The 288,358-nt window shown below is 45.3% G+C and overlaps 3 protein-coding genes, 1 long non-coding RNA gene and 1 pseudogene across 20 annotated transcripts in view; 3 read left to right on the top strand and 2 right to left on the bottom strand.

The window, feature by feature from the left end:
• The first annotated feature begins 38,336 nt into the window (after positions 1-38,336).
• Positions 38,337-73,542, top strand: KPNA7 (karyopherin subunit alpha 7). Of its 3 annotated transcripts, none has more exons than XM_021935676.2 (10): positions 38,337-38,637; positions 43,036-43,167; positions 50,031-50,113; positions 50,878-51,146; positions 53,477-53,559; positions 58,210-58,473; positions 61,851-62,084; positions 64,849-65,031; positions 68,278-68,424; positions 73,154-73,542. In XM_021935676.2, exons 1-10 carry the CDS (start codon positions 38,509-38,511, stop codon positions 73,238-73,240), a joined length of 1,611 nt encoding a protein of 536 aa, XP_021791368.1. In that variant the 5' UTR covers positions 38,337-38,508; the 3' UTR covers positions 73,241-73,542. The 3 variants fall into 3 exon arrangements, with proteins under 3 accessions (XP_021791368.1, XP_021791369.1, XP_021791370.1); XM_021935677.2 differs by having other exon boundaries at positions 50,878-51,134; XM_021935678.2 differs by lacking the exon at positions 58,210-58,473.
• Positions 73,543-102,948: 29,406 nt separating this feature from the next.
• On the top strand, positions 102,949-226,682 carry SMURF1 (SMAD specific E3 ubiquitin protein ligase 1). 3 transcript variants are annotated; one of them, XM_003895730.4, is made up of 19 exons: positions 102,949-103,335; positions 191,178-191,216; positions 192,358-192,466; positions 195,798-195,931; positions 196,079-196,144; positions 198,463-198,538; positions 200,946-201,187; positions 201,956-202,040; positions 202,383-202,460; positions 203,660-203,806; positions 205,488-205,686; positions 207,553-207,656; positions 211,138-211,252; positions 213,188-213,366; positions 215,266-215,403; positions 216,688-216,808; positions 218,122-218,323; positions 220,676-220,760; positions 223,433-226,682. In XM_003895730.4, exons 1-19 carry the CDS (start codon positions 103,281-103,283, stop codon positions 223,530-223,532), a joined length of 2,274 nt encoding a protein of 757 aa, XP_003895779.1. In that variant the 5' UTR covers positions 102,949-103,280; the 3' UTR covers positions 223,533-226,682. The 3 variants fall into 3 exon arrangements, with proteins under 3 accessions (XP_003895779.1, XP_003895778.1, XP_009200873.1); XM_003895729.3 differs by lacking the exon at positions 202,383-202,460; XM_009202609.3 differs by lacking the exon at positions 202,383-202,460 and having other exon boundaries at positions 220,685-220,760.
• LOC103882740 lies at positions 220,842-223,509 on the bottom strand. Of its 2 annotated transcripts, XR_004183322.1 has the most exons (3): positions 223,415-223,509; positions 222,639-223,227; positions 220,842-220,908 (listed from the first exon to the last, which is right to left on the bottom strand). It is a non-coding gene; the product is annotated as an uncharacterized LOC103882740 (long non-coding RNA). The 2 variants fall into 2 exon arrangements; XR_002520901.2 differs by lacking the exon at positions 223,415-223,509 and having other exon boundaries at positions 222,639-223,298.
• A 13,576-nt stretch (positions 226,683-240,258) lies between the features above and the next one.
• Positions 240,259-288,358, bottom strand: part of TRRAP (transformation/transcription domain associated protein) — a 135,699-nt gene continuing 87,599 nt past the window's right edge. For 8 of the 12 annotated variants that reach the window (XM_031665603.1, XM_031665596.1, XM_031665597.1 and 5 more), the window contains 26 exons: positions 287,582-287,728; positions 286,458-286,657; positions 285,248-285,369; positions 284,720-284,933; positions 283,192-283,371; positions 281,692-281,838; positions 277,425-277,544; positions 276,916-277,203; positions 276,611-276,748; positions 275,362-275,474; positions 274,795-274,930; positions 271,417-271,608; positions 269,889-270,117; positions 269,033-269,298; positions 268,309-268,409; positions 264,419-264,620; positions 262,796-262,960; positions 261,196-261,286; positions 259,693-259,892; positions 258,590-258,851; positions 249,090-249,315; positions 248,159-248,376; positions 244,923-245,107; positions 242,233-242,436; positions 241,953-242,147; positions 240,259-241,421 (listed from right to left, as the gene is read on the bottom strand). In XM_031665603.1, coding sequence (XP_031521463.1) covers positions 241,137-241,421; positions 241,953-242,147; positions 242,233-242,436; positions 244,923-245,107; positions 248,159-248,376; positions 249,090-249,315; positions 258,590-258,851; positions 259,693-259,892; positions 261,196-261,286; positions 262,796-262,960; positions 264,419-264,620; positions 268,309-268,409; positions 269,033-269,298; positions 269,889-270,117; positions 271,417-271,608; positions 274,795-274,930; positions 275,362-275,474; positions 276,611-276,748; positions 276,916-277,203; positions 277,425-277,544; positions 281,692-281,838; positions 283,192-283,371; positions 284,720-284,933; positions 285,248-285,369; positions 286,458-286,657; positions 287,582-287,728 — 4,826 coding nt within the window. In that variant the 3' untranslated portion in view covers positions 240,259-241,136. The remainder of the gene's footprint in view (positions 241,422-241,952; positions 242,148-242,232; positions 242,437-244,922; positions 245,108-248,158; positions 248,377-249,089; positions 249,316-258,589; positions 258,852-259,692; positions 259,893-261,195; positions 261,287-262,795; positions 262,961-264,418; positions 264,621-268,308; positions 268,410-269,032; positions 269,299-269,888; positions 270,118-271,416; positions 271,609-274,794; positions 274,931-275,361; positions 275,475-276,610; positions 276,749-276,915; positions 277,204-277,424; positions 277,545-281,691; positions 281,839-283,191; positions 283,372-284,719; positions 284,934-285,247; positions 285,370-286,457; positions 286,658-287,581; positions 287,729-288,358) is intronic. The other 4 variants (XM_031665602.1, XM_031665600.1, XM_031665604.1 and 1 more) reach the window with 3 other exon arrangements.
• LOC103882739 lies at positions 250,860-255,010 on the top strand (annotated as a pseudogene).

The following is a 288,358-nucleotide window of genomic DNA, read 5'->3' on the forward strand; positions in this document are numbered from 1 at the left end:
GTAGGGAAGAAAACAAGAAACAGGAAGGTGTAATTAGGAAACATTTAGAAACTAGGCATTCAACAATGCCCCAGCCAGTCAGGGCTTCCCCAGATTCCAACTGGCTTAGATCGTGGCCTTGGCTACACTTGGAGGCCAAAATCCAGGATCCTGTGGGATCTGTGGCCCCGTGCCCATCCCTGCAGTGTACACCCTTGCAGAAAGGATCAGGAATTTATCAGCCACTCTTTCTACCAGCCCAGAGTTGCCATAAAGCTACCCAGCCCTAAGCAACATAAAGAGAAATGAGGACAAAAATCACAGAGGGCTGGACAGCATGACTCATGCCTGTAATTCCAGCATTTTGGGAAGCTGAGGCTGGAGCCCAGGAGTTCAAGACCTGCCTGGGCAAGATGGTGAAACCCTGTCTTTACAAAAAATTAAAAAATTATCTGGGCATAGTGGCACATGCCTATAGTCTCAGCTACTCAGGAAGTTGAAGCAGGAGGATTGCTTGAGCCCAGAAGTTCTAGACTGCAGTGAGCTAAGATTGCACCACTGCACTCCAGCCTGGGCAACAGAGACCCCATCTCTTAAATACAAATCATGGCCTGGTGCGGTGGCTCATGCCTGTAAACCCAGCACTTTGGTAGGCCGAGGTGGGTGGATCACCTGAGGTCAGGAGTTCAGGAGCAGCCTGCCCAACGTGTTGAAACCCCATCTCTACTAATAATATAAAAATTAGCTGGGCATGGTGGCACATGCTTGTAATCCCAGCTACTTGGAAGGCTGAGGCAGGAGAATTGCTTCAACTCAGGAGGTGGAGGTTGCAGTGAGCTATCGCACCATTGCACTCCAGCTTGGGCGACAAGAGTGAAACTCCATCTCAAAAAAAAAAAAAAAAAGAAAAAAAATCACATAGAGGAATCACTATAATATGCAGCAAAGATCATACAGGTAATAGTTAAGAGCATTAACTTGAGCTCTGAGCAAGTTACTTACCTACTTACCTTGGCATCCCATGGGTTTGTGAAGCTTAAATGAGATAGGGTGTGAGGTAGGGCTGGTGCCTAGCAAGTGCCCAGCACACTCACTGAGCCCTGGCACCCAGTAGCAGCAGCTGCTGCTCAACATTTAGCAAAGAACTTCAACTGGTAGCTCAGGGTCAGGGTTAGGATGGGGTATCACAAAGTCTTAATGCATCTGGAGCCACAATGGCAAAGGAAGGCTTGTCTCCCGCCACCCCTGCCCCAGCAAAGCGAGCCCACCCTGACGCACCCATGAGCATGTCGTGGTAGGCGTTGTCAGAGATGGAGAAGAGGTGAGGTGGCATCTCTGTGCGCTTCTTGCCCTTGTACATGTTGGCCACACGGGCCCCATAGATGGGCAGCCACCTGTAGGGGTTGACTGTCACGCAGAACAAGCCCGAGTAGGTCTGGTGGGAGGGAGGGAAGATGGTCAGCTGGTTCTTCCTCCTGGTACCCTTTTCCCCCAGTGAAGTTCCCTTCAGGCCCCAGTTTATCAAAGAGCAAGCTGTGAAGAAGGTAAGCTTTCTGTCGGGTGTGGTGGCTCACGCCTGTAATCCCAACACTTTGGGAGGCTGAGGCCGGTGGATCACCTGGGATCAGGAGTTTGAGACCAGCCTGATCAACATGGTAAAACCCTGTCTCTACCAAAAATACAAAACAATTAGCTGGGAGTGGTGGTGCGCACCTGTAATCCCAGCTACTCGGGAGGCTGAGGCAGGAGAATCGCTTGAACCTGGGAGGCAGAGGTTGCAGTGAGCCAAGATTGTGCCACTGCACTCCAGCCTGGCGTCAGAGTGAGACTCCGTCTCAGAAACAACAAAAACAACAAAACTCAGCCTTCTGGAGGCAAAATCTTATGAGTATCTGAGTCTGTTTTCATTAAGCTAAATAAGGCTTATCTTTAATATATATTTGTTTTTGTTTTCTTTTGGTTTAATTACAGACACTCCTCAACTTAAGATGGGGTCACATCTAGATAAACCTATCATATGTTGAAAATATTGTATTAGAAGTCGATTTATGATATTTTCAACATATGATGGGTTTGATCATAAATCGAGGAGTGCATTGAATGTGTATTGCTTTTGCCCCATCATAAAGTCGAAAATCATTAACTTGAACCATTGTAAGTTGGGGTCCATCTGTATTTGAATAGGTAACACTGTCACTGTGGCAACATATATACTGCAAAGTATATACCACTTGCTCCCTGTCCACCCCTACCCTCACCACAGGTAAATGCTGGGCTAGTTTCTTTTGCTCCCTTCCATATATATATATTTTTATTTATATATGTTTTGTAGACGGAGTCTCATTCTGTCACCCAGGCTGAAGTACAATGGTGCCATCTGGGTTCACTGCAACCTCTGCCCCCCGGATTCAAGTGATTCTCCTGCCTCAGCCTCTTGAGCAGCTGGGAGTACAGGTGCACGCCACCACATCAGGCTAATTTTTGTATTTTTAGTAGAGATGGGATTTCGCCATATTGGCCAGGCTGGTCACAAACTCCTGACCTCAAGGGATGCACCCACCTTGGCCTGCCAAAGCGCTGGGATTACAGGCGTGAGCCACTATGCCCAGCCTATAGTACTGTTTTATATTTTGCTTTTGCCACTTAATATATCTGGCTTTCCATGAGAGTCCATCGAGAGATGTCTAGGGTGATTCAAAAGCTGTGGAATCTTCACTGTGTGGATGCAGCTCCCTACTTGTGGCAGCTAGGTTTGACCACCTATCTTTTTCTTTTTTTTTTTTTCTTTTTTTTTTTTTTTTTAGAGACAGAGGCTTGCTCTGTCTCTCAGGCTGGAGTGCAGTGGTACGATCATAGCTCACTGCAGCCTTGACCTCCTGGGCTCAAGCGATCCTTCCATCTCAACATCCCAAGTAGCTGGGACTACAGGCATGTGCCCACTAAGCCTGGATAATTAAAAAGTTTTTTTTGTAGAGATGGGAGTCTTACTGTGTTGCTCAGGCTTGTCATGAACTCCTGTCCTCAAACAATCCACCCACGCTGGCCTCCCAAAGTGCTGTGATTACAGGCATGAGCCCCTGCACCCAGCCTTGACCTCCTCTTAAAAAGAGACCCCAACTTTCTTTTCACTCCAAGATTGCAATTTTGTAGGAAATCACCCTGTTTTAAAAAAAAGAACAGGAAGGCCAAGTGCAGTGGCTCATGCCTGTAATCCCAGCACTTCGGGAGGCTGAAGCAGGCAGATCACGAGGTCAGGAGTTAGAGACCAGCGTGAGCAACATGGTGAAACCCTGTGTCTACTAAAAATACAAAAATTAGCTAGGCATGGTAGCGCATGTTTGTAATCCTAGCTACTAACAGGGCTGAGGCAGGAGAATTGCCTGAACCTGGGAAGTGGAGGTTGCAATGAGCTGAGACTATGCCATTGCACTCCAGCCTGGGCGACAGAGTGAGACTCCATCTCAAACAAACAAGCAAACAAACAAACAACAAAACCCCAGAAAAACCAATTACATCATTAAATAAATGAAGAGCAGGAAGAATAAGTCAAGATAGGAAATGGCCAAATCTATGAACCTTAAATTTCCCTTCTCCTTGCTGGACAGTCACATTGACCTCTAAACCCTCCACCAAATACTTGGTTTCAGTTCAACTTTAAACCCTTCCATTTTGAACCAAATAAGAATAACTGCTCCCCGTCCACCCCTCTCCCTGCCACCAGCTTCTCCTTAGCATGACTGGGATATGCTGAATTTTCAAAAGGAAACTTACTTTTTTTTTTTTTTTTTTTTTTTTTTTTGAGACGGAGTCTCGCGCTGTCGCCCAGGCTGGAGTGCAGTGGCCGGATCTCAGCTCACTGCAAGCTCCGCCTCCCGGCTTCACGCCATTCTCCTGCCTCAGCCTCCCGAGTAGCTGGGACTACAGGCGCTGCCACCTCGCCCGGCTATTTTTTGTATTTCTTAGTAGAGACGGGGTTTCACCGGGTTAGCCAGGATGGTCTCGATCTCCTGACCTCGTGATCCGCCCATCTCGGCCTCCCAAAGTGCTGGGATTACAGGCTTGAGCCACCGCGCCCGGCTCAAAAGGAAACTTATTAAGTAGAAACTGATCCACAGGAAAAAAGACTAAAGAGATGATGAAGGAAACCCAGTGGAACAGCTGAGAGTATGACACACGGTGTCTCATCCCGGGACGCCAGCCATGGAATCACTCTTCCCCTCCAGCCTGTCTCAGCTGTGGGGTGGGGGCAGACAGCAGCCTGGAAGCCAGTTACCTCCCTGCTGTGGTCAGGAGGAATTGAGAGAGAAGCAGCTGGGATCAGCCCTTGCCAGCTAGAGTTGTTGCACTAGTGGCTCTATTGAGGCACTTTAATGTAGGAGGGGACTCCTGCCCTGGTCTCTCAGGCTATACTCCACAGAGCCTGCAGTCCCTTGGCCCAAAGTCATGATGTGGTCACCCAGGAGGAACAAGGGCTTGCATGCAGAATAGCCCCAGGTAAGCCCTGGCCCTGAGCTTGACCTTTGAGCCTGCATCTTGACATTCTCAGCCGAGGCTCCAGGCTCCAGGCTCAGCCGGGAGTGGGTGTGACTCTCTCTCTCTCTCTCTTTCTTTTTTTTTTTTTTTTTTTTTTTTTTTGAGATGGAGTCTCGCTCGGTTTCCCAGGCCGGAGTGCAGTGGTGCGATCTTGGCTCACTGCAAGCTCCGCCTCCTGGGTTCCCACCATTCTCCTGCCTCAGCCTCCTGAGTAGCTGGGACTATGGGCATCTGCCACCACCCCCAGCTAATTTTTTTGTGTGTTTTTAGTAGAGACGGGGTTTCACCGTGTTAACCAGGATGGTCTCAATCTCCTGACCTCTTGATCCACCTGCCTCGGTCTCCCAAAGTGCTGGGATTACAGGTGTGAGCCACCGTGCCTGGCCGGGTATGGCTCTTTCTAGACCTGGGGTCCAAGGATGCCCTGCTAACCTCCAGACTTAGCAAATATCTTCAAGAGCTTTTCAGAGAACTTCCAGCACCACCTGGGTCTATGGTGCTGCTGGGGCCTGAATCTAGAACCACAGTAGTATTAAAGCAGGATGAATCTGGGGTCACAGAAGCCCTCTTGGCTATAACCATACGCCCAGGGAGGGGGAACCCCTGGCAGGCCCTTACCTGGGAATCAGGCTGCACCTTACCTATTCCTACCAGATAAGCCTCTTTCCTTTTTAGTAAAGACATCTAGAGAGGCAAACACCAATACATCCTTAGACAACCCATTTTGGGAGTTAAGCTGCAACACCTTCAGAAAATCATCTTTCTGTCTTAAGATTTCCAAGATGCTCAAAGGACTGATTGTAACTCCCTCTGGTCATCATGTCAGACAAAGTGAAACTGAACTTCTTCAAGGATGCAGTCTGTTGTCCTTCCTAAGTGCCTCAGGCTACAATTACATCACATTTCCTCAATGTTTGTTGGATGGATGGGTGGATGAGTGTTTTGATGAATGATTGAATGGATGGATGGATATTTGGATATTTGGTTGGGTGGATGAGTGGATGGATGGATGAATGGATGGATGTTTGGTTGATGGATGGAGGGATGGATGTTTGGATAGGTGGATGAATGTTTGGATTGATGGATAGATGTTTGGATGGAGGGATGGATGGATGAATGTTTGGATGTTTGGGTTGATGGATAGATGTTTGGATGGATGGTAGATATTTGGATGGATGGATGGGTGTTTAGATGGATGAATGTTTGGATGGATGTATGGATGGATGAATGGATAGATGGATGAATGGATAGATGGATGGATGGACTTCTAATAATGGCACATGAAGTCACTAGGGGAAAAATGATGTTTTGATTTGAGAGTTTGAGGAAGAGGAGTGGAGCCTGAGGAGGAAGATTTTTGGGTGACAGGCTCAGCAAAATGTGTTTCAGCTGCTCATGGATATGGTGCCATTACTGAGATGCCGAAGGCTTTGGGTGGAAATTCTTTTTTTTTGAGACGGAGTCTTGCTCTGTCGCCCAGGCTGGAGTGCAGTGGCCGGATCTCAGCTCACTGCAAGCTCCGCCTCCCGGGTTCACGCCATTCTCCTGCCTCAGCCTCCTGAGTAGCTGGGACTACAGCTGCCCGCCACCTCGCCCGGCTAGTTTTTTTTTTTTTTTTTGTATTTTTTAGTAGAGATGGGGTTTCACTGTGTTAGCCAGGATGGTCTCTATCTCCTGACCTCGTGATCCGCCCGTCTCAGCCTCCCAAAGTGCTGGGATTACAGGCTTGAGCCACCGCGCCCGGCCTGGGTAGAAATTCTAACATGTCAGAAATGTGGTCTCTGTGCCTTTGTCTAAGTCGTAATGTGTATTGAGAGCTGGGCAGGGTGGAGTAGCCACCCCCCTCCTCATCAAAAGAAGAGCAGAAGATCTGCAGTCACTCCTTCCTCCCTGCGCTCACCCCATCCCCAGCACTCACGTAGATCCTCATGTTGGTGTAGCGTTGGCGCAGATTGTCTAGGACACTGGCCTCATTCAGGAAGGTCATGTCTGCCATGTCGCTGGCCTGGTAGAATTTGGGTGGGTTCATCTGCTGGATATCATCCTTCTTCATAGTGAGTGTCTGGGGAGGGTCAAGACACAGCAGCACAGGCATCAGGAAATAGTGCCGTACCAGGCATGGGGCATCTGGCCCAGGTCACCACACACCCTCTGGAGTCCCAGAAGGAGATGGAGTGGAGCAGGCAGTGGACCCAAGTCCTGGTCCAGCCACATCCCCCTGCGTGTCCTGGGATGGGGAGGCACTTCTGAGGCCAATGCAGCTTCAACTGCCTCCTCTCTGAAGTTGAGATGACAGTAGTCTCCTTGGCAGGTTGCTGGGAGAATTATATGAACTGAAGTGGAATCATGTAAAAATACCTTATAAACTATGACGTTCCCTCCCTATGTTACAGAGAACCTCTGGGCTGTGCTTCTTTTCCAGCCAAATCCATCCTGATAGATGATCAGAGCTTACTCTTTGATCCCATGAACACTTTGCAAAAATGTGACTCTTGGCTCTCTGCCTTGAGAGTTAGCGGTGATTTCGAAATAGCAATGAGCTTTTCCATTTCACTTTTTTTTTTTTTTTAAAGACTAAGTGCAGTAATGAGAAGGGTGGGTGGAAGAGTGGAACAAGGATTTTGATCTGTAACTGACCATGAACAATTAATTGAGATAACTCACTACCTTCAGACCAGCCAAACTTCTCCATTTTTAAATTTTTAATTTAATTTTATTTTTTGAGACATAATCTTGCTCTGTTGCCCAGGCTGGAGTGCAGTGGTACAATCATAGCTCACTGCAGCTTCGATCTCTTGGGCTCAAGTCATCCTCCTGCCTCAGCCTCCCGATTAGCTGGGACTACAGGTGCACACCACCACGCCTGGCTAATTTTTAATTTTTTTTTCTAGAGACAAGGTCTTGCTATGTTGCCTATGCTGGTCTTAAACTCTTGGCCTCCAATGATCCTCCCATCTTGGCCCCCAAAAGTGTTACAGGTGTGAGCCACCACATTGTAGCCACTGTTCCATTTGAAAAAAAGACATTCCCTTGCTCCCTCCAAGCCACCTTCAAGGATAAAACCGAAAGCAAGCAAGAAAAGAAGAAAACAAACAAAACAGCAATGAGTGTTCATCAGTACGTGTGTTTGCGCCTGTGCCATGTGGGCAGATCTCTTCACCATGCTGCACCCCAATTTCTTCATCTATAAATGAAAACTAGGCCGGGTGCAGTGGCTCATGCCTGTAATCCCAGCGCTTTGGGAGGCCTAGGTGGGTGGACCACTTGAGGTCTGGATTTCGAGACCAGCCTGGCCAACATGGCGAAACCCTGTCTCTACTAAAAATACAAAAATTAGCTGGGCGTGGTCGCGCACTCCTGTAATCCCAGCTACTTGGGAGGCTGGGGCAGGAGAATTGTTTGAACCCAGGGGGCGGGGGTTGCAGTGAGCCGAGATCATGCCGCTGCACTCCAGCCTGGGTGACAGAGCAAGAAAAAAACAAAACAAAAAAACAAAAACTAGCGCCAGCTCTTAAGAAGCTCCAGCATCTGGGATCAAAGCTGAAGACACACGAGCTGGAAAACAAGTATCTTTTGGCTGCCTGCAGCCTTAGATGTGAGGCCTGAATCCATACTGGGATTTCTGGGACTTTTAATAATTTATTAGTACAATAGGCAGATAATTTGAAATCTTGACAGTTCTGGAAAATCCACCCCCACTCCCCGTAATGGTTACCACACCCGTAGTAAATCAAGCTGTTTTTTGTTTGTTTTTGTTTTTCTGAGACAGAGTCTCACTCTGTCACTCATGCTGGAGTGCAGTGGCATGATCTCAGCTCACTGCAACTTCCGCCTCCTGGGTTCAAGCAATTCTGCCTCAGCCTCCCGAGTAGCTGGGATTACAGGCGCAGGCCACCATGCCCGACTAATTTTTGTATTTTTGGTAGAGATGGGGTTTCACCATGTTGGCCAGGCTGGTCTGAAACTCCTGACCTCAGGTGATCCTCCCTGCCCAGCCTCCCAAAGTGGTGGGATTACAGGCATGAGCCACCGTGCCTGGCCTCAAGCTGGGTTTGGGGTTTCCAGATCTCTGGTCCTCGTCCATGTGCAGACACTTCACTTTCAGTAGAGGAATGGAGAACTTGGCCTTTATTTTAGGAGCCAGGGAAGTCAGCGTCGTAGGCTCCATCTTTTCTGTCCCAAACCCGGCTGGCCAGCCCTGTCTGCTGCAGATACTCAAGGAAATTGTGTTGTCCTTAAATGTGCATCCAAACTTGGATGCACTCTGGGTCTCCACTATCATCACCCATCATTTCTCACAACACTGCAGCACTCTCCTCTCCAAAAACTATGATTCTTCTGGGAATCAAGCTTGACTTTCATTCAAACCCATTATAGCCGCATCTTTTCACCACTGCTCCTCTCAAAGGCAGGAACAGATAAAAATATAGCTGTTGCCAGTTCTGATCACTGAGGTCTCTGGCTTCCTTTTTTTTTTTTGAGACAAAGTTTCTCTCTGTCACCCAGGCTGGAGTGCAGCAGTGCAATCCTAGCTCACTGCAGCCTCAACTTCCTGGGCTCAGGCGATCCTCCTGGCTCAGCCTCCCAAGTAACTGGGAGTACAGGGATGCACCACCACACCTGGCTAATTTTTTGTAGAAAGGGGGCCTCGTTATGTTGCCCAGGCTGGTCTCAAACACCTAGCCTCAAGCAATCTGCCTGTATCGGCCTGCCAAAGTGCTGGGATTACAGGCTTGAGCCACGGTGCCTGGCCTCTGACTTCTTTTAATCGAGAAATTAACCAGGAATGGACCTCGCAGATGCTAACATATTTATTGCTGAAGACTCATTGCTCTGTGTGGTTTTTTTTTTTTTTTGTCTTCTTTGCTTGCTTGCTTTCAGTTTTATCCTTGAAGGTGGTTTGGAGGGAGCAGGGGAATGTCTTTTTTCTTAAATGAAAAAGTGGCCGGGTGCGATGGCTCATGCCTCCCTCTTGGCAGCCCACCATGGAGAGATGGAATGGTGTCATAGAGGGGGCATGGGCATATGAGCCAGATACAGTGGGTTTGAATCCAAGTTCATCATTTGCTATTTTTTCAACATGCACAGGTCACCTAAAGTGCCCTTGATCCTCATTTTTCCTTCTCTGCAAAATAGGGTCAATAAATCCTACCACATAAGATTGCCAAAAGGATTAAACAAAGTGTCAAGTGCCTCACCAGGGGTCTGCCAAGAATATAAGAGACCCCTGCCCTTACCCATTTAAGATAAACCAAATTTTAAAAATTCTAATAAAATTTTTTTTTTTTTTAAATAAAGATAGGGTCTCACCAAGTTGCCCAAGCTGGTCTCAAACTCCTGAGCTCAAGTAATCCTCCTGCCTCAGTCTCCCAAAGTGCTGGGATTACAGGCGTGAGTCACCATGCCCAGCCTAATAACCCAAATTTTCTATCCACTCTCTCAAGTCATATCTCACAGTCAGACGTAGTGTGGGCCAGCAGAGAGAAGGGTGGGTTGGTAAACCACCTGTCTGAGGGGAAGCATCCCTGATTTACAGCATGTGCCCATTTCCGTGGTGTAAATACTTCCATCATGGCTGATAGCAAGCTACCCAAGGTTTAACAACTGGCTGTAAAGTCCCTCATTGTTTAGTGTTGGGGTCCTTGCAAACCATCACAAGCCAGGTTGGATCCCTGCAATCCAAGAGAAGCCAGGTTGGGTCCTTGCTAGCCATAATAAGCTAGGTGGGTCCCTGCAAGCCATCACAAGCCAGGTTGGGTCTTTGCAACCCATTAAAAGCCATCACAAGCCATCGCATCCAGCACACCACCGCCATGCTCGAAGGGACCTAGGAACCACCATCTGTTCTTCATGCAGCTGAAGAGCTCAGCCAGTGAGCCAGGGTGTTCTGTACCCTCTCTCATGCCCCTCATGCCACCAGGGGCCATGGCACACAGTGACATGATCATGAGTGACATGCTCACTCTCATGCTTAGAAAATAGCTTCCACTTGAGAGCCGTTTGAGACATCAAAGGTAAGTAACTCTCATGATCATCCCTTATGCACAGTACTGCTTTAGAGTCTATGAAGTGCTTTCATGTGTCCTGTCTCGGAATCTCTATTGTGATATAGCTCAGAGAGGGAATGCATCTTGCCCAGGACAGCACAGCTTGAGTGTAGGCGAGTCTGGATTTGACCCCAGCACACGGGACTTGGAGGCACCTGCCCTTTCTGCCACCCTGCCTTCTGGGCAGGAGAATGCCTAGAAAAGGCCTGGGTGCCTGCCACTTGGTTTCATCCTGGAGATCGAGACCCACTCACCTGGTTGGTGATTGTCTTCACGGTGACTTGGTCACCCTGTTCAGACTGGATCTCCCCAGCGACGAAGCCTTCCTTCTCATCTTTGACCCAGCAGGACCTCTTAATGTCATAGGGCTTGTTCATGGCTTCAATCCTCTCCTTTTCGGGAGGTGCCAGGAAAGGCATAGGATCCACATCGTCCCCACACTCCCCTTTGTACCCACCAGGCATGGCAGCTTGGTTGAAGATGGAGCAGGAAGGAACTGAGGGCGGGAACCAGTACTTCCCTGGGTGCTGTGGGGGGAAGCAGAGACAAGCTGCTGAAGCTGGTGGACAGGCTGGAGCCAATGTCCCGAAAAAGATAGAGGCTTTCTTCTCTCATGTCACCTTGTCTGTCTTGGTGCCATTAGGTTTTCATAACCAAGAATAAGAAAGAAGCTAATTGTTCAGCCACTGTAGAAAGCAGTATGGAGATTTCTCAAAGAACTTAAAACAGAACTATTATTCAACCCAGCCATCCTATTCCTGGCTATATACCCAAAGGGAAAACTAAGTCGTCCTACCAAAAAGACACATGCACCTGTATGTTCACTGCAGCATTATTCACAATGGCAAAGAATGGAATCAACCTAGGTGGCCATCTGTGGTGGATTAGATAAAGAAAATGTGGTACAGGCCAGGTACAGAGGCTCACACCTATAATCCCAGCACTTTGGGAAGCCAAGGGGGAAGGACAGCTTGAGCCCAGGAGTTTGAGACCAGCCTGGGCAACATAGCAAGACCCCATGTCTACAAAAACATTTAAAAATTAGCCAGGCATGGTGGTGTGTGCCTGTAGTCCTAGCTACTCTCAGGGCTAAGGCAGGAGGATCGCTTGAGTTGGGGAGGTCAAGGCTGCAGGAAGCCATGATTGTACCACTGCACTCCAGCTTAGGTGAGAAAGCGAGAACCTGTCTGTAAAAAAAAAAACCTCAAAAAACAGAAGGAAAATGTGGTACATATACACCATGGAATATTATGCAGCTGTAAAAAAGAATGAAATCACGTCCTTTGCAGCAACATGGATGCAGCTGGAGGCCATTATTCTAAGTGAATTAACATAGAATCAGAAAACCAAATACCATGTTTTCATTTATAAGTGGGAGCTTATAAGTGGGTACAGACAGACGTACAGATAGAAACAATAGACAATGGGGACTACTAGATGGGGGAGAGCGGGAGGGAGGCAAGGGTTGAAGAATGACCTATTTGATACTATGCTTACCACCTGTGTGATGGGATCATTTGGATCCCAAATCCCAGTGTCACTCAATATACCCATGTAAAAAACCTGCACATATACCCCCAGAATCTAAAATAAAAGTTGAAGTTATATTTAAAAATGAAACAAGCTAATAAATCCTCACAGTTAAGTGCCCCCCACTCCCAACAACACGAATGCTTCTGCCTCTGTCATCTCATATGTTCCTCACACTAAGGCTGTGAGGTAGGGATCAGGAAGCCCATTTTATGAAGGAGAATACTGGGGCATGGAGAGGTTAAAGGTAGGGTTTCTAACCAGGATCTGAGAAATAAATGGGACAGGAAATCAATTGCCACTTGGTTTTCTCTTTCTATCTGATATGAACAGAGGCCATAGACCACAGTAGCACCATCACTGCCTCTGTTTTCTCCTAGCAAAAATCAAAGCTCTTCACTTCTCGTTAGGGTGGCTGCAGATGTCTCAAAATACTGTTTATCTTCATGTCAACTTTAAAATTATGGTCTCTTTAAACCCTCATTTTGATATCATTCTTTAAATTTATTAATAAGGACATTTATTATTGCCTTACTGCCATGTCACAAATTAGTTTTTTAATATATTTTTTCTTTTCTTTTTTTTTTTTCAGAGGCAGGGTCTTATTCCATCACCCAGGCTGGAGTTCTTTGGTACAGTCATAGCTCACTGCAGCCTCCAACTTCTGGGCTCAAGCAATCTTCCCACCTCAGCCTCCCAAAATGCTGGGATTACAGGCATAAGCTACTATGCTCGACTAATTTTCAAATGTTTTGTAGAGATAAGGTCTCACCATGTTGCCCAGGCTGATCTCAAACTCTTGGCCTCAAACGATTCTCCCACCTTGGCCTCCCAAAGTGCTGGGATTACTGGTTTTTGAGCCACCGCACCCAGCCAGTATTGCAATACCATTGGTTTCCTTTGTAGCTCTGTGTATTTTATTTTACTTTTTTTTTCTGAGACGGAGTTTTCTTCTGTTGCTCAGGCTGGAATGCAGTGGTGCAATCTTGGTTCACTACAACCTCTGCCTCCTGGGTTCAAGCAATTCTCCTGCCTCAGCCTCCTGAGTAGCTGGGAGGTGCCCGCCACCACGCCCAGCTAATTTTTTTTTTTTTTTTTTTTGTATTTTTAGTAGAGACAGGGTTTCACCATGTTGGCCAGGCTGGTTTTGAACTCCTGACCTCAAGTGATCCGCCTGCCTCAGCGTCCCAAAGTGCTAGGATTACAGGCATGAGCCACCATGCCCAGCCTATTTTATTCATTTAAAAACACTAATCTGAGCAGGGTCCACAGGCTTCACCAGATGTCAAGCAGGTCCCAGGTACAAAGTGATTGCTTGGGTCAATCATTGTCTCTCCTAAAATGAGGACAGTCTGGGTCTCTTAATTCCCAAACCCCAAACGGTTTCACTGAATCCCCAGGAAGGAGGGGATCTGGAGGCTCAAGGGAGCAAAAACAGAAATCAGGGGCCTCCCCAGTTCGTCTTGGGGATGAAGAACCTTCTCGAAGGTTCAGGGAGGGTGTGACTCTGAGCCCCTTTGCCAGCAGTGCATTTCTCAAGGCCAAGGGTACAGCCTCAGCCTTTAGATGAGGGACTCCTAATTGTGCGCTGGGCAACCGCTGTACTGCGCCTGCAGCCTTTCCTGGCAACACCCCCGGTTTTTCCAAAAGAAGCTGAGTCACAACAGGCAAGCCACTGAGGCACAGCCAGGCGCTTTCTCCTCCTCTCGCCTCCCTGTGGGGCCTGGCGTAGAGAGTTCTGGCTGGAACTTTTTTTCTGCGTCGTCCACCCCCGCTATCCTAGCACCGAAAGCTCCGCTGTTGCACAGAAAACAAGAAAGGAGAGGAGGTGGGCAGGGGTCTTGTGCCCTCGCAGGCCAGGAACCCCTTTGGTTGTCTGGTGATACCTGTGGTCCTGTTGGACAAAATATTTCAAATTCAAGCAATAAAATATGTAGGATTACCAGGGAAACACATGACATTAAAATATAATTAATAAAATATTAAAAATGCATGATCTAGTAATAGATGTACCTCTTTATAAATGCATCAAATAACATAATCTAGCAGCAGGTCTCACAAGCACTGTAGTTTTGGAGCAGCAGTAAGAATTAATTATATTTTGAGATGTCTGCAACTACTGTAATTTGATATGAAAATACCAGTGATTGACTGGGTGGAGGTGGCTCACGCCTGTAATTCCAGCACTTTTAGGAGGCTGAGGCAGGAAGATTGCTCGAGGCCAGGAGTTCAAGACAAGCCTGAGCAACATACCAACACCCTGTCTCTATAAAAATTAGAAAGTTAGGCAGGGTGCCACGGCTCATGCCTGTAATCTCAGCATTTTGGGAGGCCGAGACAGGTGGATCACTTGAGGCCAGGAGTTCGAAACCAGCCTGGTCAACACGGCAAAAGCCCATCTCTAACAAAAATACAAAAAAATTAGACGAGTATGGTGGTGTGTGCCTATAGTCCCAGCTACTCGGGAGACTGAGGTATGAGAATCACTTCAACCTTGGAAGCAGAGGTTGTGGTGAGCTGAGATTGTGCCACTGCACTCTAGCCTGGGGGTCAGAGTGAGACTCTGTCTCAAAATAAAATAAAATAAAAAGAATTAGAAAGTTAGCTGGGGGTGGTGGTGTACGCCTGTGGTTCCAACTACTTGGGAAACTGAGGCAGGATTGTTTAAACTGCGAAGGTCAAGGCTGCAATGAGCTATGATTGCACTTCTGCACTCTAGCCTGGGCAACAGAGCGAGATGCTGTCTCAAGAAAAGAAAATTTAAAAATACCAGTGACTGGCTGGGCGCGGTGGTTCACGCCTGTAATCCCAGCAGTTTGGGAGGCTGAGACGGGTGGATCACGAGGTCAGGAGATCGAGACCATCCTGGCTAACATGGTGAAACCCTGTCTCTATTAAAAAAAAAAAAAATGAGCCGGGCGTGGTGGCAGGTGCCTGTAGTCCCAGCTACTCGGGAGGCTAAGGCAGGAGAATGGCGTGAACCCGGGAGGCGGAGCTTGCAGCGAGCCAAGATTGTGCCACTGCCCTCCAGCCTGGGCAACAGAGTGAGACTTCGTCTCAAAATAAATAAATAAATAAGTATTAAAAATAAAATAAAAAAATACCAGTGACTTCCACTATAGAGAAAGTTGCAAGTACTGTTAATGAGACTGGGATGAATAAGACCATGTTACAAAAGGGAGAAGATGAAACCTTTTGGCTAAAGGCAGTGAAAAATCACAATGGAATTGTTTTCCCACTGAAGACTCCCAAGCGCCAGGTTAAGAACTCCTGTCTAAGCCTTCCTATGTCCTGTCAGCAGGGAGCACTGAGCTGGGAGTTCTGGCTTCTGCCATAGCATCTAGGAGTCTGTATCCAGCATCCGGGAGACCTGGTTCCTGGGCAGCTAAGCTGCCTTGTCCAGCCTTGCCCCTGCCCCTTCTGGAAGCTACAATAGCTCTACGTAAACTTCCTTTTGTCATTTGCTGCCTCTGGTGGCTCAATTGCATCATCTTTTTGTTGCCAGTTTCCCTGGTTCTGCCTAACATAGATGGAAACCACCAGGGAGATGAGACCAAAATCCACACGAAAAGGAAATGTGATCGGGTGCGGGTACTCACGCCTGTGATCCCAGCACTTTGGGAGGCTGAGGTGGGGAGGGATTACCTGAGATCTGGAGTTTGAGATCAACCTGGCCTCAAGCTCGGGATGATGAAACCCCGTCTCTACTAAAAATACGAAAATTAGCTGGGTGTAGTGGTAGGTGCCTGTAATCCCAGCTACTTGGGAGGCTGAGGTACGAGAATCACTTGAACTTGGGAGGTGGAGGTTGCAGTGAGCCGAGATTGTGCCACTGCGCTCCAGCCTGGGTGATAGAGCAAGACCCTGTCTAAAAATAAAAAAGAAAAGAAAAAGAGAAAAGAAAGCATGTGCCAGCAGTCAGGTGAAGACGCATTCTACTTGTCACTAAAATGAAACATATGCCCACATCTGAGAACTGAGTTTCTTTTCAATTGCTCTAATGCGGGTAGGGGAGGTAAGACAGTTGCCTTTGTTTATACCAATTAGGCTGCTTGACTTTATTTATTTATTTAGAACAGGGTCTCATTCTGTCACCCAGGCTGGAGTGCAGTCATGCAATCATAGCTCCCTGAAGTCTTGAACTCCTGGCCTCAAGCAATCCTTCCACCTCGTCCTCCCAAAGTGCTGAATTTGCACGTATAAGCCACTGTGCTAGGCACTTGTATTTTTTTTTTTTTTTTTTTGAGAAGGAGTTTCGCTATTGTCACCCAGGCTGGAGTACAGTGGCGTGATCTCAGCTCACTGCAAACTCTGCCCCTCCCGGGTTCAAGCAATTCTCCTGCTTCAGCCTCCTGAGTAGCTGGGATTACAGGCGCCCACCACCATGCCCAGCTAATTTTTGTATTTTTAGTAGAGACAGGGTTTCACCATGTTGGCCAGGCTGGTCTTGATCTCCTGACCTCAAGTGATCCACCCACCTCAGCCTCTCAAAGTGCTGGGTTTGCAGGTATAAGCCACTGTGCCAGGCCTTTGTACTGTTTTTTTAATGATGGTTCTGCTGTAAACAGCAAGCTAAGGTGTCACTGCTGTTGCGTGGGCCTGGTGGTTTAGGACACAGGCCCCTCCAGCCGGGAGCTGCCCTGAAGGACGTGCAGGTCTCTGACACCAGGTTCTATCCCTTTCAGTGGCTACCAGCCTCCTGCTTGCTAATGACTCCCCACTTCCAGGCCCCTCCCGAATCCAAAACCCTCCTGTCCCTCCAGGCAACGGCTCTTCTCAGGTATCTTTGATAACTAAGACCGACTTAAATAAATCATGAACCACAAAACGTACAGACAATGTAGCTCGTGGAATGCAAAAGCTAAGAGTCTTCAGAGGGAAAGATGATGCTTTGCAGACCAAGGGAAGGGCAGAGTGGGGATCGAACCCAGGAATCTGGCACCACGCACCAAAGAAGGCAGGTGGTGCAGGGGAAGGAGGCTGATCTGGGTTTGAATCCTGGCTTCCCCAGTCTCACTTGTGGATATGTGGGAGTCCCAGCAGCTCTCCAGACTAGTCCCTTCATCTGTACATCCAGCAGGCGTGCAACACAGATCACTTGGGGGAGTTTTTTTCTTTTCTTTTCTTTCTTTCTTTCTTTTTTTTTTTTTTGAGATAGGGTCTCACTCTGTGGCCTAGGCTGGAGTACAGTGGTACAATCATAGCTCACTGCAGCCTCCAACTCCTGGGCACAAGCGATCCTCCCACCTCAGTCTCCCAAGGAGCTGAAACTACAGGTGCACACCACCGTGCCCTGCTAATTTTTAATGTTTTTGTAGGGACAGGGTCTTGTTATGTTGCCCAGGCTGGTCTTGAACTCCTGGCCTCAAGAGATCCTCCTACCTCAGCCTCCCAAAATGCTAAGATTACAGGCGTGAGCCACCGCACTGGGCAATTTGGAGGATTAAATGAGATACTGTCTCTGCAGCCCCTGGGGCAGGCAGGTGCTGGTAAAATGCTCATCCCCTCCTTCCCCCTGGCTCATCTCTTATCATCACCTCTACTCTCCTCCCACCGGTTGTCCTCCACTGCAAGCCCTCCCCGTTCCCATCTTCCCCAGCATCCCGTAGGTTCCTACCTGAGACCACACTGGAAGAGTCCGGGTGCCTGGCCGAGCCTGGCCATTCCCTTTTATACCTGCCTAACAGGTCTGGGTCAGCAAAACCTTAAAAAAGAAGAGACGCCCTCAGGGGTCCAGGAGCTTAGCTGGCCTCTCCTTCCAGGCCCTGACTGGGCACTCCTGGGTCCCTCAGGGGGGATCCGTGAATGCCCTGCATCTAAGACATTCACCTTCCTCCCATTACCCTTGTGGGGAAACTGATGACCTCAGCCCAGCGGTGAAGGCTGTGGGCAGAAATAGAACAGCTGGGTAATGAGTTTTCCTCTTAAAGTTACAACTGCCTTCACGGAGGGGCTGACGGTCAAGGAAGACCTGGGTTGACTCATACAGAGCCTTTGGCGTGGATGAACTGGGATAACCAATCGGTTGATGACACTGTCTCTTCCACATGTTCAGGCTGGAAGGCCCATGTTAGCTTGGACTTTACTCTTCTGATCACAGCCATAGGCCCCCTGCAGCCCCCATGGCCATGCAGTGTCATGGGCGCAGTGTCAGCCTCAAGCCCCTAAAGCCCTCGCTCTAACTCCTCTATGGCTTCCCATGTGACATGTAGCCTTGAGCAAGTCCCTGCTGTCTCTGGCCTTGACTTTCCCATCTGTAAAGTGGGTGGCTGGGTGGGTGAACCCTAGGAGTCCTTTGTGTTGTCCTTGAGTTCAGAGATGGCCTCTGTATCTAGAGGGAGAAACTGCCTTGGGGACGTGCTTCCTGGCATCCATCATCCCCCTATCTCTATACTCTACATCCCCAATTCACTTTTTAAGAATTGACGTGAAATTTACATTTTTGTTCACTTGATACCAAGACCATGTGTTGTATAAGCCTTTTATTTTTATTTTTATTTTATTTTTTTGAGTCAGTCTCACTCTGTCACCCAGGCTGGAGTGCAGTGGCGTGATCTTGGCTCACTGCAACCTCTGCCTCCCAGGTTCAAGCAATTCTCCTGCCTCAGCCTCCCAAGTACCTGGGATTACAGGTGTATGCCACCACACCTGGCTAATTTTTTGTATTTTTAGTAGAGACAGGGTTTTACCACGTTGGCCAGGTTGGTCTCAAACTCCTGAGCTTGGGTGATCCTCCCGCCTCGGCCTCCCAAAGGGCTGGGAGTACAGGCGTGAGCCATCTCGGCTGGCCTGTTTAAGCCGTTAAGCTCAACTGTATGTAATCCTATGACGAAAATAGGGACTAAACTCCTTCATTAATGATGCGTATTTAAATGTCATTGACTTTTTTTGAAAGATATTAAATCTTACCTAAGTGTAAATAAATTGAGGTGAAATTTATATAACATAAAATTAACCACTTTAAGCCAACAATCCAGTGGCATTTAGTGCACTCACAATGTTGTGCAACTGTCGTCTCTATCTAGTTTCAGAACGTCTTCATCAGCCCAAAAGGAAGCCTACTACCCAATAAGCAATTTCTCCCCTAGCTCCTGGTTACCACCGATCGGCCTTCTGCCTCTGTGGCTTTACCTATTCTAGAGATTTCATATGAATGGAATCATACAATGTGTAACCTTTTGCATCGTTTTCAAAGTTCATCCATGCTATATCTTGTACCAACACTTCATTCCTTCTTAAGGCTCAATACTAATCTGGTCGCGTATGGTGGCTCATGCCTGTAATCTGAGGCAGAGGCGGGTGGATCCCTTGAGGTCAGGAGTTCAAAATCAGCCTGGCTAACACGGTGAAACCCCTTGTCTACTAAAAATACAAAAATTAGCCAGGCATGGAGGTGGGCGCCTGTAATCCCAGCTATTCGGGAGGCTGAGGCAGGAGAATCACTTGAACCTGGGAGGCGGAGGCTGCAGTGAGCCGAGATCGCACCACTGCATTCCAACCTGGGGGACAGGGCCAGACTTTGTCTCAAAAAAAATAAAAATAAATAAATAAATAAATAAATAAATAGAATGATAATCCATTGTATGGATATACCACAATTTTTTTGGCCCTTCATTCGTTGACGGACATTTGGTTTGTTTCCACCTTTTGGCTCTTGTGAATAATGCTGCTATGAACGTATGTGCACGTATAGTTTGTGAGGGCCTGTTTTTAATTCTTTCACATATTTATCTAAGAGTGGACTTTCTAGGTCATATGATCATTCTACATTTAGCTGTTTGAGGAACTGCCGCAAGGAGTCTAATTTCTCTACATTCTCACTGACACATATTATTTCCATTTGTAAAAATTGTAGTCATCCATGTAATCAACCAAAATGCCCATCAGTGGTAGACTGGATACAGAAAATATGGTGCGTATACAGCATGGAAAAGACAGGCCGGGCGCGGTGGCTCACGCCTGTAATCCCAGCACTTTGGGAGGCCGAGGCAGGCGGATCACACAGTCAGAAGATCGAGACCATCCTGGCTAACATGGTGAAACCCCGTCTCTACTAAAAAATAAAAAAACAATTAGCCAGGCGCCTGTAGTCCCAGCTATTGGGAGGCTGAGGCAGGAGAATGGCATGAACCCTGGAGGCGGAGCTTGTAGTGAGCCGAGATTGGGCCACTGCACTCCAGCCTGGGCGATGGAGCAGCTTGGGCGATGGATTTGAGACTCCGTCTCAAAAAAAAAAAAAAAAGTGAGCAAGATCATGTCCTTTGCGGTAACGTGGGTGGAGCTGGAGGCCATTATCCTAAGCAAACTAATGCAGGAACAGAAAAACAAATACTGCATGTTTTCATTTATAGGTGGGAGCTAAACATTGAGTTCACATGGACACAAAGAAGGGAGCAATAGATACCGAGGCCTATCTGAGGGTGGAGGGCGGGAGGAGGGTGAGGTCCAAAAAATAGAACCTATGGTGCCAAGCACGGTGGCTTATGCTTGTAATCCCAGCACTTTGGGAGGCCGAGGCGGGTGGATCACTTGAGGTCAGGAGTTCGAGTCCAGCCTGACCAACAGGGTGAGACTCCGTCTCTACTAAAATGATTACAAAATTAGCCAGGCATGGTGGTGCATGCCTGTAATCCCAGCTTACTTGGGAGGCTGAGGCAGGAGAATCGCTTGAACCTGGGAGGCAGAGGTTGCAGTGAGCTGAGATGGTGCCATTGTACTCCAGCCTGGGCAACAGAGGGAGACTCCATCTCAAAAAAAAAAGTACCTATGGGGTACTATCCTTAGTGCCTGGGTGACAAAATACTCTGTACACCAAACCCATGTGACACACAATTTACCTATGTAACAGACTTGCACATAAACCCCTGAACCTAAAATAAAAGTTACAAATAAAAGAAAGAAATGGGATATGGTACTTGTAAATGTTTAGTACATAGTTGCTTAATAAACACGTTGGTTGGACTAAAAAAAAGTTGTAGTCATACTAGTGAATGTGAAGTGGCATCTCACTGTGACTTTGATTTGCATTTTCCTAATGACTGATGACGCTGAGGACTTTGCCATGTGCTTGTTGGTACTTGTTTATCTTCCTTGGAGAAATGTCTATTTAAGTCTTTTACTATTTATTTATTTATTTTTTTTTGAGACATGATCTCACTTGGTCACCCAGGCTGGAATGTAGTGGCACGATCATGGCTCACTGCAGCCCCTCAACCTTCCAGGCTCAAGCGATCCTCCCATCTCAGACTCCCAAGTAGCTGAGACAACTGTCAGGCACCACAGCGCCTCCTTAATTTTTGTATTTTTTGTAGAGATGGGGACTTTTCATGTTGCCCAGGCTGGTCTCTAACTCCTGGGCTCAGGCAATCCTCCTGCCTCTGCTTCCCAAAGTGCTGGGACTACAGGCATGAGCTTGGCACTGCACTTGGTTACTTTTTGTATCTTTAGTAGAGACAGGGTTTCACCATGTTGGTCAGGCTGATCTCGAACTCCTGACCTCAGATGATCTGCCCGCCTCGGCTTCCCAAAGTGCTGGGATTACAGGCGTGAGCCACTGTGTCCGGCCATGATAATGTTCTTTGATGCACAAGAGTTAATGTTGCTGAATCCAATCTATCTATTTTTTCTCTTGTCACTTGTGCTTCTGGTGTCATCTTTAAGAAACCTTGGCCACGTTCGAGGTCTTGAAAATTTGCCCCTGTGTTTTCTTCTAAGTGTTGATTGGTTTTAGCTTTTATGTTTGGATTGTTGATCCTCTGATTCATTCTCAAGAGAAAAAGGAACCTATCTGAGCACAAAACTGATTTCCTTTTTAAAATCTCTCTAGTTTTGAAAAGCAACTATTTTAAACCCAGAGAACCTTTTAAGTTCATATAGATGTTTTCAAATGCTTCCTATTATCATCTGACCCTGACAGCAATCCATTTACAAACATATTATTGTGTTCTCACAACCGGAATCCAGCAATGAAGAATCATATTAATAAGCAACCATGGGTTGGATGAGGTGGCTCACGCCTGTAATCCCAGCACTTTGGGAGGCTGAGGCAGGTGGATCACCTGAGGTCAGGAGTCGAGACCAGCCTGGCCAACATGGTGAAACCCCATCTCTACTAAAAACACAAAAATTAGCCGATCATAGTGGTGTGCGCCTCTAATCCCAGCTACTCGGGAAACTGAGGCTAGAGAATTGCTTGAGCCCGGAAGGCGGAGGTTGCAGTGAGCTGAGATCGCACCACTGCACTCCAGCCTGAGCAACAGAGCAAGATTTTGTCTCAAAAAAAAAAAAAAAAAAAAGAGAAAGTAGCAACCATGACATCAACCAACACTGGCTCTGTCAGAATACTTCACAATAGAGGATGAACCTCACTTCTCCCATGCTGGGCCTCAGATTCCCCAAAATTGAAATAAGATTTTGGCTTGGAGGGCCTCCATACATGGATGCTGTCAGTCTCTGGGTATGGGAAGCTCAGAGCTTTGCCTTCTGAGATGCCATTCCCCCAAATCTGACCACCTGACACGTTTGTTTTTATTTTTTTATTATTTTAAAATTAAACTAAATTCAATGTTTGAGACAGGGTCTTGCTCTATTGCCCAGGCTGGAGGGCAGTGGTGCAATCATGGCTCACTTCAGCCTTGAACTCCCAGGCTTAAGCAATCCTCCCACCTCAGCCTCCCAAGTAGCTGGGACTACAGGCATGCATGCCACCACACCCAACTAACTTTTTAATTTTTTTTTTTTTTGTAGAGACTGGCGGGGAGTCACTATGTTGCCCACACTGATCTTGAACTCCTGGCCTCAAGCGATCGTCCTGTCTCAGCCTCCCAAAGTGGTGGGATTACAGCTGTGAGCCTCCATGCCTGGCCAGGTCTGTTTTTAATATCTTTAGCAGCAGAGCTTTTAACGGGCAGATTCTTGTGCAGAGTTCTGGTTTGTAAAGAGAAAAGTGGAGCTTCTCCGGGCAGAGCAGGGGAGATTAAAATGGAGGTGAAATTTACATTGTTCTCCACCTGATATGAGGATTATGTGTTGTATAAGTCTTTCAGCTCAGTTGTGTGTAATCCTATGATGATCCACTTCCCATCCCCTCCCGGGCCTTTTGACGGCAGTGTCCAGAGATCTGGGAGAGGCTGCTGGTGGGAGCTGTCACCTGGCAGCTGGGGCCTGGAGCCCATCTGTGGACCACCCTCCCAAGCCTGGGTCCTGAGGTTCTTCTAGCTTATTCCCATGTGATCACCATGCTCTGGCTGATGGGGGTAAAGGCTGGTGAGAATAAACGGGCCTCTGCCCCACCGGGATTCTGGGAAGGTCTATTCTCTGGCCAGAGGTTTTCTTTCTGCCCTAGTCCGGGTCCCAGCAGGAAACAGCAGACTCCAGTGGGGCCACTGCAGAGCGTTTATTTATTTTTCTATTTATTAGAGACAGGGTCTTGCTCTGTCACCCAGGCTGGAATGTAGTGGTGCGATCAAAGCTCACTGCAGCCTCAATCGCCTGGGCTCAAGTGATCTTCCTGCCTCACACAGCCCCACAAGTAGCTGAGACTACAGGCGTGCACCACCATGCCAGGCTGATTATTATTTTTTTACTTTTGAGACAGAGTCTTATCTCGCTCTGTCACCCAGGCTGGAGTGCAGTGGCGTGATCTCAGCTCATTGCAACCTCTGCCTCCTGGGTTCAAGCAATTCTCCTGCCTCAGCCTCCCGAGTAACTGAGATTACAAGCACCTGCCACCACACCCAGCTAACTTTTGTATTTTTAGTAGAGATGGCGTTTCACTGTGTTGGCCAGGCTGGTGTTGAACTCCTGACCTCGTGATCCGCCTGCCTCGGCCTCCCAAAGTGCTGGGATTACAAACATGAACCACTGTGCCCGGCCTAGGCTGATTACTTTTATTTTTATTTTTTTAGAGATGGAGGTCGATCTTGCTATGTTGCCCAGACTGGTCTCGAAGTCCTGGGCTCAAGTAATCCGCCCGCCTCAGCCTCCCAAAGTGCTGGGATTACAGGCATGAGCCGTGGTGCCCAGCCTCACTGCATAGGGTTTAATGAAGAGCCAATTTACTGAGGTGGGGCAGGGTTCAAGAAAGACAGTAGGTACAGTAAAGCACCCTCTGCTCAGGCCACAGGCGAAGCCCCTGCACCCTGGATATGGCTGCGGGAGAAGCGTTGGCCCCCAGGGGCACGGAGCAACTCCAGGGGGACAGTGCAACTGCTGACCAACCAGACCCAGCAGAGCCGGGGGTGCGTTTACCTCTCCCCTCCTGTGCACCCATCTCCTCCTAGCATCTCCTTCGGCCAAACCCAACTAGAGCCAGAAAGCAGGAACCCGGGCAAGTACTCGGGGTGTCAGCCTCCTGGACCCAGGATGGGGTAGAAAAGGATGGCAGGTGGATCTGGAGCAATGGAAGCCATCAGCTCCTGGTCCCGTGCGGCAAGAGCTGCCCCTTGGTCTCTTGTGGTTTGAGGTTCTCATGGGGGTGGGGAGGTTTAATGGTTAATATTCCAGAAAGTTCCATCTCAGATAATGTTGCTTCTCCAACCGGGGCAATATAGCAAGACCTGGTCTCTACAAAAATAAAAAAAAATAATAAGCTGGGCGTGGTGGCAGGCACCTGCAATTACAGCTACTCAGGAGGCTGAGGCAGGAGGTTTGCTTGAGCCCGGGAGCTCGAGGCTGCAGTAAGCCATCTTCACACCACTGCACTCCAGCCTGGGTGACAGAGTGAGACTCTGTCTCTAAAATAAAAATAAAATAAAATAGGCCAGGCGCTATGGCTCATGCCTGTAATCCCATCACTTTGGAAGGCCGAGGCGGGTGGATGACCTGAAGTCAGGAGCTCAAGACCAGCCTGGCCAACATGGTGAAACCTCGCCTCTACTAAAAATACAAAAATTAGCCAGGTGTGGTGGCGGGTGCCTGTAATACCAGCTACTCGGGAGGCTGAGGCAAGAGAATAGCTTGAACCCAGGAGGTGGAGGTTTGCAGTGAACTGAGATCCCGGCACTGCACTCCAGCCTGGGTGGCGGAGCCAGACTCTGTCTCAAAACAAAATAAACAAATGAAAGAAAGAAAAAGAGAGAGAGAGAAGGAAGGAAGGAAGGAAGGAAGGAAGGAGGGAAGGAAGGAAGGAGAAAAAGAAAGAAAGAAAGAAAAATAAAGAAGAAAAGAAAAGAAAGAAAGAAAGAAAAGAAAAAGAAAGAAAGAGAAAGACAAAGCTTGCTTTGGGGAAGGCCTCAGGTTAACTGTCAGGTGGCTGCCACTGCTCAAGAATGAGTGGGCACACACAGTGCTCTGCCTTTAAAAATTCAGCAAGAAGTGCATTGGATGGAATCATTAGCTCATGGTATCTGGAGAAAGTTTAATGGGTTTTTCTATAGAACTCAAGTGGGCTTACATCCTCTGGCTGCAAAAAATTCCCCAGAGTCATGGGTTGACATTGGGACAACAACAAAAACAGACGTCCCCTGAGTCCATTATCTAATTTTGATCCTTCCAACAGCCTGGGCAGGTGGGTGGAGCAGATGAGTAATGGTCTCCTTTCAGCAGGTGAGCAAATGGGCTCAGAAGGATGAAGCAATTTGCCCAAAGACACACAATGAGTCAGCATCTGAGATATGGCTCCATTTCTCTTCTTTTTCTTTTCTTTTCTTTTTTTTTTTTGAGATGGAGTTTCACTCTCGTCACCCAGGCTGGAGTGCAGCGGTGCGATCTCAGATCACGGCGACCTCTGCCTCCCGGGTTCAAGCGATTCTCCTGCCTCAGCCTCCCGAGTAGCTGGGACAACAGGCACATGCCGCCACGCCCGGCTAATTTTTTGTATTTTTAGTAGAGATGGGGTTTCACAGTGTTAGCCAGGCTGGTGTCAAACCCCTGATCTCATAATCCTCCCACCTCGGCCTCCCAAAGTGCTTGGATTACAGGCATGAGCTGCTGCGCCTGGCCCCAAATCTCGTTGTTAGAGGAATTAAATGAGTTCCTATATGTGAAGTGCCTAGCACCTATTACACGACGAAGACATATTTATTGAATGAATGAAAGCCAGGTCTCTGGGATGGGAACGACGACTCCCAAGCACCACGCTCCATTTGGGGGGTGGTGGAGATGGAGACGTTCTTGGCATTCCCATCCAGAAACCCCCGGACTTGACACATGCAGAGGGCTTGGTCCCTGCCCTCAAACAGCCAGATTTAGGAAATAGGCCCCTAAGTTCCAATCTCTCCCCTCCCTTTTCCTCTTTCATTCTTTCCTCAGTTCCTTGTGGAGTTCTGTGACGGCAGGTGAGCATCACCAAATGCCTCACGAGCTGCATGGCTGTGGGGAAGTAGTCACTGTGCCTCCACATTTCCTTCCTTCCTCCTTCCCTCCCTCCCTCCCTCCTCCCTCCCTCCTTCCTTCCTTCCCTCCCTCCCTCCTTCCTTCCCTCCCTTCTTCCTTCCTTCCTTCCTTCCCTCCCTCCCTCCTTCCTTCCCTCCCTTCTTCCTTCCTTCCTTCCCTCCCTCCCTCCCTCCTTCCTTCCCTCCCTCCCTCCCTCCTTCCTTCCTTCCCTCCCTCCCTCCTTCCCTCCCTCCTTCCTTCCATTCCATTCCATTCCATTCCATTCCATTCTTCCTTCATTCCTTCCTCCATTCCATTCCATTCCATTTCTTCCTCCATTCCTTCCATTCCATTCCATTCCATTTCCTTCATTCCTTCATTATTCATTCATTCATTCCTCCATCCATCCTTCTTCATTCATTCATTCTTCATTTTCATTTCCATTCCATTCATCCATTCCATCCATCCTTCCATTCATTCTTCATTTCATTCATTCCATTCCATCATCCATCATTCATTCCATCCTCATCATCATTCATTCATTATATCATTCATTCATTGTTTTCATTCATTCATCACATCATCATCATTTATCATCATCATTCATTATATTCATTCATTCATTCATTCATTCCATCATCATTTCATTCCATTCATCCTTCCTTCCTTCCTTCCTTCCTTCCTTCCTTCCTTCTTTCCTTCCCCTCCTTCCTTCCCTCCTCCCTCCCTCCCTCCTTCCTTCCTTCCTTCCTTCTTTCCTTCCTTCCTTTCTTTCCTCCTTCCTTTCTTCCTTCCTTCCATTTCCTTCCCTCTTTCTCTTTCTTTCTTTTTTTTGGGGTGATCTTTGTCTATGTGAACTAAGGTGCAATTAGTGGGATCTTGGCTCCTTTCAGCTCCATTACTCTTGGATTCATTGCCATTCTCCCTACCTCAGCCTCCCATTGGCTGAGTTGGGCTCTCCTGCCTCTTCTTTTTGTATTTTAGTAGAGCCAGTTCCACTGTGTTAGCCAGGCTGGTCTTGATCTCCTGACCTTCTGATCCGCCCGTGTTGGCCTGCCAAAGTGCTGGGATTACAGACGTGAGCCACCACACCCTTCCTTCCTTCCTTCCTTCCTTCCTTCCTTCCTTCCTTCCTTCCTTCCTTCCTTCCTTCCTTCCTTCCTTCTTTCTTTCCTCTTTCCCTCCCTCTCCCCTCTTTCTTTTCTTCCTCTCTCTCTTTTTGAGACAGGGTCTTACTCTGTCACTAGGCTCGGGTGGCGGTGATCAAAAGCTCACTGCAGCTCCCAACTTGTAATCTTGGCTCTGGCAATCCTGCCACCTCAGCCTCCCAAGTAGCTGGGACTACGGGCATGTGCCACCATACCCAGCTATTTTTTTTTTTTTTTGTAGTGACATGGTCTCAAACCCCTGGGCTCAAGTGATCCTCCTGCCTTGGCCTCCCAAAGTGCTAGGATCACAGGTGTGAGCCAGCCCATATAATGGAATATTTTAAAAACTGAGGATGTAAATGTATATGTATGTATTTTTAAGGTTCTACAACAGCTTAACCCCTTTTTTTGCAAAATGGGTGCCACTCTGATCATCAAGATAAGATCAGATCAGATCACGGTGAGCTTATCTGGCTGGTGGGATTTCAGGTGATTTTTTAAAAACCTTCTTTACATTTATAAGTGTTGCCCGAAGTTTTTTTTTTTTTTTTTAATGAATGAGGGCTATTTGAAATCTGAAATTATTTTTACTATTATTTTTGAGACAGGGTCTCCCCTCTGTCTCCCAGGCTGGAGTGCAGTGGCATGATCACAGCTCACTGTACCCTCTACCTCCCGAGCTCAAGCGATCCTCCTGTCTCAGCCTCCTGAGTAGCTGGGACCACAGGTGTGCACCACTATGCCTGTCTAATTAAAAAAAAATTTTTTTATTTTTGTAGAGACGGGGTCTCACTATGTTGCCTAGGCTTGAAATCATTCTTAATGAAAAGGAGGAAATAAATGCCCGTCAGTGTCAAGAGGCTCCCTTTGGGCCCTCGCCTTGGGGTAGTGAGGGGTGAGGGGAGTCCTTTCTGGCCAGCTTTGGAAGCCACATTCCCAGCTGTTGTTTGTTGAGGCCTTGGGGGAGGAAGGAGATCCGTGCCCTCCCAGGAGGGCGATGGGATGAAGCCTTGGCAGGTTCACCATGTGCTCCTTGAAGACCAAACTTGGACACGGAGCCTGGGCCCAGAAATAGCCCCTTTTGCTCCAGAGACCCTTGGAATTTTGCAGGTTCATCTCAGGGAGGGGAGAGCCTGAGCAGGCTACTGCTAAAACCTTTCTTGCAGACCCCGAAATGGAAGATGGGACCTGGGACAGGCTCCTCTGAGCACGACAGTCCTGAAGTTGGGCAGAGATGGAACCGCGACCTGGACAAAGAGTTCCCTAGAGTCAGCCCAGGCCAGACGCTGTGGCTTATGCTTATAATCCCACCATTTTAGGGGGGTGAAGCAGGCAGATCACTTGAGGCCAGGAGTTTGAGACCAGCCTGGCCAAATGGCAAAACCCCATCTCTACAAAAAAAAAAAAAAAAAAAAAATTGCAGTTAGCTGGATGTGGTGGTGCATGCCTGTAGTACCAGCTACTCAGGAGGCTGAGGAGGGAGGATGGTTTGAGCCTGGGAGGCAGAGGTTGCAGTGGGCTGAGATCATGCCACTGCACACCAGCCTGGGTGACAGAGTGAGACTCAGACTCTTTAAAAAAAAAAAAAAAAAAAAAAGCCCAGCTAGAAGGGCTTCTATTTCCAAGCCAACAGGAGATTTCCCAATAAATGTGAATTCATTTTCGTTTGTTTGTTTGTTTGAAAAGGAGTCTCGCTCTCTCCCAGGGTGGAGTGCAGAGGTGAGATCTTGGCTCAGTGCAACATCTGCCTCCTGGGTTCAAGCAATTCTCCTGTCTCAGCCTCCAGAGTAACTGGGATTACAGGCCTCTGCCACCATGCCTGGTTACTTTTTGCATTTTTTAATAGAGACAGGGTTTCTCCATGTTGGCCAGGCTGGTCTCAAACTCCTGACCTCGGGTGATCTGCCTGCCTGAGCCTCCCAAAGTGCTAGGATTACAGGCATAAGCCACTGCGCCCAGCACCTAATAAATGTGAATTATGTGAGATCCCAGAAATATGAAATATGGCAGTCCAGGCTGCTGAAGACAGGTTTCTCCAGGGGTTCAGCTGTATTTCTTTCTTTTTTAATACTGTATTTGGATTTATATCTCAACTTGATTTTATTTGGTGCTAAAGTAACATTTTTATTTTATTATCTTGAAAATATTTCAAAAATCTTTCTGATTTTTCATCCTCCTTCTTCCCTCTCCTTCCCCCTTCTTCATCCATCATTTCTCTTTGTCAAGAAGTATTTGGGCCGGACTCAGTGGCTCAGGCCTGTATTCCCAGCACTTTGGGAGGCCAAGGTAGGAGGATCACTTGAGCCCAGGAGTTCGAGACCAGCCTGGGCAAGATAGCAAAACCCTATCTCTACAAAAAATACAAAAACTAAGTGGGTGTGGTGGCAAGTGCCCGTGGTCCCAGCTACTCAGGAGGCTGAGGTGGGAGGATCACTTGAGCTCAGGATGTGGAGGCTGCAGTGAGCTGTGACTGCACAACTGCACTTCAGCCTGGGCAACAGAGCAAGACCCTGTCTCAAAACAAGATTTAAAAAAAGAGTAAAACCCATTCTCCCGGGATGTGGTAAGTGCTGGCACTCACTGAGGCCGTGTGACACCTGACCATGCTTCTGCCCATGTCCCTCTCCTCCTTGCCTGCCCCTGTAGGGCAGGATGCGGCCCCAGGGCTGCGGAGCAGGAGCCCTGGATTGTTCATCTTATTCAAGGCTGAGAAGCCTCAGGAGAACAGCAGGATTGTAAATGACCCGTCTTTTTATTACGATGCTCTGTGAAGTCAGTTTGGGCAAGAAAATCAATTCTGCCTCATGCACCTTCTCCGTCTCATTTATTCTCCACAGATGACAAGACAGAGTGGAATGACCTGGAGTGACGGAAACCAGGCCCCGTCACTGTCATTGCAACCCGGGAAGGCTGGTTTACACGTGCTCCAATTTTCATTTTCTTCTCTTTCTTTTTTTTTTCTTTAAACAGAGTCTCACTCTGTCGCCCAGGCTGGAGTGCAGTGGAACGATCTCTGCTTGTTGCAACCTCTGCCTCCTGGGTTCAAGTGAATCTCCTGCCTCAGCCTCCTGAGTAGCTGGGACTACAGGCGTGCACCACCATGCCCAGCTGATTTTGTGTTTTTAGTAGAGATGGAGTTTCACTATGTTGGCCAGTCTGGTCTCGAACTCCTGACCTCAGATGATCCACCTGCCTTGACCTCCTAAAGTGCTGGGATTACAGGTGTGAGCCACTGTGCCCAGCCCAATTTTCATTCTCTTAGAGTGCGAACCAGGGTGCTTTATAAGAAGGGGACCACTTCCCTCTCCTCCCCATCATCTGTCCCTGGGCAAAAATCTCCACATGGAACCCCCAGATTCCCATGAGCTTCCTCCTTTGTAGGCTGGGTATGGTCTGAACCCCGGCAGATCATAAGCCCCGTGGGAGGGAAGGGGGTGCTCTTTCCCCCCATTTTATCCTCAGTGCCACCACATTTGTCTAAGACAAGGTTGAATTAATGAAAAGGTGAACACGCCCAGCGTTGTGGCTCATGCTTGCAATCCCAGAGCTTTGGGAGGCTGAGGCAGGAGGATTGCTTGAGCTCAGGAGTTTAAGACCAGCCTGGGCAACATAGTGAGACCCCATCTCTACAAAAAATTTAAAAATTAGCTGGGTATGGTGACTCATGCCTGTAATCTCAGCACTTTGGGAGGCTGAGGCAGGAGGATTGCTTGACCCCAGAAATTCGAGACCAGTCTGAGGAACATAGCAAGACCCCATCTCTACAAAAAATTTAAAAATTAGCCAGACAAGGTAGCACGCACTAGTAGTTCTGGTGATGTGTGAGGCTGAGGCGGAGGATTGCTAGAGCCCGAGAGTTCAAGACCAGTCCAGGCAACATAGTCTCTATCTCCACACAAAATTTTATGGCGGAGCCTTTGGTTTTCGTTTGCTGCCTTTTCTCCCCCTGGGCCTCCTTTTTCTTCCCTTAACACACCGATTTTCCTCCTCACCCCCGACCCTGTGCCAAACAAAGTCTACCAGGAACCTCAGCGGCACTCCGAGGGGTCGGCATCCGGACCTTCTTCCTTTGAAACAGGGTCCTTCTTTGTTACCCAGGCTGGATTGTAGTGGCATGATCTCTGCTCACTGCAGCCTCCACCTCCTGGGTTCAAGCGGTTCTCCCTCCTCAGCCTCCCAAGTAGCCGGAACTACAGGTGCACACCACCACACCTGGCTAATTTTTGAGATAGTCTTGCTCTGTCACCCAGACTGGAGTGCACTGGTGTGATCTCGGCTCACTGCAACCTCTGCCTCCCAGGTTCGAGTGATTCTCCTGCCTCAACCTCCCAAGTAGATTGGACTACAGGCACGTGCCACTATGCCTGGCTAATTTTTTTTTTTATTTGTATATTTTTAGTAGAGACGGGGTTTGCCACATTGGCCAGGATGGTCTCAAACTCCTGATCTCAGAGGATCTGCCCACCTTGGCCTCACAACATGCTGGGATTACAGGTGTGAGCCACAGCGCTGGCCATGGTGGTGATTTCATGCTTTCCTAATTAGACCTTGTTACAGATTATTGGCTGCAAAGCTTGGAAGCAGGAGTCAAATCTGATGTCCTGGTTCTGATACTTCACAGTTATGGGAACTTTGGGAAGTGATGTCTGAGACGGCTCCTTCACCTGCAAAGTGGGGATCTTTTTACCGTAGTATTAGATGTTGCTTCTTTTAATCCTAAATATCTAAAATTCTGGGCACATAATAAATGTTTTGGGCCAGGTACAGTGGCTTACGCTCATAATTCCAGTGCTTTGAGAGGTGGAGGCAGGAGGATCACTTGAGATCAGGAGTTCAAGACCAGCATGGGCAACATAGCAGGACCGCATCTCTAAAAAATGAAAACATTAGCTGAGTATGGTGGTACACATCTGTAGTCCCAGCTACTTGGGAGGCTGAAGTGAGAAGATTGCTTGAGCCCAGTAGTTTGAGGCTGCAGTGAGCTATGATTGTATCACTGCACCCCAGCCTGGGTGACAGAGTGAGACCCCATCTTTACAAAAAATTTAAAAAATTAATGAACTGTGGTAGCTTGTTCCTGTGGTCCCAGCTACTCAGGAAGCTGAGGTGGGAGGATCATTTGAGCCCAGGAAGTCAAAGCTGCAGTGAGTTATGATTGCATTGCTGCACTCCAGCCTGGGCAAATAGAGATCCCTGCTTAAAAAAAAAAAAAAAGGCTAGGGCGCGGGTGGCTCGCCACCCTGTATCCAGCACTTTGGGGAGGCCGAGGGTGATCACTTGCGGTCAAGAGTTTGAGACCATCATGAACATGGTGAAATTCCTGCCTCTCCTAAAATACAAAATTAACTGGGCGCAGTGGTGCATGCCTGTAATCCCAGCTACTCAGAGGCTGAGACAGAGAACATTTGAACCTGAGGAGCAGTGAGCCAGGTTGCACTATTGCACTCCAGTACCATAACAGTGACCTCGCTTTCAAAAAACAAACAAACAAACCTTTTGGCCATTGCTCCCTAAATAGTCCCATAATTCTCATCTATTCCACGCTTATAAATGCCCTGTGTCTCTATTCTTGGAGACCAGAGGTAGAATCTCATTTAAACCCAAATTTTGGTTCAACTGATGATCCTCTTGACACTGGTTATTCTAGGGACTAGGAATCTAGTTTTCAAGATGTTTAAAGGATACTGTAATCAATAGCGATGATTTTGTCTTTTTTTCTTTTTGAGATAAGGTCTCACTCTGTCACCCATGCTGGAGTGCAGTGGCACAATCATGGCTCACTGCAGCCTTGATTTCTGGGGCTCAGTGATCCTCCCACTGAGTATCTGGGACTACGATGCCCACCACCATGCCAGAATTTTTGTAGAGATAGGGTCTCACCATGTTGCTGAGGCTGGTCTCAAACTTCTGGCTCAAGCTTCAGCCTTGGCCTCCCAAAGCGTTGAGATTATAGGCATGAGCCACTGTGCCTGGCCAATTTAGTCTTAAAAAGCAACTCAACTCTTCCTTACATGGCAGAATTTGAGATTACTTAAAAGTAGGCTGTGCATGGTGGCTCATGCCTGTAATCCCAGCACTTTGAAAAGCTGAGGCCGGTGGGTCACCTGAGGTCAGTAGTTTTGAGACCAGCCCAGCCAATATGATGAAACCCCATCTCTATAAAAAAATATATATATATGTATATATATGTATGCATGTATATATGTATATGCATGTATATATATGTGTATGTGTGTGTGTGTATATATATATAAATAGCTGGGCGTGGTGGCAGGTGCCTGTAATCCTAGCTACTTGGGAGGCTGAGGCAGAAGAATTGCTTGAAACGAGAGGCGGAGGTTTCAGTGAACTGAGATTGCACCACTGTACTCCAGCCTGGGCTATAAGAATGAAACTCCATCTCAAAAAAAAAAAAAAAGTTGACACATCTGGATCAGACATCAGTGTTTCCTAGCCTGAGCTCCCAGTGCTGAGGCTGTCTTGCAATGCAGTTCTCTTCCCTCCCCGGGTGCGCTGAGTTCTGACGTGTTACTAGGGGTAAAGCTACCTCGAGCTTGAAGTTGTATTGAAGAAATCTAAATCCTGAGATAGTCTTAAGCCAACTTCTCTGAGGGCTCCCTGGACAACAACCGAGGGACTCCGGATTCACTGAGGTCCCTTTGTCCACACTGGTTGGGGACGAGGTCAACGTGACTCACAATGATTGAGAGCTTTGTGAATGTTTAAACCAGGTGTCACCCTCCACCTCTCTGGCTTTGAGATCAGAGAGTGGGAGAGATTGGTCAATTCGAGGAACTAATTTGCATTTCCCGTGATCAGATTTGTGGACAAGGTATATAGGCTATTCTTTCCCAGGCTCTGGAGGAAACTAACACTTATAAAGCAGGCAGAGCCACCAGGATCTGAAACCCAGAGGGATAGTGTAGACTGTTGGTTTCTTCTGCTCTGAGGCTCAGCTGACATGCTCTCCTGTAGCTCCTGTCTTGCTGTGGGTGGCTGGAGCTTCATTTTAGGGACTTGTCCCTGGCGTGGTGACTACTGTTATTGGCAGTGCCTCTAACTCTGTTGTTCTATCTCTAATTCCCTTCTTTATCCTGGTTCTTTGCTAATTCTTTATTCTCTCAGGCCCTAATGTGAGTATCCTCAAGACTCAATCCTTGTTCTGATCTTACACAGAGCTTGTCTCTCTTCTTACAACATCAGTCTTGGCTCTAAATTACTTTTTTCAGACAGTGTCTCACTCTGTCACCTAGGCTGGAGTGCAGTGACTTGATCTCGGCTCACTGCAACCTTCTCCTCTTAAGTTCAAGCAATTCTCCTGCCTCAACCTCCCAAGTAGCTGGGATTACAGGTGCCTGCCACCAAGCCCAGCTAATTTTTATATTTTTAGTAGAGACAGGGTTTCACCATGTTGGCCAGGTTGGTCTCGAACTCCTGACCTCAGGTGATCCACCTGTCTCGGCCTCCCAAAGTGCTGGGATTACAGGCATGAACCACCATGCCCGACTGGCTATAAATTCCCTGATACAAATCTTCAAGTTGTCTACACTGCCCCTTTCAAATTGATATATCTGAATTAGTCTTTTCTACCAAAACTATTCTTGGCTACTATTCACCGAAGACGAGAGTCAGTTGACTTTATCCAGTTTTCTATTTTCTATAATGTAGTCTGGAACATCTCATATGGTCACAAACAGATGAATATTACATACCTGTAAGAAATATTCCCTGCTGCCTTGTGAACATTCAAACTTGGGGCCAGGTGCAGTGGTTCATGCCTGTAATCCCAATGCTTTGGGATGCTGAGCGGGGAGGATTGCTTGAGCCCAGGAGTTTGAAACCAGCCTGGGCAACATAGTGAGATCCCATCTCTACAAAAAATACAAATTAGCCAGCCATGGTGGCTTGTGCCTTTAGTCTCAGCTGCTTGGGAGCCTGAGGCAGGAGGATCACTTGAGCTCAAGTGGTTGAGGCTGCAGTAAGCCATGATTGCACTATTTATTGTACTCCAGCCTGGGCAACAGAGCAAGACTCTATCTCAAAAGCAAAACAAAAACACAAAAGGAAACTCCCTCCAATTAAAAAAAAAAAAAAAGTTCAAACTTGGCCTGATTTGAAAAACCACCTCTAACTGAGGACCAACGCCCTGTCTCGTATCACGCACCACCCGCCCCTGACAAATATTTGAGTACCTACTTTGTCATGTGTTGTGAAAGAGGTGAGAAATCCCCGCCTAAGACACACACAGTACAGTTATCACAGGGAGTGGAGGGAGACGAAGATGGACAAACAAGAAAATATCAGGCAGTGGTTAAAGCTGAGAAGAAAATAAGACTGGGAAGACAGTTAGGAAGGGCTTTCAGAAATGTTTAAGCAGAGACTGAATGAAGAGGAGCCAAGTGTGCGGAGATCCTGGGCGGAGCAGCTCCTTCAAAGGCCCAAGTACAATGAACCCGGAATACTTGATAACGAAGCCCAGGGGTCTAGAACGCAATGATCAAGGGAAGAGTTGTTGGAGGTGAAGTGGGCTGGGGCCAGTGTAGAAAGTGAATTTTCTTCTAAACTTAATGGGTAGCCAGGAGAGAGTGTTTTAAGCAGGAGAGTTAGATCAGATTCTTCTTGGTTTTGTTTTTGTATTTTTTAAACAATTTGCTTTAGAGACAGGGTCTGGCTGGGCTGTCCAGGCTGGAGTGCAGTGGTGTAATAATGGCTCATTGCAGCCTCCAACTCCAGGGCCCAAGCGATGTGTTCACCTTGGCCTTCCAGTGCTGGAATTACAGTCGTGAGCTACCGCACCTGGCCAGAGAACATCTTCCTTTTTTTATTTTCATTTTATTTTTTGAGACAGGGTCTCACTGTCGCCCAGGATGGAGTTCAGTGGTGCAATCATGGCTCACTGCAGCCTTGACTTCCTGGGCTCCAGAAATCCTCCCACTTCAGCCTGAAGTAACTGGGACTACAGGTACGCACCACCACGCCCAGCTTATTTTTATGTTTTTTGTAGAGACAGGGTCTTGCTTTGTTGCCCAGGCTGGTCTTGAATACCTGGCCTTAAGCAGTTCTCCACCTAAACCTCTCAAGTTGCTGGGATTACAGGCATGAGCCACTGTGCCTGGCTAATCAGATATTTTTCTTTTCTTTTTTTTTTTTTGAGATGGAGTCTTGTTCTGTTGCCCAGGCAGGAGTGCAGTGGTGCGATCTTGGCTCACTGCAACCTCTGCCTCCTGGGTTCAAGCAATTCTCCTGTCTCAGCCTCCCGAGTAGCTGGGACTACAGGCGCCCGTGATCACGCCTGGCTAATTGTGTACTTTTAGTAGAGATGGGGTTTCGTCATGTTGGTCGGGCTGGTCTCGAACTCCCCTGACTTCAGGTGATCCACAATCACATGTACTCTGTGCAAAGAATAGATTGGAATAAGGCAATGGGAGGAGCAGGGAGACCAGCTGGAAGGCAACGTAGCGGTAGTGTGGGTAAGAGGTGATGGTGGTCTGGACTGGGGTCGAGGCAGTCTACCACAGGATTCTCAGCAACTTGTACTTGAGACTGTCCTGACCCCATGTGCTGGTGCATGGGGCGTGGGGGTTCCTGTTGCAGCCTTGGTGGGTCTCCTCACCCCCTGTACATATGCCTGATCCATAACTCCTCAGACACACTGTGTAAAAGGCTTCTTTTTTCTTCTTCTTCTTCTTTTTGAGACGGAATCTTACTCTGTTGCCCAGGCTGGAGTGCAGTGGTGTGATCTCAGCTCACTACAACTTCTGCCTCCTGGATTCAAGTGATCCTCCTGCCTGAGTCTCCCAAATAGCTAGAATCACAGGTGTCCGCCACCATACCTGGCTAATTTTCGTATTTCTAGTAGAGACGGGGTTTTCCCATGTTGCCCAGGCTGATCTCAAACTCCTGGCCTCAAGTGATCCGCCTGCCTCAGCCTCCCAAAGTGCTGGGATTATAGGCGTGAGCCAGTGCGCCTGGCATGAAAGGCTTCTATATATGACAACCAGCCCATCTGCCTCATTGAGGACCCAGTTGAAACCAAAGCATCTTTAAAAGGTTTCCTTTACTGCTATGCCCAGTGTTGGTCTTCTTGGTGCTCCCACAGTGCTCACAGCCTACTGAGCTGGCATGGAGATGCTTATAGAAGCTGACTTCGGGTTCATGCCTGTCATCCCAGCACTTTGGGAGGCTCAGGTGGGAGGATCACTTGAGCTCAGGAGTACAAGACCAGCCTAAGCAACATGGTGAAATGCCGACTCTACAAAAACAAACAAAAAAACAAAAATAAACCAGGTGTGGTGGCTCATGCCTGTAGTCCCAGCTACTCAAGAGGCTGAGGTGGGTGGATCATGTGAGTCCAGGAGGTCAAGGTTGCAGTGAGCTGTGATTGTGCCACTGCACTCCAGCCTGGGTGACAGAGTGACTCCCTGATGCCAACAAGCAGCCTTGCAGAAACAGGACATGGAACTGGAGAAGTCCAGACTGTTCTTGCTGCCAGCTTGAGCCCAAGGGTTGGGGATGGGGAGTCTGTGCTGTGTATATGGGTTCTGACTCTCTCTGTTTCCCTGGTCTCAAAAAAATAAAAAATGCTGGCTGGGCACGGTGGCTCATGTCCGTAATCCCAGCACTTTGGGAGGCTGCGGCAGGCAGATCACAAGTTCAGGAGTTCAAGACCAGTCTGGCCAGCATGGTGAAACCCCATCTCTACTAAAAATACAACAATTAGCCGGGCATGGTGGCAGGTGCCTGTAATCCCAGCTACCTGGGAGGCTGAGGCAGGAGAACTGCTTGAACCCGGGAGGTGGAGATTGCAGTGAGCTGATACCCTGCCACTGCACTCGAGCCTGGGTGACAGAGCAAGACTCCATCTCAAAAAAAAGGCTAGCTTCCTGGGTATACTCTCTGTTCCACTGTGAGCCCTTTAAGGGTTAGAGCCTGATGATACTGACATAATAACCCACATAATGGGCGCTGAAAATTTCTTTGTTCCTGTCCAACCTGCAGGTAACTTACTACTTCCAGTCAATATGCCGACCTTAGATGCTCCAGAAGACAGGCGGAGAAAATTTAAGTACTGCGGCAAAGATGCATCTGTGAGTATAAAACACCTACCTGCTTCTATCGGGGGCCAGTGCAATCTGCATAGAAAATGGGGTGAAGAGACCAGGCACGGTGGCTCATGCCTGTAATCCCAACACTTTGAGAGGCTGAGGCAGGTAGATCACGAGGTCAGGAGATTAAGACCATCCTGGCCAGTATGGTGTAACCCTGTCTCTACTAAAAATACAAAAACTACCTGGGCGTGGTGGCATGCACTTATAATCCCAGCTACTTGGGAGGCTGAGGCAGGAGAATTGCTTGAACCCAGGAGGTGGAGGTTGCAGTGAGCTGAGATCACGCCACTGCACTCCAGCCTGGGCTACAAGAGAGAAACTCCATCTCAAAAAAAAAAAAAAAAAAAAGGGAGGATGGGGAGTGGTGGTGGTGGAGAGATGGGTTGATAAGGCAAATATAGCAAAAGATTCTTTAGATAGATGCCTAGGTGTTTCCCTGAATCAACCTTTCAACTTTTCTGTATGTTTGCTATTTTCATCGTAAAATATTAAAGGTGGGGAAGACAAAAAACATGTGGACTTAGGAGCCAGACAACTGTGGAATCAAATCAAAGTTTCCATGGAATCTTGCAATTATTTAATTTCAGAACCCCAGTTTCTTCATCCATAAAACAGGGCTGCTTAGCTGGGCTGTGGTGGCTCATGCCTGTGTTCCCAGCACTTTGGGAGGCCAAGGTGGGAGGATCGCTTGAGGACAGGAGTTCTAGATGAGCCTGGGTAACATACCAAGACCTCCAACTCTACAAAAACAAAACCAGCCAAGTGTGGTGGCAGGTACCTGTAGTCTCAGCTACTCTGGTGGCTGAGGCAGGAGGATTGCTTGAGCCCAGGAGTTCAAGGCTGCAGTGTGCTGTGATTGCGCCACTGCACTCCAGTCTAGGTGACAGAGCCAGACCCTGTCTCTAAAACAAAACCAAACCAGAAAACCAGGCTGGGCTGGGCGTGGTGGCTCACGCCTGTAAGCCCAGCACTTTGGGAGGCTGAAGTGGGCAAATCACTTGAGGTCAGGAGTTCGAGACCAGCCTGGCCAATGTGGTGAAACCCCGTCTGTACTAAAAATACAAATGGGCGTGGTGGCGGAGGCCTGTAATCCCAGCTGCTTGGGGGGCTGAGGCGGGAGAACTGCTTGAACCTGGGAGGCGGAGGTTGCAGTGAGTCGAGATTGTGCCACTGCACTCCACCCTGGGCAACAGTGTGAGACTTCGTCTGAAAAAAACAAAAAACCAGGCCGCTATTTATTTCCAAGGGGCTGGATGGCTTTCCCAGGGGCCAGTATACAGGTGTTTACAGCTGCTCATGTCAATGAGGCTTACCAAGGAGCTAAAACGTCAGCATATAGGTATGGCCAACAAGCATGCCTTGTAGACATAGGACTTGGAACTGAGAGGTCCAGGCTGTTCTTGCTGCCAGGTTGAGCCCAAGGGCTGGGGACAGTGGGAGGCGGGGGTCTGTGCTGCGTATATGGATTCTAACTCTCACTCAGCTTCTTCGGTAGCATAGTTTTCTGTTGCTAGCTTTGTCCTCCATCTCTATCTTTTTATTTTTGCGATGAAGACTTGCTTCATAGTCCAGGCTGGAGTGCAATGGCGCAATCTCGACTCACTGCAACCTCTGCCTCGCAGGTTCAAGCGATTCTCATGCCTCAGCCTCCCAAGTAGCTGGGATTACAGGTGTGCGCCATTAAACCTGGCTAAATTTTTGCATTTTTAGGGGAGACAGGGTTTTGCCATGTTGGCCAGTCTGGTCTCAAATTCCTGGCCTCAACTGATTTGCCTGCCTTGGCCTCCCAAAGTGCTGGGATTAGAGGCATGAGCCTCAGCACCCAGCCCCCATCTCTGTGTCTTGACTGGCATCATATCAGTTTAGCTCCACCTTGGGAATCCAAAAGCCTGATGAGGAGAATGAGGGAAGCACAGGGTCAGAGCAGCCTGGTTAGGCCACCATCAGGAACAAAATCACTTTTTATTTTTTATTTTTATTTTTTTGAGACGGAGTCTTGCTCTGTCACCAGGCTGGAGTGCAATGGTGTGATCTCAGCTCACTGCAACCTCCAGCTCCTGGATTCAAGCAATTCTCCTGCCTCAGCTTCCCAGGTAGCTGGGACTACAGGTGCCTGCCACCACGCATGGCTAATTTTTTGTGTGTGTTTTGGTAGAGATGGGGTTTCACCATGTTGGCCAGGATGGTCTCAATCTCCTGACCTCGTGATCCCCCTGCCTCAGCCTCCCAAAGTGCTGGGATTACAGGCGTGAGCCACTGCCTCGCCCAGGAACCAAATCACTCTTACAGTAACCTATTCCAACAAAGAAGCTGTCTGGCTTCCAGAACCACTGCAGATTAAAGGAAATCAGTGAGAACAAAGGAATTGAGTCTTGACAGCAACAGGTAGGGCCTGCCAAAGAGAAAAGAGAAAGGTACAAAAGTGTTTACAGGGAAGACCTGCCTAGCGAGGGGGCAACAATGTGATGGGCTCAGTGATTCCCAAAGATGTTCCTGCCTTGCCATATAATGCCACCATGACCCTTTTACGTTTTTTCCTTTTATTATTTGATACATGATCTTGCTCTGTCATCCAGGCTGGAGTGCAGTGGCACGATCATAGTTGACCGCAGCCTCTGCCTCCCAGGCTCAAGTGATCCTCCCACCTCAGCCTCCCAAGTAGCACCATGCCTGGCTAATTTTTTATTTTTCTTTGTAGGGACAAGGTCTCACTATGTTGGCCAGGCTGTTCTTGAACTCCTGAGCTCGAGCAGTCCTCCTGCCTTGGCCTCCCAAAGTGCTGAGATTGCAGGCATGAGCCACTGTGCCCAGTTGATGGTCCTTTTTCAAGCAAGAATTAAGTAGCTTAAGGAACCAAAAATATCTGATACATGGTGACTTCTTTATAATTGTTCTTGAAATGTCTTCAGCCTAAGCTCAGCTATCTAGAAAGGTTAAGTCATTTCCTCAGGATTCTTAATACTATAAAGTTTGAGTCATTAACTGGCAGAGAGAGTGAGAGAGAGAGAGCACGAGCATGAGCATGTGTTTTTTTAGAGGCAGGGTCTCACTCTATTGCCCAGTCTGAAGTGCAGTGCTACAATCATAGCTCACTGCAGCCTAGACCTCCCTGGCTCAAGGGATCCTCCCACCTCAGCCTCCCAAGTAGCTAGGACTACAGGTGCATGCTACCATGCCCAGCTAATTTTTTTTGGTAGAAAAAGGGTCTTGCTATGCTGTCCAGGCTGGTCTGGAACTCCTGGCCTCAGTGATCCTCCTGTCTTGACCTCCCAAAGTGCTGGGATTACAGGCATGAGTTACCATGCCCAGCCTCATTTTAGTTTTAATCTCCCTCAGTATGCAGTTTTGGGGATGAAGGCTTTAATGGCTTATAGACAGGTTTCATTAATAGTGGAAATGGGCCATGTACAGTTGCTCAGCCTACAATCTCAGCACTTTGGGAGACTGAGGCAGGTGGATCACTTGAGCTGAGGAATTCTAGAGCAGCCTGGCCAATATGGAGAAACCCCATCTCTACTAAAAATACAAAAATTAGCCAGGTGTGGTGACAAATGCCTGTAATCCCAGCTACTTGGGAGGCTGAGGCACAAGAATGGCTTGAACCCCAGAGGCAGAGGTTGTAGTGGGCTGAGATCGTGCCACTGCACTCCATCCTGGGTGAAAGAGTGAGACTCCATCTCAAAAAGAAAAAAAATATATAAAATATATATAATATATAAAATATATATAATATGTAATATAGATTTATATTACATATAAATATTTGATATATTTATATATAATATCTATTGATATCTATTATAATTATAATCAGATATATATTTGATATATATTATATGTTATATAATATATAAAAAAATATATATATAATTATATTGTATAATATATAAAATATATATATAGTGAAAATGATCAGGGTGTCTAGGACATGGGCAGTCCCCCAGTTGTCCCCAGCACCACCTATCGTAGCCACCACTGAAAAGGCCTGGGCACATTCAGGAAGCAGCCATACACTTCAGGAAATCATCAGCGTCATTGAAGATGTGTTCAGACTTAGGGCAATGGGATGCTTTGCTGAAGTGTTTTTACAGCTGAGAATCCCGGCCTGTCAAGGTTGTGCATGGTCTTGCTTTATTTTGGAAGGAAGATCAAATTATTTTCCAGACGTGGTGTAAGAGAAAAGAGGAGGTAAACAGAGCTGAGATGATTTACTAACTGTGTGATCTGAACTCTTCCAGCCTATTGTATCTGTGAAAATGAAATTGGATGATTTGAAACATGTTTGACAGACTAAATGTGGCATCCTCACTCCTGGTTCTACATGTGGTGACATCCCCACTCCCGGTTCTAAATGCTCCAATTTCTTTTCCTCACTAGCTGAGGCGACAGCAGAGGATGGCGGTCAGCCTGGAGCTCCGAAAGGCCAAGAAAGATGAACAAACCTTAAAGAGAAGGAATATCACGAGCTTCTGCCTTGACACACCTGAAAAACCAGCCAAAGGGGTGGCGGTCAGTACGTAGTGTTTAGAGTAGTCTTGGGCAAAATATGTTCTTAGCAAGTGTCTCTGGCTGGATAATGTTTAATAAATTCAGAACTTGCAAACTCTTTTTGGCCTTTTAAAGAAAGGAGTGAAGAGATTATGGTTTGAGCTAAACTGCCTTTGTCAAAAGGCTAATGGCCGTTACTCCTATGGCTCTGAGTCTGTGGAATCGAAGTTCTAGTGTGGGATGGAGAAGGTGCTATTTCTTTTATTTTACTTTTTAATTTTTTTAAATTTTTATTTTTTGAGACAGGGTCTCACTCTGTCACCCAGGATAGAGTGCAATGTCACAATCAGAGCTCATTGCAGCCCTAACCTTCCTGGGTTCAAGTGAGCCTCCTGCCTCAGCGTCCAGAGTATATGGGACTACAGGCACTCACCACCATGCCTCGTGAATTTTTGTATTTTTTATAGAGACAGGATTTTGCCATGTTGCCCAGGATGGTCTTGAACCCCTGGACTCAAGTGACCTGCCTGCCTCAGACTCCCAAAGTGCTGGGATTACAGGTGTGAGCCACTGCACCTGGCCAAAAGTGATATTTCTAATTGAAAATTTACTTGCTACCCCTTAGCCTGAAAACCGAGGAAATGAGGGTGAGTGAAGGTTATTTCTCAGCCCCAACCTCATTAAATGCAGATCTTGGGTTGACTTCAAGGTTAGTCTGGTTTCTGTGGATACCAAATACCTTGACCAGGAAGTTTTCCTTCTTAGCACCTCAATAATGGCGTCTCTATATTCTTTTGGGGTACACCACTGTCTGTCCTACCTTAACCACCCACATGCACCCTTTTTACCCTGCTCGGCTTAGGGCTTGTAGAGGGCAGAGACTGGTTCCATTTTTGTCAAGTGGGTGGGTCCTATGACACATTCCCATTCATCAATGAAATGTGTAGTCATTCTCTGAATTGCCACAGGAGTCTGAATTATATCTCTAATTAGCTTTGTTTGTTTGGAGCAGTCCCTAGAATCCCCCCATCCAAGGAAGGTATGAAACAAAAGGCAAAAAAGGCCAGGCACAGTGGTTCACGCCTATAATCCTAGCACTTTGGGAGGACAAGGCGAGTGGATTACCTGAGGTCAGGAGTTTAAGATCAGCCTGGTCAACATGGTGAAACCCCATCTCTACTAAGAATACAAAAAATTAGCTGGGCGTGGTGGCGTGCACCTGTAATCCCAGCTGCTCAGGAGGCTGAGGTAGGAGAGTCACTTGAACCTGGGAGACGGAGTTTGCAGTGAGCCAAGATCGTGCCACTGCACTCCAACCTGGGTGACAAAGTGAGACTCCATCTCAAAAAACAACAACAAAAAAAAATTTTTTTTTTTTTTTAAGACAGAATCTCACTCTGTTGCCCAGGCTGGAGTGCAGTGGTACGATCTTGGCTCGCTGCAACCTCCACCTCCTGGGTTCATGCCATTCTCTTGCCTCAGCCTCCCGAGTAGCTGGGACTACAGGTGCCCGCCACCACACCTGAATAATTTTTTGTATTTTTAGTAGAGATGGTGTTTCACCGTGTTAGCCAGAATGGTCTTGATCCCCTGACCTCATGAACCGTCTGCCTCAGCCTCCCTAAGTGCTGGGATTACAGGTGTGAGCGACCGCACCCGGTGTATTAGCATATTTTAAAGAAATGAAGGTATAATTCACATCAAAATTCACTCTTTACCTAACCAGTGGTTTCTAGTATAGTCACAAAGTTGTGCAACCATTGCCACTAGCTAATTCCAGAACCTATTCATCAACTCAAACAGAAACTCCACACTCATTCAGGAGTCACTCCCCATTCCTCATCCCCCACCGTCTCTGCAAACACTAGTCTACTTTCTGTGTCTCTGGAACGACCTCTTCTAGACATTCCCTATAAATGCAATCATACAACATGTGAGCTTTTGTGTTGAGCTTTTATGTTTTCAAAGTTCATCCATGTTCTAGCATGTATCAATACTTCATTCCTTTTGGGCAGAATGATATTCTGTTTTATGGAGAGATCACATTTTGTTTATCCATTTATTTGTGAGATGGAGTCTCACTCTGTCACCCAGGCTGGAATGCAATGGCACAATCTCAGCTCAATGCAACTTGATTGCTTCCCGGGATCAAGCCGTTCTCCTGCCTCAGCCTCCTGAGTAGCTAGGATTACAGGCATGTGTCACGCGCTAATTTTATATTTTAGTAGATACGGGGTTTCACCATGTTGGCCAGGCTGGTCTCGAACTCCTGACCTCAAGCAATCCGCCTGCCTTGGCCTCCCAAAGTGCTGGGATTACAGGCGTGAGCCACCGCGCCCGGCCTGTTTATCCATTTATTAGTTAGGGGACTTTTGAGTTGTTTCTACTTTTTGGTTATTATGATGAGTGCTGTTATTAACATCCTGTGTACAAGTTTTTGTGTGGATGGGTGTTTTCAGTTCCACTGAAAATAACTGGGTTGTGTACTAAGCCTGTTTCACTCTTTGTGGTAGGCTGTATCATGGCACCCCAAGCGTCTGCATCTTCTAATACCCAAACCTGTGAATGTTACCCTATGACAAAAGGGATGTAGCAGATGTGATTAAGTTAAGGATTTTTGAGATAGAGAGGTGATCCTGAATTATCTGGGTGGGCCTGGCATTCAACGATTCTTATAAGAAGAGCAATGTGATGACAAAAGCAGATGCCGGGCATGGTGGCTCATGCTTGTAATCCCAGCACATTGGGAGGCTGAGGCAGGAGGATCACTTGAGCTCAGGAGTTCGAGACCAGCCTGGCCAACGTGGTGAAACTGCATCTCTATGAAAAATATAAAAATTAGCCAGGCCTGGTGGCTCACGCCTATAATCCCAGCATATTGGGAGGCTGAGGTGGGTGGATCACTTGAAGTCAGGAGTTGGAGACCATCCTGGCCAACATGGTGAAACGCCGTCTCTACTAAAAATATAAAAATTAGCTGGGTGTGGTGGCATGCGCCTGTATTCCCAGCTACTTGGGAGGCTGAAGCAGGAGAATAGCTTGAGCAGTGACTTGAGATTGTGCCACTGCATTCCAGCCTAAGTAACAGAGTGAGACTGTCCCTGCCACCAAAAAAAAAAATTCAAGTCCTTTGTCCATTTTTAAGTCAAATTATTTTTTATTGATTATATATTCTAGATATTAAATCTTATAATTTCTAGATATTTATATATTCTAGATATTAAACCTTAGCAGATATGACTTGCAAATATATTCTGTTCTGTGGGTTGTCTTTTCATTTTCTTGATAGTATCCTTTGAAGCATAAAGGTTTTTAATTTTGAAGAAGTCTAGTTTATTTTCTTGGTTGTGTTTTAGGCATCATATCTAAGAATTCATTGCCTAATCCAAGATCACAAAGATTTACATCTATAATTTCTTTCTAAGAGTTTATAATTTTAGCTCTTACTTTTAGGCCTTTGAGCCATTTGGAGTTAATTTTTGTAAATGGTGAGAATAGGAGTCCAACTTTGTGCTTTTGCACGTGATATATAGTTGTACCAGTACAATTATTTGGTGAGACTATTTTCTACCCATTGAATTGTCTTGGTACCTTTGTCAAAAAATCAATTGACCATGAATGTGAGGATTCATTTGTGGACTCTCAGTTCTCTTCCATTGATCTATATGTTTATCTTTATGTCATGAAAGGTTTGATTACTGTAGTTTTGTGGTAAGTTTCAAAATTGGCAAGGATGAGTCTTTCAGATTTGTTCTTTTTTCAATATAATTTTGGCTCTTCTGGATCCCTTGTTTTCCATATGAATCTTAAAATCAGTTTGTCAATTTCTACAATAAAGGCAGCTCTGATTTTGATGGAGATTGCACTGAACCTATAGAAAGGAGTCATTGAACTTACAAGGTTGGAGTATTGCCATCTTAACAATGTTAAGTCTTCCAGTCCATGAACATGGGATACCTTTTCATTTCTGTTCTCCTTATTTTTTTATTTTTTATTTTTACAGTTTGCAGCATATAACTCTTGGATTTCTTTTGATAAATTTATTACTAAGCATTTTATTCTTTTTATGTTGTAAATTAAATTGCTTTATTTTGATTTTTGATCACTACTAGTGTTTAAAGATACAATTAATTTTTGTATATCAATTCTGCAACCTAGCTGAATTTATTAGCTCTAGGCTTTTTGTGTAAATTCCTTAGGATTTTCTACATATAAGATGATGTCACTTGCAAATAGTTTTATTTCTTTCCAATCTGTATGCACTTTATTTGTTGCCTAATTAATGCATCTAGAACTTCCAATGCCGTGTTGGATAAAAGTGAAAAGAGCAGCATCCTTGTCTTATTCCTGATCTTGGGGAAAACCTTTTAGACTTTCACCATTAAGTGTGAGGCTACCTCTGAGTTCTTTGTAGATGCCTTTATCAGAAGTTGCCTTTTATTCCAGTTTGTTGAGTGTTTTTTTTTAAATTATGGAAGTATGTTGAATTTTGTTAAATGTTTCTTCTGCATTGAGATTATCATGTGGTTCCCCCCTTTGTTAATATGGGGTACTATGTTGATTTTTTTCACATGTTAAATTCACTTCTGAATTCCTGAGTTCAAATCCTAATTCATCATGATGACCAATATGTTGACCATATGTTTCAAAAGTTTATGCATTCGGTTTCCTCCTATTTTGTTGAATTTCTGCATCAGTAGTTATGAGGGATATTAGTGTATACTTGTCTTGTAATATCCTTGGTTTGGTGTCAGAGTAATACTAGCCTCGAAGAATGAGCGAGAAATTTTTGTAAAGATGGTAAAGTTTTTTTTTTTTTTTTTTTTTTCTTTGAGATGGAATTTCACTCTTGTCACCCAGGCTGGAGTGCAAAGGTGCGACCTTGGCTCACTGCGCCTCAGCTTTTTGGCGTTGATGCTTTCTGATAAGAAATCAGCTATTAATCTTATTGATGCTTTGTACATGAATTGCTTCTCTTTTGCTGGTTTCAATGTTTTTGATTCTATAGTTTTGGCTTTCAACAGTTAGATTATAAATGTTTGGATCTTGGAATTTATTCTATTTGGAGTTCATTGAGCTTTTTGGATGTGTAGATTAATTATTCTATTGGATTTGGGAATTTCTTTGGCCATTATTTCTTTAAATATACTTTCTGCCTCTTTCCCTCTTCTCCTTCCTATTCTGCATTTGTTGGTATCCTTGATGATGTCCCACAGATCTCTAAAGATCTGTCAATTTTCATCTTCAGTCTCTTGTGTGTGTTATCTTCCTCAGACTGGATAATTGCAATTAGCGTATCTTCAGCTTCACTGCTGCTTTATTATGTCTGCTTAAATCTGCTGTTAAGCCCCTTTAGTGAATTTTTTGTTTCAGTTATTCTCCAATTCCAGAATTTGTATCTGGCTCCTTCCAGTAACTGTTATCTGTTCACTGATAGTCTCTATTTAGTGAGACACCATTCTTGCACTTTAGTTCTTTAGTCATGGTTTAGTTCTTTGACTATATTTAAAATATTTGTCTAGTTCAACATCTGGTCTCCTCAGGGACTATTTCTATTGATTGCTTTTTTCACATATATATGTATATGTGTCTGTCACACTTTCTTTGCTTGTCTCATAATCTTTGTTGAAAACTAGTCATTTAAAATAGTGTAACAACTCTAGAAACCAGGTTTTCCATTGCCCCAGGGTTTGTTTTTGTTGCTGGGTGTGATTAGTAATTTCTGAATTAATTATCTAAAATCTGTATTTTTTGTGATGTGTGGCTGCTGAAGTGTCTGCTCAGTTTGCTTAGTGGTCAACTAACAATTAGAGATTCACTTTAACACTCGGAACCACAAGGAAAAGAACACTCAAATTTTGCCAAGAAGCTCTATGTTGGGGGCATGCTTTCACCAGTCAGCCAAGTAGTTGACAATTCTGCCATAAGCCTCTACGTCCTGTTTGCACAGAGCCTCAAGGTCAGCGAGAGGTAAGAGCTGAGGGTCTTAGGGGTGTGTGTGTGTGTGTGTGTGCGCGCGCGTGTGTGTGTGTTTAAAGCATATGCATAGCCCTACACATAATATTCCTTTCAAGTTTTTTTTGTTAGCCTGTTTATCCCAACTCTTATTCAACCTCTCAGGTAGCTGTGAAGTTAAACAACTTCCTCTGTTTTCAACATATATTCTTAGGGAAAAGCCTTTTCATACTGAGTAAGCTCTGAGTCAAAGCAGTCTTGTAAGTAGGATCTTTCAGGGTATGACCAGATAGATCAAATAATAATTTTCTGGGAATGAGGCTCCAAAGGAGCACCTACCTATTTTGCCTCTTCTGGTGGCTGTGAGGCTGTTGTTTTTCACAATGATTGTGGACTGTTGGTTTTCAAGGCTACCATGGAGCTGAGGGTGGGTGGGAATAGGGCAAGTCAAAATGCCACAAAGCTCTCATGATTCTTACAGCGATTCAGTTGTCTTTCTTGGATAAACACTTCCTGGCTTGAATAAAACAATTGGCCGCCAGCCTTTGGTCAATTTCTACCGTGCTGAAAAAGTTGATTCTATTTTTGTCAGTTTTCTCATTGCCCCTGTGGAGGAGATAATTTTTTGGACGTCCTTAGTCTGCCATTTTGTTTTGTGTTCACTAGCATGTTCTTACTGCATGGGATAATAATGTTCTGGGGATCCAAGTAATGATAGGAATTACTTCTCCCCTAAGAGTGGGAAGGGTCACACAGATCTGTGAGATCTATGGACTATATTCTTCCCTCCCCAAATATAGAACAGCATGCAAGATGGGACATCCTGTTCAAGCCAGGCTGTTTTAATCAGATGGATGATGGCTACAGTAAGTGATGTTTACAGTTCATTTTGACAGAGAATCTGACCTGAAATGTGTCTCTCCTTGCAGGTCAGCCTCAATCTGGGTGAAATAATCAAAGGTGTGAATAGCTCAGATCCAGTCCTATGTTTCCAGGCCACCCAGACAGCCAGGTATCTCCAAACAGACTTCTGCTGTTGCAGGTTCATAGTTAGCAATGAGCTCCAGTGGTGGCTACAGCTCCAGTGGCCTATTTGGTTCCTTGGCATTGGCAACATGCCCGTAAAACACAAGAAAAGGCTAGCCCGTCTAAAAGACAAAATTGCTATTCTACACTGTCCTCGAGGGCAATTTAAAAGGTACGATGTGTTGTCAGAGATGAACTGCTTAATTTACATTGGCCTCTACAGAAATTTCATCTTGTAGATAACACCTTAAAGGGGAAAATGTTGGTTTACCACTGAAAAATGCTATCGGCTGAATGCTGGGATGTTAAGTAGCTCCGGCCCAGCTATGTGGCTCATCTGATAGTTAGGAATGCCAAGAACACATATAAAATGAGGTTTTCTTTTTTTCTCTTTTGAGATGGAGTCTCACTGTCACCCAGGCTGGAGTGCAGTGGTATGATCTTGGCTCGCTGCAACCTCCGCCTACTGGGTTCAAGTGATTCTCCTGCCTCAGCCTCCAGAGAAGCTGAGATTACAGGCATGCACCACCACACCCAGCTAATTTTTGTATTTTTAGTAGAGATGGGATTTCACCATGTTGGCCGGGCTGGTCTCCATCTCCTGACCTCCTGACCTCAAGTGATCTGCCCACCTTGGCCTCCCAAAGTACTGGGATTACAGGTGTGAGCCATTGCACCTGGCCTAAAAGGAGGTCCTCAATACCTCCCTCACATGACCTCTCCCTCCCCACCCTCTCTTTGATTGAACAGGAAAATGCTATCCCAGGAAAAGAACCCCCCTCTGAAATTGGTCATTGAAGCGGGCCTCATTCCCAGGATGGTGGAGTTCCTGAAGTCATCACTTTACCCCTGCTTGCAGTTTGAGGCTGCCTGGGCCCTGACCAACATTGCTTCGGGGACTTCGGAGCAGACTCGAGCCGTGGTAGAAGGGGGAGCCATCCAGCCCTTGATCGAGCTCCTGTCTTCCTCCAACGTGGCTGTGTGTGAACAGGCAGTGTGGGCTCTTGGTAATATAGCCGGTGAGACTCTCCCCTTAGTGGGCTAAGAAGACGGGGGGCCAGGTGTGTAGGATAACGTAAGGGTTCTTTGGGTGGTGGGGTATACTCGATGTCCCAGAACCCCTTGCCATGTAAATACCCAGAAGTGCTGGCAAGGGTACAATGAGCTGTTTCAAAACTCAAAGCCAGGCCAGGCACGGTGGTTCATGTCTGTAATCCCAGCATGTTGGGAGGCCAAGGCGGATGGATAACTTGAGGACAGGAGTTCAAGACCAGCCTGGCCAACATGGTGGAACCCCATCTCTACTAAATATACAAAAATTAGCCAGGCGTGGTGGCGCGTGCCCTGTAGTCCCAGCTACTCGGGAGGCTGAGGCAGGAGAATCACTTGAACCTGGGAGGAGGAGGTTGCAGTGAGCAGAGATCATGCCACTGCACTCCAGTGTGGGCAACAGAGGGAGATACTGTTTCAAAACACCAAGAACCCTCAAATCCAAGTTTAGAGGGCAAATAGTGAAGCTGGAACAGGATGATACAGTGTATACTGAAGCCACAGGCTAACTAGAGACATTTGCCAACACCAGGGTCCTACAGCCTCAGGGCTTAGTGGCTTCAAGAACAAGTCTTTGGCTTATGCAGTGTGGGAGTTTATGACAGACCCTTACATAACTCGGGACCCCAGAAGGACTCTGCCTTCTGTGGAGGCTGCTAAGGGAACATGCCAAAAACAAACAAACAAAACAAAACCAAACAAAACAAACTCCTTGGTTTGGGCTAACAAGCCTTCCCTGAAAGTGGAATCCTAAGACTATCTTTCTGAATGTGGTACTCGATGCTGTTTCCTGCATGGTGTAGTGAATTAGTGCTGTAGGGTTGGAAGCCCCCAGATTCTTTTTTTTTTTTTTTTTTTTTTTTTCCGGAGACGGAGTCTCGCTCTGTCACCCAGGCTGGGGTGCAGTGGCCGGATCTCAGCTCACTGCAAGCTCCGCCTCCTGGGTTTACGCCATTCTCCTGCCTCAGCCTCCCGAGTAGCTGGGACTACAGGTGCCAGCCACCTTGCCTGGCTAGTTTTTTGTATTTTTTTAGTAGAGACGGGAGTTCATTGTGTTGGCCAGGATGGTCTCGATCTCCTCACCTCGTGATCCGCCCGTCTCGGCCTCCCAAAGTGCTGGGATTACAGGCTTGAGCCACTGCGCCCGACCCCAGATTCTTGACTGACATTAATCCAGTGACTTTCTAGGGAAAACTCAATTAGGTCCCTCAGGATTTTGACAAATTAAGATCAGCCAACTATTAGCATTTTCAAGTTCACAGAAGCAACAACCCCCTGTGACTGAGTCATCAGAAACAGTATGATTAGACCTCCAAGGACTCCACATATTGGAATTAGCAAACAGAATATAAAATAACCGCTAAAAGAAAACAAAAAAATGTTTGCAGAGGCTTTGGCATAGTGGCTCATGCCCTTAATCTCAGCATTTTAGGAGGTAGAGGTGGGAGGATGACTTGAGCCCAGGAGTTTAAGACCAGCCTGGGCAATGTAGTGAGACCTCATCTGTACAAAAAATAAAAATATTCGCCAGGCATAGTGGTGCGTGCCTGTACTCCCAGCTACTCAGGAGGCTGAAGTAGGAGGATTGCTTGAGTCCTGGAGGTCGAGGCTGCAGTCAGCTATGATCACACCACTGTACTCCAACCTGGGCAACAGAGTGAGATCCTATTTCCCCCTCCCCTGCACCACCCCCCCACCAAAAAAATAACAACAAAAGTTGCATAAGGAAAAAGTACCTATTAGAGAAGTTGTCTCTCATTTTGCTTGGTGCAGTAAAGTGGGCAAGACTGGATGGTACAATGTGACTCCTTGCCTTGATGGATGACAAATACAAATAGAGACTTCTAGGGTCTAAAATTGTTATCCTAGCTAAGGTAGCCAATGGCTGGTCACCAGCACCAACAGATCCCCAGACTTTGTTCTGAGTTGCATTGGAAGTTACTGCCCTGTGCCAAGGTCTTCTGGGAAGACAACTTGGCCTGCACCAGCCTTCGTCTTCCTGAGAACCATGCTGTGAGATGCCACCAGCCCACCTCGGCTGAGTTGGCTGGCTCTACTATGCCCACAGCCTCTGCTTCTAGCAGTTGCTGCTGTGTGATGCCTGCCTGTTACATCAGGACTGTCCACCCACCAGCCACGCCAGAGATCCAGAATTTAGTATGTGGCTATACTACCTACTTGCTAAACCCGGGAATGAGGTTTTATCTCTTGCCCTTTGCACGCTCTTAAAAAAATTAGTCGCCCACTTCAGGATTGTCTTTGTTCTCTCTCTGAATGTCACATTCTGATCTACTTGTAGGTGACGGCCCAGAGTTCAGAGATAGCGTCATCTCAAACAATGCCATCCCACATCTGCTAGCCTTGATTTCACCCACCCTACCGGTGAGTGTCTTTTTCTTTCTCTTTTTTTTTTTTTGAATTAAAATTTTAATTTTAATAGAGATGGGGCCTCACTGTTCTGCCCAGGCTGGTCTTGAACTCCTGGCCTCAAGCAATCCTCCTACCTCGGCCTCTCAAAGTTCTGGGATTATGCACGTGAGCCACAGTACCAAGCCAAGGGAATGTCTTTAAATGAGAGAGAACCTCGTTAGGTAACAAATTCTAATGTTGGGAAATTGGGAAGTACTTCCAAGTCAATGCTAGATCATGTGGCTGCTGCCTGGCTTTTTAGGACCTTACAAACAAGGTTCAGGGCTGGGCATGGTGGCTTGTGTCTGATTCCAGTGCTTTCTAGGCCAAGACAGAAGGATCACTTGACACCAAGAGTTCAAAACCAACCTGGCAACATAGTGAGACCTTGCTTCTAAAAATAAAAAAAATAGCTGAGCATGGTGGCGCATACCTGTAGTCTCAGCTACACAGGAGGCTGAGGTGGGAGGATTGTTTGAGCCCAGGAGATGGAGGCTGCAGAGAGCTAAGATCACACCACTGCACTCCAGTCTGGGTGACAGATTGAGACTCTGTCTCTTAAAAAAAAAACAAAAAAACCAATAATAGGCTTAGGACTGAGTATCATTTTAGGTAAAGATTGACTCAGCTCTGTCTTTTGGGGCCCGTAGCACTGATCTTTCTCTTTGAGGCATTGGAAGAGGCCTACAAGCTTACCATCTTGCAAAATAGATGACTGAAATCTCCATTCTAGGGTCACAGTTTAGCATATGTGCCTAGTGTTCCATTATTGGAACGCTAAGCTTGTAAGATTTATATCCTACTGCTCATGGTCATCGCCAAGGTCTGCATTTTCACACAAAAAAAATGTGCAACCTCCGGCTTAAATGGGTTGTCTCCCCGGTTCTGTTCATGGGGAACAGGATCTTCTTTTGAGGCTTAGAGTCAAGGTTGGTTGATTGTGGTTATTGATTGAAGAGGACTTCTGGTTTAGGAACTGGGTTCTAGGTTTGCCTCAAACAAAAATGAAGAGAAGCCAGAGGACTATGTTCAAAACCTTCAGCTGGGCACAGTGGCTCACGCCTGTAATCCCAGCACTTTGGGAGGCTGAGGTGGGTGGATCACCTGAGGTCAGGAGTTCGAGACCAGGCTGACCAATATGGCGAAATCCTATGTCTACTAAAAATACAAAAACTAGCCAGCCATGATGGCACGTGCCTGTAGTCCCAGCTGCTCGGGAGGCTGAGGTAGGAGAGTTGCTTGAACCCGGGAGGTGATGGTTACAGTGAGCCAAGATGGCGCCACCATGCTCCAGCCTGGGCAACGGAGCAAGACTCCGTCTCAGAAACCTTCAAGATGGGAGAAAAATCTGACATAGTTGAACCAAAAAAAGACTAGCCATGACTTGAGAGAGTTTAAGTAGAGAACATTTAAGATGGCAAGCAGGAAAAGGGCTTAGACACCTTCCTGCAGGCAACGAGGAGGCTTTGGAGGATTTGGAGGATTTTGAGGCAAGGGAGTCAAGTGGTCTGATGTTTCAGAAAGGTCCTTCTGGCTGCCGGCTCTAGAATTATATAGCAGAGGGAGGCCGGGTGCGGTAGCTCACGCCTGTAATCCCAGCACTTTGGGAGGCTGAGGTGGGTGGGTCAAGAGATCAAGACCATCCTGGCCAACATGGTGAAACCCCGTCTCTACTAAAAATACAAAAATTAGCCTGACGTAGTGGCACACATCTATAGTCCCAGCTACTCGGGAGGCTGAGGCAGGAGAATCACTTGAACCTGGGAGGCGGAGGTTGCAGTGAGCTGAGATTGTGCCACTGCACTCCAGCCTGGTGACAGAGCAAGACTCTGTCTCAAAAAAAAATTACATAGCAGAGTGGACCTGAAGCAGGTGGGTCTGGGACGTAGCCATCCTAGACATGAAAGGGAGACACCTAGAAGCCAGAATGCCCCTAGGTTTCAGGTTAGATTGTTCAGATGATTGTCTTCCTAGAGAAAGGGGAAAAGTGCAGGGGAAAAAAAATTGGAGCTTTTGTTGCAGGCGTGAAGTTGAGGCGAGTTAGAGACACCATTGCAGTAGAGTGGGATTGATGTGTCCTGCTAGATGACATATGTGTATATGTCACCCAGCCAGGCAAGGTCAGTTGGGGCCAGGGGTCACAGACCTGACCTGGCTGGCTGCTTGTTTTGTAAATAAAGTTTTATCAAGCTGGGAGTGGTGTGGCGCACGTCTGTAGTCCCAGCTACTTGGGAAGCCAAGGTGAGAGGATTGCTTGGGTTTGAGGCTGCAGTGAGCTGTGATTGTACCACTGCACTCCAGCCTGGGTGACAGTGTGAGACCCTGTCTCTTTAAAAAAAAAAAAAAAAAAAAAAAAAAAAAGTTTTACTGACACGCATTTTCATTTCGTACTGTCTGGGCTACAAGGACCATGGTTGTTGCCACAGAAGCCACAGGCTACAAATGTTTGCGATCTGGCCCTTTACAGAAAAAGCTTGCCAACCCCTGACCTAGAATGTGAGGAGAGCCTGGGACCCAGTCCTGTGGGCTCTAAGATTCTAAAGTCAGGCAGAGCCTGCCAAAAAGACTGAGTAGAAACAGCTCATCATTTGGCCATAGAAAACCGGGCTTGGTGTCACAGTTGCCAAGAAGAGCTCTTTCTTTTCTTTTTAGTTTTTTTTAGTGTGTTTTTTTTTTTTTTTTGAGACCGAGTCTCGCTCTGTCACCCGGCTGGAGTGCAGTGGCAGAATCTCGGCTCACTGCAACCACTGCCTCCCGGGTTCAAGCGATTCTCCTGCTTCAGCCTCCCGAGTAGCTGGGATTACAGGTACGTGCCACCATGCCTGGTTAATTTTTGTATTTTTAGTAGAGACGGGGTTTCACCATCTTGGCCAGGCTGGTCTTGAACTCCTGACCTCATGATCCACCGGCCTCGGCCTCCGAAAGTGCTGGGATTACAGGTGTAAGCCACTGCGCCTGGCCAAGAGCTCCCTCGAAAGGGAAGGGCTGACTACTAACCACAGCTGAGAGGGACAGGAACTTTAGGACCAAGAAGCAGCTGCTTGAACCCGGGAGGCGGAGGTTGCAGTGAGCTGAGATTGCGCCACTGCACTCCAGTCTGGTGACAGAGCGAGACTCCATCTCAAAAAAAAAAAAAAAAAAAAATTATATAGCAGAGATGGTGAAGCAGGTGGGTCTGGGACATAGCCATCCTAAACATCCTAAAGAGCCTTTAGGTCCTAAAGTGCCTTTAGGACCAAGAAGCATCCTTAACCCCAAAGAAGGGTTAGAAACATGACTAGAATGGCCTGAAGAACAACTGGAGGCCAGGCGCTCATGTCTGGAACCCCAGCACTTTGGGAGGCCGAGGTGGGAGGATCCCTTGAGCCCAGGAATTTGAGACCAGCCTGGGCAACATAGCAAGACTTTTCTCTACAAAAAGCATGCCTGCAGCCACAGCTACTCAGGAGGCAGAAGTAGGAGGATCACTTAGACCTGGGAGGTTGAGGCTATAGCGAGCTATGATCATGGCACTGCGCTGCAGCCTGGGCAACACAGTGAGACCCTGTCTCAACAAATAACCCCAACAGTTGAGAATTTGGGAGGTAGACAGTGAATATAGATGCCTCTTTGAGGGTGGACTCTGAAAGACAGAAGTAGGGTGATAGCTGAAAGGGCCAGAAAGGGAGGGGCTGACAGTCCCAGAATGTTTCCTTACTGGTGGGAGTGATTTGGGGGCAGGGATGATTCTGGGCAGAATCTTTAAAGGCAAAAAGTAAGGGCCAGGTGTGGTGACTCAGGCCTGTCATCTCAGCACTTTGGGAGGCCGAGGTAGGCAGATCACTTGAGCCCAGGAGTTGAAGTCCAGACTGGGCAACATAGCAAGACCCCTGTCTCTACTGAAACTAAAACTAATAATTATAAAAGGCCGAAAGAGATGGGATCCAGAGGCAGAGTAGGAAGACCAATCCTCAAATAGAAGATTAGAAGTCTGGGGATGACATGCTGGTAGTGTTTTAGACCAGTGGGAAGACCAAGTAACTCCTGCTTGATCTTGTTGTCAATGAAAAATAGAATTAGGTCATCAAGTAGAGTGGGAAAGAACATTTTGAAAGACACGAGGAAACTTCCATCTAACGTTGAAATGTGAAATACAAAGCTCGTTCTGTATCCCTAATACTCATCACTGCCTAGAACACATTTCTATTTGTAGTTCAAAAGCTCTGGTTCAGCCCGGTACAGTGGCTCAACCCTGTAATCCCAGCACGTTGGGAGGCCGAGGCCAGCAGATCTCGTGAGATCAGGAGTTTGAGACCAGCCTGGGCAACATGGTGAAACCCCATCTCTACTAAAAATACAAACATTAGCTGGGCATGCGTGGTGGCGGGTGCCTGTAATCCCAGCTACTCAGGAGGCTGAGGCAGGAGAATCACTTGAACCCGGGAGGCGGAGGTTGCAGTGAGCCAAGATTGCATCACTGCACTCCAGCCTGGGTGACAGAGCAAGGCTGTCTGAAAATAGTTAAATTGTAAAAAGCTCTGGTTCATGCTGATCCACAATATTGATTGGAAATTGCAAGAACACACTGCTGTCTACATTTTCTCTCCTTTGCACCCAATGCTGGAGGCAGTCTCCTTGTTACAGATCACATTTCTGCGGAACATCACGTGGACCTTGTCGAATCTGTGCCGAAACAAGAACCCATATCCTTGTGACTCTGCAGTGAAGCAGTTACTGCCGGCCCTCCTTCACCTCCTGCAGCACCAGGACAGTGAGATTCTCTCGGATGCCTGCTGGGCACTGTCCTACCTCACTGATGGCTGCAATAAACGCATCGGCCAAGTGGTTGACACAGGGGTCTTGCCCAGGCTGGTAGTGCTCATGACCAGTTCAGAACTCAATGTCTTGGTAAATGTAATCCTGGGCCCTGAGGATTCGAGTCCTTGAGTCATAGTCACTTTAGCAGGTTTTGGAGCAAGGCTTGTCATCTGCATTTCCCTGGTCTTTGCTATTCTTTTTTTTTTTTTTTTTTTTTGAGACAGTCTTGCTATGTCAACCAGGCTGGAATGCAGTGGCACAATCTCAGCTCATTGCAACTTCTGCCTCCAGGGTTCAAGTGATTCTCCTGTCTCAGCCTCCGGGGTAGCAGGGATTATAGGCGGCCGCCACCACACCTGGCTCATTTTGTATTTTTAGTAGAGACAGGGTTTCACCATGTAGGCCAGGCTAGTCTCGAACTCCTGACCTCAGGGGATCCTCCTGCCTCAGCCTCCCAAACTGCTGGGATTAGAGGCACAAGCCACCATGCCTGCCCATCTTTGCTACTCTCTAGCCAAAAGCTTGAATCTATTTTGATGTCAAATCCTAGTGGGTGTTAAGTAACTGACTTTTTCTTAACTGGATAACTAGAAAAAGAAAAGTACCAAGTGAAATTACTTATAATCCCACCACCCAGTGAACTATTCACACACCGTCTCCTTCTAGCGGTCTACATGTGTAGACTTTAGCAAATTGGCTTATACTAAATGGGTGTATAAGCTCATCATAACATTTGAATTTTTTACACAAGTATAAAAGAAAATTCCACTGGGTATACTGGCTCACGCCTGTCCAACATTTAGGGAGGCTGAGGCAGGCAGTTTGCTCGAGGCCAAGAGTTTGAGACCAGCCTGGGAAACATAGTGAGACCCCATCTCCTTTAAAAAAAAAAAAAGGCCAGGCATGGTGGCTCACAGCTGTAAAAATACAAAAATACAAAAATTTCTTTTTAAAAACACAAAAAAATTAGCTGAGTGTGGTGCTGCACAGCTGTAATTCCAGCTACTTGGGAGGCTGAGGCAGGAGAATTCCTTGAACCCAGGAGGTGGAGGTTGCAGTGAGCTGAGATCGTGCCACTGCACTCCAGCCTGGGTGACCGTGAGATTCCATCTCAAAAAAAAAAAAAAAAAAAATTTGGCTGAGACCTGTAGTCTCAGTTACTGGGGAGGCAGAGTTGGGAGAATTTATTGAACCCAGAAGTTTGAGGATGCAATGAGCTATGATGGCGCACTGTACTCTAGCCAGAGTGACACAGTGAGATGCTGGGGATTAAGAAACAAACAAAAAAAACCATTATCCTCTCCCCAGTTTGTTCTCTTAGACTAGCTCAGATATAGGCAGAAAGCTACTGAAACCATTACTAATTGCTTTTCTAGGTTATTATTTTTTGTGAGACAGAGTCTGTCTCCCAGGCTGGAGTGCAGTGGCGCAATCTTGGCTCACTGCAACCTCCACTTCCCGAGTTCAAGCGATTCTCCTGCCTCGGCCTCCTGAGTAGCTGGGATCACAGGCACCCACTACCACCATGCCCAGCTAATTTTTGTATTTTTAGTAGAGACAGGGTTTCACCAGGTTGGCCAGGCTGGTCCTGAACTTTTGACCTCAGGTGATCTGCCCACCTCAGCCTCCCAAAGTGCTGGGGTTACAGGCATGAGCCACTGTACCCTGCCGCCTTGCTATGTTATTAAACATGCCACCTACATCAGATACTGCTTTGAAACGTGGGTGCATTTTATTATATTGAAGATGTCTTTACACTGCCTGCTCTTTATTTTCTTAATCTTTTGCCTAATGTTGCATATTCTGCAGCTTTAGTGATCATCTATTTGGAGATTAGCATAGGATTTCTCAGATGTTGAGTTGGTTGGGGATAGTGCTAGGGGCATGGAGAGTATGAGATAAGAAAATTTTTTTTTTTTTTTTGAGACGAAGTCTCACTCTGTCGCCCCTGTTGCCCAGGCCGGAGTGCGGTGATGCGATCTTGGCTTCCTACAACCTCCGTCTCCCGGGTTCAAGCAATTTTCCTGCCTCAGCCTCCCAAGTAGCTGGGACTGCAGGTGTGCACCACCACACCCAGCTAATTTTTATATTTTTAGTAGAGACGGGGTTTTACCATGTTGGCCAGGCTGGTCTCGAACTCCTGGACTCAAGTAATCCACCCGCCTCGGCCTCCCAAAGTGGAGAAGCAAATTCTCTAAGAAGTTGCTTACCCCCAGGTTTCTGGGGCCCATTTGGAGCTGCCCTGGTAAGGCCATGACTGGCCTGAAGTACCACTTCTACCTCACTTCAGTATCAGGTAAGTAGCCTAATAGGCTAGGAAAATTCTAGAACTGTTGCTGGGCGCTTTATTGGGGCTGCCACTACAGCGCAGAGAAATCTGAATAAAGTCATAGTCAGCTATTATAGGAGAGTTGTTTTAAGTTCAATGAGAGACCTGTCCTGGGGATCTTCTGAGTTATTATGAAGGGTTTTCTGATCACACCATAATGGCATTGAGATCTCATGATCTCCAATTAAATATGCAACAAGCTTGACACTGGTGATAAATACTAATTCAGTCGTTGTTACATGATAAAGAGTATAGTCACTGGGCACAGTAGCTCACGCCTGTAATGCCAGCCCTTTGGGAGGCCGAGGTGGGTAGATCACTTGAGGTCAGGAGTTTGAGACAAGTCTGGGCAACATGGTGAAAACTCGTCTCTACTAAAAATACAAACATTAGCCGGGCGTGGTGGTGCACACCTGTAATCCCAGCTACTCGGGAGGCTGAGGCAGGAGAATTGCTTGAACCCAGGAGGCAGAGGTTGCAGTGACAGTGAGCCAAAATCGTACCACTGCACTCCAGCCTGGGCAACAGCAAGACCTTGACTCAAAAAAAAAAAAAAAGGCAAAACTAGAGTCAACTTAACATTTGATGATGACACTGAAAGCATATGAAAAGTACAACAGTGTTTCTTGGGGATTTCTATCCCACTTGAGTCAAACAAGTGGGAAGCCAGAAAGTTCCTTTATATCACATTTAAACATCCAAGGGCCAGGCACAGTGGCTCATGATTGTAATTCCAGCACTTTGGGAATTCAAGGCAGGATCACTTGAGACCAGCCTGGACAACATAGCAAGACCCCTGTCTCCACAAAAAAAACTTAAAAATTAGCCGGGCATGGTGGCACATACATATAGTCCCAGATACTTGGGAGGCTGAGGGAGGAGGATCACTTGAGCCCAAGAGTTGAAGGCTGCAGTGAGCTGCATTCCAGCCTGGATAACAGTAAGACCCTCTCCCTTAAAGTAAAAAGGCCATAGATGAATTGAATAAATAATGATCACAGATACAATTCCTGTTCGGTCTTCTAGACAACCATCAGCTATAGCATGACAGTGTTTGGGAGGGAACAGAACTTGGTGTGAGTGTTGCCTTTCCTGGGATAGACTTGAAATACTTAGACTTCTAGCCTTACTCTTCCAGACTCCTTCTCTCCGCACCGTGGGGAACATTGTCACGGGCACAGATGAGCAGACGCAGGTGGCCATCGACGCGGGCGTGCTGAACGTGCTCCCCCAGCTCCTGCAACACAACAAGCCCTCCATCCAGAAGGAGGCAGCCTGGGCCCTGAGCAACGTAGCGGCGGGGCCCCGTCACCACATCCAGCAGCTGCTTGCCTACGATGTCTTGCCTCCCTTGGTGGCCGTGCTAAAAAACGTAAGTGGCGCACACAGCAACCATGGCAAAGGACTACTTTTCAATAGCACTGGGTTGAACTCCTTCAGGAATCCAGACACAGGCGCAGAAGCAGACTGAGATCACAGCAGAGCTATGAAACCTCAGTCCTAGCTCTGCCTGAAGAAAAGGAAGGGGACGTTCCATTCTGAAGAACCCATTAAAAGATTTGGAAGATGGAACAAGCATTGTTGAATGACAAGGTGACCCCATGGCTCAAGCATCCAGAAAGCTCAAGAGCTAGTAAATATTGGCTTATGTCTAAGTGGTGTTCAAAGAATATGCCATCTATTCTCTCCCTACCAAAAGAGGGTGGAGCTTTTATTTTTAGCAGGACAAACATATCATGCTATGGTGATATCATACACGGAAGGAAAAAGCCAAGTTAAATTGACGAAAGTGGTAATGTCAAAATTCAAATCTAAATGTAGAAATACACTAAAGCAGGCTGAGTGCAGTGGCTCACGGCTGTAATTCCAACATTTTGGGAGGCCCAGTCAGGTGGATAGATTGAGCTCAGGAGTATGAGACCAGCCTGGGCAATGTGGTGAAACTCTTTCTCTATGAAAAGTATATGTATACAAAAATTAGTCAGGCATGGTGGCGTATGCCTGTGGTCCCAGCTACTTCAGAGGCTAAGGTAGGAGGATCAATTGAGCCCGGGAGGTCAAGGCTACCGTGAGCTAGGATCGTACAACTGCACTGTAGCCTGTGTGACACAGTGAGACCCTGTCTCAAAAAAAACCCAAAAAAAACAAACAAAACAAAACAAAAAAACACTGGGGACAGGCACAGTAGCTTATGCCTGTAGTCCCAGCACTTTGGGAGGCCAAGGCAAGTGGATCACCTGAGATCAGGAGTTCGATACCAGCCTAGCCAACATGGTGAAACCCCATCCTTACTCAAAATACAAAAAATTAGCCAGGTTGTGATAGTGGGTGCCTGTAATCCCAGCTACTTGGGAGGCTCAGACAGGAGAATCACTTGAACCTGGGGGGTGGAGGTTGCAGTGAGCCAATATCGTGCCACTGCACTCCAGCCTGGGCAGCAAGAGTAAAACTCTGTCTCAAAAACAAATAAAAAAAAACTTCATTATTTCTCCTGATTTGCATTCCCCTTCTGCAGGAGCACGACTATCCTTGGCATTTTTCTTTTTGCTACCTTTAAAGGAATGAGCTATGTTTAAACCATTTATAGTCAGGAGTGGTTACCTTGGGCTGGGGGTGGGGAGGCAGATGGAGTCTCATGGCGTTGAGGAGAAGCTACTGGCAGTGTTCTTGTTCTCAGGCTGGGTGGTGAGTTCCCAGGGTGCACCACGTATGACAAGCTAGGCAAGAAAGGCTAGGTGTGTTACCTAAATTATAGCATCTTCCGATCTATTCAGTACTTCTGGTCCTGCACACCCCTGTGAATCTGTACATATTCTAGTGAGAAATATCTAGTTATGAATCAAAGAGCACTTATATTTCAAGTGGTATCTTTTGAACTAGAACTTGCTTGGAGCCATAAGTTATTTGTTTTGTTTTTGTTTTGGTTTTACACTGAGGTCAGTTTTCCCCAGCCATAAATTGGGAATAAATCCTGCCCAGGAATAGAAGAGTAGAAGATAAATTCCTCCTGTATCTCTGGCCGAGAGCGCACTTTATAAATGCAAAGATTTACTGAGCAATTTTTTTTTTTTTTTTTTTTTGGGAGACAGAGTCTCGCTCTGTCACCCAGACTGGAGTGCAGCGGGACAATTTCGGCTCACTGCAACCTCCACTTCCTGGGTTTGAGTGATTCTCCTTCCTCAGCCTGCTGAGTAACTGGGATTACAGGTGCACGCCTCCATGCCTGGCTAATTTTTAAAAATTTTAGTAGAGACAGGGTTTCACCATGTTGCCCATGCTGGTCTCTAACTCCTGAGCTCAGACAATCCACCTGCCTCAGCCTCCCAAAATGCTGGGATTGTAGGTGTGAGTCACCGCGCCCGACGTGAGTGATATTTTTTCTGTCACCTCTGGGCTGGCTTGGTCCCTTAGGTTGTATCTGTGTGCCCAGCCTTATAGCTTCTTGGCCAAAGCTTTATTAGATCAGAAAGACTAAAAATGCAGACATAGGCTACTGTCATCTAAACCCAAAGTATAACTCCTAGTCTATGTAGATTACCTGAATTGGTTAATGTCAGTTTCAATTTTTCCCTGTAGCCTGATATGGGCAAATGAGCCTATTTGATCTTAGGGCTTCCCTCTAAGACCCCACCTGAGTCTGCCTGCCTGCTTCTTGGCTTTCCAAAGATGCCGTCTTCTGATCAAGAACTAGAGGCAGGGGCTGGGCATGGCGGCTCATGGCTGTAGTCGCAACACTGTGAGAGGCCGAGATGGGAGGATCACTTGAGGTCAGGAATTTGAGACCAGCCTGGCCAACATGGTGAAACCCCATCTCTGCTAAAAATACAAAAACTAGCCGGGTATGGTGGTGAGTGCCTGTAATCCCAGCTACTCGGGAGGCTGAGGCAGGAGAATCGCTTGAACCCGGGAGGTGGAGGTTGCAGTGAGCTGAGACTGTACCACTGCACTCCAGCCTGGGTGACAGAGTGAGGGTGGGGAAAAAGAAAAAGAACTAGAGGCAGGTAGCCAAGGCATTCTATGTAAATCATACATGCAGTTCTGGCTGTCACCAGCCTCCCGAGAATGTGAACCAAGTTGGTGTCCTATATTTAGGTTCTTCAGGATCTGTAGAGAATGTAAACGTCCTTGTTCTGCAGGGAGAATTTAAAGTCCAGAAAGAGGCTGTCTGGATGGTGGCGAACTTTGCAACAGGGGCCACCATGGATCAGCTGATCCAGCTCGTCCACTCTGGGGTCCTGGAGCCACTGGTGAATCTGCTCACAGCCCCAGATGTTAAAATTGTTCTCATCATCCTCGATGTCATCTCTTGCATCCTCCAGGTGAGCCGTTCTGAACAGGTTGGTTTGTAAATAGCTGTCTCCAACTGGATATAGGCATTTAATGTGGCTCTTAAAACTCAAGTTGTACTTTGGGAGGCTGAGGCGGGTGGATCACCTGAAGTCAGGAGTTTGAGGCCAGCCTGGCCAACATAGTGAAACCCTGTCTCTACTAAAATTACAAAAATTAGCCAGAATGGTAGTGCAGGCCTGTATCCTAGCTACTCTGGAGGCTGAGGTGGGAGAATCACTTGAACCCGGGAGGCAGAGGTTGCAGTGAGCCGAGATAGTGCCACTGCACTCCAGCCCAGGTGACAGAGCCAGACTCCGTCTCAAAACAAAACCCAAGTTGGATTATTTCTCTTCCCTCAATCCCTCCACCCTCCTCTGTCCGTGTGTCCTGTGGATAAACGCAAAAGGAGCCATCTCGAAGGACCATGGTCTTCGTTTTCTCCAACAAATGTCTGTGTGCCAGATATTTTTTCAGGTGCTCAGACTATGACAGTCCTTGCTGTAATGGACATTAGGTATGAGTGGGGAGACGGAGGACAGACACATCAGGTAGGGAGTTACGGATAAAGTAAATCAGATAAAGGGGCAGTCACTAATAGTTCAGGGTGGAGAGTGGCTATAGCTGTCTTTTTATAGAGACAGAGACAGAGGGGCAGACAGAGACACAGAGAGACAGACACATACAGAGACACAGAGACAGACAGATACACACAGAGACAGACACACACAGAGACAGAGACAGACGGAGACAGAGACGGAGACGGACAGACGGAGACGGACAGACGGAGAGACGGAGACACGGAGACGGACAGGCAGAGACAGACAGGCAGAGACAGACAGAGACGGACAGGATCTCTGCTCTGTCATCTAGGTTGGAGTGCTGTGATTCTAGCTCACTGCAGCCTTGATCTCCCGGGCTCAAGCAATCCTCCCACCTCAGCCACCTGAATCGGTGGCACTATAACCAGATGCCACCACGCCTGGCCAATGTTTGTATTTTTAGTAGAGACGGGGTCTCTCTGTGTTACCCAGACTGTTCTCTAACTCCTGGGCTCAAGTCATCCTCCCACCTCAGCCTCCCAAAGTGCTAGGATTACAGGTGTGAGCCACCATGCCTGGCCAAGAGGATTGGCTTCTGAGGAGGCTCACACGATGGCTGGGAAGTCACTTGGACACGTGGACCTTCTCCATTGGGCTGCCTGAGTGTCCTCACATCACGCAGCTGGCTTCCTATGGAGTAAGGGGTCTAAAAGCAAGGTGAAGGCCTCAATGTCCTTCATGACCTGACCTTGGAGGTCACATTCTGTCACTTCCACAACATCCTATTGGTTATACAGGTCACTCCCATTCAATGTGAGTGGGGAACTACGCAGGGTTTGGGCACCAGGGGTCAGGGATCATTAGGGCAATCTCAGAGGCTAGCTAGATTCATTTGGTTAGGGTCCTTTTAAAAAATTAATATTTTTTGCCTGGGCATAGTGGCTCACACCTGTAATCCCAGCACTTTGGGAGGCCGAGGTGTGCAGACCACCTGAGGTCAGGATTTCAAGACAAGCCTGGCCAGCATTGTGAAACCCCATGTCTACAAAAAAATTAGCCAGGCACAGTGGCTCACGCCTGTAATCCCAGCTACTCAGGAAGCTGAGGCATGAGAATCACTTGAACCCAGGAGGTGGAGGTTGCAGTGAGCCGAGATCAAGCCACTGCACTCCAGCTTGGGCGACAAAGCAAGAGTCTGTCTCTATAAATAAATTATAAATATAAATATAACAGGATCTCACTCTGTCACCCAGGCTAGAATGCAGTGGCGTGATCTCAGCTCACTACAGCCTCAACTTCTTAGGTTCAGGTGATCCTCCCACCTCAGCCTTCCAAGTAGCTGGGATTATAGGCTTGTGCTACCACACCCATCTAATTTTTGTATTTTTAGCAGAGGTGGGGTCTTGCTATGTTGCCCAGGCTGGTCTCAAACTCCTGGGCTCAAGTGATCCTCTCACCTCGGCCTCCCAAAGTGCTGGGATTACAGGAATGGGCCACCGTGTCCAGCTTAGTTAAGGTTCTTTTATAGGTGACAAAACCATCTGAAAAGCTTCAAAGTAACACTAGGGAGCTCCTTTTAGAAGCCCACTTTAAGCATCTTTTTAATGTAATTTTCTTGAAAAGAACGATCTGAGTCAAGACTAGATTTGAAACTCAACCCAGTGACATCCTAAAACTTGGATCAAACGACACAAGACAAAGAATAGATATTTATGAGTGCATTGTTCATGCTAATCCTTAGCACTTTAGGAGGCAGATAGGCAGGTGGGATCACCTGTTAGGTTTATGGTCCAGCCTGACACATGCATGAACCCTTATTTTCTACAAAAAATACAAAAAGCTAGACTGGCATAGTATGTGCCTGTAGTCCCAGGTCTTAGAGGCCGGGAGGCAGAGAATTTCTTGAACCCGGGAGGTAGAGAGTAAGAAAGTGAGCTGGGCGATTACTGCACTCCAGCCTGGGCTGCAGGAGCAAGACTCTGCCCCAAAAAAAAAAAAAGATATTTGGGCCACCCCAGTGCCCCAACCCACCGGGAGACCAAGGCAGGAGGATCGCTTGAGGCCAGGAGTTGGAGTAATTTCAATTCCTAAAAGTAATGCAGCAGATCTCTTGTCTCTACACAAAATGTTAACAAAATTGTGATACCTTCTGAGTCTCCTTGTATCTTCTTTTATTTACTAATTTTTTTTTGAGGGACTGGAGTCTTATACAAGTCATACAGGCTGGGAGGTAATGGTGCAATCTCAGCTCACTGCAACCCTGCCTCCTGGGTTCAAATTCTTGTGCCTCGAAGCCTGAGTAGCTGGGATTGGCAGGCACCTGCCACCACACCCAGCTAATTTTTGTATTTTTAGTAGAGATGAGGTTTCACCGTGTTGGCCAGGCTGGTCTCAAGCTCCTGACCTCAAGTGATCCGCCTGCCTTGGCCTCCCAAAGTGCTGGGATTACAGGCATGAGCCACTGCGCCCGGCCCTGTATTTATGATATATGTCTGCTGTATAACCTGGATACCTGAAATGGGAGGAAGATCATGTAATTTTCAACCAATTTGGGAAGAGTGAAATTGCAACTATACATTCAGGAATGGTAGGCTTTGGTCTGCTTCCACTGGGGGCAGCTACCTAGAGGACTGGCAGAGGTCCCACCCCACAAGGGCTCCTGCTGGGGGTCTCATGTCCCCTTATACTTGGCCACAGGCAGCAGAGAAACTGTCTGAGAAGGAAAGCCTGTGTCTTCTGATAGAAGAACTTGGTGGGATCGATAGAATTGAGGCTTTACAACTGCATGAGAACCGTCAAATTGGTCGGGCGGCTTTGAACATCATCGAGAAGCACTTTGGTGAGGTAAGTGACTTAGGAGTGCAAAGGAATGTCCAGGGGTCCTGGTGGGGCAGCTCTGCAGCGGGTGACCCTGTCGGGGCCTGGGCTGTTGCGTGTGGCAGGTGACTGGGCAGGTGGGCTTCTCTCCCGCCACATCCTCTGAAGTTAATGTGTCTCCTCTACCCGTGCTGTATCAGGTCATCTTTGAGTAGTGGCTTCTTGGTGCCTGGAAGCTGTTCGAATTCCTTAGGAGCTTATCCCGCTGCCTTTGGCTTAAAACTTCACTTTACTGGTCTCCTTTTTGGGAGAGGTATGGGAGGGGAGAGGATTTGATGCTAAAGTGACTTTTTATTTATTTATTTATGTATTTATGTATGTATGTATGTATTTATTGAGATGGTTTCACTCTGTTGCCCAGGCGGGAGGGCAGAGGCGCCATCTCGGCTCACTGCAACTTCTGCCTCCCAGATTCAGTTGATTCTTGAGCCTCCGTGACCTGAGTGGCTGGGATTAGAGAGATGTACCACCACGCCCAGCTAATCTTTAGTAGAGACAGGGTTTCCCTATGTTAGTCAGGCTGGTCTTAAACTCCTGGCTTCAAGTGATCCACCTGCCTCGGTGTAATCCCAAAGCGCTGGCATCACAGGCATGAGCCACCACGCCTGGCCCATCTCCACAACAGTTTTTATCTTCTCAAACTGAAACTCCCTACCCGTTAACTACAAAGTCCCCAACACACCTTTCCCCCAGCCCTTGCAGTAACCATCATTTTGCTTTCTGTCTCTATGAATTTGACTATTCTAGGGACCTCATGAGTGGAATTGGTACAGCATTTGTCCTTTCGTGACTGATGTATTTCCACTTGGCATACGGTCTTCAAGGTTCATCCGTGTTGTAGCATGTCAGGATTGCTTTCTTTTTTAAGGCTGAATAATACTCCATTGAATATATATGCCGCATTGTATTTATTCATTTCCCTGTCAATGGACATGTGAGTTTCTTCTACCATTTGGCTATGGTGAATACGCTGCTATGAACGTGGGTGTGTAAGCCTGTTAGAGTCCCTGCTTCTAATTTTTTTTTTTTTTTTAAAGACAGGGCCCTGCTCTGTCACCCAGGCTGTGGAAGGCAGTGGCAGCAATGATTGCTCACTGTAGCCTTGACTTCCCTAGACTCAAGCAGTCCTCCTACCTAAGCCTCCCAAGGAGCTGGGACTACAGGCATGCACCACCATGACAGCAGTTAACTTTTGTATTTTTTTTTAATAGAGATGGGGTTTCTTCATGTTGTCCAGGTTGGTCTAAAACTCCTGAGCTCAAGCAAGCCACCTGTCTCGACCTCCCAAAGTGCCGGGATTACAGGTGTGTGCCACCACGCCTGGCCCAGTTCTTTGGAGTATATATACCCAGAGTGGAATTGCTAGATTATATGGTAATTCCATTTTGAAGTTTTGAAGAACTACCATGCTCTTTTCCATAGTAGATGTACCATTTCACATCCCTACCAACAATGCATGAGGATTCCAATTTCTCCACACCCTTGCCAACACTTGTTATTTTCTGGATGTTTTGGTAATAGCTATCCTCATGGGTATAAAGTGGAATCTCATTGTGGTTTGGTTTGCACTTATATCAGAAATTTTTCATATGAGGAAGGCAACCTCACATTTATTTCATGACCAGATCAACATGGGGCTAGGAGTTTACAGAGTGACACTTCTCTTAAGTGTCAAAGGTAACTTATCAGCAAAATAAAGGACCATACAGTCAATATGACCAGGTAGATGGTGTGGTTAGCTGGGGCAGTTAATCTTGATTTGGGACCAAGAAGATGCTCTCTGCTGGGAGCAGTGGCTCACGTCTGTAATCCCAGCACTTTGGGAGGCCGAGGCAGGCCTCCCTCGAGGTTAGGGGTTCGAGACCAGCCTGGCCAACATGGCGAAACCCCATATCTACTAAAAATACAAAATTAGCTGGGTGTGGTGGTTTGTGCCTGTAATCCCAGCTACTCAGGAGGCTGAGGCAGGAGAATCACTTGAACCCCAGAACAGAGATTGCAGTGAGCCAGGATGGTGCCACTGTATTCCGGCCTGGGCAACAGAGCAAAACTCCATCTCCGAGGAGAAGAAGAAAAAAAAGCTCTCAAGCCAGGTGTGGTAGCTCAGGCCTGTAATTGCAGCACTTTGGGAGGCTAAGGCGGGTGGATTGCTCGAGCCCAGGAGCTCTGAGACCAGCCTGGGCAAAATAGCAAGACCCCATATCTACAAGAAATACAAAAATTAGCCAGGCGTAATGGCATGTGCCTGTAATCCCAGTTACTCGGGAGGCTGCAGTGGGAGGATTGCTTGAGCTGAGATTGTGCCACTGCACTCCAACCTGAGCAACAGCGTGAGACTTTTTTTTTTTTTTGAGACGGAGTCTTGCTCTGTCACCCAGGCTGGAGTGCAGTGGCGCAATGTCAGCTCACTGCAAGCTCCACCTCCCGGGTTCATGCCATTCTCCTGCCTCAGCCTCCCAAGTAGCTGGGACCACAGGCACCCACCGCCACCATGCCAGGCTAATTTTTTGTATTTTTAGTAGAGATGAAGTTTCACTGTGTTAGGCAGGATAGTCTCGATCTCCTGACCTCGTGATCTGCCCGCCTCGGCCTCCCAAGTGCTGGGATTACAGGCGTGAGCCACTGTACCTGGCCCGAGACTGTCTTAAAAATAAAAAAGGCCAGGCTTGGTGAAGCCAAGCCTGCCATCCCAGCACTTTGGGAGGCAGGCGGGTGGATCACGAGGTCAGGAGGTCAGGGTGCTCGTAGCATGGTGAAACCCGTCTCTACTGAAAATACAAAAACTAGCAGGCGTGGTGGCGAGAGCACATGAGTCTCAGCTACTTGGGAGGCTGAGGCGGGAGAATGGCGTGAACCAGGGCCGGAGGCTTGCAGTGAGCGAGATCAGGCCACTGCACTCCAGCCTGGGAGCACAGCTGAGACTCCGTCTCAAAAAAATAAAATAAAATAAAAATAAAAAATAAAAAAAGTTCTCAAAGGAGACCAGACCCAGAATGGTGATAATGGTGATAAGCATTTTCCAGGTTAATGGTTCCTATGAAAACCTCATAAATAAGCTCAGCTGGGTGCAGTGGCTCACACCTGTAATCCAAGCACTTTGGGAGGCCGAGGTAGGTGGATCACCCGAAATTAGGAGTTCGAGACCAGCCTGGCCAACATGGCGAAACCCGGTGTCTACTAAAAATACAAAAATTAGCTGGGTGTGGTGACAGGCGCCCATAATCCCAGCTACTCAAGAGGCTGAGGCAGGAGAATCACTTGAACCTGGAAAGCAGAGGTTGCAGTGAGCTGCAATCATGCCACTGCACTCCAGCCTGGGCGACAGAGCGAAATGCCATCCCAAATAAATAAATAAAAAGAGACTCATCTGTTAAAGGGGGTTCGATCCCTGGGGCTTATCCAAGAATTCCGGGGTAAAGATTTCTGGACTAGAAGTAGTAGCTATACCCATCATTTGCTTACTCATTGTCAGGACGGTGTTCTATGTCTATCAAAACTGCATTAAAAACAACCTACTCACAAAAGGACAAATATTACGTGATTCCACTTAGATGTGGTACCTAGAGTCATCAAATTCATAGAAACAAAGTAGAATGGTGTTTGCCAGGTGCTGGATGGAGGGAATGAGGAGTGATTTAATCAGTGATCCCAACCTTTTTGACAGTAGGGACCAGTTTTGTTTGTTTGTTTGTTTGTTTTGAGATGGAGTCTCGTTCAGTCACCCAGGCTGGAGTACAGTGGCATGATCTTGGCTCACTACAAGCTCTGCCTCCCAGGTTCATGCCATTCTCCTGCCTCAGCCTCCCGAGTAGCTGGGACCACAGGCACCTGCCGCCACCACACCAGGCTAATTTTTTGTATTTTCAGTACAGACAGGGTTTCACCATGTTAGCCAGGATGATCTCGATCTCCTGACCTCGTGATCTACCCACCTTGGCCTCCCAAAGTGCTGGGATTACAGGCGTGAGCCACCGCACCTGGCAGGGACCAGTTTTTATAAAAGACAAATTTTCCACAGATGGGGAGTTAGGGGATAGTTTCGGGATGATTCAAGAGCATTACATTTATTGTGTACTTTATATTATTATTACATGGTAATGTATAATGAAATAATTATACAGCTCATCATCATGCAGAATCAGTGGGAGCCCTGAGCTTTTTTCCTGCAGCTAGACAGTCCCATCTGGGGGTGACAGGAGACAGTGACAGATCATCAGGCACTAGATTCTCATAAGGAGCGTGTAACCTGGTTCCCTGGCAGGTGCAGTTCACAACAGGGTTTGTGCTGCTATGAGAATCTAATGCTGCCACTGATTTGACAGGAGGCAGAGCTCAGGTGGTAATGTGAGTGATGGGGAGTGGCTGTAAATACAGATGAAGCTTCACTTGCTGCTCTGCTGCTCACCTTCTGCTGTGCGGCCCAGTTCCTAATAGGCCATGGACCGGGGACAGGGCGGTGGTTGGGGACTCCTGATGTAATAGGTACAAAGCCTCAGTTGTGCAAGATGAAAAAGTTCCAGAGGTGGGTGGTGGTGATGATTGCACAACAGTGTAAATGTACTTAATTGCTACTGAGCTACCTGCTTAAACATGGTGAAAGAGGGTCGATTTGGTTACAAGGTGCATTTTGCCAAATGTGCAGTGATAATGTGCTGAGAATCCTGGAGGTTATAACAGTGTCTGTTCTCTCCTGAAGGAAGAAGATGAGAGCCTAACTTTACTGAGCCAAGTCCTAGACCAAGATTATGAATTTATAGATTGTGAATGCTTAGCAAAAAAATAGCCAAGCTCCATAACTCCTAAGCCAACAACCCAGTGCTAAAGGATAACTTCTTTAAGAAGCTGTAGTCCACTATCTTAGTGTAACCCAAGTGTAACCCCAATGTGAAGCTTTTAAAACTTGACATTAATAAAATGTACAACACTTTCACTTTTCTCTACCTGAACTTCAGATAAACCCCTTGCTTCTTAAAACCATGTGGAATTCATCTCCTAAGAATGTTTGTTTGTTTAGGCCGAGCGTGGTGGCTCACACCTGTAATCCCAGCACTTTGGGAGGCCAAGGCGGGTAGATCACCTGAGGTTAGGAGTTCGAGACCAGCCTGGCCAATATGGTGAAACTCTCTCTGCTAAAAATACAAAAAATTAGCCAGGTGTGGTGACGCATGCCTGTAATCCCAGCTATTTGGGAGGCTGAGGCAGGAGAATTGCTTGAACCCAGGAGGTCGGAGGTTGCAGTGAACTGAGATCGAGCCATTGTACTCCAGCCTGGGCAACAAGAGTGAAACTCAATCTCAAAAAAATAAAAAATAAAGAACATTTGTTTAGTAATTGCCTTTTAAAAGATCTTAAAGTAAAACCTTCAAGACAGAGTAGAATGGTCTTATAGCTATCTGGACAGACTGTTTTTCTTTCTTTTTCTCTTTTTTTTTGAGATGGAGTTTCACTCTTATCACCCAGGCTGGAGTGCAATGGTGTGATCTAGGCTCACTGCAACCTCCGTCTCCCAGGTTCCAGTGATTTTCCTGCCTCTGCTGCCAAATAGCTGGGACTATAGGTGCCTGCCACCATGCCGGGCTAATTTTTGTATTTTTGGTAGAGACGGCATTTTACCACGTTGACCAGGCTGGTCTCAAACTCATGACCTCAGGTGGTCCACCCATCTCAGTCTCCCAAAGTGCTGGGACTACAGGCATGAGCCACCATGCCCGGCCACTACACAGACTTTGACTTGCAGATACAGTATCATTGGTTCTTGGTGCTGCAGGGACAGTGTTACTGGCCTTCTTTCCTCTGGCAATTAATATCCTGACACTGACAAGATCTAAGATAATTTTCTCCAGAAACTCAATCTCTCTTATTCTTCCGAGAGAGAGAGAGAGAGAGTGTGTGTGTGTGTGTGTGTGTTTCTATATTTCAGGGCAACACCACCATATGCAGGTAACCTTCTAAAGAATTTTGTAGAGATGGGGTCTTACTATGTTGTCCAGGTTAGTCTCAAATTGCTGGCCTTAAGCCATCGTCTCTCTCTGGCTTCCCAAAGTGCTGGGATTACAGGCATGAGCCACTGTACCTGGCCTACATCTTATATTTGAGCCATGACTTTCTTGTATACTTAGTATTCATAACTTAAATGAACTTTGATACAATGTACATTTTACAGAGCTATAGATATTTAAAATAAGGGAGGACCCATGCCAGCTCCACCCTATCCCCAGAGACCAGAACTTTCTACCCTTTGATCTGTTTAGTCTATGCTTTCGTAATTCTAAACATCATGCTTCTGCTACATTTGAAGATGATGATCGAATTTACAGAAGAGGTAGCCGTTTTTTATACCCTCCCTGTCTTCCCATCATAGATACCTAATTTTTGTTAGCTCGTAATGATGTGAATTATATTCAGAAGTATGTTTTCCTTAGCATTAATCCAGACCTTCGCTCGTATGCTTTGTTTTACCTTGGGCTTACCTCCTATCAAATTCTTCGCTACAAGCATCAGCCTCCTGCTGAATGTAATACATCAGTAATCTACCAACATGCTTGTCATCCACACCCACTGGAGAGCTCTCTGTCATGCTCCAGCCTGAAATAGTTGCCCCCATCTTCTGGTACACATCTGTTGTCCCGAGATCGGCTTTTACCATCATCCTGGGGGCTCCATTCACTTTTCCCGGGTCAATTTACCTGTTTCCAGGATCTCATGCCTGCCTGCTCTTGTTTTCCCCTTTCTTTTAGGGACAAGGTCTCACTCTGTTGCCCAGACTGGAGTGCAGCGGCACCATTACAGCTCAGCTCAGGGCAGCCTTGCTAAAGCAGTCCTCCTGCCTCAGTCTCCTGAGCAGCTGGGTCTACAGGTGTGTGCCACTATGCTCAGCTAATTGTTTAATTAATTTGGCTTTTAAAATTTTAATTAATTTGGCTTCAGGAAGCCTAAGGCAAGAGGATTGCTTGAGCCAGGAAGTTCAAGGCTGCAGTGAGCTATGATGGCGACACTGCACACCAGCCTGGGCTACGAAGTGAGACCCTGTCTCCAAAATAAATGATGGCATGAGGTAGGCACGGGATCTAGGAAACAGGGAAGCTGACCTTGAATTCCTGGGAGCAAGCGATCGTCCTGCCTTGGCTTCTCAATAGCGCTGGGATTACAGGCGTGAGCCACTGAGACCCTGGCTTTTAATATGCATGTCTCTTCGGGGAGGGTGCATGGGAGGTTAAATTTCAGACACTGCTCATCCAAAAACATGTACTTGATTTTTTATGTTTATTTTTGAGACGGAGTCTTGCTCTGTTATCCAGACTGGAGCGCAGTGGCACCATCTCGGCTCACTGCAACCTCCACCTCCTGGGTTCAAGTGATTTTGCTGCCTCAGCCTCCTGAGTAGCTGGAATTACAGGCACCCGCCAACATGCCCAGCTAATTTTTGTTTTGTTTTGTTTTTTTAAAGTAGAGATGGGTTTTCACCATGTTGAACAGGCTGGTCTCGAGCTCCTGACCTCCGTGGGATTACAGGGTGTGAGCCACTGCACCCAACCTTGAAAACACGTACTTTGTTTTGACTCCTGGTTGATAATCCAGCTGCAGAGAGTGTTCTAGACTGGAAACTATGACCTTCAGAATGTTGCAAGCATCAATCATTATATTCTAGTTTTCAGTGTTGGGTTCAAAGTCTTCTACTCTGATTGCCAATTATTTTGTGCATGACTCTCCTCCCCTGTCTCACCTCCACTGACTGAAGTTTGTAGGTTGTGTCTCCAGTATTCTTAAATGTGCTGTCCTGAATAGAAACTTATTTTCTGTACAACCAAATATGAGCCTTGCAGTCTAGAATTATGTCCTTTAATTTTTTAAAATCAAGAGCTTGGAACAGTGGCTCACGCCTATAATTCCAGCACTTTGGGAGGCTGAGGTGGGAGGACCCCTTGAGTCCAGGAGTTTGAGACCAGCCTGGGCAACATAGCGAGACCCCATCTCTAAAAAGAAAAAGAGAAAAAATAGAATTATCTCCCCTGCCACCACCATTTTTTTTTCCACTGAAACTGATTCTCTCATTTTCTTGTCCCATTCTCTATTTTCCATCTTTATTTTTTACTTTCTGGGGCTTTCTTCCAGGCTTTTCATTTCTGCAGTCACTTAATTGGAGACACTGTTTACATAGGTTTCTCTTTTCAAGCCCCCTTCTTCATTAATGCAAGATCCTATCTCTGTGCTCTTGACCTAGCTTTGTTTGTGCATTGATTCTTGGGGAGTGTCTGTTGGTTTGGTGTGCCCACGGCAAAGGCTTCCATCAGATGTCTGGTGTCCTTGGATCTCTGCTTATAATAGAAAGGTCCTCGGGCTGATTGGAGCCGTGAGCGGGGCCTGTCATTGGTGGACATTTGCTGGGTGACCGCACAGGAACCCGGTCATTCCAACAAGTGATCCCAAGTTTTTTTGTTTTTGTTTTTGTTTTTTTTTTTTTTGAGACAGTCTTGTTCTTTCACCCAGACTGGAGTGCAGTGGTGCGATCTCAGCTCACTGCAACCTCCGCCTCCCGGGTAGCTGGGATTATAGGCTCGTGGCACCATGGCCAGGTAATTTTTGTATTTTTGGTAGAGATGAGGTTTCACCATGTTGGCTAGGATGGTCTCAATCTCTTGACCTTGTGATCCGCCCACCTTGGCCTCCAAAAGTGCTGGGATTACAGGTGTGAGCCACCGCGGTTTCATTAATGGAGAGTTCAGGATGGGAAGCAAACTAAATGTCAAGGGCTAGATGTGCATTAAAGTTCTTTGAAGTAGGTGGCAGTGCATCCATGTCAAAGATAAGGAAACACAGCCGGGACTGGTGGTGTGCGCCTGTGGTCCCAGCTACTCAGGAGGCCGAAGTGGAAGAATCGCTTGAGACCAGGGGTTTGAAAGCAGCCTAGGCATCATAGCAAGATCCCATTCTCTACAAAAAATTTTAAAAATTAGCTGGATGGGGTGGTGCACACCTGTGGTTCTAGCTACTTGGGAGCCTGAGGCGGGAGGATCACTTGAGCCCAGGAGGTTGAGGCGGCTGTCAGCCACAATCCTGCCACTGTACCCCAGCCTGGGTGACAAAACCAGACCCTACCTCTTAAAAAAAAAAAAAAAAAAAAAAAAAAAAAAAAAGTCCCAGAGCGGTAAAGATGAACAAGAAGTAAGAGCAGGGCCAGGATTTACCCTGCTGTTCTGAAAGCACATGTTTTGTGTGGGTGGGTGGGGGAGGGAGGGTTTTGCTCTGTTAGGGATACTAACCCCCTATTCCCACATCCCTCAGAGTGCTGGCTATGGCCACTTGTCTGAGAACCATCCAAGAACATGGCAAAAATGCAGAATTCTTGCCCCTCAGACTCTGGGGGGTAGGACCTAAGTATCAATGTGTTTAACCAGCTTCTCAGGGGCATTTGAGAGGCAAATGCTAAAGCAGATGAAGTTCCTGCCCTCAAGAGGTTTAGATTCTAGTTAGGGAGACAGACAATAAACCAATGTAACGTAAGTCAAGTTCCAGGAAGAAAAAGCAGAATAAGAGAACATGACAGTGTTTTAGACTTGGGGATGATAGCATCTGAGGGAGCAAAACTGAGAAAAATGAGTATTTTGCTTACTGAACAACCTCACCTTGGCTGGGTGCTGTGGCTCACTCCTAACACTTTGGGAGGCTGAGGTGGGCAGATCACTTGAGGTCAGGAGTTCGAGACCAGCCTGGCCAACATGGTGAAACTCCATCTCTACTAAAAATACAAAAAGTAGCCAGGCATGTTGGTGCATGCCTGTAATTCCAGCTACTCAGGTGGCTGAGATTTCGGACACCACAGACTGGTTTTGTGGAAGGCAATTTTTCCACGGATAGTGGGGTGCCGGGGAGGGGCATGGTTTGGGGATAATTCAAGACATTCCATTTATTGTGTACTTTATTATTACATTGTAATAGATAATGAAACAATTCTGTTGCTCACCATCATGTAGGATCAGTGGGAGCTCGAGCTTGTTTTCCTGCAACTAGACGGTCCTGTCTGGGGGTGATGGGAAAGAGCAACAGATCATCAGGCATTAGATTCTCATAAAGAGGCTGGGCACAGTGGCTCATAACTGTAATCCTAACACTTTGGGAGGCCAAGGGGGGTGGATCACCTGTGGTCAGGAATTCAAGACCAGCCTGGCCAACATGGTGAAACCCTGTCTCTACTAAAAATGCAAAAAAAAAAAAAAAAAAAAAAAAAATTAGCTGGGCATGATGGCATGAGCTTGTAGTCCTAGCTACTTAGGAGGCTGAGGCAGGAGAATTGCTTGAACCCGGGAGGTGGAGGTTGCAATGAGCCAAGGTTGCACCAGTACACTCTAGCCTTTTTTTTTTTTTTTTTTTTTTTTTAACCTTATCTGAAAAATTCTGAGGAACATGCAACCTAGATCCCTTGCACATACAGTTCACAATAGGGTTCTCTCTCCTATGGGAATTTTATGCTGCAACTGATCTGACAGGCAGAGCTCAGCTTCGCTCACCTGCTACTCACCCCCTGCTGGGTGGTCCGGTTGCTATCAGGCTACGGGCTAGTCTAGGGGTTGGGGACCACTGTGCTAAGGCAAGGCTGGCCCTGAAGGAGGTGAAGGTAGTTCTGCAAATTCCTGGGAAAGGCATCCCAGGCAGAGGAGACAGCGGGGCCAGGGCACAGAGGTGGGAGCTGGCTCCAGGTGTGCGAGCAGCAGCCTCTGTGGCTGGAGCAAGGTGGAGTTGGGGTATGAGAGGCTGAGGTTTGACAGCATCACATCAGGGGGCCTTGTAAGCTAAGATGCAGACTTTGACTTTTATTTTAAATATTGTGAGAGGCCAGGCATGGTGGCTCATACCTGAAATCCCAGCACTTTGGGAGGCCGAGGCAGGTGGATCTCTTGAGTCCAGGAGTTTGAGACCAATTTGGCCAACATGGTGAAACCCTGTCTCTACTCAAAATGCAAAACTTAGCTGGGAGTCATGGTGTGTACCTGTAATCCCAGCTATTTGGAAGGCTGAGGCATGAGAATTGCTTGAACCTGGGAGGTAGAGGTTGCAGTGAGCTGAGATATCATTGCTTTCCAGCCTGGGTGATAGAGCAAGACTCCATCTCAAAAACAAACACCAAAACCAGTAAAAACAATACTGTGGGAAAACACAGGAGCATCTGCAGTAGGGGGTGACGGATCCTAACAGTTTAGAAGGGTCTCCTTTGACTGCTGTGGGCAACTGAAGTGGAAGCTGAAGAAGCAGTTACTGTTGGAACCATCATAGGCTGAGTGAGAAAAGGAGGATCAGATGAGATGGAAATGTGTTGGCGCCACAGCCTGCAGAGTTCCTGGTTTGTTCCTGCTTCAAAGGACAAGCTGCTATGACACTCACTGTTCATGCCTTCCTATTCTTTTAGAGATGGGGTCTCGCTCTGCTGCCCAGGCTGGAGTACAGTGGTGCAATCACAACTCACCATATCCTTGACCTCCTGGGCTGGAGTGATCCTTCTGCCTCAGACTCCAGAGTAGCTGGGACCACAGGTGCATGCCACCATACCAGGCTAATTTTGTTTTACTTTTTGTAGAGATGGGGTCTTGCTATGCTACCCAGGCTGGTCTTGAACTCCTGATCTCAAGCAATCTTCCGGCCTCAGCCTCCCAAAGTGCTGGGATTACAGGCATGAGCCACCATGCCCAGACTCGTATTTCTTTCTCTCAATTCCATGTCTAACAAAACTCTAAAGCTAGACGTTTTCCTGTGTGTCACTGGGCGGAAAGCAAATACTGGGAACACATGTCTTACAGGAGAGGGGTTGTCTGCCGTGGCATTCCTGCAGCCTTGGTCAGACAAAGAGCTTCGTCCCACTGGATTTAACTAGAATCTCCCAAACACAAGTGACTTTTGGTCCCCTTCACTTTTCATATAACACCTGTGAATACAGAACATTCTTCAGAAAAAGCTGTGTGGGCAATGGTCAGAAGGGGAGTAACTAGACTGGACATGGTGGCTCATGCCTGTAATCCCAGCACTTTGGGAGGCTGAGGTGGGCGGATCATGAGGTCAGGAGTTTAAGACCAGCCTGGCCGACATGGTGAAACCCTGTCTACTAAAGATACAAAAAATTAATGGCATGGTGGCACATGCCTGTAATCCCACCTACTTGGGAGGCTGAGGTAGGAGAATCACTTGAACCTGGGAGGCAGAGGTTGCAGCGAGCCGAGATTGTGCCATTGCATTCCAACCTGGGCAACAGGGCGAAACTGTCTCAAAAAAATAAAAATAAAAATAGGCCAGGCACGGTGGCTCACGCCTGTAATCCCAGCACTTTGGAAGCCCGAGGCGGGTGGATCACCTAAGGTCAGGAGCTCGAGACCAGCCTGACCAACATGGTGACACCCAGTTTCTACTAAAAATACAAAAATTAGCCGAGCATGGTGGTGCACACCTGTAATCCCAGCTACTCAGGAGACTGATGCAGGAGAATTTCTTGAACATGGGGGCAGAGGCTGCAGTGAGCCGAGATTGCGCCACTGCACTGCAGCCTGGGTGATACCATCTCAAAAGTAACTGGGATGGAAAGGATCTAGAAACATAGTAGGTGCTAGGCAGTGTGGGCATGGATATGAGATGTTGAAGGGGATTAAACTGGGCGTGCTGATGTGTACCCGTAATCCCAGTGTATTAGTCTGTTTTGGCATTGCTATAAATAAATACCTGAGTCTGGGTGGTTTAGAAAGAAAAGATGTTTAATTGGCTCATGATTCTGCAGACTGCACAGGAAGCACAGCTGGGGAGGCCTTAGGAAATTTTCAATCATGGCAGAAGGTGAAGGGGAGGCAGGCATGTCTTACATGCCTGAAGAAGGAAGAGAGAGAAGAGGGAGGTGCTACATACTTTTAAACAACCAGATCTCATGAGAACCCACTATGACAAGAAAAGCAAGGGGGAAATCTGCCTCCGTGATCCAATCACCACCTACCAGGTCCCACCTCCAACACTGGGGATTACTATTTGACATGAGATTTGGTTGGAGACACAAATCCAAACCCTATCACCCAGTTACCGGGGAAGCTGAAGCTGGAGGATCCCTTGAGCCCAGGAGTTCAAGTCCAGCCTGGACAACATAGCAAGACCCTGTCTCAAAGGGATTGGGCTTGATTTGCACAAGTTGAGAGTAGAGATTAAGCTAAATTATGGCTCAAAAGTGTCACACCAAAACATGCCCAAAGCAGGTCTTTGGTGGCCTTTGATAAATGAAGAGAAAAGGTGTTTGGGTGTTCGTCTAAAATACTGCTGGAAGACAGTTCACCTGCACCAACTTCTCATTTAGTGATGAGAGCAAGTCTATGATTGAATGGACATTGAGACCTGCAATTAGTATCTTCATCTCCTCCTACAGTAATTATCTGTCCACGGCTGAGGGCTATGCTAGGGGTGGGGGCACTCCTCGAGGGGCTGTGCCATCCCACATGGAGATGGGGGCACCTGGGAGACTCCACTTTGTACCCTCTTTCCTCATCAACTCAGGATACCCTAGGTGGCAAATCTTCGCCAAGCACGCTCTTTCTCTGAGACTTTCTTTTTAGACAAGGCCTCGCTCTGTCGCCAGGCTGGAGTACAGTGGCTGTGAGCGGGGCCTGTCATTGGTGGACATCTACTGGGTGACCACACAGGAACCTGGCCATTCCAACAAGTGATCCCAATAATCAGAGCTGCAGATCTTATTTTTATTTTTATTTTTTGAAGCAAAGTCTCATTCTGTCGCCTAGGCTGGAGTTCAGTGGCATGATCTCGGCTCACTGCAACCTCTGCCTCCCAGGCTCAAGTGATCCTCCTGCCTCATCCTCTTGAGTAGCTGGGATTACAGGCACACGCCACTATGCTCAGCTTCCCTAGTAGCTGGGACAACAGGCATGTACTACCATACCCGGCTAATTTTTGTATTTTTAGCAGACGGGGTTTTGCCATGTTGACCAGGCTGGTCTCGAGACTCCTGACCTCAGGTGATCCTCCTGCCTTGGCCTCCCAAAGTGCTAGGATTACAGGCGTGAGCCACTGCGCCTGGTCTGAGACTTTGAATCTTAAACCCAGCAGCTGGGGACAGAAGAAATAGCTCGTGTGTCTTTGATGACTCCAGCAGCAAGCCCTGCCATGGACATTTCCAGTGGCGCCTGCATCCTGCCTCTCCAGGCCTCCTTTCTGGTCTTAGGCGCTCTCCCATACTCTTTCAAGAAATTCTTTTTAAGTAGCCAGAGTGGTTCCTGTTGCTTGAAACAGAAGGATCTTAAGTGATGTCCATGAGGAGTAGAAAATGATACCATAACTCGAGACAATATTTAAATCCAAAAGATCTGTTAAGTTCCATTCTGTCAAAATAGAGACAGTGTATAACATTGGAATTTTTACATTAAATAATGTTAAATAGGTAATATTAGTTATATATAAAATACACATTCGGCCAGGCATGGTGGCTTATACCTATAATCTCAGCACTTTGGGAGGCTGAGGTGGGAGAATCACTTGAGGCCATGAGTTCAAGACCAGCCTGGGCAACATAGCATTACCCCATCTTTATAAAAATAAAACATTAGCTGGGCGTGGTGGTGAGGATCTGTAGCCTTAGCTACTCAGGAGGCTGAGGTGGAAGGATCACTTGAACCAAGGAGTTCAAGGTTACAGTGAGCTACAATTGTACCACTGCACTCCAGCCTGGGCAACAAAGTGAGACCCTGTCTCAAAAAATATGTATATATACACACTCATATATTTATAGTGCATATACAAAAATATATGTTATATATATAAATATATTACACATTTAACAACAGAAAAAATGGTCCTATGACCTCAACACAATAATTATTTTTGTTTGCATTGCTTTTCTAGTTTGAATTTACATACACTTTTTTCTTTCTGAGGTGGAGTTTTGCTCTTGTTGCTCAGGCTGGAATGCAATGACGTGATCTCAGCTGTCGCAACCTCCGCCTCCCAGGTTCAAGTGATCCTCCTGCCTCAGCTTCCTGAGTGGCTGGGATTATAGGAGTGCGCCACCACACCTGGCTAAGTTTTGTATTTTTAGTAGAGGTAGAGTTTCTCCATGTTGATCAGGTTGGTCTTGAACTCTCGACCTCAGGTGATCTGCCTGCCTTGGCTTCCCAAAGTGTTGGGATTACAGACGTGAGCCACCTCGCCCAGCCTTACATATACTGTTTTAAAGAATCTGATTGGAATACAGATTATTTTTCAATATCTTAAAGCATTTTTCCCTCTATTCGTAGAGTGTAGTTGAAGGGAGTCAGAAAGGTGAGATGGTTTACAAAGATTCGTCTTTGAGAAAAAAATTTTTTAATTAAAAAAGCTGGAAGCCCTGTTGAGCTTAGTCACTGTTGTCCAAGTGATCTAACCTTGTTGACTCAAAATACTGTCAACCTCTTTTTTTCCTTCTCTCTCGGTTAACTCTTCTTTGCTAAAATTGCATGACAAAGGAGCCTTTGTAGTTTGAAGATACTAATACCGACTTGCCTAGCAAGGTTTAAAAAAAGGAGCAATTTGCCTTTTGTACATGGTCTGGGTGCAAAGAGATGGTGTTAGTCACCTTCTGGCTGGGTGCCCACGTGCTTAGACTCGGGGAGTTGGGATGACTGGCGAGGCAACAGAGAGGAAGGAAGGCGTGAATGGTTGTAGGTTGGCTTACGGTGTGAACACTGAACTGGAACAACTCTGACCTTTTGCATTTGCCCAGAAATTGTCATGTACCTCGAATAACGCAATTCTCAGCTGGGCATGGTGGCTCATGCCTGTAATCCCAGCACTTTGGGAGGTCAAGGCAGGTGGATCACCTGAGGTCGGGAGTTCAAGACCAGCCTGGCCAACATAATAAGACCCTGTCTCTGCTAAAAGTACCAAATTAGCTGGGCATGGTGGCACATGCTTGTAATCCCTATTACTCAGAAGGCAAGGCTGGAGAATCACTTGAATCCGGGAAGCGGAAGTTGCGGTGAGCTGAGATTGCACCACTGCACTCCAGCCTGGGCGACAAGAGCGAAACTCCGTCTCAAAAAAAAAAAAAAAAAAAATTGCAATTCTCTTGGTTAGCCACGCACATGGCGTAACTTATCTGCTGTTTTTTCCTGAAACATGGACTGTGTTCATGATAATGGCACATATTATAAGGCAGCACAGTTTGCTTTAAGGCATAAAAGAATAACTTGACTTGGAGCCATGAGCCCTGGGGTCAGTCCTACTCTTTTTCTAAATAGCCGAAGCCTGGACATGTCATGTAATTTCACTGTTAAGTGCCTCATCTGTGGATTCTTTTCCGTCAATTCCTTTGGGCTTCAGTTTTTTTCATCTGTAAAAGAAGGGGTTCAAATGTCAAACAAGGCGATGCAAAAATGGTTATCCTGAATTTCCGAGTAAACTGGATCTCATAAGGTTAGCCAACTTGCCCTTCATCTTTCAGTAAGTGGCAGACAGGGAATCACTAATAACTAATTCAAAGCCTCATGAATTAGTTATTTGCTATAAAACAATTTCCCAGAAACTTAACAGCTAAAAAAAATATTACACACAGTTTCTGTAAGGCAAGAATCTGGGGACAGTTTAGGTGGTTCTGGCTCAAGGTCTTTTACGAGGTTGGACTTAAGCTGTCAGCCAGAATTGTGGTCTCATCTGAAGGCTCAATTGGGAGAGGACCTACTTACAATGGTAGTATGTGGTAATCAGAGGATTTCAGTTCCTCAGTGGCTGATGGCTGGAGATTTCAGTTCCACACTACATAGGCTTTCCCTTGGGCTTCCTGAAGCTCCCATGACAGGGAAGTTTGCTTCTCCCAGAGCTAGTGATCAGAGAGAAAGAATCCCCAAGACAGAAGCCATGGTCCTTTATAACCTAATCTTAGAAGGTGTGGTGGCTCATGCCTGAAATCCCAGCACTTTGAGAAGCTAAGGTGGGCACATCACTTGAGGTTAGGAGCTCAAGATCAGCCTGGTAAACATGGTGAAACCCTGTCTTTACTAAAAAAACAAACAAACAAACAAACAAAAAAAAACGAAAATAAGCCAGGTGTGGTGGCGTATGCCTGTAGTCCCAGCTAGTCGGGAAGCTGAGGCAGGAGGACTGCTTGAACCCAGGAGGTTGCAGTGAGCTGAGATCATGCCACTGCACTACATCCTGGAGTGGATCATTTGTTCTAATTTGAAACGACATCATTTAAATGATAGCCTAGGGTCACTGAAGTCTCAGCAAAGAAATAGAATCAAATGTAAATGTTAAAGCTGAAAAATACAATAACTGGAATTTAAAATTTACTGGATGATGGCTGGGTACGGTGACTCAAACCTGAATCCCAGCACTTTGGGAGGCCAAGGCAGGAGGATTGCTTGAGCCCAGGAGTTCAAAACCCACCTGGGCAACATAGCGAGACCCTGTCTCATAAATAAATACAATTTACTGAATGGGCTTAACAGCAGAACGGAGGAAACAGGAAAGAATCCATGAACTTGAAGATAAAACAATAGGAAGCTGCAATTAAACCTCTAGATGCAGCTACCAATTTATAAGTAATACAAAAGATAGAGGAGAAACACTAAGCTACACTTCAGAAAAGCAAGCAGCAGACTCCAGACTGTGAGAAAACCTTCTCTCCTCCTCTTAATAAATTCCAACTAAAAAATTGCTTGGGGGTGGGGGAACCTATACATTTAGACTTAAATGACGTATTGACTAACCAGAATGGGCCTCATTTGTATTCTGATACCACCAAACAATTGAGAAAATAAAACACATATGACATTTATGAGACAATTGGAAACTTGAGCATTGGATGGAGGTTTGATGATGAAGAATTATTGGGTGTTTTGGTTTAATCATCATATTGGGGCTATGTTAATTAGAAAGTCCTTTTAGAGAAATCAGAATGATCATAGATGAAATGATGTGATGTTCGGGATTTGTTTCAAAGTAATGTGGGAAGATGGAAGTGAAAGAGATACACGCATGGGGTGGAATTGGCAATGTGGTCATGGTTACCAGGGCTGGTGATGGGTCTATAAGGAGTTATACACTATTCTGTTTCTTTCTGTGGGTGGTTGAAGTTATCCATAATGTAAGGTTGAAAAGACAAAAAGCTGTTATATCCCCCTATTCCAGGAGGCTGACCAACTGCCCCCTGCCCCACCTGGCAGTAAACTGGAAGTTTATTCTTTTTTTTTTTTTTTTTTGACAGCGGGTCTCCCTGTGTCGCCCAGGTTGGAGTGAAGTAGCACTATCATAGCCCAGTACAGCCTTGAACTCCTGGGCTCAAGGAAACTTCCCACCTCAGCCTCCCAAGTAGCTGGGACTATAGGCAGGCACTACCATGCCTGGCTAATGACATTTCTTTTATGAAGCAAAACATAGGATGTGGCTGGGCATGGTGGCTCATGCCTGTAATCCCAACACTTTGGGAGCCTGAGGCGGGTGGATCACCTGAGGTCAGGAGTTCGAGACCAGCCTGACCAACACGGTGAAACCCCGTCTCTACCAAAAATACAAAAATTAGCCAGGCATGGTCATGTGCACCTGTAGTCCCAACTACTCAGGAGGCTGAGACAGGAGAATCACTTGAACCCGAGAGGCAGAAGTTGCAGTGAGCCAAGATTGCACCACTACACTCCAGCCTGGGTGACAGAGCTAGACTCCATCTCAGGAAAAAAAAGATGCTGTTTATATACATACCAAGAACAAAAAGGATTATTGGAAATTAGAAATGATAGTAGAACTGGGCTGAGCGTGGTGGCTCACACCCATAATCCCAGCACTTTGGGAGGCCGAGGGGGGATCACTTGAAGTCAGGAGTTCGAGACAAGGCTGGCCAACATGGTGAAGCCCTATCTTTACTAAAAATACAAAAATTAACTGGGCGTGGTGGTGCACACCTATAGTCCCACAGCTACTCAGGAGGGTGAGGCATGAGAATGGCTTGAACTCAGGAGGTGCAGGTTGCAGTGAGCCGAGATCTTGCCAGTGCACTCCAGCCTGGGCAACAGAGTGAGACTCCATCTAAAAAATGATAATAAAAAGATAGTAGAAATGAAAATAGTAGAATTGGAAGATGAAATTGAGGGTAGTTCCCATAAAGTAGAACAAAATAGCAAAAACAGAAAAGATGAAATCATATAAAGTCCAGAACTGGAGGTCTGAAATCTGAACAGAAGAGTTCCAAAAGTAGAGAAAAAATATATAGAGGAAAGAAAATTATCAGATGAGAGCATTTCTCCAAACAGAAGAAAACTGATCTCCACATTTAAAGGATCCCGTGACTAGCCCAGAAAAATGGATGAAAACTGATTTATACCAAAGCAGGTCATTGTGAAAATTTAAAACTCTGATTAAAAAAGTAAGATCCAGTTGGGTGTGGTGGCTCATGCCTGTAATCCCAGCACTTTGGGAGGCTGAGGTGGGAGGATCGCTTGAGGCCAGGAGTACCAGACCAGCGTGGGAAACATAGGGAGACCCATCTCTATTAAAAAAATTAGCCAAATGTGGTGGCATGTACCTGTAGTCCCAGCTACTCAGGAGGCCAGGAGTTCAAGACCAGCCTGGGCAACATGAGACCCATCTCTACAAAAAGTCAAAAAGATTAGCCAGGTGTGGTAGCACTTGCCTGTAGTCTCAGCTACTCAGGAGGCTGAGGTAGGAGGATTGCTTAAGTCCAGGAGGTCGAGGCTGCAGTGAGCTGTGATCACATCACTACACTCCAGCCTGGGTGACAGTGAGACCCTGTATCAAAAAACAAAGCCTACATCTAGAGTGTAAAAATAAGTCATATATGAAAGATCAAGAATCACAATGGCTTGCTTTCTTACCTGACTATCAAGAAATTTTAAAATCACATCCATCAGGCATTCTGTTACCTAATCTATTCATAGGAGAATTCTAACAGGAACACACAGATGTATAGAAGAAATCTAAATGAGTTGTCCTGAAAAATCAATGTGGGTTCCCATTCTTAAATATGAAAGATCAGACACAAGAAGAAAATCGGGGATGGTGCAGTGGCTCACGCCTATAATCCCAGCAATTTGGGAGGCTGAGGCAGGTGGATCGCGTGAGGTTGAGTGTTCAAGACCAGCCTGACCAACATGGAGAAATCCCATTTCTACTAAAAATACAAAATTAGCCGGATGTGGTGGTACATGCCTGTAATCCCAGCTACTCAGGAGACTGAGGTGGGAGAATCGCTTGAACCCCGGAGGCGGAGGTTGCAGTCAAGCAAGATCGCGCCAGCCTGGGCAATAAGAGCAAAACTCCTTCAAAAAAAAAAAAAAAAAAAAAAAGGAAAAAAAATCGGCATGATGGAAAAGAAAAAGGTAAATGAACAAAACAACCATTTCCCAGAAGAAACAGTCATAAGACAATCAGGGGAAATTAAAACCAACATCCTCTAATTTATATTCTCAACAGATTTGAGAAGATTCTGCGGCCATAAAACAAAAGATGCCATGATAAAGGAACGATCTCAGAAATTAAATGATTACCAGAAAAAAAATTCAAGAGAAAGGTTTGAAGATAAATCTTTCAGAATATAGGCCAGAAAGTTACAAAGAGATGAAAGTTTGGGGAGAAGAAAAAAAGTCAATTCAGGAGGCTCAACATCCGAGTAACTGAAGTTCTAGAAAAAGACAAAAGAGAAAACGTAGGGAAAGACATTATCAAAGAAACCCTGGAAGAAAATTTATCAGAATTGAGGCCAGGCATGGTGGATCATGCCTGTAGTCCCAGCACTGTGGGAGGCCGAGGGGGGTGGATCATTTGAAGTCAGGAGTTTGAGACCAACTTGGCCAACATGGTGAAACCCTGTGTCTACTAAAAATACAAAAATTTGCTGGGTGTGGTGGCGGGCACCTGTAATCCCAGTTACTTGGGAGGCTAAGGCAGGAGAATCACCTGAACCTGGGAGGTGGAGGTTGCAGTGAGCTAAAATTGTGCCATTGCACTCCAGTCTGGGTGACGAGAACAAAACTCTGTCTCAAAAAAAAAAAAAAAAAAAAAAGTATCAGAATTGAAGAAAGTAAATCTCTAGGCTGAAAGGGTTCATTGAATGCCAAGCAGAACAAATAAAAAAAAATCAATCCCTGGATTCAATGCTGTGAAATTTCAGAATACCAAGAATAAACAGAAGATTCTTTCCGGAAAGAAAAAATATAGCCATATAAGACATAATCATATTTTCAGATATAAACTCAGAAAGATTACATTTCAAGTACTAAGGAAGTTACCTGAGAATGTACTCCATCAAGAAAGGAAGTAAACACCCCACCTCCCAAAAAAAGATAAAATACAAGAAATGGTGAAACCAACCTAGAAGTCCACTGAAAAATAATCCCAAGATGAGAGTTGGACAGCAAACCTGGAAGGCGGCTGTTTTTTCCATATTAGAACAGACAGGCAGCGAGCTCCAGGTAGACTATCTTCAACAAGAAGAATGAAGTTGATTCATTCTACTTGAGGGAAGGATGAAATTGATTCCAAGTAATAGACTAAGATGCCAGATTATACTAATGACATGACAAAACATAAATCTGGGCTGGGCATAGTAACTCATGTCTGTAATCCCAGCACTTTGGGAGGCCAAGGCAGGCAGATTGCTGGAGCCCAGGAGGTTGAGACCAGCCTGGGCAATATGATGAAAACCCATCTCTATAAAAATTACAAAAAAAAAAAAATTAGCTGAGTGTGGTGGCATGCACTGTTAGTCCCAGCTACTCGGAAGGCTGAGGTGAGAGGATCATGTGAGCCCAGGAAGTTGAGGCTGCAGTGAGTTGTGATCATGCCACTACACTCCAGCCTGGGCAACAGAGCAAGATCCTATCTCAAAGCCAAGAACAACTCCATAAATTTGTTTCTTCCACCAATAAGAGGAAAATAAGGCAATTAGAAACAAGGAAAAAAAATGTGTAAGAAAACTCCAGGTCCAAACATGAAGCCAACTGAAATGTGGTGTGATTTTGACCTTGATTCTGAAACAATCCATTTATAGAATCAACAGACAAACCAGGGAAGTCAGCAATGCACACGGAAGAGAATGTGACTGTTGTCATCCTTGACATTGTCAACGTTCAGCTGAGAAGGATGAAGGTGGGAGTATAGACTGGAGCAGATGGTTCAGTGCCAATATCTTTGTCTAACATGGAGGAGATCATAAGTTACAAGCTGATAGGAAACACAGGTTCAAAAAAATATTTAAAAGTACAAATAGAAGAACTGAAAATAGTAACTATAAAAATGGAGGCAGGAAGAGGGAAGTGTTAGTCACCTAACTCCTCATCTTTCAAAAATGAAGAGCCAACAGATAATGTCCTAAATTGGTGAATCAATAAATATATGTGCACATATCTATATATATATACACACACATATATAAATAAACTTTTATAAAAAGTATATATGTGTTAGTATATGTATAGAAAATAATTCTGGAAGCATGTTCACCAAACTGCTGGCTTCCGACTAGGAGACAGAATTGAGGGGGTGTGTCAATTTTGTCATTGGTAGCTTTTTAGTGATTTAAAATTTAGGAAAACCTCACATACATTAAAACTGTGTAATTTCATGGTGTATATTACATGAACATAGACTCATGACTCACGCCTGTAATCCCAGCACTTTGGGAGGTTGAGGTGGGCAGATCACGAGGTCAGGAAATCGAGACCAGCTTGGCCAACATGGTGAAACCCTGTCTCTACTGAAAAAACAGAAAATTAGCCGGGTGTGGTGGTGCACACCTGTAATCCCAGCTACTCAGGAGGCTGAGGCAGGAGAATCACTTGAACCCAGGAGGTGGAGGTTGCAGTGAGCTGAGATCGTGCCATTGCACTCCAGCCTGGGCAACAGAGCAAGACTCTGTCTCGAGAGAAAAAAAAAAAAACCTAAGTTTCTGAAGCATAACTACATATGGTGAAAGTCTGATAAATGACCTGAAATTCTGATAAATGACCTGGGAGTTACCTGTAATAAAAAGGCATTTTTGCTGGGTGTGGTGGCTCACACATGTAATCCCAGCACTTTGGGAGGCCAAGGCCGGGGGTGGATCGCTTGAGGTCAGGAGTTCGAGACCAGCCTGGTCAACATGGTGAAACCCTGTCTCTACTAAAAATACATAAATTAGCCAGGTGTGGTGGTGGGCACCTGTAGTCCTAGTTACTCGGGAGGCTGAGGCATGAGAATCACTTTAACCCAGAAGGCAGAGGTTGCAGTGAGCTGAGATCATGCCACTGCACTCCAGCCTGGGTGACAGAGAGAGACACTCTCTCTTAAAAAAAAAAAAAAAAAAAGTGAGCTACTCTCATTTTTGGTGAATTATTAATGGAAAAAATATGCTGTATCCCTGATTTACTTGTCTTTCAGAAGTGTGATTATTTAGAAAACATTTAAAGTGTTTTTTGGGGAGGGGAAGGGGGATCATAACATTTAACAATTATTAAAAATTATGGAAACTGTTTTCTTTCTTTTTTTTTTAGAGACTCACGCTCTGTCACCCAGGCTGAAGTGCAATAGTGTGATCATGGCTCACTGCAGCCTTGAACTCCTGGGCTCAAATGATCCTCCCACCTCAGCCTCCCAAATAGCAGGGACTACAGGCATGAGCAACCACATCCGGCTGATTTTTATTTTTATTTTTTATTTTGTTTGTAGAGATGAGGTCTTGCTGTGGTACCCAGGCTGGTCTTGAATTCCTGGGTTCAAGCAATCCTTTCACCTCGGCCCCGTAAAGTGCTGGGATTACAGGCATGAGCCACTGCCCCCATCTGGAACGTTTATTATTTATAAAGTTCTGGTCACTATCTGTGCATTCCATTCAGTAAATATACGAAGGACACCAAAGTCTCTTTTTGGACACTTGCAGGTTTACTCAAAGATCAAGAGATCAAGGCCCTTTTTTTTTTTTTTGAGACAGAGTCTCGCTCTTTCACCCGGGCTGGAGTGCAGTGGTACAATCTTGGCTCACTGCAACCTCCACCTCCTGGGTTCAAGTGATTCTCCTGTCTTGGCCTCCTGAGTAGCTGGGGATTACAGGCATGTGCCACCATGCCTAGCTAATTTATTATTATTATTATTATACTTTAAGTTCTAAGGTACATGTGCATAACGTGCAGGTTTGTTACATATGTATACAAGTGCCATGTTGGTGTGCTGCACCCATTAACTCATCATTTACATTAGGTATATCTCCTAATGCTATCCCTCCCCCCACTCCCTCCCCACAATAGGACCCGGTGTGTGATGCTCCCCTTCCTGTGTCCAAGTGATCTCATTGTTCAATTCCCACCTATGAGTGAGAACAGGCAGTATTTGGTTTTCCGTTCTTGCGATAGTTTGCTGAGAATGATGGTTTCCAGCTGCATCCATGTCCCTACAAAGGACATGAACTCATCCTTTTTTATGGCTGCATAGTATTCTGTGGTGTATATGTGCCACATTTTCTTAATCCAGTCTGTCACTGATGGACATTTGGGTTGATTCCAAGTCTTTGCTATTGTGAATAGTGCTAATTTTTTGTATTTTTAGCAGAGATGGGGCTTCGCCATGTTGGCCAGGCTGGTCTTGAACTCCTGATCTCAGGTGATCTGCCCGCCTCGGCCTCGGCCTCCCGACGTGCTGGGATTACAAGCATGAGCCACTGCACCCGGCCAAAAATGATCATTTATATAATACTTCTACAAAGAACTTTCATAGACATCATCTCCTATACCAGTAATGCTTACAATAGCTGTATGATGTTGGTATCACCTCTGTTTTACAGATGACAAAACTCGAATCTTAGAATTTAAGGGAATCTGTTGATGCCAAATTCATGCCAGGGAGTTAATTGTTCAGGGGTTACTATTATTATTATTATTTTTGAGACCGAGTTTCGCTCTCTGTTGCCCAGGTTGGAGGGCAGTGGTGCAATCCCAGCTCACTGCAACCTCTGCTTCCCAGGTTCAAGCGATTCTCCTGCCTCAGCCTCCCGAGTAGCTAGGATTACAAGCAAGGGCCACCACGCTCAACTAATTTTTGTATTTTTAGTAGAGATGAGGTTTCACATGTTGGCCAGGCTGGTCTTGAACTCCTGACCTCAAGCAATCTGCCCGCCTTGGCTTCCCAAAATGCTGGGATTACAGGTGTGAGCCACTGTGCCCAGTCCCAAATACCATATTCAGAGCAACGGTAGGTTTATATCTTTTTAAAGTCACTCACTGTGTTGGTACTAATCCCCCGACCACTTCCTTTCTCCTCCCACATATATAAAAATTATTCTGCAAAGGATTGCATTTAAGGACAGAAACTCCTTCAGGGAAAGATGTGTTAGTCCAAAAGGTTCCATGAAACATCCTATAATCCTCATCCCCTTTGCAAGGTAAGCATTCTCCTAAGACCAGTCCGTTGTCATAAAAATATTCCATTCCGACGCATGGTGGCTTGTCAAAATTAACATTTAAACCTTAATTTTTGTCAATGAATTGAGAATTCGACCATAATCTATGAATTCAACAAAAGTAAGTTGAAAAATAAAACTGTTTTCCCATTTGATTCTGAGGATTCTTTTTTTTTTTTTTGAGACGGAGTCTCGCTCTGTCTCCCAGGCTGGAGTGCAGCGGCAGGGTCTTAGCTCACTGCAAGCTCCGCCTCCCGGGTTCATGCCATTCTCCTGCCTCAGCCTCCCGAGTAGCTGGGACTACAGGCGCCCGCCACCTTGCCCGGCTAATTTTTTGTATTTTTAGTAGAGACGGGGTTTCACTGTCTTAGCCAGGATGGTCTCGATCTCCTGACCTCGTGATCAACCTGCCTTGGTCTCCCCAAGTGCTAGGATTACAGGCATGAGCCACCGCACCCGGCCAGTACTCTCACTTATTAAAGAGAGGCACGGCAGCCCTCATCCTGCTCAGTGAAGACATCACAGGCCTTGCTCTCTGAGCAGATTGCAATGTCTAAAATGATTATACCTCTAAATGACAACCCGAGATGAAAACTCACAGCAGAAATACATGTGGCTTGTGGAGACGGAACTGCTCAAGCCTGTAAAATAGCAAAGGTTGGGGCCGCCTTACAAGAAATGAAGTTACCAAAGATATGTCCCAAGTATTTTTAAATTGGTAAGGTTCCTGAATTAACCACTGTTAATTTTTGAATCTCTTTAGACACTGTCTAAGATAAGCAGCAAAAACACCAAACATGAAGTTACTTTCTGCATAGAATCCTGGTGAACGCGCCAAACACTTCCCTTTGTATGCCCATATCTAAGGCATATTGATGTCCACAGAGAAAGGGACAGTTCAGTTGGACCCTTCTGCCACATTTTTACTTTTTTTTTTTTTTTTTTGAGATGGAGTCTCTCTTTGTCAGGAGTGCAGTGGCACAATCTTGGCTCACTGCAACTTCTGCCTCCTGAGTTCAAGCAATTCTGCCTCAGCCTCCCGCGTAACTGGGATTACAGGCACCTGCCACCATGCCTGGCTAATTTTTTTTTTTTTTTTTGAGAGACAGTCTCGCTCTGTCGCCCAGGCTGGAGTGCAGTGGCATGATCTCAGCTCACTGCAACCTGTGCCTCTGGGTTCACACCATTCTCCTGCCTCAGCCTCCCGAGTAGCTGGGACTACAGGCACATGCCACTATGCCCGGCATTTTTTTTGTATTTTTAGTAGAGATGGTGTTTCACTGTGTTAGCCAGGATGGTCTCGATCTCCTGACCTCGTGATCTGCCCGCGTTGGCCTCCCAAAGTGCTGAGATTACAGGCGTGAGCCACCGTGCCTGGCCTATACATTGTTTTAATGATGTGTTTATGTGATTGGCTCCATGACTAGAAGTGAACCACAAAATAACAGGGACTATATCTTGTTGATCTTTTAAAATTCCCTGCATGTTACCACATTGCCTGATACATAGGAGGTTCTTAATGTTCGTGGCCAGGTTCAGTGGCTCACACCTATAATCCCAGCACTTTGAGAGGCTGAGGCGGGAGGACTGCTTGAGCCCAGGGGTTTGAGACCAGCCTGGGCAACAGGGAGACCCTGTCTCTAGAAAAAAAATTTTTTTTTTTTTTTTTTAATTAGCCTGGCATGGTGGTGTGATCCCCAGCTACTCAGGATTGGGAGGCTGAGGCTGGAGGATCAGTCAAGCCCAGAACCTCGAGATTGCAGTGAGCTATGATCGCACCACTGCACTCTAGCCTGGGCAACAAGGCTGTCTCAAAAAAAAAAAAAAAAAAAAAGGTTTGCTTACTATTCTACAGTACAAAGAGAGGAACAATGAATTAATATTACTAATAGTTGCATACAAATGACAAAATTGTGTTTTCTAGAATATGGTTCCTGGGGAGAAAAAAATCAAAATTTTAAAACCATTCTACAGATTAAGTCCTAGGCAGGACTAGGTCCAGAGAAGTCCTAGGCAGATGGAGGATTGATGCAGGCTAAAGAGACAGACAGACAGATGATGTTGGCTATCAGCACAATGCAGGCACCGGAAAAAAGGGCAGGAACCTGGATTGGAGATCTCTCTCCTTGAAAAACCTTCCTCATGTTTGCTAAGCAGGAATAGTAACTAATAATTACCTAGCATCCCTCCCTCACACAAACCAGATGCCGTTAAACCTCAACTTAATTTGTTTATATGAATGCCTTTAATGAATGAATGCCTTTGGTAGTAGGGGAATCTTTGTCACATTGATCCATACTTGGTTCTATTTTTGCACAATCAGGGTAAGATTAGAGCCTCGCCAGGACTCAGCAGAAGGATGAGTTTGATTTAAATACTCTGAGAATGCATAAGGGAATGATTTGGTTACGGGTTCTGCACAACTGTACGACTAGAGAATTGGGTCACCCCCTTGCCAGCAGGAACAATGGTGAATATTTGCCAGAGCTGGGCACTCAACTACCGTTCTTCTGAATTAGTATGAGAATGTCTGGCTGGGCGTGATGGTTCATGCCTGTAATCCCAGCGGTTTGGGAGGCTGAGGCTGGCGAATCACCTGAGGTCAGGAGTTTGAGACCAGCCTGGCCAACATGGAGAAACCCCATCTCTACTAAAAAATACAAAAATTAGCTGGGCATAGTGGTGCATGCCTATATTCCCAACTACTTGGGAGGCTGAGGCAGGAGAATCGCTTGAACCCGGGAGGCGGAGGTTGTGGTGAGCTGAGATTGCGCCATTGCACTCCAGCCTGGGCAACAAGAGTGAAACACTATCTCAAAAAAAAAAAAAAAAAAAAAAAAAATTCTGATTCATGAAGTTTCCAGTTTGTTTAATGTCACTACGGCTATAATCCCAGCACTTTGGATAGCCGAGGTGGTGACATCACTTGAGGTCAAGAGTTCGAGACCAGCCTGGCCAACATGGCAAAACCCTGTCTCTACTAAAAATATAAAAATTAGCCGGGCTTGGTGGTGCGCGCCTGTAGTCTCAGCTACTCAGGAGGCTGAGGTGGGAGGATTGCTTGAGCTGAGGAGGTCAAGGCTGCCCTGAACTATGATTGCACCACTGCACGCCAGCCTGGGCAACAGAACAAGACCGTGCTTCAAAAACAGAAACAAAGGCCGGGCGCAGTGGCTCATGCCTGTAATCCCAGCACTTTGGGAGGCTGAGGCAGGTGGATCATATGAAGTCAGGAGTTCGAGACCAGCCTGGCCAACATGGCAAAACCCTGTCTCTACCAAAAATACAAAAATTAGCGGGGCATGATGGCACGTGCCTGTGGTCCGTCCGAGCTACTTGGGAGGCTGAGGCAGGAGAATCGCTTGAACCCGGGAGGCGGGGAGGTTGCAGGTTGCACGTGAGCCGAGATCCTGCCCCTGTACTCTAGCCTGGGTGACTCCATCTGAAAAACAAAACAAAACTTGATGTTCAGATGAAAAGCAAAAGAAGCCTAGGCCCTAGATAAAGAAAATTTTAAAGGCTAATATGATCTGGCCACTGGCCTCAGAGGCACCAGCTCAGGAACAGAAATGTGATTTCAAGAGGCCTTCCCTATAACTGTTCACTCCCGCCAGGGACCCTCTGCACAAAGTCCCAGATTTTCTCAGGGTAAGAAGCTTCACTAGGAGCTTTTGGAGCAAAGGCAACCACACACATACCAATAAGAACTGCCATTTACCAAGAGCTTGCTGTATTGGCATGCTAAATCTACATTCATGATTTAAGCCTCACCAATAACTTTCAGAGAGAAGTATTATCTCCATTTTACAGATGAGCAAAGTGAGGCTTGGAGAATTTTAATATCTTGCTTCAGCACTGGCTGGTGATGTGATGGAGGCCAGGTAGACTGTGGGCCTCCATGGGTCATAGTCGTCCTCTTTTCAGCACACCCGCTACCTTTCAAAAGGGTTATTATTGTCCTGGATCCCGAACACATACATACGGGATATGCTCAACGTCATTTGCTTGATAATTTCCTTTAGAAAAAAATTACTGTGGCCGGGCATGGTGGCTCATGCCTGAAATCACAGCACTTTGGGAGGCCGAGGCAGGCGGATCACTTGAGGTCAGGAGTTCGAGACCAGCCCAGCCAACATAGTGAAATCTCATCTCTACTAACTACTGAAAATACAAAAATTAGCTAAGTGTGATGGTGCACACTTGTAATCCCAGCTACTTGGAAGCCTGAGGCAGGAGAATCGCTTGAACCTGGGAGGTGGAGGTTGCTGTGAGCCGAGATGGTGCCATTGCACACTCCAGCCTGGGCGACAGGGCAAGACTCCGTCTCAAAAAAAACAAAAAACAAACAAACAAACAGAAGGTTCTTGGGCTGAGTGCAGTGGCTCATGCCTGCCCTTTGTGAGGTTGAAGCAGGAGGATCACTTGAGGCGACTAGCCTGGCCAACAGAATGAGACCCTGTGTGTATGAAAAATAAAAAACTTAGCCAGGTGTGTTTGGTAGCACATGCCTGTAGTCCCGTCCCAGGTACTTGGGAGGCTGAGGTGGGAGGATCGCTTGAGCCCAGGAGTTCGAGGCTGAAGTCAGCCATGATCACAGCACTGCCTTCCAGCCTGAGTGACAGAGTGAAACCCTCTCTCTTAAAGAATAAAAAATGACTTGCTAATCTAGGGACTACAGGCCCTTAGAGGATTCATAAATTGGTCTCAGTTGATCATAAACCCACCGAAATCGGAAGCAAATTTTGATGTGTATTTCCACATGTGAATTTTTCTGAAGGAAGGAGTCCAGAGTTTCCATCAGATTGTCAAAGAGGTTTGGGACTCAGAAACTGGTTAAGAACTACTGCAGTCAGATCCAAAGGCAGATTTGCCCACTGGAAAATATTTCAAATGCTCAATAACACTGACACAGGGAACTGACACATTTTTGGGAAATAAAAGCAGTCCAATCCTACCTAGAAAGCAGGGTCAAAACTGCTCTGTGTAAAGCCATTGCAAAGAGGACACTCGAAGAGGCTCACCAAGTTCCATCTCTGTTTCAGCAGAATTGTTTGACATTTTGCATCTGTTTGTTCCAGATAGCTTTAGAAGATCGTATTTTTGAGGAACGTGATACATGATGAAAGGAAGTCAAGATGATATATCTTAAGTTCAATATGATAGTGTCTGATGATTTTTAAGTGGGCAAATGCTTTTTGTTATTTTTAATCAACTTTTTTTTTTTTTTAAAGACATGGGGTCTCATTCTGTGATCTAGGCTGGAATGCAGTGGCACAATCATAGCTCACGGCAGCCTTGAGCTATCGGGCTCAAGCCTTCCTCCCACCTCAGCCTCCTGAGTAGCTGGGACTACAGGCATGCACCACCTTGCCTAGATAATTTTTAAATTTTTTGTAGAGACAGGGTCTCATTATGTTGCCCAGGCTTTTATAAAAAAAATTATTTTTTTGAGATAGAGGTTTGCTCTTGTCACCCAGGCTGGAGTGCAGCGGTACAATCTTGGGTCACTGCAACCTCCGCCTCCTGGGTTCAAGCGATTCTCCTGTCTCAGCCTCCCGAGTAGCTGGGATTACAGGCATGCACCACCATGTCCAGCTAATTTTTGTATTTTTAGTAGAGACATGGTTTCATCATGTTGGCCAGGCTGGTCTCAAACTCCTGACCTCAGGTGATCCACCCGCCTTGGCCTCCCAAAGTGCTGGGATTACAGGTGTGAGCCACTGTGCCCGGCCTTTGATCAACTTTTAATGGAGTAAGTTGTATGGATACAGTATACAAGCAGCTCCATGAGTACACTTTTATTGAAAATGGTGCTGGAAAATGCATTCACATTCATGCCTTTGTACAGCTGTTCCTTCTATCTATAACGCCCTTCCTCACCACTTTGCCCAGCAAACTTGAACACTGGCTTTAAGCTCTAGATTAAAGTCATCTGTGACTTGAGATGTCTCCATTTCTCTTCTTATGCAGAATTGTTCTGTCATCTACATTCTAGCCTGCTATACACATCCCCATCACTGTATCATTGTCAGTTGCTCGTGTCTGTTTCATACAGTTAACTGAGCCTCTGGCATGCTGAAGCCGTAATAGATTTATTTTGTGTTCCTTGTTCCTAGTCACATAGTAGGTGGCTGATGTTTCCTGAATGAGTAAAACACTAGCTTCCAGGTAGGAAGATCACCTTTGTGCAGCTGTGGTGAAAGATACTATTGGGAATATCTAGCAATTTCAGATGGTCCCAATTTATGATGGTTTGACTTACGAGTTTTTGATGTTATGGTAGGAAAGCGATACACATTTAGTAGAAACCATACTTCAAATTTCGATTTTTGATTCAAAATTCTTTATAATAACTTTATTGTAAAATAGGCTTTGTGTTAGATGTTTTTGCCCCACCATACGGTAATGAAAGTGTTCTGTGCACACTTAAGGTAGGCTGGACTAAGCCATAATGGCTGGTAGCTTAGGTGTAGTAAATGCATTTTAGGTGTAGTAAATGCATTTTCTGGTTTTTTTTTTTTTTTTTAGACAGTGTCTCGCTTGTTGCCCAGGCTGAAGTGCAGTGGCACAATCTCGCCTCACTGCAACCTCTGCCTCCTGAGTTTGATTTTTGTGCCTCAGCCTCCCGAGTAGCTGGGACTACAGGTGCACACCACCACACCCAGCTAACTTTTGTATTTTTAGTAGACAGGGTTTCACCATGTTAGCCAGGCTGGTCTTGAACTCCTGACCTCAGGTAATCCCCCCACCTCAGCCTCCTAAAGTTCTGGGATTACAGGTGTGAGCCACCATGCCCGGCCTCCGGAAATGTGTTTTTGACATGATATTTTCAACATAGTATGGGTTTATCAGAATGTAACCCCATTGTATGTCAAGGAGCATCTGTACTTGTTGAGTGAACAAAATGCCTTTCAGAAACCTCCAGAAGCAACCTCCTGACTCAAAGAGTAAGGAAACAGTCAAGCCAAGGAAGAACTAGCCATCAGAGCAGGGAGAAAAGCAACAAAATTAATCAATGAAAGGTTTCTAGATCAGAACACCTGGGAATAAGAACAGGAGCCTGCTCCCAGGTAAGCAGAGAGTGATTTTTGGTTTTGTTTAGAGAGGAGACTCTTTGAATAGAGGAATAAAGAGGAGGGGGAAATACTAAGGGGATTGGCAGAAGAATGGGGATTACCTGGGAGCATTAGAGACTGGATGGATTAACTCAGACCCAGGTATTCACTCTCTGTGACAATCATCTACAAATGGAAACAGCTGGATTGTGGCTCTACTGCTATTGCTTAAACATTGCTTGTATTCTTGGGTTTTTCTTGAGGATAACTGAAAGAGCTGTAAGGTGCCACAGAAATGACCCAGGACCATCCTTTTATTTCACAGATGTGATGCCTTGAATCCTGCCCAGGAGAGACTCTGCTTTCACTAGGCTCATCCTGAGGCAGGCAGGCAGGCAGGCAGGCATGTCTAGGCGCTCTATGTAGAAGGTTCACAGAAGACTGTGACCTCAGGACAGGCCTAAGGCTGCAGGGGATGGTAGCAATGGCCCAGAGCTTACTTTCTTCGGGACACACACACACACACACACACATATGGTATTAAAATAATTTGTTCAAGTTGATTGATGAAGAATCAGAAAAAAATAATAATTTCTACATGAAAATGGGTAGTGGGGGCTGGGAGCAGTGGCTCACGCCTGAAATCCCAGCACTTTGGGAGGCTGAAGCGGGCAGATCACCTGAGCTCAGGAGTTTGAGACCAGCCTGGCCAAAACAGCGAAATCCCATCTTTACCAAAAACACAAAAATTAGCTGGGTGTGGTGGCTAACGCCTGTAATCCCAGCTATCTGGGAGGCTAAGGCATGAGAATCGCTTGAACCCCAGAGGTGGAGGTTGCAGTGAGCCAAGATCGTGCCACTGCACTCCAGCCTTGGTGACAGAGTGAGACCCTGTCTCAAAAGAAAAAAAAAAAAAAAAGGTAGTGGGTAAAAAACAAGTTTGATAAACCTAGCTTTCTCTTTCTAATAACATATCATTTTCTTTCTATAACATGCTAACAGAAAGGAGTTTGTTTGCTGGAGAAAGCGCATAATGAACTTTGTGTGTGTGTGTGTGTGTGTGTGTGTGTGTGTGTGTGTTTGTTTGGCGACAGTGTCTAGCTCTGTCGCCCAGGCTGCAGTGCAGTGGCCTGATCATAGTCACTGCAACCTTGAACTCTGGGGCTCAAGCGTTCCTCCCACTTCAGCCTCCCAGTACCTGGGACTACAGGCGTGCACCACCATGCCCAGCTAATTTTTGTATTTTTTGTAGAGATGGTGTCTCCCTATGTTGCCCAGGCTGGCCTCAAAGTCCTGGGCTCAAGTGATCTGCCCGCCTCGGCCTCCCAAAGTGCTGGGATTACAGGCTACAGCCACCTTACCCAGCCATGAGCTGTTGGTTCTAACCTGCAACCCTGGGAGAAGGGGAAACTTAGCAGAAGACTGGGGAACACCAACCACAATGCTGCTTTCTTGTTTGGTAAAATTGTATGCAGATTGGATAATAACAAGCATCCGCCTCTCAACTTTATCCCTCTCTCATCTCATTTTCCTTGTCCGTATATGGCACTTCTGCGATTCTGGCAACTTTGTTATGGGTCAGTGGAGCACACCGGTTGTACAGAACACACCTAAGCGCTTTGTCTCTTTGAGAAGTCCCTCCCTTGAACTTGCACGATCGAAAGCTCTCAACTAAAAAAACTGGTATTGCACGCCTGTGTGCAAGGTGCTTGGTGTGGACACAGCCCACGGTTTCATGCAAACACCTCTTCAGTCACTCAGGAGCCACTCAGAGCCTCGCAGAGACAGGGGCCAAAACAGAGGGCGACGGCGCACTGGGCCCCGGGGCCAGCTCTGCTCTCCCTTCCCGGGCTTGGGGCCAGACTCTCCCACCCGTTGGCTCGAGGAAGCGGGGAGACCCCAATCCGCGCGGTCCGGGCCTCCGGCAGCGCCCGAGGCGGGCGGGCTACGTAGCGCGGCCTGGCTCCCCACCCCGCCCCGGAGTCGCCGCGGGCGCGCACGCACGCAGGCACGGGGCGCGTAGGCCGGGCCGGCACGGCGAGAGGCGCGCGGCTCGGGGGCGCAGTAGGCGCGGCGGCGGCGGCGTGAAGCGGCGAGGGCGGCGGGCGTCCGGCTCTGAGGTGGTAGAGGCGGCGGCGGCGGCGGCGTCTCGGGACTGGGCTCGGCTGGGAGGAGCGAGAGTCAGAGCGCCGCAGCGAGCGCCGATCTCCCGGCTCGACCATCCGCCTGCCGCCCGGACGCCTGGGCCGCGGAGTTTGTGTCCCGGCTCGGACCCCGGCGCCCAGCCCGGAGCCGTAACCTTGAGGCGGCGGCGGCGGGGCCGGGCCGGGCCGGGCCGGGGGGCGGCGGCGCTGGATCCGCGGCTGCCCGATCGTTGGCGGGAGATGTCGAACCCCGGGACACGCAGGAACGGCTCCAGCATCAAGATCCGTCTGACAGGTACGGCCGGCGGGAGGCCCACCCGCACCCCTGCGCCCCTGCGCCCCCTCGCCCTCCCTGGAATTCCCCGCCGGGCGCCCTTGGAAGCGGCCCTCCCCCACGCCGGCTGTTGTCCCAGGACCTCGTCACCCCCTTCGGCGTGCGCCCCTTGCTTCTCCCTCCCGGCCCCGCCCCCTCGCCGTTGCCCGGCCCCGCCCCCTGGCCGCTCGCGCCCCCACGGTCTCCCGTTCCCCCGCACCTGCCCCTTCGCGTCTCCGTCCTGGGTCCGCCCCTCTCATTTCCATTCCTGGCCACGCCCCTTGTATCTCCTTCCCTGGCCCCGCCCCTTGCATCTCCTTCCAGGCCCTGTCCCCTCACCTCTCCCCGGCTCGGCCCCTTGCCTCTCGCTTCCCTTCTTCTCCCTAGCACCTGACCCCTCGCTTCTCCCTCCAGGTCCCGCCCCCTGGCGGTCCTCTCCTTTCCCCACCTTTACCTCCCCGGCACCTGACCCCTCACATCTCCCTGGCCCCGCCCCCTCGCTCCTGTCTGCTCCCGCCTCCTTACTTCTCTGGCCCCGCCCCCTCGCTTCTCCCTGGGTCCGGCTCCCTTGCTTCTCTCTGGTTCCGCCCCCTCACTTCTTTCCTAGCCTGGGCCTTCACTTCTTCCTGGTCCCGCCTCCTCACTTCTTTCCTAGCCTCGGCCCTCACTTCTTCCTGGTCCCACCCCCTCGCTTCTTCATTCCTGGCCCCGTCCCCTTGCTTCTCTCGTTTTTTTCTCTCCTCCGCCGTTTTTACGCCCTTCATGCTTCTCCTTGCTTCCCAACCTCTCCGCCCACCTGCCCCCTCGCTTTTCCCTCCTGGCCTCGCCTCTGTTCCCCTGGTCCCATCCCTCACTTCTCACCACTTTCCCATCCTCTCTCTTGCTTTCCTGTTTCCCCTCCCACCTGCTCGCTCCCTTCATCCTCCTGGACTTTCCCACCCGCTTCTCCCCCACTTCCATCCTCTCTTTTGCTATCTCCCCTTCCACTTGCCCCTTGCTTCTGCCCTCCTGCCCCCACCCACCCGCTTCTCACCCCCTCAATCCTTTTTCGTTTCTCCCTCACCCCCTACACCGTCCTCATTTCCTTCTTCCACTAGCCCCGCCCCTCACTTTCAAGCCCCGCCCTCATTCCTGCCTAGCCCCGCCCCCTCGCTGCTGTCTGGCGGGGCCTCCACCCTTTCTTTCCTTCAGCCTGAAATTCCTCAATCCTATCTTGTAGCTGCTCCCAGTCCTGCTCTCCTCACTTCCCCCTGGTCCAGCCCTCGTCAGTCTCAGTCTGGGCCACTTCCTGTCTCTTAGGCCAGACCGCTAGCTACTTTTGACTTGGCTTCTTCAATTTTTACCTTTTCTGCATTTTGTTTCACCATCACCCTCACACTCAGCAACCCTGAGCGCCCGTGAGACGCTGATCCCTACTCCCACACTCACTGGAGGCTTTGGAAGCTGCCCACACGCAGGCTCCTTGATTCATTTCGTCTTCAGTGAAAAGCCCGTGTTTCCTGGGTGGCTCTGTAGTGCCACCTTCAAGGGTGAGCGCAACTCTCTGCCGTGGGCCTGCGATTTGGTGGCGTGGATGTGATGCCAGCCTGTCTCCCCAGTGGGCTCCAGAGGTTCTGGACCAGGCTGCATCCTCATCTTCCCTTTCTCACTCTCCCTGGTACTACTGTCTTCCCAGTTTCAATTCATCCCTAAAGCAGGACGGCCGTGTTGCAAATGTGGCTCTGCTCCGGGACTTTCCAAACTCGAATATTTCCAGCTCTGGAAAGAAACTAAAAAGTTCATTCTAATCCCCGTCAGGGATTTTCCCCTGGATTTTTCTGTTCAGTGGCTCAGTCGGGTGAGAACTCCAAAGTCCTGGTCTGGGCAGGTCCTTTCAAAGAGAGAATGAGCGTTTTGAACACTATATGGCAGATGCGCAGCCATAAAGTCATCGGTAAAATCCATGCAAACAATGGGTAATCTTTTTAAAACTAAAATTTACTTTGAGAGCCCATAGTTGTTGCATGGCCCAACTTTTGTCTGAAGAGAAGGTTTTGTTTTTTTGTATAAAGATAATGAGATAATGATTTGGACCCAGACCCAGACCCTGGTTTTGTAATGTAAGAGGTAGTTTCCTCTGGGATCTTTGCTTCTGGGGAAATAGATTTCTTCACACTAGGGCTGATAGGAAACACTTCTCACTTTGTAGATACAATGTAGATACATTTTTATTTATGCGGTAACATAAAAGTAACATTTTTGAGATTGTAATACTTGGAAAGCTTTTAACTTGGTTCTGATTTACAACTCAATCTGTAATTGACATCATATTGGTTTCAGTTATCTTGTTAAAAGCGAAAGCAACTGATTTTGTGTTTTGTTAGAAATATGATGAGTGTTTTAGAAGGAACAGGTTTTAATTGAAATGTTTATGTCCGGTATATATATATTAATTAATCCTAGTTGCCAAGCCTGGGCCTTGAAAGGGAGGACTTGGGTTGTCCTCCTCCCAAATTATTTTTGGATTCAGGAATTTAGATTATCGATGCAAGAATGCTTTAAGGAATTTTTGGATGACATTTGATAGGGAAGGACCAGGTGATGAGTGTTCTTTCTGAAACACCTTTTCCCTTTCCCTTTCCCTTTCAGTAGATGTTATGAATGGTTTGAGAGGATCTGTGAGTGTGATCATCCTTAAATTACGATTGCGGTTTAGCAGTGATGGTGTACACATGCAATGCCAGTACGTGGAACCTTAGTTTACCTCGAAAGGTTTGAACTAGAAAGTTTGTTGACAGCGGAATAGGTTTTGGCCTCATCTTTTTGGTTAAAGGAAGTTTGAACTCTCACTTCTGGAATGTTGAGTAACAATCTTTCAGAAGTTGAATACTTTTGTTACAGGTTTCAGAGTTTATTTCCATGTTTGTTATTTGAAAAAAAAAAAAGGACTTTAAAAAAATGAGGGATGTTTCAACCAGTCAATGAATATACACAGAGCGAAATTCAGTGCAAAGATAGTGAAGATGGCTGGGCGCGGTGGCTCACGCCTGAAATCCCAGCACTTTGGGAGGCTGAGGCGGATCACGAGGTCAGGAGATTGAGACCATCCTGGCTAACACGGTGAAATCCCGTTTCTACTAGAAATACAAAAAATTAGCGTGGTGTGGTGGCACACGCCTGTAATCCCAGCACTTTGGGAGGCTGAGATGAGGCGGATCATGAGGTCAGGAGATTGAGACCATCCTGGCTAACACGGATGAAACCCCATCTCTACTAGGAAGACAAAAAATTAGCTGGGCGTGGTGGCACGCGCCTGTAGTCCCAGCTCTTTGGAAGGCTGGGGCAGGAGATAGTTTGAACCCGGGAGGTGGAGCTTGCAGTGAACTGAGATTGCGCCACTGCACTCCAGCCTGGGGGACAGAGCAAGACTCTGTCTCAAAAAGAAAAAAAAAAGAAAAAAGATGCTGAAGAGACTACATTTAGAACTTTGGGGTCCACGATTCTATTTGGGGGTGAACAGGGCATTAGATTTAGAGTTAGGAGACCTGGATTCTACACAGATCTCTCATTAACTACGTGTTACGGAACAAGTTATTTATTTAACCTTTTTGGGTCTCAGTTTCTTTATATATGAAATGAGATTTCAGCTCTGTTATAATACTCTTTGATCCTCCTTCTCACAGGATATATCAATTTGGCTACCTACTTATTTCAAATCACCGTTGGGCACTTAGGCTTACTAGTGTTCTTAATCCTGATATTCAGAAAATTGTGTTGGAGTGTAGCACATGTGTTTGATTTATGCCAAGCATTAATTTTGTGTATTGATTACATTTATGACTTTATTTCTTCATGTGAGATTGTTTTTGAAAACTGTTGGATAATATGTGGAACTGCTTTGGCAACCTGGTCTAAACAGAAGAATATTTGAACCTTTATATTTAAAATAATATCATTTTAATGAATGTTTTTGTGGTATTTTAGTAGGAAAATAGTTTTTAAATTGTTTTAGTAGGTTTGGGGGCATAATATATCCATAATCAAGTAATCTTTGTTAAAGAGCATTATCTTGTAGTCATTGGAGTTCACTGGCAAATCAAACACTTTAGAAACATTTCGATTGAAGAATCAAGCAGGTTTTGCAAAAACTTTGTTCTTATGTGGTACACAAATGAATCCCAGACGCATTGTTTAGGCCACTTTAGGTAAAAGAATGGAATTCAGGGTTCTACAATGCTCTTCAAGAAGATTAAATTTTATTGTAATGTCAACCAATTAGTTGAAATACTAAGTGCCTAAACTTTTTTTGCTTTTATACATTGAAATACTCTCAGATGTCTTGGTGTTTTTATATCTTTTGGAGCATGACTACATATTGTGAAGTAAGAAAAACTCTAATTCCAAATAGAGAGGGACAAAGCGGCTTTCCTTCATAGCATGTGGAAATATGAGGTTGTTTTTAAAATTGTAGCACATGAGATACAAGGGTGACTTGTGTTTTGGCATTCAGATGGTGGTGCAACTTTGAGTGAAATAGTTGTAGTAATAGCTGTTGATGACGTTGATTCATCAATTATACGTGTCTCAATTGATTCAAAATAGTTAAGTTTCTCAAGAAAGATTAAGAAAATTGTTCAGACTGTTGACTTTGTCAGTTTGTACCAGCTAAGAACCTCACTTATGTAAGGCAGGCCAAACTTTTGTTTCAAAAACCATATAACACAGTTGTTGTGATAAGATGGAATAAGTGGTCAGTTTTTAGGTCCCTTTGCATTTACATTTTCCTTAGGGTTTGCCTCAAGTTTAGGAAGACACAGCTTAAGGCAGTTATTTGAGCTGAATTATTGGAAGGTGTAGGATGGGTTAGAACAAATGCTGTTGCAAAACTTGAATTGCAATTATACTTTAAGAAGAATCACGTCCTGCCAAATAGAGGTTTTTATCATTGATTTTGTGATTTGATCACATTTGCGTTGCCTTTTAAAACAACTTTCTCTTTTCAAATACATTTTTTTTTCCTTTTAATCTTCTTGGCCCACCCAACTGACTTTAGACATGAAATTTTTCGTATGCTTTATTTCTATCTCCATTTTTACAGTAGTTGTGATTTATCAAACCAAGATTTTTTACTTCAAGCCCATCTGTCAGAGTTTAAACCCTCTAGTCTTAGTTTAAACGACATACAAAAGTCATTTCTGAATGTTGGGTTTTTCTTTCTCTTCCACAAATTTTCATTTTCTTGGTTCAGTCACAATGTCAGGTTCTAGTGTGGAACATTGGGTGAAAGACAGGAGGTTTTGGAGGCTGTGTTATTTATGAAATATTTCCTCATGGATTAAGAAAGAAAAAAAGACAAAAAGACAAATAATGTTTCAATATCACCTCAGTGATCCAGTTAACTAGACTGGCTGTTTTGTACAACATTGTGGGCACTGGTTAACAGTTAAAATAGCTGAATTGTGCATTTTATTGAGTGGTTCAAAAAAGCCTCAAATGGATGAAATAACTTGGTATCTTTGCCATGCTCTGATTTGCTGGGTAAGAAAGCTAACTTATAGGATGCTTATTTGGATCAATTTTTTATAATTTCAAAACCATTTTAGAGGCTAATTTTTTTAAAACAAATAAGGAATATACAATTTTTTTTTTTTTTTGTCACTGAACAAATTAAATTACTGGTTTGTTATTTTGTGAGTGAGTTTGTAAGTGAAAGCCTCCAACCTAAATTAGCTTCTTGTCCAGGGAACTCATTCTGACTGACTAAAGTCCCTAAGGCCTTTCTATAGTTAAAGGAAAGCCATGGAGCTATGTTTAAAAAACAAAAGCACATAGCCATGTGGCTTCTTTTTAAAATGTCAGTATTACTGTTTTGTCTGCAGATGCAATTTAATTCATTTAGATATTTAAACCAAGTGGAATGTTGTTTCCACATTTCTGGACTAATGGGGGAAAAAAACCCTTATATTCTTTTAAAACAAGGCTTAAATAATGTACAATGAGCCCGTCTGGTGACGCGCCCCACTCTGTAATTCCAGCTGTGTTCACCTCCACTGCAGCTGAAAGGAATTCTAATTGGCTGAGGAATGTCGGCAACATCGTTTATCACTGAACAGGAACCTATCCTCCTGGCTGCTGGATGATGCATTTCAGATGTTTTAAGCTCCTGAGCCCAACTTGGGGCTTGCTTTCAGGAGTCTGTAAGAGCATGTCATGAAGCTGCAGATCGTAGACGGCAGCCTGTGTTCTTCTTTGTATGTTGGGCATCCGCTGAGTTTTCTAAAGGGCATGATGGTTTCTTATGGCTCCAACACTGGATTGGGGATCAGAAGGTCTGAATTTGATTTCTAATTCACACAAGTACCACAGTGAAGAAAGGGGAGGGGGTGCATAGAACTATAATCTTTTCTTGATTCAGTTTTCCTATCTTTAATGCCAGAGATCTGTCTTTTTAGATTACAAAGGGACCTGCTAGAGATGGATTAAATATTTTAATGAGTAGTTATGAATTATTTATAGAGTATCACAATGTTAATATGGTCATAGATTCCTGTTATTTCTTATTCCTAAATAACCAGGTAAATAATAAAGCTAATAATGTACTTTTATATTGAAGAAAATCTATAGAACCGATTAATAAACATGGAAAAATAATACAATGAATTGATAAATTCTCTATGTATTCAGAAAGTTCCTTAGAGAAATAGTGTTAGAAGCCAAAACCAGCATTATCTTTATTTTTATTTTATTTTATGTTTTTCCCAGGCCAGGTAATGTGCCATGGGACAGCCTCATGTTTATTTTTTGTTTTGTTTGGAGACGGGGTCTCGCTCTGTTACTCAGGCTGGGGTGCAGTGGCACGATCATGACTTACTGCAGCCTCGACTTTCTGGGTTCCAGTGATCCTCCCACCTCAGCCTCCCGAGTAGCTGAGACCACAGGTATGTGACACCATGGCCGGCTAATCATCGTAGCTTTGGTAGAGAAGGGGTTTCGCCATGTTGCCTGGCTGGTCTTCAATTCGTGACCTTAAGCAGTCTAACTGCCTCAGCCTCCCAAAGTGCTATGATTACAGGCATGAGCCACTGCACCTAGCCCGCATCATCTTTAAATGATGAAATTGTGGAAGCATTCCCATTAAAATCAGGAACAATGCAGGGATGTACACTGTCAAAATAGTTACAATTAATAACTAGAGAAAGACATCAGAAAGCGGGAGACAAAATTGCTGTTATTTACAGATGTTATGATATATCTTTAAAAGCCCAAAAGATCAGCTGAAAAACAATTATAAACAATAAAAAAACTTCAGCTGGATGGAAAATTTCTCCATGGCAAAAATAGGATAAAATCAACATGCAAAGACAAACTATAAAAACAATCTATAATGGATATGAAAATGAAAGTGTGGTTTTCCTAATACATAAAGAGCCTTCAAAATCAATTAGGAAAAGGCCAGTACCTAATAGGCAAAGGATATGGGCAATTCACATAAAAGAAAATAGAAATGGATTTGAAACGTGAAAAGACAACCCTGGCCGGGCGCGGTGGCTCAAGCCTGTAATCCCAGCACTTTGGGAGGCCGAGACGGGCGGATCACGAGGTCAGGAGATCGAGACCACCCTGGCTAACTCGGTGAAACCCCGTCTCTACGAAAAAATACAAAAAACTAGCCGGGCGACGTGGCGGGCGCCTGTAGTCCCAGCTACTCGGGAGGCTGAAGCAGGAGAATGGCGTAAACCCGGGAGGCGGAGCTTGCAGTGAGCTGAGATCGTGCTACTGCACTCCAGCCTGGGCGACAGAGCAAGACTCCGTCTCAAAAAAAAAAAAAAAAAGAAAAAAAAGAAAAGAAAGGCTATCCTATTTTCTCTCTTCTTCTTTCCTTTTCTTTTCTTTTTTAGAGATGGGGTCTTGCTCTGTAGCCCAGGCTAGACTAGAGGACACTGGCATGATCATAGTTCACCGCAGCCTGGAACTCCTGGGCTCAAGCAAACATCATTTCCTGGGTAGCTGGGACTACAAGTATATGCCACTGTGCCCTGTTCTCTCTAATGCCCATTTTCTTTCTTTAAGAAATTATTTTTCATTGATAATCAGTCCTATTCATACTAAACAAACTACAAATTAAAAGTAAGAATGAAACAATTTTTCATCTAGAAGAATGGCAGACCAAACAGTTTGAAATTTTTCTGTGTGAGACAAGGGTGTGGAAAAACAGGTCTTTTACCCTGGTGGTTGAGAATATAAATTGATAGAGTAGGTACTAAGGGCAGTTTGGTACTATCTATCAGATCATAAATGTTTATGCTCTTTGATCTAGCAAGTCTACATGTCGGACTTTTATGGGTGTATTCACACATTTATGTCAAGTCTGGTATGCAAAATCATTGCAGCATTGATTGAAATTACAAAAGACTGAAATCAACGTGAATGTGTATCAGCAGCGACTAGTTAAGTAAATGGTTGTGTATCCCCAATGATGCGTAGCTGTTTAAAATAGTGATAGCGTTTTATATTCTGATATGGAACATTCTCCAAGATACATTATTGAGTGGGGGGGGGGAAGCATGATTCAAAACAGAGACTAGTGTGAGTGCTATTTGAATAATAAAACAAGAAATAAAAATAAAGGGGGAAATTTATAGATAGGTCTGTATAGAATATGACTGGAAGATGTTGACTGTTGATTTCCTCTGAAGAGATTCTCCTGTTCTCCTCTTCAGACGAAAGAGAGAGAGAGGAGAGAGGGAGAGAGGAGAGAAAAGAGAGAAGAGAGGGCAACTTTTCATTATATGCCTTTTGTAATATTTAATCTCCTCCCTTCTCTCACCCCCTTGAGCGTATATTGCTTTTCAACAATTAAAACGATTAAAAAGCTCTTAAATAGATAAGAATTTCTTAGTGCAACTAGTAAGTACACTAACTGCCAATAGGAATCGTTTTGAAATGTAGACATTCTGAAAAATCAAAATGATGGTGCCGAATGTATTTTAAAAGGCTAAAATATTATAGCATTTCAAAGTATATACTCACGTTTATAAGGACTTCCTCACTAGGAAGACTCCTGGGTTCTACAGAATAAAATTCTTGGCTACTTGTCTTATAGCTCTGAACAGACTTATTTTCCCAGAGACTATGTTTATTATATGATAGCAAGATGCCTGACCCTCCCCCCCCAAAAAAAGCTTGTTCTATCATATTAAAATAAGGCAAAACGATTACTTTCAGATTAAGAAATTTGGAGTCCTTAGATCTTGTTTATACAGTGAGTTCTTTAAAAAACTGAGGTTTGGTTCTGAATAATAGTGGTTTACATAATTTATTTAGAATGTCATTTACGGTTATCACTGACCTATTTTTATAAAATAATCTCATCCCTAAAGTAGGAGTAAAATGCTCATTTGCATAAGCCATTAATAATAATTTAGTATTTTTCCAAGTATTTATAGTCAATATGTTTGCCATGAACTTTTTTAAGGGATTGTTTTTAATTTTAGAAGTGCTTTAACAAGCAATATTGGCATCTGGCTCTGGAGAAGTAGAAAACATGGTAACCTCAATGTCATATATTGACTTTTTTCCCCTCTTAGGTCTTTGGGGTAAAAAATCCAAAGTTTACTCAATTTTATTTCTACTTATATTACCTACAAATTATAGAGGTGAGACCTGCTTGCTGCCTGTTCATACCTGTCAGTGATACTAATGCCTCAAGTCTGTACAGTGTTTCATAGTTTCCAAAGGGTTCTCACATGGTTCCTCACTTGAACCTGGTGAGGAAATACCTATAAACATGGGTTTAAGTTTTAGTCCCTTGTAAAACTCTGGTATAATATCAAAACCAGGAAATTGCTCACAGATTCTAAGGACTGGGGAAAAGAGAAAAATAAACAAATTGCTCAGGAGTAGAATTTGCAAAAAAAGCAACAAAACCAAAAAACTCTGGAAATAAGGCACATTAAGCCTTACAGAGCGAGACCATGTCTCAAAAAAAAAAAAAAAAAAAAAAAAAGTGGTGGAGAAGCATTTTTCCTGATCTAGATCAAGAAATAGAATATCGCGGGTGCTTGGAACAGCCCCACAATCCTGAAAATACCTCCTTCTCACTTTCTACCTCCCTGAAACCCCCCAAAGATAACCACAGTCCTGACTTGTAACAGCCTGTTTTTGAACTCTGTATTAATGGAATCACACTGCATGCAACTGGTTTCTTTTGTTCAATGTTATTTTTGTGAGATTTATCCATATCGTTATGTGTGATTGTACATCAGTCATTCTCTTTGCTGTTCAGTATCCCATTATGGGCGTATACCAAAATTTATCCCTTTATCTTTTGATGGGCAGAGTCCTTTCTAGTTTTGGCTTTTAAGACTAGTGCCGTTTGGCATTTTCATGTATGTGTCTTTTGGTGAGTATTTGCATACACTTCTGTTGGGTGTGTACTCAGGAGTAGAATAACTGGACTGTGGAATAGGCATATGATCAACTGTAGTGAAACTTGCCAAATGCTTTTCCAAAGTGGTTGTACCAATTTACATTTTCCACCAGTAGCATATGAGAGTTCCAGGTGCTCCTTTGCCAACCTGGGTGTTTTCTTTTTCATTTTAATCCTTTCCTTGAGTGTGGATTGGTGTCACACATTGTGGTTCTACTTCCTACTTTCTCCAATCTATACCTTAAATGGCAGCCTTAGAAATCTTTTTTTTTTTTTCTTTTATAATTTTGAAGTAATGATAGATTCACAGGAGATGGGAGAGAAATGTACCGGGAGGTCCTGTGTACCCTTCACTCAGCCTCCCCCAATTTTAGTGTTTTGTATAACTATGGTATAATATCAAAACCAGGAACCTGTCCACGGGTTCTAAGGATTGGGAAGAAGTGAGGGCAAAATAATACAAGCAAAAAGCCCCGGGAAACTAACTGTTTACATTGGTACAATCCAGAGCTTAGTCAGATTTCACTAGCTCTGTGTGTCCTGTGTGTGGGTGTGGTTTTGTGTGCACTGTGTGTGTGTGTGTGTAACAGTCTATGCAGTTTGATCCCATGTACAAATTCATGTCACCACCATTGCAATCAAGATGCCCAGCTGCACCATCACCCCAGGCTCCTTGGAGCTATCCCTTTCTAGCTGCATCCACCCCTCCCCAGTCCCTGGGACCCTGGCAACTACTAAACTGTCATCCCCACATCTTTTAAGAGCATAAATCAGATCGTGTCATTTCCTTCCTTAAAGCCCTCCAGCAGCTCCCTGTTCAGAATAAAATCAAACTCCCTCTCCGATCCTGCCATCTTCCTCTCTGGCCGCCTCTGTGCCAGGTTCTGCCTTATTCTCCACCCCAGTCCTTAAAGGTGAGTTTAATCCTGCTTAAGGGCTTTTGTGTGAATTATTCCTCTGTGTGTGTGTGTGTGTCCGTGTGTCTGTGTGATGTTATAATACTCTTCCTCTCGACTTCTCAATGGCTTCTTCCTGTCATTCAGGCCTTCAGCCTAAATAAATATCATCAGCTCAGGGAGACCCTCCCTGACCATCCCATCATAATCGCTCCCTCACTCACCATCAGGCAGCCTATTCTGCTGTCTTCACAGCACTCACCACTTCATGGTATTTTTGTTTGGTTGTTCGGCCATCATCCATCTACCAAGGTCCAATCAATTTTTATTTTCTGTCTCTGCTTTTGGTAGTCAGGTTCCGTGAAGGTAGGGTCCTTGCTGTGTGTTTACTTCTATATCCCCTTAAACACTGCTTGGCACCTGCTGGTGCTCACAAATACCTGGTGAATGAGAGAATTAATGCCCTCCTTGTTTATTGGATCTCCTGGTCGCCTCTGAGTTGGGCATCGGAGGACACCTCTCTCGGAGGCAGCATTGCGTTCATAGCCACTTCTTGTTATATGAGCACGGATTAGAGATCAAGCAATTACAGGTTGTTGTCAGCCAGGCTTGGGGTTTCTTTGACTATGTGATACCCTAAAAGCCAAGTCTACTGTATCTTGGGCTTCTGGGCTATTCCAGGGGCTTGACCCAAAGCCTGAAATTTTAATTCTGGAATTTGGCGCATCTTCGTAGCATTTGGTTTCCTGGTCTTCTCCTTAGCCTGTCCCTCAGGGCTGTTGGGGATAACTGTTTGGGCTAGAGAGACCTCATTCATTTGCCCCTTGCCCAAGCTTTGCGGTTGCATCTTGAATAACGTATCCCATTTTCAGGCTGTGAATACTGGACCTGACTGCTTGGGAGAGACCTGGGGATGGCTTCTTTTTCTCACCCTACCTCACAGCCTTATCTCCTGCTAAGTCGTCTCTCTTTCTCTCTCTCTTTCTTTCCGGCATTTTGTAGGAGAAAGGGCCTCTTTTCCTCCCTCTTCACTGCATTTTCTTTGAGACAGGATCTTATTCTGTCACCCAGGCTGGAGTACAATGGCACAGTCATAGCCCACTGCAGCCTCAGACTCCTGGGCTCAAGGTATCCCCCACCTCAGCATGAGCCACCATGCCCAGCTAATTGTTAAACTTTCTGTAGAGACGTGGTCTCACTATATTGCCTAGGCTTGTACAGAACTCTTGGCTTCAAGTGATCCTTCCATCTCGGTCTCCCAAAGTATAGGATTGCAGGCAAGAACCACCCACCTACCCATTTCCTTGATTCTTTCCTACCAGGTCCCTTAGTGTTCCTTGTAGTCTCGGTGGCTGCATCAGATCACAGTCTGATTGTTTCTTTCCCTGATAATAAAGATAGTTAAATTCTCAGGTCGGGTGAGGAGGGTGTTCATTGGTTTTCACCCTGCCTCCTTTCTTCAACTAATTTCCACATTTTTAGTTCTGTCTTTTATTTACAATATCGTACTTTCTAAAGTTGCTGTTGTTTAAAAGCAGGATACCTTCAGATGTAAGTAGCAGAAAACCTAGGTTAAATTGGCTCAGTAGAGAGAATTTTAGTGAATTCACTGAAAAGCACAAGTCATTCCTGTGGCAAAGCAAGGACCTGGTTTCTCTCGGTATCTCAGTGTTGTGACCTTAGCACCATTCATGACCAGGTCTTCCCCTTGTGCTCAAAAGGTGGCTGCCAGCAGCTCCATGGCTGTTTGCTTGCAGCTTTAAATCCACCAAAAAAGTTAAAAGTCTGCTTCTTCAACAGCTCAGTCCTGGGATAGAAGGCCTGGAGTTGAATCCTCTTGTCTCATTGACCTAATTTGGGTCAAGTGTTCATTGCTGAACCAACCACTGTGGCTGGGATGATGGGATGTGCTAGTTGGACAATCAGGTTCCATCTTTGAATCTAATCGGGGATTAGTCCCACTCACAAAACAGACTTGGGTTATTTGGAGGAACAGGAATGTAGATGCCAGGTGGGCAATCAATAAATAACTAGATGATACTGATTGTTTTCTTTTAAAATTTATGTTAGCTTCATTATGCTGAGTCAAAGGAAGGTACAGCTACCATTTAATGCACTTCTGAAAAAGAGGTATACCTTCTCTGTGGTAGTATGAAGCAAAAGATGTATTTTGGTAAAAGTGCCAAGAATTTTTGACCAAGGGTTAGGAGTGGTACCTTTATATGTGAACTTAGCCTCGTAAATTTTGTTGTCAGTTTGTATTGCAGAATGTTACTGGATTGTTGTATAATGTTATTTTATTTGGGACTTTTTTTTTTTTTTTTTTTCTTTTTAGAGACAGAGTTTCACTCTTGTCGTTCAGGCTGGACAAGATTGCAAGATTGCAATGGTGCAATCTCAGCTCACTGCAACCTCCGCCTCCCGGGTTCAAGCGATTCTCATGCCTCAGCCTCCCGAGTAGCTGGAACCACAGGCATGTGCCACCACGCCCGGCTAATGTTTTGTATTTTTAGTAGAGATGGGGTTTTACCATGTTGGCCAGTCTGGTCTTGAACTCTTGACCTCATGTGATTGGCCCGCCTCGGCCTCCCAAAGTGCTGGGATTACAGGTGTGAGCCACTATGCCCAGCCTATTTGGGAGTATTTTTAAACAAAATTTGCGTACAGATTATAGGAATACATTCTTAAATTGTTTCTCTAGTTGTCCAGGCGCAGTGGCTCAAGCCTGTAATTCCCGCACTTTGGGAGGCCGAGACTGGTGGATCACGAGGTCAGGAGATCGAGACCATCCTGGCTAATATGGTGAAACCCCGTCTCTACTAAAAAATACAAAAAACTAGCCGGGCGAGGTGGTGGGCGCCTGTAGTCCCAGCTACTCGGGAGGCTGAGGCAGGAGAATGGCATAAACCCGGGAGTCAGAGCTTGCAGTGAGCTGAGATCCGGCCACTGCACTCCAGCCTGGGCGACAGAGTGAGACTCCGTCTCAAAAAAAAAAAAAAAAAATTGTTTCTCTAGAGATAACAGGGCAGTTTTAAGAAAGAAAAATACATGCTAATTATCTGTAAATTGAATTCAGGATGTGTAGAAAGAAAAATAATTTAGTTTTTATGCAATAATATAATGTTTATAGGATAAGTGATTACCAGCCCTACCCTATAATAAATTCTTTGAATTAATGTCTGTTCTTTATATCTGGAGCTCTGTATTTTCACTTCTATACTCTTAAAAAAAAAAAAAAAGTTCTTGTAAGATGCTTTGCTGAAGTTCGAACCTGTATTCCAGGAACGGTTGAATCCTACAGACCCCTAAGCTCTTCTGTCTGTGGAATCAGTGAAGTGGAATGATTAAGGGCTGGGCTGAAGCCAGCCTGTGCCTTTACACAAATAACTTCATTTCTTAGTTTCCTTAGCTATAAAAGTGGGGGAAGGCTCGGAGTAGTGGCTCACACCTGTAATCTCAACATTTGGGGAGGTTGAGGTGGAAGGATGACTTGAGGCCAGGAGTTTGAGACCAGCTGGGGCAACACAGCAAGACCCCATCTCGACAAAAATAAAAAAAAAAATTAGCTGGGCATGGTGGTGCACACCTGTAGTCCAAGCTACTTGGGAGGCTGAGGTGGGAGAATTGTTTGGGCTCAAGAGGCTGAGGCTGCAATGAGCTGTGATTGTGCCACTGCACTCTACTCTAGCCTGGGTGACAGTGAGACTGTCTTAAAATCCACATGCACTGTCTGGTACGTAATGTGTTCAGTATGTGTTAGCTAATAGTAACATGGTCTTATTTCAATGAGTCTAAGATGACCACTTGCAAGTCATGCCATTGTTTTATGTACTGCTTAAAAAGAAACACAGGTAATTAGATTGCAAAATGTGATTCATTGGAGGATTTCAAAAAATATGAAAAAATGTGTCTTGAAATCAATGATATATGGTTTTAGGGCTGCCTCTGACTTGGAAGTCCTGGGAATTGTTTGCATACCCATAAATATACACCATCTGTCTTGGTTTAAACATAATAGAGTATGATCTAAAGTTTCTTTTCATTTTTGTTTTTGTTCTAAACTCAACATGGAATTTGGCCTCATGTGTTGCAACACTGGAAATTTAATAATCACTAATTTATTCTGTAGGCTTAAATAATGGATTATATAACACCCAAGATTGGCTTGGCAACTTTAGTTATTTACTTTTCTTTAGCGATTTAGAAAAAATATGAGACATGTTTTTGGAAATCATTCCTATTGCTTGAATAAACCTGTTTGGGAGGTAAAGGCAGGCTAAATGGTAGTGCCTGTAACCTCTTAGAGTAGCAGGAACTATTGGCAGAAAGCCTGCTTAGGTAAATACCTTTGATACACCCAGCACATTCAGTTTAGAAAGTACAATACTGATATTTGAAAGCAATGCGTGGTAGTTGATTTTCCACTAAAATTTAAATGTGGACAGTGTATTATGGAGCTTGAATGATAGTCACAGGCTATTTAAGGACCAACTTGCAGAGTAAAAAGTTGCTATGTAATGCGCTTAGCATAAATTTAGAAGTAAAACCCGCAAGGATAGCACATAGCCTTATGAGACTGCCATTTCCCTTAGGAGCCTGGTATTTAGAATATTATGAATGGGATAGTTTATTATAAGCCTGTTTTTTTTTTTTTAAAGGCTTGCTTTTTGATATTAATATTGAAATGAATTATGGAAGCGTTTTTGGAGCCTTGACCTGTTTACTGACTGCATTATTCATGGCTTAATCTTATCAGCCAAATGTCAGCAGGATTCTACTTTTAAGACAACCACATGAGAAGAACAGATGTGCCACTGGGTCATCTTGTCATAAGCCACAGAGGCTATCTCCTGGCACATCTGGCATGTGATGTATTTAAGTATTATTTGAGGGTGTTGAGGTATAATTTTGTAAAAGACTGTACCCTGGTACATGCCATATCTTAATGCATTCTGAAACAGCAATATTATTATCGTTTTTGGAAACCCCAGAGGGTTTATTTACTGTATCTTGCATAGGGTTCAGCTGAACGGTACAAAAAGTACATTTTTATTTTAGAAAAGCAGTTTTTGTTTAGAAAATGGAACCTGAATTGAAATAAAAGTAAAATTATTCTCAAAAGGAGACAGTTTCTCGATTTGAGTACATTTCGTATCGCCTGTGTAGTAGTGTTGTTTATATTTAGAATAGACGCAAGCCAGTCCACGATCTCTCAGCAAGACTTTACAAAAGGATATGATTTTGTCACAGTTTCTCCAGGTGTTTCACTTCAAGCAGTATGAGTCAAGGATTTGGTGTTTCACATACTAGAATAAATTGGATTTTATTCAGGAAAAAAACCCAACTTGTTAATTTGAAGTGCATATCTCAAAGCCTAAAAATTATTTTAGTTAGTATTTTTAAGTAGATAATACATACATATGGTATACAAGGGTTATCGTGAAAAACAAGCCTCCTTTCCGCTCTGTCCCTTGTTAACCAGCTTGCTCCAGAGAAAGAGCTGTTCTTTTTTTTTATTTTTATTTTTTTTACAGATGGGGTCTTGCTATGTTGACCAGGCTGGTTTTGAACTCCTGGCCTCAAGTGATCCTCCCATCTCGGCCTCCCAGAGTGCTAGGATTACAGGTGTGAGCCACCACGCCCGGCCGAGCTTTTCTTACCATGGTATTCTTGTGTTCTTCCAGAGATTTTTTTAAATGCCTTGTCCTTTTCTCCCTCCCTCCCTCTTTTTCTTTTAACACAGGTGGGAGCATTGTGTGTGCATTGTTGTATACTTGCTTTTTGCACATACAGATCAGGGATTTCTCCATATCTTTACCTCCTGATCTGCCTCCGTGGCAGGAACATTCACTATGCAATGACTATCCCTGTGCTCGTCAACATTCCCGCGTGACCTTGCAGTTAGGTGGGATCATGTAACTACTTCTGGTTAGCGAACTGTGAGAAGTGAGTGTCCCACTTCCGGGCTGAAGCACTAGGAACCTCCAGCTCTGTGGCAGAAGGTGTGTGTCATGTGGTGGAGCCTCTATCAGCCTAGATCCCTGAGTGATTACGTGAAGCCGAAGCCGGCCCTTCCTCCTTGGCCCCTTCTCAGACCCAGCCTATGCTGAATAGGTAGTTGAGCAAGAAATAAACTTCTGTTACGTTAATTTGTTTCTACATCACACAGCTTCTCCTGATATAGCTGATTTCTTTTTAATAGCTGTGAAATTCATAACACTTTGAATGAACCCAGTTCAGATTATCAAATAGCTTAAGAACAAAAGAGCATCTAATTAAAGAATAATAACTTTAAATATACAAATACCAGAGCAAATGCATCTTATTCCAATGTGTTACCGCACAAATATCTGTATACATAATTTCTAATTAAACTTTTTAATTTTTTTAAAATTTATTTTTTTGAGATGGTGTCTCGCTCTGTTGCCCAGGCTGGAGTGCAGTGGTGCAATCTCAGCTCACTGCAACCTCCATCTCCCAGGTTCAAGCAGTTCTCCTGCCTCAGCCTCCAAGTAGCTGGGACTACAGGCGCAAGCCACCACGCCGGCCAATCTTTACACTTTTAGTAGAGATGGGGTTTCACCATGTTGGCCAGGCCGGTTTTGAACTCCTGACCTCGTGATCCGCCCGCCTCGGCCTCCCAAAGTGCTGGGATTACAGGCATAAGCCACCACACCCGGCCAAGCCTATAATTAAATACAAAAAAACAAAAAGGAATATATGCTTATTGAAAAGTATAAAGTAGAAATAAGTACTTTATTATTTGAAGTGGGCTTGATTCTTTAATATTAAGGCTTACAATTTTTGCATTAGAATTTGATATTAATTTTCTAGTCATTCTAAAGGAAGGTAAATACCAAAGCCATACATGCTCTCTGTTCTCATTGAATATTACAGTCAAGAGAGAGGAGTATTAAAAAAGACTGTCTCTATGAGAAACTTAACAGCCATAGGGAAATGAGACATTCACTAGAAACAGTTAAGTAACAATACAAAACGCCCCCAAGTCTAGCTGCTGGGGAGGCCAAATGTGAACTGGCTCTAGAAAGATCTGGGTGGGCTGAGAGACCATGTGGTAATAGCATAAGCAAAGACAAAGTGGACATGAGTCTGACTGCTTTGAAGGTCATACTGACAGAAAAGGTGCCAGGCAGGTAGAGGGAAGAGAGGACACGTGGCTTCTGTAGAAGTCATGAGATGTCGGGGAGATTGGATCAGGAAATGAGATGATCAATTGTAATTTTATAGGCCTGCTGGGTAGAAAGTAGGGACTTTTCCTTTCATGCCCTGAGGACAGCGTGGAAACCAGGGATGGAGTAGCGTGGTAAGGAAGGGCCAGGTGCTGGAGGCAAGTGGCCTGGGTTCCAGTCCTGGCTTTGCCACCTTCTAGCTATGGAAAGTGCCAGGAGGGTGCATGGGGTAAGTGTATAGGTAATGTGAGCTGTGATGGTGACTGCCGTTGTGCTACTCGGGAAGGAACCTGGTGACACAGAGCAACACCTAATAAGGGAATAAATTAGGCCCCATTCACAAAGTGTGTTACTGTGTTTACACAAATGCTGGATGATATAGTCTTTCTCGGGTGTTTCACAAGCACTCCTTTATTGGGCACAGAGTTTAGACTAAGTGCTTTACAAAGATTCTTTAAAAACAAAAAACAAGAACATTTATTCGCTGGGCACAGTGGCTCATGCCTGTAATCCCAGCACTTCAGGAGGCCGAGGTGGGAGGATGGCTTGAACCCAGGAGCTCAAGACCAGCTGGGGCAACAAGTGAGAACCTCCCATCTTTAAAAAAACAAAAACAAAAAATTAGCCAGGCATGGTGGTGCATGCTTGTAGTCCTAGCTACTTGGGAGGCTGAGGCAGGAGGATCTCTTGAGCCCAGGAGTTTGAGGCTGCAGTGAGCCATGATGGTGCTACTGAACTCCAGCCTGGACAATAGAGTAAGACCCTGTCTCGAATGAATGAGTGAACGAATGAATGAAAATTTTTATTGAATAACTACTTTGCTCTAGGTGTCTGGCAAGTAGAGTACTGGACATAATAAACAGGGTAGAGACCAGAGGAAGTAAATACTGTTTATCCATTCTGTACGTTGTTACTAAGTTAATGTCAGGTTTCTATTTGGCCCTTGAAAAACCACTCCAAGTAGATAAGAAGTATCTGTAAGTAAGTTAAATTTTTGTATGATGACGGATGTCTGGATAAAGAGCAGTGGCATTCAGAGGGAAGTTTAGTTGGCCCTGCCCTGGATGTCCTTGCTTTAGTATCTTGCTGCTTTATTGTAACATGCTTTCTTAAAACCTTCTTAGAAGTACTAATTGGATCCCAACTGTGGCTCCTCCAGTCAATGGTAAGTTAGTATTTGTGTAGTGACTTTTTTTTCCTTTTTGACACTGAGCCTACTTCCATTTACAATCAGATACTGCTTAAAATCTTTTTGTGGGCAAAGTAGGTCAAACCTAAAGTGCACAGAAGGGAACTGCTCAGGTAGAGAGGCAGGTTCCGTAGAAGCTCCTGTCCCGTTTTCCCTTCACTTGGTTCTGCCCTTGGATCACTTTTGCTAGAGCTGTACAACCTTCATGCCCAAAGCTTGGAGTCTCTCCAAAAGTATTCTAGAGTGAGATTCTGCCAAGTGCTAGCATTAAAGCTTGAGTGTTGGGACTTTGGAGTGCCCCTTCTGCCCTTTGGCCTTTTTAAATGGAATCTGGACGAAGCTGGTAAGCTATACCTTACTATTCTAAGGTGATCACCACTTGGAGTATGGGTTTAAGAGTGCTGCTAACCTGGATTTCCAGTTCAGCTCTGCTGCTTGCTAGCGGGGTGACTTTGGACAATAATAATAAAGCTATTTGTCAATTATTGAAGCTTTTTACCATTTGCCAGGCAGCAATGATGCCAAGCACTTTTTATGGGTTATATTTCCTCCTCTTGATAAACTCACAAGATAGGTCCTATTCTTGTCCCTATTTTTGAGACGGTGAAATTGCAATGGAGTCAGCCAACCCAGTTCCACCACATACCAGTAGCCCTGGCCAAATCGTGTGCTTCATCTTTAAGCCCCAGACAAGACCTACCCCATCAGGTTGTTGCAAGGAACAAGTGAAGTAACCTGGTACCAGCTGTTGCCCAGCACATGTTAGGGGCTGGCTTGCCTAAGGCTTCACTGAGAGTATTTTGCAAGTGGACTAAAGTTGAACTGCTTTGGGAAGATATTTGGCTTCTTTGTAAGCTGGGTAAAGATCGTTTCTAAATCTAGTTCTTTCCCTTTTTGTCTCCAGATTAAACTTTTACTATCATTCAGTAAGGAGCTCTCATGTTTAGCCAACGTTCCCAGAAAGTGATCAGTTCAAGGGCTGTGGCATGGAGGGGAAATGATGCAAGCTTTATTATGATACAGATGAGTAACCATATAAAATGGAAAAGAATATTTGTTCTCCCCACATTCCCATCCTCTCTTTCAATCTAATATTTATCTATCTATCTATTACGAATTATTTGAGGCAGGGTCTCTGTCTGTCGCCCAGGCTAGAGTGCAGTGGTGCAGTCATAGCTCACTGCAGCCTCAACCTCCTGGGCTCATGCAGATCTTCCCACCTTGACCTCCTGAGTAGCTGGGACTACAGGTGTGCACTACTATGCCTGGCTAATTTTTTAATTTTTTGTAGAGACAGGATCTCACAGCGTTGCCCAGGCTTGTCTCGAACTCCTGGTCTCTAGTGATCCTGAGCCTCCTAAAGTGCTGGAATTACAGGGGTAAGCCACCATGCCCTGGCCATAATATTTATTTTTTTATTGCCATTTATAACTTGGCTTACACCGCTACTGGCTATTTACTAAAAATCAGAGCAAACTTTGCCTTATTATTATGTATTGCATATATATTTTTGAAAGGTCACTCTGTGATTGCAGTTTCACTAAAAAAAAAAAATAAAAGTTTTGGTGACTTCCAGAAGTTTGGGAATTCTTGGTTTACGCTAGCCCTGTGCTATGTTTCTATTTGGCTCTGTCCTCAGACCTTGCCACCATTCTCTCTCGGTGAAAGAACTTGGCTTCACATTCTGTTCAGTTTCATGAACCTGCCTGTCACTTTGAGGCAGCATTTGGGATTCTGCTTCATTAGCCTTTGAACTCATGAACCCAGTTGAGAGGATTTGCTGCTATAGACAATTGTTGGATCTTCAAGATACTTTGAACAGTTCCCAAGTACAACACCAGTGGTTGTCCAAAAGACATAGAGTAGTGATGTGAAATTATGATTATGTAAAAAAAAAAAAAAAAAAAAGCAAAAAGCAAAAAGCCCTGTGGTATGGTTGACGTCAGTGCTATGGAGTGAGCCTCTTAGTAGTGCAGTCAAGGACACTGACGCTTTTTTTTTTTTTTTGAGATGGACTCTCACTCTATCACCCAGGCTGGAGTGCAGTGGTGCCATCTCAGCTCACTGCAACGTCTGCCTCCCAGGTTCAAGCAATTCTCCGGCCTCAGCCTCCCAAGTAGCTGGGATTATAGGTGCCCGCCACCACGCCTGGCTAATTTTGTATTTTTTAGTAGAGATGGGGTTTCACCATGTTGGCCTGGCTGGTCTTGAACTCCTGACCTCAGGTGATCCACCCGCATCAGCCTCCCAAAGTGCTGGGATTACAGGTGTGAGTCACTGTGCCTGGCCTTTTTGTTTTGTTTTGTTTTGTTTGTTTTGAGACAGAGTTTCACTCTATTGCCCAGGTTGGAGTGCGGTGGCCCAGTCTAGGCTCACTGCAACCTCTGCCTCCCGGGTTCAAGTGATTCTCCTGCCTCAGCCTCCCAAATAACTGGGATCACAGGCATGAGCCACCACGCCTAGTTAATTTTGTATTTTTAGTAGACATGGACTTTCACCATGTTGCCCAGGCTGGTCTTGAACTCTTGACTTCAGATGATCCACCCGCTTCAGCCTCCCAAAGTGCTGGGATTACAGGCATGAGCCACTTGCCCGGCCTAACTTGCCTGTTTTTCAAAATGCTAAAAACAGGTTCTTCTAGTCTTTTCCTTGTGTCCAGCATCGTTTGTTGCTGACAATATCAAGCAGCTACCAAGATGGCGCAATGAAGATGATGCGCAGTGGAGACTCTGTTCCCCTCGCCACTCCCTGGTTCCTGCAGAGAGTCCTGTTGGGAGCTCGTTGGAACAATAGTTTTCCCCTGAAGTTTGAGGAGCTTGGCTTGGGTGTGGTGCGTCCCTGCACCATGTGTACAGTTTCCAGACTGCTATGATTTTATCTCTCAGCAATGCGCCAGGAGGTTTTAGTGAAAATTTAAAAACCGCCAAATCGCCTATCAAACTGAGTTTGAAAAGAGACCTCTTGGGAAAGGACAAGCTAAGTATTCTAAGTGGTCTACGATCCGAAGCATTTCCTGGGCTGAGTGTTTATCAAAGCTGAGCTTTACTTCCAAACTAAGCTTGAGAAGGATCTGGGAGTGTTTCCCAGCTGACTGGGGGCGGGGAGAAGAGGAGGATGCGAGTCTTAAAGAACAGAGAAAATATCACTCTCTTATCTTTTACACAGTTATCTGCTGAAATCTGTCTACAGATATGGCTTGCAAACTAGGTGTTGTTTTGGAGGAGAGAGAGGATAGGTCTGCTGGTGTTAATTTAGAAATTATATATAATATTTTAATTTTATTTTGGGAATGGAACACTGGGTAAGATTAGCTTTTAAGTGGATCAGATTTACTCTTCAAGGTTAGAAAAATGCCTAGAAAATAGCATTATTTCCCTATTAATTGTCATTAATCTCAACTCACATCAGTTTTTTTTTTTTTTGCTTTGACTCTTATCTCAGAATTCAAGGTCTAAATTGACATATTTGGGAAGAGCAGGGTGTTGGGGAAACAGAACTGGTAAGTAGATGGTTTTCCCCTCCCATCTGACTCAGTGTTAGAGAACGCTGTTTGAGACAGTGTTGATTTCAATATCTTGATGCCCGATTTTATCATTACAGACATCCTGGTATACAGAATAGCTTATTTGCTCTCTTAATAGAAATCTTGTAAAGAAAATCCATCGTATTTTACTGTCTCTTTCCCTAAAAGTTTTTGTATCCCACCCCTTTATCAAGAATTAAGATGTTGGGGATGCCAGAAAAAACAACAGCAACAACAAATCTCTTTGGGCTAAACAGTGCCAGCTTCACTTCCCTCAATGATGACACATTTATCTGTATTTTAAAGTTGGTTTTTTTTTTTTTTCCCTTTCCCACTACACTGCTCTGCATGTGGGTTCCCTAGCTGAGAAGCTGCCATTGATGGTGAAAGACTTTAATCTAAATTTAGATTCTCTTCAGAGGTTTCGTAGAATACTTCCTTAAATTAAGCCACAGACTGCAAAAGCTGCTGCTGAGTAGGGCTTCCAGGTTTGTTATTTTTTTTTTTTTTTTCAGCTCTAGAAATAAAGAAGACAGGGCAGGAAGGACTGGCTCTCACTCTCGGCTTCTTTGGGAGATTCTGCCATTGTAGACAGAAGCAGTAGCAGCTTCTGTCATGAATTTGAAACTCAGGAGAGAGGATTTGGTGGTAATCTGATGTAAGGGGAAAACAATCACGACTCTGAGGGAGTGTGGGTGAAACAAGTTGCTTTGGTTGGGTTGTGTTGTAGGTTGTAGGTGGTAATAGACAATGATAGGACATCTTTTTGTCTGATGCCTGTAAGTGTACCTAGAGACTTTTAAGCCATAGTTCATTCTTGCATTACTATAAAGAAATACCTGAGACTGAATAATTTACAAAGAAAAGAGGTTTGATTGGCTCATGGTCCTGCAGACTGTACACGAAGCATGATGTTGTCATCTGCTCAGCTTCTGGGGAGGCCTCAGGAAGCTTCCAATCATGGCAGAAGACAAAGAGAGAGCAGGCATCACATGGTGAGGGAAGGGGTGAGGTGCCAGGTTCCTTAAACAACCAGATCTCATGTGAACTACCAGAGCAAGAACTCATTCATTACCTTGGCACCAACCCATTCATGAGGGATCCGCCCCCATGACCCAATATCTCCCGGTAGGCCCCACCTCCAGCACTGGAAGTCACATTTCAATATGAGATTTGGAGAGGACACATGTCCAAACCATATCACCATGAATTAAACCAATACATTGAATTTTTAGGGACAGTTGGAAGATCTTCAGAGTCAAGATAGAAGAGTTGAAAATGGGATGTTGGACTAGAACCATGAGTATTTTATACAATCTGTCTTTCTCCTTGAATCATAGAAACGGTGTTTGAAGGCTCATTTCAATATAGAGAACTCCCTTACCTGTAGTACCCAGAGGCCCCCGACTGGAGAGATCTGAAGTGGGAGGAGGAAGGTGCCCAGGTTTTGCTGTCCCTGGAGAGCCATGGGTCCTGAGGATTGCTTGCTGGGCAGGCTTATCATTGGGCAGGCTGTTGTCACATACACAGCCTTCCAGCTTCTATTATGACGCATTGCACTGTTTACATACTCTTGTGTTTGGGCAATGCCTAATTGTATTTTTTAAAATTACTCCAATATCTGTCACTGTTAGATAAACACTTCTAGAATCTCATTCCCAGTGTTTTTCTTTCCTCCTGGCATGGGTCAACAACCTTCCTGGGAGCATATTTTCATTATAGAATGGTCCCTTTATTTACATATTTACTCTTTTTAAAAGGTTAATTTCTTTGGGGGGAGAGAAGGTGATATATACACAGTGTAACATTTAAACTGTACAGGATGGCTTATTTGCAAAGGAAATCTCTTCACACCTGGCCTTTGCCTTCAAGTTCTCTTCCCCAGAGGCAATCCACTGGTAACAATTCCTTGTATATTTTGGCAAAGATACGCTAGATAAAAATGCTTGTACATATATTCTTTCTCTCGCCATCTGCCTTTAAGAAGAAGCATACTATACACTGTTCTTTACTTTGCTTTTTCTCTCAGTATATCCTGGAGATCAGGAATTCAAGACCAGGCTGGGCAACATAGTGAGACCCTGTCTCTACCAAAAAAAAAAAAAAAAAAAAAAAAGAAAAAAAATTAGTTGGGCATGTTAGCTACTCAGGAGGCTGAGATGGGGCGATCGCTTGAGCCCAGGAGGTCGAGGCTACAGTGAGCTGTCATTGCATCGCGTACTGCAGCCTGGGTGACAGTGCAAGACCCTGTCTAAAAATAACAATACAAAAATAAAGAAGAACTATCTTAGAGATCCTCCCATATCAGTATAATATAGAGCTGTCTTTTAAAAAAAAAATTGAGGTAAAATTCATGCAACATAACATTTACATTGTATAATTAAGTAGCTCTTAGTACATTCCCAGTGTTGCACAACCATCACCACTATCTAAGTCCAGAACATTTTCATCACCCCCAAAAGAAACTCAATATTCATTAAGCAGTCACTTTGTGTTCCCCCAACCCTCACCTTTGCAGCTACTAATCTGCTTCTGTCCCTATGAATTTGCCTGCTCTAGATGTTTCATGAGAATGCAATCATATGTATGTGGCCTTTTGTGTCTGGTTTCTTTCACTTGGCGTAATGTTTTCAAGGTTCAATCATGTTGTAACTTGCATCAAGACTTCACTCCTTTTTCTTGCTAAGTAATATTTTGTATGGATAGACCACATTCTTTTAATTGATTGACACTTGGATTGTTTCTGCTTTTTGGCTACTGGGAATAATGCTGCTGTGAACATTTGTGGGCAAGTTTTTGTGTGAACATATGTTTTTATTCTTGGATATGTACCTAAGAATGGAAATGCTGGGTCATATGGAATTCTGTATTTAAATTTTGAGGGACTGCCAAACCGTTTTCCACAGTCACTGCATCATTTTCCCATCCCATCAGTGGCGTTCAGGGCTTTCAGTTTCTCCGCATCCTAGTTTACACTTGTTATTTTCCATCGTAGTTTTGTTTTTTTTTGCTGTGTAGTTATTATTACAGGCATCCTAAAGGGTAGGAAGTAGTATCTTATTGTGGTTTTGATTTGCATTTCCCTAATGACTAATGAGGATGAGGGTATTTTCATGTGCTTATTGGCCACTTGTATATCTTCCTTAGAGAAATGTCCACTATTTATCCATTATTTGTATATGTTCCTTAGAGAAATGTCCAATAATTTTTGTATTTTTAGTAGAGATGGGTTTCAGCATGTTGGCCAGGCTGGTCTTGAACTCCTTACCTCAGGTGGTCCACCCGCCTTGGCCTCCCAAAGTGCCAGGATTACAGGCGTGAACCACCACGCCCGGCTTATATATTCTTGATATTAGACTCTTATCAGATATATGATTTCCAAATATTTTCTCCCATTTTATGGGTTATCTTCTTACTTTCTTAATAGTGTTCTTTGCTGCACAAAAGTTTTAAATTATGGAGTTCTTTATCTTAAATTTTGTTGTGGCCAGGTGCAGTGGCTCATGCCTGTAATCCCAGCACTTTGGGAGGCTGAGGTGGGCAGATCACCTGAGGTCAGGAGTTCGAGACCAGCCTGGCCAACATGGTGAAACCCTGTCTCTACTAAAAATACAAAAAAAATTAGCCGGGTGTGGTGGTGCACACCTGTAATCCCAGCTACTCTGGAGGTTAAGACAGGAGAATTGCTTGAACCCAGGAGGCGGAGTTTGCAGTGAGCTGAGATTGTGCCGTTGTACTCCAGCCGGGGCGACAGAGTGAGACTCTCAAAAAAAAAAAAGTTGTTTGTGCTTTTGGTATCATATTGAAGCAATCATTACCTAATCCAAAGTCATAACTAATTTACCTCTATGTTTTATTCTAAGAGTTTTACTATTTTAGCTCTTACATTTAGATATTTGTTCTGTTCTGAATTAATCTTTATATACAGTGTGACATGGGGGGGGGGGTCCAGATTTATCCTTTTGCTAGTGGATATCCAGTTATTCCTGCACCATTTGTTGAAAAGACTGTTGAAAAAGACTTTTCCCCAATTGAATAGTATTGGTACCCTCTTGAAAAAAAAGTTGACCATAAATATATGGCTTTATTTCTGGACTCTCAATTGTATCCTGTTGATCTATAATGTCTTTCCTTATGCCAGTACCACACTGTTTTGATTACTATTGTTTTGTAGTAAGTTTTAAAATAGGAAGTATGAGTGCCCCAGCTTTGTTCTTTTTCCAGATTGTTTTTGCTGTTTGGGCTCCCTTGTAGTTTCATATGAATTTTAGGATGAGCATGTCTATTTCCATAAAATAGGCACTCAGGGCTTTAATAGAAATGGCTTTGAATCTGTAGATCAATTTTGGGAATATTGCCATCTAATATTATGTCTTCATATTATTAAGTCTGTGAACACAGGATGTCTTTCTGTTTAAGTCTTCAGTTTCTTTCAATAATGTAATTTTCAGTGTATGAGTCTTGTATTTCTTTGGTTAAGTTTATTTCTAAGTATTTTATTCTTTTTGATGGTAATGTAAATGGAATTCTCTTCTGAATTTCATTTTTGGATTGTCATTGCTGATATATTGAAATACAGTTGATTTTAGTATGTTGATCTCGTATTTTGCAGTTCTGCAGAGCTTATTCATTAGCACTAACAGCTTTTGTGTGGATTCTTTAGGGTTTTCTATATATAAGATTATGTCATTTTTCAATAGAGATAGTTTTACTTCTTCCATTCCAATCTGGATACCTTATTTGGCAAGTGCAGTCTAGTCTTGTTCCTATTATTAATGGGGAAGCCATTTGGTCTTTCACCAGTAAATATGATGTTAAGCTGTGGGTTTTTCATAGATGCCCCTTATCTAGTTGAGGGAGTTTCTATTCTAAGGATGTTGAATATTTTTATCATGAATGTTGTAATTTGTCAAAAAAAAATTCTGCATCAATTCGCATGATCTTGTGGTTTTCCCCCTTTATTCTATTAACATGGCATATTACATTGATTTTACTTCACTCCTTTTTGTATGTTGAACCCTTGTATTGCTGGGATAAATCCCTTGATCATGATGTATAATCCTTTTAATATGCTGCTATATTAAATTTGTGCATATTTCATTGAGGATTATTTGCATCTGTACTCATAAAGGATACTGGTCTTGTAATGTGTTTGTCTGACTTTGGTATCTGGGTGATACTGGCCTCACAGAATGAGTTAGGAAATGATTCCTCTTTTATTTTTGGAAGAATTTATGAAGGGTTTTTGTTAATTTAAAAAAAAATGTTTGGTAAAGCTCACCAGTGAAGCCATCTGGTCTGAGAGTTTTTCTTGGAAGTTCTTTTGGTTATTGAATTAATCTGTTTGTTATAGGTCTATTCATTTTGCTATTTCTTCTTGAGTCTTTAAAAAATTTTTAATTTTTGTGTTGAGTCAGTTTTTGTAGTATGCATATTTCTAAGAATTTGTCCATTTCATCTAGGTTACCTAATTTATTGGCATACAATTATTCATAGCATTTTTTAAAGTTGAGTAGTAATGTCCCTAGTTTCTCTTCCTCTCTCTTGCAAGACACTGTCTCTCTCTCTCACCCAGGCTGGAGTACAGTGGTATGATCTCAGCTCACTGCAGCTTCAACCACCCAGTCTCAAGTGATCCCCCCACCTCAGTCTCCCAAGTAGCTGGGATTACAGGTGTATGCCACCACACCCAGCTAATTTTTGTCTTTTTTGTAGAGACAGAGTTTCACCACGTTGTCAGGCTGGTCTCAAAGCTCCTGAGCTCAGGTGATCCACCCGCTTCAGCCTCACAAAGTGCTGGGATTACAGACGTGAGCCACTGTGCTGGCCCACGTCCCCGCTTTCATTTTTTTATATCTATTGATTGAAATCTTCTCTCCTTTTTCCTTGGTCAGTCTATCTAAAGATTTGTCAATTTTATTGATATTTTCAAAGAACCAACTTCCGATTTTCTTAATTCTCTGTATTGCTGTTTTATTCTCTATTTCACTTATCTGTGCTCTAATCTTTAATCTTTCCTTTCTTCTGCTTGCTTTGGGTTTAATTTGCTGTTCTTTTTCTAATTCCTCGAGTTGGAAGTTTAAGTTATTGATTTCAGGTCTTCCTATTTCAATATAGACATTTATAGCTATAAATTTTGTTCTCTTCACTGCTTTTATTATATACCACACATTCTGATATGTTGTATTTTCATTCTCATTCTTCTCAAAGTGTTTTCTAATTTCTCTTGTCATTTTTTCTTGACCTATTTATTAACAGTGTATAATTTCACATTTTTGTGAATTCCAAATTTCCTTCTGTTACTGATTTCTAATTTCATTCCAGTATGGATGCAGAAGATACTGTGTATGACTTCATTCTTTTAAAATTTATTAAGACTTGTTTTGTGGCCTAATATATATCCTAAAGAATGTTCCACATGTGCTTGAGAAGAATACGTTTTCTGCTACTGCTGGGTAAACTGTCCTGTATATGTCTGTTAGGTATAGTTGCTTTATAGTATTTTTTTTTTTTTTTTTTTTTTTTTTTGAGACGGAGTCTCGCTCTGTCACCCAGGCTGCAGTGCAGTGGCCGGATCTCTGCTCACTGCAAGCTCCGCCTCCCGGGTTTACGCCATTCTCCTGCCTCAGCCTCCCGAGTAGCTGGGACTACAGGCGCCCGCCACCTCGCCCGGCTAGTTTTTTGTATTTTTTAGTAGAGACGGGGTTTCACCGTGTTAGCCAGGATGGTCTCGATCTCCTGACCTGGTGATCTGCCTGCCTCGGCCTCCCAAAGTGCTGGGATTACAGGCTTGAGCCACCGCGCCCGGCCTCATAGTATTTTTTAAGTCTTCTCTTTTCTTGTTGATCTTCTGTCTAGTTGTTCTGTTGTTACTGAAAATGGAGTATTGCTGTCTCCAACAATTATCGTAGAGCTATTTCTCCCTCAATTTTGTTAGTTTTTTTCCTCATATATTTGGGGCTCTATTGTTAGGTTCATATATGCTTATAATTGTTACATCTTCTTGATGGTTTGACTTTTATCATTATATAAGGTTTTTCTTTGTCCCTTATAACAATTTTTGTCTAAAGTTTATTTTATCTGATATTAACATAGCCGCTGCAGTTGGTTACTGTTTGCATGAGTTATCCTTTTCTATCCTTCTACTTTCTTTTTTTTTTTTTTTTGAGATGGAGTCTCACTCTCTTGCCCAGGCTGAAGTGCAGTGGCACAGTCTTGGCTCACTGCAAGCTCCGCCTTCCGGGTTCATGCCATTCTCCTAACTCAGCCTCCCAAGTAGCTGGGGCTACAGGTGCCCGCCACCACACCTGGCTAATTTTTTGTATTTTTAGTAGAGACGGGGTTTCACCCTGTTAGTCAGGATGGTCTTGATCTCCTGACCTCGTGATCTGCCGGCCTCGGCCTCCCAAAGTGCTGGGATTACAGGCCGCGCCCGACCTGTCCTTCTACTTTCAACCTATTTGTGTAATTGGATCTAAAAAGAATCTCTTGTTTATGTTAAGTAAGTATTTTCTAGTGTATTATTTTAATTCCCTTTAGTACAAATTTAAATAGTATTTTCTTAGTGGTTGCCCTGTGGTTTACAGTTAACATCTTGATTTATAACAATCTAGTTTAACTTAATGCCAACTTAGTTTCAATGGTATATAAAAACTTTGCTCTTATATACTTCTGTCCACCATTTTATCTTGTTATTGTCACAGATTATATCTTTATACATTATGTGCTCATCAGTGTGTATTCATAATTATTTTTATGCAGCCATTTGTTAAATCGTATTTTAAAAAGAAGAGTTACAAGCCAAAAATAACATTACTATTGATTTTTTAAATTTACCTATATATTTTCCTTTATTAGTGTTCTTTATTTCTTTATATGGATCAGGTTACTGACTAATGTTCTTTTTTTTAGACGGAGTCTCACTCTGTCCTCACTGTGTCGCCCAGGCTGGAGTGCAGTGGTGCCATGTCGGCTGACTGTAAGCCCCGCCTCCTGGGTTCATGCCATTCTCCTGCCTCAGCTTCCCAAGTAGCTGGGATTGCAAGGCGTCTGCCACCAGGCCCAGCTACTTTTTTGTATTTTTAATAGTGACAGAGTTACACCGTGTTAGCCAGGATGGTCTCGATTTCCTGACCTCGTGATCTGCCCGCCTCGGCCTCCCAAAGTGCTGAGATAACAGGTGTGAGCGGCCGTCTATTGTTCTTTTGTTTCAACTTGAAAGACTGCCCTCAGCATTTCTTGTGGAGCAGGTTTGCTATCTACAAACTTTCTTGGTTTTTAGCTTTGTAATGTCTTCATTTCTCCTTTGTATTTGAAGGATAGTTCTCGCACATATAGAATTTTTGGTTATCAATGTTTTTCTTTTAGTAATTTGAATATATAATTCCATTGCCTTTGGCTCTATGGTTTCTGATGCGATGTCAGATGCGACTTTTATTGAGGATCCCTTCTACATGTTTAGTTATTTCTCTCTTGCTGTTTTCAGGATTTTCTCTTTGTCTTTGTCATATAGCAATTTGATTATAATGTGTTTCTGTGTGGATCCCTTTGAGTTTATCCTACTTAAAAGTTTGTTTAGCTTCTTGAATGTGTAGATTCATGTTTTTCATCAAGTTTGGGACACTTGCAGTCATTATTTTTAACAATAATTTTCCTGCTCCTTTCTCTTTTCTCATTCTGGGATTCTCATTATGCTTATGTTATGCTAGATGGTATTCTGCAGACTTCTTAGACTCTTTATTTAAAAAAAAATTTTTTTTCTGTTCATCAAGCCAGAAAACCTCAAGTTACCTATTCTCAGGTTTATCTGTTCTCATGACCTAATTTTCTACCTGTTCAAATCTGCCGTTGAGCCTCTCTTGTGAATTTTTAATTTACATTATTGTACTTTTCAAATCTAGAATTTTTATTTAATTGCTTTTTAATAATTTTTGTCACTTTGTTGATATTCTGTATTTGTCGAGACACTGTTCTCATGGTTTCCCTTAGTTTTTTAAACATGGCTTTTGTTTTGGTTTTTAGCTCTTCAAGCATATTTAGGACCATTGATTTAAAGTCTTTTGTCTAGTAAGTCCAGTGACTAGGCTTCCTCAGGGGCAATTTCTGTTAATTTCTTTTTTCTGTGTACAGGCTGTAGTTTTTTGTTTATGTCTTGTAATTTTTTTGTTCCAAACTGGATTTTTTGTATGTTATAATGTGGTAACTCAGGAAATGAGATTCTCCCCCTCCCTGTGGATTGTTGCTGCTTGTCATAGCTATGCTTTGTTCATTTAGGACTTTTCTGAACTAATTTTGTGAAGGCTGTATCCTTTGTCATGTGTGACCACCGAGGCCACTCTTCCAGTAGCTTAGTGGTCAGGTAACGAATCACTAGAGATTTATTTACACATCTGGAATGACAACAACAACAGAAACCTCCCAGTGTTTGCGGATGGGCTGTGTGTATGTTGTGAGGCACTCCTTCAAGGTGCAGCCAGGCAGTTTACAACTCTGCCTTAGTTTTTACTTTCTGTTTGCAAAAATCCTGAAAGTCAGCCAGAGGTAGGAGCTTAGGGCCCTCTTAGGTCTTTTCTGAGCACGCACCCAGTTGTGGAGTGCATGCGACCTTCTTGATTCACAAATATATAGGAGCTCTTCAAATGAAGCCCATGTTCCCTAAAGTATCTCATTCCTTAGCTTTTCCTCCCAAGTGTTTACATTAGTCTATTGTTTGTCCCTGGCCCCAGGTAATAGCAATGAGTACATTAAATGTTTTCAACAAATGCATGCCCCTACACCCCACTTCTCCTGCCCTGTAGACCTCCACCACTCCCACACCTCTACCCTTGATATCTACCTTAGCCCTAGGAGAGTTGTGAGTTAGGCAAAAGACAGGCATACCCTTTGAGCCAGTTCTTCAGGGAGCCACTAGACAAGTTAAATCAGTCAACCACAATTCTTTGAGAATAAGATATGTTCTGCTCCCTGTGGTACTGGGTACCTGTACTGGGAATGTCAACTGTTGCCTTCAAGGCTGCTGCTGAACTGGGGAGTGGATGGGACCAGGGTAAATTACAATTCCATGACTCTCTGTTAGCTGTTTATTTTTTATTAGGTGTTCCCTTGCTTGTAGTAAGCTTTTGATTATTTACCAGTGTTCTGAAACAGTTGATTCTGACAGTTTTTGCCAGTTATTCATTGTTTTTAATAGAGTGACAGCCTTGGTATTCTCTACTGTTTTAGTCCATTGTCTGGTGCTATCACAGAATACCACAGACTGGGTAATTCATAAAGAAAAGACATTTATTTAAAATTAATTTAAATTTACATTTGCTAAATAGCTCTTCATAGAGATTATTTTAATTTATATGCCTACCAGCAATGTCTGAGAGTGGCTGTTTCTCTATGTCATCATCAACACTACTAAGTATCAGATTTCTTGATCTTCACAAATTGCTAGATAAATGCCATCTCTTTTTGGTTTACTTGGCTTTTCTCTTATGATTTTGGATAAACATCTTTTTAGGTGTCATTCGTATTTGTTTTTCCACTGAACTGCCTTTTTGTATCATTGACCTTTATTCCATTATTCTTGGCCTTAAAATTTATTATTAGCTATTACCATTATTTCAAAAATCAAAGTGCTATAAAATGAAGTACTCATTAAGTCTTGCACCTGCAGTTGGTAGCTATTTTATTAGTTTCTTGCTGATCCTTCCACGGTTCTCAACATGCAAATACAAGCAAACGCTAAAATACTTGTTAACTCCATTTTTACACAAAAGGCGGCACCCTATGTATACCACTCGCGTATTGTTTTTTCACGTACTATTTTCCTGGGGACCTCTCTCATCCTTTTTCCTGGTTGTGTATTTATCAGAATTTACTCAATCTGTCCTGTGTTGCTGGATCACTTGGGCTTTTTCCAGGCCTTTGTTCCTCAGTGATGTGCTAAGTAGCCCCATGCATGTCATTTCTGTACATGTGCCAGTTTGTCTATGGACGACATTCCCAGAGTAAGACTGCTGAGTTAAACGGCACATGCATTTAAAAAGATATGATAGATATGGCTGGACTTCCCTACATAGGTATTGTAACATTTTGCATTTGTCCCAGTCTGTTTCTGCATCATCTTTTCAATAGATTGAAAAAAAAAAAAAAGTCAAACTTCGATTTTTGCCAGTCTGATGGGTGAGAGATGGCATCTTATTTTAGGTTTAATCTGCATCTCTTTTGAGTGAGGTTGAGGTCCTTTCCTATATTCACGGGCTGTGTATGTTTATTTCCTGTGGACTAGCTCTTGACATCTAGTTCCCTGATTCTTCCCCAAGAAAAATTCCATAAATATTTTCACAGGATTGCATTACATTTCTAGATTAATTTGGAAAGACCTAATTTTATGTTGCATCTTTTTATCCAAGAACTTGTTATGTTTTTCCATTTGTTCAACCCTTCATATATAAAACTTGGTTTTATTTCTAAAGTTTATTTCTAGTCATTTTTTTTCACTATTGCTTTCAATGAGATCTTGTTCACATCTGTGAACTAAGATTGTCTGTAGATACAAAAGCTATTGTTTTCAGTATTCTAATTGTGTTCCCAGTTATCTTACTGTATTATTCTTTATAATAGTTTTTCAGTATATTTTCCTGATAAATAATTATATCAATGCACGATGTTTCAGGACTTCATTTTTTTTTTATTTCTAGCTCTTTTTCTTATTCTGTTGAGTCATTACAGCATCCCAACACTCTCTGACAGTACAAAAGAGTCTGTGTACTATGTACTGTGTGTTGGTGGTTTGAGGGATGTCCTTGTTTGCTCTTGGCTTTGATGGAAATGTGTCTCAGTGTTTCTCCATGAAGCGTGATATTGACTTTTGAATTGAAATATGTATATTTTATCATGTGGAGAAAACATTTATATCTTTTTCTTGTATTAAGTTTAAGAAAATCATACATGAATGTCGAATTTTATCAAATGCTTTTTCGGCATCTTTGGTGACTCACTCAGAGTCCAGTCAGAAAAACAGACTACTCCAGGCATTTCAGACGGAAGAGATTGAATACGGGGATTGGGTTACATACGTGTTCAAAGGCTGACAAAACACAAAGGAAATGGGATACTAGGATAGTGCAGACACTGTCACTTCCAGGGCTGGGGAAAGATAAGAGATGGTGTTGCCACAGCTTTGGAGCTTGGTGCAGGGCTCCTGTGGGGCTGGTCTCCAGGCCTTCGAGAGAGGCACTGCAGAACTGCTGTATAGACTTTTGAGGGTGTGGGTGCAGCTCAGTGAGTGAACCCCTAGGGAGGGTCTGTGACCTGGTGGGTGCCAAGTCAACTGAGAGGGGTCCCATCTGGTCAGTGTTTGGAGAGCTAGCCGGTGAGGGAATGAACACAGGATAGCCTGAGGACGACCTAGGGCTAAGCCCTGCGGCTTGCGGGTGTCTTTGAGGGGGTGTGGCGAGGCTGGCACTAAGAGTGACAACGGAAGGTGGGGGCTGGAACCACCATCTGCTGCTGCTGGTGGCATACTGACAGGAAACTAGGAAGGAAGTCCCTTTTTCTCTCCTGTCATCTTCCATCCTCTCTCTAGGACTTCCTATTGGCAGAAGTTAACAGGGAGTCAGCCAACAAGGGGTCTGGAAAGCCTAGGTGAATTGGTGGAACCCTGGCCCCAGCATTGTAGAGAGAGTATAGCAGAGTAGGCTGGGAGAGGAAAGAACATGGGCAAATAACTGCACATCAGGAATCATGCTATTCCCTGAACATGTCACTTCTAGGTGTACAGAATGACTTTCAACACAATGCATTAGCTTAATATTGTATTATGAAAACTCAACCTTTTCCAAATTTCAGATCACACCACAAATTTGTTACTCTTGTCAATACTGAATTCCATTCTGTTGTGCTCAGAAGGTTAGTAAGAGCCTTCTTACTAAACTTCTTCTTTGATTTAAAGTGTGCATATTACTTTAGGCTTGCAGCTGTGTCTCTAGTGACTGAATTGAAGAAATGGCTCTGGAAAGTGCTGTGCATCTAATGGACAATGCTGCTGTGTCCTTTTCTTTTTTTCTTGTTTTTCTTTTTTTTTTTTTTTTTTTGAGACAGAGTCTGTCGCCCAGGCTGGAGTGCAGTGGCGCGATCTCGGCTCACTGCAACTTCCACCTCCCAGGTTCAAGTGATTCTCCTGCCTCAGCCTCCTGAGTAGCTGGGATTATAGGGGTGCACCACCACACCCCGCTGATTTTTTTGTATTTTTAGTAGAGACGGGGTTTCACTATGTTGGCAGGCTGGTTTCGAACTCCTGACCTCGAGTGGTCGGCCCGCCTCAGCCTCCCAAAGTGCTGGGATAACAGGCATAAGCCACACACCCACCCACTGTTGTGTCCTTTTCAAATCTTGGATGAGCAAGATTGCTGTCAGTCTCTGCATCAGCTAACTGGAAGAACAGTGTATTTCAAATCTTAGTCATATCTAACCTTCCTTTTTCTCCTAGATCTTACTATGCTTTCATCATCAAATAGTATGCCTAATAGGAGGTGAATTATTAGAGTGTTTTGGCATCTGTAGAACAGCAGAAACATCCCTCAAAGCTCAAAAACAGTTTTATCTGGTGGGTGTATTCTAGGGTGACCCTATTTTTTGCTTCTGCATGGAATAATTCTACTTTAAACCTGTTGTCCAGGCCAGGTGTGGTGGGCCTCACACCTGTAATCCCAGCACTTTGGGAGGCTGAGGCAGGTGGATCACTTAGGTTAGGAGTTTGAGACCAGCCTGGCTAACGTGGTGAAACCCCATCTCTACTAAAAATACACAAATTAGCCAGTCGTGGTGGCGTGAGCCTGTAATCCAAGCTACTCAGGAGGCTGAGGCAGTAGACTCGGTTGAACCTGGGAGGTGGAGGTTGCAGTGAGGCGAGATTGTGCTGTTGCACTCCAGCCATGGCAGTAAAAGTGAAACTCCATCTCAAAGACAAACAAAAAACCTAAAACAGCAAAAAAAAAAAAAAAAAAAAAAAAACAAAATTTTTCTGTGCATAATTAATAATAGCACCCTTTCTTTTAAAAAATGCCCTGGTTTGGGTGGATGCAGTGGCTCATGCCTGTTATCCCAGTACTTTGGGAGGCTGAAGCAGGAGGATCACTTGAGGCCAGGAGTTTGAGACCAGCCTGGCCAACACGGTGAAACCCCGTCACTACCAAAAATACAAAAATTAGCCGGGCATAGTGGCCCATGCCTGTAATCCCAGCTACTCAAGAGGCTGAGGCATGAGAATTACATTGTTTTGTTTTGTTTTGGTTTTTGAGACGGAGTCTTAGTCTATCACCCAGGCTGGAGTGCAATAGCATGATCTTAGTTCACTGCAACCTCTGCCTCCCGGGTTCAAGCATTTCTCCTGCCTCAGCCTCCTAAGTAGCTGAGATTACAGGCGTATACCACCACCCTTGGCTAATTTTTTTGTATTTTTAGTAGAGACCGGGTTTCACCATATTTGCCAGGCTGGTCTCGAACCTCTGACCTCAGGTGATTTGCCCGCCTCTGCCTCCCAAAGTGCTGGGATTATAAGCATGAGCCACCATGACTTGCTGAGAATCGCTCGAACCCAAGTGGCAGAGGTTGCAGTGAGCTGAGATTGTGCCACTGCACGCCAGCCTGAGCGACAGAGCAAGACTCTGTCTCAAAAAAAAAAAAAAAAAAAAAAAAAATTGCAAGTCTTGAGTGCAAGGGCGTAACAGGGAATGCCTGGTATGGACCAGTTGTTAAGGCTCCACACAGCAACAATGGCCAAGTGTTCTTTAGGTTGTGTGTGAGTAGGTTGTGAATTTCATTACAGTGTGATGAGGTTTGTTCTGTTCATGGTTTTTGCATAATTTCAAGGGATTTTCCTAAACTTGTGAGTGAGTTCAGAGATGTCTGTTATGAATGAGATTTTAAGAAGAATGATTTTTGAAAGGGTTCTCATATAGGCAAATTAGGTCAGCAACTTCACTTTCCATGCTTTTCACACTTTTGGGATATTTGTCACCTAGCCAATATGCTGGCTGTTTAGGTGAACAATAAGATGTCTCAATACGCTGGTGTTGTTACTGATACTCAAAAGATCGATCAAGTGTGAGGTTTCGTTAAGGGCAACTTCTTTTCTCCGGGAATGCCACTTAATACCACTCCAGGACTGGCTCCGAGAAGGCTGGGAGGAGCTTAATATTTCTTGCTTCCCGTAACTGTATGCTGTTTGGTGCAGGGTAACCCTGCAAACAGGATGGAAAGATCATTTGCAGTGAGAATGGCTGGAGGTTGCCCCTCAACTTTCTCTGTGTTCAAGAATGTTTGTTTACCATTTGTAAGTTGTGTTAGGTCCGAGGCATTTCCAAGAGCTCCTCGTGAGTCTGGATCTTAAGGAATCAATGAAGCCCAATCAGAAATATCTTAATGTCGGTGTATTTTTTGTTTGTTTGTTTTTGGTGACAATTAAAAAAATTTTATTATCTTTGAAAATTTGTGTGGGTACATAGTAGGTGTATATATTTATGAGGTGCATGAAATGTTTTGATACAGGCATGCAATGTGAAATAAGCACATTGTGGAGAATGGAGTATCCATCCCCTGAAGCATCTATCCTTTGAGTTACAAATAATCCACTTACATTCTTTAAGTTATTTTGAAATATATGAAGTTTTCCAAAAAAAGAATGCTTTCTGAAAGAGGTTCCCCATGGTGAGGGTACTTTGTAGTGGCAGAAGAATTAATGAGGGTAGATTTCAATTTCACACCCTTGCTACAGAGGTGATGGGAACTCTGTCTGCTTTGCAGGTGCTGAGGGCGGTGAGTCCTCTTTGTTCAATCTTGTCCCTTCTGGTGACACGTGAATGTACCATTACCAAAAATTTACCATAGAATCTATGATGGGTTATTTCCATTTGGTTAATAATTATAACTACTTTTGGATTTCTTGCTACCATCTTTCCACACTTACTTGGGGAAAATGCAAAAGGAATATTTCATCTTCACTGCAGTAGTGCCTGTGATTAATGCAGTCATAAACTGGTAATGAGAAAAACAAAGAGCTGCTTAGCTTTGATTCAATCCTTAAATCACTTGGGAAAAAACAACTGAAGGGGAAAAAAGAGGTTGTAGAAAGCACTGGAATTCTCTTTTCTGTTTTTTCAAGAGACAGGGTCTCACTATATTGCCCAGGCTGGATTTGAACTCCCAGGCTCAAGCGATCCTGCCTCTGCCTCCTAAGTGGTTGGGTGTACAGGCATATACACCACTGCTCCCGGCAACAATGGAATTGTTAAAGACAGAGGCCGGCCACCTGTCTGACTTGCTCGTAGTTAGCACCCACACTGCTTATGAAACTACTAGCGAGTTTCAGGCCTTTTCCTTGTGGTTCATGTGACCTTGTGTTCCCAGTATTTACCAAATATTTTAAATAGTTTCCCAAAAAATTTCCTCCTTCATTTCGCACAGTGTGCACATTCAGACCATAAAAGGACCTACTGGAATAAATGCCGAAATTTCACAAACCACAGTGTATCTTAATGATAGGTTTTTAGATATAGGTTTACGGGGGGCTTATAGTAGTTTCATGATAGGGGGAATTTTTCTCAATCTTTGATATTTTCCAGTTTGCCTCCTTGGGATTGCATTTTGCTAGAGAAGTCTTTTAACACTCCAATTTTCTTAACTTCAGTAGTTGTTAATTGAACAACTACTTTTGGCAATAACCTTTTTCCGTACCATAGAGGATATCAAATAAAAAAGGAGAATTGACCAGATGTAGTCCCTGCTTTGTAGAATTGTACATTGGGAGGGGAAGGGTGGAAAGGTGAAGAGAATCACAGGAGTATGGAGATAGGCAGATTGATTCCAGCTGGAGGGATTTGAGGACGGTTTGTGGAGGACGTGGCATATGAACTTGGCCCGGCATGATTGGTGGAAATAAGCAAAGGGATGAGGGGTTGGGAGGGCATTTTAAATAACGCAAATAGATTGAGCAAAGACTTGGAAGTAGAATAGCACTTGGCAAAATTTGTTGGGAGAAGGGGAACGACAGTCCCTCTGTGGACTGGAATTGTAGGCTCAGTGGGACAGGCGATATAGAAGGTCTTCATCCAACTGTGTGGTAAATATCCTCTGGCCATTTAGGCCCCATCTGTGACACACACAGCCAAAATTTAATATATGATTAGAATGCAAAAATCTGTCATTATGAGACAAAAACCAACAGTATATATGGTGGTGAAGAACACAGATTTGAAGGTAGATTGCCTGGGTTCAAATCTTTAATAGCTGTGTTATCTTGGGCAAGCTACTCGGTCTCTCTGATGCCTCAGTTTTCTCACCTATAACACAGGATAAGACTAGTCCCTATGATAGATTAATTGCAAGAATTAGATTAGATGATTAACATGAAAAGGGTTTAACAACAGTACCTGGCATATAGTAAGGGGTAGTATGTAATTGTTAGTAATCAGTAGTAGTGGTTGTTGTTTTAGTATTTGCATTTGGGCATAATGTGTAATTTATCTTTTCTTCCTCTGAGAAAGATTAGATTAGCCTTTCTGTAGCTTATGTATTCTATATAATTTTGCATTAGTGAAAGTATAGCATCTCAAGCTCATAAGTGCATGAAGACTCCTATGGTGGAATTTTCGTTGTGATAAAAATGTCTTTCTTTCAGAGAGAATTTGTGCTTTGCATTATCGCTGTCTAGTGTCACTGGCTACTCCTTGGGATGTGGCAGATTGTGAGGGTTAGTTGGTTGTGTAGCTTATTCACGTGTGTGTGCACGTGTACACCTGTGTGCGTATCACAGGTTCTCATTGAGTCCATTTTTAAATTAATGGGATATATTTAGAAGAGAGTGATATCTTTTCTATCAGGAGGGTGTTTTGGTTCCAGGCAACAGAAACTGACTTTGGCTAATTTAGGCTGAAGAAAATTAATTGGAAGGCTGCTAGGAGCGCCTAGAAGGGCCAGCGGCTGGGGGGCTGGGCACCAAGCTTGGGAAAAAGCAAGAAGCAAGGTAGCTTGGGTGACCAGGAAACACAGCATCCTGGTCACAGGCAAACAGCCTGGTCTGCGTGAAGCCCCTATTGCTGTCATTGTCACTGCAATGTGGGATATCCAGCTTCCAATCATTCCTACTCTCCTCATGTAACTGCTTGTTGTATAATAGCAAAAAATTGGAAGCAGTTTAAATGCCTAGCAATAGGGATCTTAATACATTATGGAACAGCCATCTAGCGGAATAATTGCAGCCCTTAAACATTTTATGTAAGAATATCTAATGACATGGAAACTGTTCATACATTCTATTAAGTGAAAGTGGCAGGTAACAAAACTGTATGGGCAGGATAATTACATTAAAAATCTGATGAAGTAGGTATTACTACTATTCCTATTTTACAGATGATGCATAGAGATTTTGACTCTTTTGCCCGAGATCACGTGGGCTAGTAAGTGGAAGAGGGGGTTTTAAACTGGGAATGAGGCTCCAGAACCAGGCACTTAGCTACTTCACTGTCCTTTCCCTGATAAACACAGAAAAGCTCTAGAGGAAAAAGTAGTAATAGAAGTTATAGCTGGGTAGTGAGATCATGGATACTTTTATTATTACTTATTTATTCTGATTCCTATGAGCATATGTTACCTCTATAGAGTGACCAAAATGATTCTTAAGTTATTGTAAAAATATAACATTTTAGAATACTTTTCTTCCAGTTGAAAAGTTGTGTGTCCAGGCAGGGCACAATGGCTTCTGCCCATAATCCCAGTGCGTTGGGAGGCCGAGGCAGGCGGATCACTTGAGGTCAGGAGTTCTAGACCAGCCTGGCCATCATTGTGAAATCCCATCTCTACTAAAAATACAAAAATTACCCAGGCATCGTGACGCACGCCTGTAATCCCTTGGGAGGCTGAGGCACGAGAATTGCTTGAACCCGGGAGGCAGAGGCTGAAGTGAGCCGAGATCACACCACTGCATTCTAGCCTGGGTGACAGAGCGAGACCTCATCTCAAAAAAAAAAAAAAAAAAAAACAAAAGTTATGGTCCAGAGATATCCATCACACATTTCTTTTCACATATGACAAGAAAATTTCAGTAATTGTCTCCATCAATATATGAATTTTCTCTTTGAAATTTTTTGTCCTACTGTGTGTGTTTATTGTAGACAGGACAAGCAATTTCCATCATTGAAACCAGAAAACATCTTTGGAATTTTAAACCAGTGTTGCTGTATTTTGGGGATTACATAAAAGCATTGATAAAATAGGTTGTGCTTTAAATGGAAGATTTAAATCTGTGAAGCTTTTTAAGATTGTGTTTGTCACGTCTTGGCACACATTTCTTGTTTGTAGAGTCTGGTTATGAAAAGACTCTGGTTTCCATATGTATATTTAAAATACTCTGAGTCATGGATTCAAGTGAGTAATTGACATGATATGTCCATCAGATTCCTGCTTTGTCATACCGTCACATAAGCGGAGTACATTTATTTTAGTAATTGTAATAGCAAACACATTTAATTAGCAAAACGGTATTCATTTTAAATACCTTTCCCCAGTCTCTTTTGTAACTTTCCAGAAATTGCTTTATTGGAATGAAAATGTGGACCGGGCGTGGTGGCTCACGCCTGTAATCCCAGCACTTTGGGAGGCTGAGGCCAGCAGATCACCAGGTCGGGAGATCGAGACCATCCTGGCTAACAGTGAAACCCCGTCTCTACTTAAAAAAACAAAAAAACAAAAACACACACACACACAAAATTAGCCGGGCGTGGTGTTGGGCACCTGTGGTCCCAGCTACTCCGGAGTTTTAGGCAGGAGAATGGCGTGAACCCGGGAGGCGGGGCTTGCAGTGAGCTAAGATCGCACCACTGCACTCCAGCCTGGGCGACAGAGCGAGACTCCGTCTCAAAAAAAAAAAAGGAAATGTGTGTTTGATTTCACAGGAGGCTTAGGAAAAGGGCCACATGTATATGAACACAGGCATATGTATACGGTGCTGGGAGTGGTGTGTACCTAGGTATTTAGGTACATGTCTCTCCATTTCTTCCCCCTTTTTGCTAAATCTCAGCTCAGAATCTGAAACCACATTGATTGTAAGATGTACAATTACATGTGCCACCAAAAAAGAAAAAAATGTGATTGTAGTCGGGTGTGGTGGCTCATACCTGTAATCCCAGTACTTTGGGAGGCTGAGGTGAGTGGATCACTTGACTCAGGAGTTTGATACCAGCCTGGGCAACATGGTGAGACCCTATTTCCCCTAAAGATACAAAAATAAGCCAGGCATGATGGCACGCACCTGTGGTCTCAGTTACTTGGGAGGCTGAGGTGGGAGGATCACTTGAGCCCAGGAGATGCGCTGCTGTACTCCAGCCTGGGCGACAGAGTGAGACCTTGTCTCAAAAACAAAAAACCAAAAAAACCAAAAAAATGCAGTTGTAAGATTTACAATTACATGCACCACCAAACGAGAAAAAATGCTATGAATTGATGCTTTCTAATTATCTAGAACCTTTATTTATAACATTGAAAGAGCCACTTATTTAAGGATAGATTTTTTTGCGTGCGTTATTCTTGTATATACATAATTTAAAAGTATAAGAAAAATAGATTAAAGAATTGTTAACATTTCTTCACAGTCAGTGTCCATCTCTTCTGAATCATCCGTTTGACACAGAATCAACAATATTTGTGTCTTTTCACATAATGAGTAATCAAAGTGTTGACAAGGCAGCTTTTCTGGAAGAGGGCTCTGTAGGGTTTTTTTTGAACAGCTATATTAAGATAGAATTCACGTACCGTGCAATTTGTCCCTCTAAAGTGTAGATATCAATGGTTTTGGGTATATTCAATTCATTTTGTAAATTTAGTAAAATATACATTATAAAATTTGCCATTTTAACCATGTTTAAGTAATGCAATTCACTAGCATTAATTACATTTAGAATGCTGTGCAACCATGGCCTCTGTCTATTTCCAAAACATTTTTTGTCACCCAAACAGAAACTCTGTAACCATTAAGTGATAACTCTCCATTTATAAGTATCACATCCACAAATTAGACCAGCCTTCTTTTCCATTGTTGAATTTCCTTGAGACCTTGTTCTCCCTGTCCTTTGTTTTTTTTAACCAGTGAATCAGACACACACACACACACACACACACACACACACACACACAGACACTGCCATATAGCATACATTTGTCATGATATTGATATAACTATTGAGTGGATAAGCTTTCTTTCAAAACTCTTGAGAGACAGATGTGTAGGATATTAATATGTAAAAAGAACAACAAAATACTGAAATAATTTTATAATGTTAGGGAGATTTTAGAATGTATAAAAATATAAAAATTCCATGTTACTATGTATAGGATCCTATTTTACCTATCTTTTATATATAGTGCAAATTTAAGTGGAATCAAAATGTGTAATTCTAGTGTGCCCATATAAAAGGGTAGCCAGCATCCAATGCCTTGTCTTTTAAAATTTCAATTGTGCATCATAATATCACATTAAAAGTCTTTGAAGGTGCCTAGACATGGAAATGCAAAATAAGAAAAATTAAATTATTCCCTATTTTTGTATGTATCTTTTTTTTTTTTTTTTTTTTTTTTGAGACACAAACTTGCTCTGTTGCCCAGGCTGGAGTACAATGGCACAATCTCGGCTCACTACAACCTCTACCTCCCAGTTCAAGTGATTCTCCTGCCTCAGCCTTCCCAGTAGCTTACAGGTGCACACCACCACACCTGGCTAATTTTTGTATTTTTAGTAGAGATGGGGTTTTACCACGGTGGCCAGGCTGGTTTCCAATTCCTGACCTCAGGTGATCCACCTGCCTCGGCCTCCCAAAGTGCTGGGATTACAGGTGTGAGCCATCGTGCCCGGCCATATGTATCATTTTTTTCCCTTTAGGGTAAAAGTAAAATGTCTAGACTTTTAGATGTGGAATTCCCACCTCCATTTACAAAAAGTGATTACACTTTGGGCAATAAATTAAATCTATTTATTGTGTTTCAGTTTGAAATTTAATTGTGCATGTCTCTGGTAGGGTATTTTTTTGCTATTTAAATCTCTGCTCCAAATATGAGCCAGGAAGACTGTAGCTCAGTTTTAAAATTAGTAGAAACTGCATGTTACATGAATGGAACATTCTTTTTTTTTTTTTTTTTTTTTTTTGAGACAAGGTCTTGTTCTATTGCCCAGGCTGGAGTGCAGTGATGCAATCATAGCTCACTGCAGCCTCGAACTCCTGGGCTCAAGGGATCCTCCCACCTCAGCCTCCTGAGTAGTTGGGACTACAGGCACACACTAGTACACCCAGCTAATTTCTGTATTTTTTTGTAGAGATGGGATTTTGCCATGTTGCCCAGGCCGGGGATGGGACATTCCTTGCACTATTCCCTACCCCCCATATTTCTTCAGAACTTAATAATAACTTTGTTCCTTATCAAGAACCAAGTTCATTGGTAGCCTCCCAGAAAATTGGACTCAGTTCTAAAATGAGGGGATGGCTGGAAAACTTATCCAATGCATTTAAAAATTGGTCACCTTTTCCTCCAGTTAAGAAAAGTCTTAAAATCACTTCATTATGTATAGTGTTCTTTTCTCCACCTTTCTTATCTCTGAAACATTCTTTCTTGGCTTTGGATTTAAAATTTGAGAAGAATTATTGTATCTCTCTTTGACTCTGAATATTCTTGTTGCTTCGTAAGACGTATGTGTCTAAATTTAATCTCTTTACATCATGAAATCTTCCTTCTTTAGTCTTCTGTTTTAAGTCTCAGTTTGATTATTGATAGAATGTTTCCATTATTAACTTACAAGCTATGACTATGAGTTGATAACTGTTGTTTTAACAAAGATACAAAATTTATTCAAATAAATCTGCTTCTTTAGTCTCCTGGGAAAGCTAGATATATATATTTCTGTGATGTTGGGCTGAGAATTCTGAACTGCATTTTTATTTTATTTTTATTTATTTTTCAAGATGGAGTTTCACTCTGTTGCCTAGGCTGGAGTGAAGTGGTGTGATCTTAGCTCACTGCAACCTCTGTCCCCAGGTTCAAGCGATTCTCCTGCCTCAGCCTCCCGAGTAGCTGGGATTTTAGGCACCAGCCACCATGCCCAGCTAATTTTTCTATTTTTAATAGAGATGGGGTTTCACCATGTTGCCCAGGCTGGCCTCTAACTCCTGACCTCAGGAAATCACCCTCCTCGGCCTCCCAAAGTACTAGGATTACAGGCGTGAGCCACCAGGCAGGGCCGGAATGGCTTTTTAAAATTGAAATTAAATGCTGGATGCGCTCTTACTTTTTTACTAGGTAGAGTACAACATCTTTCCCTTTGCTTAGTTTATATAGTTAAAAATATATGGCATTCTGGGGTCAGAGCATTTTGCTTTGCAATTTTTTTTTTTTTTTAACTTTTCCCACTAAAGGTTTTAAGATTACTGTAAATGTGATAAGATGAACAAACACAAAAAAACCTATGAGAACCAGGATTCTCCAGGAATTTGACTGTCTATCTGGAATGCTATGAAAGGCACTGGTGGCTGTCCTAGTTCCTTTAGAGTTGATGTATCAGAATACCTGAAACTGGATAGTTTATAAAGAAAAGAGGTTTATTTAGCACATGATTCTGGAGGTTGGAAAGTTCAGGACGGAGCATTTGCATCTGGGGAGGGCCTTAGACTGCTTTAACTCATGTTGGAAAACAGAAGTGGAAATGATGTGTGCAAAGAAAGCACATGGCAAGAGAGAGAAACCAAGGAGGCCAGACTCTTCTTAACAACCCACTCTTTTGGGAACTAATCCATTCTGTGAGAGTGAGAACTCACTCCTGTGGGAAGGCATTAATCTATTCATGAGAGATCCACCCCCACGACCCAGACACCTCCCAGTAGGCCCACTAGGCCCCACCTCCCACCGCTGCCACAATGGGGATCAAATTTCAACATGAGTTTTGGTGGGGACAAACCAAACCACAGCAGTGGTCTTGCCAGTGTGTACATGATAATGGCATTTCCCCCCTATCCTGGGAAAGGAATTACTGCACGGACCTTAGAAAGCAGATAAACCACTCTATAAGAAATGTAGGTATTTTCCTCTTAGAATCAGTTCAGTTCAGTGTTACTGTTGTCTTCTATGTGTTAGGCCCTGGGTTAGATACTGTGGAGTGAGAATAAAGCAATGTAAAACCTCCCTAGACTATTGAAACAGCCTCCAAAGAGGTCAACTTCCTGCCTCCTGCCTCTCTCCATTCCTTCTCATTTTCTACTCCAGTGCCAGAGTTTATAGCTTTCCAAAAAAAAAAAAAAAGTAGTAATGTTTGGCTCCTCATTGCCTCCAGGGCAAAGTCCAAATTCCTTAACATTGCATATAAGACCTTTTCTCATCGGGCTCTAGTCTCCTCTTGTTCCTGAACCAAACCTCCCATGGAAACACATTTCCCTGAATGCATTCTGCCTCTCAAACATGTCTTTACACATGTTCTTTCTGTAGAATGATCTACTCCCTAGTTACTCCTTCTTGTCTTCCCATCACAGTGTCTTCAAAACCCTATTCACATTATTTATTTCCTTTGCTGCTGCCAAAGATGAAAGGAGGGATCTCAGTCATTTCTATTCCAGGGCCTGGCACAAAGCGCTTATTAAATGTTGTTTTCAATGAATGATGCAGAGTACCTCCTTAAAGGATCTTATAATTTAATGAGGAGGGAAGATGATCAGAGGGCTGAAAGTCACTAACATGTGGCTGAATGGCAATTGTGTATTATTCAGCTAAATTCTGCAGTTTCCCTTGACCAGATGTAGAACAAATGTAAATATGTCCAGTTTTAGTTGCCCCATAACTTAGTGTTCGGTGACATTTCTCAGTGCACTGTGGTGTTATTTTGTATGTTGCCGTTCTTTGTCAATGAAGCTCCAAGCAGAGGGCTTGTGAATATGGAGCTGATGTTTGTTGCAATGGGGAAGAAATATGAGTCAATTAGTGATGAAAATGAGAAAATGCACTGTTTGACATCATAGGTTGATCTTGTCAAATTGAAAAAAGTTCGCTTTACATTGTGAGACCGTTCTGTCTTTTGTTATTATATACGTACCTCTCTCTCTTTTTGGTTAGTCATTTTTCTTTCCCTCCCAGCCAGTTAACATGTTCATAAACAGAGGTCCTTCTAACTCAGTCACCTTTTGTAATGTCCATAGGACAGTGCTCATTTTGGGGTTAATATCTTATAGTCTCCCCTGCTTCCATCTCAGTTTCTTTACCTTACCAGAAAATTAGGTAATTATCTGTTAGATTTAAAATTCGAGGATCAGATTTAACTCCTGAAATAAGGAGAAGGGTGTAGATGATTTTATTTATTCTTATAGCAAATTTGGCTTTATCGTATAATTACTTTATAATATTTTACTAATTGGGATTTTTTTCTTCGTTTTACGTGTTTTCAATAAAAGCAGTTCTTGATGTTGACAATGAAAATTTTGCTGGTGGCTAACTTGGGTTTTCTCTGTTGAAAAAGATCTTCATTTTTCTCTTGATTCTCAAAAGCTATTTTTGCTGGGTAGATAATTCTAGGTTAGCAGTTATTTTCTTGAAGATATTTCTCTGTCTTCAAATCTTCACTGTGACTTTTCAGAAGTTAATCACTAGTACTTGGAAAGTTATCTTTCCTATTTCTGTGGCTGCATTCAGTATTTTTCTCTTTGTATTTCACTTTCTGCAGTTTCACTGTGATGTAACCAGGTGTGTATTTCTTTTATCCTGTTTGGACTTTTTGAAGCCCAGCACTGTCTTTGATGCCATTCATTACTGTCTTTGTTTTGTGTTGCTATAACAGAATACCACAGGCTGGGTAACTTATAAATAAAAGAAGTTTATTTCTTACAGTTCTTGAGGCTGGATAGTTCAATATCAGGGTGCTAGCATCTGGCAAGGGCCTTCTTGCAGCGTCATTCCATGGTGAAAGATGGAAGGGCAAGAGAACATGTGTGTGTGAGAGAGAGCAAGAGATTGAACTCACAGCCTCAAGCCCTTTTTTAATGTCATCAATCCATTCATGCAAGTGGAGCCTTCATGACCTAAATATCTCCCGTTAGGTCCACCTCCCAGCACAGTTGCACTGAAGATGAAGTTTCCAACATTTACTCTTTGGGGTGCACATTCAGGCTTGTTGAATGTGTTGAAATCACTTGTTGAATCACTTGTTGAATCACTTGTTGAAAATTTGCAGCCGTGATCTCTTTCACTGTTGCTTTTGCCTCATTCCCTCTCTCTCCCCTCTTGTTGGTACTCCAGTGAAGCTCAAGTTAGAGTTTATGATTGCAATGGTTCATTTTGCTTTCCTTTTAAAATTTCGTAAGGTAGAAGCTTAGATGCTTGATTTGCGACTTTTTTCTTTTCTAATAAAAACATTTAATCTTATAAATTTCATTCTAAGTTTAGCTGAATCTCACAAACGTTTATTTTCATTTTCTTTCAGTTCAAAATATTTTCTAATTTCCTTTGAGACCTTCCCTGTCACCCATGGATTATTTAGAAGTGTGATGTTTAATATCCAAGTGTTTGAAGATTTTCCTGTTATTTTTTCATATTAATTTCTAGTGTAATTCCATTATGGTCAGGAACATACATCGTATGACTCCAGTCCCTTTCAATTTGCTAAGATTTCTTTTATAAATGTTCCATTTTATACTTGAAAAGAATATGTTTATAAATGTTCCATTTTGTACTTGAAAAGAATGTGTATACTGTTATGGTTGAATGGAGTATTCTATAAATGACAATTTGATCCCATTAGTTAATAGTGTTCAGTTCTTCTATATATATCCTTGCTGATCTGTCTACTAGCTCTGTCAATTGCTGATTAGAGTTTTTATGTCTCCAGCTGTAATTTTAGATTTGCCTGTCTCTTTCAATTCTGTCAGTTTTTGCTTTATGTATTTTGATGCTCTATTGTTAGGTACAAACATGTATAGGATTGTTGTATCTTCTTGGTGCATTGACCCTTTTATTAGTATGTAGTGTCCCTTCTTTATCTGCCACAGTTTTCTTTCTCTGAAGTTGAATATTAATATAGCCATTCAGGCTTTCTTATGATTAGTGTTTGCATGGCATATCTTTTCCCCCCATGTGAGTTGCAATTTCCCTGGTTCTTTATATGCTGAGTAATTTTGGATTTTATCCTTGACATTTTGGTTATTATGTTCTGAGACTCTGTGTCTTGTGTAAATAGTATGGAGAATATTGACGCATTTGTTTAGCAGTCATTGACCTAGTTGAGCTCAGGGCATGTGTTCTGTTCTAACTAGCCTTTTGCAGGTTGTGGTTTCAATGCCACTTCTGTTTTCAAAACCTTTGTAGTGCTATTTGTTACCTATCTGTATTTTACCATGTGGCCACCTGGAGCCTGGTTGGTGGTTTATCCCATGATTTAGGCGTCCTGGTCATTTGTAGGTGAAAGCTATTCATAGTAGTCCAGAACCAAGGTTTGAGATTTTCTTGGTCACTCAGCTGATGTAAAGCTGGGCTGCTGTCTGAACTTGTACCCTCAGGGTGCTGCCCCTTTGAAGGTTAGCCTACACTGACAGGTAATGCCCCAGGACCCCATTCTTGGAAGTTAAAGAATTTCAGCCCTCATCCTCCAAACCCTAAAAGGACTCCTTTCAGCAAATGACCCTATGGCCAAAGCAGCTGGACATCTGGGCTTTCTCCAGGCTCAGGCACTGATCCTCAGGCTTCTAGCCTTCAGAACTGTGAGACGATACATTTCTGTTGTTTAAGCCACTGAGCAGATGGTACTTTGTTATGGCAGCCCTAGCAAACTCATGCTAAGTGCACAATTCTCATCTCCCCCAGGCTCCCGTGGCTAAGTTGAGATCTTTAAGAAAACATATTCTTTTAGGTCCTTAAATTTAACTTCGAGTACCTAGTCCATTGCCTGTACATAGGAAGTAGGCACTTGATAAATACTCACTGGTGTTTCTGCTATGACGGAAAATTTATGTCCCTGAAAAACCATACATTCTGCACGACAATACACTAAAAATAATAAGTATCTTGTGGGAAAAGTAAGATTACAGCTGATCTCTCAAAATCATTGCAACTTGGTAACTACTAGCAAAAACCATAATTGCTACCTAAAGAGATTATCTGGACCACCCAAGCAGGCATCTCAGTGTGGCTACATGTTGCTAAAATGGATACTAAAATATACAAAAAAACAGGCCTGGGTGTGGTGGCTCAAGCCTGTAATCCCAGCACTGTAGGAGGCCCAGGGGGGGTGGATCACCTGAGGTCAGGAGTTCAAGACCAGCCTGGCCAACATGGTGAAACCCCATCTCTACTAAAAATACAAAAATTAGCCAGACATGGTGGCACATGCCTGTAATCCCAGCCACTTGGGAGGCTGAGGCAGGAGAATCGCTTGAACCTGGGAGGCAGAGGTTGCAGTGAGCTGAGATCGCACTGTTGCACTCCAGCCTGGGTGACAGAGCAAGACTCTGTCTCAAAAATAAGATAAAATAAAATAAAATAAAATAAAATAAAATAAAATACAGCAGCATGGAAACCTGACAATGCTTGAATTGGTACATGGGCGGTGGGTGTTGAGACAATGCACATAGAAGTGGAACTCTGAGCCCTGGGCCTCCTGTGATAGTGGCCATTGATGGAGCCAGTACAGGTAGCCAAACTGAGGGAGCCTCTGCCTGGAGGTGGGTGCACTGTCTGGGGAGTGGGACCCAGCTGTAGGCTCTTTGACAGTGTGGCATAAAATAATTTTTTGCCTGAAACTTTTAGTCATGAAACTGCAAAACTGCTTGGGACTTGGGTGCCATTTCTAAAGGGCTCTGACAATTTGGCAATGATTTAATGTCATTATATGGTGGTTGCTTTGTTCTTAAAATACAGCTTCTTGCTGAGGCCAAGTTAGGTGACGGGTTTTTTTTTTCCTCTTCTTGCCTAAGATTTTCATTTCACTCCCTCCACTTTTTTGCTTAGGAAACTCTCAAATGAATCGGTGTGACTTCCATGCTATAAGATGTCACTGCCACTTACCAATCAAACATGAGCTCATCTGTGTTACAGAAGCAGAACAGAACAGATGGTATTTGAATTAAATTGAATTATCTTTTGTACTCCTTATATTCATTTGTTAGTCTCCTGTGCTTATGATAAATTCAAGTGACATCAGATGTATTGAGTTAGCCAGAGCTGCATATTTAAAATTACCTGTGGAGTTATTTAAAAATTAAGTTGATATATATTGCCCAAAACTTGTTCAAAATTTGAATTGAATTAATTCATTGAAACATTCAAAAATTGAGCGTTTTCAATTAATAGAGACATTCTCTTTGTGATATAGAAAGCTATTTGTTGTTCTTATTGATTTTCTTTCTTACAAAAGAGGTTATTTATAAATTTTTAGTGTGATCCTAATTGTATTTCTAATATTTTTGGTTTGGTTCCCTAAAATAGTTAAGGTCACTTTTAGGTAACAATTAGCAGACTTTAATTTTGACCATATATAGATACATACACATCACACACACACACACACACACACACACACACACACACAAAAATACAGTTTCAAATAATTTCTTTTAATTGATTTCAGTCTTGTTAATCTTGTGCATAAATTTCAACTGAGCTATTAATGACACCTACAGTTGACTTCCATTATTTGTTATTTTTGAAAATTCAAATTAATATATTACAATATAGAAAGTCTCTACCAAATCTTGAACATTTAGATTGTAAAGCTTTTTGTTTTAGCAAATTTACTTATGATCAATTTATAATTGAAGAATTGGCTCCTAATCTCAATTCAACCTGGGGTATTTAGTTTTTTAAAATTGAAATTATATATATATAGATAAAAGTACATATATAGAGTGTCATACTTTGTCATAGGTTAAGTTTTCTAAATACGGAAAGTGTCTTAAAGAGAAACTCTTTATACGAAGAGGAAAGGAGTCATAAACTATTCTTAGTTTGGCATAAAATGATTTTTTTTTTTTTTGGCATGGAAATTATAGGCGTAAAACTGCAAAAGCTGCCTAGGACTTGGGTGCCATTTCTATAGGACTCTGGCAATTCGGCAATAATGTAATGTCATTATAGAGTGGTTGCTTTGTTGCATTTTATTGACTTTTTAGTGATAAATTCCAGGAGAATCTTTATTTACCAGGATTAAACTCAATGTAGTGTTAATCCTTTCCATTTTCTCACCTCCTTTCTGTAGCCAGAGCTGAAAGCAGGGTAGGAGAGTGGCTTTGAAAAGGAAGGAAAATGAATTTGACAATGATCAAAAATGCCAGGCTGAAGGCAGCTTTTAATTTGATTAACCAGTTTGTAATTCATTTTTGGGAAACATTTCCAGAATATGACAATTTCAGAGAACACGAAACCTTCTTATAATTCTGGAAGTGGGAAGGAGAGAGGAACAGTATGTGTTTTTGTGTGTGACTTGCATTCTCTCCTCCGTTTTTGGAGCAGCATGAGATTATTGCGATGCTACATTTCTTCCCTCTGCGCCCTCCTACCCCATCAACGTGTCTCATGGGTGGTGTGATATAGGCTATGGGAGTGAAAACCACTGGTGTTAGTCTGTGCATAGTTCCCGGGGTGTGGCGAGTACCAGCTCTGACAGCGGAAGAGAACTGTACGTTGATTCCCATTATTCTCAGTAGGTATGTTCTATAAAATTGCTGCGAACACCAAATTAGTGAATCCTGAACCATCGTTCCCAGAGGAATAGGGGGTTAGGGTCCTGTGAGCCTCAAGTCGCAACATTGTCTTTGACTGATTAATATGTAACCTTGTTTTATATGTGCTTCTGTTTAAAGATACCTTACTCACTATATATTGTGGATTCGTTAACACTGAACTCACGGCGAACGGCACTGCCACTCGTGCCTGAACAAAATTTCCCTAATCCAAGCATTTTCTCTGCAGGCACACTGGATAACACTTCACCACTCCGTTTGGGGACCATTCTAAACAGCAAAATCACCAACACAAAGCACAGACATGTGAAAAACATGGCACTAAATAGACCATGAAAAGACCATTTGTTGACAGTACGAGGCTGAAACAAGAAGGCACATCGTTGCCTGGTTTGACCTCAACTGGGAATATGCACATTCGATGACTCAATTTTTTATTGTTGTTGCTCTGCAAACATCTGTGAATGACCAGGGAAGTGCCATGAGTATTGATTTTTGGGGTTACAAATACATTTTAGCAAGTAGGTGAATTCACAAATACAGAATCCACAAATAATGAAAATCATCCATACTTGAAAGACTAGAATTGGAGTCTCTCTGTCTGAGTTTCCATATTTATAAAATGGGTATAAATATGACACACACTAAAAGTTTGTGAATATCAATATGGAAAGGTTAAGTGAGTAAAGTTTTCATCGCATTGCCAGACATTTGAGTCCTCAATAGGTGATAGTGGTGTTAGTAGTAATTATTAACACAAGTTAAAAATAATAGCAGCCATCTTTATTTGGTACCTATACCATTGCTCGCAATAACCCTGAAAAGTAGGAAGTATTATCTGTATGACACAGATGAGAACCTTAAGGGCCAGAGAGGTTGAGTAATTTGCCCCATCACCCATCTGGGAAGTAGCCAAACTGGACTTTGAACCCAGTACTTGATGACTTCAAAATCCACATCTTTTGATCTGGTGCAGTGAATAAAGATTATGTCTGGCTTCAGGTCCCAGATGATGAAGTTGGGATTGATATTAGGCTGGTGCAAAAGTAATTGCACCTAATACATCCAGGTGAGGGCAGAAAGTAGTTAGGGCAAGAGGAAAGCCATGTGGGGAAGGTTAGACTTGCAGCCCAGAGCTGGAGACATTAGGGCAGAGTGATCCAACTGACTAGTCTTGGGATGAAAAGACATTAAAAAAAAAAAAAGATTATAAGACTAGGAAAGAAGCCAGAGGGGGCTAGAACAAGAATAAAGGCTTTAGCTAGGAACTATCTGGAAAGAGGATCTGGGCAAGGAACATTTTGTATTTAAGGGAGGTGGTGAGTTTGAGGCTCCTTGGTTTCAGATACTTCTGTCCACCATCTTTCTAGCTGTCCAAATCTTCCCTTTTCCCCTCCTAATTGTTGTGTAGAGATTATTCTGAGTCAAGGCAGAGCAGTCTTGTGAATGCCCAAACCCTGAGAGACACATGGAAGTTTCCTATCATTTTTCTACTTGTTATTATTCTGCAAATATTTGTTGGTAGACTACAACATAGCAATTTCAGAGGAATGCTTCATGGTGTTCTTGTGGAATGATTATTTCTTACATCTGGTTCAAGTTTGATGGGTGTGCATTGCATGAATCTTACCAAATTGTGTGTGTGTGTTTTAAATCCGCATAAATTAATAAGTAGTCAAAAGTAAGGATAGTGTTTGTGGGAATATATTTTTCTTACTTTTGTGGGTCCCCAAGAAGTTAGTCCACTGATTTTATGTATATATGCACTCACTACTACTGTACATCTGGAGTAGAGACTGCCAAGCTTCTGAAATGCTCAGATAGTAAATATTTTATGCTTTGCGGGCTATGTGGCCTCTATTACAACTACTCAACTCTGCTGTTGTTGTAGCCATGGATACTGAGTAAACTGATTAGCATGGCTGTGTTCCAATAAAACTTTATTTACAAACACAGGCAGTAGCTTGCCAACCCCCTAACTAGAGCATAGCTGTCATTTTGAGACCTGCATAACTTCTTTGTAGGATTACACCCTTGCAAGAATTCTGCCCGAAGTATTTCCGAGTTTGCATTATAACCTTGTGGGCAGGGCAGTGAAAGTAATGTTATATAGGAAAGTTACCATCTCCTAGGAATTTTGTTTTAAGAAAAATATTCTAATACTAAAGTATGACATTTGTTGAACATTTTTTATTGGCAGTAGGAAAGGAAAATTGAAATTACATACAGGAACTCCAAAAGCTTGCTCGTGCTCATTTTTCTTCTATTACAGATTGAACATTTAATGATAAATGTGGGAGGGGGATTTAATATTTCAGAACAGAAGGCAGAGATTAATTTTATTTTGCCCCCTAAAATGTGATACATTTTCTCTCTCTTCTTGCCCCCCACTGCCCTGCCCTTTCCCACTCCTCCTCTCTGTCCCTCTGTTGGGATAGGGAAGTTGACTGTAAGGGGATATGGGTCTATGTGGGAGGGAGAGACAAGAGGGTCCCAGCAAGATGCCACCTCCGACCCTACTATCACTGTAAGCAGTAAGGAAAGGAAGGGGTAGGTTTATAGCTCTCAGCCCATGATCAGCTAGTTCCACCTCCATGATTGTTTGATCATGGTCAATTTGTAGAGGATCCGTTTCTAAAGAGCTTTATTTAAAACAGCCCCTTCTCTAAACACCTTGCAGTTTTGCACCCAGCGCCTCGGATCACCTGCTGGAGGCCACAGAGGACAAACACTAGTTCAGTGTTCGTGGGGCGCCTTTGCTGAACAGTAGTGCGCGTGGGAAGCATCAGCAGTTATCCACCTGTTTCTCACCATCCCTTTCCTAACTGACTTTTACTCATTCATGGCCATGGAGATATGTTTGCTAGTCTTTGTCAATTCATCCGCTTTTTTCCAGGAAGTCCTTTTCTTTTAAATGCTATCATATGAAGGCTGCCCTTGCTTTAAGCATTTTTTATTATTGTTATTAAAATGAAGAATGAGCACCTTTCTTCTCTCCTACCCCACACTCCTTGGAGGTTTAAGTGAACAGAAAATGGTAGTACGAGAAAAGATTCAGTTAGGTGGGTTTGCAGAAAAGTTAATCCAAGAGAAGTGACAGATTGAAAACGTAGGCTTCTGACTATGCTAGTGCAAACTGAGTTAAGTAGATCAATTAGAGTTCACTTTCCAATATGATTTTGATGAATAGTGTAACATTTTGCAAGGCTTTTTGAAGACAAAACCACTAACTCATTGTATTTTTTGTTTTGTTTTGTTTTAAGAGACAGGGTCTTGCTCTGTTGCCCAGGCTGGAGGGCAGTGATATGATCATGGCTCACTGCAGCCTGGAACTCCTGGGCTCAAGCGATTCTCCCACCTCAGCCTCCTGAGTAGCTGGCATTACAGGCACACACCACCACACCCAGCTAATTTTTGTTTTTTGTTTTTTTGTAGAGATGGGGTTTCACCATGTTTCCCAGGCTGATCTCGAACTCCTGGGCCCAAGTGCTCCTCCTGCCTCGGCCTCCCAAAGTGCTGGGATTACAGGTGTGAGCCACTGTGCCTAGCCTTAACCAACTGTATTTTAAAGATTCAATTTGTATTTGTGTTTAGATCCACGCTAAGGCATGCAAGCAATTGACACACGGACCCTGGGATATGTGGTGTACTGTCTGATTAATTGATAGATTGATTTCTTTCTTTCTTTTTTTTTTTTTTTTGATGGAGTCTCACTCGGTTGCCAGGCTGGAGTGCAGTGGCACAATCTAGGCTTACTGCAACCTCCGCCTCCCAGGTTCAAGTGATTCTCCTGCCTCAGCCTCCTGAGTAGCTGGGATTACAGGGGCACGCCACCACAACTGGCTAATTTTTGTATTTTTGGTAGAGATGGGGTTTCACCATGTTGGCCAGGATGGTCTCGATCTCTTGACCTTGTGATCTGCCCGCCTTAGCCTCCCATAGTGCTAGGATTATAGGCATGAGCCACTGCGCCCGGCCTTTTTTTTTTTTTTACTTTTAGTAGAGATGGGGTTTCACCACGTTGGCCAGGCTGATCTCAAACTCCTGACCTCAGGTGATCCGACCACCTCAGCCTCCCAAAGTGCTGGGATTACAGGCGTGAGCCTGATTTACAGGCACTGATTTCTGACAATACATCCTTACTATATATCCAAAACTTACCCGCCCTTTGAAACCCAGCCTGTCTCACCTCTACAAAAACAAACAAACCGCCTTCTTAACCATTCCTACAATACTATTCTATTTTTCTGAATTCTTATAATCTGCCTGAACAGCCCATTTTGAAATTTGATTCTCTGTGTTACTGTTTATTGTCTTAGATTTACCCCCGCATGGATCCTACTTTTAGTGAGTTTGAAATCTGTTTGGAGAGCTATATAAGTACCAATGAAAAAAAAGGAGTAGGTAACTTTACAGGACAGTAAAGGACAGATTGAAGAAGGGGGACGGGGGACTTGAACTCGGCCTGGAAGCACAGGGGTAAAGGAGGTGGAGCGTGTTGGTTGCCAGGGGACCCTGAGCAAAGGAGCACTTAAAAAATGCATGAGGGGAAAGGGGGAAGCCCTGAGGTCAGTAGTTCGATCCAAGGGGAGTTTCTACTCTTTTTAATTTTTTTTTTTTTTGACAGAGTCTTGCTCTGTTACCCAGGCTGGAGTGCAATGGCGCAATCTCAGCTCACTGCAACCTCCACCTACCAGGCTCAAGCGATTCTCCCGCCTCAGCCTCCTGAGTAGCTGGGATTACAGGCGCCTGCCACCATGCTTGGCTAATTTTTTGTATTTTTAGTTGAGATGGGGTTTTGCTATGTTGGCCAGCCTGGTCTTGAACTCCTGACCTCAGGTGATCCACCTGCCTCGGCCTCTCAAAGCGCTGGGATTACAGGTGTGAGCCACTGCACCCAGCCAAACACTTTTTTTTTTTTAAAGAAATTATCATTTAGCAAATGATGCTAAGCTCAGAGGTTTATGTGTAGGAGAGTTAAACAATGAAAATGTTTTATTCATTTATCCAACAAATAATTATTTCATGATTAAGATGAATTAGAGAAAAGAGATGCCAGAGCCTATTGTAATCATCTAGACATGAGATAAGAGTTGCCGGGACTTGAGCAGTGGCAGCGGGGCTGGAAAGAATGGACCTAAAAGACAGCACAAAAGATGAATTGATAGTGCCGGAGGAGTCATTTAATGTGCGCAGCGAAAGCGATCAGCCTTGCACTATCGTCACTTTTCTTGCTGGTGCATTTTTGTCTGTCTAGCTAAACTCTAAACTCTTATGCCCGGACACTACCTTTTATACTCCTTTTACAAAAGGTGCCATTGTCGTTTTATTCTTGTTTAAATAATTTATTTAAAATGTATTATTCTGCACAGCATGGCATTTTAAATACCAACTTAGCGTCCTCTAATAAGATAATGCTAAGACTTACAAGAAACAAAGGCCACTTCTGTAAGTCTTCAAATCACTCTTGTGTTTAATTTTTTTTTTTTAAAGATAGGGTCTTGCTCTGTTGCCTAGGTTGGAGAGCAGTGGTGCACTCATAGCTTATTGAAGCTTTGACCTCCTGGGCTCAAGCAATCCTCCCACCTCAGCCTTCCAAGTAGCTGGGACCATAGGCATATGGCACCATGCCTGGCTAATTTTGTTAAAATTAAAAAAAAAATTTTTTTTTTAGAGATGGGGTCTTGCTATGTTGCCCAGGCTGGTCTCAAACTCCTGAGCCCAAGTGATTCTTCCACCTTGACCTCCCAAAGTGTTGGGATTATAGGCATGAGCCACTGCACCCAGTACATTTAATTTTTTGAGATGAAATTGTAATACCATAAACTTAACCCCTTAGAGTACATAATGTAGTATTTTCAGTATATTCACAGAATTGTACACCATCACCCTCTAATTTCAGAATAGTTTCATCACCCAAAAAAGAAACCCCACATATTTCAGCAGTCACTCCCTATTCTCCTTATTCTCAGTACCTATCAACCACTAATCTACTTCCTTTATAGATAGATTTGCCTATTCTGGACATTTCCAGTAAATGGAATTGTGCATATGTGGTCCTTTGTATGTGATTTAGCACACTGTGTTCCAGGTGCACTTACGTTGGAGTATGTGTCAATACTTCATTGCTTTTCATGGCTGAATAATATTCCATGGTGCGGATTTGCCGCAGTTTGTTTATCCATTCGTCAGATGATGGACATTTGGGTTGTTTCTGCATTTTTGCTATGTGAATAACGCTGCTATGAGCATTCACGTATAACATTTTGTGTGGCCATAGGTTGTCAATTTTCTTTGGTATTTTACATATAGGGGTAGAATTGCTGAATTGTATGGTAACTCCGTGTTCAACATTTTGAACAACTGCCAACCTGTTTTCCAAAGTGGTGGCACCATTTTACATGGTCACCATCAATGTAGGAGTGTTCAGTTTCTCCATATCCTTGCCCCTCTGTATTTATCTCTTTTTTATTATTATTATTGTAATTATCTTAGGTGGGAAGTGGTATTTCTTTCTTTTCTTTTCTTTCTTTGTTTCTTTTCTTTTTTTTTTTGAGACAGAGTCTCACTGTTGCCCAGACTGGAGTGCATTGGTGTGATCTTGGCTCAATGCAACCTCCGTCTCCCAGGTTCAAGTGATTCTCCCACCTCAGCCTCCCAAAGAGCTGGGATTACAGGTGTGAACCACTGTGCCCAGCCACCAGGAAACTTTCAATCATGGTGGAAGGTGAGGTGCAGAGCAGGAGGAAGAGAGAGAACGAGGGGGGATGCTTGTTGCTACACACTTTTAAACAAGCAGATCTTGTGAGGACTCACTATATAGTACCAAGGGGGGTAGTGTTAAACCACTCATGAGAAGCCTACCCCCATGACTGAATCACCTCTCACCAGGCCTGCTTCCAACACTGGGGATTACAATTCGATGTGAGATTTGGGTGGGGACCCTGATCCAAACCACATCAGTAAGGGTAGCTGTGCATTTGGTCGGGGAGGGAGTATGTAGGACTTCTGTGTACCTTTTGCTCAATTCTGTTGTACTAAAGCTGCTCTGAAAAATAAAGTCAGCTGGGTGCAGTGGCTCACACCTGTAATCCCAGCACTTTGGGAGGCCGAGGCGGGTGGATCATGAGGTCAAAAGATCGAGACCATCCTCGCCATATATTCACGGGCTATTGATGTTTATTTTCTGTGAGCTAGTTCTCGTTATCTAGTTCCCTGATTCTTCCCCAAGAAAAATTCCATAAATATTTTAACGGGATTGCATTACATTTCTAGATTAATTTGGAAAGAACTGATGTTTATGTTGCATCTTTTTATCCAAGAACTTGTTATGTTTTTCCATTTGTTCAACCCTCGGGCGGATCATGAAGTCAAGAGTCGGAGGTTACAGTGAGCTAAGATCCTGTCTCTGCACTCCAGCCTGGTGACAGAGCGAGACTCCATCTCAAAAATAAATAAATATCAATAAATAAATAAATAAAAAGTCTACTTAAAGAAATAATTCAAGGTAATATAGATTTATGTGTCAAAGGCAGGAAGTACTTAAGCAGTGTAGAGAAAGGACAATCATTGTTGGCCTTAGAGATTCGAGAGGAGATAGGATTTGAGTAGTAACCTGAAGAATGATTAGGATTTCAGTCACTCGACAGTGGTTCAACGTGTGCAGCCTTGGACAAGTAATCTGTTAGACTGATAGTTTCTTCACACAGTTTGTGGAGGAAATACAGGAGATAATGTAGGGGAAGGGCTTAACACAGAGTCAAGCATACAGTAGCAAGTGGTGCTCGTCAGCAAATATTGATCAAGTGCCCACTATGTGCTGTGCACTCTGTTGAGCCCACATTCTAACTGAAATATTGGCTAGATGTTATCGAAAGGAGGGCAACCAACATGCAACACAAAGAAAGACCCTGAGGTAAACGTTTCCCTGTCCTGGTCTGTGAACCATTAAACAAACCATGTTGGAATGATAAGGTTGCTAAAGCAGATCAAGAGAAACTGCATTTTGGGGGGATTTGAACTCCAAAGAATGCAGTTTGTAGGCAGTGGAGATCTTTGAAAAATCAAGATGGATTTTAATAATGTGTTAAGAATAATTTGGATTTGAATCAACGCAGGAAGCAGAGATTTTAGTTAGAGACTATTTCAGTAATTTTGAAATCATTGCCCAAGATTGTAGTTGGTTTGTTTATAATGGGTAGGTTATTTATTTGTGAATCCCAAATGTACTCTATCAACATTCCATTGAATAATTTACAAAACCAAACAGCAGGGGTTTATGTTTTCTCTTCTCTTAGTTTAGTATTATGGCAGTCATATCATACTTTATTTTAGACTAATTTAACAGGAGTCAATGTTTCCAAGTAAATCATTAGTATCTAAACAGTGTCTTTTTGACATTGGCCTGAGGATGTGGAACTTTTTTCCTACTGAGGTAAATGAAACAGTACAAAATGCTAAGAGTTTGTAATATCGAGTTAACAAGGTTCTCTCATTTGGTAACATTTTTATTGAGATAACTCATATACTATAAAAGTCACCATTTTAAATGTACCATTCTGTGGTTTTTAGTGTAGTCAGAGTTGTGCAACCATCACCACAATCAATTATAGAACATTTTCTTCACTCTCAAAAGAAACCATGCATCCCTTAGCTATTATGCCCAGGTCCCCTTATTTCCTGTCTCCACCCCACCATCCTATGCAAACCCTAATCTATTGAAAATCAAAAAATTTAAAAAATCTATTTTAAAATAGTATAAAAAAGCATTCATAGGAGTAAATTCAGCAAAAGAAGTATAAGATTTGCACACTAAAAACTCTAAAATGTCGTGGAAGGAAATTAAAGAGGACCTGACTAAATGGAAAGACAGCCCATGTTCATGGATTGAAAGACTTGCCCTTGTCAAGACAGGAGTCCTTCCTAACCAGATGTGCAGATGCAGCACCGTAACTGTTAACATGCCGGGAGGTGTTTTTTTGTTATTTGGCAGAATTTGGCAAGCTGATTAAAATTTATACGGAAATGCAAGAGATCTAGAGTAGCCAAAAGAGTCCTGAAAAAAACAAGAACAAAGTTGGAGAGTAGCACTTCTCAATTTCAAAACTTACTACGAAGCTAAAGTAATTAAGACAGAATGGTACTGACAATAGGGTAGATATAGAGATCAATAGAATAGACTTCAGAATCCAGAAATAAGTCCTCATATTTATGGTCAGTTGATTTTCAACTGTGATGACAGGATAATTTGACAGGGAAAATAATAGTCTTTTCAACAAATGGTCCTGGAACAAGTGGATATACATATAAAAGAACGAAATTGGGCTCCTACCTCAAGAACTCTTAGGAGAAAACAGAAATAAATCTTCAATACTTTGGTCTAGACATGGAATCTTAGACATGATAAACCACAGGCAACAAAAGAAAAATAGATTAATTGGATTTCATCAAAATTAAAAGCTTCTGTGCTTCAAAGGACTCTTGAAGAAAAAGAAAACTTACAGAATGGGAGAAAATATTTGCAAATTATGTTTGAAAAGGATCTTGTCTCTAGAATATATAAAGAACGCTTACAACTCCACAACGAAAAAACAAATAACTCAGTTTAATACGTGGGTAAAGGATCTGAATAGACATTTCTCCAAAGAAGGCATACCAACGTGGCCTTTGATGCTCAGTATCAAAGTCATCAGAGACATGCCAATCAAAACTACAGTGAGTTACCCCTTAGACTCACTAGATGGCTAAAATTAAAAAATGAGATCAAGCCAGGTGTGGAGGCTCATGCCTGTAATCCCAGCACTTTGGGAGGCCAAGGCGGGCGGATCACCTGAGGTCAGGAGTATGAGACCAGCCTGGCTAACATGGCAAAACCCCATCTCTACTAAAAATACAAAAATTAGCGGGGCCTGGTGGCGGGCGCCTGTAATCCCAGCTACTCGGGAGGCTGAGGGAGGAGAATAGCTTGAACCCGGGAGGCAGAGATTGCAGTGAGCCTAGATTGCACCACTGCACTGCAGCCTGGGCGACAGAGCAAGACTGTCTCCAAAAAGAACAAAAACAAAAGTGAGATTATAATAAGTGGTGGCTAGAATGTGGAGTAATTGGAACTTTTATGTATTGCTGTTGGGAATGTAAAATTGTGCAGCCACTTTGGAAAACACTTTGACAGTTCCCCAAAATTTGGACACAGAGTTCCTATGTGATGCAGCAGTTCTACCTCCAGGCAGAATCCGCGAGATAATTAAATATATGTCTACACAAACTCGTTACATGAATGTTCATTAGTGACATCCCCGCTTTGACCTCCCAGGGAGCTGAAACTAACAGATGTACGTCACCATGCCCGGCTCACTTCAAACAGTATTTTTGGTAGAGATGGAATCTTGCTGTGTTGCCTGGGCTGGTCTCAAACTCTTGGCTTCAAGTGATCTTCTTGCCTCGGTCTCCCAAAGTGTTGGGATTATAGATGTGAACCACTGTACCTGGCCCAAGATTTATTTTAATTAAGAAGCAATATATAAATGCATTCTCTTTGTGGAAAGAAAAAAATGTTAGGCTGAAGGCCTCCTCGTCCACCTCTTCCAAGCCTGGTATCCTCCGTGCGCCATCTCTTTCCACTCCCCGACCCCTGCCCCAGGTAACTATGATTTAATTTTTGCCCATGTTCATTGTGAGTTGGGGGTTAGGGGGAGCTGTTTTCCACCCTGTCATTCAGATATCAAGGCCAATAGGAGTTCTGTGGCTTCGGGCTTCACTGAGGCTTGGAGATCTCTTACCTGCTCTTCTGTTCTGTGGTCCAGAAGTGACACACACACTTTTGCTAGAAGCACTCCAGTCACATGTTCCCTTGCAGGGATCTGGGAAGTACAGACTTCTATTTTCCTGGAAGGAAAGGAAAAGGAGATGTTGGGAGCACTGGGGGAATCTACCATCGCCTGTAATTTTGCTTGCTTTTGTTGTACTTTCCTGGTTTCAGTGTCGGTCTCATCAACTCAGTTGGGGTAGCTTCTCATTATTATTTTGTTAGAAGATGGGAACAGTTTTTACAAGGTGGGAATTATCTGTACCTTGAACTCTTGATAGAGTTTTCCTGTAAAACTATCTAGGCTTGGCTGGGTGCGGTGGCTTACACCTGTAATCCCAGCACTTTGGGAGGCCGAGGCGGGCTGATCACCTGAGGTCGGTAGTTCAAGACCAGCCTGACCAACATGGAGAAACCGCATTTCTACTAAAAATACAAAGTTAGCCGGGCGTAGTGGCGCATGCCTGTAATCCCAGCTACTTGGAAGGCTGAGGCAGGGGAATCACTTGAACCTGGGAGGCAGAGGTTGCAGTGAGCCGAGATGGCACCGCTGCACTCCAGCCTTGGCAACAAGAGCGAAACTCCGTCTCAAAAACAAAACAAAACAAAAAACCTATCTATGTTTAGTGCCTTGTTTCTCTGGGTAGATTTTCGATTACTATTGCAACTTACAGCCATTGGTCAGGGTTTCACTACTCTTTGGCCAAATTTGGGCAATTTATATGTTCTTAGAAAATGTTTCATTCTAGCTGTTGGTTTAAAGTTGGGAGTCTGTGGTGCACTGTTATAATTTATAAAATTGTTCCTTGTGGTTGTATTTTCTCCTTTTGTCTTTATTTGGGGGTATCTGTGCCTTTTTTCTTTTTCTTGAGCTTACTTAAAAAGGTTTATTCTTTTTTTTTTTTTTTTAATGAATCTTTTAAAAGAACCGGCTTCTGGTTTGATTGACAGTTGTTGCCCCTTTCGTTCACCTGCACTGTTATCTTTATTAATTCCTTCTTTCTGCTTTATTTATTCATCCTTGAGTTGAAAGTGTAGGTTATTCATTTTCAGTCTTTCTGGGTTTCTAGTGAATGAATTTAAGTCTGTATTTTAATAGAGAGTATTTTTTATTTTCATTTGATTCAAATAGTTTCTCATTTCTACTTTGACTTTCTCTTTAATCCAAGAGTTATTTAAAACTGTTTTAAAATTCCCAGATGTGTGGATTTATTTAGGATGTATATTTAGCGAGGATTTTTTTTTTTTGGGTTACATTTAGTGAATGAATGCAGACTGTTTCTCAATTTGGGAGATTTGTTAAAGTCTCTTTTGTAGCTTAGTGTGTAGTCAGCATTTCTAAATTCCATGTGTGTTTGAAACGAGTATGTAGTCTCTGTTTTACGAGGAAACACTTTTATTGAGTTTATTTCTTTGTTTCAAGATGTGACTTCCTGTAAATGTTGGATGGTTCTTGGTTCTGTGTTCATTCTTGCAGCTGGGATTTCCTGCTTCTCGGTGGAGCTGTGGGGAGGAACTGGGGATGAGCTGCAGGAGGGACTCTTACGGTGTGCACTGGACACGCTGTGTTCTTCAGTCACCTGCCAACCTGCCCAGAACATGGCCCTGTGTGCCAGAGCCAGGCTCCCATACTCAGTCTTGCAGATGGAGAACAAGCCTGGCCCCAGGTCATCACCTCCACTGGGGGGTGGGCGTAGTCAGGCAATGAGGAGTCCAAGCGCAGCTGCTGTGGCAGCTCACATGCCCTGCCTGAGGCATCACTCTAGTGGCCTCTCCTGGGCCTCAGCTTCCTGGCTTCCCACCTGTGCATCCCCCAGGGGTTGATCCTGCCTCCTGCAGTGGCGGTTGCCTGAGTGTGGCTGTGTCATCTGTCAATAGCGAAGATTTCCCTCTGCTCCTTTGCTTTCCATCTTTTAGGGCAGTGATCCCCAGCCTTTTTGGCACCAGGGACCAGTTTCATGGAAGACAATTTTTCCATGGACAGGGGTGGGGGAGATGGTTTCGGGATGATTCAAGTGCATTCCATTTATAGTGCACTTTATTTCTATTATTATTACATTGCAGCATAAAATGAAATAATTCTACAACTCACCATGCAGAATCAGTGGGAGTCCTAAGCCTGTTTTCCTGCAATGAGACGGTCCCATCTGGGGGTGATGGGAGACAGTGACAGATCATCAGGCATTGATTCTCATAGGAGGGTGCAACCTAGACCCCTCGCATGTGCAGTTCACAAGGGTTCATGCTCCTATGAGAATCAAATGCCGCGCAGCTGATCTGATGGGAGGCGGAGCTCAGGCCGTAATGCCGGTGATCTGATCGGAAGCTGCTGTAAATACAGATGAAGCTTCCCTTGCTTGCTGGCCGCTCACCTCCTGCTGTGCGGCCTAGGGGCAGGGGGAAAAAGGGTGCGGGGGAGGGGTGGTTGAGGACCCCTGTTTTAAGGATTCCTTCTGTGAACAGAGCTGTGTATATGTTTATCTTAAATATCTATCTGTCATTCCTATCGGCAAAGCAAGGAAGGGGCAGTCCCCAGCATATGTTCAGTCTGTCGGTCTCAAAACCTAATTATCTGTCAATTTTATTCAAGTTGGAAGTGTGAAATTAAGCTCTCAATTTGGTGCCACTATTTTTCGTTTGTTTGTTTATTTGTTTTTTTGCCCAGGCTGGAGTGCACTGGCACGATCTCAGCTCACTGCAACCTCTGCCTCCTGGGTTCAAGCGATTCTCCTGCCTCAGCCTCCCGAGTAGCTGGGACTACAGGCACCCACCACCATGCCCGGCTAATTTTTTTTTGTATTTTTAGTAGAGACTGGGTTTCACCATGTTTGGCCAGGCTGGTCTTGAACTCCTGACCTCAGGTGATCCACCTGTCTCGGCCTCCTGAAGTGCTGGGATTGCAGGCGTGAGTGACCGCACCCAGCCCTGGTACCACTATTTGTTTGAAATAAAGACAAGAAAAGCCGCAAGATTTCAGATAATAAAGCAATTAACCGAGTAACAGAATGAGCACTTTCAGGGCTCTGTAAAAGCTATTTTGTGAATTAATTTTTGAAAAATTTTACCCCGAGTCTTCAAAACTTCCTATTTTTCTGTGGTTACTGACATTGGCGACATTTGTTTTTGATTTGCCCCTGTCTTCTGTAACATATTTATATTATGCATCAACCTGGAAAAATTCCATGTTCAGCCCTTGAGAGTTGCCTGATGGTGAAAATCACAAATGGCATATTAATAATCTGAACAAAGAATAGAAAGTGAACCAGACATAGCACCAGTGACTGTGCTTAGAAGTGGATTAAGAGACTGGGGGCCGTGGGAGGCTGAGGCAGGTGGATCATGATGTCAAGAGATTAAGACCATCCTGGCCAACATGGTGAAACCCTGTCTCTACTAAAAATATAAAAAGTTAGCCGGGTGTGGTGGTGGGCACCTGTAGTCCCAGCTACTCGAGAGGCTGAGGCAGGAGAATCACGTGAACCCGGGAGGCGGAGGTTTTAGTGAGCCGAGATCGTGCCTCTGCACTCCAGCCTGGTGACAGAGTGAGACTCCGTCTCAAAAAAAAAAAAAAGAATCCTAGCTACTGTCAGTTTAATCCCCCCCTTTAACAAAGTCACTAATATTTTAATATAAAAAGTAAGCTTTTACTTTTCCTCATAAATGTTTTTCATATCATCATTCTTTGCAGAAAATTTAAAGATTACAACCAGGTGAAAAGAAGAGAAATAAATTATACCATAATTTATTATGAAAAAAAAGAGAAAATTATATTGTGTTAGTTGACATCATTCCAGACTCTTAAATACACATTTATCCACATACACACAATTTTACCAAAAAGAGTTTACCTTGTCACTGTTTTGTAGCCTTTTTTTTTTATTAGAGACATTATTTTTTAGAACAATTTTAGACTTGCGGAATTATTGCCAAGGTAGGACAGTTCCCATGTTACCCCTGGCGCCCCCACACGCACACACACATGCACACACACGCAGGCACATGCACACATATGGATACATATGGGCGTGCACACACACGCAGGCACATGTGCACACATGCACGCTTGCATGCACACACGGACACGTGGGCAGACGCACACACATGCGTGCTTGCACACACACACACGCACACACATACATGTACACACATGTACACACACATCCAGATTCCCCAGTTAACAACATCTAACATGAATGCAGTACATTTGTTGCAATTAATGAACTAATTTTATTTTATTTTATTTTATTTATTTATTTTTTTTGAGATGGAGTCTTGCTCTGTCGCCCAGGCTGGAGTGCAGTGGGCGGATCTCAGCTCACTGCAAGCTCCGCCTCCCGGGTTTACGCCATTCTCCTGCCTCAGCCTCCCGAGTAGCTGGGACTACAGGCGCCCACCACCTCGCCCGGCTAGTTTTTTTGTTTTTTGTATTTTTTAGTAGAGACGGAGTTTCACCGTATTAGCCAGGATGGTCTCGATCTCCTGACCTCATGATCCACCCGTCTCGGCCTCCCAAAGTGCTGGGATTACAGGCTTGAGCCACCGCGCCCGGCCTAATGAACGAATTTTAATACACTGTTACTAACTGAAGTCCATGCTTTCACTGTCTTAGTTTTTACCTACTGACACACTCTGTTACGACATTACATTTAGTTGTCATATTTCCTTAGGCTGCTCTTGGCTGTGACAGTTTCTTAGCCTTTCCTTGTTTTTGGTGACCTTGACAGCTTTGAGAAGCACTGGTCAGGTGTTTGTAGAATGTTCCTCCATTGGAATTGTCTGATGTTTGTGTCATGATTAGATTGGGGTTATGCATTTTGGGGAGGAAGACCACAGAAGTGAAGTACCATTCTCATCACGTCCTATCAAAATTACATGCTCTTAATGTCAGCATGACTTGTCACTGTTGATGTTGATCTTGATCACCTGGCTGAGGTGGTGTTTGTCAGGTTTCTCCTCTGTAAAGTTACTCTTTTTTCCCTCTTTCCATACTGGACTCTTTGGAAGGAAGTCACTGCATGCAGCCCACACTTAAGGAACAGGGGGTGGGCGTGGGGGCCCACACCTGTAATCCTAGCACTTTGGTAGGCTGTGGCTGGAGGATCACCTGAGCCCAGGATTTGAGACTAGCCTGTGCAACATTGTGAGACTCCATTGCTATAAAAAATAAAAAATTAGCCAGGTGTGATGGTGCACACCTGTGGTCCCAGCTACTTGGGAAGCTAAATAGAAGGATGGCTGGAGCCCAGGAGGTTGAGGCTGCAGTGAGCTGTGATTGTGCCGTTGCACTCCAGCCTGGGAAACAGTGAGGGACCCTGTCTCCGGGGGAAAAAAAAAAAAAAAGGAAACGAGCTGAGAGTGATGCCACTCTGCCTTGACGGTAGAGCATCTGCGTCATTTATTTAGAGTCTTTTGCACATGGGATTTGCCTCTTTTCCCCCCATTTTTCATTTACTTAGTCATTTGTTAATATCAGCATAGACTCATAGAAATTGATTTTTCAGTTTGGATTATAACCCAGGACTATTTTACTTCTTTTACTGCTCAAAATGTTCCAGCTTTGGCCATTGGGAGCTCTCTCAGTTGGCTCTGGTGTCTCTTTGAGGTACCCCCAGAAATGCAGTGGGATTTTTTTTTTTTTAATTTTTATTTTTAGACAGAGTCTTACTCTGTTGTCCAGGCTGGAGTGCAGTGGCATAATCTCAGCTCACTGCAACCTCCGCCTCCCGGGTTCAAATGATTCTTGTGCCTCAGCCTCCCAAAGGAGGATTACATCCTGGGATTACAGGTGTGAGCCACTGGGCCTGGCCAGCTTTCTTTGTTTCTTTTCTTTTTAAATTTTTTTTTTATAGCACTTCACTACCTTCTATAATGAAGATGCTCATCTGTGAGATGCTCATCCTGTACATCACTCGTTTCAGTCCTAGAATCAGCCATTTCTCTATACAGCTCCTCTTTCTCCTCCTCCTTTTTTTTTTTTTGAGACAGGGTCTCTGTCTGTCACCAGGCTGGAGTCCAGTGGTGCAGCCTTGAACTCCTGGGCTCAAATGATTCTCCTACTTCAGCCTCCCTAGTAGCTGGAACTATAGGCATAAGCCACCATATCCAGCTAATTTAAAAATTTTTTGTAGAGACAGGGTCTCTGTATGTTGCCCAGGCTGGTCTCGAACCCCTGGGCTCAAGGGATCCACCCATTCCCAAAGTGCTGGGTAATCAGGCATGCACCACTGTGTCTGGCCCCCTTTTCCTTTTAATAAAAAATATTAGAAATATAATCTTTTTTTCCAACTGAATATACTGTCATCTCATGTCATTATATATTCCTCTACAGAACAATGTTTTTTACTTATATCTTATTTTATTTTATTTTATTTGAGACAGAGTCTTGCTCTGTCTCCCAGTCTGGAGTGCAGTGGTGTAATCTCAACTCACTGCAACCTCTGCCTCCCAAGTTCAAATGATTCTCTTGTCTCGGCCAGCCAAGTACCTGGGATTACAGGCATACGCCCATCATGCCGGGCTAATTTGTATAGTTTTAGCAGAGATGGGGTTTCACCATGTTGGTCAGGCTGGTCTTGAACTCTTGGCCTTAAGTGATCCACCCATCTTGGCCTCCCAAAGTGTTGGGATTACAGGTGTGAGCGACCACACTTGGCCCTGGTTTTTTTTACTTTTTTTTTTTTGAAACGGAGTCTTGCTCTGTTGCCCAGACTGGAGTGCAGTGGCACGATCTTGGCTCACCACAACCTCTGCTTTCCAGGTTCAGTGATTCTCCTGCCTCAGCCTCCCGAGTAGCCAGGATTACAGGTGCGTGCCACCATGTCCAGCTAATTTTTGTATTTTTAGTAGTGACGGGGTTTCACTGTGTTGGCCAGACCGGTCTCGAACTCCTGACCTTGTGATCCACCCGCTTCGGCTTCCCAAAGTGCTGGGATTACAGATGTGAGCCACCATGCCCAGCCTCTGTGTTTTACTTTTAAAATCAACCTATTGAAGTGTAATTCACCTGTTATAAAACGCATTCATTTTAAGTGAGCATTTCTGTCACTCCAGAAAGACCATCATGATCTTTTACAGTCTTCTTACACCACCCCTCACCCTTCAGCCAGTGATTTGCTTTTGCCTACTGCTGATTAGTTTGTCTATTCTAAAGCTGCACATGCATGCAACCATCTAGTGAGTACTCCTAAGTGTGTTTTATTGTTTCTGAGATTTATCCATGTTGTTCAATGTATCCACAGTTCATTCCTTTTTATTGCTGTGTTATTCATTGTGTGAGTGTATCACTCTGAGCTGTTGTTACACACGACACTGATGACACCAAATGTGTGGGTTCCCCCCCCCACATCAGTCCCAGTTCTGATGCTAACTGGCTATTCTACAGTTCGATTCAATCCCATCTCCCCAGAATTAGCAAAGACCCCACAGGTTAAGGGCTCAGTCCCACAAGACTCCTCCTACCTTATCCATGAGTTGCAATTCAAAGGTTGTCACCTATATTTCTGACTAATAAATAAATCGAGGGTTCCCTTTGCAGGTTCAGTAATTTGCTAGAGGCCTGTAATCCTGTAATCCCAGCACTTTGGGAAGCTGAGGTAGGCGGATCACTTGAGGCCAGGAGTTCAAGCCTAGCCTGATCAACAGGCAATACCTCATCTCTACAAAAAATTAAACAAAATTAGCCAGGCTTGGTGGCACGTGCCTGTAGTCCCAGCTACTTGGGGAGGCTGAGGTGGGAGGATCGCTTGAACCTGGGAGGTTGAGGCTATAGTGAGCTGTGATTGTGCCACTGTACTCCAGCCTGGGTGACAGAGTGAGACCCTGTCTCAAAATAATAGTAATTTGCTAGAATGGCTCCAGGAGTCAGGAAAACATTACTTACTACTGTTGGTTTATTATAAAAGATACAACTCCGCAACCACAAATGGAAGCGATGCACAGGACCAGGTATAGAGGAAGGGGCTTGGAGTTTTCCACGTCGTCTCTGGGCAGTCCACACTCCCAGCACCTTGATGTGCTCACCAACATGGACGCTATCTGATCCCCATTGTTTAGGACTTGGAATGGTTGTTTTGTTTCACTTTAGGCTCGATTGATTACATTGTTGGCCACTGGTGATTGAGCTCAACCTCAAGTTCCTTCCTGAAGTTCAGAGGGTGGGGCCAAAATTCGAACCCTCTCATCATGCCTTCCTCTTTCTGTTAACCAGCCTCCATCCTGAAGCTATCTAGGGCCCCCAGCCACCAGTCTTCTCATTAATACACAGAAGACACTCCTCACTCTGGAGATTCCAGCAGTCTTAGAAAGTATGTGTCAGCAACTGGGACAAAAATCAAATATTGTTCCACAATTGTTTCTCCATTTACTTGTTGGTTGACGTTGGATTATAGTTTTTGGCTATTACGAATAAACCTGCTGTGAACTCTCATGTATAGGTGTTTTGTGGATGTGTGTTTTTATTTCTTTGTTTGTTTGTTTGGAGGCTGGAGTGCAGTAGTGTGATCTCTCAGCTTGCTGCAACCTCTGCAACCCCCTGGGTTCAAGCAATTCTCCTGCCTCAGCCTCCGGAATATTTGGGATTGCAGGCGCCCACCACCACACCCAGCTAATTTAAAAAATATTTTTAGTAGAGGTGGGGTTTCACCATATTAGCCAGGCTGGTCTGGAACTCCTGACCTCAAGTGATCTGCCCGCCTTGGCCTCCCAAAGTGCTGAGATTACAGGCATGAGCCACCACAGCTGGCCTGTTATCATTGCTTTGGATAAAAACCTAGGAGTAGAATTATTAGGTCATAGGGTAGACTGTAAACTCAACAGTTCTCTAAAGTAAGTGTTCCATTTTATACCTCCACAGGCAATGTATAAGAGTTGTAGCACTTCCACCTCCTTGTCAGCACTTAGTATTGTCAGTCTTTTTAATTTTAGCCATTCTAGTAGGTATGTGGTGGTACCTTACTGTGGTTTTCATGTGCATTGTGCATTGTACCAATGATTAGTGATACTGAACATATTTTTGTGTGCTTATTGGCCACGTGATGTCTTCTTTGGTAAGGTGTCTATTTTAAAAAAATGTTAATTTAAAAATTTTTAATAAAGATAGGGTCTCACTATTTTGCCCAGGGTGGTCTTGAACACCTGGACACAAGCGATCCTCCCACCTTGGCTTCCCAGTGTTGGGACTACAGGCGTGAGCTGCCATGCCCAGCCAAATATCAATTTTTTAATTGGATTGGGTTTTATTATTATTGAGTTGTAGAATTCTTTATTCTAGATGCAGGTCTTTTGTCAGTCATATGGATTGTTAATATTTTCTCCCCGTCTGTCTCTTGCCCTTTCATTTTCCTAGTGGTATCTAGTTTTTATGTTATTGTATTTAATTTTTATGTTTCTGCTCCATTTCAGGTCAATTTTTGTGTATGATGTGAGGTAAGGGTTAAGACTTATTATTATACATTTTTCATAAGGCTATTCCATTCATTCTGGCTGGATTTCCTATTTTCCAGTCTAGACAAGGCTATCTTTTTTTCCCCATCATCGAATTGTCTTGGCACTTTTGATGAACATCAGTTGAGATGGTTCTATATTTGGACTTTCTATTCTGTCTATTGATGTTTATGATTGATTTATAAATATTTGAGTGTACAGCTCACTGAATTCTCACAAACTGAACACGCATATATAATTAGCATCCAGGTCAGGAAATAGAGCATGGCCAGTTCCCCAGTGACCTTCTTCATGCATTCTTCAGGTCATTACCTTATCCTCCTAAAGGATAATCACTCGCCTAACTTTAACAGCATATATTAGTTCTGTCTGCTTTGGTACTTTATATAAGTGGCATTGTATGAAATGTCTTGTGGCTTTCATTGAATATTATGTTTGTGAGATTCATTCATACGTGTGTGTAGTTAGGATCTGCCATTCTCATTGCTGTATAGTATTCCATTTTGTGATGACCACAACTTTTTTATTGTTTGTACTTTGATGGACATCTCAATGGTTCTCAGTTCCAAAACTGAGTACAATCAAACAGTACAATCAATAAAGGAACTATTAGGAACTGTGCTACTATTATTTAGTATCCTTTTACTACATGGTGAGCATGTATCTGTGCATTTTCACTGAGGACATACCTAAGGGTGAAATTGTTGGGTCATGATCAATTTTTTTTTTTTTTTTTTTTTTGAGATGGAATCTCACTGTGTCACCCAGGCTGGAGTGCAGTGGCATGATTTCAGTTCACTGCAACCTCTGCCCCCTGGGTTCAAGCAATTCTCCTGCCTCAGCCTCCTGAGTTGCTGGGATTATAGGCGCATGCCATCATACCCAGCTAATTCTTTTTTTTTTTTTTTGAGACGAAGTCTCACTCTCACCCAGGCTGGAGTGCAGTGGCGCGATCTCGGCTCTGCAAGCTCCGCCTCCCAGGTTCATGCCATTCTCCTGCCTCAGCCTCCTGAGTAGCTGGGACTACAGGCGCCCGCCACCACGCCCGGCTAAGTTTTTGTATTTTTAGTAGAGACGGGGTTTCACCGTGTTAGCCAGGATGGTCTTGATCTCCTGACCTCGTGATCCGCCCGCCTCAGCCTCCCAAAGTGCTGGGATTACAGGTGTGAGCCACCGTGCCCGGCTATACCCAGCTAATTCTTTATGTTTTTGGTAGAGATGGGGTTTCACCATGTTGGCTGGGCTGGTCTTGAACTCCTGACGTCAAGTGATCCACCCGCCTTGGCCTCCCAAAGTGCTGGGATTATAGATGTGAGCCACCACTCCTGGTCAATTTTTTTTTTTTTTTTTTTTAAGTTTTAAATGATCTTATGAATCTATTGTTGGCTACATCGACTGGAAACATTTAATGTGACAAATTTTTTCTTTTTCTTTTTTTTTTTTTTTTGAGATGGAGTCTCACTCTGTCACCCAGGCTGGAGAGTGCAGTGGCATAATCTGGACCCATTGCAACTTCCGCCTCCCAGGTTCAAGTAATTCTCCTGCCTCAGCCTCCCAAGTAGCTGGGACTACAGCTACAGGCACCTGCCACCAGGCCCAGCTAACTTTTTTTGTATTTTTAATAGAGATGAGGTTTCACCATTTTGGCCAGGCTGGTCTTGAACTCCAGACCTTGTGGTCTGCCCACCTCGGCCTCCCAAAGTGCTGGGATTACAGACGTGAGCCACCGAAATGTTTTCATTCTTAATGCTCAGTTGTCTTGATGAAGTCATGTGAGTCAGTGAATGCTGTGGTTTTCATTGAGGAGATGGATCAGTTCTTATCTCCGTCACTAACTTTGCCAGGTCACCTTGAGCCGTTGCTTAATCTCTCTGAGCTTCTAATTTCCTTCTATGCTCAATCAAATTGAGCATAATTATTTTACCCTGATTTATACTGTGATGTGAATAATGATTAGCCAAATAATTATAATGGCTTTTATGATAAAACCAGGCAAAATAATACCGGTAAATACTTCAGTGTTATGGAAGTAGCACTATAAAATGATAAACAGGAAGGAAATTATAAGGCACTTTGTTTTAGAAGAGTGTGTGTATTTCCTGGGGTTTTCATAACCATGTGTGGGTTTTTTGCAGTGTATTACCTTGCTAAACTTCATCCTCACCTTCGGTTTTTCTTTTTTTTTTTGAGACGGAAATTTGCTCTGTCTCCAGGCTGGAGTCCAATGGCACAATCTTGGCTCACTGCAGTCGTTGTCTCCCAGGTTCAAGTGATTCTTCTGCCTCAACCTCCCAAATAGCTGGGATTACAGGCTTGCGCCACCATGCCTGGCTAATTTTGTAATTTTAGTAGAGATGGGGTTTCACTATGTTGGTCAGGCTGGTCTCACACTCCTGACCTCAAGCAATCCACCTGCCTCGGCCTCCCAAAGTGCTTGTGAGCCACCATGCTTGGCCGCCTTCGGATTTTCCGTTGACCTTTCTATGTGTCAAATTAATACTGCCTTGGTTGGACATGTTGGCTCACACCTGTAATTCCAGCACTCCGGGAGGCTGAGGCAGAAGGATTGCTGAGACCAAGAGTTTGAGACCAGCCTGGGCAACATAGCAAGATCTTACCTCTGTAAAATAATAATACTGCCTCATTTGGTAGAACACAGAGAGAGAAAATGCTGACATTGCTTTCTCTTGCTATTACTTATGATTACTTTTTTTTTTCCTTTCTTCTTCTTCTTATTTATTTATTCTTTTAAAGAGACGGCATCTCACTCTGTTGCCCAGGCTGGAGTGCAGTGGTGCAGTCATAGCTTACTGCAGCCTTGAACTCTTGGGTTCAAGCAGTTCTCCTGCCTCAGCCTCCTGAGGAGCTGGGAGCACAGGTGCATACCACTGAACCTGGCTAATTTTTAATTTTTTTCTTTTCTTTGTTAAGATACAGTGTCTTGTTACGTTGCTCAGGGGCGCAGGGAATCTTCCTGCCTCAGCCTCCCAAAGTGCTGGGATTACAGGCATGAGCCGCCAAGTCTGGCCTTGCCTTTGTTCTGCTATAAAATACTCCATTGGGTTTATTTAAGATAGAAACAGTATCTGGAGATAGAAGTTGTCCTATATAGATAGACTTTAATGAGACACTTTTCTTATCTTTCAAAGCAAAGGTGTTAGCCTATAATACTTCAGAAGAAACCAAACAAAAGACAACAATAGCTTTGGCAATTGCTTCCTGTGTGGGACCTGTCTTCTTTCTCCAACCAGGAAGAGCTCCTACTTCAGGGGCTGCAGATTCTGTGGGGGTGTTGGGAAAAATAACATTTTAATGTTAAAATTAAAAAATAGAGAGTGATTCCCAGTTATCGGTTTTCTTGGAATGTGATTGTGTAACAGATATTTAAAGATCATCCCTTAAGATGTAAAAATGACGGTTCCTTCATGAGAGCTTTGTTCAAATAAAAAGTTCCGTGTCCTGTTTTTGGCCGGGCACGGTGGCTCACGCCTGTAATCCCAGCACTTTGGGAGGCCGAGGCGGGCACATCATCTGAGGTCAGGAGTTCGAGACCAGCCTGGCTAACGTGGCAAATTCCCGTCTCTACTAAAAATACAAAAGTTAGCCAGGCATGGTGGCACATGCCTGTAATCCCAATCCCTACTAGAGGGGGCTGAGGCAGGAGGACCGCTTGAACCTGGGAGGCGGAGGTTGCAGTGAGCTCTCCAGCCTGGGCAGCAGAGTGAGATTCCGTCTCAAAAAAAAAAAAAAAATAAAGTTCCAAATGCCCTCTGGACTTTAGTACTTGTTTTTTGACATGTACTTTATTACTTTATTTCTCTGTCATTATAATAATACTTCTGCTTTGAATCTGCAGAATATATATATATTTTTTATTTCTGAAGAACCAGATCTGCCAGGCAGTAATGTGCAAAGCTTCTAGGCTGTCGACTCCTTGTGGAACGTGGCATCGGAGTCAGACACGTCACACTGTGGTGCTTGCGGAAGAGTTGTTTTCATACATTCATTCAAGCAGGCAGTTATCCATTAATTTCAACAGACATTGATCCAGCGCTGACTTCTGCCAGGCCCTGTGCTTCTGTGCTGGGAATGTAACAGTTGAGAAGGCAGCCTCTGCCTTCGTGGTGCTTATATTCTAGTGGGTTAATTACACAGTTAAAAAACAAAACAAACAAACAACAGCAACAAAAAGTCACTGCCTAATACCATTTAGCAAATATGCTGAAAGTCAACTGTGTGTGCCAGACACTGTTTCAGCCTCTGGGGATACAGTGGTTAATCATAAAAGACACAATCCTTGCTTCAGTGGAGCTAGGCATGAAGAAGAATGCAGATAAAGAAAGGGTTTCATTTCAGGCTCTGCGAAGGACTATGACGATGCCACATTAATGTAGAGTGGGATGGGGGTGGAGCGGAGATGCCTTCACCCATGAATTGGGAAACAAGTCCATCTGACTGTGTGTCCATGAACCTCATTCTATGAGAATAGGAAGAGAATAGTGTATGTAGAAGAGCTTTCTGGACTGGAAAGGATCCTACAGAGAGTATGAGTGTTTGGTGCTGGCAGGGAACCCATGGGGACAGGCAGCAGGTGGCACATCCCACCTCATGCTTGGGGCTCAGTTGTGCCTCAGGAGAGACAGTTTCTGTCACAACAGCTCTGCCTCACCCTGCCAGGTCTGGGGGTATGATCTGAACTCTGTCACACTTCTGATGGCAAAGAGTTCACATGATTTTGTCATTTATTTTTAATTTAGTGCAATTGTAGAAGATGAACTGTAACATCCATATTTTAAGCAAACAGGTGTTTTGAAAACTTACCTCAGGATTGTCACTTTACCAGAGATCTGTTCCCACCTCCAAAGCCAGTAGGCATGGCTGGTGGGTGCTGAAGTGTGTTATGTTAACTTAGACCGTTTTCCCCGCAGGAAGAAATCATTTGATCAGTTAATGGTGTCTGAATAGTGGAAACGTGTGTGTGTCTTGTGTATGCATGAACTTACTGAGCAAGATTGGAAATAAGTGTTTGTTTCGGTCACAGATAATGGAGTGGAGTTCAGTTCTCCTGTATGGGCTTAACATTTTTGGCATTGGAGTCTATTGATATAACTGAAATGTGATTTTTTTTTCCTTCAATGCAAATTTGAAGATATCCTAAATTTGTATCAGAATTGACAGATCCGTGGCTCTGGTACCGGCCTTGAAAGTGGCACAGCACTTGGGGAGGCTGAGGCGGGAGGATCGCTTAAGCTCAGTTTGAGACTAGTCTGGGCAACATAGTGAGACCTTGTCCCTACAAGAAATTAAAAAATTAGTCAGGTGTGGTGGTGCACACCCTGTAGTCCCAGGTACTCAGGAGGCTCCGGTGGGAGCATCACTGGAGCCCAGGAGTTCGAGACTGCAGTGAGCTGTGTTCGTGCCACTGCATTCTAGCCTGGGTGACAGAGTGAGACCCTGGCCCAGAAACTGAATGAGTGAATAGATGGATGGTTCCTCCCTCAGAGGGGCCTAACTTAGCTGGGGAACAAAGCCAGCTGTATGGGAAGTAATTGAATAGTAAACTATATGATTCTTAGAGTAAATAGGATTAAAAAGAGGGAGCTGATCATTGATGGTTAGAGTTGTAATTCCCAGAGCAGTCAAAACAGTTATGTACACGTGGGGATCAGTAGAACATTGTCCAATTTTTATTTTGCCAAGTCACTGCTCTGCCACCATTTTTTATTACCTCTTTCATTAAAGAAAGGACATTTTCACATGAAAAAAGCAGGAAAGACATAACATCAGAACAAAGAGCAGCCACTTAAAATTAGTTTCGTTTTATGAAAACCCCGCTTACATTGTCCTTATTGTTTTGGTGTTGGCACTAGTGAAAATGTCATCACAGACTGACGTGTGGGGAACACTGGCTTGAGGGAGGCTTCCCTGACAAAATGCCTGGCCTGGACCCTGAATCTAGGGCCCAGCAAAGACAGAGGGATTGTCTGATGGGCTAAGAAGCAAGAATAGACTCTTGGAGGTGGTTGGGGTGGGTAAAAGGGGCTAATCTAAGCTACACCTTGAGGAATAGTGGGAAGGAAATAAATGTGTTGTAGGGAATGGGAAACCTTCACACCCAGGGAGAAACTGAGATTCACACTAAAATATAATACAGAGTCATTTTTGTTGTTGTTTGTTGTTGTTGTTGATGTTTTTGCCTAAGAACATGACAATGGCATTCAAAAGATTGATCCGGGCCGGGCACGGTGGCTCAGGCCTATAATCTCAGCACTTCGGGAGGCCGAGGCAGGAGTATCACTCGAGGCCAGGTGTTTGAGAGCAGCCTGGGCAACATAGTGAGACCTTGTTTCTACAGAAATTTTTTTAAAATAGGAAAATTAGCTGAGCATAGTGGTGCATGCCTATAGCGCCAGCTACTCAGGAGGCCGAGGTGGGAGGATCACTTGAGCCCAGGAGTTTGAGGCTGCAGTCAGCCATGATTGTGCCCCTGTACTCTAGACTGGGCAAAGTGAGATCTTGCCTCTACAGATACAAAAAAGATTGATACAGTGGCTAAATGTCTTGTGGACCAGGGAGGCTTCCATCAGGGAGGACACAGTTGTGTATAGGAGATGCCAAGAAGAAGAGAGTGGGTTTAAAAATACGGAACAGACAAATTCAAGAGACATTCAGAAGAAGACAGACAGTGATAAGACTTGGAGACACAGAAATATAAGAAGAAGACAGGAATAAAAACATTGCAGTGAAAGTTTCTAGCCGGCCGGGCGCGGTGGCTCAAGCCTGTAATCCCAGCACTTTGGGAGGCCGAGACGGGCGGATCACGAGGTCAGGAGATCGAGACCATCCTGGCTAACACGGTGAAACCCCATCTCTACTAAAAATACAAAAACTTAGCCGGGCGAGGTGGCGGGCGCCTGTAGTCCCAGCTACTCGGGAGGCTGAGGCAGGAGAATGGCGTAAACCCGGGAGGCGGAGCTTGCAGTGAGCTGAGATCCGGCCACTGCACTCCAGCCTGGGCGACAGAGCGAGACTCCGTCTCAAAAAAAAAAAAAAAAAAAAAAAAAAGAAAGTTTCTAGCCACAGGCTAGAGAAATAGAAGAAGTATTGACACAAATTAAAAACTTTCACAAGATTGAATAAAGTACTAAATTTTTGCTGTCGTTCATTGTTGGAGTGGGTGAATCCACAAGTAGTATTTTTGTGGTGGGAGGGACAGTCTCGCTCTGTCACCCAAGCTGGAGTGCAGTGCCGTGATCTTGGCTCACTGCAACCTCTCCCTCCCAGATTCAAGCAATTTTCCTGCCTCAGTCTCCTGACTAGCTGGGATTACAGGCACCCACCACCACGCCCGGCTAATTTTTTTGTATTTTTAGTAGAGACGGGGTTTCACTATGCTGGCCAGGCTGGTCTGCAACTCCTGGCCTCATGTGATCCACCCGCCTCAGCATCCCAAAGTGCTGGGATTACAGGCCTGAGCCACCGTGCCCGGCCTCAAGTAGTATTTTTGTAACCCTGTCTTTTGCCAGGTAAAAGAAGCTCGTTTTACTAACTGAATGTACATCATGTTAGCAAAACACTTCCTTTCCATGTCTTCAAGTGCTTTGTGAACATTATGTAATTTGCTTTGACCATATTCCCAACATTAGGAAAACTATGGGATGTGATTAGGAAATTATGGGATTGTAAGAGGCATGATCTGGCTGGAACTGAAGAAGCCATGCATTGGTCCACACTGAAAAATAAGCTCAGTTTTCTGGAAATGTGTCTTTTGTTCATTGCTGTATCCCCAGAACCTCACTCGTATTGGTACATAAATGTATTTAAAAAAAAAAATAGATCTAAGGCCGGGCGCAGTGACTCACGCCTGTAATCCTAGCACTTTGGGAGGCCGAGGCAGGTGGATCATGAGGTCAAAAGTTCGAGACCAGCCTGACCAATATGGTGAAACCCCGTCTCTACTAAAAATAAAAAAATTAGCCATGCGTGGTTGTGTACGCCTGTAGTCCCAGCTACTCAGAAAGCTGAGGCAGGAGAATCGCTTGAACCCAGGAGGTGGAGGTTGCAGTGAGCCGAGATTGCGCCACCGCACTCCAGCCTGGGTGACACAGCGAGACTCTGTCTCAAAAAAAAAAAACTACATAGAATGAGATTTTATGCTGTCTAATGAATTACCTTTTATTCGTATATCTCTAGAGTGGACCAAATTCCATGTCCTGATCACAAAGCTATTTTAGTAGGAGAAATAATATACCATTAACTTAACCATATTAAGAATGACCCTAAATGATCCTTATGGAGAACTGAAGCAAATTTCTTCTTTCCTTTTTTTTTTTTCTTTTTGAGACAGAGTCTCACTCTGTCACCCAGGCTGGAGTGCAGTGGTGTGGTCATGGCTCACTGCAGTCTCTGCCTCCCCAGGCTCAGGTGAGCCTCCCATCTCTGCCTTCCAAGTACCTGGGACTACAGTCACCTACCACCTTGCCTGGCTAATTTTTGCATTTTTTTATAGAGATGGGATCTTGCCATGTTGCCCAGGCTGGTCTTGAACTCCTGAACTCAAGCAATCCCACCTGCCTCAGTCTCCCAAAGTGCTGGGCTTACAGGCATGAGCCATTGTCTGGCCAAAGCAAAATTTTCTTTGTGCTAACACTGCTGAGACCTTTCCCCACTTTATGATGTAACCAGATTCCACTGGAATGAGCCTTAAACTCAAACACTGTATGAGCAAAGATTAATATTTGTGAGACATGTGACCAGGTTATTCTATTCAGAAGCAATCTAGCACCAGCACCTCCGAAAACCAGGGCCCAGAATTGGTGGCTAATATTTGAGACTGCACAGGGAGGTGGGGAGGGATCGGAGGCTCACAAGGCTAGAGTTTTGCAAGGGGAAGGCACTGGAGAATTTTAAAAGGAAGATAGACATGAGATTTAAGTCTTGAAACGGTCACATCATCATAGCTTGTGTTGGGAACTTGGACAAGGGTGGAGATGCTAAGAAGGTAACATATGTGAGATTGAGAGGAAAAAGGGAGAACATGTAGTCTTCTCGCTTGTGCCTTTTTTTTTTTTTTTTTTTTTTTTGGAGACGAAATCTCGCTATCACCAGGCTGGAGTGCAGTGGCGCGATCTCAGCTCACTGCAACCTCTGCCTCCTGGGTTCAAGCGATTCTCCTGCCTAAACCTCCCGAGTAGCTGGGACTACATGTACGCACCTCCACGCCCAGCTAGTTTTTGTCTTTTTAGTAGAGACGGGGCTTCACCGTGTTGGCCAGGATGGTCTCGATCTTTTGACCTTGTGATCCGCCCGCATCAGCCTCCCAAAGTGCTGGGATTACAGGTGTGAGCCACCGCTCCCGGCCTTGCTTGTTCCTTTGATGGGGGCTGCTAAGGTCTCTGAACTGAGGGATCCTGGGAGAGGACCAGGTTTCTAGTCAGATTGGGAAGAACTTCAGTTTTGGATACTTTTGAGTTTTATAGGAGAGCTGTTGAGATATTCCAAGCTTTGGAAAAGAAAAGGAAAGCTGAAGCAAACAGAACATTATAGGCCCATGTGAAGACAGCCCAAATAGATGGGTGATTTCAAATTAATGTGAGAAAACTAATAGCTCGTCTATATCCAAATAACAATGAGAAAATGCAACAAAAGGAATGATTCCATTCACAATAGTAACAAAAAATACCCAAAGAATCCACCCAAATAGAAACGTGCGGCCGGGCGCGGTGGCTCAAGCCTGTAATCCCAGCACTTTGGGAGGCCGAGACGGGCGGATCACGAGGTCAGGAGATCGAGACCATCCTGGCTAACACGGTGAAACCCCGTCTCTACTAAAAAATACAAAAAACTAGCCAGGCGAAGTGGCGGGCGCCTGTGGTCCCAGCTACTCGGGAGGCTGAGGCAGGAGAATGGCGTGAACCCGGGAGGCGGAGCTTGCAGTGAGCTGAGATCCGGCCACCGCACTCCAGCCTGGGCGACAGAGCCAGACTCAGTCTCAAAAAAAAAAAAAAGAAACGTGCAAGACTTTTATGAAATAATTTAAAATCTCAGCTGGATGTGGTGGCTCACATCTGTAATCTCAGCATTTTGGGAGACCGAGGCTGGTGGATTGCTTGAACCCAGGAATTTCAGACCAGCCTGGGCAACATACTGAAACCCCGTCTCTACAAAAAAATTATCCAAGTGTGCTGGTGTTTATCTGTGGTCCCAGCTCCTTGGGAGGCTGAGGTGGGAGGCTCACGGAGCCTGGGAAGCTCGAGGCTGCAGTGAGCTGTGATCGCATCACTGCACTCCAGCCTGGGCGACAGAGACTCTGTCTCAAAAAAAGAAAAAAAACAACCCAACTCACTTAAGGGCATCAAAAAACTTAATAAAGGGATAAATATGCTACATTCAAGAATGAGAATACTCAATATTGTAAATAGGTAAAAAATGTCCTTATTCACTTGTGAAGTCATTGTTTAAAAACTTGCTTAGAATGATTCTAAATGTCAATGGGAAAAATAAGCACATGAGACTAGCCAGGCAAACGCTGGACAAACAGTAATGATGAGGTTTTGGGGCTGTGGATTTTCTATTTTACACATTTCCATATTTTCAAGTATGTATTACTTTTGTAATTAGAGTCACAAGAAACGAAACATCGGCAGGAGGTGGAATTAATAGTGATCTATCCACTAAAAAGACTGAGGTGGAAAGGAAGGATTACATTACTCCGAAGAAGAAATGTTATTATTGACTCTACAGAAATAATATCAAGGAATACTGTGAACAAGTGTATGCCAACAATTTGATAACATGGGTGAAATCAACAAACATCTACAAAGACACAAATTACGAAGGCTGAAGAAGAAAGGGAAAAATCTGAATAGACTTATAAAAACTGACGAGATCAACAAACTTCTGGAAATTCACAAACTACCAGGGCTGATTGAAGAAGAAATGGAAAAATCTGACTAGATTTGTAAAAAGTAAAGAGATTGGATTAGTAATTTAAAACACTTCTCATAAAGAAGTGTCTAGAGGCCATCACTGATGAACTCTACCCAACATTAAAAAATAATTAACACCAATTCTTCACAAATTCTTCCAAAACAAAACAACACAAAAAGACGAGGAGGAGAAGGGAATATTTCCCAGCTCATTTTATGAGACCAGTATCACTCTGATACCAAAACTACATAGCCTAGGAAGGAAAGGAAAATACAAACCAATGTCCCTTATGAATATAGAAGTGAAATTCCTCAACAAAATGCTAGCAAACTGAATATAGCAATGTATTAAAAGGATTGTGTACCATGACCAAGTTGAGTTTATCTCACAATGCAGGGTTGGTTTAACAACTTAAAATCAATTAATGTCACACACTGTATCAATAGACAAAGGCCAAACTCCAAACCAGCATCTCCACACATGTAGAAAAAGCATTTGACAGAATCTAACACCACTTCGTGATGTCAAGTCATCCGCCTGCCTCGGCCTCCCAAAGTGTGCTGGGTGGTGTGTGCTTGTAATCCTAGCTACCGGGGAGGCTGAGGCAAGAGGACTGCTTGAACCCAGGAGTTTGAGGCTGCAGTGAGCTAGGATCATGCCACTGCACTCCAGCCTGGGCAATAGAGCAAGACCCTGTCTCGTAAAAAAAGAAGTATATTGATAAACCCATCTGAATGTGTTTCCGATTGTTAGTTTAAACTGGGTATGGTGTTTCTTTTGGGGATGATAAAAATGTTCTAAAATTGCTTGTAATGATAGTTGTCCAACCCATGAGTATACTAAAAACCACTTTATTACACACCTTAAATGCGTGAATTGTGTGCTATATAACTTATATCTTGGCTGGGCATGGTGGCCTAGGCCTGTAATCCCAGCACTTTGGGAGGCGAAGGTGGGAGGATTGCTTGAGGCCAGGAGCTTGGGACCAAGCCTGGGCAACGTAATGAGACTGTCTCTTTAAAAAAAAGAAGTTAGCTGGGTGTGGTGGTGTGTGCCTGTAGTCCCAGCAACTTGAGAGGCTGAGGCTGGAGGATCCCTAGAGCCCAGGGGTTTGAGGCTACAGTGAGCTATGACTGTGCCACTGCATTTCAGCCTGGGGTGATGGAGTGAGACCCTGTCTCTTTTATATATCTATATATATAGATATATATATTATATATAGATTTATATCTATATTATAGATATATAGATTATATATCTATTTATCTTGATAAAGCTATATATAGCTTATCACTTATGACATTCACTTAGTTTTTATAAAACTAAGTGAAACTTGACAGAACAATATTATGTGAACACACTTTTGTAAAATATAAGTTCTTAATAAAATATAATATGCTTAAAATTGAGGACAATCTGTAAAGCAAAAGACAAAAGCACCTCAGTGTCTCCCTGACAAAGTCACTTTCATTGTGTAGCAAGCAGGTCTGGTGACAAACTGTCTTAACAGTAATTGATACTACCTCATTACTCATTAATAAAATAATAGGAGGCTTAATTGCATTCTTTGTATACATCAATACTGTGCTTAGTTCTTTGTTTTGGAGACACAGTCTCGCTCAGTCGCCTAGGCTGGAGTGCAGTGGTGCAATCTTGGCTCACTGCAGCCTCTGCCTCCCGGGTTCAAGTGATTCTCCTGCCTCAGCCACTGGAGTAGCTGGGATTACAGACAGGTACCACCATGCCCAGCTAATTTTTGTATTTTAGTAGAGACAGGGTTTCTCATGTTGGCCAGGTTGGTCTTGAACTCCTGACCTCAGGTGACCTGCCCGCCTCAGCCTCCCAAAGTGCTGGGATTGCAGGCATGAGCTACCACGCCCAGCGTGTGCTAAGTTCTTAACATGCATTTTATCATATTTTGTTCACATCACCCTGATGATGGCCCCATATTCGTTTATTTACTACCTTCCCCTTGCTTACTATTTTCCAACATATCAAAGTTTACATTTACAAAGTTGTATTATTTATCAGAATACAAAAAATGCATAGCTTCTTCTGTCATTAGCAGTACCTATAAGGATAAATACTTCAGGTCTTTATTTGAATTGGTTTTTATGTGATTGTATGCAGTATAAGAGAATATTGGTAGGCTGGGTGCAGTGGCTCAAGCCTGTAAACCCAGCACTCTGGGAGACCAAGGTGGGAGGAACACTTGAGGCCAGGAGTTCAGGACTAGCCTGGGCAACAAAGTAAGACCCTATCTCTACAAAAATAAGAAAATTTAGCCAGGTGTGGGGGCGTGTGCCTATAATCCTAGCTACTGGGAGGGCTGAGGCAAGAGGATTGCTTGATCCCAGGCTGCAGTGAGCTATGATCATGCCACTGCACTCCAGCCTGGGGAACAGAGCAAGACCCTGTCTCTTTAAAAAAAAAAAAACAACAAAAAGCATATTGATAAACCCATCTGAATGTGTTTAAGATTTTTAGTTTAAACTAAAGCATTTTGTATTTGTTATAGTTGATCTTCAGTTTGAGGAGAAAACACTTTTTAGATGGTTGTCCATTTTTTGTTTCATGTGATACTAGATCTGAAAGTCAAATCTTTGGCAAAGCTAATTTTTAGAGTCTTTTTGTTCTGGTGTAAATATAGATTAGCTATTATGGAAATCTTGTCTTTAATGCTAACTGAGTAATTTTTCTTTGTTTTTAGTGTTATGTGCCAAGAACCTTGCAAAGAAAGACTTCTTCAGTAAGTAAACACTTATTTTTTTCCCTCTTATAATATTATGCATGTATTTCTGAAATTTTAAACTTTAAAAAAAGATTGAGTGTATTCTCTTTAAAGTCTGACCTTTACTTAATAGAAATCCATGGTTTTCCAAACTTTATTTCCCAGTTGACTACAACATGGGGGTTCCTTAGCTGAAAGACACAGAACTTAATAAATCATAACCCAAAACCTGCCTTTCATTTCCTGTTCTGGTCACACCCAGTTTTTTCTGCCTCTCTACCTATGAGAATATTGCTTTCTGCTGGATGATGTATTCTCAGCTCTAATACAAATGAAACACTTTTCTATAAAACAGCTGGATTTGCATAAAATTGTTAATCAGATTTTATAAATTAAATCACATTTACAGCATCCTGTAATTAAAGGAATTGCAAATATAGAGACTCTTTTTCTAAAGGAAGGAATCACTCCTTAAGAAAGTCACCTAGTATCTGGTCAGTGCCTGCAGCATTAAATTCTTCACACACTTTCTGATCCACACAGGACATCTTTCAGTTCTTGAGTAGTAGTATTCACGCTTTCAAGATGAAGAAACTTAGGCTCAAAGGCTTTCTCCAGGTAGCCAGGAAGCTCCAGCATGGTGGCTCGTGTCCATCTCTATCTCTGACAACTGTCCACTTTGCCATCTGTCTGATGTAATAAACCTGTCTGATTCATTCCCTAGCATTTAGGGACTTAACCGAATTAAGGCCTGGTGAATACTTGCTTCCATAGATAAGATAGGCAGAGATCAGTAAACACATTTCGGGGCACTATTAATTTTTAGAAAGTCTAAATACAATTACTTTCAGACACTTTTCCCTCCACTTAATTAGCCCCGCTTTAATAGAAATTTGAATGTAAGCCTATTTTTTTTTGTCACTTTCTTTTCTTCCCTTTAAAAATCTGAGTATGGAGGCATACTAGGTCCTCTCTTAGAAAGCTCAATAGACATAACTTATTTTGCTGATTGAAATTATCCTGAAATTAGAGAACAAAATGTACAATGGTAATCTTTACCGAACGAGATGATCCTGAAGCTCCCTTTAGCCTGAATTGTGTTGTGTCACATGGATAGATCTGAGGTCTCATCTAGGTGTGCGTCTCCTCTCTCCTCTAGGGCTCCCCGACCCTTTTGCAAAGATTGTCGTGGATGGGTCTGGGCAGTGCCACTCAACCGACACTGTGAAAAACACATTGGACCCAAAGTGGAACCAGCACTATGATCTGTGAGTTGAATGTTCTGTAAACCCCATGCGGAGTGGCAAGAAAGCAGGTGTCTAGCTTTTACGAGAAACATTTAAGAAAAAAAAAAAAGGATGACTTTTTTTTTTTTTTTTGAGACGGAATCTCGCTCTGTCGCCCAGACTGGAGTGCAGTGGCACGATCTCTGCTCACTGCAAGCTCCACCTCCTGGGTTCGCGCCATTCTCCTGCCTCAGCCTCCTGAGTAGCTGGGACTACAGGTGCCCGCCACCTCGCTCAGCTAGTTTTTTGTATTTTTTTTTTTAGTAGAGACGGGGTTTCACTGTGTTAGCCAGGATGGTCTCGATCTCCTGACCTCATGATCCGCCCGTCTCGGCCTCCCAAAGTGCTGGGATTACAGGCTGGAGCCACCGCGCCCGGCCGGATGACTTTTTATTGATACCAAAAGCAGATGGCCAAATGAATGTCTACGTTGCCTAATTTTAGAATTTATGTACTTGGAAGTTCTTGCATTTGCCATTTTCTTTTTTTCTTTTCCTTTTTTTTTTGAGATGGAATCTCACTCTGTCACCCAGGCTGGAGTGCAGTGGCACGATCTCAGCTCACTGCAACCTCTGCCTCCCGGGTACAAGCGATTCCCCTACCTTAGCCTCACAAGTAGCTGGGATTATGGACATACGCCACCATCCCCAGCTAATATTTGTATTTTTTAGTAGAGACAGGGGTTTCACCATGTTGGCCAGTCTGGTCCTGAACTCCTGACCTCACGTGATCTGCCCACCTTGGCCTCCCATAGTGTTGGGATTACAGGCGTGAGCCACCGCGCCCGACTGCATCTGGCATTTTCATAGATTTTTTATGGTTTGGTTTCGTATCTGTGATCCTCAAACTTTTCAATCTCCTGGCCATTTTAGCAGGAAAAAAGGCTGTAGTTTGTAAACTCCACATGCTACTGTTTTTCAGCAAAACCGTAAACCTAGTTGTAGTTTCTACCTAAAAAATGCATTTTTTTTTTTTTTTTTGAGACGGAGTTTTGCTTTGTCACCCAGGGTAGAGTGTGCAGTGGTGTGATCTCAGCTCACTGCGACCTCCACCTCCTGGATTCAAGCGATTCTCCTGCCTCAGCCTCCTCAGTAGCTGGGATTACAGGCACCTACAACCATGCCTGACTAATTTTTATAGTTTTAGTAGAGATGGGGTTTCACCATCTTGGCCAGGCTGGTCTTGAACTCCTGACCTCATGATCCACCCGCCTCGGCTTCCCAAAGTGCTCAGATTACAGACATGAGCCACCAGTGCTCTGCCTAAAAAAATGCATTATTATGACTATATGTTTCTGTTGACTTTGGAAATTTTTGCTTTTTAGTACATATATATTTTCTGCAACAGAAAATACAGTTTTATTTGATCAAAGCCATCAGACAATTTCTTATATTCATTCAAAAACTGGATTGTATTTTGAAGACCACTATTTTATTTTATTTTTTAATTTAATTTAATTTTTTTTTGAAAACAGAGTCTCACTCTGTTGCCCAGGCTGGAGCTCAGTGGCGCAATCTCGGCTCACCGCAACCTCCTCCTCTTCGGTTCAAGCAATTCTCATTCCTCAGCCTCCCGAGTAACTGGGATTACAGGCGCCCGCCACCACGCCCGGCTAATTTTTGTATTTTTAGTAGAGATGGGTTTCACCACGTTGGCCAGTCTGGTCTCGACCTCCTGACCTCAGGTGATCCACCTGCCTCAGCCTCCCAAAGTGCTGAGATCATAGGCATGAGCCACAGCGCCCGGCCATGAAGACCACTATTTTGTATGCACCCAAGTTTTCATGTTCCTACTAAGATATTTTCATCAAAGTAATCCTGAAAGATTATTGTCTTTTAATTAACACAAATTATACTGTGTTTGGGTGGGATTTTTATTTTTATTTTATTTTTTGAGACAGAGTCTCGCTCTGTTGCCCAGGCTGGAGTGCAGTGGCAAGATCTTGGCTCATTGCAAGCTCCGCCTCCCGGGTTCACGCCATTCTCCTGCGTCAGCCTCCCGAGTAGCTGGGACTACAGGCGTCCGCCACTGTGCCTGGCTAATGTTTTGTATTTTTAGTAGGGACGGGGTTTCACCATGTTAGCCAGGATGGTCTCGATCTCCTGACCTCGTGATCCGCCCGCCTTGGCCTCCCAAAGCGCTGGGATTACAGGCGTGAGCCACAGTGCCCGGCCTTGGGTGGGATTTTTAAGAATTATATTCTAAGATTCAGTTTCAGTGACACCGAGGCTCTGTAAGTGGGTTGAGTTCCTGTCTCTGTGGTTGACTTGCAGTGACAGTAAATGGAGGTTTAATGTCTTAGTGTCCTCTTGTGTACTTCGAATAGATCCATAGGTTTGTAAGTAGTCCCTTGTTACAAACCAGTATTCTGTATCAAACCTAATTGGTGAGAATTTATGAATCATGTTTCTGTCCTATGCAACTATTAAAATATAGTAAATTTGCCAGGTGCAGTGCCTCACACCTGTAATCCAAGCACTTTGGGAGGCCGAGGCAGGTGGATCACCTGAGGTCAGGAGGTTAAGACCAGCCAGCCTGGCCAACATGGTGAAATCCCGTCTCTACTAAAAATACAAAAATTAGCCATGCATGATGGCAGGTGCCTGTAATCTCAGCTACTGAGGAGGCTGAGGCAGGAGAATTCCTTGAACCCAGGAGGCGGAGGTTGCAGAGAGCCGAGACTGCGCCATTGCACTCCAGCCTGGGCGACAAGAGCAAAATTCTGTCTCAAAAAAATAAATAAATAAATAAAATATAGTAAGTTTGTTATAAGATTATTATTATCATATGGTTATCTACATTTGCTCCTTCTGTAAGGAGCAAAGTAATTCTTCTTCCCAGCCAGTTGAAATTAATGGACACGTATTTATTAAATGCCTGTTACGTGTGTAATACAGAGGCAACATTATTCTATAAGATTTCTTAAAGAGAAGATCTCATTGAGCTATCATAATTCAGAAATACAATTAAAGGCTGGGCATGGTGGCTCATGCCTGTAATCCCAGCACTTTGGGAGGCCAAGGCAGGCAGATCACCTGAGGTTAGGAGTTCAAGACCAACCTGGCCACATGGCGAAACCCCATCTCTACTAAAAATAGAAAAATTAGCTGGGCATGGTGATGCACACCTGTAGTCCCAGCTATTCGTGAGGCTGAGGCAGGAGAATCACTTGAACTTGGGAGGTAGAAGTTGCAGTGAGCCATCACGCAACTGCGCTCCAGCCTGGGGGCAACAGAGCAGGATTCTATCTCAAAAAAAAAAAAAAAAAAAGAAAGAAACACAATTAAAAATGAGTTTTGCTCTTTCTTTCCAGATATGTTGGGAAAACGGATTCGATAACCATTAGCGTGTGGAACCACAAGAAAATTCACAAGAAACAGGGAGCTGGCTTCCTGGGCTGTGTGCGGCTGCTTTCCAATGCCATCAGCAGATTAAAAGATACCGGATGTAAGAACCTAACGCTTTCCTGCCTTTTAATGCAACCGAAGAAAGCTTAGGAGGCATCGTTTTTTGTTTCGATTGCTGAATACTGAATTCCTGCCTTCCTCCCTAGTTCACATTCCTTGGGTTAAGTTTTGAATTGTTTGTTTACAGACCAGCGTTTGGATCTATGCAAACTAAACCCCTCAGATACTGATGCAGTTCGTGGCCAGATAGTGGGTAAGAACTTTCTTGTCTGTGTAAAGAGATGCTTTTCTAGAACTTACATTCAACCCTTCATCGCCGAGAACTCACGTACAGGCACTGACGATGCCGACGGGCCTCAGAGGCCAGACCACATACGGGGCCTTCTCTTCAGTACTAGGAAGTTTTATTATTTTATCTAATTCCCTTCTCCTGGCTTTTTTTTTCCTTCTGTTTTTTCTTTTTTTTTGAGATGGAGTGCAGTGGTGAGATCTCAGCTCACTGCAACCTCTGCCTCCCAGGTTCAAGCGATTCTCCTGCCTCAGCCTCCCGAGTACTTGGGACCACAGGTGTGAGCCACCACGCCCGGCTAATTTTTGTATTTTTAGTAGAGATGGAGTTTCACCAAGTTGGCCAGGCTGGTCTCAATCTCCTGACCTCAAGTGATCTGCCTGCCTCGGCCTCCCAAAGTGCTGGGCTTACAGACGTGAACCATCGCGCCCGGTCCCCTTCTCCTGGCTTTTAAAGTTGAGTTAAAATGACTCGGGTGCAGAAAGATTTAGGGTTAGAATTTTAAATGTAATTTTAATCATCACGTTTATGGACACTACATTTGTGACTGCATTATCCAAGGGTAGATAATAAGAATGGTGGCCGCACATACAGGAGTTGGGAAATAGTTGCCTCTGGAAGCCCCATCATATACGTAAAAAGCAAAGAGTTGTGAAGAATTCCATGTAATATAATCTCTACAGCCAGGGGATTGCATTATTTAAGGTGAAAAATTAAAGTGTGCTAACGTTACAAAGTTTGGCTAGAGGCAGTCTGTTGGAAGTGATTCAGCTGTTAAATAGCTCACCCTATTATCCACCCACTTGTATTAGTAGTATTTTAGGGTAACTGAGATATTGACTTGTAAGCACTGCTGCACGGACTCAAAACGGTCTCTCTGCAGCATACTGGAGTGATTCTAACTCCAAATCTTCTAGGTATTGTCCTGTGTAGACCTGACTCAAGATAAAGGAATAGTGCAGGCATACACCCTGAAATCTACCATCATGAAAAAGTTCTCACTGAATGCTTTCCTGTGTGTAATTTTTTTTTTTTTTCTTTGTGGAGGGATGTGCCAGGGAGAAAAACGAGTAACTGAAAACAACTTTATAAAAGTCTTGTTCATAGTAAAGATAGAGAATAAATATTTAGATTCACTTAGACTTTGCAGATGCTAAATGTACTCTCTGTGTCTTGATTCATTTATTTTTTTGAGACTGAATCTTGCTCTGTCGCCCAGGCTGGAGTGCAGTGGCGCGATCTCAGCTCACTGCAAGCTCTGCCTCCCGGGTGTAAGTGATTCTCCTGGCTCAGCCTCCTGAGTAGCTGGGGTTACAGCTGCCCGCCACCACGCCTGGGTGATTTTTTGTGTTTTTAGTAGAGACGGGGTTTCGCCATGTTGGCCAGGCTGGTCTGGAACTCCTGGCCTCAGGTGATCCGCCCGCCTTGGTCTCCCAATGTGCTGGGATTACAGATGTCAGCCACCGTGCCTGGCCTCTCTGTGTCTTTATTAAACTTAAGTCGGAATGTTCTTAAGAAATAAAAACTGGGCTCAGTGGCACATGCCTGTAGTCTAGCTACTCTGAGGCTGAGGCGGGAGGATTGCTTGAGCTCAGGAGTTTGAGGCCAGCCTGGGCAACACAGTGAGACTTAATCCCCCCCAAAAAAACTTCTTTATTTTTTTTTAATTTTCAATTTTTTTGGAGACAGAGTCTCACTCTGTCACCCCTACTGCAGTTCAGTGGTGCGATCTTAGCTCACTGTAAGGATCTCCGCCTCCTGGGTTCAAGTAATTCTCCTGCCTCAGCCTCCCAAGTAGCTGGGACTACAAGTGTGCGCCACCATGCCCGGCTAATTTTTGTATTTTTAGTAGAGATGGGATTTTGCCACGTTGCCCAGGCTGGTCTCAAACTCCTGAGCTCAGGCGATCCACCCGTCTCAGCCTCCCAAAGTGCTGGGATTACAGGCATGAGCCACCGTGCTTGGCCCAAAAAAAGTCTTCTTAAAAAATAAATCTTCTTAAAAATAGAGGGACTGAATATTGCATTGTTATTTTTATGGAGGCCAGAAGAAACATAGCACCCTTTTCAGAGCCACATTTACAAGGAATATTCCAAGTAGGACGCAGCTACCGGAGTAAAATGCTTCGTGTTCGAAAGGATAGGAATATATGTGTGTATGCATACACATATGCCTCATTTTTTATGATATCGTACATAAATGCTAAATGAGCAGTGACTCACTGTGTTATAATTATGTAAACCCCGCTGGGTTTTAACACAAGTCGTTCTTTTCTCTTTTAGTCAGTTTACAGACACGAGACAGAATAGGAACTGGCGGCTCGGTGGTGGACTGCAGGGGACTGTTAGAAAATGAAGGGTACGTATGACCACAGCGAGAGGCGGGCCGAGTTCTCTGCTGCCTTAACCTCTCGGCCTATAGGAGAGTGCCCTTCGCTCCTTAAGTCACTCTGCAGAATGCTTGAGATGCATAAGGATGTTGGGATAAAACTGTGAACCACTTTGCTTGTCTATTAAGGAAGCTGTAAAAACAACTGGGGTTGGCCAGGCAGAGTGGCTCACGCCTGTAATCCCAGCAGTTTGGGAGGCCGAGGCGGGTGGATCACGAGGTCAGGAGATTGAGACCATCTTGGCTAATACGGTGAAACCCCATCTCTACTAAAAATACAAAAAATTAGCCAGGCGTGGTGGCAGGAGCCTGTTGTCCCAGCCTACTCAGGAGGCTGAGGCAGGAGAATTGCTTGAACCTGGGAGGAGGAGGTTGCAATGAGCAGAGATCACGCCACTGCACTGCAGCCTGGGTGACAGAGTGAGACCCTGTCTCAAAAACAAACAAACAAAAACAAACAACAACAACAACAACAATTCAGGTTGTGCCTGAAAGACTCAGAATCCAATGAAAGAGGCTCCCATAGGCCAAAGATGGGTGAGTTTGAGCATCAATAAGGATTATAACTGCCTGTAATCCCAGCACTTTGGGAGGTCAAGGTGGCCGGAGGCTTTGGTCTCGAGTTTGAGACCAGCCAGGGCAATATAGCGAGACTTTGTCTCTGCTAAAAAATAAAAAATAAGAAATTAGCTGGGCATGGTGGCATGCACCTATAGTCCCAGCTGCTAGGGAAGCTGAGGCGGGAGGATTGCTTTGAGTCCAGGAGTTTGCAGTTGTGGTGAACCCTGATGACACCACTGCCCTCCAGCTTGGGCAACACAGCAAGACCCTGGCTCAAAGAGAAGAAAAGAATTATAACTGCCATGAATTTGGAACATATCAAATATATTAAAAATCCTTGGGTTCATAATGACGGGGGAAAGAACTCAACACACTAAAAACAAACTGCCGAACTGTCATTGGTCACTGTGACAATTTTGCAGTCCCCCATGAATTAATGGACCTGGCCAACAATCAATAATTGCTAACAACATCACAGAAAAGAGATGATCCAACGTTAACACACCTCTTGGAAATACAGGGGACCAGGAGTGTGTCTCACGGCCCCAAGGGAATATAATCAACAAGCATCCAGAATGGGGCTCTCTGTAGGACAGACACCCACCGTCTTCAACAGATAGACTGCGAGGAAAGCAAAGACAGGAGGGGAGGAGAACTGTCAACAATTCATATGAAAACAAACTTGAGACATAGCTACACATGCAAGGTGTGGACTTTGGATCCTGATTTATGAGACAATTGGAGAAATCTGAACACTGGCATTTGATTTTTTAAAAAATTAATGAACATTTTTTAGTCGTGATAATGGAAAAAGTCCTTGTCTTTTAGAGGGACAATATAGATCCTTTTAGAGGCTGAAATATTTAAGGATGAAGTCATAAAATGTTGGGGTTGGTGGGGAGGGATTGGTAGAGTGGACATTGGATGATGGTTAGTTGGGAGGGGTGGACACGGGGGGTTCATTGTACTGGTCTCTCAGTTTTTGTACATATTTGAAATTTTTCAATCTAAGATTTTAAAAAAGTATTTGCTTCTAAGGGACAGTAGCCTATTAAGGTAAATTGTCTTCAAAATTGCTCAGGGGGTAAAGATTGATGTTTAAAAAGTACCTAAAGGTATTTTGGTATTTTATGTAACCAGGAGTTTCATTATAGAGTAAAATAACATGGAAAATGGAGTATTTGGATATGATTTTATTTTATTTTCAAGATGGAGTCTTGCTCTGTCACCCAGGCTGGAGTACAGTGGTGCAGTCTTGGCTCACTGCAACCTCCTGGGTTCAAGCAATTCTCGTGCCTCAGCCTCCCAAGTAGCTGGGACCACGGGCATGTGCCACCATGCCTAGCTAATTTTTGTATTTTTAGTAGAGATGGGGTTTCACCATGTTGGTCAGGCTGGTCTTGAACTCCTGACCTCAAGTGATCTGCCCACCTCGGCCTCCCGAAGTTGGGATTACAGATGTGAGCCACCGCACCCGGCCTGGATGTGATTTTAAATCAAGAAAAATGAGATTTCATTTCACGAACTCCTCTGAGTCTAAGGCTGGTTTCTTCTAATCATTCCAGTCTACCCTACGGTGAAACTGTACAGTTGGCCTTGGGGACACTCCGGCCACCTGTTCCTCTTAGAAAAGTCTGTCTTTCTGTTTGAGTGGCACAGGGTGAATTTTACAAAACTAGGCCCTTGGAACACTGGACATTGTTAAAGGAAAGCAAATGAATGTATGTGACAGTGTCCCCAGGACACTAGCCCTAAGGCGCTGGTCTTGTGACTCCTCCATGGTGACACCATGCCTGCCTGCTCTCGTCCCTTTCAGATCGGTGTATGAAGACTCAGGGCCTGGGAGGCCACTCAGCTGCTTCATGGAGGAACCAGCCCCTTACACAGATAGCACCGGTGCTGCTGCCGGAGGAGGGAACTGCAGGTTTGTGGAGTCCCCAAGTCAAGATCAAAGACTTCAGGCACAGCGGCTTCGAAACCCTGATGTGCGAGGTTCACTACAGACGCCCCAGAACCGACCACACGGCCACCAGTCCCCGGAACTGCCCGAAGGCTACGGTGAGAGAATGTACCCTGCTGTGGCCAGTGCCATCTGCCCTGTTTCCAGGAGCTTGACTTTTTTTTTTTTTTTTGAGACAAGGTCTCGCTCTGTCACCCATGCTGGAGTGCAGTGGCATGATCATGGCTTACAGCAGCCTTGACCTCCCTAGCTCAAGTGATCCTCCCGAGTAGCTGGGATTACAGGCACACACCATCATGCCCAGCTAATCTTTGTATTTTTTGTAGAGAATGGGTCTCGCCATGTTGCCCAGGCTGGTCTCAAACTCCTGGGCTCAAGTGATCCGTTTGCCTCAGCCGCCCAAGTGCTGGGATTACCGACGTGAGCCACGGCACCCGGCCTTTAACCCTTTTTGAGTAGCCTGTTTGTGCCGTAAGTGCGGATGTTTGCATGGCTATGCCATTTGATAATCGTGGCAGTGTAAAGACAACTGGAGGAAAATGGTGCTCAATCTAGCTAAGCATGAATTTTCAGCAATTGCTCCACATCTCCCAGTCTAGAAATTAAGTGGAAATCTTAGGCAAACGAAGACCAGAGCCAACCAAGATAACATGTAGGCTAGATGAGGATGTCTGTAGTGCTCTGGAAAGGAGAGCATGGGGCAAGACGGAGAAGAGGGGATTATTTGGCCACCTCAGAAGAACCGGGAGAAGACGGGGAGCGTTAGCTAGATGTAGAGAATACCAGAAGGGAGGGCATCGAGGGTTGGTTACAGACTCTCCCTGGAACTGAAGTTGTCTAATGTGGATCCCTGATTTCTTGTGTAGAACAAAGAACAACAGTCCAGGGCCAGGTTTACTTTTTGCACACACAGACTGGAGTTAGCACGTGGCACGACCCTAGGATACCAAGGTAAGCCTCTTGAAATGCACACCCTCCCAGCTGTCTTTCCAGCAGTTGACTTGAAAAGCCAGTGCCCTCTCCCAGACGTGTTGCTCTTGTTTTAAACTAAAAATATTGATGAATGAGATGATATTGATGTCTGGGATTTCCTTCAGATAAGCTGGGGTGGGGGGAGTGGCCAGGGGTACATTTGAAACGAGGTTGACCGTGATCATTGCTGAAGTTGGTTACACAGTGATTCCTTATGATCGCTCATTTTTTATATGCTTAAAATTTTCTATCATAAGTCAAGGAAATATAAAGACTCTGTTACCCTTTCTGTCTTCTACTTTACCGTCCCCATTGCCTCAGTCCCTCGGGGACCATTCCTGGGGGAGATGAAGCTTTTCTATACGAATTCCTTCTGCAAGGCCATACATCTGAGCCCAGGTTAGAGAGACTCCCCCACCCCATAACAGAGTTAAGTTTCTTTGTTTCTTTTCTTTGCTTTTTATTTCCTTTTGGAATAGCATTACTACCTAATACGAGTTTTGGTAATACTTAGTTCCTTTTTATTCATAATTTGTTTCATCTGAGAATAAACTTCCTGTCTTTGATTTTCCAAATCTGTGTTTAATTTATGACTCAGTACCTATAATGAGACTGGAAATATATTACCTGCAAACGAATGCAGCATCTCTTTTGTCCCCCGTTAGAAATGACAGGCTTTTGTGTTAATTAGAAACACATCTCGGTCGGTAAAGCTGTGCTCCCTTCTGACTGTAGATTGTGTTGAAATGATTAATCAGGAGAATAATCATTCTTAGCGTGGAAAATACTTGTTGAACAAAAAGCCCATTTGAAAAATGAGAATGGCTTGTCCTGCAACTGTTTAGAAGCAAGTTTCTGAATGCATGTTCCTGTATTCTCCCTTCCCCCGAAAAGCTTGGTGCTGTCTGGGAACTTTCTAATGAAGAAACCCTTCTGGCCTGGAGCGTTTAATGACACTTGTGAATTCAGTTAGTTTTCTGACAGCACTAAGATACTTCCTACTATTTGGGCCTTCTTTCCTATAAGAAATGATATTCTGTGGGGAGCCCCCGTTCCTTATCATGGTTATAAGCGCTCAAACTTCCTTTTTTTTTTTTTTTTGAGATGGAATTTTGCTCTTGTCACCCAGGCTCGAGGGCAATGATGTGATCTGGGCTCACTGCAACCTCCACCTCCCGGGTTCAAACGATTCTCCTGCCTCAGCCTCCCAAGTACTGGGATTACAGGCACCTGCCACCACACCCAACTAATTTTTGTATTATTAGTAGAGACGGGGTTTCATCATGTTGGCCAGGATGGTCTTGAACTCCTGACCTCAGGTGATCTACCCGCCTCCCAGAGTGCTGGGATTACAGGCGTGAGCCACCGCACCCAGCCTGAAAGTTTCGTTTTTAATCTCTTGGATGTTGCTGCTGTTTGCAACAGAGGGGCCTGGACTGAGTGGAGGTTTGGCGTAAGTAGCACCACGAAGGTCCATCTTAGCAGAGCTGGGACACAGACACCTTGATAAGGAACCTCTGCGGCTTCTGTTGCTGACTTTTGGCCTCATTCCTCCATACTCAGCTGGATAAACCTTTCTGTATCTTCCATTTTGGTAGAGACCTTAACAGTGTGAACTGTGATGAACTTGGACCACTGCCGCCAGGCTGGGAAGTCAGAAGTACAGTTTCTGGGAGGATATATTTTGTAGATCATAATAACCGAACAACCCAGTTTACAGACCCAAGGTTACACCACATCATGAAGTAAGACTTTAAAAATAGTTTTTGCTGACCTCTTTCATTGATAATAGAATGCTTTCTTGGACTGATTTGTGTGAATGTATTGACTGCCTTGCTGGTTGGGTAATAAGCGTGGTCAAAATGATGTTAGATATCTGGTGGATAACTGCATATTTTAGACTCTTAAATTAGCTGTGAGGAGCACTGAAGCCCTAGATTGCTGCTACCCTTTTCTTACTTGCAGCCTAGATAAAATTTACCGAGATGGAAGTCTTAGGCAGCTTCACGAAGGAAGCTTCTGCAGGCAGCGCTCTCATGAGACATGCGGCCCTTAGGTTGAGAAGTAGAGATAGGCGATGTCCTCCCCCTAGTGCCTGCACGGTGGGGAACTCGATACCTTGGAACTGGGAATTCTCTTGGATCCCATATTTAGTGTTCCAGGCCTGTTGTGTTCTCAGAGCCAAACATCCCACGTAGCTCTTTTTTTAATTTTGAGACGGAGTCCCGCTCTGTCGCCCAGGCTGGAGTGCAGTGGCGCGATCTCGGCTCACTGCAAGCTCTGCCTCCCTGGTTCAAGTGATGCTCCTGCCTCAGCCTACTGAGTAGCTGGGACTACAGGCACCTGCCACCATACCCGGCTAATTTATTATTTTTTTAGTAGAGATGGGATTTTGCCACGTTGGCCAGGCTGGTCCCAAATTCCTGACTTTGGGTGATCTGCCTGTCTCGGCCTCCCGAAGTGCTGGGATTACAGGCATGAGCCACTGCGCCCGCCCTCGACATAGCTCTTTTTACCGGCAGCTGTGTGTCTCAGTGGCAAAACTTAAACTGGACAACTGCCACTTTGTCACCATACTAATACTACTCCTTTTATTTTACTGAAAGTTTGCTCTCAGTGAGCAGGCGTGGAAATCTCTTGGCGGTAAAAATGAGGGATGGTTTTCATTAGATTTCACTCGAGCAGTCTGCTGCTGTGCCTATCATTAGATTTCATTTGAGCTCTCCACTGTTATCTTCTTTTAAAATTTTTTCCCATCATCTCCATTTCATTCTAACTGCCAAGGTGCATCTGATGGTGTTGGTCCATCTCATGGGTGTGTAATAGATGCATAATAAATGACAACCATTTCCATTTTTATTTGTAGTAGTAAAGTGTGAGATAAGTGGTTGCTTGGAATTGGGGTACCTCCTTTTTTTTTGAGACACAGTCTGGCTCTGTCGCCCAGGCTGGAGTGCAGTGGTGTGATCTCGGCTCACTGCAACCTCCGCTTCCCGGGTTCAAGTGATTTTCCTGTCTCAGCCTCCTGAGTAGGTGGGATTATAGGTGCCCACCACCACACCTGGCTAATTTTTTGTATTTTTAGTAGAGACGGGGTTTCACCATGTTGTCCAGGCTGGTCTCGAACTCCTGACCTCAGGTGATTCACCTGCCTCGGCCTCCCAAAGTGCTGGGATTACAGGCTTGAGCCACCACGCCCGGCCTGGGGTACCTCCTTTATTGTACTGTAGACCTATATTTAGGCTAATGTGGTCATCAGCGACTTTTACACAGCTAGCTAGGTACCTGGTTATGCCATCAGGGAAGCAAATTCTCCCTGAAGGTGCATGTAGCAAGCCCTCTCCGCCGACCCTGTCGCGTACGTGGGTGCTTGCAGCTCCCCTGGCCGGGGCTTCAGAGTGACTCTCTGCGTCTCTTCTTCCCAAGTCACCAGTGCCAACTCAAGGAGCCCAGCCAGCCGCTGCCACTGCCCAGCGAGGGCTCTCTGGAGGATGAGGAGCTTCCTGCCCAGAGATACGAAAGAGATCTAGTCCAGAAGCTCAAAGTCCTCAGACACGAACTGTCGCTTCAGCAGCCCCAAGCTGGTCACTGCCGCATCGAAGTGTCCAGAGAAGAAATCTTCGAGGTAGAGAGTTCAGGGCCACTGCCCAGACCCTGTTCAGAAACAAATAAGGCAGCTCAGACAAAGGAATCTCAGATGCCTTTGTTTTAAAGGGCTGCTTTAAATGAACTGCTTTGTGGGTGATGTCTGCGTTTCAGGGAACCCTTCTTTCTCTTGGTATTTCAGGTATTGATTTTATTACTAAGGGAAGTGCAGAGTTTGTCGGAACACAGCTTGTGTAGAGGGAGGGAACGGTATTTATTTCCTCTCATGGTAAAAAGGGAGACGACTAAATAGTTTCACCTCTAGGTGAAAACCTAGAGGTGTATATAGAAACTAGCACTAAAAAAATAGTGGGAACCGCCTTGTCTACATGACGCGGGTTAAATATTCCTGCAGTCTGCGCCTTCCCCAGAGCCAGGCAGTCTCCCTCCTCTCTTCTTGTACGAGATGTCATCTGAGGGCTGTCCTTCTCAGGGCAGCTCAGGGGCTGGGGGTCGTCCTGCTTCTCCTGTGGAAATTGGCAGGGAGCAGGTGGCTCCTGGGACACGTTCTGTCCCTTACACGGCTTCCTGCAGGAGCAGATCTCTAAACAGACCGGCGCTTTTCCCAAGAAAGCCGACCACTCGGGAAAATCTCCATGGCATTTGGGCCATTTCCTGCCCTCCTTTGTGGAGACACTGTCAGAAATGATCAAAGGAGACAGAGCACAGATTCTCCCTGGGTGACAGTGCCGAGGGAGCACAGCGGGGCCAGGGAGCTGAGCGCCTTCCCCACGGCCAGGGCTGGGCCTGGGTGTTGGATGGGCAGCTTGGCCGCAGTGCCCAGCCCTGCCTGCTGCATGTCTGCCCTTGTTGCAGGGTTAGAAAAGCGCTGAAGTACTGACTTCACTACCAGATTGTTTCCTCTTTCCCTCTCAGGTTGCCAGAGTTTTTTTTTGTTTTTGTTTTTGTTTTTTTGAGACAGAGTCTCGCTCTGTTGCCAAGGCTGGAGTGCGTGATCTCGGCTCACTGCAAGCTCCGCCTCCCAGGTTCAAGCGATTCTCCTGCCTCAGCCTCCCGAGTAGCTGGGATTACAGGCACCCGCCACCACACCCGGTTACTTTTTTGTATTTTTAGTAGAGACAGGGTTTCACCACGTTGGCCAGGCTGGTCTCAAACTCCTGACCTCAGGTAAGTTGCCCACCTCAGCCTCCCAAAGTGCTGGGATTACAGGTATGGGCCACCGCACCCAGCTGGGTTGCTGGAGTTTGAATTGCGTTAAATTTAAAGCATAAAAAAATTCTTAAGTACCTTGTTACTGAATCTACATCTACAGACATGTAGTAGCTTCTACTTCAAGTGCTGAGTCTGAGGGAATAGCAGGCTGATCACATGTGTTCTGTGCTGTGCTTAAGCTACCTTATGTCTTACTTAAAAACTTAAAATCTTTTTGCTTTTTGACTCAGTGTGAAGTCAAATGTGATTTTTCACTTTAGATATAAAAACAGGCTCAGAACTCCCTTAGCATTCAGACTTTCTAATGTCTTGATTTTGGTTGCAATGCATAAGTTGTTTATAGTGTGCAGTGAAATTAATCTATACAGAGAAAAACCAACCCTAGTGAGATTTGTCCTTCACTCCTTGGTGATTCACTGAAAACAGACACGTGTTTCCCTTAAGGTTAGTGTTTCCTGGCATTGTGTTTGTTTTGTTGTTGTCTCAGAGGGAGAAACTGAGAAAAAAGATGATGGAATATACTAGATGCCAAAGAAACATTCCGATTAGGAGCCAGATAAAACTTGAATTGGAATGGATGCATATTCTTAACCAGGCGCCATTACCAATAACCATTTATAACTTGAAGAATAAGAAATGTTCTTCTCTCTGAAACTGTGATGTTGCTATTCAGGAGTCTTACCGCCAGATAATGAAGATGCGACCCAAAGACTTGAAGAAACGGCTAATGGTGAAATTCCGCGGGGAAGAAGGTTTGGATTACGGTGGCGTGGCCAGGTGAGTTGCTAATTCACCTTCTCTGCTGCGTGGATTTCTGTCTTTTCAGGAGAAGTCATTTGCCCTTCTCCAGTGCTCATCACCAAGCACTCCTGGGCAGGGCTGATGTCTCCCTGGAGCAGTCGGGCCAGCATGCGCTGGCTGCAGCCACCCTCTAACAGGAATTCCTCAGAGCATGCTCGTGCCAGCCTCTTGCCATAACCTACCAGAATATCCGTGATCATCACTACTAATCAACTTCTTGTAAAGCTAGAATTCAGCTTTTAAACTCACTCCCTTCTTTTGAAACATAATTTCAGGACATGCTCCTGAAATTAACACAGGAGGTGGCCTTGCTCTCCTCTGTAGAGGATTTTCTGCAGGGAGCAGGGCAGGGACTGCATTTGTGCATGTAAACTGCATGTAAATCGCATTCATGTCAAAAGAATTATATGTAAAATGTTGAAATTGTGGTCAAAATAATTCAAGAAAATGATATTAAAAAACCAGAATAGAATGACGAAAAGCTGCTATTTCACGTCCTGCCTCTTTTCACTTTCAAGACAATTTTTCTTTTTTGTCTTTTTTGAGACGGAATCTTGCTCGGTTGCCCAGGCTGGAGTGCAGTGGCGCAATCATAGCTCACTGCAGCTTCAACCTCCAGGGCTCAAGCCAGCCTCCCACCTCAGCCTCCCAAGTAGCTGGAACTACAGGTGTGTAACACCACGCCTGGCTAATTTTTAAAAAGTTTTTTGTAGAGATGAGGCCTTACTATGTTGCCCAGGCTGGTCTCAAACTCCTGGGCTCAAGCCATCCTCCCATCTTGGCCCCCAAAGTGCTGAGATTGCAGGTGTGAACCACTGTGCTTGGCTAAGACAACTGCTCCTTAACTCATTTAGCTCTTTGTTTGAATAGGTGTCTTATTATTTCTGGATTTAATGATTTATGGGCATATACAGAAGATAGACTGACTCTAGTTACTCTCATGTTCAATTTAGTAATATGAATCTTTTTAGTTCTTCCCTCATTTGTAACTTCATGTCCTGTGCTTTCACCTTTAGTTTTTGATTTATCAACTAGAGACATGATCTCTGGACCTCTCAGTTGCATAAGAACAGGATATTCATACTTGTAACTTCTCTTCAGCATTCCTTCTGCCTCTTAAATTCTGTCATCTGTAATACTACTTTTATATTGTCAAGGTTAAGATTTACATTCTCTTCTGTAACCAAAATTTGGTGAGTCTCCTATGCCTGTCTACCAATTATTTGTAAAGGGATGAAAGTTTATATGGTTTATATTATTATGAATGAAAATATTGTCCATTAAGGGGTTACATAGTTTCTAGAATTTGTTTAACTTTTTGGAACAAATTCTAATTTTTCCAAGAATTTCTTCTTCCCTTTTTTTCTGGAGACAGAGTCTCACTCTGTGGCCCAGGCTGGAGTCCACTGGCTGGATCTCAGCTCACTGCTACCTCCACCTCCCAGGTTCAAGTGATTCTTGAGCCTCAGCCCCCTGAGTAGCTGGGATTACAGGAGCGAGTCACCATGTCCAGCTAATTTTTGTATTTTTAGTAGAGATGGGGTTTCACCATGGTGGCCAGATGGGTGCTGAACTCCTGACCTCAGGTGATCCTCCCGCCTTGGCTTCCCTCCCCAGTAGCTTTCACTGTCTCTATTGCCCCTTGAACTTCAAGTCCTCCAGGACGGTTATACATCATACCTTCTGACAGCCCCCCTGTGTCTCCTGCAAGGCTTCTGTGCAGCCTGATGGCAGTTCTCTCGCTCCTCTGTGCCACGGTCGTCGTGAGACTTCACTGCTTCCCTGGGTGAGGTCCATTGTCCTGGGCGTCCTGTAGCTTCCCCTTTCTTGGCGTCCTCCCTTGTCATGCTGTGACCACCTCATGGTTGTGTGGTGTGATGTCTCCGTTTCTCGTCTGCATCTTCCGAGAGACTCAAACTGCACACAGTGAGGAACCTTGTCTTGTTCACAGCTGATCCCTGGTTCTTAGAACAGCAGCTAACACACAGCGGAACACTTGTCTCCGTAAATATGTGCCAAATGAATGAATTTTACTTTTTGTTAATTTCTTCGCACATTTTCTTTCTTTGGTCGTTCTGAAATGCTTGTTACTCAGCTGTTGGACTCCCTGGTTTGGTCGGGTAGGAGTTACATTCCTTCCGCGTCTTCCGTAGTCGTCCAGTCTTCTGCGTGGAGACAGGTCTTTGTGCATTTCCCTTGACTGACATGATGCTGTAGTGGGAAGAGCTGGGAATCCCTGCTCTGCCACCTCCAGTGTGGTCTTGCAGTGTTATTTCACCACTGGAGTCTTCCTCCTAATGGGGTCATACCTATCTCAGAGAGAGGTGGAGCGATTCCAGTTGCACGTGTATTACCCATGTGCAGGGGTGTGTTCATTATCCGATCTGTGGGAGTCAGGCTACACTTACCTCCCCAGTATTTAGTCCTGAAGTCCTTTCTGTAGCTTCCCCTGTTTAGTTATTGCTTCCCCTACCACTTCCAGAACACAGCTGATTGTATCTTCATGTCGTCCATGGCTCGGTTGGAACGTTTGCTTATATTTTAATCACTTCCTGTCTAGACAATTGAAGGTCTTTGTCTTTTTGAAAAAAGGTTCTTCCTAAATCGAAACTCCAAAACTTGGGATGAATTCAAATTCAGCAACATTGCCTTTGTAGTAAAGAAACTTTATAGGATTCGGAGTCTCATCTCTTCTGGCTGTCCTTTCTGTTCTTTTGAGTACAATACAGAACTGTTTTTGTTTGATATTTTTCGTGTATTCTCATGATTTTCTTGGACAGCTTCTCTGCATTTGTGTCTGTCCTTCCCTATTCTCTCTCATTTCTGTTTGAAAGAGTAAGAAATTCCAGAATAAAATTTGGGGCTGCTATCTTAATGCGATCCATTGAAAAGGAGTTTTGAGTAGAATGAACGAAAGACTCTGTAGATCTGCCACAGGTGTTTGTCTGAGACCGCCCACTAGCTGGGCTTATCGCAACCCGAGTGCAGCCACTGAACCATACAGTTTCTAGTTGAAATGCCTTTTTTTTTTTGGCTTGACTCTTTTTAACTTTGGGGTTTTTAAAATAATAAAATGATGCAAACATTAAAGAAACTCAGAAAATAATAACTCAGGCTGGGCGCGGTGGCTCACTCCTGTAATCCCAGCACTTTGGAAGGCCGAGGTGGGTGGATCATTTGAGGTCAGGAGTTCGAGACCAGCCTGGCCAACATGGTGAAACCCCGTCTCTACTAAAAATACAGAAATTAGCCGGGCCTGGTGGCGCATGCCTGTACTCCCAGCTACTCAGGAGGCAGGAAAATCGCTTGGACCCGGAAGGCAGAGGTTGCAGTGAGCCAAGATTACACCACTGTGCTCCAGCCTGGGCGACAGAGCGAGACTTCATCTCAGGAAAAAATATATATATATATAGAAATTTTAGCATGTATCAAATGCATTTTTGTTGTTTGCTCCCAGGGAGTGGCTTTATTTGCTGTGCCATGAAATGTTGAATCCTTACTACGGGCTCTTCCAGTATTCTACAGACAATATTTACATGTTGCAAATAAATCCGGATTCTTCAATCAACCCCGTAAGTATGAATGAACAAAGAGGTAGGGAATTGAGTTGGAGAATTTTTGAGATGGATTTTCAGTTTCATTCTCAGTTCTTGGTCTATTCGTTGTAGAGTTAATCAAAGACATTGGTAAGCAAAACATGGAAAGGTAAAGTGAAAACTGAGTTAAGATGGATGATTTCAATCTGGTATTTTCAGAGACTGTGGTCATTGGGTGTGTTGTGTTGAAGGAGTTGAAGTGGGAAGCGGAGCTGTTCATACACTCGGGACACTTTATGATCATTCGAGGGAACTGTGGAATGATGACTGTATTTGTTAATGGTGTCATTCTAAGGAGTGGGTTCTGAAGTCCAGCCTCCTCCCAGTCAAAACTGGAATCTTTCCAGAACTAGCTTTCTAAGCCACAAATGCTGCCACCCTTAGTGTGCTGGTTTTAGAGATGAGGAAGTCAGTGCAGTGTTTGCACGCCCAGCCCGAGGGCGAGGGCGGGCAGCCGGCCAGCAGGGGCTCCTCCTATGGCGCCACGGCCTTCACCAGCGTCCTGCACAGGCCGCTGAGGCAAAGGCGGGGCAGGCCCCGCTTGTGCATTCAAATGCGGAAGAACCTTTCACCAACATGGAAGCAGAGTTTTGACTCATTGTTTGAGGTGAACGTAATTCAAACCTGAAAGTAGAGATGTGTGGTTCCTGAGTTAAAAACCAGAACGGGTTCCTGAGTTAAAAACCAGAACGGTGTGGCTCACGCCTGTAATCCCAGAGCTTTGGGAGGCCGAGGCGGGCAGATCACAACGTCAGGAGATGGAGACCATCCTGGCTAACACGGTGAAACCCCCGTCTCTACTAAAAAATACAAAAAATTAGCCGGGCGAGGTGGCGGCCACCTGTAGTCCCAGCTACTCGGGAGGCTGAGGCAGGAGAATGGCATGAACCCGGGAGGCGGAGCTTGCAGTGAGCCGAGATCGCGCCACTCACTGTACTCCAGCCTGGGTGACAGAGCGAGACTCCGTCTCAAAATACAAAAAGAAAAAAAAAAAAAGCGCCAACACGGCGGTCGTTGAGGGATTGTTCTTATTTTTTTTTTTTTTTTTTTTTTTTTTTTTTTGAGACAGAGTCTTGCTCTGTCCTCCAGGCTGAAGTGCAGTGGCGTGATCTCTGCTCATTGCAACCTCTGCCTCCCGGGTTCAAGGGATTCTCCCACCTCAGCTTCCCGAGTACCTGGGATTACAGACGCCCGCCACCACGCCCAGCTAGTTTTTGTATTTTTAGTAGAGATGGGGTTTCGCCATGTTGGCCAGGCTGGTCTCAAACTCCTGACCTCAGGTGATCCACCTGCCTCAGCCTCCTAAAGTGTTGGGATGACAGGCGTGAGCAACCACAGCCAGCCTAGAATTGTTATTTGACTTGGCTTATTCATACATATTTTCCTGTGGTCTTTTTTCCCCCTTAGCATTTCTTCCCTCCCTCCCTCTCTTTCTTTCCCTCCCTCCCTTCCTTTTGTTCTGGATTAGAGGAGGAAGGGAACTTGCCCTTTTCTTTCTCATGCCGTGGGAGGGAGCGCAGGGCTGGCTTCCTGGGCGTGCGTCCAGCATGGTGCCGAGGCCCTACAGTGTCAAGGCCCCAGGCTTGGTTTAATTCTCTGTTGTCACCAAGGTGAAATTCTCAGTCAATGCGGAACACGGGGCTCCTCTGCCAGTTATATGGCCCTTCTGAGGAGGTGTTGGCCCTGACAGCATAGAAAACGTTGTCCAGCGAATCTAGGTAAATTTCTGCTACACAAGCAGCCGTCTTTCACTTGCTCAGCAGCGGGGCCTGTGAGTCCCTGAGTCAGTAGGTCTGGCTGCCTCTGGGACACTTTTCCCAAGAAGCTCGGGGACAGCACTTCTTGGGAAGCGAGATTCCACATTGGCCGGCATCGTGCTGACAAATTCGTGTTCTCTGGTGCCCCCTACAGGACCACTTGTCTTATTTTCACTTTGTGGGGCGGATCATGGGGCTGGCTGTGTTCCACGGACACTACATCAATGGGGGCTTCACGGTGCCCTTCTATAAGCAGCTGCTGGGGAAGCCCATCCAGCTCTCAGACCTGGAATCCGTGGACCCGGAGCTGCATAAGAGCTTGGTGTGGATCCTGTAAGTATTGACTGACGGCGCACGGTCACCTGGCTTAGGGTACACCAACCACCGCGTCTACTGTGTGCATGCATGTGTGCCTCTGTGTGTGTGTGTGTGTGTGTGTGTTATTTTGGGGATCATTGTGAAATTGAAGAGACACAAAGAAACCATTGTATTATAACCAGAAACAGAAAAGGAGATTCTTTGGGAGACCGAGGTGGGCAGATCACTTGAGCCCAGGAGTTTGAGAGCAGCCTGGGCAACATAGCGAGATCCCATTACAGCAAAAAACAAACAAACAAACAAAAAACAAACAACAACAAAAAAACCCACCAGATCTAGTAAAAATATTCAGTTGACTTATTTTCCTCGTGATGTTGGACAGGTTTCTCTTCATGGACTACATTGTTTCCTTGAATGATGAAGGTAAGATCCTAGACGTTAACAGGCCACTCCCCAGGCCCATTGTGGGGTGTGTGTGACACTCAGGGTGTCTCCAGTTAACCTACACAGGGGCCAAGCAAGTATCAAAACAAAATGAACATTTAGTTACCTGTGCTTTAGAATTATTCTAAACACTCTGTTAAGAGCAGCAGGCAGTGACAAGATGAACCGTGACTGTCACGGGTCCTTGCAGATTTCAAGGGGACAAAAGATCAGGCTCTGGCAGATGGAGGGATGTGGGTGAGTCGGAATCAGGGCCTCCTGGTTGTGTCCCATGTGTCATGTGTTCCAACTTGAAGAGGGGACTCTGGGGATCGGGTAGAAAATCTTCTACTCAGCTGGGTGCAGTGGCTCCATGCCTATTATCCCAGTACTTTGGGAGGTTGAGGTGGGCAGATCACTTGCTCTTTTCACTTGAGGTCAAAGGTTGGAGTTCGAGACCAACCTGGCCAACATGGTGAAATCCCGCCCCTACTAAAAATAAAAAAATTTTAAGAAGCCAGGTGTGGCATGTGCCTGCAATCCCAGCTAGTTGGGAGGCTGAAGCAGGAAAATTGCTTGAACCCAGGAGGCAGAGATTGCTATGAGCTGAGACTACACCACTGCACTCCAGCCTGGATGACAGAGTGAGTCTGTCTCAAAAAAAAACAGAAAGAAAATCTTCCACTCTGCCTATGGCTCAAGAACGATGGCAGATTCAAGAGCTACTTTTCACTTTCGAGTGCTTTTGTGTTTGAACTGATGCGTTTGGAAAGGCTGCCTCTAAGGGAGGAATGGTTTTTTATTTATTTATTTATTTTTTTTGAGGTGGAGTCTCGCTCTGTCGCCCAGGCTGGAGTGCAGTGGCTCAATCTCGGCTCACTGCAAGCTCCACCTCCCAGGTTCAAGTGATTCTCCTGCCTCAGCCTCCCGAGTACCTGGGACTACAGGCGCCTGCCACCACGCCTGGCTAGTTTTTTGTATTTTTAGTAGAGATGGGGTTTCACCATGTTGGCCAGGCTGGTCTCAATCTCCTGACCTCGTGATCTGCCCACCTTGGCCTCCCAAAGTGCTGGGATTACAGGTATGAGCTGCTGCACCTGGCCGGGAACGGCATTTTCTTGGCGTGGCTTCATCTCCAGGTCAATTTCCCTTTGACCCTGATACCTCTTCACATTCCTGCCTTTTGACTCCCACACTCAGCGTACAAAGCAGCTGGGTTGTGGGTCTCCTGAAACCACAGGATGGTAGAGCAACCTGCTCCCCGCCTTCTATGATTGTGGAAGCCAGGAGTGGGGACATCTGGAACCAGAGCTGTGGTGTCCAGGTCCTCCAGCACCTGTTGCTGTGCCGCCCCCACACAGGTTCTGTGTCTGCCCAAAGCTGTCCTCTCTTGCAGCCCCGGGTCTGGCAGTCGTAAATGTTGTCTGTCTACCCAATGACCCCACGTGGTGGCAGAGCTCTAACCTACATCCTCCTGTCTTATTTCAACAGAGAGAACGACATCACGCCTGTACTGGACCACACCTTCTGCGTGGAACACAACGCCTTCGGACGGATCCTTCAGCATGAACTGAAACCCAATGGCAGAAATGTGCCGGTCACAGAGGAGAACAAGAAAGAATACGTCCGGTAATGCCACCTGGGGGGACGGCCGGGTGCCTGGGGCGTGGCTGAGCCTGCGTTTAGTTGCTTGTAGGGGACGGCCGGGTGCCTGGGGCGAGGCTGAGCCTGCGTTTAGTCGCCTGTGGGGGACGGCCAGGTGCCTGGGGCGAGGCTGAGCCTGCGTTTAGTTGCTGTAGCTCCTTCGCTGTGTGATGGCTGGCACTTGTGATCAGATCACATGAACAGAGGCGACTTTCAGAAACCAACAGCTCAGCAGCAGCATCGGGGATCTGCTTGGAGGGGCCCTGATGGGGCCAGGCCTGGCCTGAGGGACAGAGCCCATGTGGGGAAGGACTTTTCAGTGACCACCTAATTATGGATGCAGAGGTCAGAGGCAAAGGAGAGAGCAGTGGCTTTGGAGGGTCTCGGTGCTCAGTCCGAGGAAGCCACCCTCTCAGTTTTTTTCCATCCCTAACTTGAGGCAAATCCATGTTCAGGCCTCGGCATTTGCAGCTGAGAACTATGTGGGCACGTCTGTGTGCCACGCTGCCCTGTGCTGTACTTTCAAATGTACTTTTACACATTTAAAAATTGTTTACATTTTTATAGGGTCTTGCTATGTTGCCAGGCTGGTCTTGAACCCCTGGCCTCAAGTGATCCTCTTGCCTCAGCCTCCCAAGGGGCTGGGATTCCAGGTGTGAGCCACTGTGCCTGGCCAGAACATGCTTTCAAATTGCAGCAATTGACGTGACAGATCAGGTTCAATCCTCCTGTTTTCAGGGGCGAATCGGAATGAATCAGGGCATGCACTGAGTCATTTTTAACGTGATGCCAAGGTTTGGTACTACTAGCTGGTGGTATGTCTGTCTTGGTGGAGAGATCTGGTGGGGAGCCCAGTGTGTTCCCATGTTTGTCAGACTGTGATATCAGAACCGGCTCACAGGTCAGGCATGGAGGCTCACGCCTGTCATCCCAGCACTTTAGGAGACCGAGGCGGGCGGATCACCTGAGGTCAGGAGCTCAAGACCAGCCTGGCTAATATGGTGAAACCCTGTCTCTACTAAAAATACAAAAATTAGCCAGGCGTGGTGGCAAGTGCCTGTAATCCCAGCTACTGGGGAGGGTGAGGCAGGAGAATCGCTTGAACCCAGGAGGCAGAGTTTCCAGTGAGCCGAGATTGCGCCACTGCACTCCAGCCTGGGTGACAGAGTGAGACCCTGTCTCCAGAAAAAAAAAAAAAAGGATAAAAAAGCCTGCCCATGGTGGAAAATCCACTTGGTGTTGCATCCAACTTGCGAGTTTTTCTTCCAGGCTGTATGTAAACTGGAGGTTTATGAGAGGAATTGAAGCCCAGTTCTTAGCTCTGCAGAAGGGGTTCAATGAGCTCATCCCTCAACACCTGCTGAAGCCTTTTGACCAGAAGGAACTGGAGGTAGGTGCCTGCCGTGCGGAGTTGACCCAGGGCATTCGGGGGCTCCCCTGTGGCTGGCGTCTGCCTGTTTTAAATCCTTGCTGCGAGCGGCCGTTTCCTAGTAAGCCTAGGAGCTGTTGGGGTTCCCAGACTAGAGCAAGAGTGGGGAGTAGAGGGTGTTTATGCCGGTTGGTAACCGACGAGATGTCTGCCTGGCGGTAGGAAATCTGAATAGTTCCCGGAAAACTGTTCAAGGTGGTTGTGGCTTCCCTTGTTTTCAGGGTATCTAGCGGGGGAGAACCAGGTGCTCCCACAGCAGTAACTTACTGCTTTTTATTCTGGCTGTTCCTAGACTAAGAACAAGGGGCTATTGTATTCTCTAGTCATACTGCATGTGCTTGAACACGGTGATTCATTCAGCCCTTCTCCATCTCTGGTGCCAAACAGCTCAAGCCTTGTAGATTGTTCTCCAAGTTTTTCTGCTGCCAGTGAGGAGAGCTTGGGAGCCAAGAGCTTGGATGGAGCAGTAGTTCTGGGGTGAACGTTTGTGTTTTTTTTCTTTTGAGACAGCCTTGCTCTGTTGCCCAGGCTGGAGTGCAGTGGTGCAATCGTGGCTCACTGCAGCCTCGACCTCCCAGGCTGAAGCAATCCTTCCACGTCAGCCTCCCAAGTAGCTGAGGCTACAGGTGCCCGTCACCATGCCTGGCTACTTTTTGTATTTGTTGTAGAGACAGGGTTTTGCCATGTTGTCCAGGCTGGCCTTGAACTCCTGGGCTCAGGCAATCCGCCCAACTTCAGCCCCCACAAAGTGCTGGGACTACAGGCATGAGCCACCGCACCTAGCAGGGGGTGAACTTTTTAAGCCAGTTGCACAAACACGCCCCATCAGCCCCAGCCCCACGTAACTCTTGCGGAATTCTTCTCTCTTCAGACTCGAAACTCCACATGTCCTTGAGTGTCCTGGAGAGACCCTGGGACGTGCCCTTGTTCATGGTGGTAGCTCTGTTCAGTGTCACCCGTTGGTGCTTTGATACTGCTCACCCATGCAGAGCAAAAACCCTGCTTTGGTTATAAGACAACGTCCCATCAGCAGCTGTGCACTGTGGTCCTTGGGGTTGGAGACCCGTCTGGAGGCGGCGGACGGAAGCATGTGCCACAGGCCTCCTGTGTGTAGCTTTCTTCCCATCTCAGTGTCTGCCTAGTTTATTTAGACACAGCTGCTGCTTTGCTTGGGAACCGACTTTTCACTCGTGTGTGTGTCGGGTACCTAGGAGGCGCATCCTGACGTGGGTTTATACATTTTGGAAGTAACTCACCTTTCTGCACCTCCTCAGCTGATCATAGGGGGCCTGGATAAAATAGACTTGAACGACTGGAAGTCGAACACGCGGCTGAAGCACTGTGTGGCCGACAGCAACATCGTGCGGTGGTTCTGGCAAGCGGTGGAGACGTTCGATGAAGAAAGGAGGGCCAGGCTCCTGCAGTTTGTGACTGGATCCACGCGGGTCCCGCTCCAAGGCTTCAAGGCTTTGCAAGGTGACTGACGTGGAGGCGGGGCTATTCGATGGCGCGTCTGTGGGGGCTGTGTTCTGTACTAGCCGAAGAGCTGGAGGGTGGCTGGGATGTTTTTCTGAGACGTGTGCTAGAAAATGGCATAAGGAATGTTCTCCAGTAGCTAATGCTCTGCCCTGCAGAGGCCGTGTGTGAGCAGGTGTGGGGCCCCGCTGAGCAGAGACTGTGGAGCCACCCCAGGGCACGTGGATTCCCCCTCCTCACTGCTTCCAGAAAGCCAAGAGGGTCTGGCCAGCAGAGGCCTTCAGAGTGTCTGTGAGGCCAGCTTAGCCAAGACCCCGGGGAGGGAGCTCTGGGGGAACCGCCCCCAGTCTCAGTGGCTCCTGGAGCTGCACATGAACCCCTGTTCAGCCACAGATCACACCGAAAGATGATGTCATGCTCACTCTGTTTAAGCCACTGAGGGAAAGGTGCCCATCTGCCTGTAGGCCCGGCGGCCTAATGTCTCATCTTTTACACTGAGGGTTCGGAGGGAATGCTGCTGGAAGGAGTGAGGTGCACGGTGTCACCATACGGAAATTTAGCTGACTGAACTGTAAATGCGGATAGACACACAGACACATTGTGAACACAATATTGCCTCTGCCTCGCTGAGTAAAAGGAGGTTAATTCCATTTCAGTCGGCTTTAGCCATCAGGGCGCCTTCGACTTTTCCATTGTGACCTCTGCCTATGGATTTGCTGCCAGGGGCCCGGCCTGAATAAAAAGGGGTTCGAGGCTGAGCCCCGCTCGCATCTGGGAGCCTCTGTCTGCTTGACCAGCCTGACCATGACAGCTGCTCCCAGAGCGTGCTGGTGCCTGTCATTTACAAAGCCTTTCTCATTCCGTTCTCCCAACAACCCAGAGAGCCTGGCTGACAAGGATTATTAGCCCCATCCCATGGATGAGGAAGCCGAGACTCACTGAGGCCATGGGATTTATTATCCCCCCAAGGGGAAGAAACAGGCAGGTGTGAACGGCGAGGCAGGGCAGGAATCCAGGCTTCCTGACCAAGTCTTTTCTCATGGCGCCATTGTCTTGCCCACAGCAGGTCCACGTGCTAAATGTTCCCGCTTAAGATGGTCCCCGTCGTCATAAGGGTCTCACTCGTCCCCCAATAATTGGATAGACTTTAGCCCAGTGTCCCCGAAGTGTCTAGAAGGTGGGTCAGAGGTGAACAGGGTCACAGTGCAGAACAAGGAGTGCTGGTGCTGTGGGAGGGTGGCAGGGCCGGGCAGAGTGGCCAGGGCCCTGCAGGAGGTCTCTGAAGCCCCCCACCTGGCGCAGCCTGTCCTGACTCCCCAGGAGGTTGGGGCTTGGAGGGTGTGGCCTGCGAGGGGGAGGAGCCACCTTCCTGTCCCAGGTCCCCAGGAAGCAGGAGGCTGCACCCTGAGACCCTCTGCCCAACAGAAAGATGGTGTCTCTGCTGGTCCTCATTGCTCCTGGATTCCTCTCCTGCCACTGACCTTGGCCCAGCTTGAAAGGAATATCTGTGAATACACAGGAGCAAGGGGCAGCAGAGCCAAGGCCCGTGACCTCTGTGCCCTCCTTTCCCGGCGCCCGGCAGCCCTGTCAGCTAGCCGTCTTTGCCGCAGCAGTGGTGGCTGCTGGCCAGCCTGGTGCTCACTTGGGGCTGAGTCTGGAAAGACCTGAGGAAGAAGGGGCTGGTGCCTCACCCTGCCCCACAGAACTGGTGGGCAAGTCGTCTGTTCCAGAGGGTGGGTGCAAACAGCGCTGACCCTCAGGGAGCCTGTCTGGAGCAGGCTTATGGTCAGGGTGCACTTTAGGAGGGGCCTTAGCAGTTCTTGCTCTGCCCCCTGCAAGATATTCTAAAATGTTGGAATTTTGGCCAACTGTGGTGGTTCACACCTGTAATCCCAGCACATTGGGAGGCCGAGGTGGGTGGATCACTTGAGGCGATCCAGGAGTTCCAGACCAGCCTGGGAAACACGGCAAAACCCCGTCTCTACTAAAAATATAACAATTAGCCAGGTGTGGTGGTGTGTACCTGTAATCCCAGCTACTTGGGAGGCTGAGGTAGAAGAATTGCTTGAACCCGGCAGTCAGATGTTGCAGTGAGCCGAGACTGCCCCACGGCACTCCAGCCTGAGCAACAGAAACCCTGTCTCAAAAAAATGTCTGAATGTTTTCACTTTGATGGCCATTGCAGGCATGTCCTAAAACTGGGCCTGGGAACCTCATGGCCCTATCACAGGACAGCCTGCCTGGGTGTAGGGGTGGGAACGTGGTCAGGGCCCTGGTTCCTGGGGGCTGTGTGGCCGGGAAGTGCCACAGCTGTGCCTCTGAAGTACAGTAACTAGAATGTTGTCTTGTAAGGTTCTACAGGCGCGGCAGGGCCCCGGCTGTTCACCATCCACCTGATAGACGCGAACACAGACAACCTTCCGAAGGCCCATACCTGGTAAGCACCGCGGCCAGGACGTCACGGCGTCCTGGGAGCCCCGGAGGATGCTGACGTTCACGTTCGTTTTGTTGTTTTTTCTTTTTTTTGGAGATGGAGTCTCTGCTAAAATATTTCTGTCATCATCAAAACTCAAAAGCCACAGCACCTGAGACACAAGGAGAAATTCGAGAGTTGAATGACAATTCTGAAGCCCTCAAGCAAGCGACTCTTCCTCCAACATGACAACGCTGTATAGAGTGGCTTTACTGGCCATGCAACAAAATATCTATAAGAGGGCCAACATTATTGCTAAACTTAACATAAAATCTTACAGCATATATAACCTAAAATTTAAATATAGATTTTTCTCTTGATTTAGTTTTTTATTTTTTTGAGACAGTCTTGCTTTGTCGCCCAGGCTGGAGTGCAGTGGCACAATCTTGATTCACTGCAACCTCTGCCTCCTGGGTTCAAGCTATTCTCGTGCCTTGGCCTCCCGAGTAGCTGGGATTACAGGCACCCGCCAACACGCCCGGCTAATTTTTGTATTTTTAGTAGAGACGGGGTTTCGCCATGTTGGCCAGGCTAGTCTGGAACTCCTGGCCTCAGGTGATCTGCCCGCCTCAGCCTCCCAAAGTGCTGAGATTACAGGCGTGAGCCGCCAAGCCCGGCCTCATGTTATTTTTTTAAAGCTGTTTTCTGATTTGTAGGACTCTGTTTCATTTATGCCAAGTCTCAGTGACTGGCAGTAGTGCTTGTGTCAGATGGGACGAGTACTTTGCAGCATGCCACAGAAAGGTTGTCACAGTATCTTATGAAACTAATTTTGTTATGAGCCATGTCATTAATTAACATTGGTGTTTCAGTGGAGTGTGGCTACCACTCCAGCAGGCTCAAATCTTCCTCTCTGCCAGGTCTTATGTACACACACCTGTTGGTAAGGAAAATAGTCTAGTTTTGGTCTTCACTTTATCTGACATTTCTGGGTCCCCATCTTCTTGGACTCCTGCTTATGACACACGCACCTTGTCTAGTGCAAATATTTTCTTCCTAAATTTTAACTTAAAAATGAGTCTCCATACTAGAGTATTTCCTGTATGGTTTAAAAATCCAGTCACTGGCCGGGCGCGGTGGCTCAAGCCTGTAATCCCAGCACTTTGGGAGGCGAGGCGAGGCGGATCGCGAGTCAGTAGTCGAGAATGCATCTGGGCGAATACGGTGAAACCCGTCTCTACTAAAAAATACAAAAAAAACTAGCGAGGCCGGTGGTGAAGCCTGTAGTCCCAGCTACTCGGGGAGGCTGAGGCAGGAGAATGAAGTAAACCGGGAGGCAGAGCTTGCAAGTAGAGCTGAGATCGGCCACTGCCTCAGCCTGAGGCGTGGGGGCAAGACTCCGTCTCAAAAAAAAAAAAAAAAAAAAAAAAATCCAGTCACTGGCACGCACTTTGTCCTGGAACCATCCATTGAGACAGTAGCCGCGTTTCCTTGGGGGAACCAGTTCTAGATGCTGTTGAGATGCCCAGTGAGATGATGGAAGGTTCCTGTCTTGGAAACCAAGGATGCGGGATCAAATGCTAGCTGTGACACCCTCTGACATGTGGTTTGGGGCAAGTGACTTCATATTCTAACTTGGTTTTCCGCACTTGTGAAATGGGGTAATGCAGCTGGTCCTGGACCGCGGTGGTGGGTGCTAGGGTCCTGCTCCGAGCGTGGCTGTGGCATCCGTTACGGGAACGCACCATGTTGGCTGCGCACCTCCTCACAAGGCTTTTGTCCTTTAGCAGTTTAGTGCTTGGTGTTAGATGCATGTGGAAAGTATGCTCTGAAGCACAGAAAAAAGAGGGCCCACCCTGGAACCCAGCTCTGTAGAGACAGACACCCTCCGTAACTGCTTACCCTAGGAAGCCAGGAAGTCACTGTACGTCCTCTGGGTCACAATTTTGTACTTTTTGGTTTGCTACGGTAGCTTCTTAAAGGATGTCTTTTTCTTTGCACAAATACTGGAAGTGAGTTTCTCCCTGGAAATATCGAGTCAAAAGTTGAGTATTCATTTCATCTTTTAAGGATTTGTCATCTTACTAGTTTTGAGATTTTGTTTTTGCAAGGAATTTTCCAGACTGCCCCGTTTTGGTCTCAGATCAAGTCCCAGAGGAACAGACAGACACGCAATACATCGTTAGTGGTGACGCTGCCTGACAGCCAGTCTGGGTTACACGGGCTGCCAAAGAGGCATTCCTAGCACAGAGAAAGAATTTCTCCCACAGACAGACAAACAAAAACAAGCGGAGAGCTTTGTCTTGATAGAAGCCGTGAACAGTAATTTGGTGATGTTTTGGTTGTCAAGGCTCAAGACTTACTTCACTGTGTGTTGACTGGGCACACTGGCTTAGGCCTGTAGTCCCAGCATGTTGGGAGGCCAAGGCAAGAGATTCACCTGAGGCCAGGAGTTTGAGAGCAGCCTGGGGAACCTAGCAAGACCCTGTCTCTACCAAAAAGCAAAAACAAATTACAAATCTTTGTATTAGAGGCAAAAAGCACAGGGGGACATGGAGAACTCACCACCACTCCTGCCCCGCCCCCCATTCCTCTCCCCTCCCACACACACTTCTCACTGCCTGTCCTTGGCCTTGAGGTTGGTCCCAGGGCTGGACTGCCCACCCAGTGACTCTCACTCTTTTGTCCTTTTTCAGCTTTAACCGGATCGACATTCCACCATATGAGTCCTATGAGAAGCTCTACGAGAAGCTGCTGACAGCCGTGGAGGAGACCTGCGGGTTTGCTGTGGAGTGAAAAGCAACCAAAGGCAACAGAGTCTAGCTCATGGCCACCAGACCAAAAGCATCCAGCTTCTGTGCGCCTCCTGCAAAGCTGGCAGAGGCCCTGGAATTCCAGATCACCTGAGGGGAAAGGGTTGTCTCTCTCCTTTCTGTTGGGGGAGGGGGATGGGGGACTTTTGTTGGTGGCTCCCACCCATATATCTCTCCTTTATTATAGTACTCCCACCCGTTTCCATCACCCATCCAATAAAATGCAGCCAGGGTTAGCCTTTGGCTTTGGTCACACAGGATATTCTGCTGTGGTTGCAACCCATGTGGTGATAAGGCTCATGGCCCTGAGCTCTTTACGGGAGCATCAGCCCACAGTCAGGGGACTGAGTGTGGCTGGCTGAGGGTTTGGAACTGGTGGCTATCCCCGCTGTTCCATCTCAAATAGCCTTGAGGCCCCTTTTCAATTTGAGCAGCTGCTAGATATCTTACCAGAGCTCAGATTCCAGATTTCACATCCCAGCAGCCTGTTCTGGGCAGCAGATGAATTTCCAACTGAAAAATAACTGCATAACGTATGCTTATTGGAATTCTGCCACAGCAGGAAGCTTGAGTCAAAATGTGTTTCCCCTTTGAAAGGAGAAGGAATTGGAGCAGCTTTTCCTGGAGCCAGGATATTTCTTTGCTGGGTATCTTGGCTGATAATTTTTTACGTAGAGAAAAAACATCTTTTAAGGGCCCCTTTTGCTGCATTATCTGTCCAGTTTGACTTTTCTTTTCAGTGAAAACACCATGTCACGGAGTGTAGAAAAGAGCAGACCAAAATCAGCCCTAGAGCCAACCAGTCAGTCCCAAAGCTGTGACCTCTGTGCCACTGTTGTCCATAGAAGAGCATCAACTGTGTCACTTAAAATATTAGTAAACCATGATGCGGCAACTGCTAAGAGCTAAACTAACAAAATTGTGTTATCATAGCTGCTGGCTTGGTGCGAACTAGCTTAAAAGCAATGGTGAAAGGATAACCTCGATGATGTAAATCCACCCAAAGATACTGTTCTACAAAAAGTAGGGTGTGGACGCAAACCTGTGACCGCAGAGGGGGACGGCTCCACACTGCCTCACGTGGCCCCTTTCCCAGTGGCAGCTGGTGACACTAACGATTGCTACTCGGTTCACTTGCCCAGATGTCTTCGTATGATCAGCAAGGCCAGAAGCAAGCCTAGACTGGAAGTTTCTGACACCATTTCCAGTTTGCACAGAAGGCAAACAGTGTTTTATCTTAAAGTGGCTTGATTTCCAGTAGCTGAACTTGGGCAGAAAACAGCAGCAGCAACCAATGTTCCTGTATGGTTTCTTTGTTGTTTTTGTTTGGGGTGGGGGCAAGTACAGGGTAATCGATGAGCAAGACATTTCACTGCTGTTGAAGTCTCTGGGATCCCGCTGTGGGTCTGAGATGGTCTGGGAAGGACCTTGTGGACAACGGTTTTATCTGTTCTTTTTGTCACTGTTAACTTCTGGGCTGCTGAGGTTCTAGAATGGAAGGGCTGCCAAACGAGGTTTGCTGCAGGAGGAAAGTTTAATCCCCCATTCCAGAAGTCCAGGCCCAATGGTGGGCTTAGCCTCTTTGAAAAGCTCTGCCTTGCCCCCCCAGGTGGGCGCATCCTGTGTCTCATTCACCATGATGCTTCCTGAAGGTGTTCTAGAAGCCCGTTTCCCAGTGGCTCTATCCAGCCTTTCCTTGCATCTTCCTCTTGAAGGTGAGGAAGTGAAAACTACAGCCCTCCCCCGGAAAGCCCACTCTCTATCACGAGCCTAACCCACGGGAGGCAGAAGAGACATCCATCTGAGAACTGAAGTGGCCTCCGGGATGAGGTCGGAGGCCCCACCTGATTTTCCTGGTGGTGGTATCCAAAATCTGCAGTAACGAGGAAGGAAACCAGGGTCTCATGGTTTAAAAGACTTTGAAGCAGGAATGTTGCATTTGACGCCTTTAAAACTACCTTTTTGCTGTTGGGAGGAGTCGGGGGCGAGCCTTAGCAGCTGCACCCGCCAGCCCCATGCTGGTCGGTGCTGCCCTGCCTCTTGTGCCGGGTGTTGCTTCAGCCCAGAGCCAGAGGGCTGGGTCCCGGGTCCTCCACAGGTGGCCCCGGCGGACACATGGCATTCCCGTCCCGGCCCCCGTCTCTGCTTTTCCACTTCCACCTGCGTGTGGGTTTGCCACCTTGTCATCGGTCGTGTGAGTGTCGCAGACCTTTCCAGAGCTCCGGTTCACTCTTTCCAAACAGGCCTCCCTGTCAGTGGCATCGCACTCCCAGAACCTTCAGTTTCTACGATGGTTTGTTTGGTCCTTTTGAACCACCCCAAAGAACTCAATATGGCAAGCAAATGGTAAAAGCTTCTCGACTGTTGGACTTTGGGTCCGCGCGAAGCCCATTCACGTGTGATCTGTGTCGCCCCTCTCGGTGGTCCCAGGCGATCCAGCCATGCCCCCTGCCCCTCTGCCCAGATGCTTCAGGGGCCCGGCTTTTCAGGCTTGCCCTCACCAGCGGCCGTCAGCCGACACTCAGGGATGTAGCAAACACCACTCCGCCAGTGCTTTTGGTAGGAAGAGCTGAGGCTGCCTGGGAGGCCCGGGGCGACAGGAAAAGGGCTCTCTCCAGTTCTGAAAAGAGAATCTGCCACCAGATCGAATTTCGACCCCTGAGCTTGTTCAGACATGTGGTCCGAATTCAGATTAAGGTGGTCACCCAGTCCGAGATGTCAGGAAAGGCCTTCTGCAGAGAAAATGTCCCCCTACCCGCCATCTGCAGCCAGGTGTGTGCCGCACGGCAGCCTTCCCGAAACATAGTATGGATTTTAAAAATGTGTTTATTTTTGTTTCTCAACCACTTTATAATGTATTTTTTAATTTATTTTGTAATGTCTTGTTTTTAAGTATTGCTGCTATCCTTGTTATCCTTCCCACGGTTTTTATCGCTGATTTATTTTGTGAAAGTTGTACACTAATGTTCTGTTTTATGTCAAAATCAAAAGTATTTAATGAAATACTAGTTCTATTTAATGTGGTTATGGAACCAGCTGGAAACACAAAACAAACAGTGATTGTACAGCAGGCTGGGCCCAGGAGGTCAGGTTCATTTTGTTACATATGCAATAAACTCACGACTTTACATTTTTGGCGTCTGTTATTTTGGTGTGGAAATGAGATTCCAGTGTCTTTGCAAACCCACAAGAAAGGAAGTGTGTAGGCAGGAATACTGGCAAGGGCCTTCCAAGGGAAAAGGACAGAGTTAAGGATAGAATTGTAAGGGAAACTAATGACAATATGGCAGTGGGTTGAAAGTGCTCTACCAAGCAAAAACATGGGACTGAGAACATTTAGAATTTCTTTGCGCACTGGTTATCTTTTCGTTTTTCCCCTCATTTTTCTTTATTTTTTTGAGATGGAGGCTTGCTCTTGTCACCCAGGCTAGAGTACAGTGGTGCAATCTCGGCTCACTGCAACCTCTGCCTCCCGGGTTCAAGTGATTCATTCTCCTGCCTCAGCCTCCCGAGTAGCTGGGATTACAGACGCGCACCACGCCCGGCTTATTTTGTATTTTTAGTAGAGATGGGGTTTTTCCATGTTGGTCAGGCTGGTCTCAAACTCCCGACCTCAGGTGATCCACCCGCCTCGGACTCCCAAAGTGCTGGGATTACAGGCATAAGCCACCGTGCCCAGCCTCTTTAACTTCTTTATACAGTATTTTGTTTTCAGCAGACAACTGGCAAGTCTTGCACCTGCTTGGTTAGCTTTATTCTTTTAGATGCTATTATAAACATAATTGCTTTCTTAAGTTCTTTTGTGGATATTCATTGCTAGTATATAGAAACATAACTGCATTGTTTGTCAATCTCGTACCCCAAAACTGCAAAAATTCGCTTCCTAGCTCTAGTGGCTTTCTTGTGAATTCTTTGCAATTTTCTCTCTGTAGGAGATAGCTTTACCTGTTCCTTCCAACTTGGATGCCTTTTATTTCTTATCTATTAGCTCTGGCTTATACTTTTCCAGTACAATGTTGAAAAACTGTGGTAAAAGTGGGAATATTTTTCTTGTTTCTGATCACAGAGGGAATGTTTATAGTAAAACGCCCTTCTGTATCAGTTGAGATGTACATGATTTTTTCCCTCTTTTCTATTAATGTGATGTGTTACATTGATTTTCTTATCTTGGGCCACCCTTCCCTTCCTAGGATAAATTCCACTTGGTTTTGGTGAATAATCCTTTTAATATGGTCTTGGGGCCGGGCGTTGTGGCTCATGCCTGTAACCCCAGCACTTTGGGAGGCTGAGGTAGGTGGATCACGAGGTCAGGAGTTCGAGACCAGCCTGGTCAACACAGTGAAACCTTGTCTGTACTAAAAATACAAAAATTAGCCAGGTGTGGTGGCACACGCCTGTAGTCCCAGCTACTCAGGAGGCTGAGGCAGGAGAATTGCCTGAACCTGGGAGGTGGAGTTTGCAGTGTGCCGAGACTGCGGCATTGCACTCCAGCCTGGGTGACAGCAAGACTCCGTCTCCAAAAAAAAAGCTGTTGGATTCAATTTGCTAATATTTTGTTGAGGATTTTTACATCTATATTCATAACGGATATTGGTCTATAGTTTTCTTGTAGTGTTTTTCTCTGGCTTTCAAATCACAGTAATCCTAGCCTCACAGAATAAGTTAGGAAGCATTCTTTCCTTTTCAACTATTTGGAGGAGTTTGAGAAAGACTGGCATTACTTCTTCTTTAAACGTTTGATAGAATTCACCAGTGAAGCCATCTGGTCTTGAGCTTTTCTTCGTTGGGACGTTTTTGATTTTTGATTCGATCTTCTTACTAATTGTCAGTCTATTCAGATTTTCTGTTTCTTCACGATTCAGTCTTGGTAGGTTGTAGAGTTCTAGGAAATCCATTTCATCTAGGTTATTCAATTTGTTGGCATACAGTTGTTCATAATACTCTTATAATCCTTTATAGTTCTATAAAATTGGTAATAATGTCCCCTCTTTTTAGTTGATTCTTCCTTCTTAATCATCTAAAGTTTTGTCAATCTTGTTGATCTCTTTGAAGAACCAATGCAGGGGCCTTTGAAAACAGTATGCTAAAAATAGATAGGGCTCAAGGACAGTATCTCCAATTAAACTTTTAATGAACTCCCATAGGCGCCAAGAAGGCGGGCAGATAAGAAAGAGCATAGAAACAAGGAACTAAGTAGGTTACATGTGGGAAAAGAAAGTTTGTTTTGCATTGCATTCTTTCTGCTGACGTGGGGTTTATAGAGTATAAATAAAGTGAGGCGGAGGCTCTGAGTGTGGCCGCCATGTTCTCTGTGTGTCTTTGTCTTTTGTGTGTTCTTTAATTCTCCACCACCCCCGGCACAGACCCCAACAAACCAACTCTTAGCTTCACTGATTTTTCTCATTTGTTTTTTATTTCCTCTGCTATAATATTTATTTTCTTACTTCTGTTAGCTTTGGGTTTAGTTTGTTCTTTTTTTAGTTTGTTCTTTTTGGGTTTAGTTTGTTCTTTGTTCTTTATGTTCTTTTTTTTAGTTTTTTTTTTTTTTTTGGTTTAGTTTGTTCTTTGGGTTTAGTTTGTTCCTTAAGGTATAATGTAGGTTGTCCATTTTTAACCTTCTTTTTAATATAAAGATTTACAGCTATAAGTTTCCTTGGTCATGGTGAATAATCCTTAGCACTGCTTTCGCTGCATTCGTTAAGTTTTGGTATGTTGTGTTTTGTCTCAAGATATTTTCTAATTTCCCTTGTGATTTATTCTTTGACCCATTGGTTATTTGAAAGCATCTTGTTTCATTTCCACATATTAGTGAATTTCCCAGTTTCCTTCTGTTACTGAGTTTTAGCTTCAGTCTTTTGTGGTCAGAGAAAATACTTTGTGTGATTTCAGTCTTCTTAAATTTATTGAGACTTGTTTTATGACCTCTCTGGAGAGAGTATATTCTGGAGAATGTTCCATGTGCATTTGAGAAGAATGTGTATTTTGCTGTTGTTGGGTGGAGTGTTTTGTGTATGTTTGTTAGGTCCAGTTGGTCTATAGCATTGTTGAAGTCCTACATTTCCTTATTGATCCTCTGTCTAGTTGTTCTATTAATAATTTATTGAAAGTGGGGTACTGGGCTGGGTGCAGTGGCTTATGCCTGTAATCCCAGCACTTTGGGAGGATGAGGCAGGCGTTCACTTGAGGTCAGGAGTTCGAGACCAGCGAAACCCCGTCTCTAATAAAAATAAAAAAATTAGCCGAGTGTGGTGGCACATGCCTGCAATCCCAGCTACTCTGGAGGCTGAGGCAGGAGAATTACTTGAACCTGGGAGGCAGAGGTTGTAGTGAGCTGAGATTACACCACTGCACTCCAGCCTGGGTGACAGAGCAAGACTCCATCTCAAAAAAAAAAGTGGGGTATTGAAGCTTCCTACTTTTATAATGGAGCTATTTCACCCTTCACCTTTGCTGTGAGTCTCTCTGGGTTTATCCTAGTTGAAATTTGTCGAGGTTCCTAAATTTGTATATCCATTTCTTTCTTCTAATTTGGGAAAGTTTTGTCCATTATTTTTTTCAAATAAGCTCTGTCCTCTTCCTGTCTCTCTTCTCTTTCTGGAACTTCCTAAACTGGACACCTTGATGTGTCCTAAAAATCCCTTGGGCTCTCTTAATTTTTTTTTTTTTTTTTTTTGCTCCTCCAATTCAGTGATTCCAAATGATCCATATTCTAAGGTCTCTGATTCTTTTGCCTGTTTGAGTCTGCTGCTGAACCACTGTATTGAATACTTCAATTCATTTATTGTATTTTTCAGCGCCAGAATTTGGTTTAAATAATTTCTGTTTTTGGTTGATATTCTCGTTTTTGTTCATACATCACTATCCTGATCTCCTTTAGGCCTTTCTCATGTTCTCCCATAGATCTCTAAGCATATTCAAGACAACTGTTTTAAAGTCTTTTCTAACAAGTCTGATGCCTTGGTTTCTTCAGGGATGGTTTCTAGAGATACATTTTGTTCCTATGAATGGGACATGTTTTCCCGTTTCTTTGTATCCTTGTGTGTGTGTGTGTGTGTGTGTGTGTGTGTGTGTGTGTGTGTGTTTAAACTGGGCATTCGCAAAAGCAGTCATCTATTCCAGTCTTTGAAGAGTGGTGGGGAAAAGCTTCACTAATTCAGAGGGCATATCCTAATACCTGGTATCAGTTTGAGGTGACAGCTTAAGGTCATCTCAGATCTTTTAGGGGCCTCTGTTTTTCTTTGGCTTATACCATATACATGGCTGCTTTTAAAAGTCTTAATTTCAACCCTGTCTCTACTAAAAAATACAAAAAAACTAGCCAGGCGAGGTGGCGGGCGCCTGTAGTCCCAGCTACTTGGGAGGCTGAGGCAGGAGAATGACGTGAACCCGGGAGGCGGAGCTTGCAGTGAGCTGAGATCTGGCCACTGCACTCCAGCCTGGGCGACAAAGCAAGACTCCGTCTCAAAAAAAAAAAAAAAAAAAAAAAAAAAAGGTCTTAATTTCTCAAAAGGTCTTCACCCAGCTGCTTCTTAGGAACGAGATGTCCTCTTATATTTTCTGCCCATAATCTCTTGCCCCAGGTATCCACTGTGGTCCCCCTGGCAGCTTTTACATGTCGTGCCTGCCACTGCCTCCCATGGCTCTTGCCGGCCTGAGATGTGAACTGGGCCGCCTTCCCTGCTTCACCTCTGAGTCAGATGACATAGAAACCAGCCCTTCGAGCAGCCCAAAGATGGCCGAACACTGCAAATCAGTTCTGCTGTGCTCCTTCCAGTGCAAGGGAAGACACTGGAAACTGAGCTGCTTCCTCCGAAACACACAGTTGTGTGCCAGGGAGGGATGGGGGAAGGGCAAATACAAATGACATAAAAACTATTTTGAATGTGGGTTTTTATTGATTGGGTGTTCATCTGGTTGCTATAGACCTTGGACTGGTTTCCAGAGCTCCTAGTGAGTGCCCAGTTGTTTTTTTTTTTTTTCCCCTCAATGTTTCCTCGGGGAAATGTGGGCCTGGAGCTTCCTGGTCTGCCATCTCCAATCTCTCTTGATTGGAGAATTCAATCCATTTTACACTGAAAGTACTTACTGATAAGAAGGGAGTTACTTCTGCCATTTAAACTTTTTTTTTTTTTTTTTGGTTCCTCATTTCCTCCACTACTGCCTTCTGTGTTTGGTTCATTTTTTATAGTGACATGGGGATTACACTTGACATCCTAACATTACAACAACCTAAACTGAATTTATATCAACCTAATTTGAGTAACATACAAAACTCTGCTCCTGTACTGCTCTGTCTTCCTTACTGTTATTGACATCACAAATTACATCCTTATACATTGTGCACCCAATATTAGCAGTCGTTAATGGACCTTTTTAATCATGTAGAAATAAAAAGTAGAGTTATAAACCATCATTAGATTATACTAGATTTTGTAATTGTCCATGTATTTACCTTTACTGGAGATCTATAGTTCTTACAACTTCAAGTTGTAAGATGCTTAGTGTTCTTTTAAAGAAGTTTATTGTTCAGCGTTTGAACCTGAAAGACCCCTTCTAGCATTTCTTGCAAAGAATGATAATGAACTCCCTCAGCTTTTATCTGGGAAAGTATTAATTTCTTCCTCATTTCTGAAAGACAGTTGTTAGATACAGAATTCTAACAGGTTTTCTTTCTTTCAGCAGTTTTAATATATAAGCCCATTCCCTTCTGATACCCAAAGTTTCTGATGAAAAATATGCTGATAATCTTGAGAATCTCTTGTATGTGATAAATTACTTCTCTCTTGCTGCTTTCAAGGTTTTCTTTTGTCTTCAATGAAGTGTCTTGGTGTGTATTTCCTTGAGCTTATCCTATCCGGAGTTTGTTACGCTTCTGGGGTTTGTAGATACATGTCTTTTTATCAAATATGAGCAGTTTTCTGTTCAACTTTCTTTAAATATACTTTCTGCCCTTGCCTCTCTACTTCTGGTCTCATTTATGGCGTTCCATAGGTAGGTTCCTTAGGTTTTCATTTACTTTTCTTCATTTTTTTTTTCTTTTGATTCCTCAGATTCAATAGTTTCAATTGCCCTATCTTCAAGTTCATTGAATGGTTCTTCTACCTGCTAAAATATTTGAACCCTTTAGGAAATTTTTCATTTTAGTTATTGTACTTTTTAGTTCCAGAATTTGTTTCCTTTTTAAATTTCTATTTCTTTTATGATATTCTCATTTTGTTCATATACTGTTCTCCTGTCTTTGTTTTCCTTTAGCTCCTTCAGCATCTTTCAAACAGTTGTTTTAAAGTTATTGTCTAGTAAGTCTGCTGTCAGAGCTTCCTCAGTGATGATGGTTTCTGTTGATTTGTTTCTTTGAACGTGCCTTACTTTTCTATTTCTTTGAGGGTCTTGTGATAGTTTCTTGTTGAAAACTGGACATTTGAATCTTGTAACTCTGGAAATCAGATTCTCCTTCCCACTCCCCCGCCCCGAGCATTTACTCTTGTCTCCCCACATCAACTGCTGAGGGTATCTCTGGATCAGCTTGATGTAAAAGCTTAAAGTCTTCCCAGGTCTCTTCTGAGCCTGCATATTTCTCTAGGTATGTGGAGTGGCTTTCTAAATTGCCCTGTATACATGTTTATTTCACAGTTGATTTGAATGCTCTGCTCAGGGACTCACAAGGCTGCGATCAAGGAGTCAGCCAGACTGTATTCTCATCTCTTGGCTCAACCAAGGAGAATCTTCTTGCAGGCTCCTCCAGGCTGCTGGCAGAATTTATTTTCATATGGCTTTGTGACTGAGGGACCTGGCATCTTACTGGCTGTTGGCAGGAGGCCCAAGTAAGTTGTCCACACACGTGCTTTCCAATATCCTAATCCTTAAGTCTGGCACCCCAAGTGGAAAAACAGGTAAGAAGAAAAACAACAGCTCAGGCTGTTCCCTTAAATCCTGTGGAAGCCACTTCAGCCAGTGGGGAATGCAACAATGGCTGCCCACCCCTATGTCTGCACTTCTGCAATCAAAACACTGAACCTTGATATGTGGAGGCCAAGATCCTTACTTTCCACCCCGTCTCCAGGAAGTCATGCCAGGAACATGGGTATGGCTACCTACCACAAGACTCAGGCTGGGGAGACCCTAATATCCTAAAGGCCGAAATTGACCAAAATTAACTGCAACTTACCAGCCAAGATTTTCCTTGGGAGTTGCAAGCATTCAAATTAGACTCCACAGTTCCAAAACAGTTATCTCAGACAGATTCTGCAACTCCAATTTTTGTCTCGGTGCGAAGAGAGATTCCTTCCTCTTCTGTCCCCTTGCTGGATGTCACTCTTATATCTGTTTTTATTTCCCACCCTGGCACAGTCACTAGAACGCAGTGTGTATCTGTGAGCTCAGCCAGCAGACACAGTCCTGCACTCTGACGTCTGTGAGAGGATGCAGCACTCTAAGTTAGGGAACGTGTGTCTGGCTTGTTGGGGCATTTTCTACTGTCAAAAGTCGGAATCTTTTCAGGTTTTGATCTCAGTGTTATCACCAGGTAGTTGGGGCTTTAACCAAGTTGGTAAACCTATCTGTGTGCCCACATCTACCGTGTCTACTATCTTGATCACTTTTTTTTGTTTGTTTTCTGTGACCAAGTTTTGCTCTTGTCGCCCAGGCTGGAGTGCAAATGACATAGTCTTGGCTCACTGCAACCTCTGCCTCTTGCATTCAATCCATTCTCCTGCTTCAGCCTCCCGAGTAGCTGGGCGCCTGCCACAACTCTTGGCTAATTTTTGTATTTTTAGTAGAGGGGGTTGTCACCATGTTGGCCAGGATGGTCTCGAACTCCTGACCTCAGGTGATCTGCCCGCCTTGGCCTCTGAAAGTGCTGGGATTACAGGCGTGGGCCACCGCGCCCAGCCAAAGACTTTTTAAAAACATGCTCTTAGGAAACTTTCTCGTTTGTTCCTTCATCTTCCCTTCCACCACCATCAGCACTGCAGCTCCCTCAGGCAGCCATAGCATCCTTGTCTTCTGGATTTTACCTGATGATTGTATACAGATACATGTGTGTACATATTTTTTGTGTGTACCGATTTTTTTCCCATGTTTGTGCTCTCAAGAGGCAGGATGAGTTTGTTGAGAGCAGAACTAGGATGCAGGATCAAGTACTGGCTTTATAACATGAACTTGAATATTACCCTGATACCAACGCCAGGCACCAAGAGAAAACCACAAACTAACAGCCCCGATGAATACTGATGCAGAGATGTTCAACAAAATACCAGCAAACCAAATCCAACAGCATATTAAAAGGACTACATACCATGATAAATTGGGATTGATTCCTGGGATGTGCAAGGATGAGTCAACAAATGAACAGGATAAAGAGGAAAAACCACAAAATCATTTTAACTGATTCAGAAAAGCATTTGACAAGATTTATCACCTTTTCAGATAAAAACTTCCAGCAAACTAGGAATAGAAGGAAAACACCTCAATATAATAAAGGCCATTATGCAAAACCCACAGCTAAGATCACATTCAATGGTGAAAGACTGATAGGGCTTCCTCTAAGATAAGGAATGAGACAAAGGTGACCGTTTTTTTTTTTTCCACTTATACTCAACACAGTAGTGGAAATTCTAGCCAGAACAATTAGGCAAAAGGGGGAAAAAATCCAAATTGGAAAGGAAGAGGTAAAATTACCTGTTTACACATGACATGATTATAGAAAAGCCTAAAGAAAACAAAGTATTAGAATAAACATATTCAGCAAAATTGTAGGATACAAAAATCAACATACAAAAATCAGCTGTGTTTCTATACACTAACAATATATAATCCAAAGAGGAACTTAAGAAAACAATTCCATTTACAGCAGCATTACAAAGAATAAACAGGTACATACTTAACCAATGAAGTCAAATACTTGTATATTAGAAACCATAAATCACTGATTAAAGAAATTATAGAAGACAAGCTGCGTGCGGTGGCTCATGCCTGTAATCCCAGCACTTTGGGAGGCCGAGACGGGTGGATCACGAGGTCAGGAGATCGAGACCAGCTTGGCCAACGTGGTGAAACCCCGTCTCTACTAAAAATATAAAAAATTAGCCGGGCGTGGTGGCAGATGCCTGTAGTCCCAGTTACTCGGGAGGCTGAGGCAGGAGAATGGCGTGAACTCAGGAGGCGGAGCTTGTAGTGAGCCGAGATCGCGCCACTGCAATCCAGCCCGGGGGACAAAGTGAGACTCCACCTCAAAAAAAAAAAAAAATTATAGAAGACAAATAAATAGACATTCCAAGCTTATGGAATAAAAGACATAATATTGTATTTTATATTTCTTATTTTTTTTAAGATGTTCTCCTGTCCAAGCTGGAGTGCAGTGCTACAATCATAGCTCACTGCAGCCTCCAACTTCTGTGCTCAAGTGATCCTCCTGGCTCAGCCTACCATGTAGCCGTGACTACAAGCACACACCAACACACCCAGCTAATTTTATATATTTTTGGCAGAGATGAGGTCTCGCTGTGTTGCCCAGGCTGGTCTCAAGCTCCTGGCCTCGAGCAATCCTCCTGCCTCGGCCTCCCAAAAGTGCTGAGATTATAGGTGTGAGCCAACACACCTGGCCAAAATATTGTTAAGATGTCATTACTACTCAAAGTGATCTACAGATGTAATACAATCACTATCAAAATCCCAACATTGGGCCGGGTGCACTGGCTCACGCCTATAATCCCAGTATTTTGGGAGGCTGAGGCGGATGGATCACCTGAGGTCAGGAGTTCGAGACCAGCTTGGCCAACGTGGTGAAACCCCATCTCTACTAAAAATACAAAAATTAGCTGGGCATGGTGGCGGGCGCCTGTAATCCCAGCTACTTGGGAGGCTGAGGCAGGAGAATCGCTTGAACCCCGGAGGTGAAGGCTGCACTGAGCCGAGATGGTGCCACTGCACTCCAGCCTGGGCAACAGAGCAAGACTCCGTCTCAAAAACAAAACAAAACAAAACAAAATCCCAACATTTTAGCAGAAACAGAAAAATACATCCTCAAATTTGTATGAAATTACAGGGGACCCCAAATCCAAAACAGAAAAATACATCCTCAAATTTGTATGAAATTGCAGGGGACCCCAAATCCAAAGCAATCTTGAAAAAGAAGCACAAACTCAGAGAATTTACACTTCCTGGTTTCAAATCTGACTAAAAAGCCACAGTAAGCAAAACACTGTAGTGGTGGCATAAAGACAGACACGGAGACAGACTGAACAGAGCAGACAGCCCGGAAATCAGTTCTCCACACTCTATGCGTCAGCTGAGTTTTGGGTGCCAAGACCCTTTCCAACAGGATCGTCTTCTCAACAAAATTACGTTGGGGATACTGGATATCCACAAGCAAAAGAACTCAGCTGGGCCCTTAGCTTATAGCATATACACAAATTACCTTCCAAGTGGACCAGAGATCTAAAATGAGTGTGAAAACTATAAAACTCTTAGAAGACCTCCTAGGGAAAAAGCTTCATGAGATTAGCTTTGGCAATGGTGTTTTGATATTACATGAAAGGCACAGGCAACAAAAGGAAAAACAAATTGAACTGCATCAAAATTAAAAACTTTTGTGCATCAAATGACACTATCAATAGAGTGAAAAGGCAACTCACACAATATGAGAAATTATTTGTAAACCATCTATCTCCAAGGGATTCTCATCCAGACGATATAAAGAACTGCAACTCAACAACAAAAACAACTCAATTGAAAAACGGGCAAAGGACTAGAACTGACGCATCTCCAAAGAAGATATATGACTTGGCTCACAAGCCTATGAAAAGCTGCTCAACTTCCCTCATCACCAGGGCAATGCAAGTCAAAACCACAGTGAAGTACCACTCCATGCCCATTACGATGGATGTCATAAAACAAAAACGAAAAAACAACATCACAAGTGCTGGCAAGAATGTGAAGACAGAGAAAACCTTACCTCTTGCTGGTGGGAACGTAAAATGATACAGCTGCTATGGAAAACAGCATGGCAGTTCCTCAAATAATTAAAGATAGAATTCCTATATGATCCAGCAAGTCTACTTCTGGGTAGATAACCAAAGAACTAAAAGTAGGAAATTGAACACATATTTGTATGCCTATGTTCATAGGAGCATTATTCATAGTGGACAAAAGAGAGAGACGCCAAGTACCCATCAGCAGATAAATGAATGGACAAAATGTCTACACAGGCAACGAAATGCAATTCAGCCTTAAAAAGGAAGGAGAGTCTGACACGCTGCAGCGTGGATGAACACTGAGGTCATTATGCTAAGCGAAATAAAAGTCACAAAACGCCAGGTGCCTTTTGGCGCCAGGCGCCAGGGCTGATGTCTATAAGCCCAACACTTTAGGAGGCCAAAGTGGGTGGATCGCCTGAGGTTCAAGACCAGCCTGGCCAACATGATGAAACCCCATCTCTACTAAAAATACAAAAATTAGCTGGGTGTGGTGGCGGGTGCCTGTAATCCCAGCTACTCGGGAGGCTGAGGCAGGAGAATTGCTTGAACCCGGGAGGCGGAGGTTGCGGTGAGCTGAGTTTGTGCCACTGCACTCCAGCCTGGGCGACAAGAGCAAAACTACGTCTCAAAACCAAAACAAACAAAAACCAGTCAGAAAAGGACAAATATTGCATGATTCTACTTCTATGAGGTCCTTAAGAGTCATCAAATTCACAGAGACAGAAAGTAGAATGGTAGTTGGCAGGGGTGGGGGGAAGCGCTGATGGGGAGTGAGTATTTAATGAGGACAGATTTTTCCAGATAACAAGATGTAAAAGTTCTGGAGGTGGATGCTGGTGATTGCTGTACAACGACGAAGGTACATAATGCCACTCAACTGTGCACTTAAAATTCATCAAAATGGTAAATTTGATGTTATACATATCTTACCACAAGAATAAAAAGAAGTCTAGTCCTAGCACTTACCTTGAAATGGTGTTTGGAGAAACAGGGCATATTGTCTGCGTGTTCTGGACCCTCCTCACTCTGGAGCCGGCAGCCTCCCGGGCACAGCTCCCAGCAATGCTGCGCTGGGGTGGACAGAGCTGAGGTTCATGGTCACTGAGCTGCTGCCTGAAGGGCTCCAGACTCCAGGTCCTTGATCTTTCCACATGGCGCTCACGAGATGCCGGACTTTCACCGGGGAGGGGCTATCTCCTGCCTTGACCACTCCAAGGTTGGTTTTCCCAACAACCAGGGGAACAGTGTGGGCGAGCCTCGCAGCGGGCTGGGCCTCCTCCTCACCAATAGCACCAGCTCCAGACTCCTGTTCTCCAGTGTGAAAGAAATGTCCCCCAACCCTAACGCCACCCACACATCTGCACAGACACCAGGCTTCATGGAGCGCAAGATGACTCACACAGTGGCCTAGGCCTCGTCACACGCAGTGAGGACGATCGGAGGAGCATGGTCCCCGCTCAGGCCTGACGCCCGCAGGACACCAACCAGCTGCCAGATGAGCACGCAATCACTCCTCATTTGCAAAGCACTGCTCCCATCTTTCCAGGACCCGAGACACCGTCTCACAAAGACAGCTCTCTGCAAGGAACTGGGAAGTAACTTGAGTCCGGTCAGACTGGCAAAAGCCAGCACCTCGGCCTTGACCTGTGGCCCAGGAGCAGCATGGGAGCTTCGAATCAGGCTGGACGGGCTTCCCTCCCAGTTTCTCCAGGCCTTGGACAAGCTTCTCACCTTCTCTGAGCTGGAAACCCCCGCTCTATAAAGTGGGGAAGTGCCCCTCTGGGCTGAAGGCTGCAGCCCAGCACAGAGACCTTGATGACAGCTGCCAGTACCACCCACTGCAAACCAGTCCGCACCCAGACCATAACCCAGCCAGTACCACCTACTATAAACCAGTCCGCACCCAGACCATAACCCAGCAACACAACTGTAATCTCAAGCTGCCCAGGGACATCTAGTCAAGGCCCTTTCATTTGACCCTGCGGTGGGATTTGGGTAAACTCACCTCCGTGGTAGCTTGGAACGATGGAGGATAAATGAAAGGCAAGGAGAGTCAAGAGCTGGAGAAGGTTCTGTGGTCTGGGGCAGAGGCCCAGAGAGGGCTCCATGCTACCCCCATCCCCTGGGTCCTGTAAAGGGCCGTCTTCCTCGAAAAGACTTAACACTTCCTAACAGGCAAGTCCTTTCTAATTCAGGGCCCATCATGTTAGCCCTGGAGCGGCAACCCCATCCCTCCGCCCTGCTGTTTCTGACGTCATGGTGTGTGCTCCTTGGGGACCGTCCCTCCCACACGAGGGCAGGCCTGGCCCACAGTACACATTGGATGAAGGACAATGAGGAGGTAGAGATGGGCACAGAGTGCTTCATGCTGAGCCTCCGGGCATGCTTCGGGCACACTCCACACATGTTACATGGCAGCAGTCTTGAAACACATGAACACAGCCGAGGGCTCCAAGAGTCTGGCACACCAGCCCACTGCTGAGGTCGGGCCACCATTCCTCGTCGCCTTGACAGAATATGCTCTGAACTGGCTTCCCACGTGCCACGTCATGACGTCCCCTGTGATCACAGCAGCACAGTACCTGCCAGGCAGCGCATGCTGTCACCAAGAGGCTACGCTGAGGAGCCCACACTGTCTCTGGGGCCTCTGGTTCCCAAGGGGCTGAGGGACACTGAGAGGGAAGAAACAAACCCCTCATGGGAACAAGCATTTTAACATAAATAAGGGACAATAAACCCTTTTATAAAATATTTATTCTAAAAAAAATCACACTGTACAAATTTAGATAGAACATTCTCAATGTTCAGATTTATAAAAATGTGAACAGAAAGACTAAAGGTAGCGAAGGAACGTACATTTCTGTTTTGTCTTTTTAAATTAGGAAGGTAAAAGTGATTTTTTATTCAGGTGCAATGATAGTAAATGTCTAGAAGACATCCGAAGAGCCGGAAATAAAAAGCACAGGAGCCGCCTGCAGACTCTCAGAGTTCTGTCTTCACCCGCTGAATCCAAAGTGGATGCGTGTGGCGCTCCCGCAGGGTGATCTGGCCCTGTGGATCCACGCCAGACACTCAACGAGACTCCCAAGGCTGGCTGCGTACAGCCTAAAAGTTTGTGCTCAGAGAAAAACCAGCACGATGGGTTCATCATCTGTTTCTCAAACCAAACGGGTTTTCTGTACACTTGTTACAAAGGTCTGTACAAAAGCAGGAAGCTGCTGTGAGGTGTTATTTCCGAAAGAGTTAAAAATGGATGGTAAGGAGCGGTTCGCACAGTCCCACCTGTACGTTCACAGACAGAGGACACCATAAAAAAAGGGCTCACCCAGAAATTCCAGACCGGAGAATCCTGGTTTCTTAAAAGATTATTTTAAAAGCTTGGAGGAAGTTTCAGCTCTGCCATTTCTAACCGCCTCGCCCAGCGTCGTCATAGTTCAGCTTCCTCTAAAACTAAATTCTCCCTCTCACACACCAACTACCAGGAAAATAACTGCAACCCAGTGGAACCGCGGGGCTTCTGAGAATAAAAGGAACGAGGCAGGGACAAGTCGTATAAGCTGCGGGCTCAGAGCCCGGGGCGCCCTTCACATTGCGGGTGGCCGTGGCGGCCGCGGTCACAGCCAGGGGTGCCAGGCGGGGTCCATGCGGCACAGATTGTCCAGGCTGTTCGCTGCAGCCACCAAGGTGTTCACCTTGCTTTCCCCGCCTTCGAACTGGGCGAGGTTGTGCAGGCGGGTCATGATGGCGGTGACAGCTTTCTGAACCAGGGACACCAGTTGCTGGCTGTCCATGTTCTCCGGTTGCCCGGCGGCCGAGAGAGGAGAGGACGTGTCCTCCTGCGTTTTTTTGTGCCAAGCAATGATCTCATCCCGGAGAACCGTTTTCAGAATGCCGTCCACCTGTGTGAGGGAGAGAACGAGAGGACGTGTGTTTAACCAAGAACAGCCCAGAAGGGCAGCTTCCTAACAGGGTGGGACTCAACCACAGTGGCCGCCCAGGGCCACCGAGGGCCAGTCAAGCCTCAGCACCAGGCCAGGCTGTGTGCTCTCAGGACGGGCTGGGGAAGCCGCTGAGGGACAAACCCCTTCCTCCACTTGGAGCAGCAGCCAGAAAGCCTCAGTGTTGGGCAGCACAGACCTGGATGGCAAAGGCAGCCATGCTGCGACTGGGGCCCGATCTTTTTATTTGTTCACTTGACGCCTTCCAGCGTCTGCCCAGTGTCCAGCAGGCCCATTCCAAGCACTACAGACGAGAGTGAACCAAAGAGAAAACCATCCCTTGCCCGCACAGCAAAGGACGTAACACGGGTGCCGGCCACTGTGGAGAACGCAGAGCCTGTGAGGCAGATCAGCAGCTCCTGCAAGGCCGTGGCGCGTGGGCATCTGAGTGGCCCCAGCCTGTGCCCGTAATAGGACGACGCAGAGACCCACCTTAAAGTTCGGCTGGGCGAAGCACCGGGCAACCGCAATCATGGATGCCGTCAACGGGCCGGAGACACCGATGGTAGTCAGAAACTCAGAAATGTTGGGCGTGAGTCGAAACGGGACAGGACGGTTGGCATCTAGGTCTCCAGTGGCGTCGTTTATGTCAAACCGAAAGTAGGCAACATTCAGTTTGCCAGTGTCCTAAATTTCAGAAGGAGACACTTTAGGAACTTCAGCAGAAAGGCAATGTCACGAGGAGAGGATCTGGCGGTTCAAACCAGGTTACCTGAGCGATCTGTAACATCTCGGGGTTGAGTCTATTTAAATGCAGGACGAATTCTGCGAAGCCTATCAGAGCCAGCTGGATGGTGAACATCTTCCGGAACGTCCAGTAGTCCGTGGCGTTGGGGAAGGTGTGCAGCGCCCACTCCTTGAGCATGCTGCGTGGCACCATGTTACTCTGAACCTCCTTGAGGATGTCGCGGAGGACCTGAAACACATCGCCCCGTGACACTCCCATCTCACTCACTGATTTTTTTTTTTTTGGCAAAAGAAAAACTCTCAAATTGCAATTCCTCTTTAACTTAGCACCGAGAGTAAATTCTGGTGACAGATTTAACGCGCGCATTGTTAGGAGACTGAACGTGAGGAGGCACAAGATGGCTGCTTCCCTCCAGGGTTCGCCGCCGTCTGCTCTAAAGCACCAACGCAGCTGGTCTGCGCCAAAGCCGCAGTTACCTGACATGCGATACCTGACAAGAATGCAGGCAAGTATCTGACACTTCCACCCTTGCTGACCACAGAAGGTATCAGGCCAATTAACAGAACACAACAGCCGGACACCAGCAGCACCACTTCCAACCAAGACTTTATACTAATGACCAATGTTTCACAAACTGAAGGAGCTGGTCTAACCACACACACACTCGAGACTGAACTCCGTACTCATGGACTATTGCAGACATCACCAACTCAGAAAGTTTCCTGAGTTAATGGAGTTCCTGTTCGACCATCTGGTAGAGGCACAGGGTCTCTTCCAGACTAAGTCCTACCCACGTGCTCTGAATGGCCGTGAGGTAGAACGTGAGAAAGGCCGTGAGAAAGTTCTTGCCTTCCACCAGGAAGAACAAGGCAGGCCACTGGCCACACATGCAGTTTGTTTCCTCATCTGTCAAATGGGAAGGAGCACTTCTGAGACGGCAAAGGATTTCCAAAATCTGCTCCTGAAGCAGTTAGAATGCTGGCAAAACCACCAAAATCAACTTTGTCAGAACTCTAGGAACTAAAGGCTTACAAGTCTGAGGAGCTTTTTAAAAAATTTATTTAAAAAAAAACAAAAAAACAAAGGCTGGGCTGGGCATGGTGACTCACGCCTGTAATCCCAGCACTTTGGGAGGTCGAGGCGGGCAGATCACAAGGTCAGGAGTTTGAGGCCAGCCTGGTCAACATGGTGAAACCCCGTCTCTACTAAAAATACAAAAATCAGCCAGGCGTGGTGGCGGGCACCTGTAATCTCAGCTACTCAGGAGGCTGAGGCAGGAGAATTGCTTGAACTCAGGAGGCGGAGGTTGTGGTGAGCCAAGATCATGCCACTGCACTCCAGCCTGGGCGACAAGAGCAAAACTCCATCTCAACAAAAAAAGAGAAAAAGACAGAAGAATGAAGGAGTAGAATAAATAACAAAACAAACAAGAGGCACATAGAGGAGGAAGTGGCTCTGAAGCTGGATTCCTCTGTGCTGTGGGCATCTCCCTCTGCCGACAGGCCCTGACAGCCGCTAACCGGGAACAAACATCCCAGTTGGACACTCACGCTGTTTAGAAACAGGATGACTCTGGGGTCAGCACGTATTTGTCACTGGCTTCCACGCTGTCGAAAGTTAATGTTGCCTTAAGAATATAATCCATTCTTTTCCTGCAAATACCTCAGAACTGCCCATTGTCCACAGAATGACCAGGCCATGGCCTGTGCCACAAAAAAGCCCTGGCGTCAGTTCCCACGAGAGGCCATGCACTCTGTCAACAGAGGCTGATCTGTTGACAGGGATCCATGCCTCTGCCTGCAGAGCTGGAGGCTGCACCTGACCCTGCAGCCTGGAACACCTTGGGCCCTGCCGTGCCCTGGGCCACAGAGGACACCATGGGCTCAACCTTCCTCAACCACACTAAGTCCTCCAGGAGCCCGGAGACCTGGAATGAGTCCCTGGGAGACTTGGGGCAAGGTCGCAGCATCCACCTCTGTGGTCTCTCCTTCTTGGGACCTACATAAAGGACCACCGGGCACCCGGGGAGAGGCCGAAACAGCTGCCCCTGGGTGCTCCACACAACCCCCCAAAAATCTCCTCACCCAAAGCCCATGCCTGCCCTGCCTCCCACCAAGGGCAAAAACGTGCAGGTGAATGAGGGGCCTCTGCACCTCCGAGGGGCTGCAGGCCAGGGCCACCCAAGACTCCTGTGGGCACCATGCTCCTGGCTCAGGCAACCGAAACAGCTGGGCCCCACGCACTCCAGAGTCTGTCGCTTTTTGTATTTTAGAAAACAGCACACATGCCGCACATCGCCTAACGCCCCCAGCAGCAGACCAGGTGAACAGCAACACGAAGTGGATGAATGAAGACTGTAAACAGCCTCCCATCACCTCAGACCAGGTGTGGCTGCCAAGTGAGACTGCCAGAAACTTACTTCAAAATTCTAATTTCAGAGCTTCTTTGTAAGTACAGTAGAGGACAAGGGGCTTCTCCAAGGTCGAGGACTGACCCGCGTCCGGTCATAACAAACCGTTCACGACAAGTGTCCTCTCACCAAGGTCAAGAGCTGTCTCATTTCTACCATCTCACGAGTCTAATAGTTACTTTAAATGACAGAGGTGGCCCCCAACAAATGCCCGCTCATCTTCTAAGCACCCCTGTCTCCAGGCACCGCCCCACGCAGGAGGGCTGCAGGTGGCAGCTTGGCCCCCGCCCAGCCCCGCTGCTACCTGGTGGCTGGCTTGGGTTCCCCGCGCCTGCACCGTAGCCAGCCGGTCGTAGTAACGGGAGATGGGGTTGTCGTGCTCGATGCCCTTCTTGGCGCAGCGCTGCTTGTAGATCTCCACAAGGGAAAGTGAAGAGGGGTTGTCCTCCACGAGGCGCATCTGCGGGGAAACCGCCACAACCCGGGGCACTGGGGAGAGGGGAAGAAAAACAGGGCAGGCTGAGGGTGACCGCAGGCCAGTGCTTGGCTCCACTGGGAGCAGAGCTGACCCAGCTGTGTGCCTTGGGGGCTGGCTGGAAGAACCCGGTGGTCATGCACCATCCATTTACCCAACAGATGGCACGAGGCTCTGACGGCACGAGCTAATCGTCACCCTGTGTCCACAAACAGAAATGCTTTAGAAGGCAATCTTAAAAAGACATCTTGGCTGGACACAGTGGCTCACGTCTGTAATCCCAGCACTTTGGGAGGCCGAGGTGGGCGGATCACGAGGTCAGGAGATGGAGACCATCCTGGCCAACATGGTGAAACCCCATCTCTACTAAAAATACAAAAATTAGCCAGGCGTGGTGGCAGGTGCCTGTAATCCCAGCTACTCAGGAGGCTGAGGCAGGAGAATGGCCTGAACCAGGGAGTCAGAGGTTGTAGTGAGCTGAGATCGTGCCACAGCAATACAGCCTGGTGACAGAGCGAGACTCCATCTCAAAGGAAAAAAAACCCCAAAAAACAAAAAGACATCTTAAAAAACAAAATATAAAGGATAGCCTATAGTCCCAGCTACTCAGGAGGCTGAGATGGGAGAATCGCTTGAGCCAGGAGTTGGGGGCTGCAGGTGACAGAGCAGGACCCTGTCTAAAAAATAAGAATAAACATGGCTGGCCGTGGTGGCTCACGCCTGTAATCCCAGCACTTTGGGAGGCCAAGGCAGGTGGATCACATGAGGTCAGGAGTTTGAGACCAGCCTGGCCAACATGGCAAAACCCCATCTCTACTAAAAACACAAAAATTAGCCAGGCATGGTGGCGCACACCTGTAGTCCCAGCTACTCAGGAGGCTGAGGCAGGAGAATTGCCTGAACCCAGGAGGCGGAGGTGGCAGTGAACTGAGACTGCGCCATTGCACTCCAGCCTGGGTGACAGAGTGAGACTCCGTTTCAAAAAAAAAAAAAAGAATAAGCAGACTGCTCAATGTTCGCTCTCAGAGGTTTTCCTTAATCAGAGTCTATGGGAAGAGTCCAGCCTTCCTGCTCTGAGACAGCTGCTGTCTAATGACGCAAACTTGCCTTTCAGCACCTAGGATGGCTGTGCCCCATCTTTGGAGAAGGAGGAAAATCATCTTCTGTGTTCTGTCCACATAAGGAAAGCATCCAGCATCAACCTGATCATCCATTGCCATTAGTGTGTGAATCCCCGTCCACACATGGCAACCGGCACTCTGTTCCCAATCGCCATTAGTGTGTGAATCCCTGTCCACACATGGCGACCAGCACTCTGTTCCCAATCGCCATTAGTGTGTGAATCCCTGTCCACACATGGCGACCAGCACTCTGTTCCCAATCACCACTCGCTATCTGCGATGCAGTTAATCTACGACCTGCCCGACAGGATGCTAAACTGCACTGAAACCACTCTGGTCTGAGCCAGCTGGAGGTGGCAGGAGCGCTGGGCGACCACTCCAGAGCCTGCCTTCCCAGTGACGACACCTTGGGGAGCAGCACTGGACTTGTGTGCACAGTTTCTCCTCCAAAAGTGGGATAATAGTACCTACCCCATAGGGTTGTTTGTGGATTAAATGAGATAATACTTTATGAAGATACTAGGTTCAGGGAATATTCAGATATCTTGTTGCAATAAAGTTGGAGGGAGCTGAGAGGTTTCCAGAAGATGGCAGATTCAGCCTGCCCAGAGAGGGAACCAGTGGCGCTGTGTCCCAGCCACCGTAACTCAGGGATGTGAGGTGCACACGGATGATTCTGACTTCTGTGAACCAAGTGGCTGATTCTAATGTCAGTTAAGCCACAGCTGATGGCTTGCTGTCTTGGCGTTTACCCATAAAGAAATCCCCAAATGACTCCAGGACACACATTAGGACCGCCATTCCGTGCCAACCAAGCGTTTGGAAGCAGATAAATCAATAACCCACAGCTGGGATCAACACTACAGGTCATGTTATATACACGTTAAAACACACAGTTTTTCTGTGATGCATTTTGAGCTTTCTTTAGGCTTATTTTTAAAATCTTCTTATTTTGAGATACAAAACTTAAGCATCAGAGATTTCAGGTCAGAAGGGGCTGATCACAGCTTAGGTGGCAAAAGAAAGTTCCACACAGGACTAGGTAACGTGCACTGCGGCGGGCTCCCGACTACAGGGACTGCACGCTAAAAAGTTATAAAGTGGCTCTCTTCTCTGGATCACAGCACAAGCGTCTCATCTATGTGCCCGTACAATCGGGCCACTCATGGTAACTCAGTGACAAAGACTTCCTCAGAGGTTGCTTCTTATCAGCTATTTGTGCTCCCTGGCAATTTCTGTGGCCTTAACAGGGCAGCTAGACTTTCCCGAGTCCTGTGTTTCACCCAGGAAGGAAACTCAGGGAGGGCCCAGAGTGCAGCGTGTGAAGCAGCTCGAGGTGCGCTGGAAACCTGACGCGAAGTGCTGCCCCGCTGGCACCCAGGCTCAGCTGGGCCGGGTTCCCCAGGCTCCAGGGAGAAGCGAAACCGGCAGCACGCACTGGCAGGTGCCGGCTCCCCAAGGGCCCACTCTGTAGAGTGCAAAAGGCCTTAGAACAGGGGTGCCCAATCTTTTGGCTTCCCTGGGCCACATTGGAAGAATTGTCTTGGGCTACACATAAAATACACTGACACTAACGACAGGTGATGAGCTAAAAAAGATTTTAAAAAAAGCAAAAGAAATCTCATAATGTTCTAAGAAAGTTGACGAATTTGTGTTGAACCACATTCAAAGGCATCCTGGGCCGCATGGAGCCTGCAGATTGGACAAGCTTGCCTTAGACGAAAGGTGGACACAGCTCTCATCTCTCAGTGAGAGGCCTGAAGGCCCAGAGCTGCTCCTCTTCTTGAGGCCTTCCCTGGTCAGCACAGACTAGAACATTCTCTGCTGACACAGCCGGACCCTCAAAGGCTAACTTGAGTTGCCTGCGCACCCCGCGAGGCGTGGCTCTCACCCCCACCCGTGAGGCTGCCTGCGCGCCCCGCGAGGCGTGGCTCTCACTCCCACCTGTGAAAAACAAATGCCTTTTGGTGGTCTCCTTTCTCTTCTCCAAACAGGGGTTCAACAGACGCAGCAGCTGCAACACACGCTCCTCTCGCCGTGACTCCGTGAGGCAGGCGTCGTTCATGACGAGGTACGGGTAGATCTTGCCGTTGTGTCCCCGGATGTACAGCCGCCGGGCTGCGGTGTTGTGCTTCTGCACAATCTCTACCCGGGGCATAAACCTGCCAGAGCGAGAAGCCATGAGGACGCGCCCTGCATCTCTACCAGTCCTGGTCTTGAGAAGCAGCTAGGGATGTCCGAACTGTCACGGGAAAACGGACTGTGTAGGCCAGCAGTCGTTTATCAATTTATTTGTACCCTGCCTTACCCTGACGCGGTGGAAATGAGCCAAATATTTTCAATTCAGCAGCCCCGGACAGAAGTCAAGGAGGAGGGACAGCTGGCCAGGACAGGAGCCAGCTTTGGAGGAAAGGGCAGCTAAACTCTGGACGTATGGAAAAGCAGAGCTGTGTCTGGTTCAGATATAAAGATGAAACACATTTTTTGTTAAGAGAAACCTCTTCAAAGCCCTTTCTGCGTTTCAAATGAGATGCAGCATGCTCTAGGAAATGCTACGATTGTCTGATTCTGCCTGAATACTGTGCTTCGAGGATTTACAAAAGACTGGGACACACACTGTTTAGTCAAGTTCTATGGTGACTCAGAAGAAGGTCTGCTGAATGCAAACCCAGACTGCACTCAGGACAGCTAACCGGTCAGTGCGGGCAGAACTCCTAAAGTGCCTGACCACTTACATTCTAGAATCATCTTAGGTTCTCCCATGTCAGGGAATCTGAGTCCAAAATTCCACACAGGGTCCACCCTGGAGCTCCCGTGGGGCTCCATGCCCACGGACGCCGTGGGTGAGTTCCACCCACCAGGCTGGCCCACTCACCGCGCAATCTTGATGTAATAATGCGTTGGCTTTGGCATCAGAAACTCCCCGGGAATTTCCACTTCAGCTGTCTGTGCCGAGAAATTGCTCAAGAACCGGCACTTTTCCTCTATGAGGAAGAATTTGGGGAGTTGCTTGGTCTTGGCCTCCAATATTTTGATCCACTTTTTCAACTTAGAAATAAGATTATGAAGCTTCATGGATCCTGGAACACTGAAGTCAAAATCTTCAAAATAAAACATGATTAAAAACATTTTTAGTCATCTGGGCCAGTTCTAATTCACTGCAAAAAACAAAACCCAAAAACAAACAGAGCTCAAGCCCCTTCCAGCTACGAATTACACGTTTTGTTTGTTTTGAAACGAAGTTTCACTCTTGTTGCCCTGGCTGGAGTGCAGTGGCGTGATCTTGGCTCACTGCAACCTCCACCTCCTGGGTTTTAGTGATTCTCCTGCCTCAGCCTCCCAAGTAGCTGCGATTACAGGTACCCGCCACCACGCTTGGCTAATTTTTTTTTTTTTTTTTTTGTATTTTTAGTAGAGACAGGGTTTCACCATGTTGGCCAGGCTGGTCTTGAACTCCCAACCTCAGATGATCCGCCCACCTTGGCCTCCCAAAGTGCTGGGATCACAGGCGTGAGCCACTACGCCCGGCCAAATTACACGTTTTATACATAGTGTGGAGCAAAACATTTTATATTCCTTGCTCCCCAAGAGGCTGACAGAACAAGAGAAGCCCTGTCAGAGACCTCCCACCACGTGGAGAGGAAGAGGAAGAGAGGGACCACCAGCCTGAAACCCCATCCCCAACCCCACAGGCCCTTTCGGGAATAATGCCGCGGAGGCAATGTCTACCTCCGTGTGTGAGGCTGGGGCCCTGGGAGACACAGGAGCCTGAGGGCGTCCTGTGAATCCCAACAACCAGGAGCCCGTGTCACCGGGGCCTGAAGACCAGCATCCAACAGCAACCCCGCCTCTGAGCATAAGTGTCACACGGAGCCCTAAGATCTCGTGTCAAAGCTGATAATGTAATCAAAGTGAGCCTGAGGCAGCAGAAAGGGCCACCCAGGAGACAGATTCTAAATGAGCCCCGAGAGGGCAAGATACCAAAATGGCAAAAGCCAAAAACATTTTTCACTGAAGCATTCAAAAATTCCTGGTTAATATATTTCTCAAAAATGTCTTTCTGTAAAAAAACCTCGACTTCCTCCCAGATGAGCACCAGTGCTGGAACGAGCCTCGCCACCCTAACTCACCAGGGCGACCAGAGGTCAGGACGAACCCAACCGCTTCTGCAGCAAAGCAGGGGCCCTGGGGGAGCCATGAGGAGGCGCCGTCCCCAGGCTGCCTCAGGGCTGGCGTCTGAGCCCAAATGGAACGCTGGCTGAGCCGTGGCAGCAGACATACCAGCTTAGAGCTTGGAGCACGCCACTGAACCTCTCAGGGCCTCACTTTTCTAACCCATGGTAGACGAACAGGAATAATTTAACACCTACCCCATAAGGATGAAATTAAACAAGGCAGCGCACATGAGGCGCTTGGCATAACACCCAGCTGTTCGAGTGGCCTGACCATCCCTGCCCATGCATGATAACACCCAGCTATACGAGTGGCCTATTCCTGCCCATGTCTGAACTTGGCTGTTCACAAATGTCATCAGTTTCAGGAAAGCCAAAGTATTTTGTGTGTGTGTTTTTTTTCACAGCACTTGTCTGGTTTCCCTTTCATTTTAAGCTCTGGCACCTCCCTCCTCTGCATTCCTCACAGCGCCATGACTCCACACGGGCAGGTGCTGGAGAAGCCACTGTGCACCAAGGTGAGATCTCCCAGCAGAGCTGCGAGGGACAGAGGCCACCGCCAAGGACGCAGGCCACCTCACTGTTTGTTCCCTCTCCACGCTGGACCAAGAAGGTGCCGCCAAGCTCATGCCTGATCTCTTTTTAACTTTTATTTTGAAATTCCTAGAGATTCACAGCAGGATGCAAACAAATTATACAGAAAGTCCCATGTACTCCTAACCCCATTCCTCCCACACCAGCATCCTATGCAAGCCAGTGCGATGCCAACATCAAAAAGCGACATTGGCACAATCCAAAGAGCTGATTCAGACTTTACCAGTTACGTGTGCACATGTGCGTGTGCACGTGTGTATGTGTGCGCACACCTCTGGTCATGTCATCGTGTCGCCTCGCAGAGCCATCAGCACAATCAGTTGTGAGCTGCACCATCAGCACGGGATGCCCTTGGTTTCCCTTCACAGCCACCCCCGCCTCTCCCCTGCATCCTGAACACCTGGCCAGCACCAATCCCTTTTCCATCTCCACTGTGGTATTTCACAAACATTTCACAAATAAGAATCCTGCAGTACACATCCTTTCCAAGTTGGCTTTTTGCACTCAGCATGATTTCTTGGAGGTTCACCCACATTACAGCGTATCAGTAATGAACTCCTCACTGCCGAGGACGGGTGTTTCTAACGTATTCAATACCTTCTGAAAGGGCACCTGCATGGTTTCCAGTTTTGAGCTATTACATATACAATAACAAAGGCTCTGAATATTTGTGTGCCCGTTCCCACACGAATGAAGTCTTCATTTCTGTGGGATACATGGAGTGCGCCATTTCTGAGCTTCCTTCCACCTCTTCACAGACATGTGGCTGGTAGCCCACACACACAGCTCTGCTACAGAATCGGACTGCACTCCATCAACAGGACACAGATGAAGAAAGAGACAGAAACAGCCTCCCCTGTGAACAGGAGAGCGGAAGGCGGACACAGTCTGGCTTTGTGAGTCTGAGACCTGCTGCACTTTGAGATGAGTCAGGAGCCTCATGCTGACTTTTTCCAGTTTTGGTTTTGTGATTTTTTTTTTTTTTAAAACATCAAAAGCCAGAAGATCAATCCCATTTCTGGTTCTCTACTTTTTAAATAATGTGGACATTTTAAGATAAAAGCATGCTGAATACCACCATTTCTTTTAAGTAAAATATGATTTCTGTAAACCTTTCATCTTGGACTCTTTCATCCCCAGAGAAGGGTGAAAGACCACACATCACGCACGTTTCGCGACAAGCCTGAGGAGATGAAAGCGCTTCACGTGAAAGACCGGGAGGACCGGGCTCGCCCTTTACTTTTCAAAGAGCACCTCCCTCAGCTGTGGGTTCACCTGAGGCAAGCCCAACTCACACATCACGAATGGGGAGCCAGGCCCCCAGACTGCCCCCCGCCGCCCCCACTCAAGCGACTGCAGGGCACACGCCACACTTCAGCCGCAAGCAGCCTTGATGCAACCCTGGTCATGGCTGTGGCTGTCGAGGTTCCTTTCTGATTAAGGAGATAAAGATTTTCTTCTATGTGACTTAATATTAACTTTAACTGTGTCATCTAAGACACAATGAGTCTTTAGAAGATTCTTTAAATATCACAAATGTGAACCACTTATTCTATGATTTAACCCATCAATGAAGAAAGAACATGGTAAAGATCATTACAAAAGCGCTAAGCAGGGCACCGCAGGGCGGCTGGAAGGTATGGTAGGGACCACGCTCTGGACACGCGAGGCGGAGAAGGGGGCTGGGCCAGGACTGTTCAGTGGGCTTCGGTCCCCCAAACTCGAGACAGGGTGGCCCCAGCCCAGCCTGGCCAGGACCATTCAAGGCGTTGATGAGGAAGGGAAAGGTGTGGGCCCTGCTCCTTCAGGACACCCCAGGCTGGCCCATGGCTCACAGGCCCACACAGCGCCCTCTGATCCCAGTGCTGGGCAGAGAGCTGGGCTGGGGCCTGCCCCACTTGCTGGTCAGTTGCCCAAGAGATGCCAGGTGGCGAGTGCTGGAGACGGCAGCAGTGGCATGCTGAACACAGACCAGGGCTGGCCCCAAGGCTGGAGTGCATACGGTGTGGCCTGGAAGAATGAAAAGGAGTTTCCCAGACTGGAGGGAAACACTGTGGAGGAGGGGCTTCCCTCACTGGGGTAGCAGTTTCCCATTTGCCCCAAATGGCAGGATTTCCATAGTATACGTAGTATGAGTTCCACATCTTGGCCTGTTATCCAGCTTTGGCAGTCTCATCTCCACCACCTGGAGAATAAATGGGATCTGCATGACCTCCACTCTAAACTGAAATACATGGTCGGGCAGTGGCTCACGCCTGTAATCCCAGCACTTTGGGTGGTCGAAGTGGGTGGATCATTTGAGATCAGGAGTTCGAAAGCAGACTGGCCAACATGGTGAAACCCCATCTCTACTAAAAATACAAAAATTAGCCAGGTGTGGTGGCACGTGCACCTGTAATCCCAGCTACTCGGGAGGCTGAGGCAGGAGAATCGCTTGAACCTGGGAGGCAGAGGTGGCAGTGAGCCGAGAACGCGCCACTGTACTCCAGCCTGGGCGACAGAGCAAAACTCCATCTTAAAATAAATAAATAAACTGAAATACACACTGCGGTGCTGATATCCTTTTTAAAAAATTGTTATTAACAATTCCTCATAAAATTAAACGTTGTCAGAAGACTGAGAAGCTCAGAAGGTGAACTGTTGGCCCCGGAGAGTATTGATGATGGAGATAAATCTGGAAAAGCAGAACCTGTCCACGGTGGAAAATCAGGATCGATCTGGATTTGCCACAAAACTTCAAGATATTTGAGTGGCAATTCAGATGACTGCCTCCAGAATAGTGGCTTTGAATATACCATTTGCTTTCTCCCTCCACTTGCGCTGAACTCTGAACTGCCACCAGATTAGCCAGCCTCCTTCCCATCTTCGTTCACACTTAGTGGCAAATTGCTGTCACCAACTCAGCTCTCTGCTCTATGCAAGCACTAGACAACCTATGGGAAGAACATAGTGGCAGCAGGATCCTGTCTGCCTGGATGCAGTTTCTTAAGCAAGAGGCCCTGGTGCACCTGAACATTGTCTCTCCCTCTGAGCTCAAGATGGGTTCTCAGGAAAAAGTGCCGAGGACAGCTCAAGCCTCTCCCATCACAGAGCTAGATTTTGGAGGAGCTGCTGGATCTCATGTAGACCAAGAGGAAATTGCGGATGAGAGAGCTGTGCAGGATGTGGAATCATTGTCAAGTCTGGTCCAGGAAACCCTGGACTTTGATCAAGCTCAGCAGATAAAATGCTTTAATAGTAGATTGTTCCTGTACGATGCCTGTTTCTGTGAGAAGCTAGGCAGTGAATGCATGTACTTCTTGCAGTGAGGCCTGTGTACTGCAAAGCCTGTCTGAAGGACTGCTTTGAAATCCAGATCAGAGATGGCCACGTTCAACGCCTCAACTGCTCAGAACCAAAGTGCCCTCCGGTGGCCACTCGTGGCCAGGTCAAAAAGCCAGTGGAAGTACTTATCTGCTCGTCATGGCTGCCTTCTCCTCCTGTCCACCTTGGAGCTGGAGGCAGATGTGGTGTGCTGCCCCCACCCATGGGGGCCTGCAGGGTGTGGCTGTACCACGGGCATCTGCTCCAGCTGCAACTTTGCCTTCTGTACCTTGTGCAGACTGACCTACCACGTGGCCTCTCCATGTAAGGTGATCGCAGAGAAATTAATAGACTTACAAAACGAATACCTGCAAGCATATGAGGCCGAGACAAGATTTAAGAGGTAAGGTGAGAGGGTGATTCAGAAGGCACTGGAAGAGATGAAAAGTAAGGAGTGGCTAGAAGAGGACTCAAAGAGATGCCCATGCTGTGGAGTGCCCATAGAGAAGCGAGGTAGATGCCATGTACTGGCTGTAGGCGCTATTTCTGTTGGGTCCGCATGGGTTCTCTCTCTAGCAGCCCCTTACAAATATTTCGCCAACCCTACTTCACCGTGTTGTAACCGGCTGTTTCATGCTTGGATGTGAATGGAGATAATCTTTTGTCAAGTACACAAAGTAACCTTGCAGGATATTTACGGTACCATTCATTCACTCTTCCTGTGTAGAAGAGATGGAAGAACATGGCTTATATTTTCATCTGGTGAAGGTACATTCATACATTTTTTTTAAATGTAAGTTGAGAAAAAAATTCTAAGCCAAAGGTTCGGAAAATGAAACTACAGAATATTAAATATTATAATGTGCCCAAAGTTCAGAAAAGTTAACAATTAAATATTTATTTTCTTCCCCAAGCTTTAGGTAAGGAGAAGAGGGGTCACGAGTTAAACTTAGAGCCCTTCTGTCTCCAGGAAGCATCCGTAAGACACTGTGTTGGAGCTCCCTCAGTACTACTGCCTACAACTGGGGTGGGTAGAAAAGCCTTATGGAAATTATACTGAGAGCCTGATTTACTTCATGCTACTCACATTCCTTCCAGCCTAGGTTGCTGCCAAGTCAGTCCTCTTTGGAGGGAGCCATTTACTCCGTAACCGACTGGAAGGTCCAGTGTCATTTTGATCTACTGCTTTTCAGAATAGAAACTTACAATAATTAAAAAAAAATTTTTTTAATACCACAGACACTGTGGGTCACTTGATATTTATTAGTGGTGTATGTGGTCCACTGGTTTCAGGTCAAATCTAGAATTTAGTGATACTGACTCAGGAAGAATTGAAGTTCGATTTCATTTTCCCGGGCACTAGAGCCTAGACTTATGGTGACTTGTCTTTGCTATGTTTGTTCCACATTCTTTCTTTACCTTCTGCGTGTGGGGACAATTTTAATATTAATTCCAGCAACACATGATTTTATTTCCTCTGCTGGACTAGGAGAAAGCCTAATATATTTCCAAGCTGAATGTTCCTGAATTATCTGCATTTTGAGCCTGTCTATACCACTGTAGTTCCACTCTTAACTTTCTGAACTCTTTTTTTTTTTTGAAGATCTTCTCTAACAAGCTATGGGAATTTGGCTTCCTACCCTAATTTTTTTTTCTTTTTTGCAACAGCAGTGTTTTGGGTGATAATTTTGGACTGATACCTACTCCTTTTTCTGGATTTTGTTGCCTTTTTGAAAAACTGTCTTTCCTTACAGTTAGGTGAGTGGCTTGGTAGTAAAGTAAGATTCTTTGGAAAAGAGGACAGAAAAACTGAACCACAGCTTGAGAATATATTCTTTTTTGAGGTAGAGTCTCACTCTGTTGCCCAGGTTGGAGTGCAGCAGCGTGATTTTGGCTCACGGCAACCTCCGTCTCCCAGGTTCAACCGATCCTCCCACCTAAGCCTTCCGAGTAGCTGGGATTACAGGCGTACACCACCATGACAGGCTCATTTTTGTATTTTTAGTAGAGATGGGGTTTTGCCATGTTGGCCAGGCTGGTCTTGAACTCCTGACTTCAAGTGATCCACCCGCCTTGGCTTCCGAAAGTGCTGGGATTACAGACGTGAGCCACCACGCCCACCAAGAACACACTCTTTTCTCGTACTTTGTCATTGAAAATTGAGGAATCACTTTTAACTGTTTTAGGTGTGTGTCCAAAAAGTCAGCAAAGACTGTATTTCTGGACTGTCAAAGAGGATGCTTAATCTTAAAAATAAAATTTAAAATCATCTTAAAATTAGAACAGAGTTGCTGCTATTTATTCTGTCACCAAGGCAACTAATCACATTCTTAAATTGTTCAGCATATAACATATTATTAAGAGGAAAAAGGTCACAGAATAGCATCTCTTCTTTTTACCTGGGCTAGTGACTGAGCTTAGGTTTGAAAGCCCGTATTTTGTTTGAACCAGATAGTTTCACGGACTTCCATTCAGGACACTTTGTATAAAAATTGAAGTTAAAGAATAAGCTGAAGATAAGAAATGAAAATTAAAATGATTTGTTCTACAATTTTAAAAACGCAGTAATTAAGCTTTTAAATGTGAATGATTCAATGTTTCTTTCACCTCTGGGAAACTGTACCAGACAAATCTTGTTTTCACACAACAACCACTCATGTGCTGACATTCGAGAGGTGAAGGCTTGGGGAGTTACTCAGGCAGCCGAAGCCACATCCTGGGACCAGGGGCTCTCAGTGAGAACCTGGCAAGAGAGCCTGCCATGCGCTTCTCTGCTGGGGCGCCCGCAGGTCAGTGGGATGGAGGCTGAATGAGGAGTGAGAAACAACGTGTTCCAGACAGCACGAGAAGCAGCTGTGCCTGTGTGCACGGCGGTGGACGCGGGTGTGTACAATGGGATGCAGGTAAGCAGATGTGATGTGGGTGTGTAGATGGGACACAGTGCATACGCGGGGACACGCGTGTGTAAATGGGATGAGGGTAAGTAGATGGGACGTTGGTGTGTAGATGAGACACGAGGATGAAGGGACGCAGGTGAGTGGATGGGGTGTGTGGACTGGACGGGGGTGTGTAAATGGGACGGGGGTGCGAGGACGGGACGGGGGTGCGAGGACGGGATGGGGGTGCGAGGATGGGACGGGGATGCGAGGACGGGACGGGAATGCGAGGACGGGATGGGGGTGCGAGGATGGGACGGGGTGTGAGGATGGGACGCGGGTGTGTAGATGGGACAGGGGTGCGTATGATGGGACACGTGTTGTGTAAATGGGATGTAGGTGTGTATGATGGGACAAGGTAAGTAGATGGGATGCAGATGTGTAGATGGGACACAGCGGTGATGGGATGCAGGTGATAGGATACAGGTGAGTGGATGGGGTGCATGGACGGGACGTGGGTGCGTAAATGGGACGTCTGTGTGATGGAACGGGAGTGCTTGGATGGGACAGGGGCACAAGGATGGAACGGGGGTGTACAGATGGGGGGCGGGGGTACTGTGGGGTGAGGATCCCTATTTGACAGAGGAAGAAACCTGGGCTGAAGGAAACTGGACTCCTTTCCCTCACATCACAACATAAGAGGCAGAGCCGGGAGTTAAGCTGTGAGTCTAGGAAAACGCATTAACCTGAACTACAGACAAGCACTGAAAATACATCTCCCTATCACGATGCCCAGAATCCACAGTGAGCTTGCACTTAGCTCGTCACCGCAGGCCCTGCCCCTATAAATCCTACTGGTTCACCCAGCGCCATCTCCTACGAGCTCACCCAGACCCGGTCTTCCATGGGCCCACCGGACCCTGTCTCCCACCGGCCCACCAGACGCTGTCTCCCACTGGCTCACTAGCACCGTCTCCCACCATCCCACCTGGTGCCATCTCCTAGCGGCTCACCTGACCCCATCTCTCACCGGCTCACCCAGCACCGTCTCGCACAGGCTCACCAGGACTCTGTCTCCTACTGGCTCACACTAACACTGTCTCCCACCACCCCACCCTACACTGATTCCCACCAAACCAAGTGAAGGAAGGGTCTCAGGAAGGCAGGACGGCAGAAGGGCAGTGTGGCCTGAAACTTTCTACCCTGTCTTGGATCCTGGCAGCTCCTGCTCCAAACCTTGACTCCTCGTTAGGGAGAAAAACACGTGGTCACAGCTATGCACGCTGAAGTCTGCACCGTAAACAGAGTGTAACCAGTGTGCCCCGTGCAGTGATCAGAAAACCAACAATCTAATCAGCTTCGACACTAAAGCCGGAGGAAATCAGCGTGCACAATTCTCCCTGCGGAAGGGAAGGAAAATCGAGACTTACCCGTCGTGAACTGGCCTTTCAGCTTCTGAAAGACAGGGTCTTGTGCAGTGGCCTGCGCCCGCCTGGCCAGAGACTCGGAGGCTGCACTGGAGAACATGGTCGAGACGTTGGACACATTCTCCAGGCCCACCCCAAACGTGCTCACCAACTTCTTGACAAAATTGAGAGTGTGGGGGGTGATTTTCGCATCGGACACTGCTCCACTTTTCTCAAACGCCACGGAGTAACATTTCGCCAGGCCCTGTTGGAGCTGCCTGAGAACCTGGTAGAAAAGAGCCAGAGACAACTGACAAACACAGCCCTCCACTCCAGAACCAGCAGCCAAAAGCGCCTGTTGAGTGCGGCCCTCCCAGCCCAGGGTCATCTCCGCACCGCCCAGCAGGACCCACACACAGCAGCCATGAAATCGGCATGTGCAAGAAACGGGACACCTGTGCGTGCTGCATGGGAGCAGGCACTTTTCACCTTGGGGAGTAAGGGCCCTGAGCATTAAAAAAGCAAAAACGGAAAAGCCCCACTTTTTCGGATCATACACCCATCTGCAATTAGCCACAAAACCTCTGTATTTTCAGGCAGCTGTACTGTTCCCACTGTGTGTCTGTGTGCACGCATGAGACTTCACAGCAGTAAGGAGCTGCCCCGGGGCTCAACCAGGCAAGCATCCGGGCAGTGAGGCGTAGACTATTTTGTCATCAGCGGAAGCCAATGTTATTAAGGAAGTGGTCTGACTGCTGAAAAGACCCCACATACCTACAATTTCCCATCTCTGGAAATTATAACCCTGTTACTCACGCCACTACTTCTGCTCACGCCTGGTTTACAGTGGCACTCAGGTCAATGAGCTCAGAGAAGTGAGCACAGCCAGCATTTTAACAGCAAGAAGCAGCTTCCTCAATTCCACCCTCTTTTATGTCTTCTGCTTCGAATCTTTAAGGCTGTATTAGTGTGTGGAGATAGCTATTTGCCTGGTCCATGGTTAAGTTCAACAACAAATATATAAAAGGACCGGCAGCTAAACCTCAAGGGAAGAGAACCACAGAAGCATACAGAATGCCACGTCCCCTCTACAAGAAGCCATCATGTGCAAGATCAGAGCCAAATACCTCTTCATGCCAATTTTCTCTGAACCAGACCATCTGATCGACGATGCCTTCCAGGGAAGACAGAAGGGTGGGGTGGAGCTCTCGCTGCATGTGCATGATTCGGCTGCAGCGCCACATGGGTGCTGTTGCTCTTATGGGCCCTGGATCTGATGCAGAATGGGACTGGTTACCCACTGAACTTGGCTGCTGCTGTCCAGAATCTGAGAGCAACACACACAACGCCAGTGTCAGCGCAAAACCGACAGACGCCAGGGCTCGGAGCGCTGCAGGACCCATGGGCCAAAGGAGCGCTGGTTCCTGCCGGCGTGTGAATCCTCACAAGACCGCTTCCCCAGGGACCGCGTGGGAGAAGGCCTTGGTTATAGGCGCAGGTGCGCTGAGGGACGCGGGGAGGGACAGCGCAGTTGTCTACAACGTGGCTTCAATCCGTTCCATTAAATAAACCCATGTATGTGTTTCAAAGGACGCAGCTGTGACAACACGCCACCTGGTGAGTCCAGGTGAGGGCGCACAACGGTTCCCTGAGCACTCCTTTTAATGTTTCTGTTAGGTCTGATCATTGTAAACGTAAATGTTTAGGAAACTATCTCACAGTATGTTACACATTCCTTGCTACTATAAACTCAGAGATCTAAAAGTAGTTAATAGGAAACTGGTTTGGAAAGCCAAGCCAATTGCAAAATACTGCTTTTGAAAAATATGGTCATTTTTCCCTGTGAGATACACTGCAGAGCCCTTAATGACATTTTTTTTCTGAATTTACCTCTCTACACTTAGTCTTAAAACTAAAAAACCTTAATTTCCAAATGACCAAGACATGAAGCCACCTAGGGAGACTGACTCTCCAGAGGTTAGAGCTGAAAAGTGCCATGCAGCCCTCATCCACCGCCTCTCGCCAACCAAGCACGGTCCATGGCCCTTAGGAGATTCAGCACTGAAAACAAGGGGCAGTGAACAGTCCTCTTGTTAAAGTACCGTGGTTGGAGGGTACCTGAAGCCATCAAATCAGTTGTTGCTTTGCATACAAGGGCTATTCAATATGGATTAAAAGTCTTACACTGTGAGTGAGATTTCACCAACATCTGGTAAGATTGACTTCAACGCTGATTCTTCTCACAGCTGGAGATACTCCTCATAACTTACACACACACACACACACACACACACACACGGCACCTGGCATCTGTGCTGTGTATCGGGATGCACTTACTACTGGAGGAAGGTAAACTTTACAATTTTCTGAAGCTGAAAATTTCACACATTTTCTCTACCTATAGATCAAATCACTGGGATAAATGAACGCCTGTTACATCCTGGCAAAAGAGAGACTACTCAGATCAGGCTTTGCTTCCTGCCTTACAGTGCTGCCCAGTGAGGAGAGACTGGCCATGGCTAGGAGTGAGCTGCAGGGCAGGGGGTGGCCGCGGTGGTCTGTCTGGATGTGGGGCACCCCCTGGAATAAGCCCTTCCTGGCCTGGCCTGCCGGCCCCACCCGAGACGTACCGCTCTTGTAGCGTTCCCGCTGTTCTATTTTCAGGGTCAGGTATAGGGTCCGGATAGGAAAGTAGACCGCTTGGGGATACACGCGTCCAACCTGCTCAGAGACAAGACATCATAAATAGTGCTGCTCTCCACTGAGCTCTGGATAATTTGTACTGAAAACAACCAATGTCAAGTCAGAAACAGGTGTCTGATCTGCCTTAGGAACAAGAAAGCAAATACTACAGCACTGATCTGACGCACAAGGCCAGGTTCAACATCAGGCAAAATGTTTACTTCACTTTAAAAGAGCCAAGACACATCAACACATGCATTTCATCAACTCCACCCAGGAACTGTGACAGGGAAACCACGCTTTCCTTCCAGGCACTAAATCTGAGGGGGACAAAACACACGTGTCCCCAGATCTCACTGAAGCAAATAAAAAAACATACAAACACCAGCTAATCTTTCTGTCAGGCATAATTCACTGTGGATTGTGAACTAATTCCATTATCAAATAACTTTATTCTGCATAACTGCAGCTGGGAGGAGATGGAGGGATGTCCGTTTCAGTTAAGAAACTCCCGTTTTATTGAACTGGACTTTTGTGGCTGACAGGATAGTACCATGTCACTTGGATCCTTCAGAATGTGCCCATGAAATGAAGGAAGGAATAACATCTAAGCTGTCACAGGCACAGGCAGCTGCTCTTGAACCTGAGATGTTCCACGAGTGATGAGACCAAGTAGGTCGGATCTGCACCCTGAGGGTAAGCACTACACAGAATGCCGGGACTCAAAAACACAGCTGCTTCCTCAACGAAAATCAGGGCATTGTTCAGGTCCCACACAGCACAGGTGGTGCTTGCAGGAAGGAGCCAGAAGAATGGGTGGGCAGAGCACGGGCCCAGTTCCTTCTTAAAGACCTTCGCAGACTCCTGTGGCACTTCATGATTTTACAAAAGCAAGCACGAAGGCGCTGTGTCCCAAACCTCACTGCGGCCACGCTTATGCCATTTCTGGTCCTCCTTCTATGCCTGGATCGTTTCACGGGAGAGGGACATCCTGGAACCATTCTCGAGAGATGGTTACGAGAGCCTTTCCAGAGGGCCCTGGCCTGTCCGCTTCCCCAGCCCCGCCCCACTGCCCTCGAAAACCGTGGGTTCCTTATGACGCAGTTCAACTGTCAAAAGGACGACAGCCACAATCACGGGAATGTTTTAGTTTAAGGGCAGCTCTGAAGAGCTCCCAGCACATGACAAAAAAATCAGAGGGAAACTACCCATCAGATTCAGGGCTTGCTGTCATTCTCAGGGTATCCACTGGCAATTGTACATTATAGTGCAATTTTATTTTACTTGCATTATATATGGAAAATATTTAAGAAATTACAATTTGAACACTGAACTGCTTTATCAGCTATTTCATTTCAACTGATATATTCTTTAATAACTTTTAATTATGCTTTATATTAAGTAATATCTAGATGATTACATCTTCCCAGCTCTTTAACTTATTTTTAATACTTTGAGCACTCAAATTTACTTTCTGGGAAAAAACAGAACGCAAAATGGAGACACAACGTTTTGTGCACGTGAACAAGGCCACTCTGCTCTTCCCACCTGGCTAATGAGATTCAAGAGCAGCTTTCCCTCCGAGCCGACCAGGCAGGTGAGCAGCTGTGGGATCCAGGCCAGCCACTGGATGGGTGGCACACCAATGCAGTACTTGTCGACGGCATCTGCCAAAGTGTTTTTGTCATCATCAAAACTCAAAAGCCACAGCACCTGAGACAGAAGGAGAAATTCTAGAGTTGAATGACAATTCTGAAGCCCTCAAGCAAGAGACTTTTTCCCCAACATTACAACACTGTAAAGAGCGGCTTTACTGGCCATGTAAAAAAAATATCTGTAAGAGGGCCAACATTATTGCTAAACTTAACATAAATCTTACAGTATATATAACCTATAATTTAAATACAGATTTTCTCTTTAGTTTTTTTGTTTTGTTATTGAGACAGTCTTGCTTTGTCACCCAGGCTAGAGTGCCGTGGTGCAATTTTGGCTCACTGCAACCTCCACCTCCCGGGTTCAAGCGATTCTCCTGCCTCAGCCTCCCCAGTAGCTGGGATTACAGGTGCATACCCACCACGCCTGGCTAACTTTTGTATTTTTAGTAGAGATAGGGTTTTGTCATGTTGGCCAGGCTGGTCTCAAACTCCTGACATCAAGTGATCCACCCACCTCGGCCTCCCAAAGTGCTGGGATTACAGGCGTGAGCCACCGTGCCCACCCTTTTAATGACAATTACTCACTGATCTAATCCACTGGCTAGCAGTGAACAGTGACTAAGCGTAAGACAGCAATAGGCAGACGCCTGGGGCCTGCCCACCCATTAACTCACACTCATGATCTCATCCAAACACAATGAACTTTTGCTAAAACTCTCAGATGCTCATCACCCTGGCATCAGGGAGGCCACAGGCTGGCAGCCAGGTGTCCATGGATGACGGAAACAATTACATCTGGGTGTAAGCAACCAGGAGTCAGGCACTGAGGCAGCGCATGTAGCTATCTCTGTAATCGGCTTTAACCGCCATGTGCTGGTGTACATTTCAAATTTTTACGTTAAATCAAGGAATTCTAAAAAATCCAAACCTTTAATGAACAAAATAGGAAAGGGAACAATTTATTCTTGGGTTTCCTGCTGGAATTAATTCTGGGTTTTATCTGTCTGCTTCTTGGGGGAAGACAGGAAGCCACATGAAGGAGGAACCTGAATGTCAAGTGCAGTGAGCACGTGGGCGACACCCACGGGGCTGCTGCGGGGGGAACCATGCAGAGAGAAACCCATAACCACCCCAGCATGCCGGCTCTGTGGCTGTGCTGACAGCGGCCCTGCAGGGGAGGGATGACAACCTAATGGGCGTCCAGGAGGGAAGCTCTAGCTCCACATCCCCTCCTCAGCCCTCTGTTCCGTGTGAGCTCCCACAGGTAGTGCTAGACTCGGGCTCTAGGCGGGGCTTTGCCACTTGGAAGTTCTGGGGCCCTAAGAGTGTCCAGGCCTCAGTTTTCTCAGCTTTAAAACAGACTGTGAAAGACGCTTCAAAGAGTAATGAGGATTAAGAGTTAAGGCATGAAATCATGCCTCACACCTGGCATGGATAAGTGAATTGTAGCTAAATTTCGGTCCATATCTGAAGGCGACCAATGACCTCTGGTCAAAGCTCATTTTTTCGGTCTCACCTTGGCTAAGTATTTCCTCGATTTGCTCTCGTTTTGATGCCGGCAGGCATGCAGGTAGCAGGTGATGGCAGACACGCCCAGGTGCAGCTGCCGCTCCTTCACGAAGATGTTCTCCAGGTAGTCGCCCCACATGGCCCAGGCTTTCACCAGCACATCGTGCATCTGCACGGCTGCAGAGAAGGCTTTGTTTGCCTCCTCGGACCTGTCAGGAGACAGAAAACCGAAATGCATATGCTTTTCAATTGAAGCGAGCTTCACGTAACCTGAAATTGACCAGTATAAAATGAACACTGCAGGGCACTTGGTCCATTCGAAATGTTGTGCAACCGCCCCATAAACGGTCACTCTGAGCCCCTCCCACTCCAGCCCCTGGGAACCTGCAGTCTGCCTTCTGTCTCTGTGGACTGACTGGTTCTGCACATTTCATATAAACTGAATCATACATCATGTGATCTTTTGAATCTGGCATAGTGTTTTCGAGGTTTATTCATGTTGAAGCCTGTGTCGGTACTTCATTCTCTTTAACAAGTGAATGACATTCCATTGTATATATACACCATAAACATTTTGTTTATCTGTTCATTCGTGTTGTCTCCACATCTTGGTTACTGCAAATAGTCCTGCTACAAACATTCCCAAACAGGTATCTGTTTGTTTCAACACTTCTGGGTGTACACCAGGGAGTGGAAATGCTGGTCACGTGGGAACTCTATGCTTACTTTTTGTGGAACCATCAAACTGTTTCCACGGCAGTTACACCGCTTCACTATGACACCAGCAATGTACCAGACATAGCAAGGGAACTTCAGACCCATGTGCTTTATGATACAGATGCAAACATCCTCAACAAAAATGAGCAACCCAACTCCAGCAGTGGATCAAAAGGATTATCTGTCATGACCAAGTGGGATTTATCCCAGCAATAAGGGTGGTTCAACATGGGAAACAGAAAAGTCAATATAAATAAAACCAATCAATGTGATATATGACATTAAAAGAATGAAGGAAAAAAAACCACAATCATCTCAGAGGACAGAGAAAAAGCCATTTGAAAAAAATCCAACATCCTCTCACGATAAAAATACCCAGCAAACTTAGAACAGAAGGGAAATTCCTCAAGCTTATAAAAGACATCTACAAAACACCCACAGCTAACATCATACTCAAGGCTGAAAGACTGAATGGCTTTCCCCAAGAGCAAGAAAAAGACAAGGATCTTGTCTTTTTAATTCAGCACTGTACTTAAGGTTCTAGTCAGGGCAATTGGGAAGAAAAAGAAATAAAATGCATCTTTACTGGAATAGAAGATGTAAGTCCATCTCTACCTGCAGCTGACAGGATCTTATATACAGAAAAGAAGAATCCCCAAAAAGCTATTAGAGCAAATAAACTCAGCAAGGTTGAGAAATCTAAGATTGATATACAAAACCCTGGTATTTCCAAATGTTAGCAATGAGCAATGTGAAAATGAAGCAAACGGCTCCATTCACGTGACAATATTGAGGGATAAAGTTAACATAAGTGCAAGACTTGTACACTAAAATCTATAAAACATTGTTGAATTAAACTAAAGAAGACCTAAACTAGTGGAAAGACATCTTGTGTTTACACACTGGAAAACTTGCTTAAGTTGGCAAAATACTCACAAACTGATCTACAGATTCAATGCAATCTCTATCGTAATTCCAACTGTTTTGGCAGAAATACATGAAAATAACCTAAAATTCATATGGAAATATAAGAGACTCTATATAGATCAATGGAATAGAAGTGAGAGTCCAGAAATAAGCCCACAAAAAATGGTCAACTGATTTTTGTTTTTCAGGTTTTGGAAATGGGGGTCTCCACTATATTGTCCAGGCTGGTCTCCAACTCCTGGGCTCAAATGATCCTCCCACCGCAGCTTCCCAAAGTGCTAGGATTACAGGTGTGAGCCACTGGGCCTGGCCTCAACTGATTTTTGACAAGGGTGTCAAGACCATTCAATGGAGAAAGACTAGACTTTTCAGCAAATGGTGCTGGGACAACAGTATATCCACATGCAGCATAATAAATATGGACCCCTAACTCACACCACATAAAAAAATTATTCAAAATGGATCAGAGACCCAAACGTAAAAACTAAATCTATAAAACGCTTAGAAGGAAACATAAGAATAAATGCTTCTGATCCTGGATTACAGTATGGTTTCTTAGAAGATGTGAAAAGTATGAGCAACAAAAGAAAAAAACATAAATTGTACTTCATCAAAATTAAAAACTTGCACATTAAAGAACACTATCAAAAAAGTGAAAAGACAGCCCACAGAATGTGACAAAATACTTGGAAATCATATATCTGAAAGAGACTTTTATCCAGACATATAAAGAATTCCAAACCAACAATAAAAACCAAGAAAAGAAGCTCACTGTCATCAGTCATTAGGAAAATACAATTCAAAACCACAATGAAATATATTTTATACTCATTAGGATGGCTATAATCAGATACATAATAAGAAAATAACAAGTGCTGGTGAGGATGTGAAGAAATTAGAAACCTTAAACACTGCTGGTGGGAATGCAAAATGGTACAGCCAACTGTGGAAGATTGACAATATCTCAAAAAGATAAACAGAAAAGTACAATATGACCCAGATATTCTGCCCCCAGGTATATACCCAAGAGAACTCAAACATGCTCACACAAAGACACATATTCAGTGTTTACACCAGCATCACTCATGTAGCTAAAAAGTAGAAACAACCCACATGTCCATCAACTGCTGAATGGACAAACAAAATGTATGGATATCCAGTGGAATATTACTCAGCGATGAAAAGGAACGGGTTACTGATACATGACAGCACATGGATGAAGTTTGAAAACATCCTACTAAGTGAAAGAAGACAGTCACAGAAGGCCACATAGTGTATGCTTCTATTTATATTAATGTTCAGAATAAGCAAATCCATAGAGGCAGAAATAGATTAACAGTTGTCAGGAGAAAGGGGGAGGGGAGAAAGGAGAGTGACAGCAAACAGATTCAGGATTTACTTTGAGGATGATGGAAATATTCTAGAATTAGCTAGTGGTGATGGTTGTGCAACACTGTAAATATACTAAAACCCACTAAATTGTACACTTTTGAATGGTTGTGTCTGTCATATGAATTTAAAACATTACACAAAAAGATAAAACCTTTTCATGTTGACAAAGCTGCTTCCTAATTTAAAAATAAGCTAAACATGCAAGCCCCATAGATTGAAGATGTGAAAAGCAGGCACTGGAGCCTACACAAGGCAACAAGCAGCATCTTGTGAGTCTACTTCATTTGCATGCTATTTACAAAATCTCCTCTGACATTTACCTCTCTAAACCAGGGTTTGGCAACCTTTTCTGTGATGGGCCAGACAGCGAATGGTTTAGGTGCTGCAGACCATACAATTCCTATCACAACTCCTCAACTCTGCAGTTGGGTGAAAGCAGTCACAGGCAACATCGGTGGGGAGGGATGTATTCCAACAACACTTCATTGACAAAAACAGGGCAGTGGCTGGATGTTGCCCCCAGGCCATCCTTTACTGACCCCTGGTCTAAGGCAAGAATCATCTCCACAAAAGGAACCAGCTCTGTAAATGGCAGGCTGAGGAAATGGGGAAATGAATCCATTTTATCAGTTCTGTGATCCAGTAGCTCATTTGAGAAATGCTTTTAAATAGGCTTTTTATCGATTTGTTGCAAGTTACTCTCTTTGCAGAGGTGCAATACCTAAAAAATCCTATCTAATGACTGTCACCAAATCATACCCATTTCTAGCTTGAGCTTCACATTGGCTTCAGGTTATAAATAACTATTTAAATAATCTGACGCATTTTTTCTATTATCCTCTTTCAATATAACATACGTACTTGTTGATCTGAGCCAAGAACATTCCCTTCAGTGCATAAAATTCAGCTGTCATCTCTTTTGTGAAGTATTTTAAATTTGTAGATTCAATAACTTCAAGGCCCTGTTCAAAAAAAATGAGCAGAAAAAAAGTTCTTGAAATTTCCAAACAATATGAAAACTTCATAAAGTACTAATCTAGGCAGTAAGTCTATGAGTCATTGACCAATGTACTTTAAATTGACAACAGATTTGCCTACCATGAATATTTACTGATTGACGTTCAGAATTTAAACTGAATCACTAATGCTAAACTTTAAGTATTTGATCCTAAATACTTAGGGGTCTTATTTTCTCCAAAGCTTTATAGTTCTAGTTGGTTTCATTGTTCTTAAGATTCCTCTGAACATAGTCAAAATCTATCTTAGATCCTCATAATTCTGTAGTGTGAAATTTTTTTCTTTCCTTAAACACATTAACTAAGTATATGGTAGGACAGAGACCACAAGAGACTGTAATTCTTACAAGACTGTAATTCTTACAAGATTGTAAGTCTTGTAATTCAGTCAAGTAGCTTCCTTTCCCTTTTGTGTTTTGGAAGGACTGTTTTCCCCTTACTGAGGCTGTATTTATAGAGAGTTCGAATCCGCCTTCCTTATATTCTGAACCAAGAGTCCCCACCTGGCCTCATTCCCCACCCGGCCTCATTCTCTACCCGGCCTCATTCTTCAAGCATCCTGTCCGCACCTGCATGCACTCGTTTTTGCCCATGACGCCTGCCAGCTGGAGGTAGCATTTAACTTGCTGTCTAATCTTCTGGAAGCAATCCACGATAGGAACAGTTGGAATAGTATGAATCCGACTTAATATATCCAGAGCTACATTGACCAGTCCTTGTTTCCGGGCGATTTTTCCGTACTGGATGATTGCTGAAGCTGATGCGTGAACCCCAAGCATAGCGTTATTTGAACTGGGATCATGCTGAGAGCTATTCTCATAGGCAGTTACAATCGCTAGAGGGCAAAGAAAGGAATCATCAGACCACACAGATCCTCTTTCAAAGCACTTCACAACAAGGCTTAAATAAAAAATGAAACACACACACACATGGCTTATGAAAATGGGGAGCTGTGTGACTAAACCCTCGTTACTTTGTATTTTATGCCATAAGCAACTTCTAAAAGGTGCTAATTCTTGAGTCGAGTGTTACCATCTTGGCTAACCAAATCATAAAATGACAAAGGCTGCTCTAAACACGTGGACGCCTGACAGGTTTAGGGGATAAGAGGGGGACCAGGAAAACCAGCAAAGGCCACACAGAGCCACCTGAGCACAGCTTGTCCCGGGACGGGAGCTTCAACGCAGAGTGCCATGGCTCAGAGCATTGATCACCCCCCGGCCTGCACGATTCTGCCCCAAGTAGAAAAATGTAACAGATGCAGAAACAAAAAACAAAACTTTACTTCTTCTACCACCTTCATCTTTCCCCACACCATTACCACCCCGACCTGTCATCCCTACCCAAAAACAGAAAACCTGAGGAAAAAAAAACAAGCCAAAACACAGAGACAAAACCAGAACCGTGGGGCGTCTGGAAAATTACATGATGAATGCATGCCGGACCAGGTCGGTTTACCCTGGTAATGATGCTGCCTCCACATGAAGATGCTGCTCCAGTGGGACAAGTCGTCAGACACGATGGGCAGCCGGTTCCTCCAGGTCTTCACCACCGTCTTCATGTCGTGCAGGCTGTTGTTCCTCCCCAGGTTGGTCGGCTGTAAGCCTGCGTTGATCTGTGCAGCTTCCTGGAGTTCAATGATTTGCTGGGCTGCCTGATGGGACCAGCATAAGAGATTCCATAGTAAACGTTAGCAAAGATCAATCGGGAAAAACACACCAGAGTCCATTGGCGGCCTGATTATCGCAAAGATCTTATGGTGCGATTACCAAAGGAAGCACTCTCGTTTACACACAGACACCTGAGATCCACATTTCATTTCCTGTTCACCCCAAACGCTACTTTCCTTATGGCATCTCCAATTTTAAAACCTCAGCCTGTGGCTCCTGAGAGACAGGATACTGGGAGAACGATGGTACAGACACCAAACCTCGCTAATGGGCAGTCCTCAAAACTCCTCTTCCTGCTGTCCATGCCCTTTGCCACCCTCCCTGCCCAGCCCTTTGTCCAGCAACGCCTGAGGTCGGGATAGCCTGGTATCCTCGCTGCAGACGTGCCTTTTCTCAACGTGCCTGCTAAACCCCACAGCCATACTAAACACCTGCAAACGTGGTTCTCCTGACCTCTTTGGACGCATGAAATGTAAACACGTTTTAAGTCACCGCCCTACAAGACCGGGAGGTTGACTACCCTTAAATTCCAGATGCACTGTTGGCACCAAACTTCTGATGCCACCTTCTCACCTGGAAGGCCCTGGCCACAATCCTCAGCCTATCCAAATTCTGTCCCTGGTTTCTATGGCACACACGATTATCTCCCTTCTCTTGATCTTTGTTATCCTGATTTTCTGTCTGATTGGCATGGCTCTGAATCAGTCTCCCTCCAGCTGTAAATTTGCTTCTACGGCTATGCCTGCTGTCTCCGGTTCAATGCACCTTTGAGGCAGAATCTATTGTTTTAAAATGTTTTTTAATCTCCTAAACATAGCACCTAGTTCAGTACTCTGTATCTTGGTTGACAGTAATTTTTTAAGTTGCCTAGAAGAATCTGTGCTTTCTGTTTATATTTCAAGTTTAACTCATTACATTCAGATTTCGGAAAGCATTTCCTAACCCTGTCCCCACAGCTCCCGCCAAAAGCTTGCTGAAAACAGAGCAACAGGGTCTATAACTGAGGGTGGCAGAGTGGGTACCGAAAACAGTCCCTCAGGCAAAATTTGAAACCAGAATCACTGGTGAGGATGTCTTCAATCCCGCAGAAGCTCTAACATTTTTCCTCAACGTTTTAACTGTGGCCTTCCTTTCATGAGGACGAGTGTTAAGTGGGAGAGGACAAGACAAGGGGAAGGAGTTTCATCCCTGCCATCCAGCACAGTCTGCAGACTAAGCCTGGACACCGGTGCTTGGCTGCACCTAGCCACAGGCCCGTGCTCGTGTTGGGGTGCCGCACGCACCTGCAGGAGAGGCGTGTGCACGTGGGACACCACATGGGGCAGCCGCCGCCACTCACGGATGGCCAGGCTGCTGGCCATCTCCACCAGGCGCTCGATGAAGCTGAGCTGCTGTTCCTCGGGGTGGCAGATGGCCAGGTATCCGCGGTACATGTTCACCTTCCAGGCCATCTCCTTCGGACAGCTCACTTCCACCTGACAGTGAAAGAACGCGACAGAGGAAGTGAGGGGCCTTCTTTCCCTCAGTGTAAAGGGTCAAACAGGAAAAAAAATCACTTTTTTTTTTTGCCACTAGTTATGCAAGGCAATAAACAGAAATTAGGCTATAAATAGAGAAGTCATGCATTTATAGTCTTTCCTGGATACTCTCCCTTCCTAAATTCCGTGAGCGGCCAATCTCTCCAGCTATGAAAGCACACTACAGGCTCCTGGCTTTAAGGTCATTAGTTGTTCCAAAGAAGAGAGACTGATCAATGCTGTTATGACAGATCAGATGAAAAATCACACACTCTGCGTAGCCAGCATTTTTTTTTTTTTGAGACAGAATCTTGCTCTGTTGCCCAGGCTGGAGTGCAGTGGTGCAACCTCGGCTCACTGAAACCTCCGCATCCCAGGTTCAAGCTGTTCTCCTGCCTCAGCCTCCCGAGCAGCTGGGATTACAGGCGTGTGCCACCAGGCCCCGCTAATTTTTTGTGCTTTTAGTAGAGATGGGTTTCACCATGTTGGTCGGGCTGGTCTCGAACTCCTGACCTCAGGTGATCCGCCTGCCGTGGCCTCCCAAAGTGCTGGGATTACAGGGATGAGCCACCAAGCCTGGCCAGTCACCACATTTTAAACTGTTAAATATATATTAATCTCCAGTATGATAAATATCAGTGTAATTTTACTTTTTTTTTGAGACAGGGTCCCACTCTGTCATCCAGGCTAGAGTGCAATGTCATGCTCATAGCTCACTACAGCCGCTCCAGGGCTCAAGTGATCCTCCTGCCTCAGTCTCCCAAGCAGCTGGAACTACAGGCATGTACCATCACACCAGGTTAATTTTTGTTTATTTTTTGTAGAGACAGGGGTCTTCCTATGTTACCCAGGCTGGTCTCAAACTCCTGGGCTCAAGTGATCTGCCTGCCTTGGCCTCCCAAAGTGTTGGGATCACAGGCGTGAGCCACCACGCCTGGCCACGTGAGTGTAATTTTGAATTGCTTCCAATTCATAAGGTTATCCTGGGAAATTAAACAGTATAGGTATTAATTCAGGTTTACATGAACATGAGGGAATATGTGCAAATTTTACTGTCATTTTAAAGCCACACTTTTTCGTCTACTATAAAATGTTCCCCAGATTTCCCACACTCCAGCGTCAGTTCAGTGGAGCAGCGGATGAACCTGGGCCAACCACTCCTGAGCCCAGGTGGAGACCACGTGTTCCTTTCTGCCCGGAAGGCCCTTTTTTTTGCCCACTACCTTCTGAAGAAAGTACTGGAACGTCTCACGTTTTGTTAATCTCTTACCAAATTTTTAATAAAAATATTAAAAAATTTTTTTTCATGAAAGTTTCCAAACATAATATCTTTGTGATAAGAAAGATGGAAGGACATCTCTGTGATGGATGTTTACAGGAATCGCTGTAGCAAGATGAATAAACATTCCTCTTTGGAAAGTAACAATAAAAGCTACACACATTGGCCAGGCGCGATGGCTCACACCTGTAATCCCAGCACTTTGGGAGGCCGAGGCGGGCGGATCACAAGGTCCGGAGATCGAGACCATCCTGGCTAACTTGGTGAAACCCCGTCTCTACTAAAAAAATACAAAAAACTTGCCAGGCATGGTGGTGGGCGCCTGTAATCCCAGCTACTTGGGAGGCTGCGGCAGGAGAATGGCGTGAACCCGGGAGGCGGAGCTTGTAGTGAGCCGAGATCGCGCCACTGCACTCCAGCCTGGGCGACAGAGCAAGACTCTGTCACAAAAAAATAAATAAATAAAAATAAAAAAAGCAACAAAAGTTAGCGCCATGATGGTATCTGTCCCAAGGACTACATGCAATAATGGTAATAATGACACCACCCCGCAATTATATGACACCGTGGCTTGTTTTTGACATCTTACTCTTCCACAGACCTTTCACGTTCATGATGCCTCTCAGTTCTCAATAACCCACCGATGAAGAAATTCAGGAAGGCAAAGAAGACTACAGCAGCTTCCAACATTACCCGCCACGCTGGCACCAACATCACAGGGGCTGGACTCCAACACCAGGTGAGATAGATTTTTGCCAATTACAACACCTACCCTCAGTTACACTAAGAACAACGGTGTCTCTTCTATTTTCCCCACTGGAAAAAAGCTAAACCCCTTACTAAATCAAACCAAGCAACTACCCTAGGAAGCACAGAAACAAAGACAAAAGTAATTTGCTGAATCCTTTTCAAGACTAGTTGAATTTAGTGCAGATTACCCTGGATGTTTACTCACATATTTGAGTTTTTTTCTAAGCAGTGAGTAACTTACAATTTTTATAAAATGACAAGAATCTATGAAAGAAGAAACGCATCTGTGAGACCTCAGGATGGTGTGACGCTGCATATATCCAGCTAAGGGAAACTTTGGGAAGGAGAAAGAAGGGAACATTAAGGTGAGCTACAAATACTTATTCAGTTTTATGTTCTGTCAGAATAAAGAAAGAATAAGCAATCGTAAATGCATTCTGACAGCAAAATATATACAACTGGTCCTCCATATGTGTGGATTCGACCAACTGTGGATAGAAAATATTCGGGGAAAAAAAATTGCATCTGTATTAAGCATGTGCAGAGCTTTTTCTTGTCATTCCCTAAAAACTACAGTGTAACAAAACAACTGTGAATGTAGCAATTACATCGTATTAGGTACTGTAAATAACCTAGACAGGATTTAAGGAACCCAGGCAGCTGCGCAGAGATTACATGCAAATACTACACCATTTTATATCAGGGACTTGAGTGTCCATGGATTTTGGTGTCTGCGGGGGAGTCCTGGATACTGAGGGAAGAATGTATTTTTACTGACATAAATGACTGGTTATTTCCCAAAGGAACACAAACTCCCTGCATCCAATGAGTCATTTCCCAGGTCCCAAACCAGAAGTCAACACCCGGGCTCGATTCCATCCTCTAGTTAATAGTTTGTAACTATTTCTAATCTTCAATTTCTCATTTTGTAAAAAAGTGACATTACTCAAATTCAGGAAAGGTGTTAGATTGAGGCAATCAAAAGGAACCTTTCTTTCCCAAAAGCTATCTTTCCACTGCCAAAATGCTTGTTCTACAGAAATCTCCCAAGAGACCCCTGCAGCTGCAGGAAAAGGGACCCAGGCAGCTGCGGGGATGCCCCCGGGGCGTCTCACCTGCACCAGCGCCTCCTTCATGGCAGTCCAGTTGGACACCCGCCAGGCGCACTCCAGGACGAGGTAGGGGTTGATGTGGCCTTTGGACTGGCCGTACTCCGTCAGGGCTTCCCACTGGTTCAACTCCTTGGAGCATCTACAAGACCACATGTCCGAGAGCAAAAGCTCAGTCACCAGCACACTCAGGCATTCACAGAGGCAGGGATAGGGTTTTATGGCAAATTTCCATTCTACAGAAGAACAGCACAGCAAGAGTGGACTTCTGCAGGACACGGAGGTGTGTTCCGTTGCGGGGTGAGCCCCTGCCCACCCTGGATGCCACAAACCACCTGCTATTCAGCAGAGGGCCCAGAGCACTGGAGCCAGGGACAGTTTACTGCTTCTCCAGTCGACCTGTTTAATTACTCAAGGCTTTAAATGCTGGTCTTGGGTTTCTGTTTGTTCTTTACAAGGCCACAAAGTAGCAAAGCTCTCTTTAAAAAACACTCATTACAAGAAAAAGTCAGGTATTTTTCCCCGGTTCCCTCAACTGATTCATGTACACGTCAAGCACTGTGTTCGGCTTACCGAATCCAGTGGTCTTCCCAGAGCTGGTATTCGGGGAAAATAGCAGGGGAGGCATTACTCCTCTCATGTTCTTTTTTGGCTTTATCCATTGCCTTTTCATAGGATTCTTGTGCCTAAAAAAAAGTTAATGCTTTTAAACCACTGTTTAACTAGAAACACACCTTTTCTTTCTTTTTAAATTTAAAACTTAGAGAACTTTTTTGAGATGAGGTTTTGCTATGTTGCCAAAGCTGGACTCAAACTCCTAATTCCTGGGCTTAAGGGACCCTCCTGCCTCAGCCTCCCTGAGTGGCTGGGCTACAGGTGCATGCCTGCACCTGGCTAAGAACACAACCTTTTCACTGCCAGGGCCCAGTTGTCGAGAGCAGGCTGAATCAACACACCTGGGAGCACATGGAGCTCTTCTCCAGGAGCACTAAACACCCACAGCTCTCTGTTCAGAGACAGAAGAGGGTGGGATTCCCTGAACAGAATGGAAGAAGGGGAGGCTGTCCAGACGTGGGATTAATTTCTCCATCCTTTAGTGATCGGAGCAGGAGCCACAAGGCCACATCTGCTTCTGGAGCTTCCACGGCACAGCACCCTACACAGTGCTAGGAATCGCACCCTGAAACAGTGGCCCGCGCCACACTGAAGGGCAGACACGGGGAGTAAAACTTAAGCAAAAACAAAACCTATCGCTTCCAACAGAACCAACAATGGGAGAGAAAAAGCATCCGTGTTGGCATCAAATGCAAAGGACTTCTTAGGACTGTGCTTTAGCTCGTGTCATACAGGTAGGCGTCCCTTAAATGCAGACTTCAGTCACAGGGCCTTTACGTGCGGGACTGAAATGCTTTAAAATGTATTTAAATGTGAACTCTGGGCCAGGCGTGGTGGCTCATACCTGTAATCCTAGCACTTTGGGAGGCTTAGGTGGGCGGATCGCCTGAGGTCAGGAGTTCGAGACCAGCACGGCCAACATGGCGAAACCCCGTCTCTACTAAAAATACAAAAATTAGCCGGGCATGGTGGTGGGCGCCTATAATCCCAGCTACTTGGGAGGCTGAGGCAGGAGAATCTCTTGAACCTGTGAGGTGGAGGTTGCAGTGAGCTGAGATTGTACCACTGAACTCCAGCCTGGGCGACAGAACAAGACTCCATCTCAAAAAAAGAGAACGTGAACTCCGACTTGAGGCCATTTTATTAAAGAACCGTTATAAATGACCTCTCATTACACATCCAAGACCGTCAGTGGTCTGAGGTTTACCTGCTCAAAGAACCCGTGCTGCTCGTAAGCAATTGCGGTCGCCGTCTCCGAGTACTTGCACCGCTTCTGCCACAGACCAGCCCACATATCTTCCTCTTGTAACAGGGAGTAAAGCTCCGCAAGGGAATCCAGTATCTCCTGAAAACACAAAGCAAGGGTCCTGAGTGCTCAGGACAGGGACTTTTTCTCCCCCTCTAAAAATGCAGTTTCACTGTGTTGTCATTTGAAATCATTTGGAAGCAGTATTTAAAGTGTGGAGTCACTAGCAGGGAAGAGGTAATTAACAGACTGAGGCGCACCCTCACCTGCTGCGGTGGGGTGATGCTCTCCTGCTCATAAAACTCCGTTGTTTGCTTTGGCTTAATCTGAAGACTCAGACCCTTTTCAAAAGCCTGGTGCTCCAGCATGAGCGTGGACCGGAACCACAGGTTGTGTGTTTTCCCCAGGTACTTCAGGACGCAGGGTCGGATGGGGATTGGCGGCACGCACTGGGACATGGCTTCCACAAAGCAGTTCAGCGCGCTGGGCTGGCAGTCACGCTGCACCTGGTGACTGCCGCTGCACAGGAACGGACTTATCTCACCCGCGAGTGCCTGAAACCAAAGCGCATGTCATTTAGGCCTTCATTCGAAAACTGGCAAGTCCTGCTGTCTTTCTCGATGCATCTGAGAATACCTTTCCTAATTCACTCTTGAGTGACAGCCAGCAGTTTCCGCGTTCTCTGAAACTTGTTCAAGACTGTTTTTTTTTTACGAATACTTATTAAAAGCTAAAACTACAATTTTCCAAAACAGGATTTTAAAGATACACTCACATGCTGCTGTCTGTCAGAGAGGATCTTCCACAATCTGGGGAAAAGCTGGACCCACGTCTTCTCTGCCAGTGTCGTGGAAATGTGGCACAGCTGAACGAAAGCGCTGAGCAGCGCCCCAGTCTATGAACAGAAAGACAAGAACAGGCTGAGATGGCCACGGGCTGCGGGTGTCTCGCACACCCATGCTCAGAAGACACCCATGATCCATCTCATACATTATTAGATGCTCCTCCACTTCCAAAGTTTCAGAGATCTAAGAAAATGCCATGTTGGAGTAAAGCCCACGGATCCCGAGTGGTGGAAGGCCACACGCACTTAGCAGCCAAGCCCAGGCATCCCAAGGGACTCAGCAATGGCGCCTGCATTTGTCCTTAGTTTTTAAGGGGGTTTCCTAACACTACTGATCCCATCATATCCAAGAAGGACAAAAACACTGACAAGACTGAAGGAGTAACTCAGAGGGACACAGATGTCACCGAGGCCCAGGTCACTGAAAACAGGAAAGTGAAAACACACAGTATATGACATAAACTATTTGCCAACAGGTATTATTCTGAAGAACAAATCAGGAACTCAAAGTTCAGTCTCTGCAATTGGCAGCAGACAAGAGGCAGGAGAAAATGACTGAGACAGACTGAAACAGAACATAAGAGAATGGAATGGACAGCAAATCCACAGATGTGTTTATCTTGTCCCAGGCCTGTTGTTTTTGAAGATCTGATCTGAATTAGCTGCCAACATTCCTTATTAACAGCCAGGTTTCTAGTCTGCCTGAGGCTGCTCTGGCCCACAGGAGACACCCTACATGGCATCAGGCAGTAGCGCCAGGGGCTGGGGCACATGCTGACAGCTACACAGTCCCTGCTGCCCCAGCATGGAGGCACAGTGCCAGGGACGTGATTAGGCATTCATCTCTCCTACAGCAAACCCAAGAGGGGAAACCACAGGCACATTAAATGTTTCTACTAAAAAGAGACACCAAGGATACAAACCGTTCAAGGAAAATGGGTGAAAACATCTAGATAAAGAACGCTCCCAAGTATCTGGCATCAGGCTGCCCTGTGAGGAGGGCTGTGATGAAGTGAGTACAGTTCCCCTCACATGGTCACACACTTCACCCTGACCAGCCTGTCGGGGGCTCTCAGCTCCACGTCAACTTAGCAGAGGCCAAGAGCTGGGGAGAACCAAAGGGCCCAGTGAGGTCACTGACCTGCTGATAAAGCTGCTCAACTCCAACTGTGGGGGTTTGGATCAGAATCCCAAAACATAATCCTAAACGCCCTAACCCCGAGTGTTGAGATCCTCAAAGGTCAAAATTCCTGAAAATCATCATCATAGGACAGCTGCATCAGGTCAGAACTATGACCTGCTACTGTCTGCATGGTTTAAGGAGATGCCTATGGGTGCCATGTTTATGGAGTCCACTTGACTAAGGAATGCCTGGAAACCTACCTAGTAAAGTGTTATTTGGGGTGTGTCTGTGTATGTTTTAAAGCATTTTTAAATTATTTTTTCTAGCATTATATTTTCGGGATTTCAGAGGTTAGAAATTTTGATCTTTAGGGATTTCAACATTTAGGATTATAGCGTTCAGGATTACAGCGTTCAGGATTGTGTCTCAGGATTACAATCGGCTCCTGCTCCCCAAGTCCACAGCTTGTTCTGATGTACACACCGTCCCAAAGAGGTGCAGGGGTGAGGACCCCGTGGTTCTCACAGCGTCAAAAGAGCCCAATGAGGGGTTGCTGCCTCCACAGGCTTCTCACAGGGAACAATGGCCAGACCGGGAAATGAGGTGGAGAACGAGCCTGTGGGCCTGGGGTGAGGACCACCCTCTCCCGATTTAGAATCCAAGAGTCCAAGAAGAGCCAGTGGCACCTGACCACTTCACAAAGTAGAGGAGCTCCAGGAAGGAAAACGTCAGGGCGGAAATAACAAACACAACGATTTATAACCCCATCTTGCTCCATGAAAAATCTCAACTCCCATAAATACACAGAAGATGAAATAACACACCACCACCCTCTCCAATCCCCGCCAGCCCTGGCTGCTTTACCCCGGCACCCATCTCGCCTCCTGAGGGATTAGCACTTCTTTCTGTTCATTATTTCCCCTCACTAGAGCGTACAACCTGCTGAGGAACAGCTACCACTGTGTTTCCAGCGTCCAGAACATCACCTGACACAGAGCAGGCTCTCAGTAAAAAGATGCTGAAACGACGAAATGAGATCAAATGTAAAAGGTGAAAGAGGAAAATAGGACACAGAAGAACCCTAGGAGAAGGGAAGAATTAAGTCACACCCAAGTACCCTGAGAGCCACACCCTGCTAAGAGGTGGGCATACCCTGTCAGAGCGGCCCAAGGACATGCAGCAAGCGGGTGGCACACGGGGCTCAGGGGCAATGGTGTGCCCACCTGTGCTGGGCACTGAGTTCGAGGGTCTCCTCTGTGACACACACCTAGGCACAGTATGGCTGACGACATCTGCAGCTCTGGCCTGAGCAATCCTCTTACAAAGAGTGACACAGATGGGCCCTGAGACTCAGGCTATGAAGCCTCAGATTAAGAGAAGACCATGGGGACACCTGCAGGCAAGATTCTCTGTGAAATTTGCCAAGATTCTCAGCCACATCTGGTCTAACCCAGCCACCATCCAGACAGCAGCCACAGCCCCACAGAGGACGTGGAGGTGTACAGCGGTGACCAATTCAACCAAGACAAAAATCTTAATGAGTAAAACCAAATATCCCTACCCCTCACATGATGTACTGCTGGAACCTCCTCTCCTGATGGCACTCCCACCAGGCGCTGAGGATAAAACTGAGGCGCAGACAGCTGACGACGAGGTGATGTGTCATGGTGACCATCAGCCAAAGGCAGCCTTTGGGCTTCAGGACATGTACTTACAGCCCTTTTTTCTGGTGGTGGCAGCAGTAGGGACAGGGGTCTATTAAGGTGCCTGTAATCCCAGCACTTTGGGAGGCTGAGGTAGGCAGATCACCTGAGGTCAGGAGTTCAAGATCAGCCTGGCCAACATGGTGAAACCCTGTCTCTACTAAAAATATAAAAATTGGCCAGGTGTGGTGGCAGGCACCTGCAATCCCAGCTACTCGGGAGGCTTAGGCAGGAGAACTGCTAGAACCTGGAAGACGGAGGTTGCTGTGAGCGGAGATCGTGCCACTGCACTCCAGCCTGAGCAATAGAGTGAGACCCTGTCTGAAACAAACAAACAAAAGAAGTACCTGGCCCATGACATGAGAGCTATCACTCACATCTATCAGGCTGCTCTGCTTCCCGCTCTATATCACAGAAAAGCAAGATGGGTGCTTATCCAAGATGACACTGGTGTCACTTAGGTACAAGTTCAAAGACTGATCCCACGCACAAGTTCAGCACAGGTCACCAAAAGATTCTAATGTAAAAATCACTTGTGAGAAGTAGTTCATGATTTTTTCCCACCTAGCTCCTGATATGAACAGAATAATTAGAATAACCACCCAGCTCTTGAAAGAACAGAAAAACACCTCCTTATCAAAAGTAACCTGGCACGTGGTGCTTCAACCAGTCCTTCACAGTCATGACGTAAAACCAGTCAGACCCGTTATTTCCCTGAGAGTTTGCAGAAGCCAGAGAGTCTCTACCTGGCTAGATTTCAAACACAAACGCACCTGGAGGCCCCCACTCCACAAAGTGGGCTTGATTTAGCAAATTAATTTCTCATTTTCTCCTCTTTTAGTGCAATTGAAAAATAATCCAACATTATTATGTCTCCTCACACATTTTTTGTACACGGTGTTACTGTTTCTTTTAAGAGATGGTGGTGGAGAAATTAATTTTTTTCCTATTTTCTCCTATAAGACACTGTGACACTCCCAAATCTCTGGTTCACGCCTGTAATCCCAGCATTTTGGGAGGCCAAGTTGGGTGGATCACTTGAGTCCAGGAGTCCAAGACCAGTCTGAGCAGCATATCAAGACCCTGTGTCTACTAAGAAATTAACAAATTAGCTGGGCGTGGCAGCTCATGTCTGTGGTCCCAGCTACCTGGGAGGCTGAGGTGGGAGGATCGATTGAGCCCTGGAGACTGAGGCCACAGTGAGGTGTGACTGTGCCACTACACTCCAGGCTGGGTGACAGAGCAACATCTCATCTCAAAAAGAAAAAGGAAAGAAACAGAAAAAGTTACACTGCTGTGGAATGATCCTGATTTAGGCTTTCAACCATCCATGGGAGGAAAGCAATGAATCCTTTCCAAGCTGCATACAGACCTTCACCTCTCGGAGGGTGTCCAGAAACTTGTCGTGCCTGTTGGTTAGCATGTGCAGCTGGTTTCCAATGTCCTTTTCTGAAAGTTCTTTGGTTTTGGGTGTGCTGGTCTGATCCCCAGGAGCTAGTTCAATGTCTATCTCTACATCCTAAGAAACAAAGCAGCAAGCAAAACCAAAAAGTCAAAGCCTTCAAGAAAAGCCAATAAACACACCTCCTCTTGTTACAATTTTGGCGAGTAAAATTTGTGTTCATTTCCTGGAAGTGTGCAAGTCTTTAAATAATCTTCTATCCTAAAATAAAAGCTGGATTAACTAGACCAGATCTCTCTCTCTTAAAAAATAACTATAAAGAAGCCACCACTGTGCTTTCATATTTGGGTTGTGAACAGCAAAATTTAAAAGAATCAACTTTAAACAGTAAAAATAATAAAGATTAATGGAATCAGAGTCTATCATTTCTCAAAATGCAACACGGTCGCCCAGCCGCCTGGCTTGCTCAGACTGAGAATCGCCTCCGGGCCACGGCAGAGCGTGTTGCTGGTGCAATGTTTTATATGACTCTTCCCAGAAAGGAATACACCTTATTTCTGTCTGAAGGTTTGGAGAAGTCAGTCAACACTCAAACTACTCCTTGAAGTCAGGTATCGACAATTTGGTGTGTGCCCTTGAAAACGAAGACCTTCAGAGTTGGCAATTTATTTCACACAGGAAGAGAAGGCCAAGCGCCCAGATAATCTAGTGTTCCAGCAACAGGAAAAAAACTTAATTCAAAAATGGTTAATGAGTAGACATCCTGCACATGGAAGAGGGAATGCACCACCCCTTTTAGAACAAAGAGGGTGCCGGGCCCGCCTGCAGCACGAGGTGACTGTCTCCTAAGATGCAGCCTCCATGCGGGCTGAGCCTCCAAAAACCAACGACCTTAAGGAGACACAGTCTACAAAAATCCCTGCCAGGAACAGTGGCAGCCACTTCTTCATGGAGGACAGAGAGCCACCAAGACTAAGGCATCAGCCTTGGGACAGGTTCTTGGAGGAGCAAAGGCTCCCTGCTGCCTGTCCCGGGACTAAGCAGAGACATGGGTTCTGAGTAGGCTGCTGCAGGAACCAACTAGAGCCCCAGCCCCTGTGTGACAGGCAGCACTCCCCCAGGCAGCGCTTTCTGTAATGAACATGGGCTTTTCTCACCCGGAGAGAAAAATCACAGCACAGGGAAATGTTCTGTTCTCAACAGTACTATCTCATGGTAATGTGATCCATCTCGAAACCAAATGGCAGTGCAAGATGCTTCTCAATTCTAACTAATTTAAAAAAAAAACCTAGCTGAACTTAGGTACCACATTCGGAGCTTTCAGGTATACAGGTTTTTATACCTTGTTCATGCCCGAAATAAATCTAAAGCTGATACAAAAACTTCTTCTGCAGGACCGAGGATTCTGCCCATGGGGCATGGGGCCTCACCTCCTCTCTGGGATTCTACCCGCGGGGTGCAGGGCCTCACCTCCTCTTTAGACTCGCTGTTCTCCCGCTCCCGGGGCTCCTGCTTGACATGCGTGACCATGGCGAAGGCGGCACGGTCATGGCTATCGGCCAGGTTGATGACGTTGGTGATGGACGGGAGCATGGCTCCTTGGCAGCTGGTGCCAATGGGGGTGCTCTTCTCACACACAGCCAGGAGCAGCTGCAAGGGGTGCGGAAAGGAGACAGAACCAAGGCATGCGTGTGGCATTCGGGGCATCTAGACTTATCTCCCAGATGCCCCTCACTCGGGCACCTCTGACTCTGCAGGTACAAGTATGAGCTCAGCACCTTTTCCCACCTCTCCTCGACCAGATGGGCTTTTTCTCCTCCATCCCCTCCAAGGCACTGTCCACATACAGAAGACCTCTGCTTCACTCATAGCACACGCCAGGCCCTGCCACTCTTAACTCCTGAACACCTAGGCAGTGCCTGCTCCCACCTCACTCCTGGACTCGTCCTCCTGAACCATCTCTTTCCACACAGTGGCCCTTTACCCCGGTCCACCCACCCATGGCTTCCCACAGCCTCAGGCGACAGCGCAGGCTCCCCCGTGTGAGTCGCCAGCCCCTCCGTGACGTACTGAAGCTCCTGCCTGCCTCTGGAGTTGGGCCACTCCCCACTCCACCATGCTTCCCCATGGGCCGTGCGCACACTGCCTGGCTACGCCACTCTTGCCGTCTTGGGCAAATATTCCCTGAGCACCCACTGGGTGTCATGGAGGCCCTGCAGCCTCATCTGTCGATTGCACAGAGATGGTGTCCCCTGCCTCAAGGAGCTGAAGTGTCAGAGGGAAGGACACAGCCAGGCACGTGCTCACTGTGGTAACGTGGCCAGGAAACAGGGTGGACTGACGGAATTAAAGGGAGCTGCACATTAGCCTGAGTAGCAAGAGTGAGGCAAGTTCAAGAACACAGAAGGCCAGCACACTGGAGACGGATGCTGGAGGGAGAGAGAGATGAGATGGGGATGCAGAGAGAGGCGGGGGGCCAGTCACCTGGGGACCATAGCCTGCAGGCTGGATTTTATGCCACGCACAATGGAAAGAGTATGGTTACCTGCTTTATTAAGAATAATTTTGTAACGACAGAGAAAATTTATCAGTAGGAGGGGAGGTGGTTGAACACTAAGGAAACGGTTCCCATCGTCCTAATGAGAGATGGCGGTGTCCAGTGGGCCCTGAACTGTCACCCGCAGTGAGGGAGCAGATGCTCAGGGGCAAAGGAAGGAGGGAGTAGAGGACTCCTGGCTTGTGCCCTTCCCCTGACCAATTCACATGGACCTGCCACAGCCAATATCTCGTCTGTCTCTGTATTTTTAGCACCTGACCCAGTGCCTGGCACTGAAACGCTTGCCCTGAAGTCTTTATTTCTTCCTAGAGATCAGAAGCAGGTTTGTGCTGGAGATTTCCAATTCATCTCAGTGTGTGTGAACACCTCCTGGTTTTGGAGCCCACACTCAGAAAACCCACAGCTGCCCCCCGGCCACAGATGTGAGCCGAGTCTTCCTACCTCAATGCACTGCTTGATCCAGAAGTGGTTCCCCATGGCTTCCCAGTTCTGCGAACAGGTCACATATAGCAGGCGCTCATAGACACGACGTTTCATGGAGTTGTCAAAAACCTCGAAAAACTTTGCCCTGATGAGTGGCTGCGCACAGCGCAGCCCAGAGAGAAAGGCAGGCTCAAGTTTCGCCGTCAGCTCGCTGCCAGAGAGCGTCTCATCCCTGTAACACCGAGTCAGAGAGAAACAAGACAATGGACTCCCCCAAGCCATATGCAAACAAGCAGAAACAGGTGGATGCGGACGTGAACTTGCTGAAATGCCACTAGGAAAACCAAGGGTATCTTATAAATCGTGGCAGGCTCATGCAGCATTACAACAAAAGGTCCTTTAATGACACCAAAGTAGATCACACAATTTAGTATTTAAATGAATATTTTAAACTTAGGTATGAGTAAAAGATTAAACTCATGGCTGGCTCGCCAGGAGCACATTAAGGACCAATACATGTAATACTTGATTAATTGCTGTAATTACCTGTAGACATAGTTAACAAGATCTAAAAACTGGGCATTTAATTCAAGGTCTTCCGGAAAGCGTTTCTCTATGTAGGTCATCATCTTCACAAGCAAAATGGACTTCTCCCGGAGTGTAGGTGTCTGTATGAAATTTGAGAAAAGACGCAGTTAAAAGTATTTCAACCATCTGCTTTAGTATTTTTTAAGCTCCTACAATTTTGTCAAGCACAATAAAACAAGGTCATTCCTAAACAGTAAGGCAAAGATAGCTTTATCTTTGGATGCTTAAAATCAAGACATGCCAATACAATTTTCATAGGGGCTACAGCTCATTTTAGAAAGAAAGCAACTATAAATTATAAAACAAATCAGAAGTTTGCAAGCATCTCACTAAGTGAAATGATAGTCTCTATTATTACTTTTAGTATTATTTGTCTTATTATTTTTTTTTTCCTAAGTCTCTCGCCGTGATGCCCAGGCTGGAGTGCAGTGGTGTGATCTTGGCTCACTGCAATCTCTGCCTCCTGGATTCAAGCGATTCTCCTGCCTCAGCCTCCTGAGCAGCTGGGATTATAGGCATGTGCCACCACATCTGGCTAATTTTTATATTCTTAGTAGAGACGAGGTTTCACCATGTTGGCCAGGCTGGTCTCAAACTCCTGACCTCAAGTGATCTGCCTGCCTCGGCCTCCCAAAGTGCTGGGATAACAGAAGTGAGCCTTCATTTAACATTTTAAGACGAGCAAAGCCACATTAAGATGAGCAACTCAGTTTCTATTTAACATCTGTTAATTGCACTGAAAAAAATCCTTTTTTTTTTTTTGGAAAGGAGTCTCGCTCTGTTGCCCAGGCTGGAGTACAGTGGCGTGATCTCGGCTCACTGCAAGGTCCACCTCCCAGGTTCACGCCATTCTCCTGCCTCAGCCTCCCGAGTAACTGGGACTACAGGTGCCCACCACCACACCTGGCTAATTTTTTGTATTTTTAGTAGAGACGGGGTTTCACCGTGTTAGCCAGGATGGTCTCGATCTCCTGCGTGATCCGCCCGCCTCGGCCTCCCAAAGTGCTGGGATTACAGGCAAAAATCCATCTTAATCAAGAAAAGATGCTGTGAGTGCAATTACAGCAGACAAGAATGTTTTGCTTCAAGTTTCAGAAAGACCAAGAAGTTGAGGCTTGAATTTTCTTTTATTGAAAGGGAGATCACATGGCACACCGTCCCCGCTCACCTGATTGGCTGCCATAGGGGAGTTATTCTTGACCCATTCTTCCACGATTTTGACCACAGCCCGGAGGATTTTGGCATCTGGTGATTTTTCGATGAGGGATGTCAGGATGGCCTGGATGAAGTTCTTCCGCATCTCCATGCTCATCACTGCCAGGCGCGTCTTCACCAGCTCCAGACTCAGCATCACCAGCTCGCTTGTACCTGCTCGCCCCAAGAAAGAACAAACCCAGGAGTCTCTACACATTGATTTAAACAGGTAGCCACTCAGCCTCGCCTGGCATGCTGGGTTCTGCCCATTTTCCCCCTCAATGTTTTCTCCTGCAACTAGACCTCTGGGATTTGAAGCACTCATACGTTCTTATGTGCATCTTGAAAGTGTAGCCCTCTCCGCAGGGAGAGGGATGAGGGAACTGACGGACCAGTGCAGGCGGCCCCGGCCTCTCCACATCCAGCTCTGAAGTCCTAATCATGGCCCCTGTACTCTGAGGTGCACCCAGAAGCCAGGCCCATCACAGCCCCTGCCAGGCAGCCCCATACCTCCACATAGCATCCAGATTCCAGGAGCCCACTGCTCAGCTCTGGAACCTGTGACTTAACTCTTCAGAAACAGCAACTCTGATTAAGCAATCTCTGTTTCATAGTAAGCACTGGTAACTCTCAGTGGTGAATGCAGCATATAAAAGGCCAACTATTTTTAAATTTCTGCGTTCTTACATTCGCAGATTTTAAAACTACGTAGGGGTGTGTGTGTGCGCGTGCGTGCGGGTGAGAGAGAGCGAGAGAGTCTCAATCTTTTGCACTGACTGAGTGCAGTGGCTATTCACAGGCATGATCACAGCTCACAGCAGCCTCTAACTCTGGGCCTCAAGCAATCCTCTTGCCTCAGCCCGCTGAGGAGCTGGGACCACATGTGTGCCACCACACCCAGCTTAATAACAGTCAATTTTTAACAATGAGTTGTTTTTTAAACTCCTACACTGAAGAGCAAATGGCAACGAATTACAACCAAACAACAGGACTTGGTGAACGCACATTCCCTTTAGAGTTCAGTCCTAGCCTGCACAACAGAGTCTGTTCTCTGTTCATCAGAGTCTAAGGAAAGGCCCCCAGTGGCCAGCACATCACCTGAGGTGGCTTCGGTGCTTCCCGACGCTGCCTGAGGGTTTAAATGCTCCCGGACCATTTTCTGCAGGGAGCGCATAAAGACGGAGATCAGCCGGTCTATGTAGCTGGGGTTGTTGCTGCAGGCAGACTTGAGGATCATAAGGGTCCCTAAAATGTAGAAATTGCCAGGTGTTTTACAGAACAGTAACCACCACGAAAAATGGAGTGAAAGCAACGCATTATTTAAAACAACATATTCTAACAAAGGCATAGTTAATCCCAGTGTCAACACTGTGAGCTTTTACATGGCTCATGCTACATTCTGAATGAAACATTGTATTTTCACTCCTAATTCTCAACTAGTTCAAATCACCATGAATGAGAAATGATTTTTGTGCTTCAGCAGAAACAACATTCTTACCTTGAGTTCTGGATTTTATTTTTGGGTTATGGCAAATTACCCTAAGTTTTTAGTCCTATAATAGGTTTGGGAAAAATAAGAAAAAGAGGAAGAAAACCTTTTTCAAAAAATCCAGCCATCTAGAGGACATGTCAACTATCTTCGAATTCAATTTGCACTTCATTCTGAAAAACGGCCTAAGATCAATAAAAATCAGCAAAGCCAATACTAGAACAGAAACACCGAGTGTATGGAAAAATTATCTTTCATAATCGGCATTGTGACAATCACCTTGATTTTGACCTATGCATTAAACTTTTTTTTTTTGATGTCAAGTCTCGCTCTGTGGCCCAGGCTGGAGTGCAGTAATCTCGGCTCACTGCAACTTCCGCCTCCGG

The sequence above is a fragment of the Papio anubis genome, chromosome 4 (genome assembly GCF_008728515.1).
Source record: "Papio anubis isolate 15944 chromosome 4, Panubis1.0, whole genome shotgun sequence".
In the NCBI taxonomy this organism is placed as follows: domain Eukaryota; kingdom Metazoa; phylum Chordata; class Mammalia; order Primates; family Cercopithecidae; genus Papio; species Papio anubis.

Coding starts and splice junctions, on each gene's coding strand:
- KPNA7 (XM_021935676.2), top strand. CDS start 38,509: ATGGGCGCTGAAAATTTCTTTGTTCCTGTCCAACCTGCAGGTAACTTA. Junction 53,560..58,209: donor TGATTTCACCCACCCTACCG/GTGAGTGTCTTT, acceptor TCCTTGTTACAG/ATCACATTTCTGCGGAACAT. Junction 68,425..73,153: donor TCGAGAAGCACTTTGGTGAG/GTAAGTGACTTA, acceptor TCTCTCCTGAAG/GAAGAAGATGAGAGCCTAAC.
- SMURF1 (XM_003895730.4), top strand. CDS start 103,281: ATGTCGAACCCCGGGACACGCAGGAACGGCTCCAGCATCAAGATCCGT. Junction 203,807..205,487: donor AGGTTACACCACATCATGAA/GTAAGACTTTAA, acceptor CTTCTTCCCAAG/TCACCAGTGCCAACTCAAGG. Junction 211,253..213,187: donor CGGATTCTTCAATCAACCCC/GTAAGTATGAAT, acceptor TGCCCCCTACAG/GACCACTTGTCTTATTTTCA.